Below are 288,358 nucleotides of genomic sequence, written 5' to 3' on the forward strand. Positions count from 1 at the left end.
CTTTAACCCAAGACTGGGTATCCTTATTACAGCCCTGAACGTCACACTGCGGAAGATCGTGTAAGATTCACAACAGCCATTAAGAAAATAAAACGACTGTATTTGCTTTGGATGCACATTTGAATGTGAAACAGATGAATCGACATGTCTTTTTGCCAATCTTTCAAATATTCTTGAATGGATGGATCTGATAAATATTCAGTTCTTGATGGCGTTTGAATGCGTGTCAATGGACGAACACCTCCACAGATGGGATTTTGCGACACATCGTATATCAATTATTAAAGATACATGTTAAAAACACCTGGGGAACTTGTGCCTCATGCTGTTCACAAAAACAAAACCAGAAACTGAGATAGTGAGAACAAATCACAGAGGAAATACATATCATGCCATCATCTTCAGACATATTTTAAACCAAAGCATCATCTTTTCTCCCTGAATATGAAAAGTGTGTTATAGACCCATCAGATAATAAATGTAACCCCTATTAGAAACGCCAAATTTTCATCCTAACATAATCCACTATATTCGGTCCAAAAGGAAGTCCAACCCTGTCTCAAGTTAGCAAGACTTTTACACACAGGGGCAACAAATTCAACTCTAAAAAGTGCTTTTAGGAATACATTAAAACTGACAAAAAAGCAAACCAATGTTTAGTCATAAATAATTTACAATTTCCCCCATTTCAGCTGTTTAAATCTGAGAGCTCATAACCCAATCGCTTAACGCTAATTAATGTGACCAGAACTATCAGGAACAACTAAAGATCCAACTTCAACCTAGTTATGAAAACCAGGACAAGAAGAAGGGTGAGGGAACCTTCTGGAATAACTCCTATGATGCCTCAGTGGCAGCTCTTCACTCCAGACACATAGGGCGAATCCTGTTGGCGGCAGATGCCTTCTTGCTGCTCGCTGCAGTCCACGAAGTCAGGCACTGGCAGCCCTGACATGATCATCAACGACTTGTTCCAGATCATGAAGGTGGGAGCCACTGGAAGCAGGAAGGAAACGTCAAAAGTGTATATGTGCTGGGAGTTCATGGCGTCGTAGAAGGACAGGGCGTTGTTGTCGTAGTCCAGCAGAACCCCGACCCTGCGCAGCTGTAGCGAAGCCTCCACGATTGACTCCTTGCTGTTGTGCCGCACCAGGAAGTTGTTGTTGCAACGTGAGAAAACCCAAGATGATGAGTTTTTGCCACTCCATTCGTTTTTGGGTGCTGACTTGTAAGCCACACCAAGAGCGTACCTGCAAGGGAAACAGATTTAAAATCATTTAAAAGACGTGACCAAAGGAACGAATAACTGTTTTTAACAACTTGTTAGTTCATTATATAAGATGTTTAAGATTAGTACTATGTTTTTTATTTAGCGTCTAGAATCTGGGTTCCCAAATCTCGAAATCTTAACATTTTAATGCACCAAATAAAAATTCAACTGAACTTGGCAGTCAGTGATCAGTAGGAATGTTCTAAAGCCTAATACCTTTTTCAGAAATCACAAATAATAAGTCATTAATATTACCAAGTAACAGAAAAACATGTTACAAAATTGTAATAATGTAAAAATGACACACAATGTACTCTTTTAACTGTGCATATTTCAGAAATCCCTACTTGTCAAGAGTAACATTACATTAAGATCATACACATTTTACACTTCTTGAAATGTCTGTTAAATTTTTAATGCATACTGTGTTCATAAGTGAACTAACAGACCAGTGAGAGTGGTTTCTTTCAAAAACAAACCAATCAGTCACCTGCAAAAAAAAAACCCACCTAATATTATGCAGTTACGAAGTCATGCTGTATATATTTCTGATTGAAAATCTGAAATCACTTACCATGTGGAGGCGCCCAGCAAAACCTCCCAATAATGGCAGCCACTGTCGATGAAGACGTTGCCAGCGGCACCATAGGATCCGGTTCCGCTGAAGCGCTCCGGAGTGTGACTCTTCTTCAGGGAGCTTTCGTCCTTCTCCATGGTCAGACAGTCATTGGAGAGGCGCAGCTTCTTATGGGCTGTTTTGGGGTCCAGTTTGAAAGGCTGACCTGAGGAGCGGAGAGGACAGAGATGGGTGAGATACATCAGAAACATGTAATAAGAGCCAGTGGGGAATGATTTGCTGACCTGAGAAGAAACCTTCACTGGTCTGCTGGAATTCGTGCAATTTGTTAAATGTCAGATTGAGCTCTTCTGGTTAATTAGGAGATGGGCAGTTGTGATAAAAGACACAGTGTGTGTGTGTGTGAGAGAGTTAAAGACAGAGAGAACCAAATGCTAAATGAAGTCATATGATTTGAGTTTTATATTTCTTGAAAAGCAGAGGTGACCCCACAGACCCGACATTTAACTCTGGCACGTCTAAATCTTCCTATCCCCGGCGTAATGACTGACAATGCAGGAAAACAATCAGCTGCGCTCCGTCCCTGCCCACAAACCAATCATCTCAACCCAGAGTGAGGTTTACTGCACCCAGAAATGAAAGGTTCTGGCAATGTGCTGCTGGAAGCCAATTACATTAGCACGCTCTTGTCTTTGAACTGCTTATCGCTGCGAGCACAGCCATTCTAAACACTCGTGCAGTCATGCCATTTTACAGCATGTGTTTGAGGGCACTGAGAAAAATGATGCAGATGCATGCATACGCACACACCAGGCTAAAAGCGAGAATCCCATGAAATGCTTATTGCCCGCTACTATAAAACTGATGAACTGTTCAAGACAAAAAGAAGTAAAATGGCATAATTGTGCAGTGCAGGTGTCAGAATAAAGGTCTTTATTGTGCCATTTTTTATTTAAAAACGGGAAATTAAAAAAACTTACTTTTATACACTTAACTACAAGAAATGATGTTGAAATGTAGGATGGTTTTCTGCAGAATATTTATTTATGTTAATGAAAGCATGTAGTATGTCAATGTCAATTTTATTTCTATAGCACAACTAAACACAACAGCAGTTGACCAGAGTGCTTTACACCAATACGAAAGACAGTAGAAATATCAAATTATAAATCTAAAATATATAAACATAACAGTTCAAATAATAAGGTACATCAAAGTTAAACATTAAAAGACTAGAGAAATATATTGATCTAGAGAAATATATACTTTAGTGGATTTGAGCGAGCAAAAATGAGCAGTGTTGAGTGAGAGAAAAACTAGATTTATGACAGCTGCTGTAGACGCTGATGCCTGTGTCACATATTTTCAAAGGTTTATTTGTAAAGCACTAAAATGTGCATTTCACAGTGACAACAACATAGTGTGTAGTGCCAGCTGTGACCATGACATAAAAAACAGCACTGCAGTGTCTTTCAGAACAGCAAATAAGATCATTTTCAGCTCAGAAGGGAATTTGGTGAAATATAAAATATTAGGCAACTTATAATACAACTTCTACTAATATAAACACACAATAATATATATTATTGTGTGTTTTAGTAATAGTATTATTAGTACTATAAGTTGTCTAATATTATATATATATTTCACCAAATTCCCTTCCATATATATAGTACATAAAATATGATTTATTGTATTGAATTAATATTATATATATTGTTTTATATTTTATATTTATAATTTTTTTAAATTATACTATTATAATGTTAATATGACAATATCTATAATATTTATATAGATACATAGATCACATATACATAATGTTGTTACTAGTTACTTATTTTTTAATTCTCAGGAATTAAGCTTTCTCAGTATGTTTTCATCTTATTTATCTTTTTATGTATTAGACAACTTTTATCTTAGAATATGGACAGTCTATTTTTGATCTGCTAATGAAAGTATTTCCAAAATTGTTAATGTTATTAATGAAAGTTCTATGAAATATTTCAATTCCCAACATTTTCCATTAGAACATATGTCAAATATTATAATATTAAATTATATTTACATATGACTAAATATTAGAGACACACACACATGCATATGTGGTTTACGAGGACTTTCCATAGACGTGATGGGTTTTATACATTACAAAGTGTATTTTCTATCGACTCTCCCTAATCCTACCCCTAAACATTATCTTCACACAAAACTATCTGCATTTTTGACTTTCAAAAAAACACATTAGTATGTTTTTAAGTCATTTAGTTTATGGGGACACAGGAAGTGTCCTTATAAACATATTTATGTTGTAATACCCATGCCATTGTACACATTTGTGTCCTCATAAATTATATATATCAGAACACACACACACACAAAAAATCAAGTGTATGTTTTTCTTTAAGATGTGCCATGAGGTCACATGGTTGGCTTGGCTCCTGTTCTTGGGCTGAGCTGTTATGGTGTGTTTTCTGCAGGGGAGGGCCGACCGCTGACAGCTTGAGCGATGTCTATGCTGTTCAGGACGAGTAAACATTATTCTGAGATCTTTTAACAACAAGTAAACATGGCTGCCCTTGGGGCTGCTTGTCATGTGATATTTCTCATATTGGCTTTATGTACGGTCACCAGCCATGGCAGTGCTGATTAAACAGGAGAGACCTCCTATAGGAACACAGTGTGACTCTACACACACACAAACAGACAGGCTTATTTCGTGCTGCTGTCATTCAAATTTCTACCTTCACAGGGCAGAGTAAACATGACATTAAAGCTAGTCACCCAGAAATAGAAAACTTGTTATTTCTCATAATGAAGAAAGCAATTACCAAAATGTTATAGTTTTGCTTAAAATATCCTGCATTTCTCAAAGGTCATATGAAAGTGTTTTACTTGTTATGAGTCTTTACTGGATAATACAGTAGAGAAGAACAGATAGAAGAATGGATTTAGGGTGGTCTAGGGAATGACACAGATGAGGCTCAAACCAACATCACTTTACTTCAGCTAAAATTAGTTTCACTCACCTTTACTTTTTAAGTTTATAAGACATATTGGAGCTTTAGAGTGGACCTGAGGTCACATTAGCAAAATTTTGGTGAAATTTACTGGCAAAAAAGTCTATTGTCAGAAGTATAGTGATGTTTAAAGCACAGCTCATAAAGAAATAATTTTCATACAAGCAGCTTTCTGTTGGTTACAACTTGAAACGTTGCAAAATCTGTTTGGGGAAATATTTTGCCCTTACGCGAAATTCCCATTTGCATGGATTCCTACTGAAAAGACTGGATTTTTCACACACAATTTACTAAAAAACGGTAAATGTGGCCACATCTTCTGTCTCAATCTTTTTATGGTTTATATGGACATTTCAATAACACAAATGGGAGAATAGCACTGAATTCATAGATTTACATTGATTTTTTTGTGGCTGAAGTCAGTTTTCCTCAAGTTTACACAGGTTGTTCTATCGGAGTAACCAGCTGCAGTTCATAACATTAACATGTTGCACTAAAGTTTGACAAGCAAGCGGGAAAGTGTAGTAATACTCTGTCTTCATTTTGAAAACTGTATCTATTTGTTGTAGAATCTAACAAAATGTGCTTTGCTATCCATCTTATTTAAAATAAACGATGCAACTGTAGCTGAAGTGTCCAAATACTTTTTGGGGTTACTTTATAATCAATAAACATATTTATTCTGCTACAGCTGGATGATACCATATCAAAAGACAAACAGTGCAAAAAAATCTTCAAAATGCATTGAGACCAAAGGAGGGGCTTGCTCAAATAAAGAACAATCAGTCTGGATTAATGATATATCCTATGATTAACAATACAACCAAAGCAGAAGAGAGAAAACAAGAAGAAAGAGGATCCATCTGAGGAATAAAAGATAGATCAGTGGCAATGAAAGGCAGTGATTTGGCTTAATGTGTCTAGACTTGAGTTTGTGCTCAGACCCCTGCTGCTGCTTGTATTATGGATCTCAGCAATGCCTTTTGAACATATTATCTCATCCAAAGTTCAGCTGGAGAAACCAAACTTTGATTTCAGCAAAACCTGCAAAGAGCCATTCGATGTCTTCCCGTTCTTGCTCTGTAAGCCTGGCTGCGCTTCAGGCACATAGTCATGTTGAGTCTGGCGATGGACTGGGGGATGGAGAAGCAGGAGCAGGGATGGTAAATAAAGAGGAAGGGTGGCCACGGTGGAGCACGCACGCACGCGCACGCGCACACACGTTGGTTTTTGTGGTTTATGGGGACTCTCCATAGGCGTAATGGATTTTATACTGAACAAACTGTGTGTGCTATTGCCCTACACCAACCCTACACCTAAACTTAGCCCTCACAGGAGACTTTGTGCATTTTTAGATTTTCAAAACAACACCATTTAGTATGTTTTTTAAGCCTTTTGAATTACGGGGACATAGGCAGTGTCCTCATAAACCACCTTCATATTGTAATACCTCTGTCATACCCATGTCATTATACAAATTTGTGTCCTCATAAACCACATAAACATGCACACACACACACACACACACACACAAACACACAAACACATTATAATAACAATAAATTATCTATCTATCATCTATCTATCTATCTATCTATCTATCTATCTATCTATCTATCTATCTATCTATCTATCTATCTATCTAACACACTATTGCAAATCTCAACTGCTTGATTGTTTGTATTGTCGCATAATATAAACTATATCATAAGCCAGCTTAAATCTTATACATGTGACTTAAATATGAAGATATTAAGATATTATAAAAATTAACATCATGATGTTCTGTAAAGGTGCTTTGAAGCAATGTGTATTGTCAAATAAATTTAACTTGACTTTAATAGAAATTTAACTTGACTTGATATTAAAAATGTTATATATGTCATACCACATACCATACAGCTCATTTGCTTTATTAATATAAAATTAATGAAATAAAACATTACGGATGTTGCATTTGAGGCTAAAGGGATCCTGCTCTTTGGCCCCTGTACACTTCATATTGAGTGGCCCTGTGATACGACCTCTTCTACATCTTCTCTGCCTCTGCAAATTGCAGTCACCACTCAAAGGCTGCTGAGAAATTAATTGTAGATGATAAAGCGTGAGCTCTAGGATTCGACTGGGGGTTGAGCACGCTCTCACTCTGGATTCCTGAATCAAACAGGAAGTGATTATGTAAATGTCTTTAAATAGCATTTCTCTTGAGATGGGGGGGGGGGGGGGGGGGGTGTCTGGACTTTTCACGGTCGAGTAGGCATGGCAAGTACATGTGTGCCAGAGAAAAAGTAAATCAGAGAATTGGCCCAAAATCAGTTTCCTGTTATATATGGTCACACAGCTGTGGCAAATGACAGTGGATTCTTTGACTATAAAAGTAAAAAAAAAAAAAAGTTAAAAGTCGTGACGTATTGTCAAGTATGGTGACCCATACTCGAAATTGGTGCTCTGCGTTTAACCCATCCAAGTGCACACACACAGCAGTGAGTAGTGAACAAATGCGCGCACACACACACACACACACACACCGTGAACACACACCCGGAGCAGTGGGCAGCCATGCTGCAGCGCCCGGGGAGCAGTTGGGGGTTCGGCGCCTTGCTCAAGGGCACCTCAGTCGTGGTATTGAGGGTGGAGAGAGCGCTGGACATTCACTCCCCCCACCTACAATCCCTGCCGGCCGGGGACTCGAACCCGCAACCTTTCGATTACGAGTCCGACTCTCTAACCATTAGGCCACGACTTCCCCTATGCAAGGGTTAAAATGTTTTCTCTGATGAATATTATATACAGCAGCCTTAAACGTCCTACTTTGAATGCTAATGTTACCGTAGATCAAAGAGAGAAAGTTATACTTTGGATAATTTTCCCAAAGCACTAAGAATAACAGTAGCGCTTAATCTCTATAGCATTTCCCCAATAGCAGCGTTATATAAGCAGCACATACACTACTGTTCAAAAGTTTGGGATAGTATGATTTTTTAAAAGAAAATTATTAGCAATTAACACTTTTATTCAGCAAGGGCACAAAAACAACAAAAACATTTTAAAGGGCTTGCATTTTGAGTCTAAATATCAGTAAACTTACAGCAACATACTGTATATACGCTCCCCTACATTTTTGTAGGACAGGCACTGTGTGTGTCTGGGAGAAAATGGCATTTAATGGCACTGCTGTCTAAAAACAGCATGATTACAGTAACAAAAAAGACAGGTGGGGGTGAATGATGGAAAGCAAGAGAGATACTCCTGCCGCATTCTCACAGAAGCTCGAGGAACCATGAGAAAGCACAGGACTGAGAGGAAGAAACAGACAATGAAAATGAGCGTTTGCCGTTTTCTCCAGACATTCCTGTATTTCTCTCTCAAACTCCTCCACAAGGCCGCGGTGTGACTCTGATGCAATAACCCATTTGAATGCTGTCAGCTAGTGCGCTTCATCTTGATTGAGTTCTTTGCTGTGAGAAGGCTGGGTAACGTCTGACAGCTTAGGTGAAGGACCCAGGCTTTCCCAGACCTCTCTCTCTCTCTCTTTCTCTCTCACACACACACCAAACCAACTGATGGTTCTCATTATTTGCATGCTCGGGTGCCTGTGACAGATGGAATGCTGATAAAGGTATTGAGCGGTAGACTATGACAGAGCTGCTGCATGTACAACCACCATATATACTAGGACTCAGGGTATAAGAGCTAAGAGGAGTAGACTGGTGCATTTGGCCAAATATATCATTCAGATTATTCACATCAGTCCCTAACCTTTCCTACCAATATCCTGTAACAGTTGGGGTCCAGGGCATATTTTCCATTTACAAATATTTCTGAGTGAATTTGTAAAACAAATCATCATTTTGGGAGTATACAGTTAGCATTTTTATACTTTCAATTCCAATGTCCTGAAGACAATCTTTTTTTTTTTTGAAAGGGTTTTTGGTTAAATGCCTAAAACAAGGTCTGTGGTTAAAACGAGCTCAAGATGTTTTCACATTTTATTCTACAAGATAAAATACATGAATACTACTACATTAGTGATTTTTTGAAGCTTTTACATGTACATGCACATAAATACAGGAAAACTCAATGTGTGTATGTGCATGAAAATGTTTTATCTGTTTATGATGGTCACAAGTAAATTTGACCCTGAATTTCATGGTCAGCAGCAACTGCACTGATACATATAAAAACGTACGTATGCATTTGGTTATGCCACTACCCTCTGAGGGTATTTACATTTACACATTTGGCATTTAAAAAATTATTGCTACAATACTGCTTATAATAATCATAATAATAAATATAGCTGCAAGCAGCGATTAACCGGGGTTCGTGAAATTGACACCCTTTAAGGTGGTCTTGGTCAACCTGGATGTACGGCTGACAGTTAAAAACATCCAGAATGGAGAGCAGGCTCACAGACACACAACACTCATGCACACACAGTGAAATTAAATGATTAAACTGGCCTATTAATACTCTATGAACATATTCACACACACACACACACACACATTTAAATGAAATGGTCAAACGGTCACAGTAATAATTATTAAGCCTGCTTACACACACACTCACACATACAAACACACACAGAAACACTCATACACGGACATACATGCACACACATTTTGTTGCAGATATTTGAAATAAGTGATAGGTAACAAAGCCTATTGCACCTATTCGCTTTTTAAGAGTTTAGATGTCATTTTCAGGTTCCACTGTAATCATAATCTGGCAAAATTATAAAAACTGATATGTCTGTATGAACAAAATGGTAAACTTTGACTCAATGAGGTTTAAAATGTTATAACAGTGATTTTATAGCATCTCCATAAGCAACTTATGAACAGTACTGTTTAAGAGTTTAATAAGCCCATTAGTGGTCTTACGCTGCCATCTAGTGGTTATAAATGCCTATTTCTCATACAACACTGTGTTTTTGAGCTTTTTAACTGTAATAGTGTTATTTTTTTGCCCAGTCTCTGTTAAATTATCACATTTTTTTGATAATTATTGACCTAGAGAGTCTAAAGAACAGCACTGCAATGATTTGATTGATTTTGAGTTAAAAACTGAAAGCTAGTTGACAAAAGCATGTTTTTCAAAATAATATCAATCTCAAAATTATTAAACTAGCCTATTAATACTCTATAAGCATATTTACATACACACAAAAACACACATGCACACACACATAGAAATGAAATGGTCAAACCATCACAATAACAATCATAAAGCCTGCTTACACACAAACACACTTGTATACACACACACACACACAGAAAAACACTTGTATACACACACACACACACACACACAGAAACACTCATACACAGACATACAAGCACACACATTTTGTTGCAGATGCAGATATTTCAAATAAGTGATAGGTAACAAAGCCTATTGCACTTATTCAGTTTTTAAGAGTTTAGATGTCATTTTTAGGTTTCACTGTAATCATAATCTGGCAAAATTATAAAAGCTGATATGTCTGTATGAACAAAATGGTAAACTTTGACTCAATGAGGTTTAAAATGTTATAACAGTGATTTTATAATGTTTTAACTTGAATCCTTCAGTAGCCATTGAACAGTGCTGTTTTACAGCTTAATAAGGCCATTAGTGGTCTTCCGCTGCCATCTAGTGGTTATAAATGCCAATTTCTCATACAACACTGTGTTTTTAAGCTTTATAACTATTATAGTGTTATTTTTGGCCCAGTCTCTCTTAAATTATAAACATTTTTTGATAATTATTGATCCAGAGACTCCAGAGAACATCACTGCTGTGGTTTGATCGAGATTGAGCAAAAAAAACAGAGACAAGTTAGCAAAAGTAGGTTTGTAACACATTTGTAAATAATTAATGAACGATTTGATTGACAGCATTAGTCCAAGAGGCAAAGTTGTTCAGAATGAGGGGATCTATCAGATGATATGAAGATGTAGTGTATAAGTGAATGTTATTAATATTTTATTGCAATTTGAGGTCATTTCCCTTAGAAATACTGTTTCAGAAGCCCTTTTTCACTGTTAAAGCACCACCTATGGTCCGATCTCCATGAAACTTTTCATGCTTGTTAACGGTCATGTGTCACATGTTTTCACCAACATTCGTAAAGTTTCAAGTTTTTGTTTACATTTTATAGGCTGTTGGGTTTTTGTGGCCACGTGTCCTTTTTTAAATGAGCCAATTATAGCTAACCAAAGGACAAAATTCAAAATTTTTTCGATAACTATTGATCTAGAGAGTCCAGAGATTATTACTGCAGTTGTTTGTTTGAGATTGACCAAAAAACCAGAGACTAGTTCGCAAAAGTAGGTTTTAGACATATTTCTGAATAATTAATGAACGATTTGATTGACATCTTTGGTCCAAGAGGCAAAGTTGTTCAGAATGAGGAGATCTATCATATGATATGCATTATTTGTGGATATGTAAAACACCACGTGATCACTAGGCCAAAAATCTCGTTAGCGCCAACTTGTGGCCGATTTCTTTCAAAATTCTTACAGACCTTTGGGGCCTTGAGTCAAACATGGCCACCGAGTTTCATTCCGATCGACCTCCGTTAACCTTGTCTAATAAGTGCTCAAATTTTAATGGCCGATGGCGGCCATGTTTTTTTAGATACGCGAATGTCCTCATAGATTTTTCAGCCACGTCGGACAAAGACACAGCATACCAAGTTTCAAGTCGATCGGACTAACGGTTACCCATTTACAGTTTTTTCGATCTTATAGCGCCACCAAGTGGCAGATCAGTGGTATTTCTTGTTGTTTGACCAAAGTTCCTATTGCTATATATATGTACCAAGTTTGGTGAAGATATCTCATTTCGTTCACGAGTTATAGGATTTTTCGTAAAATAGGTCCTCGACTTTTAAACGTTTTTGGGCCCCATTACAAAAGTGAGTGGATGTTTCAAAGATTTTTTTGATAATTATTAATAAGCCCTAGACAGAGAACATTTCGGCAGTAGATTGGTTGCGATTGGGTGAAAAACCTACGACTAGTTCACCAAAGTAGGTTTTGAACCTAATTGCGAATAGTTAAATAACGGTTTGATTGACAGAAATGATCCTAGAGACAAAGTTGTTCAGAATGATGAGATCTATCATGTGATATGAATGACTTATGTATTTGTGAATATCTAAGATGTTTTTTTTACAGTTAATTTCATGTACAGTTGAAATATTGTGTTTTTGATAGCTTTTCTGACTGTTATAGCGTCACCTATGGTCCGATCTTGATGAAACTTTTCTTGCTTGTTCACAGTCATGTGACACATGTTTTCACCAACTTTCGTAAAGTTTCAAGTTTTCGTTTAGGTTTTATAGGCTGTTGGGTATGTGTGGCCACGCCTCCTTTTTGAAATGAGCCAATTATGGCTAACCAAAGGACAAAATTCAACATTTTTTCGATAATTATTGATCTAGAGAGTCCAGAGATTATTACTGCAGTGGTTTGATCGAAATTGAGTGAAAAACCAGAGACTAGTTCGCAAAAGTAGGTTTTAGACATATTTCTGAATACTTAATGAACGATTTGATTGACAGCTTTGGTCCAAGAGGAAATGTTGTTCATTATGAGGAGATCTATCAGATGATATGCATTATGTGTGGATATGTAAAACACCACGTGATTACAGAGCCAAAAATCTCGTTAGCGCCAACTTGTGGCCGATTTCTTTCTAAATTCTTACAGACCTTTAGGGCCATGAGTCAAACATGCCCACCGAGTTTTGTTCCGATCGACCTCCGTTAACCTTGTCTAATTGGTGCTTGAAATGTTTTGGCCAATGGCGGCCATGTTTTTTGAGATACGTGAATGTCCTCATATACACTTGTGCCCCTTTGGACCAAGATGCTGCATACCAATTTTGAAGCCGATCGGACCAACGGTTGCCTAGTTATAACCATTTATATGTTTTTTCTGTCTTATAGCGCCCCTAAGTGGCAGAGCTTCGCAATTTTTTTTATTTGACCAAAGATTGAGCTCGTACATACTTGTACCGAGTTTGGTGAATATAGCTCATTCCGTTCCAGAGCTATACTTCCAACAACATTTGGCTAACGTTAGCATAGACGCTAATTGGAGTACTGTATCGCCCGAAAATCAAAATTTCAACTTTTTTTTGATAATTATTGATATTCAGTGTCCACAGAATATTTCTGCACTGGTTTGGTTCCGATCGGGCGAAAAACCTAGGACTAGTTCGCAAAAGTAGGTCTGGGATATAGGTCAATTTTAGGGCAAGAAGGAAGCGTCGTAGCTCAAAAATTTCGGACTCCACTTTTGTTCGGGCTAACCCAAGGATTGCAACGATGTAAAGTTTTTGAGTCTACGACACACGGTTTACGACTGTGGGCCAAAAATGTCTGAAATTTTAGGTTTTTGCGCTGTAGCGCCCCCGTTTGGCCGATTTGGCCGATTCTTTGTATCTGAGTAGCGAGCAAGACTACTACCTTCTGACCAAGTTTCAGCTCTCTAGCCCTTACGGTTTGGGCTGCACGATTCGTTTTAAGGCAGAATAATAATAATAATAATAATAAATATAGCTGCAAGCAGCGATTAACCGGGGTTCGTGAAATTGACGCCCTTTAAGGTTGGCCAACCTGGATGTATGGCTGACAGTTAAAAACATCCAGAATGGAGAGCAGGCTCACAGACACACAACACTCATGCACACACAGTGAAATTAAATGATTAAACTGGCCTATTAATACTCTATGAACATATTCACACACACACACACACACACACACACACACACACACACACATTTAAATGAAATGGTCAAACGGTCACAGTAATAATTATTAAGCCTGCTTACACACACACTCACACATACAAACACACACAGAAACACTCATACACGGACATACATGCACACACATTTTGTTGCAGATATTTGAAATAAGTGATAGGTAACAAAGCCTATTGCACTTATTCAGTTTTTAAGAGTTTAGATGTCATTTTTAGGTTTCACTGTAATCATAATCTGGCAAAATTATAAAAGCTGATATGTCTGTATGAACAAAATGGTAAACTTTGACTCAATGAGGTTTAAAATGTTATAACAGTGATTTTATAATGTTTTAACTTGAATCCTTCAGTAGCCATTGAACAGTACTGTTTTACAGCTTAATAAGGCCATTAGTGGTCTTCCGCTGCCATCTAGTGGTTATAAATGCCAATTTCTCATACAACACTGTGTTTTTAAGCTTTATAACTATTATAGTGTTATTTTTGGCCCAGTCTCTCTTAAATTATAAACATTTTTTGATAATTATTGATCCAGAGACTCCAGAGAACATCACTGCTGTGGTTTGATCGAGATTGAGCAAAAAAACAGAGACAAGTTAGCAAAAGTAGGTTTCTAACACATTTGTAAATAATTAATGAACGATTTGATTGACAGCATTAGTCCAAGAGGCAAAGTTGTTCAGAATGAGGGGATCTATCAGATGATATGAAGATGTAGTGTATAAGTGAATGTTATTAATATTTTATTGCAATTTGAGGTAATTTCCCTTAGAAATACTGTTTCAGAAGCCCTTTTTCACTGTTAAAGCACCACCTATGGTCCGATCTCCATGAAACTTTTCATGCTTGTTAACGGTCATGTGTCACATGTTTTCACCAACATTCGTAAAGTTTCAAGTTTTTGTTTACATTTTATAGGCTGTTGGGTTTTTGTGGCCACGTGTCCTTTTTTAAATGAGCCAATTATAGCTAACCAAAGGACAAAATTCAACATGTTTTCGATAACTATTGATCTAGAGAGTCCAGAGATTATTACAGCAGTGGTTTGATCGAGATTGACCAAAAAACCAGAGACTAGTTCGCAAAAGTAGGTTTTAGACATATTTCTGAATAATTAATGAACGATTTGATTGATATCTTTGGTCCAAGAGGCAAAGTTGTTCAGAATGAGGAGATCTATCATATGATATGCATTATTTGTGGATATGTAAAACACCACGTGATCACTAGGCCAAAAATCTCGTTAGCGCCAACTTGTGGCCGATTTCTTTCAAAATTCTTACAGACCTTTGGAGTCATGAGTCAAACATGCCCACCGAGTTTCATTCCGATCGACCTCCGTTAACCTTGTCTAACAAGTGCTCAAATTTTAATGGCCGATGGCGGCCATGTTTTTTTAGATACGCGAATGTCCTCATAGATTTTTCAGCCACGTCGGACAAAGACACAGCATACCAAGTTTCAAGTCGATCGGACTAACGGTTACCCAGTTACAGTTTTTTCGATCTTATAGCGCCACCAAGTGGCAGATCAGTGGTATTTTTTGTTTTTCGACCAAAGTTCTTACTGCTATATATATGTACCAAGTTTGGTGAAGATATCTCATTTCGTTCACGAGTTATAGGATTTTTCGTAAAATAGGTCCTCGACTTTTAAACGTTTTTGGGCCCCATTACAAAAGTGAGTGGATGTTTCAAAGATTTTTTTGATAATTATTAATAAGCCCTAGACAGAGAACATTTCGGCAGTAGATTGGTTGCGATTGGGTGAAAAACCTACGACTAGTTCACCAAAGTAGGTTTTAAACCTAATTGCGAATAGTTAAATAACGGTTTGATTGACAGAAATGCTCCTAGAGACAAAGTTGTTCAGAATGATGAGGTCTATCATGTGATATGAATGACTTATGTATTTGTGAATATCTAAGATGTTTTTTTTACAGTTAATTTCATGTACAGTTGAAATATTGTGTTTTTGATGGCTTTTCTGACTGTTATAGCGCCACCTATGGTCCGATCTTGATGAAACTTTTCTTGCTTGTTCACAGTCATGTGACACATGTTTTCACCAACTTTCGTAAAGTTTCAAGTTTTCGTTTAGGTTTTATAGGCTGTTGGGTATGTGTGGCCACACCTCTTTTTTGAAATTAGCCAATTATGGCTAACCAAAGGACAAAATTCAACATTTTTTCGATAACTATTGATCTAGAGAGTCCAGAAATTATTACTGCAGTGGTTTGATCGAAATTGAGTGAAAAACCAGAGACTAGTTCGCAAAAGTAGGTTTTAGACATATTTCTGAATAATTAATGAACGATTTGATTGACAGCTTTGGTCCAAGAGGAAAAGTTGTTCATTATGAGGAGATCTATCAGATGATATGCATTATGTGTGGATATGTAAAACACCACGTGATTACAGAGCCAAAAATCTCGTTAGCGCCAACTTGTGGCCGATTTCTTTCAAAATTGTTACAGACCTTTAGGGCCATGAGTCGAACATGCCCACCGAGTTTTGTTCCGATCGACCTCCGTTAACCTTGTCTAATTGGTGCTTGAAATGTTTTGGCCAATGGCGGCCATGTTTTTTGAGATACGTGAATGTCCTCATATACACTTGTGCCCCTTTGGACCAAGATGCTGCATACCAATTTTGAAGCCGATCGGACCAACGGTTGCCTAGTTATAACCATTTATATGTTTTTTCTGTCTTATAGCGCCCCTAAGTGGCAGAGCTTCGCAATTTTTTTTATTTGACCAAAGATTGAGCTCGTACATACTTGTACCGAGTTTGGTGAATATAGCTCATTCCGTTCCAGAGCTATACTTCCAACAACATTTGGCTAACGTTAGCATAGACGCTAATTGGAGTACTGTATCGCCCGAAAATCAAAATTTCAACTTTTTTTTGATAATTATTGATATTCAGTGTCCACAGAATATTTCTGCACTGGTTTGGTTCCGATCGGGCGAAAAACCTAGGACTAGTTCGCAAAAGTAGGTCTGGGATATAGGTCAATTTTAGGGCAAGAAGGAAGCGTCGCAGCTCAAAAATTTCGGACTCCACTTTTGTTCGGGCTAACCCAAGGATTGCAACGATGTAAAGTTTTTGAGTCTACGACACACGGTTTACGACTGTGGGCCAAAAATGTCTGAAATTTTAGGTTTTTGCGCTGTAGCGCCCCCGTTTGGCCGATTTGGCCGATTCTTTGTATCTGAGTAGCGAGCAAGACTACTACCTTCTGACCAAGTTTCAGCTCTCTAGCCCTTACGGTTTGGGCTGCACGATTCGTTTTAAGGCAGAATAATAATAATAATAATAAATATAGCTGCAAGCAGCGATTAACCGGGGTTCGTGTAATTGACGCCCTTTAAGGTTGGCCAACCCGGATTTATGGCTGACAGTTAAAAACATCCAAAATGGAGAGCAGGCTCACAGACACACAACAGTCATGCACACACACTGAAACACTGCTTGTTAAGAGTCATCTGACATACGTTATCAACATATTTTGAGTTTTCGTTTAGGCTTCATAAGTTTTTGGGTATATGCGGCAAAGCCCCTTTTCTAAATGACGCATTATAGCTAACCAGAGGACAAAATTCAACATGTTTTTGATAATTATAGATCTAGAGACTCCAGAGAATATCATTGCTGTGGTTTGATCGAGATTGAGCAAAAAAACAGAGATTAGTTCGCAAAAGTAGGTTTTTAACACATTTATTAATTATTAATGAACAATTTGATTGACAGCATTAGTCCAAGAGGCAAAGTTGTTCAGAATGAGGAGATCTATCATATAATATGAAGATGTAGTAAATAAGTGAATATTATTAACATTTTATTGCAATTAGATTTAATTTCCCTTAGAAATACTGTTTCAGAAGCCTTTTTCACTGTTATAGCACCACCTATGGTCCGATCTCCATGAAACTTGTCATGCTTGTTAAGAGTCATATGAGACATGTTTTCACCAACTTTCGTAAAGTTTCAAGTTTTCGTTTAGGTTTTATAGGAGTTTGGGTATGTGTGGGCACGCCTCCTTTTTAAATGAGCCATTTATTGCTAACCAAAAGACAAAATTAAACTTTTTTTCGATAATTATTGATCTAGGGAGTCCAGAGATTATTACCGCAGTGGTTTGATTGAGATTGAGGGAAAAACCAGGGACTAGTTCGCAAAAGTAGGTTTTTAACATATTTCTAAATAATTAATGAACGATTTGATTGACAGCAATGGTTTTAGAGGCAAAGTTGCTCATTGTGAGGAGATCTATCAAACGATGTGCATATTGTGTGCATATGTAAAACACCACGTGATTACAGAGCCAAAAAAATCTCGTTAGCGCCAACTAGTGGCCGATTTCTTTCAAAATTCTTACAGACCTTTAGGGCTCTGAGTCGAACATGCCTACCGAGTCTCGTTCTGATTGACCTCCGTTAACCTTGTTTAATAGGTGCTTAAATTATTTGGCCAATGGCGGCCATGTTTTTTTAGATACACCATTGTCCTCATAGATGCTTGTGCCCCTTCAGACGAAGATGCTGCATACCAATTTTGAAGTCGATCAGAGCAACGATTGCCTAGTTATAGCCATTTACAAGTTTTTTCTGTCTTATAGCGCCCCTAAGTGGCAGAGCTGCGCAATTTTTTTTATTTGACCAAAGATTGAGCTCGTACATACGTGTACCAAGTTTGGTGAATATAGCTCATTCCGTTCCAGAGTTATACTTCCAATAACATTTGGCTAACGTTAGCATAGACGCTAATTGATGTACCGTTTCGGTCGAAAATCGAAATTTCAACTTTTTTTTGATAATTATTGATATTCAGTGTCCATAGAATATTTTTGCACTGGTTTGGTTCCGATCGGGCGAAAAACCTAGGACTAGTTCGCAAAAGTAGGTCTGGGATTTAGGTCAATTTTAGGGCAAGAAGGAAGCGTCGTAGCTCAAAAATTTCGGTCTCCACTTTTGTTCGGGCTAACCCAAGGATTGCAACGATGTAAAGTTTTTGAGTCTACGACACACGGTTTACGACTGTGGGCCAAAAATGTCTGAAATTTTAGGTTTTTGCGCTGTAGCGCCCCCGTTTGGCCGATTGGGCTGAGACTTTGATACGTTCTCCCCAAATTGAGCTCTACGATCTGTCCAAGTTTCAAGTCTCTAGGCCTTACGGTTTGGGCTGCACGATTCGTTTTAGGGCAGAAAAAAAAAAAAATGGGCAATTATAATTACCAATATAGCTGCAAGCAGCGATTAACCGGGGTTCGTGAAATTGACACCCTTTAAGGTTGGCCAACCTGGATGTATGGCTGACAGTTAAAAACATCCAGAATGGAGAGCAGGCTCACAGACACACAACACTCATGCACACACACTGAAATTAAATGATTAAACTGGCCTATTAATACTCTATGAACATATTCACACACACACACACACACACACATTTAAATGAAATGGTCAAACGGTCACAGTAATAATTATTAAGCCTGCTTACACACACACTCACACATACAAACACACACAGAAACACTCATACACGGACATACATGCACACACATTTTGTTGCAGATATTTGAAATAAGTGATAGGTAACAAAGCCTATTGCACCTATTCGCTTTTTAAGAGTTTAGATGTCATTTTCAGGTTCCACTGTAATCATAATCTGGCAAAATTATAAAAACTGATATGTCTGTATGAACAAAATGGTAAACTTTGACTCAATGAGGTTTAAAATGTTATAACAGTGATTTTATAGCATCTCCATAAGCAACTTATGAACAGTACTGTTTAAGAGTTTAATAAGCCCATTAGTGGTCTTACGCTGCCATCTAGTGGTTATAAATGCCTATTTCTCATACAACACTGTGTTTTTGAGCTTTTTAACTGTAATAGTGTTATTTTTTGCCCAGTCTCTGTTAAATTATCACATTTTTTTTATAATTATTGACCTAGAGAGTCTAAAGAACAGCACTGCAATGATTTGATTGATTTTGAGTTAAAAACTGAAAGCTAGTTGACAAAAGCATGTTTTTCAAAATAATATCAATCTCAAAATTATTAAACTAGCCTATTAATACTCTATAAGCATATTTACATACACACAAAAACACACATGCACACACACATAGAAATGGTCAAACCATCACAATAACAATCATAAAGCCTGCTTACACACATACACACACACACACACACACACAAACACACAAACACACTTGTATACACACACACACACACACACAGAAAAACACTTGTATACACACACACACACACACACACACACAAACACACTTGTATACACACACACACACACACACAAACACACTTGTATACACACACATACACAAACACACACACACACACACACACACACAAACACACTTGTATACACACACACACACACACACACACAAACACACTTGTATACACACACACACACACACACACACACACACACATATACACAAACACACTTGTATACACACACACACACACAGAAACACTCATACACAGACATACATGCACACACATTTTGTTGCAGATGCAGATATTTGAAATAAGTGATAGGTAACAAAGCCTATTGCACTTATTCAGTTTTTAAGAGTTTAGATGTCATTTTTAGGTTTCACTGTAATCATAATCTGGCAAAATTATAAAAGCTGATATGTCTGTATGAACAAAATGGTAAACTTTGACTCAATGAGGTTTAAAATGTTATAACAGTGATTTTATAATGTTTTAACTTGAATCCTTCAGTAGCCATTGAACAGTGCTGTTTTACAGCTTAATAAGGCCATTAGTGGTCTTCCGCTGCCATCTAGTGGTTATAAATGCCAATTTCTCATACAACACTGTGTTTTTAAGCTTTATAACTATTATAGTGTTATTTTTGGCCCAGTCTCTCTTAAATTATAAAAATTTTTTGATAATTATTGATCCAGAGACTCCAGAGAATATCACTGCTGTGGTTTGATCGAGATTGAGCAAAAAAACAGAGACAAGTTAGCAAAAGTAGGTTTCTAACACATTTGTAAATAATTAATGAACGATTTGATTGACAGCATTAGTCCAAGAGGCAAAGTTGTTCAGAATGAGGGGATCTATCAGATGATATGAAGATGTAGTGTATAAGTGAATGTTATTAATATTTTATTGCAATTTGAGGTCATTTCCCTTAGAAATACTGTTTCAGAAGCCCCTTTTCACTGTTAAAGCACCACCTATGGTCCGATCTCCATGAAACTTTTCATGCTTGTTAACGGTCATGTGTCACATGTTTTCACCAACATTCGTAAAGTTTAAAGTTTTTGTTTACATTTTATAGGCTGTTGGGTTTTTGTGGCCACGTGTCCTTTTTTAAATGAGCCAATTATAGCTAACCAAAGGACAAAATTCAACATGTTTTCGATAACTATTGATCTAGAGAGTCCAGAGATTATTACAGCAGTGGTTTGATCGAGATTGACCAAAAAACCAGAGACTAGTTCGCAAAAGTAGGTTTTAGACATATTTCTGAATAATTAATGAACGATTTGATTGACATCTTTGGTCCAAGAGGCAAAGTTGTTCAGAATGAGGAGATCTATCATATGATATGCATTATTTGTGGATATGTAAAACACCACGTGATCACTAGGCCAAAAATCTCGTTAGCGCCAACTTGTGGCCGATTTCTTTCAAAATTCTTACAGACCTTTGGAGTCATGAGTCAAACATGCCCACCGAGTTTCATTCCGATCGACCTCCGTTAACCTTGTCTAATAAGTGCTCAAATTTTAATGGCCGATGGCGGCCATGTTTTTTTAGATACGCGAATGTCCTCATAGATTTTTCAGCCACGTCGGACAAAGACACAGCATACCAAGTTTCAAGTCGATCGGACTAACGGTTACCCAGTTACAGTTTTTTCGATCTTATAGCGCCACCAAGTGGCAGATCAGTGGTATTTTTTGTTGTTTGACCAAAGTTCCTACTGCTATATATATGTACCAAGTTTGGTGAAGATATCTCATTTCGTTCACGAGTTATAGGATTTTTCGTAAAATAGGCCCTCGACTTTTAAACGTTTTTGGGCCCCATTACAAAAGTGAGTGGATGTTTCAAAGATTTTTTTGATAATTATTAATAAGCCCTAGACAGAGAACATTTCGGCAGTAGATTGGTTGCGATTGGGTGAAAAACCTACGACTAGTTCACCAAAGTAGGTTTTAAACCTAATTGCGAATAGTTAAATAACGGTTTGATTGACAGAAATGCTCCTAGAGACAAAGTTGTTCAGAATGATGAGATCTATCATGTGATATGAATGACTTGTGTATTTGTGAATATCTAAGATGTTTTTTTTACAGTTAATTTCATGTACAGTTGAAATATTGTGTTTTTGATGGCTTTTCTGACTGTTATAGCGCCACCTATGGTCCGATCTTGATGAAACTTTTCTTGCTTGTTCACAGTCATGTGACACATGTTTTCACCAACTTTCGTAAAGTTTCAAGTTTTCGTTTAGGTTTTATAGGCTGTTGGGTATGTGTGGCCACACCTCTTTTTTTAAATTAGCCAATTATGGCTAACCAAAGGACAAAATTCAACATTTTTTCGATAATTATTGATCTAGAGAGTCCAGAGATTATTACTGCAGTGGTTTGATCGAAATTGAGTGAAAAACCAGAGACTAGTTCGCAAAAGTAGGTTTTAGACATATTTCTGAATAATTAATGAACGATTTGATTGACAGCTTTGGTCCAAGAGGAAAAGTTGTTCATTATGAGGAGATCTATCAGATGATATGCATTATGTGTGGATATGTAAAACACCACGTGATTACAGAGCCAAAAATCTCGTTAGCGCCAACTTGTGGCCGATTTCTTTCAAAATTCTTACAGACCTTTAGGGCCATGAGTCGAACATGCCCACCGAGTTTTGTTCCGATCGACCTCCGTTAACCTTGTCTAATTGGTGCTTGAAATGTTTTGGCCAATGGCGGCCATGTTTTTTCAGATACGTGAATGTCCTCCTATACACTTGTGCCCCTTTGGACCAAGACGCTGCATACCAATTTTGAAGCCGATCGGACCAACGGTTGCCTAGTTATAACCATTTATATGTTTTTTCTGTCTTATAGCGCCCCTAAGTGGCAGAGCTTCGCAATTTTTTTTATTTGACCAAAGATTGAGCTCGTACATATGTGTACCGAGTTTGGTGAATATAGCTCATTCCGTTCCAGAGCTATACTTCCAACAACATTTGGCTAACGTTAGCATAGACGCTAATTGGAGTACTGTATCGCCCGAAAATCAAAATTTCAACTTTTTTTTGATAATTATTGATATTCAGTGTCCACAGAATATTTCTGCACTGGTTTGGTTCCGATCGGGCGAAAAACCTAGGACTAGTTCGCAAAAGTAGGTCTGGGATATAGGTGAATTTTAGGGCAAGAAGGAAGCGTCGTAGCTCAAAAATTTCGGACTCCACTTTTGTTCGGGCTAACCCAAGGATTGCAACGATGTAAAGTTTTTGAGTCTACGACACACGGTTTACGACTGTGGGCCAAAAATGTCTGAAATTTTAGGTTTTTGCGCTGTAGCGCCCCCGTTTGGCCGATTTGGCCGATTCTTTGTATCTGAGTAGCGAGCAAGACTACTACCTTCTGACCAAGTTTCAGATCTCTAGCCCTTACGGTTTGGGCTGCACGATTCGTTTTAAGGCAGAATAATAATAATAATAATAAATATAGCTGCAAGCAGCGATTAACCGGGGTTCGTGAAATTGACGCCCTTTAAGGTGGTCTTGGTCAACCTGGATGTATGGCTGACAGTTAAAAACATCCAGAATGGAGAGCAGGCTCACAGACACACAACACTCATGCACACACAGTGAAATTAAATGGTCAAACCATCACAATAACAATCATAAAGCCTGCTTACACACACACACACACACACACACACACAAACACAAACACTCACACACACAAACACACTTGTATACACACACACACACACACACACACACAAACACATACACAAACACACACAGAAACACTCATACACAGACATACATGCACACACATTTTGTTGCAGATGCAGATATTTGAAATAAGTGATAGGTAACAAAGCCTATTGCACTTATTCAGTTTTTAAGAGTTTAGATGTCATTTTCAGGTTCCACTGTAATCATAATCTGGCAATATTATAAAACCTGATATGTCTGTATGAACAAAATGGTAAACTTTGACTCAATGAGGTTTAAAATGTTATAACAGTGATTTTATAATGTTTTAACTTGAATCCTTCAGTAGCCATTGAACAGTGCTGTTTTACAGCTTAATAAGGCCATTAGTGGTCTTCCGCTGCCATCTAGTGGTTATAAATGCCAATTTCTCATACAACACTGTGTTTTTAAGCTTTATAACTATTATAGTGTTATTTTTGGCCCAGTCTCTCTTAAATTATAAACATTTTTTGATAATTATTGATCCAGAGACTCCAGAGAACATCACTGCTGTGGTTTGATCGAGATTGAGCAAAAAAACAGAGACAAGTTAGCAAAAGTAGGTTTCTAACACATTTGTAAATAATTAATGAACGATTTGATTGACAGCATTAGTCCAAGAGGCAAAGTTGTTCAGAATGAGGGTATCTATCAGATGATATGAAGATGTAGTGTATAAGTGAATGTTATTAATATTTTATTGCAATTTGAGGTCATTTCCCTTAGAAATACTGTTTCAGAAGCCCTTTTTCACTGTTAAAGCACCACCTATGGTCCGATCTCCATGAAACTTTTCATGCTTGTTAACGGTCATGTGTCACATGTTTTCACCAACTTTCGTAAAGTTTCAAGTTTTTGTTTACGTTTTATAGGCTGTTGGGTTTTTGTGGCCACGTGTCCTTTTTTAAATGAGCCAATTATAGCTAACCAAAGGACAAAATTCAACATTTTTTCGATAACTATTGATCTAGAGAGTCCAGAGATTATTACTGCAGTGGTTTGATCGAGATTGACCAAAAAACCAGAGACTAGTTCGCAAAAGTAGGTTTTAGACATATTTCTGAATAATTAATGAACGATTTGATTGACATCTTTGGTCCAAGAGGAAAAGTTGTTCATTATGAGGAGATCTATCAGATGATATGCATTATGTGTGGATATGTAAAACACCACGTGATCACTAGGCCAAAAATCTCGTTAGCGCCAACTTGTGGCCGATTTCTTTCAAAATTCTTACAGACCTTTGGAGTCATGAGTCAAACATGCCCACCGAGTTTCATTCCGATCGACCTCCGTTAACCTTGTCTAATAAGTGCTCAAATTTTAATGGCCGTTGACGGCCATGTTTTTTTGAGATACGCGAATGTCCTCATAGATATTTCAGCCACGTCGGACAAAGACATTGCATACCAAGTTTCAAGTCGATCGGACTAACGGTTACCCAGTTACAGTTTTTTCGATCTTATAGCGCCACCAAGTGGCAGATCAGTGGTATTTTTTGTTTTTTGACCAAAGTTCCTACTGCTATATATATGTACCAAGTTTGGTGAAGATATCTCATTTCGTTCACGAGTTATAGCATTTTTCGTAAAATAGGTCCTCGACTTTTAAACGTTTTTGGGCCCCATTACAAAAATGAGTGGACATTTCAAAGATTTTTTTGATAATTATTAATAAGCCCTGGACAGAGAACATTTCGGCAGTAGTTTGGTTGCGATTGGGTGAAAAACCTACGACTAGTTCACCAAAGTAGGTTTTAAACCTAATTGTGAATAGTTAAATAACAGTTTGATTGACAGAAATGATTCTAGAGACAAAGTTGTTCAGAATGATGAGATCTATCATGTGATATGAATGACTTATGTATTTGTGAATATCTAAGATGTTTTTTTTACAGTTAATTTCATGTACAGTTGAAATATTGTATTTTTGATGGCTTTTCTGACTGTTATAGCGCCACCTATGGTCCGATTTTGATGAAACTTTTCTTGCTTGTTCACAGTCATGTGACACATGTTTTCACCAACTTTCGTAAAGTTTCAAGTTTTCGTTTAGGTTTTATAGGCTGTTGGGTATGTGTGGCCACGCCTCTTTTTTGAAATTAGCCAATTATGGCTAACCAAAGGACAAAATTCAACATGTTTTCGATAATTATTGATCTAGAGAGTCCAGAGATTATTACTGCATTGGTTTGATCGAAATTGAGTGAAAAACCAGAGACTAGTTCGCAAAAGTAGGTTTTAGACATATTTCTGAATAATTAATGAACGATTTGATTGACAGCTTTGGTCCAAGAGGAAAAGTTGTTCATTATGAGGAGATCTATCAGATGATATGCATTATGTGTGGATATGTAAAACACCACGTGATTACAGAGCCAAAAATCTCGTTAGCGCCAACTTGTGGCCGATTTCTTTCAAAATTCTTACAGACCTTTAGGGCCATGAGTCGAACATGCCCACCGAGTTTTGTTCCGATCGACCTCCGTTAACCTTGTCTAATTGGTGCTTGAAATGTTTTGGCCAATGGCGGCCATGTTTTTTGAGATACGTGAATGTCCTCATATACACTTGTGCCCCTTTGGACCAAGATGCTGCGTACCAATTTTGAAGCCGATCGGACCAACGGTTGCCTAGTTATAACCATTTATATGTTTTTTCTGTCTTATAGCGCCCCTAAGTGGCAGAGCTTCGCAATTTTTTTTATTTGACCAAAGATAGAGCTCGTACATATGTGTACCGAGTTTGGTGAATATAGCTCATTCCGTTCCAGAGCTATACTTCCAACAACATTTGGCTAACGTTAGCATAGACGCTAATTGGAGTACTGTATCGCCCGAAAATCAAAATTGCAACTTTTTTTTGATAATTATTGATATTCAGTGTCCACAGAATATTTCTGCACTGGTTTGGTTCCGATCGGGCGAAAAACCTAGGACTAGTTCGCAAAAGTAGGTCTGGGATATAGGTCAATTTTAGGGCAAGAAGGAAGCGTCGCAGCTCAAAAATTTCGGACTCCACTTTTGTTCGGGCTAACCCAAGGATTGCAACGATGTAAAGTTTTTGAGTCTACGACACACGGTTTACGACTGTGGGCCAAAAATGTCTGAAATTTTAGGTTTTTGCGCTGTAGCGCCCCCGTTTGGCCGATTTGGCCGATTCTTTGTATCTGAGTAGCGAGCAAGACTACTACCTTCTGACCAAGTTTCAGCTCTCTAGCCCTTACGGTTTGGGCTGCACGATTCGTTTTAAGGCAGAATAATAATAATAATAATAATAATAATAATAATAATAATAATAAAAATCCTAACAAATACAATAGGGTTTCTGCACTACGTGCACGAACCCCTAATAATAATAATAAAAATCTTAACAAATACAATAGGGTTTCTGCACTACGTGCACGAACCCCTAAATATAGCTGCAAGCAGCGATTAACCGGGGTTCGTGAAATTGACGCCCTTGAAGGTTGGCCAACCTGGATGCATGGCTGACAGTTAAAAACATCCAAAATGGACAGCAGGCTCACAGACACACAACACTCATGCACACACAGTGAAATTAAATGATTAAACTGGCCTATTAATACTCTATGAACATATTCACACACACACACACACACATTTAAATGAAATGGTCAAACGGTCACAGTAATAATTATTAAGCCTGCTAACACACAAACACAAACACAGTTGTTTGATTTAAAATAAGTGATAGGTAAGAAAGATTATTGCACATATTTGCTTTTTAAGAGTTTAGATGTCATTTTCAGGTTCCACTGTAATCATAATCTGGCAAAATTATAAAAGCTGATATGTCTGTATGAACAAAATGGTAAACTTTGACTCAATGAGGTTTAAAATGTTATAACAGTGATTTTATAACATCTCCATAAGCAAGATATGAACAGTACTGTTTAAGAGTTTAATAAGGCCATTAGTGGTCTTACGCTGCCATCTAGTGGTTATAAATGCCTATTTCTCATACAACACTGTGTTTTTGAGCTTTTTAACTGTAATAGTGTTATTTTTTGCCCAGTCTCTGTTAAATTATCAACATTTTTTGATAATTATTGACCTAGAGAGTCTAAAGAACAGCACTGCAATGATTTGATTGATTTTGAGTTAAAAACTGAAAGCTAGTTGACAAAAGCATGTTTTTCAAAATAATATCAATCTCAAAATTATTAAACTAGCCTATTAATACTCTATAAGCATATTTACATACACAAAAAAACACACATGCACACACACATAGAAATTAAATGGTCAAACCATCACAATAACAATCATAAAGCCTGCTTACACACATACACACACACACACACACACAAACACACTTGTATACACACACACACACACACACACACACAGAAACACTCATACACGGACATACATGCACACACATTTTGTTGCAGATGCAGATATTTGAAATAAGTGATAGGTAACAAAGCCTATTGCACTTATTCACTTTTTAAGAGTTTAGATGTCATTTTCAGGTTTCACTGTAATCATAATCTGGCAAAATTATAAAAACTGATATGTCTGTATGAACCAAATGGTAAACTTTGACTCAATGAGGTTTAAAATGTTATAACAGTGATTTTATAATGTTTTATCATGAATCCTTCAGTAGCCATTGAACAGTACTGTTTTACAGCTTAATAAGGCCATTAGTGGTCTTCCGCTGCCATCTAGTGGTTATAAAAGCCAATTTCTCATACAACACTGTGTTTTTAAGCTTTATAACTATTATAGTGTTATTTTTGGCCCAATCTCTCTTAACTTATAACATTTTTTGATAATTATTGATCTAGAGACTCCAGAGAACATCACTGCTGTGGTTTGATCGAGATTGAGCAAAAAAACAGAGACAAGTTAGCAAAAGTAGGTTTTTAACACATTTGTAAATAATTAATGAACGATTTGATTGACAGCATTAGTCCAAGAGGCAAAGTTGTTCAGAATGAGGAGCTCTATCAGATGATATGAAGATGTAGTGTATAAGTGAATGTTATTAACATTTTATTGCAATTTGAGGTAATTTCCCTTAGAAATACTGTTTCAGAAGCCCTTTTTCACTGTTAAAGAACCACCTATGGTCCGATCTCCATGAAACTTTTCATGGTTGTTAACGGTCATGTGTCACATGTTTTCACCAACATTCGTAAAGTTTAAAGTTTTTGTTTACGTTTTATAGGCTGTTGGGTTTTTGTGGCCACGTGTCCTTTTTTAAATGAGCCAATTATAGCTAACCAAAGACAAAATTCAACATGTTTTCGATAATTATTGATCTAGAGAGTCCAGAGATTATTACTGCAGTGGTTTGATCGAGATTGAGCAAAAAACCAGAGACTAGTTCGCAAAAGTAGGTTTTAGACATATTTCTGAATAATTAATGAACGATTTGATTGACATCTTTGGTCCAAGAGGCAAAGTTGTTCAGAATGAGGAGCTCTATCATATGATATGCATTATTTGTGGATATGTAAAACACCACGTGATCACTAGGCCAAAAATGTCGTTAGCGCCAACTTGTGGCCGATTTCTTTCAAAATTCTTACAGACCTTTGGGGTCATGAGTCAAACATGCCCACCGAGTTTCGTTCCGATCGACCTCCGTTAACCTTGTCTAATAAGTGCTCAAATTTTAATGGTCGATGGCGGCCATGTTTTTTGAGATACGCGAATGTCCTCATAGATATTTCAGCCATTTCGGACAAAGACACTGCATACCAAGTTTCAAGTCGATCGGACCAACGGTTACCCAGTTACAGTTTTTTTGATCTTATAGCGCCACCAAGTGGCAGATCAGTGGTATTTTTTGTTTTTTGACCAAAGTTCCTACTGCTATATATATGTACCAAGTTTGGTGAAGATATCTCATTTCGTTCAAGAGTTATAGCCAATAATGCCAATTTCTCATACAACACTGTGTTTTTAAGCTTTATAACTATTATAGTGTTATTTTTGGCCCAGTCTCTCTTAAATTATAAACATTTTTTTATAATTATTGATCTAGAGACTCCAGAGAACATCACTGCTGTGGTTTGATCGAGATTGAGCAAAAAAACAGAGACAAGTTAGCAAAAGTAGGTTTTTAACACATTTGTAAATAATTAATGAACGATTTGATTGACAGTATTAGTCCAAGAGGCAAAGTTGTTCAGAATGAGGAGATCTATCAGATGATATGAAGATGTAGTGTATAAGTGAATGTTATTAACATTTTATTGCAATTTGAGGTAATTTCCCTTAGAAATACTGTTTCAGAAGCCCCTTTTCACTGTTAAAGAACCACCTATGGTCCGATCTCCATGAAACTTTTCATGGTTGTTAACGGTCATGTGTCACATGTTTTCACCAACTTTCGTAAAGTTTCAAGTTTTTGTTTACGTTTTATAGGCTGTTGGGTTTTTGTGGCCACGTGTCCTTTTTTAAATGATCCAATTATAGCTAACCAAAGACAAAATTCAACATTTTTTCGATAATTATTGATCTAGAGAGTCCAGAGATTATTACTGCAGTGGTTTGATCGAGATTGACCAAAAAACCAGAGACTAGTTCGCAAAAGTAGGTTTTAGACATATTTCTGAATAATTAATGAACGATTTGATTGACATCTTTGGTCCAAGAGGCAAAGATGTTCATAATGAGGAGCTCTATCATATGATATGCATTATTTGTGGATATGTAAAACACCACGTGATCACTAGGCCAAAAATGTCGTTAGCGCCAACTTGTGGCCGATTTCTTTCAAAATTCTTACAGACCTTTGGGGCAATGAGTCAAACATGCCCACCGAGTTTCGTTCCGATCGACCTCCGTTAACCTTGTCTAATAAGTGCTCAAATTTTAATGGTCGATGGCGGCCATGTTTTTTGAGATACGCGAATGTCCTCATAGATATTTCAGCCATTTCGGACAAAGACACAGCATACCAAGTTTCAAGTCGATCGGACTAACGCTTACCCAGTTACAGTTTTTTCGATCTTATAGCGCCACCAAGTGGCAGATCCGTGGTATTTTTTGTTGTTTGACCAAAGTTCCTACTGCTATATATATGTACCAAGTTTGGTGAAGATATCTCATTTCGTTCACGAGTTATAGGATTTTTCGTAAAATAGGCCCTCGACTTTTAAACGTTTTTGGGCCCCATTACAAAAGTGAGTGGATGTTTCAAAGATTTTTTTGATAATTATTAATAAGCCCTAGACAGAGAACATTTCGGCAGTAGATTGGTTGCGATTGGGTGAAAAACCTACGACTAGTTCACCAAAGTAGGTTTTAAACCTAATTGCGAATAGTTAAATAACGGTTTGATTGACAGAAATGCTCCTAGAGACAAAGTTGTTCAGAATGATGAGATCTATCATGTGATATGAATGACTTGTGTATTTGTGAATATCTAAGATGTTTTTTTTACAGTTAATTTCATGTACAGTTGAAATATTGTGTTTTTGATGGCTTTTCTGACTGTTATAGCGCCACCTATGGTCCGATCTTGATGAAACTTTTCTTGCTTGTTCACAGTCATGTGACACATGTTTTCACCAACTTTCGTAAAGTTTCAAGTTTTCGTTTAGGTTTTATAGGCTGTTGGGTATGTGTGGCCACACCTCTTTTTTGAAATTAGCCAATTATGGCTAACCAAAGGACAAAATTCAACATTTTTTCGATAACTATTGATCTAGAGAGTCCAGAGATTATTACTGCAGTGGTTTGATCGAAATTGAGTGAAAAACCAGAGACTAGTTCGCAAAAGTAGGTTTTAGACATATTTCTGAATAATTAATGAACGATTTGATTGACAGCTTTGGTCCAAGAGGAAAAGTTGTTCATTATGAGGAGATCTATCAGATGATATGCATTATGTGTGGATATGTAAAACACCACGTGATTACAGAGCCAAAAATCTCGTTAGCGCCAACTTGTGGCCGATTTCTTTCAAAATTCTTACAGACCTTTAGGGCCATGAGTCGAACATGCCCACCGAGTTTTGTTCCGATCGACCTCCGTTAACCTTGTCTAATTGGTGCTTGAAATGTTTTGGCCAATGGCGGCCATGTTTTTTGAGATACGTGAATGTCCTCATATACACTTGTGCCCCTTTGGACCAAGATGCTGCATACCAATTTTGAAGCCGATCGGACCAACGGTTGCCTAGTTATAACCATTTATATGTTTTTTCTGTCTTATAGCGCCCCTAAGTGGCAGAGCTTCGCAATTTTTTTTATTTGACCAAAGATTGAGCTCGTACATACTTGTACCGAGTTTGGTGAATATAGCTCATTCCGTTCCAGAGCTATACTTCCAACAACATTTGGCTAACGTTAGCATAGACGCTAATTGGAGTACTGTATCGCCCGAAAATCAAAATTGCAACTTTTTTTTGATAATTATTGATATTCAGTGTCCACAGAATATTTCTGCACTGGTTTGGTTCCGATCAGGCGAAAAACCTAGGACTAGTTCGCAAAAGTAGGTCTGGGATATAGGTCAATTTTAGGGCAAGAAGGAAGCGTCGTAGCTCAAAAATTTCGGACTCCACTTTTGTTCGGGCTAACCCAAGGATTGCAACGATGTAAAGTTTTTGAGTCTACGACACACGGTTTACGACTGTGGGCCAAAAATGTCTGAAATTTTAGGTTTTTGCGCTGTAGCGCCCCCGTTTGGCCGATTTGGCCGATTCTTTGTATCTGAGTAGCGAGCAAGACTACTACCTTCTGACCAAGTTTCAGCTCTCTAGCCCTTACGGTTTGGGCTGCACGATTCGTTTTAAGGCAGAATAATAATAATAATAATAATAATAATAAATATAGCTGCAAGCAGCGATTAACCGGGGTTCGTGAAATTGACGCCCTTTAAGGTGGTCTTGGTCAACCTGGATGTATGGCTGACAGTTAAAAACATCCAGAATGGAGAGCAGGCTCACAGACACACAACACTCATGCACACACAGTGAAATTAAATGGTCAAACCATCACAATAACAATCATAAAGCCTGCTTACACACACACACACACACACACACACACAAACACAAACACTCACACACACAAACACACTTGTATACACACACACACACACACACACACACAAACACATACACAAACACACACAGAAACACTCATACACAGACATACATGCACACACATTTTGTTGCAGATGCAGATATTTGAAATAAGTGATAGGTAACAAAGCCTATTGCACTTATTCAGTTTTTAAGAGTTTAGATGTCATTTTCAGGTTCCACTGTAATCATAATCTGGCAATATTATAAAACCTGATATGTCTGTATGAACAAAATGGTAAACTTTGACTCAATGAGGTTTAAAATGTTATAACAGTGATTTTATAATGTTTTAACTTGAATCCTTCAGTAGCCATTGAACAGTGCTGTTTTACAGCTTAATAAGGCCATTAGTGGTCTTCCGCTGCCATCTAGTGGTTATAAATGCCAATTTCTCATACAACACTGTGTTTTTAAGCTTTATAACTATTATAGTGTTATTTTTGGCCCAGTCTCTCTTAAATTATAAACATTTTTTGATAATTATTGATCCAGAGACTCCAGAGAACATCACTGCTGTGGTTTGATCGAGATTGAGCAAAAAAACAGAGACAAGTTAGCAAAAGTAGGTTTCTAACACATTTGTAAATAATTAATGAACGATTTGATTGACAGCATTAGTCCAAGAGGCAAAGTTGTTCAGAATGAGGGTATCTATCAGATGATATGAAGATGTAGTGTATAAGTGAATGTTATTAATATTTTATTGCAATTTGAGGTCATTTCCCTTAGAAATACTGTTTCAGAAGCCCTTTTTCACTGTTAAAGCACCACCTATGGTCCGATCTCCATGAAACTTTTCATGCTTGTTAACGGTCATGTGTCACATGTTTTCACCAACTTTCGTAAAGTTTCAAGTTTTTGTTTACGTTTTATAGGCTGTTGGGTTTTTGTGGCCACGTGTCCTTTTTTAAATGAGCCAATTATAGCTAACCAAAGGACAAAATTCAACATTTTTTCGATAACTATTGATCTAGAGAGTCCAGAGATTATTACTGCAGTGGTTTGATCGAGATTGACCAAAAAACCAGAGACTAGTTCGCAAAAGTAGGTTTTAGACATATTTCTGAATAATTAATGAACGATTTGATTGACATCTTTGGTCCAAGAGGAAAAGTTGTTCATTATGAGGAGATCTATCAGATGATATGCATTATGTGTGGATATGTAAAACACCACGTGATCACTAGGCCAAAAATCTCGTTAGCGCCAACTTGTGGCCGATTTCTTTCAAAATTCTTACAGACCTTTGGAGTCATGAGTCAAACATGCCCACCGAGTTTCATTCCGATCGACCTCCGTTAACCTTGTCTAATAAGTGCTCAAATTTTAATGGCCGTTGACGGCCATGTTTTTTTGAGATACGCGAATGTCCTCATAGATATTTCAGCCACGTCGGACAAAGACATTGCATACCAAGTTTCAAGTCGATCGGACTAACGGTTACCCAGTTACAGTTTTTTCGATCTTATAGCGCCACCAAGTGGCAGATCAGTGGTATTTTTTGTTTTTTGACCAAAGTTCCTACTGCTATATATATGTACCAAGTTTGGTGAAGATATCTCATTTCGTTCACGAGTTATAGCATTTTTCGTAAAATAGGTCCTCGACTTTTAAACGTTTTTGGGCCCCATTACAAAAATGAGTGGACATTTCAAAGATTTTTTTGATAATTATTAATAAGCCCTGGACAGAGAACATTTCGGCAGTAGTTTGGTTGCGATTGGGTGAAAAACCTACGACTAGTTCACCAAAGTAGGTTGTAAACCTAATTGTGAATAGTTAAATAACAGTTTGATTGACAGAAATGATTCTAGAGACAAAGTTGTTCAGAATGATGAGATCTATCATGTGATATGAATGACTTATGTATTTGTGAATATCTAAGATGTTTTTTTTACAGTTAATTTCATGTACAGTTGAAATATTGTATTTTTGATGGCTTTTCTGACTGTTATAGCGCCACCTATGGTCCGATTTTGATGAAACTTTTCTTGCTTGTTCACAGTCATGTGACACATGTTTTCACCAACTTTCGTAAAGTTTCAAGTTTTCGTTTAGGTTTTATAGGCTGTTGGGTATGTGTGGCCACGCCTCTTTTTTGAAATTAGCCAATTATGGCTAACCAAAGGACAAAATTCAACATGTTTTCGATAATTATTGATCTAGAGAGTCCAGAGATTATTACTGCATTGGTTTGATCGAAATTGAGTGAAAAACCAGAGACTAGTTCGCAAAAGTAGGTTTTAGACATATTTCTGAATAATTAATGAACGATTTGATTGACAGCTTTGGTCCAAGAGGAAAAGTTGTTCATTATGAGGAGATCTATCAGATGATATGCATTATGTGTGGATATGTAAAACACCACGTGATTACAGAGCCAAAAATCTCGTTAGCGCCAACTTGAGGCCGATTTCTTTCAAAATTCTTACAGACCTTTAGGGCCATGAGTCGAACATGCCCACCGAGTTTTGTTCCGATCGACCTCCGTTAACCTTGTCTAATTGGTGCTTGAAATGTTTTGGCCAATGGCGGCCATGTTTTTTGAGATACGTGAATGTCCTCATATACACTTGTGCCCCTTTGGACCAAGATGCTGCGTACCAATTTTGAAGCCGATCGGACCAACGGTTGCCTAGTTATAACCATTTATATGTTTTTTCTGTCTTATAGCGCCCCTAAGTGGCAGAGCTTCGCAATTTTTTTTATTTGACCAAAGATAGAGCTCGTACATATGTGTACCGAGTTTGGTGAATATAGCTCATTCCGTTCCAGAGCTATACTTCCAACAACATTTGGCTAACGTTAGCATAGACGCTAATTGGAGTACTGTATCGCCCGAAAATCAAAATTGCAACTTTTTTTTGATAATTATTGATATTCAGTGTCCACAGAATATTTCTGCACTGGTTTGGTTCCGATCGGGCGAAAAACCTAGGACTAGTTCGCAAAAGTAGGTCTGGGATATAGGTCAATTTTAGGGCAAGAAGGAAGCGTCGCAGCTCAAAAATTTCGGACTCCACTTTTGTTCGGGCTAACCCAAGGATTGCAACGATGTAAAGTTTTTGAGTCTACGACACACGGTTTACGACTGTGGGCCAAAAATGTCTGAAATTTTAGGTTTTTGCGCTGTAGCGCCCCCGTTTGGCCGATTTGGCCGATTCTTTGTATCTGAGTAGCGAGCAAGACTACTACCTTCTGACCAAGTTTCAGCTCTCTAGCCCTTACGGTTTGGGCTGCACGATTCGTTTTAAGGCAGAATAATAATAATAATAATAATAATAAATATAGCTGCAAGCAGCGATTAACCGGGGTTCGTGAAATTGACGCCCTTTAAGGTTGGCCAACGTGGATGTATGGCTGACAGTTAAAAACATCCAGAATGGAGAGCAGGCTCACAGACACACAACACTCATGCACACACAGTGAAACACTGCTTGTTAAGAGTCATCTGACATACGTTATCAACAAATTTTGAGTTTTCGTTTAGGCTTCATAAGTTTTTGGGGATATGTGGCAAAGCCCCTTTTCTAAATGACCCATTATAGCTAACCAGAGGACAAAATTCAACATTTTTTGATAATTATAGATCTAGAGACTCCAGAGAATATCACTGCTGTGGTTTGATGGAGATTGAGCAAAAAAACAGAGACTAGTTCGCAAAAGTAGGTTTTTAACACATGTATGAATTATTAATGAACAATTTGATTGACAGCATTAGTCCAAGAGGCAAAGTTGTTCAGAATGGGGAGATCTATCATATAATATGAAAATGTAGTGCATAGGTGAATATTATTAACATTTTATTGCAATTTGAGGTCATTTCCCTTAGAAATACTGTGTTTCAGAAGCCCCTTTCTCACTGTTATAGCACCACCTATGGTCCGATCTCCATGAAACTTTTAATGTTTGTTAAGAGTCATATGAGACATGTTTTCACCAACTTTCGTAAAGTTTCAAGTTTTCGTTTAGGTTTTATAGGCGTTTGGGTATGTGTGGGCATGCCTCCTTTTTAAATGAGCCATTTATAGCTAACCAAAAGACAAAATTAAACTTTTTTTCGATAATTATTGGTCTGGAGAGTCCAGAGATTATTACCGCAGTGGTTTTATCGAGATTGAGTGAAAAACCAGGGACTAGTTCGCAAAAGTAGGTTTTTAAGATATTTGTAAATAATTAATGAACGATTTGATTGACAGCAATGGTTTTAGAGGCAAAGTTGCTCATTGTGAGGAGATCTATCAAACTATGTGCATATTGTGTGGATATGTAAAACACCACGTGATTACAGAGCCAAAAAATCTCGTTAGCGCCAACTAGTGGCCGATTTCTTTCAAAATTCTTACAGACCTTTAGGGCTCTGAGTCAAACATGCCTACCGAGTCTCGTTCCGATTGACCTCCGTTAACCTTGTCAAATTGGTGCTTAAATTGTTTTGGCCAATGGCGGCCATGTTTTTTGAGATACGTGAATGTCCTCATAGGCACTTGTGCCACTTTGGACCAAGACGCTGCATACCAATTTTGAAGTCGATCGGACCAACGGTTGCCTAGTTATAACCATTTATATGTTTTTTCTGTCTTATAGCGCCCCTAAGTGGCAGAGCTTCGCATTTTTTTTTGTTTGACCAAAGATTGAGCTCGTACATACGTGTACCGAGTTTGGTGAATATAGCTCATTCTGTTCCAGAGTAATACTTCCAAAAACATTTGGCTAACGTTAGCATAGACGCTAATTGGAGTACTGTATCAGCCGACAATCAAAATTTCAACTTTTTTTTGATAATTATTGATATTCAGTGTCCACAGAATATTTCTGCACTGGTTTGGTTCCGATCGGGCGAAAAACCTAGGACTAGTTCGCAAAAGTAGGTTTGGGATATAGGTCAATTTTAGGGCAAGAAGGAAGCGTCGTAGCTCAAAAATTTCGGACTCCACTTTTGTTCGGGCTAACCCAAGGATTGCAACGATGTAAATTTTTTGAGTCTACGACACACGGTTTACGACTGTGGGCCAAAAATGTCTGAAATTTTAGGTTTTTGCGCTGTAGCGCCCCCGTTTGGCCGATTGGGCTGAGACTTTGATACGTTCTCCCCAAATTGAGCTCTACGATCTGTCCAAGTTTCAAGTCTCTAGGCCTTACGGTTTGGGCTGCACGATTCGTTTTAGGGCAGAAAAAAAAAAATGGGCAATTATAATTACCAATATAGCTGCAAGCAGCGATTAACCGGGGTTCGTGAAATTGACACCCTTTAAGGTTGGCCAACCTGGATGTATGGCTGACAGTTAAAAACATCCAGAATGGAGAGCAGGCTCACAGACACACAACACTCATGCACACACACTGAAATTAAATGATTAAACTGGCCTATTAATACTCTATGAACATATTCACACACACACACACACACACATTTAAATGAAATGGTCAAACGGTCACAGTAATAATTATTAAGCCTGCTTACACACACACTCACACATACAAACACACACAGAAACACTCATACACGGACATACATGCACACACATTTTGTTGCAGATATTTGAAATAAGTGATAGGTAACAAAGCCTATTGCACCTATTCGCTTTTTAAGAGTTTAGATGTCATTTTCAGGTTCCACTGTAATCATAATCTGGCAAAATTATAAAAACTGATATGTCTGTATGAACAAAATGGTAAACTTTGACTCAATGAGGTTTAAAATGTTATAACAGTGATTTTATAGCATCTCCATAAGCAACTTATGAACAGTACTGTTTAAGAGTTTAATAAGCCCATTAGTGGTCTTACGCTGCCATCTAGTGGTTATAAATGCCTATTTCTCATACAACACTGTGTTTTTGAGCTTTTTAACTGTAATAGTGTTATTTTTTGCCCAGTCTCTGTTAAATTATCACATTTTTTTTATAATTATTGACCTAGAGAGTCTAAAGAACAGCACTGCAATGATTTGATTGATTTTGAGTTAAAAACTGAAAGCTAGTTGACAAAAGCATGTTTTTCAAAATAATATCAATCTCAAAATTATTAAACTAGCCTATTAATACTCTATAAGCATATTTACATACACACAAAAACACACATGCACACACACATAGAAATGGTCAAACCATCACAATAACAATCATAAAGCCTGCTTACACACATACACACACACACACACACACACACACAAACACACAAACACACTTGTATACACACACACACACAGAAAAACACTTATATACACACACACACACACACACACACACACACACAAACACACTTGTATACACACACATACACAAACACACACACACACACACACACACACACACACACACACAAACACACTTGTATACACACACACACACACACACACACACACAAACACACTTGTATACACACACACACACACACACACACAAACACACTTGTATACACACACACACACACACACACACACACACATATACACACACACACACACACAAACACACTTGTATACACACACACACACACACACACAGAAAAACACTTGTATACACACACACACACAGAAACACTCATACACAGACATACATGCACACACATTTTGTTGCAGATGCAGATATTTGAAATAAGTGATAGGTAACAAAGCCTATTGCACTTATTCAGTTTTTAAGAGTTTAGATGTCATTTTTAGGTTTCACTGTAATCATAATCTGGCAAAATTATAAAAGCTGATATGTCTGTATGAACAAAATGGTAAACTTTGACTCAATGAGGTTTAAAATGTTATAACAGTGATTTTATAATGTTTTAACTTGAATCCTTCAGTAGCCATTGAACAGTGCTGTTTTACAGCTTAATAAGGCCATTAGTGGTCTTCCGCTGCCATCTAGTGGTTATAAATGCCAATTTCTCATACAACACTGTGTTTTTAAGCTTTATAACTATTATAGTGTTATTTTTGGCCCAGTCTCTCTTAAATTATAAACATTTTTTGATAATTATTGATCCAGAGACTCCAGAGAACATCACTGCTGTGGTTTGATCGAGATTGAGCAAAAAAACAGAGACAAGTTAGCAAAAGTAGGTTTCTAACACATTTGTAAATAATTAATGAACGATTTGATTGACAGCATTAGTCCAAGAGGCAAAGTTGTTCAGAATGAGGGGATCTATCAGATGATATGAAGATGTAGTGTATAAGTGAATGTTATTAATATTTTATTGCAATTTGAGGTCATTTCCCTTAGAAATACTGTTTCAGAAGCCCCTTTTCACTGTTAAAGCACCACCTATGGTCCGATCTCCATGAAACTTTTCATGCTTGTTAACGGTCATGTGTCACATGTTTTCACCAACATTCGTAAAGTTTAAAGTTTTTGTTTACATTTTATAGGCTGTTGGGTTTTTGTGGCCACGTGTCCTTTTTTAAATGAGCCAATTATAGCTAACCAAAGGACAAAATTCAACATGTTTTCGATAACTATTGATCTAGAGAGTCCAGAGATTATTACAGTAGTGGTTTGATCGAGATTGACCAAAAAACCAGAGACTAGTTCGCAAAAGTAGGTTTTAGACATATTTCTGAATAATTAATGAACGATTTGATTGACATCTTTGGTCCAAGAGGCAAAGTTGTTCAGAATGAGGAGATCTATCATATGATATGCATTATTTGTGGATATGTAAAACACCACGTGATCACTAGGCCAAAAATCTCGTTAGCGCTAACTTGTGGCCGATTTCTTTCAAAATTCTTACAGACCTTTGGAGTCATGAGTCAAACATGCCCACCGAGTTTCATTCCGATCGACCTCCGTTAACCTTGTCTAATAAGTGCTCAAATTTTAATGGCCGATGGCGGCCATGTTTTTTTAGATACGCGAATGTCCTCATAGATTTTTCAGCCACGTCGGACAAAGACACAGCATACCAAGTTTCAAGTCGATCGGACTAACGCTTACCCAGTTACAGTTTTTTCGATCTTATAGCGCCACCAAGTGGCAGATCCGTGGTATTTTTTGTTGTTTGACCAAAGTTCCTACTGCTATATATATGTACCAAGTTTGGTGAAGATATCTCATTTCGTTCACGAGTTATAGGATTTTTCGTAAAATAGGCCCTCGACTTTTAAACGTTTTTGGGCCCCATTACAAAAGTGAGTGGATGTTTCAAAGATTTTTTTGATAATTATTAATAAGCCCTAGACAGAGAACATTTCGGCAGTAGATTGGTTGCGATTGGGTGAAAAACCTACGACTAGTTCACCAAAGTAGGTTTTAAACCTAATTGCGAATAGTTAAATAACGGTTTGATTGACAGAAATGCTCCTAGAGACAAAGTTGTTCAGAATGATGAGATCTATCATGTGATATGAATGACTTGTGTATTTGTGAATATCTAAGATGTTTTTTTTACAGTTAATTTCATGTACAGTTGAAATATTGTGTTTTTGATGGCTTTTCTGACTGTTATAGCGCCACCTATGGTCCGATCTTGATGAAACTTTTCTTGCTTGTTCACAGTCATGTGACACATGTTTTCACCAACTTTCGTAAAGTTTCAAGTTTTCGTTTAGGTTTTATAGGCTGTTGGGTATGTGTGGCCACACCTCTTTTTTGAAATTAGCCAATTATGGCTAACCAAAGGACAAAATTCAACATTTTTTCGATAACTATTGATCTAGAGAGTCCAGAGATTATTACTGCAGTGGTTTGATCGAAATTGAGTGAAAAACCAGAGACTAGTTCGCAAAAGTAGGTTTTAGACATATTTCTGAATAATTAATGAACGATTTGATTGACAGCTTTGGTCCAAGAGGAAAAGTTGTTCATTATGAGGAGATCTATCAGATGATATGCATTATGTGTGGATATGTAAAACACCACGTGATTACAGAGCCAAAAATCTCGTTAGCGCCAACTTGTGGCCGATTTCTTTCAAAATTCTTACAGACCTTTAGGGCCATGAGTCGAACATGCCCACCGAGTTTTGTTCCGATCGACCTCCGTTAACCTTGTCTAATTGGTGCTTGAAATGTTTTGGCCAATGGCGGCCATGTTTTTTGAGATACGTGAATGTCCTCATATACACTTGTGCCCCTTTGGACCAAGATGCTGCATACCAATTTTGAAGCCGATCGGACCAACGGTTGCCTAGTTATAACCATTTATATGTTTTTTCTGTCTTATAGCGCCCCTAAGTGGCAGAGCTTCGCAATTTTTTTTATTTGACCAAAGATTGAGCTCGTACATACTTGTACCGAGTTTGGTGAATATAGCTCATTCCGTTCCAGAGCTATACTTCCAACAACATTTGGCTAACGTTAGCATAGACGCTAATTGGAGTACTGTATCGCCCGAAAATCAAAATTGCAACTTTTTTTTGATAATTATTGATATTCAGTGTCCACAGAATATTTCTGCACTGGTTTGGTTCCGATCGGGCGAAAAACCTAGGACTAGTTCGCAAAAGTAGGTCTGGGATATAGGTCAATTTTAGGGCAAGAAGGAAGCGTCGCAGCTCAAAAATTTCGGACTCCACTTTTGTTCGGGCTAACCCAAGGATTGCAACGATGTAAAGTTTTTGAGTCTACGACACACGGTTTACGACTGTGGGCCAAAAATGTCTGAAATTTTAGGTTTTTGCGCTGTAGCGCCCCCGTTTGGCCGATTTGGCCGATTCTTTGTATCTGAGTAGCGAGCAAGACTACTACCTTCTGACCAAGTTTCAGCTCTCTAGCCCTTACGGTTTGGGCTGCACGATTCGTTTTAAGGCAGAATAATAATAATAATAATAATAATAATAAATATAGCTGCAAGCAGCGATTAACCGGGGTTCGTGAAATTGACACCCTTTAAGGTGGTCTTGGTCAACCTGGATGTACGGCTGACAGTTAAAAACATCCAAAATGGAGAGCAGGCTCACAGACACACAACACTCATGCACACACAGTGAAATTAAGTGATTAAACTGGCCTATTAATGCTCTATAAGCATATTCACACACACAGAAACTTTATAACTATTATAGTGTTATTTTTTGCCCAGTCTCTGTTAAATTATCAACATTTTTTGATAATTATTGACCTAGAGAATCTAAAGAACAGCACTGCAATAATTTGATTGATTTTGAGTTAAAAACTGAAAGCTAGTTGACAAAAGCATGTTTTTCAAAATAATATCAATCTCAAAATGATTAAACTAGCCTATTAATACTCTATAAGCATATTTACATACACACAAAAACACACATGCACACACACATAGAAATGAAATGGTCAAACCATCACAATAACAATCATAAAACCTGCTTACACACATACACACACACACACACACACACACAAACACACTTGTATACACACACACACACACACACACACACAGAAACACTCATACACGGACATACATGCACACACATTTTGCTGCAGATGCAGATATTTCAAATAAGTGATAGGTAACAAAGCCTATTGCACTTATTCACTTTTTAAGAGTTTAGATGTCATTTTCAGGTTTCACTGTAATAAAAACCTGGCAAAATTATAAAAACTGATATGTCTGTATGAACAAAATGGTAAACTTTGCCTCAATGAAGTTTAAAATGTTATAACAGTGATTGTATAATGTTTTATCTTGAATCCTTCAGCAGCCATTGAACAGTACTGTTTTACAGCTTAATAAGGCCATTAGTGGTGTTACGCTGCCATCTAGTGGTTATAAATGCCAATTTCTCATACAACACTGTGTTTTTAAGCTTTATAACTATTATAGTGTTATTTTTGGCCCAGTCTCTCTTAACTTATACAATTTTTTGATAATTATTGATCTAGAGACTCCAGAGAACATCACTGCTGTGGTTTGATCGAGATTGAGCAAAAAAACAGAGACAAGTTAGCAAAAGTATGTTTTTAACACATTTGTAAATAATTAATGAACGATTTGATTGACAGCATTAGTCCAAGAGGCAAAGTTGTTCAGAATGAGGAGATCTATCAGATGATATGAAGATCTAGTGTATAAGTGAATGTTATTAATATTTTATTGCAATTTGAGGTCATTTCCCTTAGAAATACTGTTTCAGAAGCCCCTTTTCACTGTTAAAGCACCACCTATGGTCCGATCTCCATGAAACTTTTCATGCTTGTTAACGGTCATGTGTCACATGTTTTCACCAACTTTCGTAAAGTTTCAAGTTTTTGTTTACGTTTTATAGGCTGTTGGGTTTTTGTGGCCACGTGTCCTTTTTTAAATGAGCCAATTATGGCTAACCAAAGGACAAAATTCAACATTTTTTCGATAACTATTGATCTAGAGAGTCCAGAGATTATTACTGCAGTGGTTTGATCGAGATTATGCAAAAAACCAGAGACTAGTTCGCAAAAGTAGGTTTTAGACATATTTCTGAATAATTAATGAACGATTTGATTGACATCTTTGGTCCAAGAGGCAAAGTTGTTCGGAATGAGGAGATCTATCATATGATATGCATTATTTGTGGATATGTAAAACACCACGTGATCACTAGGCCAAAAATCTCGTTAGCGCCAACTTGTGGCCGATTTCTTTCAAAATTCTTACAGACCTTTGGGGCCATGAGTCAAACATGCCCACCGAGTTTCATTCCGATCGACCTCCGTTAACCTTGTCTAATAAGTGCTCAAATTTTAATGGCCGATGGCGGCCATGTTTTTTGAGATACGCAAATGTCCTCATAGATATTTCAGCCACGTCGGACAAAGACATTGCATACCAAGTTTCAAGTCGATCGGACCAACGGTTACCCAGTTACAGTTTTTTCGATTTTATAGCGCCACCAAGTGGCAGATCAGTGGTATTTTTTGTTTTTTGACCAAAGTTCCTACTGTTATATATATGTACCAAGTTTGGTGAAGATATCTCATTTCGTGCACGAGTTATAGCATTTTTCGTAAAATAGGTCCTCGACTTTTAAACGTTTTTGGGCCCCATTACAAAAGTGAGTGGACATTTCAAAGATTTTTTTGATAATTATTAATAAGCCCTGGACAGAGAACATTTCGGCAGTAGTTTGGTTGTGATTGGGTGAAAAACCTACGACTAGTTCACCAAAGTAGGTTTTAAACCTAATTGCGAATAGTTAAATAACAGTTTGATTGACAGAAATGCTCCTAGAGACAAAGTTGTTCAGAATGATGAGATCTATCATGTGATATGAATGACTTATGTATTTGTGAATATCTAAGATGTTTTTTTTACAGTTAATTTCATGTACAGTTGAAATATTGTGTTTTTGATGGCTTTTCTGACTGTTATAGCGCCACCTATGGTCCGATCTTGACGAAACTTTTTTTGCTTGTTCACAGTCATGTGACGCATGTTTTCACCAACTTTCGTAAAGTTTCAAGTTTTCGTTTAGGTTTTATAGGCTGTTGGGTTTGTGTGGCCACGCCTCTTTTTTGAAATTAGCCAATTATGGCTAACCAAAGGACAAAATTCAACATGTTTTCGATAATTATTGATCTAGAGAGTCCAGAGATTATTACTGCAGTGGTTTGATCGAAATTGAGCAAAAAACCAGAGACTAGTTCGCAAAAGTAGGTTTTACACACATTCCTGAATAATTAATGAACGATTTGATTGACAGCTTTGGTCCAAGAGGAAAAGTTGTTCATTATGAGGAGATCTATCAGATGATATGCATTATGTGTGGATATGTAAAACACCACGTGATTACAGAGCCAAAAATCTCGTTAGCGCCAACTTGTGGCCGATTTCTTTCAAAATTCTTACAGACCTTTAGGGCCATGAGTCGAACATGCCCACCGAGTTTTGTTCCGATCGACCTCCGTTAACCTTGTTTAATTGGTGCTTGAAATGTTTTGGCCAATGGCGGCCATGTTTTTTGAGATACGTGAATGTCCTCATATACACTTGTGCCCCTTTGGACCAAGATGCTGCATACCAATTTTGAAGCCGATCGGACCAACGGTTGCCTAGTTATAACCATTTATATGTTTTTTCTGTCTTATAGCGCCCCTAAGTGGCAGAGCTTCGCAATTTTTTTTATTTGACCAAAGATTGAGCTCGTACATACTTGTACCGAGTTTGGTGAATATAGCTCATTCCGTTCCAGAGCTATACTTCCAACAACATTTGGCTAACGTTAGCATAGACGCTAATTGGAGTACTGTATCGCCCGAAAATCAAAATTGCAACTTTTTTTTGATAATTATTGATATTCAGTGTCCACAGAATATTTCTGCACTGGTTTGGTTCCGATCAGGCGAAAAACCTAGGACTAGTTCGCAAAAGTAGGTCTGGGATATAGGTCAATTTTAGGGCAAGAAGGAAGCGTCGCAGCTCAAAAATTTCGGACTCCACTTTTGTTCGGGCTAACCCAAGGATTGCAACGATGTAAAGTTTTTGAGTCTACGACACACGGTTTACGACTGTGGGCCAAAAATGTCTGAAATTTTAGGTTTTTGCGCTGTAGCGCCCCCGTTTGGCCGATTTGGCCGATTCTTTGTATCTGAGTAGCGAGCAAGACTACTACCTTCTGACCAAGTTTCAGCTCTCTAGCCCTTACGGTTTGGGCTGCACGATTCGTTTTAAGGCAGAATAATAATAATAATAATAATAATAATAATAAAAATCTTAACAAATACAATAGGGTTTCTGCACTACGTGCACGAACCCCTAATAAAAATCCTAACAATTACAATAGGGTTTCTGCACTACGTGCACGAACCCCTAATAATAATAATAATAATAAAAATCCTAACAAATACAATAGGGTTTCTGCACTACGTGCACGAACCCCTAATAAAAATCTTAACAAATACAATAGGGTTTCTGCACTACGTGCACGAACCCCTAAATATAGCTGCAAGCAGCGATTAACCGGGGTTCGTGAAATTGACACCCTTTAAGGTGGTCTTGGTCAACCTGGATGTATGGCTGACAGTTAAAAACATCCAGAATGGAGAGCAGGCTCACAGACACACAACACTCATGCACACACAGTGAAATTAAATGGTCAAACCATCACAATAACAATCATAAAGCCTGCTTACACACACACACACACACACACACACAAACACAAACACTCACACACACAAACACACTTGTATACACACACACACACACACACACACAAACACAAACACTCACACACACAAACACACTTGTATACACACACACACACACACACACACAAACACAAACACTCACACACACAAACACACTTGTATACACACACACACACACACACACACACAAACACATACACAAACACACACAGAAACACTCATACACAGACATACATGCACACACATTTTGTTGCAGATGCAGATATTTGAAATAAGTGATAGGTAACAAAGCCTATTGCACTTATTCAGTTTTTAAGAGTTTAGATGTCATTTTCAGGTTCCACTGTAATCATAATCTGGCAAAATTATAAAAGCTGATATGTCTGTATGAACAAAATGGTAAACTTTGACTCAATGAGGTTTAAAATGTTATAACAGTGATTTTATAATGTTTTAACTTGAATCCTTCAGTAGCCATTGAACAGTGCTGTTTTACAGCTTAATAAGGCCATTAGTGGTCTTCCGCTGCCATCTAGTGGTTATAAATGCCAATTTCTCATACAACACTGTGTTTTTAAGCTTTATAACTATTATAGTGTTATTTTTGGCCCAGTCTCTCTTAACTTATAACATTTTTTGATAATTATTGATCCAGAGACTCCAGAGAACATCACTGCTGTGGTTTGATCGAGATTGAGCAAAAAAACAGAGACAAGTTAGCAAAAGTAGGTTTCTAACACATTTGTAAATAATTAATGAACGATTTGATTGACAGCATTAGTCCAAGAGGCAAAGTTGTTCAGAATGAGGGTATCTATCAGATGATATGAAGATGTAGTGTATAAGTGAATGTTATTAATATTTTATTGCAATTTGAGGTCATTTCCCTTAGAAATACTGTTTCAGAAGCCCTTTTTCACTGTTAAAGCACCACCTATGGTCCGATCTCCATGAAACTTTTCATGCTTGTTAACGGTCATGTGTCACATGTTTTCACCAACTTTGGTAAAGTTTCAAGTTTTTGTTTACGTTTTATAGGCTGTTGGGTTTTTGTGGCCACGTGTCCTTTTTTAAATGAGCTAATTATAGCTAACCAAAGGACAAAATTCAACATTTTTTCGATAACTATTGATCTAGAGAGTCCAGAGATTATTACTGCAGTGGTTTGATCGAGATTGACCAAAAAACCAGAGACTAGTTCGCAAAAGTAGGTTTTAGACATATTTCTGAATAATTAATGAACGATTTGATTGACATCTTTGGTCCAAGAGGAAAAGTTGTTCATTATGAGGAGATCTATCAGATGATATGCATTATGTGTGGATATGTAAAACACCACGTGATCACTAGGCCAAAAATCTCGTTAGCGCCAACTTGTGGCCGATTTCTTTCAAAATTCTTACAGACCTTTAGGGCCATGAGTCGAACATGCCCACCGAGTTTCATTCCGATCGACCTCCGTTAACCTTGTCTAATAAGTGCTCAAATTTTAATGGCCGTTGACGGCCATGTTTTTTGAGATACGCGAATGTCCTCATAGATATTTCAGCCACGTCGGACAAAGACATTGCATACCAAGTTTCAAGTCGATCGGACTAACGGTTACCCAGTTACAGTTTTTTCGATCTTATAGCGCCACCAAGTGGCAGATCAGTGGTATTTTTTGTTTTTTGACCAAAGTTCCTACTGCTATATATATGTACCAAGTTTGGTGAAGATATCTCATTTCGTTCACGAGTTATAGCATTTTTCGTAAAATAGGTCCTCGACTTTTAAACGTTTTTGGGCCCCATTACAAAAATGAGTGGACATTTCAAAGATTTTTTTGATAATTATTAATAAGCCCTGGACAGAGAACATTTCGGCAGTAGTTTGGTTGCGATTGGGTGAAAAACCTACGACTAGTTCACCAAAGTAGGTTTTAAACCTAATTGTGAATAGTTAAATAACAGTTTGATTGACAGAAATGATTCTAGAGACAAAGTTGTTCAGAAGGATGAGATCTATCATGTGATATGAATGACTTATGTATTTGTGAATATCTAAGATGTTTTTTTTACAGTTAATTTCATGTACAGTTGAAATATTGTATTTTTGATGGCTTTTCTGACTGTTATAGCGCCACCTATGGTCCGATTTTGATGAAACTTTTCTTGCTTGTTCACAGTCATGTGACACATGTTTTCACCAACTTTCGTAAAGTTTCAAGTTTTCGTTTAGGTTTTATAGGCTGTTGGGTATGTGTGGCCACGCCTCTTTTTTGAAATTAGCCAATTATGGCTAACCAAAGGACAAAATTCAACATGTTTTCGATAATTATTGATCTAGAGAGTCCAGAGATTATTACTGCATTGGTTTGATCGAAATTGACCAAAAAACCAGAGACTAGTTCGCAAAAGTAGGTTTTAGACATATTTCTGAATAATTAATGAACGATTTGATTGACATCTTTGGTCCAAGAGGAAAAGTTGTTCATTATGAGGAGATCTATCAGATGATATGCATTATGTGTGGATATGTAAAACACCACGTGATTACAGAGGCAAAAATCTCGTTAGCGCCAACTTGTGGCCGATTTCTTTCAAAATTCTTACAGACCTTTAGGGCCATGAGTCGAACATGCCCACCGAGTTTTGTTCCGATCGACCTCCGTTAACCTTGTCTAATTGGTGCTTGAAATGTTTTGGCCAATGGCGGCCATGTTTTTTGAGATACGTGAATGTCCTCATATACACTTGTGCCCCTTTGGACCAAGATGCTGCATACCAATTTTGAAGCCGATCGGACCAACGGTTGCCTAGTTATAACCATTTATATGTTTTTTCTGTCTTATAGCGCCCCTAAGTGGCAGAGCTTCGCAATTTTTTTTATTTGACCAAAGATTGAGCTCGTACATATGTGTACCGAGTTTGGTGAATATAGCTCATTCCGTTCCAGAGTTATACTTCCAACAACATTTGGCTAACGTTAGCATAGACGCTAATTGGAGTACTGTATCGCCCGAAAATCAAAATTTCAACTTTTTTTTGATAATTATTGATATTCAGTGTCCACAGAATATTTCTGCACTGGTTTGGTTCCGATCGGGCGAAAAACCTAGGACTAGTTCGCAAAAGTAGGTCTGGGATATAGGTCAATTTTAGGGCAAGAAGGAAGCGTCGCAGCTCAAAAATTTCGGACTCCACTTTTGTTCGGGCTAACCCAAGGATTGCAACGATGTAAAGTTTTTGAGTCTACGACACACGGTTTACGACTGTGGGCCAAAAATGTCTGAAATTTTAGGTTTTTGCGCTGTAGCGCCCCCGTTTGGCCGATTTGGCCGATTCTTTGTATCTGAGTAGCGAGCAAGACTACTACCTTCTGACCAAGTTTCAGCTCTCTAGCCCTTACGGTTTGGGCTGCACGATTCGTTTTAAGGCAGAATAATAATAATAATAATAATAATAATAATAATAATAATAAAAATCCTAACAAATACAATAGGGTTTCTGCACTACGTGCACGAACCCCTAATAATAATAATAATAATAATAATAATAAAAATCCTAACAAATACAATAGGGTTTCTGCACTACGTGCACGAACCCCTAATAATAAAAAACTTGTTAAATACAGTTTGAAAATGACATGTTCCAGCATTTGTTTTTATTGTAATGTGTGAGAAGTATTAAGGTTTACTATTTTTGTTCGTTTTCATAGTGTGAGTTTTGGTAAATTGTATTGAATCAAATTAGTGTCAGTTTGAGCTGCAACATAAAAGTCTTACCCATTATTCAAACTTAATACAAGGGTTCATTTCTGGTGATTTTAATTTTAGGCTTCAAAATTCCTAGCAGCTGTGTTCATTTGTGAGGATTATCTTGATGAACAAAACGTGTATGAAAAAAATTCAAAGGCTTTTACTTCAGGGAGCCAGGGTGATGCAAACTTCTGGGCTGAACTGCAAAAATATATCATCCCTGTAGCACTCGATATTTTTTAAGTGAATGCTGAGTAAATATTGTGTAAAATAAATGTTCATTTTGGGAATATAATGCATACTGCTGTCAAGATAATGGCATCAGCTATTGCAAAAGCCATATGGATTGACGACTACCATGAGGTTTATAGATCCTTAGCACAGCTCATGAGGCCTGGACTTACTGTTGGTTTTGAGTCGAGCAGGTTCGCTGTTTCTGCTGCCTGCCTGGTTGATAGCCTTGACGAAAAAGATGTAACGAGTACCGCTCTGCAGGCCGTGGACTGTGTAGTGATTTTGCTTGATATTGGGCACAATCATCCAGCTATCTACAGAGTTATACAGACCTGCAAGGTAAGAGAGACAGAGCATAAAATCAATCACAGATTCAGAATATTTTTTTTACAATCACTCTTAGCCAGGACTGTGCAAGCACTCATTATTAACACAGAAGAACAGTGCAATAATACCCACTAACAGTGTGATGATTCTAAAAAGGGAATGGTACATATGAAGTTCATTATTCAAGGCATGCCTATTTCTGTTTGATGTGAAAACACATATAGCACACGTTCGTAGAGAGACTCGGGATGTTTGCCTCAGGCAAACAGATGCCCCTCAATCCAGTTTCTCATGATGAACCATTTGCCCAGAATGTCCTCAGGAAACATCAGCAATGCCATTAAAACCACTGGCATTGCCACTCAAGGTCTGTCAAATGTGTGCCATACAAATGGCAAAAGCACTTCATAAGTAATTAAAAATGTAATGTAATAATTTTGAGTGCCTTTTATCTATATCAATTACAATAATATAATCAACAACTGGCCATCCTGCTCTCCAGATATATTCAATGCAATTAGAATCGCAACTTCCAAAAGATATGATGTAAAATAAAATAATGAATAATGATGATGATGACGATAATGCAAAATTTACTACAAATTAATATTGAATATTTACATTATTCATATTGTTTATATCAGTTATATTAATATTTACATTTAGTCATTTAGAAGACACTTTTATCCAAAGCGACTTACAAATGAGGATAATGGAAGCAATCAAAATCAACAAAAGAGCAATGATATGCAAGTGCTATAACAAGTCTCTGTTAGATGAACGCAGTACACGTAGCAAGTTTTTTTTTTATTATATAATAAAAAGAAAACATAGAATAGAAAAAGAATTGAGCAAGCTAGTGTTAGAGGACTTTTTTTTGCTTTTGTTAATTGTATAATAAATAAAAAGAAAACAAATAGATAGAATACATAATATATTAACAGTATTATAACTATTTTTATGTGCACTGTGGAATATCGCATAAGAAAACGCTGGATGGAAACGCCAAGATGCGCATAAAAATCTTATGCGCACATTTGAGCAGGATAAACTTTTTAATCCGATAAGAAAAAATGCGCATAAACTACGATGGAAACACATTTACCGAATAAATTCCTCCATGCGCATCGAAAGAGTCATGTGACTTTGCGCTATGAGACGGGATAACTTCACTAGCAGCGGACCAATCTCGTTGCACAGCATCTATATGTTGTTATGGTCATTCTGAAAAACATGAGCAAAGTCTGTCGTCAAAGTATTTCTGTATAATTGTCTTACACGACTGTGTTCCCAAACAGCTGGCATCCACCTCCGAAAGCTAGGACAGCATCAATTATGTTTTGCCTGCTCGCTCCGAGGCGCAAGTAATTTATATAATATATGAAAATTATTATATTCAGTGGCTTCTCCTATATTCTTAGTGATATTTAGTGCCACAGTTTACCAGGAAGTGACGGTTTTGTTCTCTTTGACTCGTTTGATGGAAACGGTGCTTTATTCGCATATGTTTTATGCAATATTTCAGTTTTGCGAATACGTTTAATTTGAATCTTTGGATGGAAACATAGCTATTGTCTCACCTGGCTATTCCTCTTCTCAAAAAAATTAAATAAAAATAATAAAATATAAAATAAAATAAGATACCCAAACTGTTTATTCTTCTATGTACGGTTTGTAGGGATATAATAATAATAATAATAATGTGTACAAAAAAAATCAATTTTGAGCAAATACATCAGTTATATTAATACCAACATTAGATCAGTATCAGCCATTTCTTAAAAATCCCTCGTTCAACCACTTGCAGTCTGCACACAATGTCCTTTTCACAAGGACATCTACTGCATCACTCAGCCGAGCAGAAACCACATGTCTAAGGAATAAATGTAATTACATATAACTTTAAGTATTCAAGTAAATAAAAAAGTGTAACCTCTGATGACTGGATGAAAAAGAAAGCAAAGCCTATAAAGTATTAACCATTTGCATCCACCAACTGCACGTCTGTAATATTTTTTCATGAGCAAAAAAGTAATTTGATCCACATCCATATCAAAAAGACGTTTGATGTTGTTGTTTGATGAATGGAATTAGCATAGCAGACTACAATATGCTGCTTACATTGCAAATTTTCTGCTGTTGCTTGACATTCAGAGGGAGAGAGACTTCAAAGAGGGCCAGATGAAGGTATGTGTCATTGGCTAAAAAGAAGGCAGGGTGAATAGGGATCCTAGACTGTGCATAAGTGTGTGTGTGTGTGTGTGTGTGTGTGTTGGCAGATGAAAGGGAGCTAAAACACAAAACTGGAACGGGGCTGCTCCCAATACTGTCGGCAAATCCAGACTAGCCTTTGATGCTTCTATTGTGTGTGTGTGTGTGTGTGTGTGTTTCCATGACTGCGCATGTGTTTTGATGTCATCAATGCCAACAGGACATGTACTGTTGTAAGAAGAATTAATGTAGTATGTGCATGTGTTATGATCCCACATGAACATATTTTCTTAGAGACGCAAAAACATACGGTCACATTCACAGCAAAAATAATGTCTCACTTCTGATCGGTGGCCACTGTGGACTGTGTCTTCATTTCACATTCACATTCTTGGGCAGCTCTCCAAAGCCCAGCTTATGAATATCTTAAGGTACAAAGACCATAACTTTGGCAGGAACCACTAAAAAGGAACAGAAACCTAGCATCATGATGCACCGTCTTACGACGACCGACGCCATCATGCAAAAATAATATGACACTTAATCAATGCCTGGCTGACCAGTCTTGTGATTATCTGCTCAATTATGGTGCTTTGATATTCCCTTCAGATACAGGATGAGAAAAATCCACTATCAAGGCTGAGTATAAATCATGGAAGCAGGATGGGAATATTGACCCGGTAAGCATGTCACAGATGTCTGTGAAAGTGTGCATCAACCAGAAAGATGTGCTTACCTTTAAGCATGTTATTTAAGCAACATGGTATGAGAGGTTATGCAATACTGTATACAGTATAAACTATTGCTCAAAAGTTAAGGGTCTGTAAGATTTTTTTAAATGCTTTTGAAAGAATATCTGGTAACACTTTAGTATAGGGACCAATTCTCACTTGTTGCTTATTAGCATGTCTGTTATTAACATATTGGCTGTTTATTAGTACTTATAAAGCACATATTCTGCATGACCATATTCTACATCCCTAATTCTTCCCAATGATTAAACTTAACAACTACGTTACTAACTATTAATAAGCAGCAGATTAGAAGTTTTTTGAGGCAAAAATCATAGTTAATAGTTTGTTAATAGCGAGAATTGGACCTTAAAATAAAGCGTGACCAAAACCAATTCAGACGAGCTTTAAAATCAACAATACTTATCTCAGAAAAATTGTATGTAGAAAAGAACACTACAACATTTCTCAAAACATCTTCTTTTGTGTTCCACAGAGAAAAGAAAACATTCCTTCAATTTCTGACTTACTGATATTACATATAATAGCTGACTATCAGCTCTGTCAACACACTCTCACTGCGTGGGTTTGTCTTTATATAAGATTTCTTGGTGTTTTCAAGGTTGCACAGCACATTGAGCTAGTGTTTTGTGGGGACACACATTATCAAATGAACAAGAGTTTTGTTGGAAAACAGACACACAGAGTCAAATGACCATAATAAGGTCTTTTGTTAGACTGGTCTGACCTCATTCATGTTCGCACAACTGTCAGCTTTACAGTTGTGTTCGACCATGTGTTTGCTGGCCCTCGTAAAATCCACGTCTCTCTTGTTTTCCATAAATGGCCCATGAGTCACGGTACATGTCCCTGAGCAAGAGGTGCGCATGTCAGATTAGGTGATGTGGCCCGTTTTCTCTGCAAGGACAGCGGCATTTGCATACTGTTTGCTCCAGGTTAGCATGCCAGTCCGGCGGCTTGTATCTGTCATGATACGTGCAGTGCAAATGAAGCGAGAACTCAAGTGCAGGGGAATGGTGGTTTTAATTATAAAAACAAACAAAACAGAAAGAAACTACCCCGAGGGGGAAAACAGAGCATGGCAAAAACAGGAATCAGGAACACACACGACTGACCGTACACAACATGTAACAACGTGGCCGAACAGAACTGCAAACACCAGGAACATAAATAGGGACACAAACGAGCAGGAACAGGTGAATTCACTAAACCAATAACGAGATAACAAGAGGGCGGAGTTAGACAATCAACCGGGGAACACATAGAACAATCACAACACAAACCCATGTGCTCAGACAAGACAGTGACATCTGGTGGCCAACCAGGGCACACCCACAGAATACGTGACACTACCCCCCAACAAAGGAGCAGCTCCCAGATGCTCCATCTGCAACACTAAGAACACAAAAACATGAAAAATGAAAATACAAAATGTCAAGAAGGGAGGTGGGCAAGAGACAGATCAGGGGGAGGGATGGTGGGCCAGGCCCGTGCAGAGGCAGGGGGCCCGCAGACCAAGGCCGAGCAGGAGACCAGGACGGATCCGGAGGGACGGACCAGGGGGTTTCCGGCCCAACAGGAACCCCAGCGCACGGCCAGGGTGGGGCCGGAGGGACAAGCCAGGCAGTGACTTTAAGAACGGCCTCTGTGGCCGTGACAGGGCAGACAGTCAGTTCAGAAACGGCCTCTGTGGCCGTGACAGGGCAGACAGTCAGTTCAGAAACGGCCTCTGTGGCCGTGACAGGGCAGGCAGTGAACTCAGGGACGGTCTCTGGCAGGGTAAGGAGCTCGAGTGGAGCCTGCAGGGCGAGAAGTTCGGGTAGAGCCGGCAAGGCGAGGAGCTCGGGTGGCGCCGGCAGGGCAAGGCGCTCGGGTGGCGCCGGCAGGGCAAGGAGTCTGGGTGGCGCCGGCAGGGCGAGGCGCTCGGGTGGCGCCGGCAGGGCGAGGAGCACGGGTGGCGCCGGCAGGGCGAGGAGCACGGGTGGCGCCGGCAGGGCGAGGAGCACGGGTGGCGCCGGCAGGGCGAGGAGCACTGGTGGCTCTGGCACGACCTCCTGGCCAGCAGTGAGCTCCTGGGTAGCCTCCTGGCCTTGTGGGACGGAGAAGGCCTTCCTCCGCCTCTTCCTCCGTCTCCGGGAGCGGGGCGCCGCTGCGGCATCCTCGGCCACCACTAGGGGATTGAGAGCGGGCACCGCCGCCTCGGGAGCGCTGTGAGCGGGCACCGCCGCCTCGGGAGCGCTGTGAGCGGGCACCGCCGCCTCGGGAGCGCTGTGAGCGGGCACGGCCGCCTCGGGAGCGCTGTGAGCGGGCACGGCCGCCTCGGGAGCGCTGTGAACGGGCACGGCCGCCTCGGGAGCGCTGTGAGCGGGCACGGCCGCCTCGGGAGCGCTGTGAGCGGGCACGGCCGCCTCGGGAGCGCTGTGAGCGGGCACGGCCGCCTCGGGAGCGCTGTGAGCGGGCACGGCCGCCTCGGGAGCGCTGTGAGCGGGCACGGCCGCTTCGGGAGCGCTGTGAGCGGGCACGGCCGCCTCGGGAGCGCTGTGAGCGGGCACGGCCGCCTCGGGAGCGCTGTGAGCGGGCACCGCCGCCTCGGGAGCGCTGTGAGCGGGCACCGCCGCCTCGGGAGCGCTGTGAGCGGGCACGGCCGCCTCGGGAGCGCTGTGAGCGGGCACCGCCGCCTCGGGAGCGCTGTGAGCGGGCACCGCCGCCTCGGGAGCGCTGTGAGCGGGCACCGCCGCCTCGGGAGCGCTGTGAGCGGGCACGGCCGCCTCGGGAGCGCTGTGAGCGGGCACCGCGGCCTCGGGAGCGCTGTGAGCGGGCACGGCCGCCTCGGGAGCGCTGTGAGCGGGCACCGCCGCCTCGGGAGCGCTGTGAGCGGGCACCGCCGCTTCGGGAGCGCTGTGAGCGGGCACCGCCGCTTGGAGAAGCGACAAAAACTCCACCAATTCCCCAAAAGTCAAGTGGTGTAACTCCCTCATCCACTCCTCATCGATGGGCTCATCAAGGGCAAGGTTGAAGAAGTCCTTGAGAGCCACCTCGTTGTATCCCAAACCCTCTGCTGCCTCACAAAACATCCAGGCAAACATCCTGACGTCAGTGCCCCTCTGACGGAGAGAGTGCAGCGTCCTGACCTGGAGGATCCGTAAAAAAGTGGGGTTCCTCACGTTAGGGGCTGGAGGATGGGAAGAATCCATTCCCCGCTGAGTTCTCTGATGTCGGCCACGTTCTGTCATGATACGTGCAGTGCAAATGAAGCGAGAACTCAAGTGCAGGGGAATGGTGGTTTTAATTATAAAAACAAACAAAACAGAAAGAAACTACCCCGAGGGGGAAAACAGAGCATGGCAAAAACAGGAATCAGGAACACACACGACTGACCGTACACAACATGTAACAACGTGGCCGAACAGAACTGCAAACACCAGGAACATAAATAGGGACACAAACGAGCAGGAACAGGTGAATTCACTAAACCAATAACGAGATAACAAGAGGGCGGAGTTAGACAATCAACCGGGGAACACATAGAACAATCACAACACAAACCCATGTGCTCAGACAAGACAGTGACATCTGGTGGCCAACCAGGGCACACCCACAGAATACGTGACAGTATCACTATCAATCAATGTCACAATGAGAGCGGAGCAAAGAGCATTAGCTTGTGTCAGATCTAATCAGGGATGATGCCAGGCCAGTGCCCTCACTTTCACAGAGCTGACAATAAAGTCCACTTCCGGAGCTGCTCTTTCAACAGAACCTCGAACGACTCTGTCCGCGAATGATGCTTTCTTGTCCATTTTACAGCTATTATTCCATTATCTTGAGTTTCGACTGATGCACTTGAATTTTGTGCATGTTTAATTGATCACAAAAGGTCGGTTTTCCAGTCATGGCAGCTGTGCAATTACACATATTGGACTTGAGTGCACTGCAGGGGGAATGTATAGATTTTTACATAGCACATGACTCTTATTTTATATGTCTATGGCATGGTATTGGCAGTAAAACTGACGGATCGCAATAAATGAAAAAGATCCTGCATGTTATCCAACCTGAGCCCTTGAATATTATGCTTTTACTATGAGGCTTGCAAAATGTAATACACTTTTGCTAGAGGGAATATAAAACAAGCCATAAATTTCACCGGCCTGCAAATATGATAAACGATAAAACGCAAGATAAAAAAAACAACAACAACAATATAAAAGACATTATTCCATTAAAAATGCCTTGAAACTAAATGTGATTGAACTTCCTCATAGAAGGAAATCCATCTAAAGCTGATAGATCCTGACTGGAGGCCGGAGTATTTTTTAGAGCCACTTTGCCTGACATGGCCAACGGCTGAGAAAATGCACCAGCAAAGACTCACATTTCATCTCAAGGGAGCGAAGCATACGCATCTAAGAATTGCTGCGTTTAGGCATCCGCATTCAAAGAGCAGTGCTGTAAAAAGGTCTGGGAAGAAAGCATTGCTCTCCATTTCTGTGTCTGTTTGTTTGTATCCTCAAAGGAGCCTGCGGTAACGCTGTCGATGTTTCGGGGCCTCTAAACTATCAGCGGTTGAAATGAATATACCGTGTTTGTTACCGAAGCGAGCTGAATGGAAACTGAGGATCAGGTCTGTGAGTGAGAGAGTGCTGTCTCTGTACGGTCCAAGCCCAAACAAGTTATGCATGTCCTGGCCTTTAAGCAATTAAGCCTTAACAGCTCTTTCACACCACAGATTCGTAAAAGCTAGACTTAGGGCTTTTATTTGTAAGTGCACCAACAAAACAAAAGGTGTGGGGGGACAGGCAGGTGTTCAAAAATGCTATGAATCCTTTGGAAATTTGTATGGGTATGCAGCAGTAATTCTGGTGCTTCAAAGTAATGCTGAAATGATTAAACAAAATGCTAAATGTAAATAATAAAATGAAAATAAAATTATATATACTACTGTTGAAAAGTTTGTGGTCAGTACATTTTTTTATTTAAATAGAAATTGATACTTTTATTTGTCTAGAACGCATTAAATTGATCAAAAGTGACAGTAAAGACGATGTAGTAAAAAAAAACAAATCCATGATTTTTTACAAAAATATTAAGCAGGACAGCTGCTTTCAACATTGCTAATGGTAATGGCTGCTAAAAATTCCGCTTTGTCATCACAGGAAAAAAAATACATTACATAAAATATTTAAATAGAAAAAAATAATATTAATAATATTTCACAATATTACTGTTTTTATTGTATTTCTGATTAAATAAATGCAGCCTTGGTGAACATAAGAGATCGTAAAAAGTGTGTATATTATATTATAAAAATATGAATAAAATATTATTAATTACAAATAATTAAAGTAAAAAAAATAAATAAAAGATTAATTTAAAAATCTAAATTAAAATTAAATGGATTACATTAAAATGAATTGAAAAAGGTCACCGTCACATCCATGAGTCCTATTTGTTTTATTCCAATATAAAGCCTATATGATGATTTTTTAAAATTGAAGGGCTTGTGCAGTCCTTGATAATATGAATACTATAATAATTTTGTTTTACATTTCTATGGCAAAAATTTTGGTACTGTGTATGTAGGGTCACAGCTTGATGTCTAATGGAAATTGTTTGTGAACAGAAACAAAACCAGTTGAGAAATATTTGTGTATAAGATATAAATGTTGGTTTGATGGTAAAAGCCATCATCCCCGTCCCAAAGAAACCCAAAATTACTGGACTTAATGACTACAGACCAGCGGCCCTAACGTCTGTAGCCATGAAATCATTTGAAAGACTGGTTTTGGCTTATCTGAAGGACATCACCGGACCCTTACTGGACCCCCTGCAGTTTGCCTAAAGAGCAAACAGGTCTGTGGATGAAGCAGTCAACATGGGACTGCACTTCACCCTGCAGCATCTGGATAGACCAGGGACTTCAGCTCCGCCATCATCACGGAAACCCTTCAGAATAAACTAACCCAGCTCTCCGTCCCCACCTCCGTCTGTCAGTGGATCACCAGCTTCCTGACAGACAGACAGCAGTTAGTAAAGCTTGGTAAATTCACATCCAGCACTCGTACCATCAGCACCGGAGCTCCTCAGGGCTGCGTACTCTCCCCACTGCTCTTCTCCCTCTACACCAACGACTGCACCTCTAAAGACCCCTCTGTCAAGCTCCTGAAGTTTGCAGATGACACCACACTGATCCGCCTCATCCAGGACGGTGACGAGTCTGCTTACAGACAGGAGGTTAAGGAGCTGGCTGTCTGGTGCAGTCTTAACAACCTGGAGCTTAACATGCTCAAAACTGTGGAGATGATCATGGACTTCAGGAGAAACCCCCCTGCTCTCCCCCCACTCACCATCATGAACATCACTGTGACTGCAGTAGAGCCATTCAGATTCCTGGGCACCACCATCTCCCAGGACCTGAAGTGGGATATTCACATAGACTCCATCGTCAGAAAGGGCCAGCAGAGGTTATACTTCCTTCACCAGCTGAGGAAGTTCAACCTGCCACATGAGCTGCTGAAACAGTTCTACTCCGCCATCATTGAATCCATACTCTGCACTCCTATAACTGTCTGGTTCAGCTCAGCGACCAAATCTGACCTCAGAAGATTACGGAGAGTAGTCCGGACTGCTGAGCGAATCATTGGTACAACCCTCCCCACTCTCCAAGAGCTGTACTTATCCAGAGTGAGCAAAAGGGCTGGTAAAATCACTCTGGACCCCTCACATCCAGCACACTCCCTCTTTGAACTGTTACCGTCTGGTCGACGTTACAGAGCTCTGAGAACCAGAACGACCAGACACAGGAACAGTTTCTCCCCTCAGGCAATCCATCTCATGACCACTCAACAATAAACATGGAACACACAACTATAATACATTATCCATTCACCACACTCACTTATTTTATTTTTATTTCTCATTTCTAATTTGCACATACTTGACCTGTACATACATAGTTGTCTATATTATATATTGTGTTTTTGCTGCTTTGTACATTGCCTATTTGGATATTTGGATATTATTCTTTTATTATTGTTGCGGTCTACATCCCCCCGTGTGCAAACGCTAAGGAAGCGCTTCGTGAACTGTACAGCGCCATCAGTGAACAACAAACAAAAAACCCAGACGGCTTTTTCATCATAGCCGGTGACTTCAACCACGCAAACTTAAAGACAGTTTTGCCAAAGTTCTACCAACATGTGAACTTTGCAACAAGGGGAAATAACACACTAGACTTTGTTTACACAACAGTAATGAACTCTTACAAAGCTGTACCCCGCCCCCACCTCGGGTACTCAGACCACATCACTGTTATGCTATTCCCAGCATATAGACCACTTCTCAAACTCGCCAAACCGGTTCAAAAGCAGATCACCGTATGGCCAGACAATGCCACCTCAGCACTGCAGGACTGCTTCCAGGACACAGACTGAAACATGTTTAAAGAGGCAGCCACCTACAACAACCACACAGACCTGCATGAGTACACTGAAACTGTGACTGCTTACATCAAAAAGTGCACTGATGATGTGACAGTCACCAAGACCATCACCACACGTGCAAACCAGAAGCCATGGATGACAGCAGAGGTTCATGGGCTGCTAAAGACCAGAGATGAAGCCTTCAGATCAGGAGATAAAGCAGCCCTCAAAACAGCAAGAGCCAGTCTGTCCTGTGGCATCAAAAATGCAAAACGGTCATATGCTCAAAAAATCAACAACCACTTCACAGACAGCAGAGACACACGGAGCCTGTGGCAAGCCATTCAGACCATCACTGACTACAAGACCCCGCCACAGGCCTGTGATGAGGACACATCCCTCCCCGATGCACTCAACCACTTTTATTCACGGTTTGAAATGCAGAATGACACACCTGCACAAAAACTGCCCACACCTCCCAACGACCGGGCGCTCTGTCTGTCTCCAGCCGACGTAAGGAAGACCCTATCTAGGATTAACCCACGCAAGGCTGCGGGTCCTGACAACATACCTGGCCGTGTTCTGAGAGACTGTGCTGCACAGCTGACAGATGTCCTAACAGATATCTTCAACACCTCGCTGAGTCAGGCAGTCGTCCCCACATGTTTCAAATCCACTAACAATCTGTCCCTCAATGTGGAGAAGACAAAGGAGGTTGTGATGGACTTCAGAAGAAACTCAGTTGACCACCTCCCACTGACCATCGACAGCTCGACTGTGGAGAGAGTCAGCAGCACTAAATTCCTGGGAGTGCACATCACAGAGGATCTCACCTGGACCACCAACACCATGTCACTCTCCAAAAGGCACAACAGCGCCTACACTTTCTCCGCCGGCTGAAAAGAGCAAGTCTCCCTCCACCCATCCTCACCACATTCTACAGAGGCACCATTGAGAGAGTGCTGACCAGCTGCATCACTGTCTGGTGCGGGAACTGCAGTGCTGCTGACCGCAAGACCCTCCAGCGGACAGTGAACACAGCTGCAAAGATCATCGGTGCCCCTCTCCCCTCCATCCTGGACATTTTCCTTACACGATGCTCCAGCAAAACCAACAGCATCGTGAAGGACTCAACACATCCCTCCCACAGTCTCTTCCAGCTCCTACCATCAGGAAGACGGTACCGGAGCATCAGAGCCCGCTCTGCCAGACTGCTCAACAGCTTTTTCCCCCAGGCTGTGACAGCCCTGAACTCAAATCACCCCGCCCCCCTCTGAAACCCCATGCAAACCCCTACCTTCTGAAACATGGACTGCACTGTTCCCCAACCAGCTGCTTGACTCAAAATATTTCTCTTTGCACATGTACAGTATTTGTGAAGCATTCGTATAGTTTGTATTTTTGATCCTTTATTCCTTTAGTTTGTATAGGGTAAATACTTATATATAGTATACTTATAGTTAAATCTGTCAGTAGGTTAGTTGTGTATAGGTTTATAGTGTTTTTTTTACTTTATTGTTGTATGTCTGTATTTATGTAGCACCGTGGTCCTGCGAGGTACGACATTTCGTTCCACTGTATGTCCCCACATGTAGTGGAATGACAATAAAGCTCAACTTGACTTGACTTGACTAGACTTATTATCTGTGTCCTGTCCTGCTGCTGTCTCTCTGTTGCACTGTGGAGCTTCTGTCACTACAACAAATTCCTCGTATATGTAAACATACTTGGTCAATAAAGCTCATTCTGATACTGATTCTGAAAAGAGTGAGATAGCAAGCTGTGTAAGGTGTGTATTTAGACTCACTGATGAAGTTGGTCTGGCCAGTGTAGATGGTGTACTGAAGCTCATAGGAGGTGACGCTGAATTCATCTTCAGAGGTCCAGTGCACTGTAATGGTGTCATGTGAGGCCGTGCAGAGCTCTTCACGTATAGACGGAGGGTTGGGCGCTGGAAAAGAAGGCAAGACGGGATGTATTGATTCACTTCTGCTGATGCAATTCTGGCAATATCCTAGATAAAGCATGTATGCATTAACTTTGCACTACATACACAAAAGCCTTTGTGGAAGGTGGTTTCAGTTTTCTTGCTGGTTTTACCTGTCAAGTAATCCAGTCCTTCCAGAATTTTCTTTTCTCTGGAGAAATCAAGGGCAAAATTGTCAAAAGCTTGGTTCAGATTGACGTCTGGGATGAGGACCTGGGAGGAGGCGGTGGCCATGGCAACTCTGGGAGGAAAGAGAGGCACTGGCAATTAATTTATAAATTATTATATCTATTTACAACAGTCTATTTACAGGCTATAAGGCTGTATGTGATTTCACCCACAGTGACAGAAATTGTAAACAGCATCTGGCAGCGCTCAAACTCAGAGAAATGTGTGTGGCACATGAAATTCAAATAATACAGAAGACTGTACAGACAGTAAGGATGCCATGAGACCAGAATTTCAGTAGTTTCTACCAATTTACCAGTAGTTTTCAATTCTGATGCCACAGTATCATATAAAAAGTGAATATATACTTTTAAAAATAATGATATTGTAAAATAATGGCATGTAGCCTTTAATTATTGCTATATTATTAAATTTTATATTTATTAAAATCTATAAAATATGTATACATATAATACTATAAATAATATAATTATTCAATTGTTATTTCATAAAGGAAACACTGTTTATAGGTGCAAGTTTTTAAAGTAAATGATCAGTAACAAGCAGGGCTTAATTTGTGCCGGAACAAGCCGGATCCGGATCCGGCACCTCCGAAATCCGATCCGGCACCTCATTCTGTCAGATCCCCCTCCTCACGCGCCAATGAAAGATGTTTGTGCTGACCTATAATGTGCATAATATGAAAAATCCTCTATAATGTCCGCGCTTGCGGCACATCTACATTTGAAATAAAGAACCTGAGCACGCAAAAGACGAGACATGTGAACTGCTCTACTCTCACAAGACATAATGCACGGATCCATAGCCTATACACACTTTCTCAGCTGTGAATAAATGTTTGCAGGAATTTCCCTCATTATAAACTTGAAAGCTGCGGGGATGAGTAAAACTGTGATACACACAATCCCCCACGGAATTCTAGACAGGAATAATTATAATAATTATACCCCCCCCCCCCCCCCCATGCTCCATTACCTCTCCCTCCTCTAATCACCATCACCCCACTTTTTTCCGGGACCTCAAAATTGACAAATTAAGCACTGGTAACAAGGAACAAAAAACATTAAGAACAGAAAGCAGTTTTCTCTTTTCTATAAAAATAAAATATTTATACATATAATATTACATATAATTGTTCAATTGCTATTTAATTTAGGAAACATTGATTTTAGGTACAAGTTTTTAGTAGACAGTCAGTAATAAGGAACAAAAAATTTTTTTTCATAAAAAATCTATAACATATTTATACATATAATATTAAATTATTACATTTTTGTTCCATTAAGGAAGTTTTTTTAGGTACATGATATTAAGTAAATAGTCAGTAATAAGGAGCAACAACAAAAAAACATTAAGAACAGTGAATAGATTTAAAACAAATATTCATACATATAATAACTCAATTTTTATTTCATTAAGTATCAAGTATTAAGTATTAAGTATTGCACAGATTTGATACTGCAACACAAATCCATCCTGTTTTTGTACCTGTTTACATTCACACAAAACAAACCGCCTGTGTTTAATTGCTCGTCAAAAACGCATGACAACACAAAGTCTCTCTCCACACCCAAAGCTGCACAAATACTGTTAAATATTGAGTCCTGAAGGCATATTTTGTATTATTTTGAATATAAGCCACAAGCAACAGAACTGGAGGAGGAGGCAGCACCAGGAAATGTGCAGAGTAGCTGAAAGTTGAATTCACGCTGGCAGCGGCAGTGACGGTGTGTGTGTGTGTGTGTGTGTGCGGTCTCACCTCTCTGCCACATTCCTGGCCGTCTGGAGGAAGCGGGTGTGGTCATTCTCCTTCAGGCTGTGCTCAGCCTGTGTGATGAGGGCACTCGAGCGCTCCAGACACTGTCTGCAGTTCGCAATCTGCTGGGCCAACTTCCTCAACTTCATCACCTAAACCCACACACAAGCCTTTTACAATATATCCACATTCTTATATGAGAGATAATGTATGGAGCTGTTATAACAACTTTCCAAGCTATTAATATTATAAATGTTTACGTTCCTAAAGATGTTATGAAAAATGATGGACCCTAAAGGAGCATTTTATCAAAAAATCATTATCACCCCTTGGCTCATCATCACAGCCAAATGAGCCCTTTGCTTTGTTTGCTTTTTGTGTAATTACAGCTGAGAAACAATAAAAAGACGGATTCTGATTTTCAGTTAAGTTAAAACATTTAAGGACTCTTATAAATGCCGAATTAGCATGAACTGTTAAAGACTTTGCCTGAATGGAAAAACAAATGCATATTTCATTCTGTTTTAGATGTCTGTAAAAACAAATTGTGAGCCAAATCAATTACACAAAGTGTCAGAGATTTGAACAAGAAAAGAGTATGGCCCAAACCAGACTGCTGTCCAAAGAATCTCATTTAATGCTGGAATAGCTATAAATGTTTCATATTTCTCATATTTAACTGGCTGGATAGCTATTCACATTTCCTCCTTGCATAGAAATTGCATAAACCTTCTACGTTAATATAGAATTCAACCTATGTGTGATCACAGGTGAGCTACTTTACAACGTCCAAAAATATGACTTATCCAGTCAGAATTTACTAGTTTAACTGTGTTGACCAAGTCTTTTGATTTCAACTCAAGTGTTTTGAAGTGCTGTGTTTGCATTAATCCAGTCTTATACTTCTATAATAAAGTTCAAAAGTTTGGAGTCAGATTTTTTTATGTTTTTTTTTAAATAAGTCTCTTTAGTTCACCAGTTATTCATTTATTTCAAATGGTTTGCTGCTAAAGAAACATTTCTTATTATTCTCAATGTTGAAAACAGTTGTGCTCTGATACATAACCCTGATACTTTTTTTTAGGATTCTTTGATGAATAGAAAGTTCAAAAGAAGAACATTTATTAGAATTTTTTCTATTAACATTCTATTAATATGAAATATTAATTAATACCGAAGTAATCATTTCTTGCTAAATAAAAGTATTAATTTCCAAACTTTTTAGTGGCAGTGTATATGAATAGTATCTTTTTGTTTGTGTCCATCAAGATTCATTACAAAAAGAAATTATTCAAATGAGATGACATGCATTTGATTTGCAAAGTATATTATAATTCTATAGATGATACAAAATTAGGCACTACATTCCACGCTTAAATATAAAACATATTGGTCTGAATTTACTTAAAAAAATAAAAGAATTTCCAGCAAGATCCAGCAATCTTATATATACCGTTACCATAATATAATGCACTCATAGGATGACATAAGATTTTGCTCACACCGCCCACAATACCTGACCACAGATTTACTATAAATTGAGCTTTCCTTCAAATAACCCCATGTTTCATGTGCGCATACATTATTTTTCTTTCGCGAGGGAATGAGAGACATTAGCTATGCTTCCTCAATAAGCCAGTAAGTCGGTTAAGCAGGATCTAGCCTATGCCACAGTGTAATTCAATAGAGGAATGGGATGTCTGGCAGGCAGGAATGATTGGAAGCATTCAGATAAATCAAGAAACAAGGAGAGAAAAATGTTGCTCGGTGCCGTAGTGGATTGCATTAGATCAAATCCCAATCTGACCCCATTTCTTAAAGACAGCTTCAAATGATTTGCTTTGATAGATGGTGCACAGCCAAAAAGTTTCAGAATTTCAGGACGGCATTAAAGAAATTGGACTGATTGAAAATCATTCAAAAACAATCCAGTAACAAACCAGCCTGAAGTCTCAGATCAAATCTTACAGACACTTTGCATCTGGGTTTATGATTCTAAAAGCCTCCTTAATGCTAACGATACAGGCACTTTGTGCTGGAGCTGCATTACTGATGTTTGCAAAAGACCAGACATAATCTCATGTTGCAGGCTGTGCATGTCGACTCGGGGCTGCTGTGTGAGAGTACATCACTGAAGGCCTTACGTAGACACTTCTGATGGAGATTACTGCATTTGTCCGTGCCTCTCACATCACATTATCCAAAAACAGAGAAGCACAGGTCTGTCTCGCGGCTCAAATCTCCACTTGATAAGAGTGTGAGTTCAGGCTGTCAAGTTAAAGTGCCTGTGCGCTGCACACTCACTGTCAAACACAAAACGCTATACACGCACTGCACACAGATGAACTGGGGCAGAAAATCTGACTCTTCAGTTCTGGTAATGTTTGAAGAGTGTCAAAATATAAAATATGGAACAATATTTGATCGTTCCGTGTAAAATTGACATCTCTAATTCTACAGTCTGATCAGATTATCAATGTTCAAAACTGTTGTACAAACAGCTTGGCATGTGTAAACCACTTACAGTAAGTGAAATTTAAAGTCATATTGAAAATTTTTACTTTTATTACTCATTCCTAAAAAATAAACCAAAATTTGGCAAATTAATATTTCAAAGTTTCTATTTATTTTTATTTTGTACTGATTTTTAGCATTAATCATATTTGTGAGTGTCTATTCTTTATTTCCTATCCCAGAGGAGAAGAGTGCTGTTCATTGTGCTGTGTTTGTGCTGCAGAAGATTATCAAGGCCTTGTTACTGTTCCACAAAGGAAGCTTGTTGAGTGAAGCCACATGGCCAAGTCCGCTTCAACCAGCCAAGCTTCCTGTCACACATTCAACAATCTTGTTCAAGCAATATCTCTACACTTCACTGCACCCTCACCCGGCAGCCACCACACTTCGGCCTGTGGACTATCTGACAAGATCTCCAAAGGCCCATTTGATGTCCTCACAGCCACATTATTACTCATCTGCACCAGCTTAACCTTAGCGTTCGCTCAGAAGAGATTAAATAGGGGAGTTTTTTAATTCACAAAGGGAAAATACACGGCGATTTTCCCAGCTTTTTCTCCATTTTGTCATCAGGCGACACATCACCTATCTCTCCGCACAGCGTAGGGTCCAACAGACCCTGACAGTCCCTCTCTTGCTATAACAGGGGTAGTGACATGATCTGAAAGATGTGTTAGAAATGCCAGCTCCGTATTTGTGTGCCATGTGACATACTGTCAAGAATCAAATTCAAATAGCTTTCTCTGAAGGACTGAGCTCTAAAAATCTGTTTCTCTGCCATGTGTGCATCTTAAAGGAACAGTTCACCAAGTCATTATTATGTTGTTCCAAACCTGTATAGCTTTTGTTCTTCTGTAGAACACAAAATAAGATGTTTTTGTCTGAATGAAAGTCAGTGGGTGGGGACCAAACCAAAACAACACTGAGCCCAACTGACATTCATTGTGTGGACAAAACACACATTTTCTTGGATGGTATGAGGGTGAGTAAATGATGAAATTTCCATTTTTAGGTGAAAATGAAAGAAGCTAAAAAGTTTTAACTTCCACCTTGATTCCACCTTTAAAGAGTTTATAAAATGAAAAGCCTTCCTAAATGTGTCTCAAGTGCTTGATACGAGTCTGACTTAAAATTACAATTGGGGCCGCCCTAATCTATCTCGGTGGTGCAAATAGAGGGAAACTGTACCTTGGACTCTTTGATCTTGACAGCAATGACCTGTTTCCTCTGGCGAATTATCTCCACCAATTCATCACACTCCTCCACCAGCTTGGCTTCATGCATGGCTGTGTTCACCTGCAGATAAGAGCAAAGACTTTCATAAAGAAATACAATGGCACTTAATCAGTCCGCTAGGATAACTGAGCTACTCCAGCCTCTCTGTTCCAGTTCATGCAAAAACCATGAGAGAATATCAACATCACGCCCTGTCTGGAGTGATGTGGACCATATCATTACAGAAAGGAGAGACATTTTAGACTCTACTTCAATTCCTTCCTCAGATCATCCCTGTAATTAGACAAAGTTGTGATATCCCATCAAAGATTCCCGTACCGCTCTCTTAGGATCCTGCTTTATCACTGCACTATCCGATCTTTGCATAAAGCTTGTTATTCAAGACAGATCCACTTAAGCTGTTAATCAAAGCACACTCACACTCATGCATTTAAATAAACAGACAATTAATGCTCACCCCGTTTTAATACTGTCAAGGGTTCAGTCTCATTAAGAAAGCACAGAAGCCAAGGACAGCACAAACCCAACATTTTATTGGATTTCGGCTAGACAACTTTTGTTGTCAAGCGGTATCCACTCACACGGAAGAAACCCGCTCAATACCAGACAAACCCTAAGAATTAATCTTTTGTGGGAATGTCTATAAAATAAACAGTGAATGCAGATGTATTTAGTATGGTCTATGACTGCTTTCAACACAAAGTCAGTAAAGGTTTCATACTATGCCAGGTGTCATAGAGAGATCTGGGAATGCCAATTTACAGTTTTTCACTGTAAATGAGGAGATGACTTGTTCTGTTTCACTTTCAAAAACCTGTATATTTAATAGTATTTTACCGTAAAATAACATGAAATTAGATCTATTTCTGTTTTTCATACCATTTAGAATAAGAAAACTTAGTGTTAACCAATTAACTGGTTTTTAAAGTAACATTTTCACAGTCTTTTTACAGTTAAATCTACAACATTTTTATGGTGTACACTGTAAAAAAAATTCCGTAAAATTTACGGTAAAAAAACTGGCAGCTGTGGTTGCCAGAATTCTACCGTAAAAAATACGGTAGCAACGTTTTAGGTTTTATGGTTTTAACTTAAATTTACAGTTAAATACCGTAATTTCTTTAACTGATATAATCTTAATATACCAACCTATTAAAGTACTGAAATCTGTTTTGTTCCTTTGAAATACACTGATAACCACCAAATGAAGGTGATGATGAGAAAGTCACATGATGAGACAAAGCCCATCACAAGCAACATTTAAACAATAGAATATACAGAAGGTGCACAGTGTCATTCACACAAGCACTAAACACCATCATGGTGAGACTCATTAAACTGAAATATGCTATAAACATTAATTTAACAACATTAGATGTAACATACAACCCTAATAAACATAACTGATAAGAAAAAACTAAGAAGAAACTGCTTAAAAGTTATTTCAAAGAAAAAACGTCAAATTCAAACAGAATTTGAAATGGAACGCAGGGAATTCTAGGAACGTCAGTTTACGGTTTTTCCCTGTAAATTTTACAGGAACTTTCCGTTAACCATGTAACAGGTTTTTACCGTAGCATTTTCACAGTTTTTTACCGTTAAAATCACAATCATTTTTTTACAGTGTAGGCATCATTATATTACGAAAAAAATGCAAACAATCCTACCACTCAGCTACCCTAGAGAGTAGAATATGGCTCAGTGGACTGCTCAGTGCAGTGATGGACGACTCCTGCAGTTGATATGTTCCTTATCAGACCTCTTAACACATCATCCTTCCACCAAGGATTAAATAAATTCCCGTAGTTTTTCTTGGGACTATAAAGGACTCTTCTGAGGTTGGTATGAATTTGACGTGTGACCCCACTTTACTGTGGCGCCCGCACCGTACCGGCCAGCCGTAAGTCATCAAAGACCCTGAAGGCTGACTTGCCTGGCAGATTCATGCTGACACCTTTAAAGTGTGCTGTAGACGTTTTGTCTACGCATTTAGACTGTCTTGGATTGGCTTAATGTTTATTGGACACTCAGAAAAGATCTACAACAATCCTGCGTCATTGTGGATTGGGATTCTGTACTGAAATAGAAAAAAATTAACGTGATTTAGTCTACACACCCTTACAAACACTAATGCTGAATCTTTAAATGAGTTTAACATGGAATTTATTTAAAAACTTTATATAGTTAAAGCGTGCAACCAGAAATGTTAAGTAGTTGTTAAGTGGCTAAATGTAAGGTTGTAAAATAGTCTCAAAGGAGCAAGTCAGGGTATTCAAAACTGCATTTGCAATGCATAAAAGTAAAGCAATGGAGATGCAGTTTTTAGCTTGCTCCATGGGGACAATTTTGCAATGTAACTTAGTGCCTTTGTGACGTTGTGCACTGTAGGCCACATAATAAACTAGACTTGCATTTCCTAAAGGAAAATCAGTGCTTGAAATGCAGCAAAAGCATTGAAGTATTAGGATAGTTCAAAAAGTATATCCAAATATGGATAAAGAAAGCTAAAGATGATACAATGGATTGTAATACAATATGCTGAGGGATAGAAAGAAAACCTGTAAGAAAGTTGTGACCCTTAAAACAGAAAGAAAACCAATGACAAATTTAGTATGCAAATATTACAATGCATATATATATATATATATATATAAAAAGTTACAAAAAAATAAAAAAAATAAAAAAATACAGAAGTAAAAATCAACACTACTTTTTTTTTCCTGTAAAAATATCATAAAATCCTTACACCAAGATACATTTACTTAAGAAGCAAAACTGTCTTAGACATTAAAGAAAATAAGTCAAAATAATAATATCGTTGCCATGTCTTATTCCACCAGCATAGGCTCTGAGGAAAAAAAACAACAACTTTTTTGCATATTTAATAAAAAAAGACTCAAAAATGTCTGCACACACTTCAGCAATTTAAGCCCAGATGCTCGTGTGTGGTGCATGTAATGATTGCTCCAAGACTCATTATTGACAAGGCTCATTAGTTCCTGACCTTTATCTCTTCATATTGCCACATCTTTAATCTGCTAATCCACAGGGCGGGAAAGACACTGGCCGCCATAAAAAGGTAGTTAATGAGCTCCAGCGGTTCACTTTGGGTACGTAAACAATCTAAGTGCTGTTGAACAGATGCCACAGAGGTCTGTTTTTGTGGCAGCTCTGATTACTGTGTATCTTGCCCGTATGCTGACAGATGGGGTAGGTCTGAGTGCTCTAAATTCACGGCTGTACAAGACGCTCCTATGGGGCCTGCCTCGTCGCAGGAAAGTCCAAGTGGCCCTGTTAAAAATGGATGAGGAAGAGGCATATGCATCACAGCGTGGCGGCCCTCACCACATTGCTGCACACATGTCCACTCGGTGGAACAGCAACACGACAAAGCAGCCCTTTTCACCGCAGGGCTAATAACCCACAGTGGCCCAGAGAGGGAACCTAGAATGTCAAAGAAGGCAGTGATGGAATCCAGGTAAAAATGGAAATTCCCAACTGAAAGTGCAAAGTTCCCCAGACACCTTCGGTCCCTTGACAGGATCACTCATGAGTTATTTATACATGGACTCTCTCAGGACATTTCCTTCACTGTTCACTGTTAGCGTTGACACTTTTGTCTAATGGAATGCATCGAAAACCTTGCCATGGACACTATTTTTCACATAACGCTTCCAAAGACCCCTGTAAACATCTCTGCAGATGTTCCTCTGATGCTGCACGAATGCCGAAGGGTCTATTTGATGTGTGTTTTCATCTGGAAGACGTCATTTGTTAAGAGTTGCATCTGCAATACATTGCATTCATTCATTGTTGAATGCTAGAATGATATTCAAGCAGATGTTTCACAACAGAGTGTGTGAATCTGCTTTGAGACGTTTATCACATATTTGCAGATGTGACCATTAAAATAGAAAGTGATGCTTTACAGAAGATGCACTCGCTGACCGACATCTTAATGGGTCATACTCATATACAGTATGGAGGAAAGAGAATATTAATAGATATGAGTTCAAGTTTTACGATCTCAGTGTTTTCCATGTGTTTGTGTGACGCACTAACATCTGACAACCGTTTATGAAGCTGAATATGCTGCTTAACTTGATTGATCCACATCAAAAACCAGATTAATCCAGCCTAACTCCCATTTATGGGCTGTCCTGAAAAATGATTGACAGGCTGAAAGCACCTCAAAGCCTTCTGATTGGCTAAACTGGGCAAGTTACAGAACATTCATGTTCTAGCAACAACATCAAGGACATAATGTTAAGCACGATAGAAGATCATTTTGATTCTTCCCCTTTCTGGGGTCTCAATTTGGCCACAAAAATGCACTTACAATGGAGACACACTATGCCAGCAAAACAGAGGGTTTAAAGAGAGCCATAAACTATTTGTTTTGCCTCACTTTGCCTCACCGTGGAAAAAAGGTAGATATTTTAAAGAATGTTTCATTTTTTCCATTTTTTCCATTTAGCAAGGCAAACCAAGTGTATTTTTATAGAGCACATTTCATACATAATGATAATTCAGAGTGCTTCACATAAAAGGAATGAAAATAATCATAAAATAATCTAAACAATAAAAGCAAGAAATTAAAATTTTAACCAATTAATAAAGTGGGGAAAACAAAACAGGGCAGAACAGAACAAATACAAAAATAAATTAAAATAAAATATGACATTACACTGAAGACAGCAGGTTTGGAGGTCTGGAATGACAGTTAATAAATAAAATTCTTAATGTTTATTAAAACTCCTAATTTTTGGCTCTAATCTCCTAATCAGAAATGTGAAATCTGTATTTTTGTTTCATTTACTTCAACTATTCTATTAAAAAATGTTCACAAGCTGTAAAGTTGTTTAAATCACCCTTTTTACAGGGATGACAGATCTAAACTTATACTGAACCTGCAGCCTTCCTTCAAGCACATAAATGCACTTTATCATGATTACAAGTATGAAAAGCAAAATACTATAAAGTATGGCAAAAGTCCTGTTCTTGCCAGCTTTATACGCACAGTGGAGGACCAAAGTTCACAGCTGAGGGATTTTGGGTCAAACATTCAGCATTTCATCTCAAAGACATTTAAATTGCAGTGTCCCTGAAATCTGGCTTACTTATCATTATCACACCTTATTCATTTGGTCCTCAATAATTATCTGTGGCTTTCAAATAAACATGACACAGAGGGCCTGGTCATAAAGAGACGTTCTTCTGATGACTAACAAGCTGAACATTCTTAAAACTCTCAGTCTTGAATAATTGATCTAGATTTTAATAGTAAAGGAGAAAACGCCATGGAATGCAGTTAATACTTATTTTGGATAGGTTTAACCATTTTAAATCACCTTGAGGGTGTTCAACTCAATATAATATACGTAGCTGGGGATTTAAAGCTGTTTTTAAATGCTTTAAAATGTATGGCCTCCACCACACTAAGTCTCTCAGCTGAGGTGTGTTACATTCTTCAAGTTCTCAAAGCAGCCGGTGGCATGCAGAAGTTTTTTATGTGCGGTTCAGCTGAGGCTAGAGACGTGCTACACATGCAGCTCCCTCGGGGTTCAACAAGACTGATTCAGCTAATGAAGTAACAAAGCCTTGTCACCTGCTTTCTTTTCTCAAACAGCAAGGACAGCCATCCTGACAGAGTCATTAAAAGGACGCTCGCATTTGAATTTCCCTTGTGCCTGATGTCTTAGTGCTGATCTTGAGACATATTTGGTGTAAAAAGAAACAACTCGCTCAGCCGATGTTCAAGGTGACATCAAGTAAAGGCCTAAATATATCCCTGGTGCCTTGTTTGTTGTGCCTGATTTAAAGATAAAGGGTACTAATTTGTTTATCATGAGTGCATAAATATGTCACATCACTATCACCAAGCTGCAGCTGCAAATATATGAACATGTAACATCATGGTGGTAACAGTAATTAAAATGCTCACCAAGGCTGTATTTTTTTGTCCAATAATACAATAAATTCTGTAATATTGTAAAATATTATTACAATTTAAAATAAGTGTTTTCCAATTTTATACCAATATTAATATATTTTCAAATGCAATCAATTCCTGTGATGGCAAAGCTGAATTTTCAGCATCATTACTACAGTCTTCAGTATTATATCTTTAAGAAATGATTCGAATATGCTGATTTGCTGCTCAAGAAACATTATTATTTTTTAATAATATAATATGATACAATCATTTCATTATTATTAATGCTGGAAACAGTTGTGCTGTTTTTTGTGGACAGTGAACATTAATTTTTTTCTTTTCTTTTTTTGATGAATAGAAAGTTTCAAAGAATGAAAAAAAAAAAAAAAAAAAAAAAAATTATATATATATATATATATATATATATATATATATATATATATATATATATATATATATATATATATATATATATATATATATATATATATATATATATATATTAGTGCTGTCAAATGATTAATTGCGATTAATCACATCCAAAATAAAAGTTTTTGTTTACATAATGTGTACTGTGTTTATTTAGTATGTATATATAAATACGCACACATTCAGTATATATTTTGAAAATATTTACATGCATATACATTTATATAATATATTTGATTTATAAACATAACATTTTTCTTAAAGATATACATGCATGTGTTTTATATTCATAATAAATATATACAGTACACACTCATATATTATGTAAACAAAACCTTTTATTTTGGATGCGATTAGGCATTTGACAGCACTAATATTTATATATATTCAACAATGGAAAAACACTTTGCTTAAATAACAAATGATGTGTTTTCATGTAAACTTTCACAGAATTCTAGGGAAATAGCATGTAATTTAACAACAACCCTGAATGTGATGTACAGTATGTTGACACATTACAGAGATTTTTGCAAGTTTTAAGCTGACACTCTATGACTCTTCTTGACATCACTGAGCATTCACTGCTGAACTTTTTCCATTTATAGACAGTTTGTCTTACTGTGCACTGATGACTAACGTGTAGAGATATTCTGCTTTAAGTAAGTCAACAATTCTTAATCTTCAGCATTCAGACATCTCTTTTGTTCGAGGTATGGTTCACATCAGGCAACACGTCTAGTGAATAGCAATCTCAATTTTTTTTACCCTGATCAGCTCTTCCAATCTTGCCTCATTAATTAGATTCTACATTAGCTTTAGCTACTACCTCAGGGATTCACATACATTTTCCACTTGTCATGTAAATGTATCATTGTGCGTATAATACTTGCTTAAGCAGATTGTGTGTTTCTGTTGTGATTTGGTTAAAGATTATATTAAAGATATACAGGAACCAGGTAATACTTTTTCCTGCAACGGCATAAAAGTTACATTTAATGATAAACCACAGTGGAATATAATAAATAGGAGAAAAACCCCAGGAAATAGTATAAAATACAACTAAATAATTGCCTGCTTGTATAAGCAACTCTATTAAAACATTATGCTTCAGACACTACTATGATGCCTATTTAAGGTTCTTTCTCTTATGCTGACCTTGAGTGCATTTTACTGAATGAGTGTATCTCTAGTGCTAGTCTCTTTTATTCACAAGAAAAGCATTTAACAATATGCATTCATATTGATACGCTCTTGGAGGCTTTTCTAGCTTATATCAAGTCAATATAAGCCATTCAAAAGCTGCCTATACAGACACACTGGACTGTGAATAAAAAAAAAAACATTCATTGGTACTCGAGGAAAACAGACACACAATTACATAAAACATTCATACAATAATTCAAATACATCTATATAACGGCATCAATCATATACAAATTAGACATTTCATAAACATTATTCTTTACATTTTGTAATTGCATCTTACTTCACATATTAGGGAAAATAATATGTGAAGGAGTATGATGATGATGGTGATGTGAAGGATGAAGAATATAATGATAAATTTGCCTGGACTCACCTCCACCTGTTGACAAATCTGGATGAGTTTGGCCATCTGGTTCTCCAGCTCACTGTTCCTCTTCACCAGATTGGTTAAGTTATTCTCCAAGGTTTGCTGTTGGAATGGCAGATACATGGCAATTAGACAGAATGAAATGAATCACCCTTTCTGTCTGAAACAGACAAGCTTTTCCATTTATTCCGTCAAGATATGATATATACTGTATATCTATATCTATTAAATAAATGAATACTTTTACTCAGCAAGGAGGCATTAAATTGAACAAAAGTAACAATATTGAACTTTTGGGGCACCGAATCAGCATATTGATTTCTGAAGGACCATGTGACACTGAGTAATGGCATCACAATTACATTTAAAAATACACTGAAATAGAAAACAACTGTTTTCAATTGTAATAATATAATTTTTTTAATCACATTTTGATCAAATACATGCATCCTTGGTGAGTATAATCCTACCAACCATAAGCATTTGAACGGTAGTGTACAACTCAGTTAGAACGTATGAATTTTATGCCATTAAAATGATAAAAAAAACAAACTGCGCACAGGTTTGGAACAATATGAAGATGAATAAATTATAAATGTAATTTTTGGATGAATTATCCCTTTAATATAAATACACATCCACTTCCAAAATGCAGTGCTTGAAAACAGGCTTTTACATTTGGAATTGAAAACTGTATTTTATAATACATCTGCTTTCAAGGGATTAAAACTGTGTTTTTTGAGGGCAGCAGATTCTATTCCCCAATGCTCCCGATCTGTCTTTTTCACAAATTAAGGAAAAAAACACTGTGCGGATGATAATATTAGTGTAGGTGCGCATGGATAGATGATACAGAGTCCATAGAGATCCCACAAAGACGGATTAGATTCAAAACAAGCAACTAACAGCAAATTAGTTCCACATCACAACCACTAATCGTCACTAACGAGAAACTGTGTGCGCTGGGCTGAGACTTTCACACTGGGGGGAGGGTGTCCTAATTCATGAGCTCTAGTGTACATTTTGTAGAAACAGGTTTGCAGCAATTAAAGTTTAATAAGAGGTTTGAGGTCAGAACGGGTGAGTTTGGGTCACTGTGAGACCGCTTGCTTTTGTTTAGCTCATGAAAAAGGGGAGATGAGGTACTGTCCCATATTGTAGAGTAATGGAGTTTAACACTACATACAAAAGATTTATGAGGGTGTTGAATTTCATTGGTGTTGAATCACAATGGTGAGAGGTGGAGAACTGTGTAATTAGTTAAAAGAGTCGCACATGCTTCACTACAACACAAGTTGGAAAGATAAAGAGGGAAATCGCAGCGACAACTCAAAGAGAGCCACCCCACCATGCATGAGCAGCTGTACGAAGTGATGACCCGCACAGCGGGATAAAGGAGAGAAAGACATGAACACGGCGCTGAGATGAACAGCTGATATTAATGACATGAGAGGAAACAAAAAAGAAGCCAGAGTGGACTGAAAAGCAGGAACGATGGGAACAACAACATCGGCATACAAAAGCGAGAACAGAGCCTTTATGTTCTCTTGTTCTGTGTTGTTGGCTATTCATGCATATGTGATGCAGCCTGACCCTGTCCACCTGCACGTCCCGCACCCCCTGTCTATGGCCTGAAACGCGGTCTTGCACACATCCAGTACATAGATTGTAAAAGGCAGCCGGTGACTCACCGCGGCGCTTGTCTTTGATGCCTCCATAACCGCTTCAGAAACTCTGGCAGGACTCACTTGAAAAGCCTATGAACACACACACATACACATAGAGCCTTACTGGTCTGGCCTGCTGATGGACGGAAGTATTATTGCCCCTGCTCTGTCCGGCGACAGGATATCAGCCTCTCTTGTGCTTTATCTCTCTTGCTCTGCTGGGTAAATGGGCTGGAAGCACCTCGGAGCAGGTGAGGGTGTCTATGTCAGACTACCTATTCTCTGTGCTGATAGCTTGCCTCACTCGGGGGCTTGTTGCGTCAGGCAGTCGCAGAGGCACTTGTTTGGTGTGTCAGCATTTTAAAATTCAAACTCACCCAGCAAGGACAGATGGGGGTCATTAATTAAAGACTGAACATTCGAGGATGATTTATACATCAAAACCAAGTATCACCTCCCAGGAAACAGAAGACAATCTGCCGGGGGTGAACAAGCTTGGAGCCCAATTGAGTGAGGGAGAGAGAGAGAGAGAGAGAGAGAGAGTGACTGATAGCGAGAGGAGGGAAGGTAGGAAGAAAGGAAGGAAATGAAAGGAAGGACAGAAGGAAGGAAGAAAATAATAAAAGTAAGAAACAAGAAAGGGAAGATATACGTAAATGATAAAGGAAAGAAACAGAAGTAAGGAAGGAATAAAAGTCAGAAACAATCCCTGCCGGACCTGAGACTCGAACCCATGACCTTCAGGTTACAAGTCCAACTCTCTATCCAGTAGGCCACGACTGCCCCTATAAGTAAATGAAAGAAACAAAAATGGAAAAAGGGAAGGAAGGAAAGAAGGACAGGAGGAGGACAGAAGGAAGAAGGACAGAAGGAATGAAGGAAGGAATAAAGGAAAGAAAGAAATGAAGGACGGAAGGATGGAAGGAAAGAAGGAATGGTGAAATGAGCATCTTAAGTAAGCAAAGAAGAAAATAGAAAGAAAGCAAGCAAGCAAGAAAGAAAGAAAGAAAGGGAACAAACAAACAAGTAAGGGAAGGAAAAATAAAAGTAGAAGGAAGTAAGGTATGAAAGAATAATAACAGAAAAACAGGAATGGGCAAAAAAATAAAGAGAAAAAAGGAAAGGAAAGGAAATGAAAGGAAAGGAAAGGAAAGGAAAGGAAAGGAGGGATGGTGAAAGAGAGAGAGCGGAGTGGCCTCAGGACAGCAGACCTAGTGCTGTTTGGGCTGAACAAGTCTGAAGTACACACTCATTAAAGCAGACGCTAGACTTCAAAGACAGACACAGCCATGCAAGAGGAAGAGCAGAGACAGAGAGAGAGAGACAGAAGCACACATAAAAACTCTGCTCTAATATGTAACAAGCACAGTGCTGCAGTGCACAACTGACACTGTGACATGACTGACAGGAATAAAGCAATGAGTGAGTGAGAGTGAATGATACGAAGGACTGACTATCTAGGCTGCGTTGTGGGAGAATGTACTGAAGTTGAATTACATCTGCTTATATTAGCTACTGATTCACCAAAAGAATCAAATAACAGCTTGAATTAATCAAATTAATCAGACTTGGTTGGAAAGCTAAATGATTCAGCTTGACTAGACCTTGTTATCAGATAAGAGATTATCCCAGATACAGCAGGAGGGCGAGATATACAAGATATTTGCTGAGTTGCAGTTTGATGCTCACACTGTAGGCGTTACACGCTTTAACAGGCGTTCGCCGCGTCCATTAAGTTCTGGGTCAGAGCGACAACAACAACAAATCCTGAAAAAGAATTACACCCTGAGGCGCGAAAACAGACTTCAAAGTGGGTGTGTTTAATTATTCTGTGATCCTCTCCTCTTGTGTTTTTTTGAGGGAACACAATGCGGAAACACAGCAACCACGCTAACAACGGGCGGTTGAGTGCGTGCATGTGTCATCAACCAGAGCCTGCTGGGAAATGTCGCTCGCACCGGATAATACTCCAAACCAGCACTCTCCAGAGACTCGCAAACTTGGTCTAATGAGAAGACACTGCTGTTTCTTACCAGCCTCCGCTCCTCTAATTAATTAGACAGAGTCATTTAATTCTGTCTATATTACCCTTGTTTGAGGCTTGTCTGGGGAGCGCCATTAAGCTTTTAACGCAGTGGAATACGCCCCCTTATCTCCATCAAAACCCCCCAAAAAATCAATCCCATAATGCCGTGTTTAAAGCTTTGACCCTGTCAAACCGTCTAGCATGCCAATACTTTAAATCCAAATGAAAATGTACTGTCGAGGTTGGACATCGCAGGTGTGTTTCATGAGTACTTGTCTTCCCTATGGAAGCTAATTTTCGCACGGAATAAAGATAGAAAAAAGGTGACTTTTTTGACGTAATTTGACGTTAACTACGTTTGACGTATTGGAATTCTGATGTTTTTCTTTGCAATTCTGATTCTTTTCCCCTTAATATTGAGTTAACATCTCAAAATTCTCACTATTTCTTCTCAGAATTCTGAAATAACATCTCGCAATTCTGACATTTTTCCTCTTAATTCTGAGTTAATTCACAATTTTGACTTTTTTCTCAGAATTCTGACTTGACGTTTTGCGATTTGGATTTTGTTTGGGGAGTTAACATCTTGCAATTCTTACCATTTTTCTTAGAATTCTGAGCTAACATCTCGTAATTCTGACTTCTTTCCCAGAAATGTATCTTGCAACTGCAAGTTAACATGTCGTAATTGTGAGTTAACATCTCACAAGTCTGTCTTATTAACATCTCACACTTCTACATTTCTCAGTTGTGCGATACAGTAAAAAGTCACAATTATCTTTCTTTCTTTTTTTTTTTTTTAATTCTGTGATGGAAATAAGCTTCCACACTTCCCTGTATTCCACCAGGGAACAGATCATCAGCCTGAAGACCACAGACAGGAAGACATCAGACTTCACAGACTAACAGGCTTGAAGGTTAAAGGGACGAATGTCAGAGGAATTGCTTGCTCTCATGGGGAAGACGAATCCCTTGAGAGAAAATGTGCTTCATGCAAAACAACTTAAGAGGAATGTGTTTGAGTTAATTACATCCACTGAGGACATTAAATGGAAAGGAATTGCTCAGTTAGACAATAATTAATTTTAATCAAAAGCAGAGCTTCTTTGAGCAACACAGAGACGCCTCCGCTTGTCAGAGTCTGAGGAACAGGGACACTTCAGCTTCTACCAACAGACATTAGTGTGGTTAGTTAATCATATTTTATTTGGCGTACACAAAATCAAGGCTGTGCAGAATGAAAGAATATTCAAGTCAGACAAGGCCACAAAAAATTGTACAATGAGGGCAGTTCTCTTTACTGTGTTTGCTTTATATAGTTCCTATTGACAATTTAGGTGGGATATACTAAATTTAAGAACTTCTCTTTTAAAAAAAATAAAATAAAAAGCAATGATGTAATTTCCATCAAAAATGGTCCCAAATAAGGTTTTTTCTTTACTGATTTTTTTTTTTTTTACTGTAAATATCAAGAATTAACATTGTTACTAGTAGAAATCTAATTCCTGATATAAAGAATTAGCATTTTAACTAGTGAAAACTGAATTGCTGATATCAAGAATTCATATCCTGAGAATCAATAAAAGAAATATAAGAGAAATTGCCATAAATTGTGTATTTATGCATTTCTGTGTGGTTTAATTATAACATGCTAGATATGAAATTAGTCTTGGAATACAAAAGAGACTAACCGAAATGCCCAAATACCCAAAATACAATACATAATTTAGGGTGTGGTTGAAATGAAGAAAAAGAAAAGACAAAATTGTCCTATGGCGCATGTACACACTGTTAGATAATGTCATTGGACAAATGAAATAAGAGACTGAGAGTGTGAAAGTGTCCTTTAGGATGCAAAACGTGGCTGAGAAAGTATTCTGGAATGGCAGATTTAATCATTTATACTTTGCATTGTTCAGACGCAAAAAGCTGTATAAGGCTGGAATACACTATACAACTTTTGCCCAGATTTATGCTCAGATTTGCAGTCTGGAAGAGTCTGTGATAACTATTGAAAGCCAGAGCCAGTCTGCAGATTTTGGGCGGATTGAATTGATAAATTTGACTGAAAATCGTATAGTGTATAATGGGCACAGGCTCCGATTTTTTAGCTTCAGACTATGAATCCATCAATTGGATTAACATCAAACATTTTTGTTATTTTGAGTTTATTTTAGAACACACTGTTTTATTCATTTGCCATGAATTTCTTAAGTGTTTGGAAAGCCTTTAATGTCTTGTAGTGTGTGATCCTCAGTTGCTTAGTGCATGATGTCTAGTTTTTATCTGTAAGCATTTAAAAGTCAGCAAATATAATATGCCTAGTGTTTAAAAAAACGAATTGCGCAATGTGTTCCAGCCTTTACTCTAGACGTAAATTTATGTTTTTTTTAGGTAAAGTGCGTTTACCTACAATGGCAGGTTTTTTTATACCTAAAACTTGCCAGAAAGAGAGGCTTGGCGCTTTTTTTTTTAAAGCCATTATCTCCTCTTACTGTGTGCCTGGGAGCCTGATATTGGCGTCTGCTTGAAAGAGGAACATGGAGGTCACAGCTAATGGCCGATGTGGAGCAGGAGCGAACTCTGGGTCATCGCAGTAGAGGTCACAGCGTAAAAAAAAAACAAGCTGATGAAACTACATGAAAACAATGCATGGCAGAGGCTGTTACACAAAAAGCCTAAGCCCTTGAGATGCAAAATGGAGCTTGCGGTTTATTTATAGCTACAAAACTTCTGAGACACTTTTGGAAAGATACTGTCTCCTCCATTTGACTTTGAACCCTATCCGAATCCAACCCTGCACGCTCCCTGTAATCATAAGCCGAAGACAACTTTCAGCCTGACATCTGTCTTTGACAGGCAGCGTAACAAACGGTTTATTCAGAAAATTAATTTGCAGAAACAAGCCTTGGCTCATCTGCCAATGAGTTAAGTGCTATCAATTTGGACAAGCATGGGAACGCTAAAGACTGACTCACGTGGCATGTCTGCTAGATGGCTTTACATTTCATTTGTGTAACACAATTAACTGCTGTAGACTTTCCCGGGATCCGAATGACATGATGATTCACTTTCTCTGGAACGCCGAGCTCGCTAGTGACGAATCGAGCGGGTTTGATTGGCCTTGGGGTTCAGGCTTGTCTCTTTCTTCAGTTTGAAATATCACATGCGTCCCGAAGCCCAAAACATTTGGCTGTGGATTAGTAAAGCGTACACAAGTGTGCACGACTTATATCACCACCCAGGAATGCTGTACGCAGCCTCCAGACTCTCATTAGACTGTGAAAAGTGGTGTTATGAATTCAAGGTGAATGAGGGTGGGTACAAAGCAGAGGTGGAGAGAAAGACAGCACTGTTGTGTATTCTACACCATAAATTATGCCTGTGCTTGGGGAACAACAACAAATCTACAATTGCCACTATTTTGCGTTTTGTTGTTTTAGTCAACGGCGTACACCCCGGAGATATCGTGCATGCCGTAAATCATTTGACGGGGCCTCAAATGAACTAAATGAATTGTTCTCATTTAAGTTCTCATTGAAACTCACATCAATGCAGATCTGCTCTCTCTTTTCTTTCAGGCTAATTCAGCTAATGTTAGATAACACTTACTGCTATGTCTTTCAGGTCTGAGGTAAAAGGTTTGAGTGCTCCTCAACTCACAGAGAGTGAGGTTTTCTGGCATATCTGTCTTATATATTCACTCTTTCCCTCTCTTGAAACAGCAAAGCATTCACTAACTACCCGCAAATCAGCTCATATAGTGCAGTGCCTTGAATATGTCCATTCAATGTCATTCTATGCAGAACAAAACACGCCTCCTCTCTATGTAAATTGGGCTCAGTATAGTTTCACACCGTATTCGTACAAAAAACATTGAAATTCATCCAGTACATTTCTGAATGATGGCTGCGGGAAGCTTAGAACTTGTTCAGTTCAGGCAAGTTTGAGTTTGTCATTTATTACTCCTTTGAACATGAACTGGCTGATGTTAATTCGTCTTTTTTCTGACACTTCCCATAATCCATCTCCCTTGGAGACTGCAGAGTAGGACCTGCCAAGGGGAAAGTCTCAAAACAAACGTGTCCTTCTCAATTGGAAATCCATAAATCCATAGATTAGCAATACCCGGATAAATAACTCAAACACAAAGCAAGAGAAAACATGATTTCCCTCTCTTCAGGCAGAGCACATGGGGAGGCATGTGCAGGGACTTGCCATTTGAAACCTTCAATTGTGGATGAAGGGTGAGTCACGCTGTCGCCCTGCATCAGGAGACCTTCTGTCTTCATCTTCTACATTTGTACATCTCTCTCGCTGTCCTGTGACCGCTGAGAAAGAGCAAGGATGCCAATGGCTAGAGCAAGATTGGGTCAAATGTTGGCAAACTGAACAGCACCATTTTTTCAACTGTATTGAAATCCGTTATATTTCTTCTATATCTTCTCATACTTTTTAAAATTTAATTTGCATTCTATTAAGATAATTTGGGGTCAAATCCAGCAAATTTTGGGTGTTTTTTTATTTATTAATTTTATTACAATTATTTTTTAATTAAGCTTTATAACTTCATAAAATTTATATTATTTAGGCAATAAGCTTTACAAATAAGCAAGCAAATATAGTGATTACAATATTTAAAATAAAGTGATAAAATAATATATATATTTTTTAAATAATAATAATACAATAAAAAGTGAGTACAATGCTTATTTCTCAAGCGGTTCTAAACGTATATGCAAGATAAAACTGCTAATTTATAAATAAATTGACTTCTTTTAGTCCCTCAAATATACATTCAAATAACATACAATAAAAATATTAGTATAAATATTATTTAGATACAGCAATGCTTATTTCTCAATTGAAATTAAACCAATACATTTATGAATAAAAATTGACTTATTTCAATATCTCTTAAAATATAAAAATCTCTAATATAAATACAAATATTAACATGCAATAAAAATATAAATTATATATATATATATTTCCCAGTTGAAACCATAAAAAAACAAAAACTGGATATTTATAAATACACTTACTTTTTTAAATCACTCTAATGTTTCAATCTCAGATCACATTTTAATTTTTTCCAGTTATTACACCACACAAAATTGTGATATACTGTATGATGTTTGACCCTGAAAATCTGCCAGTGATGATGTCATATGATAAATAACGATTGTTCTTTATCGCACAACATCTTGCAAGCATTTCACAAAATGCTAATCTAGTTTTAAAACTGCATCCTTACCAATTACAGTCTAGTATTCCTCTTAATATGAAAAAATAGAAAACCATTCCAAAATTACCACAGTAAATCAAGACAGATCTCTACACAAGCTTCCATATTTCTACATCTGCTTCTGGCAGTCTGTTTGGTGCTGCCTCTCACAAGGAAAAAAACACACAATTTCAAAAGGCACAATAGCAGATGAATAAAGCGCAGCACAAAAAATTGCACTGACATCTCCTGATTCATCACCGCAATCCTGACAAAAAGATTTCAGAGGCAGCCGCCCCTAACACACTAAAGCTCTGACCTCAGCAGCACTATAATCTAGAGTTGGACTGGAAGGTGACTTGAAATTCAGCTGAAATTCAGCGGTCATTGCTGTTGTGAGCTATACTCAGTGGCCTGCAGAATACAGAACGACTTCACACAGACAAAACTTCTCTGAAGTGTAAACATGCTTTCAAAGGCGGATAAAAAGGAGTGTTGACGCCAAGAGTGACAAGTGCTGCTTTCTTTAAGGGTTCACAGCAAAGACACGACCTAGTTCTCAAACCGCGGGAGACCGAGATGGGCATTTGAGATGCACAACAGGGACGACTGTAGTCTCACAGCAGCAACAGACACAGAAACTACTGTATCACAGCTCCAAACTATAGTTCTTAGTGTCTAATTGGCTACATAAGAGTGAAAAATCCCTTTGATGGGCCTTTGAAACACTCTGGATGGCAGTCTCCAAACCACACAGCACTTTATGAGATATTCTGTCAGAACTGTGTGATCTGGGTTTTAAAAACGCAAGCGAGCTATAATGACGGCAGATGCTGAGTCGTGAAAGACTCTGCAGAACATCCAAACCAATAGATGTTTGTCTGTAATAAATATTACTGCCAAATGTGCCAGACAAGGCACTAACCGCAGCTCGAGACAAGCCATTTCTGAACAATCTGTAGGATGACATCAAGGAAACTACGAACAGTGGCTCTGTTGTGCCCTCATAATATTAGATCAATCAAGGTTTGAAATGTTGTTGACTATGAGCATAAAACAATTTTAACAAGTGTTAAAACAGTGAACTGTTATTTTAATATTATTCATATACTATTATATTGTGAAAGCTCTTTTTTGTATATATTCTGTTTTAATTTTTATGTTTTCAGTTTCCATAATTGTTTTTATGTGTGCTTATCATTTTTAGTTTTCTATTTAGCTTTAGTTTATTTTTATTTCAGTTTAGTAATTCAACTCAATTTCAAATTTTCATCGTGTTTTTTTTAAAGGGGTGGTTGACTGTTTTTTTCTAGGCTTGATTGTGTTTATGGGGTGCAATCTAACATGTTTGAATGATTTGTTTAATAAAAAACACATTATTTTTCACATAATTTACCTTTATTTCACACCGCTTTGTCTCTGATAAAGGCGCTGATCATTTCCTGCTTTTATGAAGCCCCTCCCTCAGAAATACACGATGGGCTCTGATTGGTTAACTGGCCCAATGTGTTGTGATTGGCTAAACCGCCTCTAGTGAGCGTCTAAACGTCCCGCCCCTCACCTCAGCGGCATGTGCTCTGGTTGTATTGTAAACAATGGCATCGTCAATATTGCTTATCAATTTGAGCCGGATTGAGACGCAGAGGATATTAGTGAAGAGGATCGCGCAGAACCTGTGCAAGCATGGCTTTTAATGGTAGGCATATGTTTTTTGTTTGTTGTTGTCTCATACTTTTAGATACGCTGTTATTATGCTACTGCTTATGTTTGCTTTTATTATATGGTTTTATTATAATTAAAGCTTTAATACAGTACGGCAACCGCATGCGCGTCCATGCTTAATGCTTGTCAGGGCTTTGTGAAAATAAGTATATAAATGTAACAGTTCATTGTTGGAGCTGAGCTGATCTGAATTAGAGCGAGAGAGAGAGAGAGAGAGAGATGCAGAGCAGAGCGTGTACACAGCAGGGCGACGCGAGGAACAGGATTGAGAACCGCTGCTTTAGAACATTGATTATGAAACTTGTAAATCCATTAGAATCGTTAGAAGAAAGAATAGCGATGCATATAGTATATGAATACATTTTTACGTGCACCCCTAGTTTTCTTCCTCTTCTCTAAAGCAGCGTCCCCTTCGTTGCATGTTCCCGGGGGCGGGGTTTATCTGGGTTTATGATGTCACTAACCCTGAATTATTTTTATTGTAGCCCCTTACGAGCCTTTTGTTGTAGGCGATGCTATGCTAATTTTGTAAAAGACAATTTCTCCCTTTGCATTGAATGTTGAGCTTCGTAACTTTGCAGATGTTGTTTATGCTCACACAGCTACATTACACACTAACAAAAGTTAAAAAGGTGAAATCGTATTAAATGACTCCTTTTTTAAGTTTAAAAGAATTGTTCACCCAAAATGGAAAATTCTGTCATCATTTACTCACTCTCAAGTTGTTTCAAATCTGTATGCATTTCTTTATTATTATTTTTCCATACCATGGAAGTCACCTGTGTCCATCAGCTGTTTGGTTACAAATATTCTTCAAAATATCTTTAATTCTGTTCAACAGAAAAAAGAAACTCATTCAGGTATGAAAAAACTTGAGAGTGAGTAAATGATGACAAAATATTCGTTTTTGGGTAAACTATCACTGACTACGTTTACATGGACATCGGTAATCTAATTACTTACCTTATTCTAAATAAGGCAATATTATGATTAAGGTGTTGTTTTTATAATATTCCTTTCATGTTCCTGTTTTACATGTTATAGTACATAGATCGATTAATGGCACACATCATAATAACGTCCCCACGTGACGCCATCCGACATCCCCAGAATTTCACATATAAACATATAGTTCGTCTTTGTTATGGTGTCATACACAGTTTCATTTTTAATGGTTGTTTTTTATGCCTTTATTTCAACCTGGTCTCATGGCATAAACGTACCTGGGGGCATTTTTAGCGAGACCGTTTTTACATACCTTACTGCCGCAGTTTCAAAGACAAATGTCCACTGAGTGGCGCTAAACCACGGGTTCAATTGTTAAACCCTGGCACATTTTTATTACGTTGCTATGTATTGCTATGTTTTTATTACGTTGCTTCAGGTATGTATTGCAGCGGTTCAGAATTCAAATATCTGGGGACCGTCGCTAAAAATGAATGCTCTATCATGTTGGAAATATGCCCTACACCAAACCCAACCCTAAACCTACCCGATAGTGTTGACAAATGCGAAACTGATATAAAAACGCATTTGTTGATGCATCCATGCTATTTGAACTTCCTTATATGCAGATTTGAACTGTTTTGTCAAACCGTAGTTACACGAGATTCGAACCGGAGCTCCTCACCTCTCAAGTACATCTCCGTACTCAGCGAGCTACTGAACAAACCTACCATCTATGAAAACCCATTCATATGAAGCTGGATATGTGTGATGCTAACGTTCAAAAGCATCAGCTTTCAAATCTCCCAGCATATTAATATTGTTTTGAAGTAAAAACATGATATTCTTCAAGTAATTGTGCGAAAATTATGCTTCATTAATCAAAACTCTGTAAATTTGTGTGAAAAGGAATGAAAGGCGTCAGAGTTTTACTGCCTCTAGTGTTCATTTCTTTTTGAAACTGCACTGATATGTACTTATTGGTACGTATTTCGATCTCGCTAAAAAGTGCCCCCAGGTACGTTTATGCCATGAGACCAGGTAGCTTTATTTAGATACGTCAGTATAGGTTGACAGGAAGCGAAGTGGGTGAGAGAGAGGGGGATGGGATCGGGAAAGGTCTGCTCGAACTCAAAATCGGAGGCCTTCGAGGCCACGAGGCCTTCGGTGCTGACGGCGTTTAATTTTTAATTTTATGAAAGCTTCAAGTGCAGTTAATTATTTGTCATGTTATACGTGCAAACAGATGACGGCGTTTTTGAAGCCATGCTCTTTTGTTTGCCGTCAAACGGTTACCCACCCGTGTGTATTCTGTCGCAAAATGCGTTGAAAAGTCCTACACGACGGTAATAGTGTGATTAATGTCGATACTGCACTTCAATAATGCGACTAAAATAGGAATACTTCATGTCTTAATTCGATTTCTGTTTACTTCGAATATGCCTTTAGCCGAATTAAGGTAAATCAAAAATCTTTGTTTACATGGTAGATTCTTAACCAGAGTATTGTCTTAATCGTGTTAAAATCGGATTATTGTTGTCCATGTAAACGTTCTAACTGTTCATTTTGGTGAAGTTTCACATGTAATATTTAGATTTTATTTTATAACAAAAACTCTTTCTAATCATTTTAACTTTGATTAACAATCACAACACTGCTTGAAAGTTACACTTTATAATGTAGGAAATTATTTTCTAAAACAAATAAGAATCCGTAAATTATTTGAATCAAATCAATAGTTGTCTTTCTATCGTACTGTAATTCCAGTCAGTGTGTCTGAATCTGTACTGCACCGGCAGCTCATAGGACTCTTGATATGTTTAGTACGATTAAGCAGAGACCTGCATTGCTTCGGTGAAGAAATTGGCTTCTCAGACAATTAGTCTGCTGTAGGGCTGCAACTAACGATTATTTTGATAATCGATTAGTTGGCCGATTATTCTTTCGATTAATCGATTAATCGGATTAAAAAATATTGACCAAAAAAAACACTATTCCACATTCTGCCCAATGTTCTACAAACAAACGTGACAACTGAATGCTATGAAAACATACAGTGCTTAATTTATTAGACCACTTATCATAATAAAGAGAAAACATATTTTAGAAATTTGTCAAAAATTTGTTTAAATTTAAAAATGTTATTGTCATTTATTGGACATAATAATTAAAAATGGCCTCATAACAGCTTGCATTCTTGCTGGTATTGTTTATGTACTTTTTGACTGCAATTGGGTATCGCGCAAAAAAAAAATAAACTAAAAAAAAATACAAAAAAAAATAAGTGCTCTGGTTTTCTTTCATAGATAACAGCAATAATGATATTATAGCATTAAAAATAGCCTACTACTGTTACTAAAGAGCTTACACATATTGGAGTACTAACCAGTACAGAAAGCCGAAAAATGATTTTGGTTATCACCAATACTGTTACTTTAGAGCAGCAGTGGCACAAACCTTACATAAACACATTGTTAAAAAACTTACATAAATTTGTTAAGCATTGTAAAAATTGAATATAGTTTAAACCTCTATTAAAAATTAAAATAATAAAGATAATAATAAAGACGAATAAAAACACAAACTCAGTGTTAAGCAACAGGTAAGAGTAATGTTCTGCAGGAACTACTTTGATCACAGTCACCTCGTCATTTCTTTATCCTGTAAAAGGCCGTTATGGAGCGTCTCATGTTTATATTCAGACAGACAATTACACGCTGTTATCCCTTTAAAGTTCCTACTCTCATAAAATATTTTAATTTATTTTAAACCTTAAATTAACTTTCAACAACAGATAATTCAGCACAGTGGATATGTTTGCGCTGAAAAGCCTATTAATTGTCTCCCTCTCTACTGTGTTCTGTCCGTCTGACGCGCGTGCGCGCGCCCCGCCGCGCCGGCGCTCATTCGGTATTTTAAACTTAACACAGACTGTCAGGACGGACCTTTATGCAAAAATGGAAATGCTCGCGTGAATTTGTGGCATTTATAGATAAGGATATGACCGTAAACTGAACGTTTTTGCGCTGAGGACGCACACGCATCTGTCAAAGCGCCTGACAGGGCAAGCCATTACTCTTATGCATTAACTTAAAGCTTAAAATAAAGAATTATCATGTTTTGGGCAGCTTGGATCACGTGCTTCTCCGGCAGAATCTCATTCTGTTTCCTCCACTATTTTTAGATGCATTTTGTCCATAGAAATGCATTATTCAGTGCCGTAATTTGACTAACCAGCTGAAGTTGGACGTGCACTGTGGGCAGACCCGATTAATCGATAATGAGAATCGTTGTCGATGATTTTCATAATCGATAATAATCGATTTTATCGATTAGTTGTTGCAGCCCTAGTCTGCTGCAATTAGTTATAACAATTTAAAATTTGTTGAGATAATATCCAACTTAATTAAACTTAACTGAAGTTAACTAAACATAATTTTAAACAGTCAAGAAATGACATTTTTTTTTTAAATGCATTATTACTTATTCTAATGTTGAATGGTTAAAAATTGCTCAAAGTAAATAATGAGCTGCAATCTGCTAAATGTATAGCAGTGAACATTTAACAACTAATGGTACAAAACATACAAATTAATTCAACATGCAATTGGAACTTCTTACATCTTGTCTACGAGGCAGTGCAGCAAAACTGGATTGCTCTCATTATAATCAATGAAGCTGTCTACACAGCAAGTGTGAAACGTTGCTCACTAGTAGTGTAACAAGAAAGCTAAAATCTATCAGAGCTGCTCTGCTGGAGGAGGAAGAAGGCTATAGCAAGTATACTGTATATACACAACGTCTTTGTGTGAAGATATCGCTCCAGTCCAGTACAGCTACCCCTTTCATTTTATGGACAAACTGAGACATTTTGAAAAATATCTTCTTTTGAGTTTTGATTTGGAATGACATGAGGTTTAAGAGGATATGTCAAGTTAAAAAAACAGTTCAACTTTTGACGTAGCACAGAGGATCAATGTCAGCTTTAAATCAATGGACCAATCAGATGAATCTGGGGATGTGATGAGCGACTCAAGTGCATTCGGTGTTTAGCAATAGGAGTTAATGTACCTCTAAACATGCCTTCTGTTCAGTTCCACTGAGCTCTCGCTGCTTTTAACGCAAGAGCACATTCTGGACGGCCCCTCGGAGGGTACCTTACAGGAGTATTTGTTTATGACAACGCTCTGACAAACAAAAGACTGGATTAGTTTTGTATGGAGAGGTGAGGCAGGGTACTATAATAATTACCAGACTTTCTCTATTATTTTAATCTGAATTGCCATGTTAGTAATTTTTCTGACTTCTTAAAGATTGTGAATTCCCATGCTGGTAATGATTACACCACCTATTACCTTTAATAAAAAGTTCTAAAACAAAATAAACAATCTACCTTTCAATGTTCATCTTGTCTGATGTTCACAAAGCAATCTTGTGAGAATTAATATGCTCGTAAAAATCTGCTCTCTGCAGCCCACATTTAATTACACTACTGCTGTACATCGAGTGTGGACTCTGATGAAAAAAAAAACATGCTGGATGAACAGATTACATTTGACTAGAAATTAATTTTAAGCTGCTTTTTAATGCAAATAGCATTTGTTACTTTTGTGGAAAAGCGGAAATGTTTTCACTTTATTTATAGCCTTTTGCATCTAATTTTACAGGATAGAGCATGAGAGACAGGGCAGACTGGACTCAAACCCACCTTCCCCTGAGCGCAGCAGCTTTTATGTGTCACGACACACAAGCTTGTAAACTACCCACTGTGCAATGCTTTCAAACTTAGCATGTCATTTTGTGATTGGTGCAAGGAGACAAGGGGAAGTTACAAGTGATTGTACATTGTTCAAAGACTTGTCTGCTTCATTCTTTGAACAATTTTTTCAAAATAAATAAAAAAAAGAGAATCAGATACTAGGACAATGTGCAAATTGTCAGCCTTTTTTATGTGCACTGCATGATTATAGATATACTGTTTAAGACATTTTTTATTTGGGATTACAATCCAATGACATTTTTATAAAGCAACATACTAATCTTTGTATATCCTGCAAACAGTTGCTTAAGAATTTATGAAATTTTGTGTGTGTTTATACTGTTTTTCCTGTTTTTAACGTTGTTAATAATAGGAAATGTTTTTTGAGCAGTAAATCAGCATATTAGATTATGGATCATGCGATACTGAAGACTGGAGTAATGATGCTGAAACTTCAGCTTTTCACAAGTAAATTGTAAAATATATTAAAATAGAAATGAGTTTAAATTGTATTAAAATTTTACAATATTACAGTTTTTTTTTTTTTTTTACAGAATTGTTCATTCACTAAGCATAAGAGACAAAACAACAAATAACCTTATTGACACCCCCAAATTTTTTTTTAAGGGATTATCCCTTTGATATGCTCAAAATACTGTTGAAAAACAATAACAGTGATTTTGTGGGGTCATTAAGTTTGTTCCATCTTGTTCGATATTCACTGTGACCTTCATTGGTCTGTGATAAGATCCAGGCTGTCTGTCCTCATCCCCGACTCATTGGCAGAAGTAGAGATAAGCTGAAGGGGAAGAATAGGTGGAGGGGGTCTTGTCATAGTCAATGAGTGTCCCGGGGCAGGAGAAGGAGGTTTGAGATTCCTCAGGGAACGAGAAACGAGGAGAGAGGTCGCAGAAACTCTGCAGACGTGCTCGTGGTATCACACTCCCCGCTCTTGTTCTCTCTCAGGACAGCCTGTCCTGATGGAGAAAGGCTGCAGGAAATTCCTACCTTGGACTGTTTTCTGACATTCCGACTCCTGGCGGAAAAGCGCCAAGCATCCCTAGCAGAGATAACGGATGACCCAGGTCACCTCAGTCTAAAACTGCTGGGATCAGAATAGCTCGGATGGAAGCGGATGCGGAGTGATTCAATGATTTTTGATCTTGGAAAACATGGTCGGAAAAGATGGAAAAGCAAAGCAATTTTGTTCACAATCGACTGTAACCCAAGCAGAGCACAATAAAGAATCTATTAGGAACCGCAGATCCTGAGAACTGTTGACTGACAAAGATGGAGGAATGCAGATAAATGTCACCACATCAAAGCCTGAACAAAACCAATTCTCAGGGAAAACCACAGCAAGGTCTGCGGTACAGAGAATCAGGGAGAAAAAAAATAATAAAAGGCAGAGTTCATCCCCGCATGAAAATGTAAAACTCGTATGACTTTCTTTCTTCTGTGTAACACTAAAGAGAACTTCTGAGGAATGTACAGGTCAGTCTTCCCATGCAATTAAAATAAATGGGGATTATGGCTTTCAAGCTGCTAAAAGGATGGAAAAGCACCAAAACATATTATAAACATGGTCCATATGACTCATGCACTAAAAGGAGGATGTGTTTTTGTCTTTTTCAGTAGCTATTTTTAACAATAGCTTTTCCGGTAACAAGCTTGTTATTTGTGGCAAAATACTACTTTTTAACTCAAATTTTATTTATTTTTTGTTCTGGCCTAAAATATTGACTCTGTTCAATTAATTTTAATGAAACGATTCATTTTGATGGTTCATTTAAGAAAATAAATATAAATCAATCACATAGTGCATTAAAATGTAAATGCATAAATAAAAGCAGTGTATTTAAAGTATTCTGACAGCCTTGATATAAAAATAGATCGAGATTGAATCACTGAACTCAAGAATCAAGTCAGATTGGTTTGCGAATGAATCATTCAGATTCTGACTCAAAAGAAAGATTTGTTTGACTTTAGTTTTATTTATTTCATTTTTTACATACAGCTATTGCATACCGTCAGAAGACTTGGAATTTACAAATATGTACTTTTATGATGCATTTGCATCCTTTTTGAAGTCAAATCAGAAAAAAAAAAAATTGGTGTCTAAAAAACTTTAACTCAGAAATTGCTACTAAATTTTACAAATTTTATAAAAAAAATAAACTTGAATTTAAACAGAAAAATGTAAATAGTATTTTCTTTGTAAAACTTTCTTCAATAGTCTTTGATTATTTAATAATTTTGAAAAATCTTTTTTTTATTTTTTACAAGAGCGACCAGCAGAGGCCTCAAAATGTCTCTTTTTGTTACACAGAAGACTGTAAATCATACGGGTTTAGAAAGACATGAGGATGAGTTCATTTTGAGGTGAATTAATTCTTTAAAGTCGCTTTGCAAAGCAAAACATCCGGCGCAAATAACTTCAGGACTTTGGAGTACAGCACCACAGCAGGCCAAATAAAGGTAGAACGTGAATGCAAAAGACTCTACATGAATTACTAATACACAAATCCCATTTCAAAGAGGGGCAAGACTGAGTGGAATAATCTCCTAAAACCAGAGCCAGTACAGCTTTTAATCCCACTCTCTGAGCATTACTGATATTGCTCATCATGTATGCGGCTGGCAGATGTATCTGTGGCGCTTTGCACTTCACACCACAGCACAAAGCAGAGAAACACCACATTAGCCCCACGCACTCAAGAAACTCCTCAACCTGGAGACCAAAGTGGAGAGAGAAGGAGGTTCGCATTGTAAGGCTAATGACTCCACTTCACTGCTCTTAAAAGCTTTTCAGTTCCTCTCTGCATTAATTGTGTATGGGGAGCGCAAGTTTCAAAGCAGTTTAATAACAAGCCTCTGTATTCACCTCTGATAACCTGTCACTATTTTTCTTCACAGCATGCACCATGCATTACGCACATGTGGCTGTTTTTGCACGCAATCATGTGCCAGGTATGTGCACGCCTGTACAGGAGAGAGAAAAAAGCCCCTAAGAATTTCTCTGAACGCCTCCGTACAGAAACAACAAGCACTCTTGCTTCACTCGGTTCTCACGCAGCTGCAAAACACTGGCACACCTCCATACAGATGGGAGAGAAAAAGAAAAGAGACATGTTCCAAAAAGCAATAATAGCAGCAAAAACCATTAAAACACATTTTATTATAATAGATTATTACCAGAGTTGGGGAGTAACTGACTAAAAGGAGAAAAGCCACTAATTTAACTGTATTTTTCAGTAGCCTTTTCAGAATAGCTTTTCTAGTAACAAGTTATATTTTTTCAACATGTAAAGATGCAGTGTGACAAAATGCTACATTAGCCTACTATTTTTTTGTTTTTTAAATAAATTGAAAAATCAGCTTAAAAGTCAAGCTATCTGGGGTAAAATAGTCTCCAATTCATTTTAATATTTAGACTTATATTTAGAAAAAAAGTAACCAAAAATTGCCCCTTTTCTTTACTTTAGACCCCTTGAATAATTTTAAAGCTTTAAGTTGTTGAACATAAGAGAACATTAACAATACTAAATAAAAATATTCACATTCACACGGGACGTCGGCGTCAACGCCTCTCGTTTACTTTGAATGGAGTGACGTCAAGCGTTGTCGAACTGAATTGTGGGTCCCTCGCGTCGCTTCACTGGCGTTGCACGCGGCAGAAGTTGAAAACTTTTCAACTTTTCAAGCGCCAACGCAGGCGTCAGCCAATCAGATCGCCTTATGCAAATACCCTAGCGCAGACGCTAGCCAATCCTGTTCATGCAGCACCAGAAAAGTATGTGATTGGCTGTTATCACTATGACGGCGCATCAGCACCATGGTCAGCACCAGCAACTCCCATAGGCTTCCATAGGATCTTAGGAATGCGGAAGTAAAGCGTGTCATGGAGCAGCCAATAGTTCCAAACAATAACCGATATTTTCAGCATTGAAGCCCATTCATTTCAGTGCTTCTCAAGCACACTCGCCAGAAATTTGAGGAAATTACAGCATTTTTGCCATTTTAACTCATTAGTTTACCTCTCGGAAATCTGACCAGTAGTTGTATTTTATGAAACGTGTTATAGTTAATGTTTATTTTTAGATAATAGGCAGTATATGCTATATTTGCAGTTAGATAACGTGGATATATTATATAATAAAATATTTAGATGAATACAGTTGGTTGCCTTTTTTATTTTGAAGTATTTGCAAAACTTAAATTTACATGTTTTTCATTTACATTTAGTCATTTAGCAGACGCTTTTATTCAAAGCGACTTACAATGTAGAAGCAAACAGACCAACGAAAGAGCAACAAAATACAAGTCTCAGTTAGTCTAGCACAGTTCACATAGCAATGAGTTTTTTAAATAAATATAAATAAATAAATAGAATAGAATAATTAGTCAGATGGTGGTGAAAAAGATGTCTTTAGATGTATTTTTTTTTTTGGTAGTTGCATTAATTTGTACAATAGTTACAAATATCGTTTACACAAAATATGAAAACGTGGCGATTGAAGGCTTAATTTCTATATCTGAAAAGTTGCAAGCTGTAGCTTGTATGGTAACAATTTACAGTTTCAAAATATGTTCCCAACACTGACTATTACAATACAATAGTTTTGAGGGTCACAGTCACTTGTCCTCTGAATACGGGTGTAAGTCAGCTGTGAGTGCATACAAAATCTGTAGCTTTCATTACTCTAAATGAGGAGTATTTCCATAGTGCTTAGATTTATAAGCATGACACATTGCCTCCTGCATTATCTCCTCTGAACACCTTGGGCTAAAGGACCAAACCAGGCCAACGTGGCCGCAGCAGGGGAATCTGGCAGAGGCTGAGGTGGATGGAAAGCCCAGTTCATATCAAGCACCTTTTCAGCTGACTTGCTCTTTTGGCTTTGAAAACTGTCTTTTAGGAGCATTTTGAAAATGACCCCAGCGGCCTACTGATGGCTCACTGAATGCAGCAGAATTGGGCGAGTTGGTGTCTGCTGAGCTGGGCTCATATATCTGTGAGAAGATAGATGGCTTCCCTAAGGAGCTTAGAGTAAGAGGCCCAACTGCCAAACGGGGTGGAACTTTAATCAAAGCTGACTGCTGCAACTTGCAACTTTTCCGAAATAGAAATTAAGCCTTTAATCGCCACTTTTTTCATATTTTGTGTTTTGGCCCTGTAAAACCTAATCCCTGAGCGTTTGCGAGAGTGCTGTCATGCTTTGAAGGCCTCGCTGTCCGACGTTACTCATGTAAGTCACGTTCAAACGCAGGAGACGGGGTGGGATCAATAGGCGGATGGAAGATGCGCGCTGAGTGCAATGGACAGCGGACGCCTAAACATAATATTTGTCTTGGCTCCTTTCTGCAGCTGTTTAGAAGTGAAGAGTGTGTGAAGAGGTGTTGATGAGGTTTTAAAAGAATGGCAGCTCATTAGCTTCCTGAAGTATAGCAAACAAAGACTGAAGCACCTGCTCTTCAATCAATTAGCTGCCTGTAACAAAGCGTCTGAGAGCATCAACACTGAAAATCCAATTTTCAAAAACATTTTTACACTCTGCCATTCAAAAGTTTGAGGACATACAATTTTTTTTAAATAGTTTTTGAAAGAAGCCTCCTAGGCTCATAAATATAGGCCATATCACCCTGCAGCCCAAGACTGGTTGCCCACTGAAGCTAAGCAGGGTTGAGTCTGGTCAGTACCTGGATGGGAGACCTCCTGGGAAAACTAGGTTGCTGTTGGAAGAGGTGTTAGTGAGGCCAGCAGGGGGTGCTCACCCTGTGGTCTGTGTGGGTCCTAACGCCCCAGTATAGTGACGGGGACACTATACTGTCAAAAAGCACCATCTTTCGGATGAGACGTTAAACCGAGGTCCTGACTCTCTGTGGTCAATAAAAATCCCATGGCACTTCTCGTAAAAGAGTAGGGGTGTAACTCCGGTGTCCTGGCCAAATTCCCTCCACTGGCCTCTGACCATCATGGCCTCCTAATAATCCCCATCCACTTGATTGGCTCTATGACTCTCTCTCCTCTCCACCTGTATCTGGTGTGTGGTGAGCGCACTGGCGCCGCTGTCCTGTGGCTGCCGTCGCATCATCCAAGTGGATGCTGCACACTGGTAGTGGTTGAGGAGAGACCCCCAAATGATTGTAAAGCGCTTTGGGTGTACAGCTATACACAATAAAGCGCTATATAAATGCATCATTCATTCATTTATTGTTACAATTATTTATAGTATTATTACAATTTAAAATATGTTTTCTATTTTTCTATTTTAATGGCATTTATTCTTTGATGACAAAGCTATTTATTTATTTACAATCGTCAGTATCACGTAATTCCTTATGTAGGCCTATTATTTCATATTATATTGGATGTATTATATTGTATAGTACAATTTACAATGTTGTGCTGTTTAAAGAGCTGCATTTACATAAAATAGTTTTTTCTAGCAATTTTATACACTGTAAAAAATGATATGATGAAAAAGTCATGACAACTTATGTTTTAAAGTTACTTTAACTCATAAAAATAATTTAAGCAATTTAAAAAAATATTTTTTATAAGTTATACTAGATTCAACTTGATTTTTTAAGTCAGTTTAATGTTTAAATTAAATTAAATGAACTTAACATTTTAAGTTCTAACTTATTGGCACTTATAAAGCCAGATCTCTGAATGGATTAATGCGCAAGAGTCAAATTTGTACATGAAATTCAATATCAGAGTCCTTTCCACCAAGAAAAAACTGATTCAGCAAATCTAGACTCATGTTTAATACATAAAGACATGGCAGTGAACTTGAAGCTGTCCGTTGGGCTGGCGTGAAGAAGCAGCAAGCATATCAACGTGATGTGGATGAGGTGAGTGAATGCTTGTGTTGTGTAACATGATTTTGGAGAGATTATTGTTCATTCTAGCAGAGCAGAGTATTAGTTATGTTCTGTCATATATTTCAAAAGTGTGTTTACCTTTCAAGTTTTAAATTTAATAAGGTGGCCGCTCTGCTCTGCTGTGCTGCATTAGCGCTGCAGTTGTAATGTAACAAGTCCCATTTGAAACAAATTTGTTTCTCCACCTGTTAAACATTGTTAAAATTGGCGATTTGAGCGATTATAGGTGTATTTTACCATTAAAGTCCGTATCAGTTGGCTTTGCTGAACAGGCTCGGCATTTTGCAAGTTTATCCAAACGTTAACGTTAGTCAGGCTTGCCTCGCCTCGTGCGAGTTGGTATTCGTTACATTACTGAGTAAGTAAAAGTAAGCGTATTTTTAAAATTTTTAGGGTAGGTTTTGCATTTCTGTACCAAATAAAGAGTATAAACTATGTCTTAATATAAGTCGACATTTGAACCACTTTAAAAGAGATTTTTCTCTACATAATTGTTTTTCTCTCTTTTTTACAGGCACACATTGTTTGTCTGTGAGTCCGAGACTTGATGAAGGGTAAGTTTTGCATTTCTATAAATAAAGTGTATAAACTATATCTTATTAAGATGAGCCAATGTTGAATGACTTTAAAGGTTTTAAATATATCATTAGAAGGTGGAGTTCGATTGGTCTCCGATCATGGGCTGGAAGATGTAGGAGCAAGGAAACGAGGAAGCATTTGTCGCTGTGATTGGAGCTGCAGATACACCGGTCAGTGTGGCTTGGCCTGTTAAAGAGATAGTTCACCCAAACATGAAAATTCTGTCATTAATTACTCACTCATGTCGTTCCACACCTGTAAGACCTTCGTTGATTCTCAGAGCACAAATTAAAATATTTTTGATGAAATCCGATGGCTTTCTGTCCCCCCATTGGCAGCAACTTAACTACCATGTTCAAGGTCCAGGACGGTAGAAAAGACAACAGAAAATTAATCCATGTGACTCCAGTGGTTTAACCTCAGTTTTATAAAGCAACGTGTTTTGTTTGAGCAAAAAACATACTTTACCAATTTATTTCCCAAAATATTGATTTGCAACACACACTTACCACAACACATACGTGTTCACACAAAAGTTGACATTGTAGCGTGAACAAGCTTTGGATAATATTGTAAATATAGTGGTAAATAATTGATTTTTTATTTTTGCGCAAAGCACTCGCGTTGCTTCATAAAATTGAGGTTAAACCACAGGAGTCAAACCACCTTGCTGCCAATGGAGGGTCAGAAAGCTCTCAGATTTCATCAAAAATGTATTCATTTATATTGTCACTCCTGAAACTGTATACGTGGATGTTCAGTCCTATATGTTCAGAAACAGAGCAAAGGGCTCCTCTTATAGCGCAACTGACTGAGCTTTATCACGCGAAAACTCAATGATATAATCAATGACTCACTACACAATCAATCTCTTATTTACACCGTGTGTATGCTTTTCTCTCTCTCCCGTTCTAATAAGTACATCTGCGAGCGTGTAGAACTCTACTTGCGAAAACAAAAATGAGCTCAATGCGGTTTCTGACTAACCTACAGAAAACACCTCTGACTGGCCATTGCTTTCAACAGAGATGCCTGTGATTGGCTACAATACTCAACGCTGCAAAAGCACGATGTAAATAAACGTGTGGTTCTATAATTCGAAACCAAAGCACGCACACAAAAACACACAGGAGCGTTTAAAATCGGTTGTCTATAAGCGGGTATAGAATTTAATTGGTACTGTAAAAAAAAAAAAAAAAAAGAACCCCTCCCCCATCAAAACACTTTTTCATCTGATCTGCACAAATCTCATAAGTGACCTATTTTGATCTCAAAAAGGTGAGTTTTCACCGAAAGGCGAGCAGTTTGCATCTATGCTATTACTTTCTAATGAGAACTACCGACAGTTATCATAAGCCCCCGTTCTCAGGCCTACATAATTAAAAATTGTATTCATTTAAATAGCCCGAAACTTAATGTGACTCTTCATTTCTTAATAATTACCTAACATGCAGTAAGTTCTGTTCAAAACACATTAAACACATTCTAAAAACACTTATTATTATTTAGCCAGAAAGGAAAACTTGCAAAAATGAACAAAAAATTTACTCAGGGCCAAATGCAACTTTTTTCAGGATATAAGCATGTGCAAACCTATGTGCAAACGGTTTGGCTTCACAATAACTATAATATGCAATTCTGTGACTGCTGACTAGGAAACGGCAGAGCTCATCTAAACGCATGAAACAGTTTGAATCATCATCATCCACCGTGAAGCTTACGTACAAACAAGTATTTCTCATTTTACTTGAGCCGGAAGAAGATTAAAAGTTTGAAGCCCTGAGCCCTGACGGCGTCTTTGCTCTCTCTCTCTCTTCAGGTTGTGGATTGGAAGTTCAAAGTTAGACAGGTTCAAAGCTTCGGCAGGGGAACATTCAAATAAGCCTCTGCAATGTAGATACAAACCCCAATCCGGACGTTTTGCATTAAAAGTACATTAAAGTGCATTTTAGACCTGGCATCTTATTTTAGGCCTAGCACAACTTTTTTTAAACGGAACGAGTCAAGACTGTTACAGGTTCCGTGCGGAATGTGTACAACAAGCATCTACGGCACAAGAGGTAATTATGGATAGAACATTCCAGTGAGTAATTCAAAAACGAGGTAATCCTCTCAGTCCGCCGGGATTCCTAGAGGAAATTAAATGTCGATCTGGATGCTGTAACCTTTGCAGACTGCCAGCCTTTTTTCTGATTCCCTGCAAGAAGATCTTGGGACAAAAGAGGAGCAACTTTCTCAGGTATCAACTTTCAACAACACACAATGAAATCAGTCTAGCACAATCCAGACAGTTTCAGCAGAGCCACGTTCGTTTTCTTCAAAAACCAGATGGGGCGAGCGTCAATGATCGGAATTTCGTTTGTGTGAGCTGGTGTGAACAAAGAGGTCAACCGGGATACGAGATCACAGGGAGATCACATGTGCCCTCTATGCTTGCTATTGTAATGCTGATGCAGAAGTCAATAGCGCCCTATTCATGGGAGCCAGATTACGACGGTGTAGAGGCCTCTACATGGGCTCGTATTTACAAATCCACCATGAGAACTTAAGCACATAACCCTAGCGGCCTTAACCTGCTCTTCTCTTGTAACTCGACCTTCGCAGGGATAATTGAGGTAATGGGAGGCTGATCTGGAGGAAACTTGCTCTGAAGTTATGGTGGCATTGAAAAAACAAGGCACGGATGTAATTCTGGCCTTCTGCAGCTGCGAATGATTAAACTGACAGGCACGAGTGTATTCACAGGTTGGGAGCTCTGTGTGAGCTTCTGTATTTTAGCCCTGATTCAGCAATCAGTGTCTTTGTAGCAGGTCAGCACTGCGTTTCAGTGCCGAACAGAGAATGGCTTTAGGGACTGCAGACTCATCTAATATGATAATGAGTTGTGCTCAAAGGAACAGCTGGGCAGTTCTGGCTGAATGAAGCGTTACACTATGAAGGCCAACAAAATGTCGCAAAAAATGAGTTAGGTTGATGCTAATGAAATGAAATTAGCTTACTGAAGTGAAAAAAACTAGTTTGCATAAATGATGGTTACAATACATGATGCAGGACAACAAAGATCTTACCAAAGAGATCACCTTGAACTATTTCACTCAAAACCGGTCAACATGAACCCTTTCTACTGCTCACTTAGAGGAGTCTGAGCTGCTTCTATAATAAAGAGCTAATAGTGAAAACAGCTGTATAAGGCCAGACACTGCAGGCAAAAACACTTTAGTCTATTTGGCTTTTTCTTCAGTGGAAAGAAAACATCCAAAATACATTTTTATCCTATTGTACATTATCTATTTGTGTCTGTAGATTTAAATTTAAAAGCTGCTTTCTCCACTTTACTAGCATTACATACACAAAACCTTTACAGATTTATTCCCACGTACATTCTGAAGGTTTTCACAGAGGGATTTGTTCATACATAATTTTTCATATGGTTCGTATGGTACATTTTTTCTGCTTGTTGACAATATTTTCTGATTTATGGAGTGAAAAAAAAAGATATCAAAAATGAACATATGTCAACAAAATGAAACAAACTTTGAACCTCGCTTTATCCAATTTTTAGATTTCTGTTCTGAAATGTATGCAAATGAGTGCATATTTAAAAGAAAAGTTCACCCAAAAATAAACATTTGCTAAAAATTTACTGAACCTCAGGCCATCCAAGATTTAAATGAATTTGTTTCTTCATTGGAACAGATTTGGAGAAATTTAGCATTGTATCACTTGCTCACCAGTGGATCCTCTGCAGTGAATGGGTGCCGTCAGAATGGGAGTCCAATCAGCTGATAAAAACATCACAGTAATCCACAAGTAATCCACACCACTCCAATCCATCAAATAATGTCAAAAGCTGCATGTTTGTAAGAAACAACGGTGTTTTAACTTTAAACCGTCTCTTTTGGCCAAAATCCAAAAAATAACACTTCCTCCAGAGAAAAAGTTCACCCCCCGTTGTCCTCTCACATCAAAATCCACCCACATATTTGTTTTAAACTGTTTTAGGCGGTTTTTGCTCATAAATGGTGCTTGATCTGTGCATATTTCTCTCCTGATTCAGACGAGATGACTTTTACACTGGAGAAAGAAATATTATGGATATAGGACTCTTATATTGAAGCTAAAAAAAGAAAAACATCTTAATTATGAATTAGTTTTTTACAAACATGCAGTTTTTCACTTCACGGTATGTTAACTGATGGACCGGAGTGGTGTGGATTATTGTAATGTATTTATCAGCTGTTTGGACATTCATTCTGACGGCACCCATTCACTGCAGAGGATCCATTGGTGAGCAAGTGATGCAAAATGCTAAATGTCTCCAAATATGTTCTGATGAAAAAACAAACCCATCTACATGTTGGATGGCCTGAGGACGAGTACATTTTCAGCAAATTTTCATTTTTGTATGAACTATTCCTTTAATTAAATAATTGCATTACATAAAACTTGTAACACTAAGAAGATTGCAATTCTTAATGTAATCAAACAACTGGGGAAGCATAGTTATATCTATTAGCTGCATTTGTTTTTTTTTACCTGGGGTGCCTTATCTTAAGAATCAAGTTCAGGACTCACCTTGAGCTTGTCGAAGCGATCGCTAAGCGAGGTGACCTGATGCTCGCGGTGCCGTCCCACCAGCTTGCAGAGAGCACAGATCAGCTGGTCGTCCACCACGCAGTACATGTTGACCTTCTCATTCTCGTGCTCCAGGCAGGCCAGCCCACGCAGCTGAGCGTCCGCCACCGGCTCCACCAGACGATGGCTGGTGAAGGGCTTCTTATTGGGGTGCGTGGCCCGCAGGCAGCGGTCGCAGTACGACACCTCGCAAGTCACGCATGTCTTGACGGCCTCCCGCGGGGGCTCCTGATCACAGAATTGGCAGCCAACACGCTCTAGGGACATGGCGCTACTGGCGGGGCTGCCCCTCGCGCTCCCGCCGAGCGTGGCGCTGTAGGGTCGCGGCCGGCGACTCTCGTTGGGGGAATTGGGCCCGCTGACGGAGGCCTTCTGGAAGCGGTCGATGATGTTCTGCAGCGTCACATTGCGCTTTAGGCCCTCCAGGCCGCGCTGGTTGAGCGTGATGACGTAGCGGCAGGTGGGGCACTGGAAGGCGGAGATGGACTCTAGAGGCTTGGTGCTGGAGCAGTGCGAGACCAGGATGCGGTGGGCACAGTTGAAGCACAGGCTGTGGGCGCAGGGCAGCAGGAGGGGGTCCTCAAACAATTCCAGGCAGATTGGACACGTCAGCTCGGACTCCAGTGTTTCCATCTTCAGTTGAACCGATCTAAAGGTGACATCAAATCCCACAGAAGCTGGTCAGTCACCTGTGCGGCGGATAGCTACGGGTTAGTGGCAAGCAACTTTAGTATGGCAAAAGCAGCAGAAAGAGAAATTCCGCTCAAAAACAAAAAGGTATACAAAGTCAGTGACTAAAGTATTTAAATCAGTTGAAATAATTTAAATCAGCATATTGCTTTGCTAATGATAACATTTTAATCAAAACTACATACTGAAAAAGAAAATCTAAACGGAAAATAAACTTTCATCATAAAATGATATTTTTTTATATTATATTATAGCCATAAAGAATACAAACCTTAAATTAAAAACTAAATATATTGAAAAAGAAAAACTAGAGAAAATAAACTTTCATCATGCCTTTCTATTTTTAATAGAAAAATATTATATTATATTTAGTCATGAAATAAAATACACTAAAATAATTTTTTATTATGAATTATATTTATTTTTATTTAAATTAATATATATCTTCATATATTATATATTATATTAATACTAAACGTCAAAATTCTAAAAATACTAAAATTCTAAATTCTAAACTAAGTACACTGAAAAAGAAAAAGCTGAAACTAGAGAATTTTTTTTTAGAAAAATATATTATATCATATTATAATATAGCCATAAAATCAAATATTAAAAATCACTAAAACCTAAACAGAGCAGAATTTTTTATAGTACATTATATTATATTACTACTATATTTCTTTTTTTTTTCATCACTGTTTTGGTTGTGTATTGATGCTGGGGTAATGTATGTATAAGAATTATGCCAATAAAGTGAAATTGAACACTGAACTAAGCTAAATTTGTGATGACAAAAGCTAAATTAGAAAATAAATCAAACTAAAATAACCTTGATGACAATTGGAAAAAAGAGGAGGAAAATATTGATTTTGAGCGGAAAATCACGGTTAATGACAGCACACACTCATTCAAAGCATTATCTCTGGCTCAATAGTGGCAGCGTGTGTAAGCTAATAGTTTTACAAGGAGAACATAAATGTCATGATCAAGGATTGCCTTCAAGCTGCATTGTCATCGTGACAGATGGGGATTAAAGAAGACTTTACGTTCCATTCATACGCATATGCTCTGGGCTAGATGAACAGTGATGAACAGACGCACACACACACACACACACACACACCTGTTGGGCTTCAGCAAAGTAAATCAATGTCATAAAGCAACATCTCCTCTACCCATAGACTAAGACGCAATAAGATGCATCACTTCACTTAAGACAGTTTAAAGGAAAGCTAAACCCCCTGAAGTAAAACCACTCCTGCGCATTAATTTTAAATCATATATTCGTGCCACGCTGCTGCTGTTTCTGCTTTGATGAATATGAATGGGCCCAAATCAGCACAGCACATCACTGAACACGGGCACCTGTGCCTCCAGCCTGCATGCTAAAATGTGTTTGTCTTTTCAGCTAATGAGCTGTACTTCACATGGTGTGATGATACATCGCCTGTTTGGTTAACAGTTATATAAACAAGTTAATTAAGAAGAAATCACACTATATGATGAAATTTTATTACTACCTTTGAAGTAGGGATGTGCAAAATTATACATTTATAAAACTGATTAGTATTTGGGTTGAATGACTAGGCAGTCATAAAAAGCCCTGCATAATTCTATAATATATGCCAGTCGTGTTTCTGTGTACACCAAACATGAGCAGAGCAGTGTGGTCAAACGTAAACCACTATGCTTTCAGTGTTGATGCTTCTAGTATAAAAAGACATGCATGTGTACAGACAAACTTAAAAAAAAAGACACTTAGTTTCCAGCGAACTTAGCTGGATGATGATATCACTGAATCAATGATGAACTGACTTTAACTGAAAACTGAGTGTTTACTGTTTTGCATTATTACACACTACTTTTTCCTATTTAATACTGTAAAGCTGCTTTGAGACAATCTGTATTGTTAAAAGCGCTATATATAAATAAAGGTGACTTGACTTGGCTTGACAATGCAAGAATGTGCAGGGAAAATACATTCAACATATGAATAAGCGAAATATCTATAACTAAATTAGCAAATAAATAGCATTAAAGTGGGAGAATTTAAAGCAATTTCCTGGAACAGGTTAATGTGAGACTTTAAGCAGTATTTTATTATTATCTATTACTATTTTATTGACAAATTACCATTATTATTATTATTGAAACAAATAATAAATACATAAACATAAAAGAACAAAATAAATAAATGTTATGATGATAATCATAATTATAATAGTAATAACAGCAACAACAACGAAGATGATGATGATTACTATTAATAATAATAATAATAATTATTATGCTTCCATTTTTTATTTCTCACTCTTGTCTCTATTTCTCCTTCTTGGGCCTGTGTGCAGCCATGTGACTTCATATTGATTGTGCTAGACCGCTCGGTGGCTTTTAACGATCTCCATCTCTGATGTTACATACAAATCAATGCAGAACTCCAAGCACACGTAAAAGGCTATGATCACATTGCCTTAGTCTATCACACTTCCCTGCACCTTCTGATCTAACAGCGACACCGTCCTATCATTCCCACATTAGGCTTCAGCTCCATGGCTATTGAGCGTGTCAGAATCTTCAAGACACACTGCTCTACTGGAGCAGCAAGTTACTGTCATTTCTGACAAGCAACCTGAAGCCCCTGACTGCTGCTTAAAATGATCTGACAGCTCCTGTGAGGAGCCAAAAGCTCTTGAAGTCTGCAGACATCCTGAGATCTTGTACTAAACCTTTAACTCGACAGGCACTTATGACGGAGAGCCAAGAAGGGCATGTGATTAAAGCAGCAGTGGACCAGGTGGAAACTGGATGAGGTCATTACTGGAAAAATTAAATAACATGCAGATATATGGTAATAAGAGCTTGTGTCCTTGTGTAATAGTCACCTTGATGGACAGCGATTCTGTGAGAAAAATAATCCTTGAAAGCTTGTGTTAAAGTTATCGCAATAATCCAGTACTGGCAATAATGAAAAAAAAAAATATTGATATAATTTTAATTCTATATGATAATATTGTAAATTATCTGCTTGACACTCCAACACAATAGGTGTCAGTATAGTACCTTAATGTTGGTTGCCATCCTTCATTAAATAAATAAGAAGACAACACAGTGTATAGGTACAACCATAGATATACTGTACATACGTAGATTCCTCATTAGCGACTGTTTCTATGGGCCGCGATACGCAAGCAATCCGCCATTTTTGGAACGGTCTGCGAACCTTTGAACGTGTTGACAGTGTACGTCTACAACAGCAAGTTATACGCTTGTATATCTTTGAATACTCATTGATAATAATGTTGAATGACGACCAGTTGACCGTTCAACCGGACCGGACGCAATGTATATGGAGCGGTCGAAAAGGGCATCTATACATATCTATGGGTACAACTGCCACGCAAAACATGAAGATGCCAGATGAAAGTGAGATACCTCGAAAAAGTTTCACCAGGTTGGGAGTTTTTGGATTTGGTAAAAAAAATAAAATAAGGCTGTTTGACACCCCAGTGAGTGAACATCTGATTACATGACAGTTTGATTTTGAAATTTGAGTTATTGCTTGGTCCTCATTGACCAGTTAGAAACATCACTGACTCTTTGCTAAGCTCTGCCCCCTAAGCTACTATTACTGGCTCAGATGTTCTTTAAAAAAACAGGCCACCTCAAACATTAATTGTAGATTTATGTGAACAGTGTGATTTGTGCTCATAAACTGTTAACAATTGCATGAATGCTATTCTTAGGGGACTGGATGCAAATTGCAAAGCAGTTTTGACTGCCAAAAAAAAAAGAAAAAAAAAAAAAAAGAATGAAAATTGTGAAGACTGAAACAAAATTGAGGCAAATGCTCAAACTCAGTCATATAATCTGATATCAAATAAAGAGGCCTCATTTCATAGAAATGACATCTAAAAGCATTAGAGTGAGTAAACAGAACACCTTGGAAAAGTTTGAATTGTTTCCCTTTAAAAAAATGCTAGTTCCATTTACAACCATCCAAACACAAGGGACTTATTACATTAGAAAAGAGCAAAAGCTTACCTGGAAATCAGTTCTGCTAAAGTAGAATCCAGTGGTAAGTGGTGACTTTAACCAGGTATTCTATATAACGTAAGACGACAATAAGAAACCTTGGCAGGTGTTGATTTGAATGTAGGGCTGTTGGTAGGAAGAGCTATTCAATGGCATTGCCTTCTCAAGAGACATATGAATGCTTATGTCACACATGCAAGGTATATCAAGCATGGGGAAAACCAACGGAGCAATAAAAATCCTCAGAAATGTTAACTTTGATTACTTTGCTTAAACAAGTCACCAAGTAACATTGACCTCCAACATGCTTTGTCTATGCCAAAAAATATTCTTTCAAAATGTGATTTTCAATAATCGAGAACTGGCAGCAACAGCATAGTTTTCGGGTTGGGCGAGCAAATTCGCGGACAAATTTTCTTGCTCCAGAAATCACCCAAAGTCCAACAAAACGATGAGAGAATGCAACAATAATGACAATTCATAGCAATAGAGTGCAGGTGCCAAAGCTGTTGTGCAAACCCTCTGTAATTGGCAAGGATTTGCAGAAAATCACCATCAGTTGGAAAATAATTATGTATTTGCAATATTTTAATATGAATGCTTTATGTCACACCTCAAATAAATGAGTCCCTGAACTCATTCTCTCAAATGGCTTGGGTTTGCAGAGCATTCATAGCTTCTATGGAAGAAATGGCAGGACTTAGTGAAGGTCACAAAGAGGTCAGCAATGGACTCCTCTACAGATGGTCTGATGTTTTGAATGCAGATTTTGAGACATTTTAAAACATACAGCGAGAGTAAGGAGAGTAAGCCAGAAGGTTTAGCACGTAAACGTCTATTTTAAGTGTAACAAGCAGAAGAAGGAGATAGATTGGAGAAGTGGAGAAGCAAACAGTTTACTCCTTTCAAAGAAAGACACCACATATAATCTGATTATGATGAAGTGCTCCATATGGAGGGTGATCAGAGTCTGCTTTTGCTCACGAACAGCCCCTCTCAAGCACAAACACGCATACACACGTTCTCAGAGCCGAGTCTGGTTTATTTGATCTGTTCTTGGCTTGATTAAGGCATTATTTTCCCCTTTGATGTAGACTGGGAATCAGAAAAAGACAAAAAGCAGTCTCTATAAGAGATGACTCATATGGTAATGATTTAACAAAGTCACTTAGTGTTCAATTGCAGGCACAAGTGTACATCAGGTGTCTAACGTGTTCGCCTAAACACAAACCTAGCCGCCTTGATGCTGATATATTTGCTAATAACATCCAAATGTAATACATCTCTCTTAAACAATCTTACGACAGCCCACTCTAGAATACAAATACTAAGCACGGCTAGTTTAAAAGATGGCAGTTGCATTTAGTCCTATCTCTGGTCTCCTGGGACTCTACTTTTCTGTGCCTGTTAGGACAGAAGGAAAAAGAAAAACCAACAATCATGCGTCACTGAGAGGTATGGCATTTCTGGAACAATGACAATTAGCCTTGACTAAACAATAGGGACAGTTCACTTTTAAAAAGGCTCTAAGGACTGCTCTTCCTTGAATTATATGCATACACTGATAATGAGACAATGATTACTTACCACATATATATAGGGTCACTGAAAATGAAACTTTCTCTGCTATTTTTAGATGGACTAATCTGCTACAAGGGTTTTTAATGCATCTTTAGGGTTATTACATTCCTAACATTTACTGTACATACATTTTTAGAAACATTTAGTTTAATTCACATTAGTTTATACTAAATCAATCAATCAATCAATCAATCTATCTGTAATTATTTATAATTTTCTCATGGCAGATGATAAAAAGTTACACTTTGTCTGATAAAATTAACTTGTCTGACTGTTGGCCAATATTGTTTAAATACATTACATTTTTAAAATAAGTTAATTTAGGCACAACATGACAATGTACAGTATGAAAAAATAAATGAATTTCAGAGATTTGCCAAAGTTTATTTACAATTAGTATTTACAGACAGACAGATGCTGAAATTAAACATTTCCTCAAATCTTGCCAATATTTTGGATTTCGATACAAAGTAAAACTAGTAGGACACCATAATCCTTCGTAAACCTGTCATAACACTGACCTACCATCCAGATGGCATTATATACTGTAGGCCATTCCAGTCAGGACACAAGATAACTCACTGTGCTAGCCTGTCCGGAATAAGGAAGTATGTTGTTTGATGTTTGTAAGTGGCTTACTATGGCGCTGGGTGGGCCAGTGGGTCAGACTCCGCCCTGCGGCCCAGACACTCTAATGGAGCCATTTATCTCCTGTCAACCTGCAGCTGGTTACTGGTTCCCCACTGCCTCCTCTGCCGCTTGAGTAGTCAGACAGCTGGAGTCATGGGCAGAGAGGAAGTCCAGATCGGACACAGCACAACTGGAGCACTACTGCAGCCCCACACCTCACGGACGGATGAGGACACATCCATTAAAAATGAGTGACTGGACTTTGGGGACTCCCAGAGCTCTGCTGTTAGGACAGGTGCCAGGGAAGCCATTCGCAGTTTATCACCTGAGAATTTGTTACGACTGACCTGCCAGCAAGCCGAGCAGCAGCTGATATGAGCAGGAGAGGCGTTTAAGAAAAGACAGGATTCCCCAGGGTGGCAAATTCTACCCCGGAAAATTCTTAAAAAGAACCATTTTGTGCTGGATAGAGTTCTTGAGTTGATTTACGGTCATCTGGAGACGAAAAGTTTTAGATTTTATTTCATAGGTTCTTCAGATCAGTGTATTGTTACATTCATTTATGAGATCATGTAAAACACCAGTACATAAAGTTATTTGTAAAAAAACCAAACAACAACAAACAAATTCTCATACGGCACTGAATTAATGGTGCCTGCTGAAGCTAATACCATTGCTTACACCAGAGGTCTTCAACCCTGCTCCTGGGGACCCACTCTCCTGGAAAGTTTATTTCCAACCTGCTTCAGCACACCTGCCTGCAATTTTCAAGCAGTCTTGAGGAGCTTGTTTGGCCGCTTCAGGTGTGTTTGATTAGGGTTGTAGCTAAACTCTTCAGGATAGTGGGTCCCCAGGAACAGGGTTGAAGACCTCTGGTTTACACTCATAGGAATATTTATGCTACAGACATGAACATCTGAAATACTGAGGTTTTCTGAGAAGATGTCTGCTATTATAAGACTATGATCAGGCTTAACAATAATTTTTGGTGGATAATAAAAAGTGAAATTTGGTCTTTGCAATAAAATTTCTTAATTTTTTTTTATACCTTACAATCCTGAGCTTGTATCTTGTAATTCCGAGGAAAACAGCCAGAACTGTGTGCTATAAACTCAGAATTAGAAGATTAAAGATTTAAAAAAATCGGAATTGTGAGATATTGTGAAATCTCAAAGAATATATGTACATAGTGTATCATAAATTATTACAAAAAAAAAAAAACAATCACCCTTAAATGATCAGCAGACATGTTTAAGCTTCATACTGAAATACCCTAAATCATGCAGCATCATACAAACTCTTGAAGATCTGTCAATGCAGAATTTTCCCCTCACCGCATTACTACGTAGCTGTGGGATACGTTTATGAAAAGCTTAATCCCACGAGAGTGCTGGAGTGAATAAAAGCATGCAGGTGTGTTTTAACTGAAGTGCCTGGCACAGAATCCACGGCTCTTCACCACAGCGAACATTCACCATTCTCCTATCCACCTTTAGCTGCTAAACCTTGCCGCTGTATAAATACGACACACGTTATGGAGAGCCCACACTGAGTAATAATCTGCTCACCCACAGCTAACGCTTTGAGCCGAACAAGTGAGCCATTGCACGAGAGCAGGCACCCGAACATGTGTCTTCTGTACAGTAAAGCTGTCCACGTAATAAGTGACATGCTGATTTTCTGTAGTGATTAGCATTAACAAAAGACGTGAGTGAGACAGAAACGAGCTGCAGGAGTTATTATGCACTGAGCATTCCTCAAATATCAAATGAGAACAAAAGGTTATGGATGTTAATTACAAATTACAGGATTATTCCACCGACGACTTCATGTGGAACTGAGACATGTCACTAATTAAATAAGCGTTCTGAAGTACACAGCAGTGCTAGAACAGGGCCCAAAGGGTGAACATGCCTTCAACAGGTTGAAGTATTGCTTAAACAGGCAGTTTATTTCATCTCCCGTGGGACAGCGTAATAAGGGTATGTGTTAGGCCTGTTTTTAGCTGCACCGCAGTGAGATTTCAGCTGCGAGCGGATAGCCTGGCTTCAACACAACCAAACCATGTAGCCACACAGGGAGAGTCAACACAAGGCTGCCTAGATCCCAAAAGTAAGTGGTCAGTCTCTCAAACCACAAGTGCTACTTTATTTATTTTTAATTTCAAAGCTTGAAATAGAGGGCAGACTTGGATAATTGCAGTGGATGTGTTTTTACAAGGACAAACAATAGCTGTCTGGTCACCAAGGTCATAGATGACCATTCACATCATGTGTTTTCTCCACTTCTGAAAGAGCCATAAACAAACGTTTATAAGTTTGGGTTCAGTAAGATTTTTGAAAGAAGTCTGTTTTACTCACCAATGCTACCATTATATGTTAAAAACAGTGTTTTCTATGTGAATATATATATATTTATAAAAAGCAATTTATTCATATGATGACAAAGCTGAATTCAGCATCATTACTCCAGTCTTCAGTGTCCCATGATCCTTCAGAAATCATTCTAATATACTGTTTTGTGACTTTATAAATGTCTTCATTGTTATTTTTGATTAATTTAATACATCTTCGCCACATAAAGATCATTTCTTTAAAAAAAACTACTAATTGAAAAAAATTGAACAGTAGTCTGTTCCAAAATAAATACATTTACAAAATAAATTAGAAATAGCAGAACAGAAGGTGAATCAAACACATATAGTGCCACCAGTGTAGTCTGATTCCCCAACGAATGACTCAAAAGAGTCAGTTCTTTTTAGTGAACCAAACACATACAGCATAACCTGCATAGCTCTACTTCAATCGAATGACTCCAAGAAGCCAATTCTTTTTAGTGAATCAAATATTGGCATATATCAAAGATCAAATATGTCATTGGCAATGGAACTTCATTTCTTTCAAATATGTATTTCTTACAAGTACTAAAAGAATGGAGCCGTTAAGTAACTGGAATCCAATTCTTAACGATTCCAGTCACTCTTTCCATCCCAAGTAACAATCCCCAGAGGTGTGCTTTGTTGTATTTTCAGCAGATCATGTTGCACATCAAATGTGTCACATAAACATAGTGACAGTTTTCCACACCAAGAGTTCAGCATGTGCTTCACTGGCCTCTGTTCATGTTCTCCACATCTGCTCTCTGACACTGGGCTAGCTTAATCAAACGTGTGATTCTATTCATAGAATGTAAACAGTGCCGTGGTGGCTTAGTTTTGTGGGGATCAGAGCAATGACCACTGACTAGAGATTCAAAGCTCTGGCATCTGCACAAACACGGATGGGTAACCCTGATGATCGAAGATCGCGGATCCAGGTCAGAGCCCATCTGGTGCCCTACCACTCGAGAATAACAGGGTTGTGAAATGATGGAAAAGGCTTCCTTTGTCCCAGATACGGAAGTGGCAGGATCTCGATATGAGAGGGAGGAGAAAACGCCAGTGGAAATGTGTCTGCATTTCACAGCAAATAGAATTTAAAAACATGAAGTGTGTAATTTTTTCCAAAAATAGTCATTAGTAGGCCGTCTTCTTGAAACACTGTGATTCTGTGGTGCTTTTGAAAACAATGTTTTGGTGGTCTGAAATGTTGATTTCTGGAACACAATTGTGGATGGGACGGAACTGAATTGGCAGGTCAAGTGTTTAGAAACTCTTTTTGGAATTTTGTTATTTTTTGTATTTCTGTTTGGCGCTGCTAGTGGCACAGCTATTACATACTTCAATTTGAACAAAACAGCATCTCAACACCTAAAATAAATAAATAAAAATAAGTAAATATAAAACCGTTTTATTTAGAAAATAATTTAATTGATCTTCTACATTGTTAAAAATTCTATAGTTTTTTATTACAATTAAAAAAAAAAAAAAAAAAAAAAAAAAATCTGGAAAAACATTATTTTAAATAAATTATGTTCTTTTAAACTTTCATCAAAGAATCCTAAAAAAAAGTATCGGGGTTCCAAAAATTATTGTTTTTACTGTTTTTCATTTGATTGGTAGTGTATGCACACATGAATATAATTTAAATCTAAAATAATATAATAATCATTAAAATGCATGCCCTCTGTTGTCCGACAGTAGTTTGTTCTAGTTAGAGTTTAAATTACAGCGACCATCAATGTGACATGAAATTTTTATTTTTTTTCATAGGAGCTTATGACTGGCTTATTTCCCTGAACAATCTTCAGCCCAGAATTGAGGTCAAAACCTCAGTTTTACTACAACGACAGTTTCTGTTTGTAAAATTCATTATTTACCACCTGCGGATGGAACTGACGCCAAATAGACCAATCACCGCAGCGGTAATACTCTAGAAAGACTTGTCATTTTCCTAATGCTCTTAGCTGGAGAGGTGTCTAACACTAACAGAATACCTTCACGCTTTCTCTCTCTGCTATTCCAAAGCACGTCCATTATTGATGTGCATTTTCTCTGGTGAGAACAAAAACGGGATAAAAATGCAGCACAAAACCTCATGAAACATTAAGACCAGATTATAGAGAAACAGGCTAAATAAGAGCTGTTGAGAGTTGCTTACATTTATTGCCCTAGTGTTCCTGACACAGACTACTGACCCCATGTCTTCACCTCCAGTACCGTCAGGGAGGAGACAGAAGCGAGAACTTGAAGCAGTGCTTTCCGCTGTGTCCAATGTTGAAGTGAATCCTCACAGGAAGCCACAGAAAAACAGGTACGAGAACAAACTGTCCCACTGGAGCTAACAGAGGAGAATCAGAAGCTTTTAGGCTATGATTCAGCATCAGAGCACAGAACGATTCTTTGATTCCTCCATTTTACATGTCAAGGAATCGATTCGCAAACATCAAAGATAACGGCGAGTTTCTCTGAGGCCTGATATTTTCTGTCATATTCTTTAATACTTCCTCTATTTCACGCATTTTGGAGAACAAGACGCATTGGATATCCAAACATTAGAAGGTCTGGTTCAGCATTGCGGGTGAAGGTCCCCGCTGACATGCATTGAGAATTTGATCAATGGGAGTGTAAACATGCAAAAGCTGCGGCAAATCCTTTCGTTATGCCACACCGTAAACACACTTGCACTCGCAAAAAATCATTTTCAGTCTCCTTTCATTTCTTGTTTGCTGACACAGGGCGCAGAACGTGTGACACAAAATGTGCGAGGAACTGACGGCCAAACTAATGCCGTACCTTTTCGCTAAAATTCCCATAAATATGTTAATTTCCCGTAGCCTGAATGAAATGCAGCCTGTGCTGCACATAAATGGCAATCTGATGGGTTTCTGCGTCGAGTCTCAAATGTACTAATCTACATTCCCATCTGACAATAATGAACAGCAGAATCTGCTACAGTATCACGGCTATCTCTGATCCTATCCAAATACTTGTGATATTCAAAACAGGTGCTTCCATATTTTAGCATATCTGGAGCTAATAATGCTTGCCACTACCATGTGATTTTTGACTCAGTATTGCATGACCAATCAAATGGACTGATTAGCTGATGGCCTTTCTCTCAGTTTTCTATGAATTTGTGGGCTGAATGCTTATGTAAACTTTCAAACCCACCCAACGCTTCCTCAAGGCTCTAAACTAAAATGATTTTTGAGATTGCATGCTGGCCTTTGTCATTCAGAAACTTATATTAGAGAGGTCACTAAAAAAAAAAAAAAAAAAAAAAAACCTAGTCAATGAACCCCAGCTGGTGAAGTTCCCAATATAAACAATTCTACTGATAATGTAAATTTCATATGTACTCTTTCCCAGAGTCTATAGTGGATAATCCACTGAGGCCTTTGCTTGGAGTAAAGCTGAAGCGATCAAGAGAATCCATCTTCTAAACCCTGGATCATCGCCAAGAAAGACAAGCAAAGCACAGTGTTTAATACGAGACATATAACTGAGGATCGGTGTCTCCCTCCGTCTCATTATTAAGCCACAGAGGTCGGCGTTGCACATGAACCCACTGTACTCTGGGAATTAGGAAATGAGAAAATTAATACCTTGAATCAATATTTGGGTGCTTCTTCAACTAAAGGGACTTGTGACCCTGTGGAGCCAGTTAAAACTGCCAACTGCTCCCCGGGCGCCGCAGCATAAATGGCTGCCCACTGCTCCGGGTGTGTGTTCACTGTGTGTGTGTGTTCACTGCTGTGTGTGTGCACGTTGGATGGGTTAAATGCAGAGCACGAATTCCGAGTATGGGTCACCATACTTGGCAGTATGCCACTTCACTAGTAATCTTATTAGCACCTCTAGCAGCTGTGTGTTACAACGTGTGCCCCTGCGGGTGCTGTGTGATCAGCCAACAATCGGGCACCTCAGATAACCTCTGCAATCACTCGGGTCAATGTCCACACACACTCCTCCACTGAAGCACCCATATAAAAAAGCACTCTCTGCACAAGTGCTGCTGCAACTTATTAATAAATAAACAGCTGTTTGTGAGGTGTTACAAGGTTGCTAACTCATGCAGAAGGAGGGCAGATAGCGAGGAAAAGAGTGCAAGGGAAGTGCAAGACAGACGTGTCAGAGATGTTGGCGTGTTTCCAAAGACCCCCAGAGATGTAGTACCCCTCCTGCATTTGGCTGTAGGAGATGCTATTTATAAGCTGCTGTAATGTTTGGTATTTCCTCTGCGGATGGGGCAGGGAGAAGGCATTGTTTTCCTTGGCTGACTTTGATTGTTTTACTAATTCTTTTTGTTGAAATGTCAAAGTCTTGCTGTTCCGTTTATGCATTTCCATTTGTGTTGAGTCGAGAAAGCCATTATTCCCTCACCCCCTGCCCCATCACAGTCATGCTGTTTATGTTTTCTCCCATAGACTCGGGCTTTGCAGTGTACAGTAGTACAACGGTCTAAACCATTACATTTTATGTTCGTTCAACACCCTGTGGGCCTCACATTTAACACTGTGGATTCACAACGGACTAAACAATGGCGATCAAACGGAGATCAAATGCCAGCGTAGGACCAAGTGGTTTGCAAGATTATCGGCTTTATGAAGCTCCATGAAGTCCAAGTCCAAGTCATTCAACTCTTTAAGGGGGCCAAATCAAAGAAAACAATGTTCTTTGCTTTTTTGATTTTAAAGCAAACTACTGGTCAAAGGTTAAGGGTCGGTAAGAATGATCAAAATTACAGTAAATACAGTGAAATATCATTACAATTTAAAGTTTTCTATTTGAATATATTTGAAAATGTAATTTATTCCTGTGATGTAAAGCTGAATTTTCAGCATCATTACTCCAGTCTTCAGTGTCACATGATCCTTCAGAAATCATTATGATATGCTGATTTACTGCTCAAGAAACCTTTTGAATTATTATCGATACTGAAAATAGTTGTGCTCCTTAATATTTTAGTGTAAACCATGATAACATTTTTCAGGACTCTTTGATGTATAGAAATTTACAAAGAACATCATTTATTTGAAACGGAAATCTTTTGTAACAGACTTTAATGCCACTTTTGATTAATTTAATTGTATCCTTGTTAAATAAATGCATTAATTTCTTTAAAAAAAGAATAAAATCAAATCATACTGACCCCAAACGTTTGTTATTTTAAAACATGCAGCATCAGAATCATAGCGACTCAGTGGTCATTTCACATCAAAGATGTCTCGAAACGTACATGGCGCTACGTATTTCACATCTTGCAAAAAAGTTCCCAGAGGTACATTTCGTCATGAGATCAGGCTCGTATCAACACCTATTTAGTACAACTCTGAATGCCTATGCCAAGCTTGGCCCATCAAAACAGCATTTACATATAGAAAATTTAAAGGCACAGCAGCAAAAATACCATGTTTAATTTAGCAACTATGGTGCTTTTGATATAAAAAAACATGACTAACATTATCATCAGATTTAAATATCTAAATGCTATAAAAGTGTATAAAATACGGCTTATTTTACACAAAACTTTCTGTATTAGTTTTGATGCATTCTCCTGAAACACACTGTGGTTATTCAGCACAGTTCAATTTCTCAGTTTTTTTCTATACTGAATGAGATAATCAGCCATCAAACAGACAGCTTGAGAAAAATATGCTTTAACACAATAAGCTATAGACAGCATTCCATGGCTAGAAACACAAACATATGGCTCGTTTGTATTCATAATTCATGGATTATGCATCGCATAAATTGCAGAGCGCTTTTCAGTCATGCTCCATAATCCTGCTCTGCCTTAAGTTGGGCTGTTACTGAGCCAACAGAGAGCGTAGGAGTCACCGTTCTCTGTGTTCACATGATGGTGAAGTGAGTAAGTGTGAGTGAGTTAGCTCTTCATCCCTTCTCTTCCTCCTACCTGCTCTCCGAGCCTCTGCCTGTATTCCTAACAAAGGGCTGTAAATCCAGAGCTCAGCTTAAATGTGCAGAACTCCTTCTGCTGAAAGTCAAAGTAAACATGTGAAAGGTGAGGAGGAGTTATGCACGTGGATTTCTTTTGTGGTTTTATATGGTCATAAATGAGTCAAGAGCAGATGATGCGCACGCTGAAATATGGACTGCTGATGCTACTAAGGTCTCCTGAGTGCATGTCACAGCCTGTACAGCATTTGGGTGTCATTACTAATTCAAAGTCAACATGGAATCAAAATGACCTGTATTTACTTAATAAATGTTTTTGGTATTTCCTAAATGTCTCATGATTCATCATCATACATTATTCTAAAAAAAAAAATTTGTTTTCATAATCATTCTTCAAAATATAATAACTTTCTCTGTATTTTCTTCCAAATATTTCAATTAATTCATATAATTCATCACATTATAGACATTAATGCACTGCAAATGCCATTTCATGTTGACCTTAAGGTTGGAAAGTCATACCATACTCTTCCTTTCAAAAGCTGGAAAGATTTTATTTATTTTTATTTTAGTGTTTTTAGAAAATAAGTCAAGACTGCATTTATTTGATTAAAAAAAACACCACACTGATCGGTCTCACGCAGGATGGTGACGAGTCAGCTTACAGACGGGAGGTTAAGGAGCTGGCTGTATGGTGCAGTCTTAACAACCTGGAGCTGAACACGCTCAAAACTGTGGAGATGATCGTGGACTTCAGGAGAAATCCCCCTGCACTCCCCCCCCTCACCATCATGAACAGCACTGTAACAACAGTGGAGTCATTCAGATTCCTGGGCACCACAATTTCTCAGGACCTGAAGTGGGACAATCACATTGACTCTTTTGTCAAAAAGGCCCAGCAGAGGTTGTACTTCCTTCGCCAGCCGAGGAAGTTCAACCTGCCACAGGAGCTGCTGAAGCAGTTCTACTCCGCCATCATTGAATCCATACTCTGCACTTCAATAACTGTCTGGTTCAGCTCAGCTACCAAATCTGACCTCAAAAGACTACGGAGAGTAGTCCGGACTGCTGAGCGAATCATTGGTACAACCCTCCCCACTCTCCAAGAACTGTACTTATCCAGAGTGAGCAAAAGGGCTGGTAAAATTACTCTGGACCCCTCACATCCAGCACACTCCCTCTTTGAACTGTTACTGTCTGGTCGACGCTAGAGAGCTCTGAGCACCAGAACGACCAGACACAGGAACAGTTTCTTCCCTCAGGCAATCCATCTCATGAACACTTGACAATAAACGCAGAACACACAACTATTATACATTATTTATCCACCACTCTTACTTTTATTTTTTCTGATTTCAAATTTGCACATATCAGACCTGTACATACATAATTGTCTATTTTATACTGTATATTGTTTTTTTGCTGTTTTGAACATTGCCTATTTGGATATTTGTATATTATTCTTTACTATCTGTGTCCTGTCCTGTTACTGTCTTTCTGTTGCACTGTGGAGCTTCTGTCACTAAAACAAATTCCTCGTATGTGTAAACATACTTGGCCAATAAAGCTCATTCATTCTGATTCTGAATATAAGATTATAACAATGTAGAATATCAGAGACTGAATCAGACAAATTTAAGATGCATCAGAACATTGAAACCTAAGGAGCTGGAATTCAGAGAGGCCCAAGAAAACAGGACAACGTCGTAAATCAGATTCCTAGCCCCAACTAGTCTGAAGCAAGCAAACTAATCAGCAAGCCTCTTTCACAGAACAGCTTACAACCTTGGGACAAAAGAACACATTGATAATTCCAATTCAGGAAGGAGACCGTCAAATTTGGGGCAAATAATCAAGACTGATGGTCAAAGAGATGGCCATCACATGTTTCACGATTGAATTCATGAGCTTCCTTAGACTGACTACCCCACACATAGAAGACAGACCAAACCAAAATTCCTTTGTCTAAAGAACATGCCTTCGTTCTCCATAGAACTATACAAAGACTTTCTTTTTCATATGCACATAAAATCATCCTAAAAGGACATTTCTATGCAGAACCCCATATTATGTTTGTAACCCACATATTAGACTATCATGTTTTAATCAAATATTATGCATGTCTTTTTAATCATTATTTTAATCATTATTGAATTGAATTTAAATGTTTCTTCCAATCAATTATTTGTCAAATGTATCATAGTCTTGTTATAGAAATCATGTTCAAAAGTATACTTTCCAAGAGCCTGTAAAGTTCGGACCTCAGACTGAACAGATAACATGTTGATTTATGATTTGGTGGAGGAATAGAGCAACACCCCAAGCAAGGACAATATCTAATTGGTCAAGACGTCCAGATGGGACGGTCTGAAAGCAGAGTTTAAAAACTCAGGACACCATCAAACTCTCTCTTGGTCCTCTTAGCGCTCTTCTCTCTCCTCTTCTTCTCTTTTGCCACCGTGTTTTGACGCTGCTCTTTGATTGTGCTCTGGCCCACGTGTCAGCTGCTATCACAATGAGAAGAAAACCAACCTAGTCTCTTTACATCCCTTTATTCCTTTACTTTAATTTATTTTATTTTTTGTTTTGAGTTTCGTGTACTCAGTTAAGTTTTGCCACCACGCCTCGTCTCCGAGTTCAACTCGAGTCTGTAACTGCCTCAAAACTTCATCCAGACACAACTCCATTGGCTTCCCAAGACGTCACTTCACAACTACTGAACTAATCAGACACTTCAGGGAACCCCCTTTCCTGCAATGACAACGACGACAAAAGGGAATACCTTAGCAAAGTAAGCAACACCTCCAGGTTCTAACTGAATTGGTGTATTTAATATAAATTTTAGCCTCATTGAGAAACTCAAAGCAAGGGTTAAATAAGTGATTGATGGTTGTTCAGGTCTATGCAATGGCACATATTGCTGTAAACTTGGGATATCACATTTCCATTCTCTTAAACTCATCCTTTCCTTACTTTCTCTCTTTCTGCAACGTGTGAATGTGTGAATGCTTGTGTTCATGTGTTAGATTAGTTTACATGTCTTAGGTTTATCGAATAAAGCCTTATTTATATTGAAAAGAGAAGTATCTTGTGTTTTGTGCTCCCAAGTTAATGTCTTAAACTGCCGATCTTGTTACTGTGCTATTTAATAGTGTTTTCACTATATTTTGGATTTTAATATCCAGTGCAGAGGTTGTTATACGGCTCGTTCAGTGAATCGCCGTAACAGTGATTCTGTTCAAATTCCCTATAAAATCATAAATGATTCCCTTTGAGCTAAATTAAACTATTTCTTTAAATTACATGCTCACCCAAAATAAAATATATTTATTCCGACAGATTCAACTAATACTTAAGCGAGAAATAACTTGTTAGTCTTTTGAATGATTCATTACATATTTCCAGCTGAAAAGAGCCATTAGTTTGTGAATCAGTTTGTTTTTCTGTGCAGCCAATGGTGACAACTCAAAGAAAGATATGCCGTCTATTTATTTTCTTTGTAGAACATCTTTTTTTTTGATCACATTCAGCTCACTGCAAGAATATCTCTTTGCTTTACAGATTCAGTATTAGCATAGGAAACACCTCGTATCAAGGTAGTACTGTAAGTATCTGTGACAATGCTTATATTTATACAGTATAAAAGGTGCACTTGTGTGTCTGCTAGAGTTGAAATGCACACTTTGTGTGTCTATAATCATAACGCTAAGCCACGCTCCACCCTGTCTGTACTTTACCGGCCCTGGAGGACGAGGTTCTGGGGTGAGGGTGGATGACGCTACTGCCTGACCACCGTGCCAGGTGAGATCACAGGATGCAGGCAGACACACGCATATGTACGGTACAGCTCTTAACAGCCACAGCAGGAGCCTCCCTCAGCTGCCGCAGGAAACTCCTGACCTCCACGGCAGCACAGACGATTAGTCCCATATGCTCACCTCTGCCTCCCCAAGCACAGAGGCGAAACAGATGCGGGTCATTCAGACGTGCTTACAGCTGTATAGTGTATACAATATATATCTGGGTGTCAAACAACATAGTCAGGGTTTCATGAAGATTCATTTAAAGCCTTTTTAAAGGGATAGTTCACCCAAAAATGAAAATTCTTTCATTCACCAATTCTTTCTTGGGTTGAACACAAAAGAAGATATTTTGAAGAATGTTGTTAACCAAACAGTTGCTGGTAGTCACTGACTTACATGGTACGGGGAAATACTATGGAAGTCAATGGATACCAGCAAATTTCTGGTCACCAACATTCTTCAAAATATCTACTTTTGTGTTCAACACAAGAAAGAAACTCGTCCAGGTTTGGAACAACATGAGGGTGAGTAAATGATGACAGAATTTTCATTTTTGGTTTTAAGACAAATTAAAGAAATTTTAAGGAATTAATTGAAGGGAAAAATACATCAATATGTTCTCTAAATGTAAATGTCTAGAAAGTACACAATGAGTTGTATTAGCAACTCTTTAAAGTTTGAAAATACAATGTCCAACCATTTTTTTCAATCTTTTTTTTTCCTGTAGCTTCAGATCACACTGCAAAAAAAGTGATGCTGTTCCTCAGTATTTTTGCCTTGTTTTCCAGTGCAAATGTCTAAAGTTTTTAAATCAAAATATATTGAGAAGCAAATTGATATAAGTTTTATTTTCTGATAAATTAATAAAAATTAAGTGAGTTTATGATTAAAACAAGAACATATATCTTCCAGTGGGTTAAAAAAAAACTCAATTCAAATGGAAAACAAGTTTTCATACCTCATTAACAGGTATTTATTCTTATTTTAAGCATAAACTCACTTCAACTTCTCAGAAAACAAGACTTCATACATGCTCATTTTACATATCAAGTAAATGTATCTTGACTTAAGAATATTTAGACGTATACTGGAAAACAAGACAAAAATATTGGTGATTTTTTTTTTTTTTATAGTGCATAAAACTATTAATGCTATGACTATGAATAACGAATCTTCTCTGATTTAAAGCATTTTTAAGATAAGATAATTTGCTCTTCTACAAATTAAGACTTTTTAAGACTTGCAGAAACCTTGACAGAAAACATCTGGTCAACTGAAGATCTAATCTAATTTATGTTGCCAATGCATCAAATTTAACATAATTTGACAATTTAAATGATGACTAGTCCCAAAAGTCAAGTTTAAACAAGTTTAAAAGGATTTCAGAGGTTTTCCTTAAAATGAGCACTGCAATTGTAATAAAGTCCACAAATTCAGACTGTCACTACTAACTATAACAGCTTTTCAGATGGTCTAAACCTTCCCGGAGCACTTCCCATGATTTGAAATGGATGTGCTAGTGGTTTGAGTCTCTAAATTGACTTGTCTGGCACTGAACAGACCAGAACCTATTTCCTACTGAGCTGCTGTTTGCTGGAGGAAGTGGCAAAGCTGCAGTGGAACAGCCTGTACATGAGCACTCGCCCCCAGGGTCAGCGGTCCTGTGAGAGTCAAATCTCACTTCCAGCATCTCGCAGTTCAGCGCTCCTCTCTAGGAACGGCAGGATGGAGATCAACATGGACAGAAAATCCAATTAAGCCTCATTATTTTTTCAGGATACACTCAGAAATGTGACACACAAGCTGAAAGTTAAAGGCAGTACAGAGAAGTCCCAGGACCAGAGGCAAAGTGAAAGCATCCGGTGTAGCTCAGAGGTGTGTAGCGGTGAGGAAGAGCAACACCATCACATTGGCTGTTTTTATTTTTTCCAAGTTATATTTACAGGCTTTTTATGTCTTTATTGGGACTGATCAGTGGAGAGCTGACAAGAAAGCATTGGGTAGAGAAAGGGGAGCAGGATCGGTAAAGGACTGCGACACGGGAATCGAACTCGGGTCACTGCGAACGCAGTAGCACTGCATGTCGGCGCACTAACCATGAGACTATTACCGCCAACACATTGGCTGTTTTATGTGAAGACTCAATCTTAGACTTGGTTTAGTTCACAAGTCTCCAATTGGAAGCATACAGCGGAAGTAGTGTAGTGATGCTAATTGGATGAAGTCTAAAAATGCAAATATATGGTCCTGAAAACAACTACAAAAAAACTGATTGAGTATCTGCTGTTGTCATGTAAATCAGTGTCTTTTTTTCTATTTGCTGTGCATAAGAATCAACAATTACCTTTGTGATGTGATGCATTGTTTCTCTTGATTGTGATTACTGTGTGTATTAAAAACCATAACATATCAGGATATACACTACTGTGTTGAAGTCTGGGGTCAGTAAGATGTTTTTGAAGTCTCTTATATTCACCAAGGTTGCATTTATCAATTTTAAAACAACTGTTTTCTAAATACATTTTAAAATGTACTTTATTCCTGTGATGCAAGGCTGAATTTTCAGCAGCCATTGCTCCAGTATTCCATGTCACATGATCCTTCAGAAATCACTCTAATATGTGGATTGCAATAATATTTTTGTGGAAATTGTAATACATTTTTAATTGAAGGATTCTCTGATGTATAGCAAGTTCAAAAGGACAACATTTACTTGAAATGTAAATCTTTTGTAACATAAATGTGAATAAATGTGTCCTAGCTGAATAATCTTTTTCATTCATGTTCATAAAAAAAAAAAAAAAAAAACTGACCTTGAACTTTAGAATGGTAATGTAAAACTAAGTATCATTTTAATTATAATTCTCAATACTGTATGTCCATTCAGAACAAAACATTGTAGAAAATATGATTTATTTGAACTGGATTTTAAGTGTTTTATATCGTGCAAGATTTTTTTTTAAACTACTCAATAACAGCAACCATTTTCAAGCCATTTTAGAGCAAATACATATCACCAGAAGGCACCTATTTTGCCAAGCCCTACTTCTAAAATATGAGACTTGTTTATGAAAGTACAAGAGCTAGTCTGTCCAAAACCTGCTTGTTTTGCCGCATGTCTGCAGCTCAAATTAATCAGCAGATTGTTGTGTTGATACTCATTTATTATATCTGACATAGTCTTAATGCGGTATGCTTGAGCTGACTCTGAATCACACAAACAAACCATGGGTATACATCAGGACCATCCTAATACCCACGTGTCTCATGAATACACAGTATAGCATTGAGAAATAACCAAGGATTTACGTAAAAAGGATCATCACGCCCTGAATAAAACATGTGACTGGGAGCATGTGATCAATATGCAACACCTTCATTAGGTACACAACGACCTTACACCACAAAGCACTGAGATTTACGCGTCCCCTCTGTGAGCAGACGCGATCAGCGCGGAGTATGCTAGGGACTGTGTAAAATGTCCCCTTCACGCTTCTCTCAGAGCCAGTCCAATCCAGACGCAGTCCCCAGCCGGCCCCTCTAGAGGCTCTCAACAGATCTCTATGTGAGCTGAATTTGAGGCCATATATGATGTAGCTGTAGTGTTTCCTACTGCTGCTCTGATAATTCCCATAATATAATGTATTCTCAAACGACACTGCTTGTGTGTTTGTTTTTGAATGCAGTCGGCGAAGGCAGTCCAAAAAAGATTTGCTGTCCAAGTTTTGTGCAACACATTTTTAGCTCCTATCATTCAATTCAGCCTGCAAGCAAAGCAGGTGGAATATAATTTATTTTGCCGTGAAGAATCAGCAGCGGCTGAATAGCGGTGGAGGAAACTCTGTATAGCTGACCACAATGAATGCAAAAGATAATTTCATCATCAGGGACAAATAATGGGGTGAGAGATGAAGCAGCATAAACATCTACAGTATTGGACAAAAAGGTTGAATGTACAGTAGGCTAAAAATATCACTAACTATTATAGACAGAAAGGGTGCAAGCTCTAAATGAAGAAGTTATTGATTCCGTTTACAGTGGTTCTAACAGAGTTCCTCATGGAATGCTGACAACAATGCAAACTCATAAAATACAGCCACACCTGCCCGCTTCCAGCAAAGGGAGGTTAAACAGACACATTCCTGATTTAGGAATTGCAATGCATTTTAAGCATAGTAACAAGTGTATAGTGCATAGTAATAATGCACATGTATCATTTACTCATACTATATGGTTATGAATATGGCTGAACAATATGTATAGACAGAATACTTAATAAAATAAATTTCTTGTTTATAGACCTAAGGAAGCATTTAATCCGATATTACTGATCCGATACCTGGGTGTGTATCTGTATCTGCATGTTCTAGCCCTGTATGAATTATTTTATGGTGTGGTTCAGACTTGTCCCTTAATAAAACATGAACAAATACATACAGTGAACTGAAGTATTTTTATTATCTGACATACATTTGACATTATTATTTTTCTTAAGTGAAAAAGAACTTCAACTGCAGCCACAAATCTAACACTGTAAACTGAAAAAGGTATTTTAGTTTTACAATATGGAATATGAATCAGTCCTTTAGCTTATTAAAGCAGCAATTAACTTGCATTTTAACCAAATAAAAAGGTACTCATCTTTCTTATTAATTTAAATGATGTTTTCTTCATTTAAAATAAATAAACAGCTCACAGTTGATTAGTTAAATGTCCATTTTCGCCAATGAAATCAAGTTATGCGAGCTATACATTTTCTGTGCACTTTTCTCAAAAACTATTGGTCCTAAAGACATCAATCAAAGTGTGGACTGTATAATGGGTATTCCCCCAGGGAATGATCACACAAACATGCTTGTCTGTCTCTCAACAACGGAGGTCGAGGAGAGGTCACTGGCGTGCGGTGAATAGCGAAAAGTGGCTGGAACATGGTTTGTCTACATTGTGTTCTTCGGGGTGATGCGTCTTCAAATGCTTTATTAAGTTACTCGTGTTAAAGTTGTTAATACTTGTGCCACCCCTCAAAATTGCAGCATGGCATATGAGACATGTCGCAGATTTACTGGCTGGTTGGGCCAGTCTGAATAGTGCCAAACCGCGGACATACACGGTTTGTATTTTTTCTCCGCTGCTCTAAATAGTAGTTGCTTGTGGCAACACAGCACAACTTCCTGTGTTGGCATTCTGAGCAGCAAAGAAGAATTGATTTCCGATTTGCAGCGTTAAGCAAAGATAGCGGGCATAATTATAGGTCTTGTTTAAGAAAATGTTATCGGATCGGTATATGGGTTCAAATACTCGCCGATACCGATGCCAGAATTTTGTGTGGTATCGGTGGAATTTCCGATACTATTATCGGAATCGGAACAACCCTAGTAATGATGCTATATAATATAATAATATAAATAAATTACATTTTAAAATCTATTATCTTTAAAGAAAACAGTTATTTTAAATTGTAATAATATTTCAATATTTTAGTCTTTTAACCGTATTTTTAATTAAATGTATGCATCCTTGGTGAGCATATAGATACATCTTTCAAAAATACTCAACTTTTGATATTATATATAAATATTGCTGGTTATATAGTAAATTAGTGCACATAAATCTGTTCATAAAATGCTGTTCTTCCTTATCATGACTATTTTCACTGCATTTTACTAACATTTTAAATCAAGTTGACAACAATGTCTGTTTGTTCAATGATGGCTCATCAAGATTTATATACATAAAAAAAGCTAAATCTTTTGAATATATTTCACATTTTGTTAGGCCTGCATGCTGCTGCAATATAACCACATCAAAAACAAATGGATCAATTAAAACAACAGTGCTTCCAGTTAAAAAGGCATTTCATTGACTTTTTCGGGTTTAGAGTGAAGTATTTTTTCCAGTAGGCACAATTACAATTATAGAATTAAATGATAAAATGGCATTTTGTGGTTGCCCTTTGACCAAACAATAGTCCATCATACTTTTGTTCATGCCCTAGAGACAAAAACAATGGCGAGGGCAAAAAAAATAATTCAGCCTTCTGTTTCCAAGTACCTCATATCATCTAATTACGCTGTTATTCATGTGTAATTCAGCTGAGAGAACGTGTCATGTCATGAGCCACAGGAGCGTAAAAAAGAGGTGCCTTCAAAACAAGTGTACACTCAGTTTGTTTTGCTCAGAGAGTCGCAGTGGAATAAAAGTCATTCTTTTTTAAGAGCTAACCATCCCTATTTTAGCTGGCAGTAATCTAAGAGTGTATGAAAGAACATGAAGGGCCTGACAGCCACGGTGTACATGCCACTAAAGATCATTTTTAGGAATTCTAGTCATAAATGTTAAATGGTTTAGCGTGTAAGTTATGTCAGCCAACAGTAGTGCTCTTTCAACAAATCAGATCAATCTGCCACATAATCTTTTAAAATTGACAGCTGCTAAATGACATTTTAATGACCTTCAACTCAGGGTTTGCCTACAGGGTGTTCTGCATGCCAGTGGAACAATCAAACCCCCAAATACCTGCTTTCTGTTAAAGGACTCTGACAGCCTTTGATGAAAGCTCAACAAAAACCCGCACTTACAATAGACTTCATATTGTAAAACAACGTGTAAACAATCACTTACAAATCAAAAAGAGCTGAGGTATGAAAACAATTAAACTGGAGTCCCGAGATCAAAACCGCTGTTGATAGATTTATGCTCTGATTCGAAAAAGAAAAGTTCCTATGATCACAAACGTTAGTGAGTAATGCTACTAAAAACAACACACTACAACTACTACATTCTTTTAGAGTGAAAACATGTTCTCAACTTGTTTATAGGAGGTGAGCTTTTTTCCCATAGAACTTATATTTATTTTATAAAAATGTACGCACAACAGCTTATTACAATTATCATGTTCTTTAAACACATTTCTCACTCTGCTCAGGTAGCTTTTAACCTATTTTTAAAGAAAATATAACATGTAAATATCATTGAAGAGCAAAAAATAAAAAAAATAAAAAAAACATCAACAATACAAAATGTTTTACAGAGAACTAGCTAGTGCATGTTAAACTTATCTGAAGAAATCGGATGCAAATAGCATTTGTGTTTTTTTTATTATTATTGAAATATTTATTTGAAAATATTTTACATTTTGGGGCCCCTTGAAGGTTTACTGAGGACCCCTAGTGGGCCCCGGACCCCAAGTTAAGAACCACTGCTCTTAAAAACAGTTCCAAATGAATGAAAATAAATAAAAATAGAAACTTTCCAATGTGATCTTAATCTGCAAGTGAAAGACAAGATTACTTAAAAGCCATTGTATGATTTTCCTTACTTTTAATGTTCTAATAAACGAAACGCTCAGTGGTTCAGTGATATAATGCATGCATGTATTGTCGCTATGGTAGCGATATGCGTAAATCCTCCAAATGTTCAGATTATGAGAATAGGGTATATACACTAATCATCCATTTATCTCTGTCTACAGGAGACCATCACTGCTGATCGCAGGTAAAACGCAATGATAGTCAGCATCTCCAAACACACGTTCATCCAGACACATCCAATAATAGCGAACAGCCAGGTTAAGAAGTAAAACACACCGACTCTACTGCGCTGTTTCTCAATATCTAGCGAGCCCACTACCTAGACATCATTTTCAAGCGCTTACGATGCCCCAAAACACTGTCTAGGTAAGCAGCTCAGTGGGTTTTGCAGCACAGCCATGGTTTACGGAATTATTAAAACTTCTCCGCTTTTAGGTTACTTCAGGATGCATTAAACTAGCTTCATCCTGGCAGTCGAACTGTTCCTCAGTTTAAAACCTGTCCAAAGCGCAACTAATTACAGCACAGCGTGATATGAGACATACTCACATACCAGCTTTAAATGTCGAACATTCTTTTCTTCTGTCATCTTGAAAGGAACCAAAAGAAATCTTGATGTCAGAAACAAGTGTGACTGTCTCGACGCGCAATCCTCCGCGACGCAGTATGTCTCGAGAACGCAACTTTAGAGGAATGCGCGCGGCGCGAGCGCAGACAGACAATCGCAGGAAAGCGGCTCCTCCCACCGGCTACACACGCGCACAGAGGCTCCAGAATGATGGCTGTCTGTGAGCGGCTAAGGTCTCCTTCCAGTCAGGTTCCCGTTGGTGGCAGGGTCATTAATCACCAGACGGCACTCCCGCGTCTCTATACGGTCAGCAATATGAACCATAATAGGAATTATGGATGTTATGGTCGTCTGTGGACCTGCACGTTTAACTGTGTATGAAACCGGGGAGATACGATATAATATAGCTTATTATGAATGAGAATCCCATATGAATGGTAAACAGAATTACTCATGAGAGCAAAAACAATCACGATAGAGGGGGTCATTTGCGTTTCTCAGTACAACAAAGGAGACCGATGCTAGTTGTCACGTTTTTTACTCCAGTGAATATTATATAATTAAGTTATTTCTATACAAGCACAAGTCTTATCATCAAAAAAGCTATTATACAGTGACACATTTATATTGTGTAGGTAGTCACAGTGGGATTAAACAGGCTTTTCAGCAAAATGTACAGCAATGAAACATACACAAATATCCAACATTCTCTGGCCAACAAAAGCTTATAATCAATAAATTCCAAATTTATATAATTTAAATAGTAAATATAAATTATGTAAATTTAGCTGTACTGTACAACAATTAGTTCTGGTTCTCAAATCTGATTGGCCAAGCTTGTCTATATAAGACGGACTACCTGATTACATTTGAAAGAGCTTTAAAAATCCCAAACAAATTATTTGAATGCATTACAAGAATGTATTAAATACACAACCAGCAGTTGGAGTTTATTAGGAACATCCTGATATTCAGCTAAAAAATGTGAACCTAATTTCCTGTTTTCCTGGGAAAAAATCTTGCAAATTGCAGCAGACGCAGAAATGTCACAAGATATTAGCTGTTCAAGTATGAGCAGACCCCCTGTCGAGTGGATCCCACTGAGATAAGGCCATGCTGTCCAACCACAGGCTCTCAACTCATGTCTGGAGTGTTATGCACGAACACTCAAAACATTAAAAAAAATATCAAAACAAACAATTATTAATTGCTTCCTGGGTTGTTAGTGCAGAAATACAGTGCAGTAACAGCCTCACGGCACTGCTGACAAAACAATTTACACTTGCAAACGAGTTCAGAAATCAAGGGCACTTGCGTTTGACTGCCAATATGATTGACCCTGCAGTGGAGGATCAATGTGAGCCGTAGGTGCAGCGGACCCACGGTCAACTAAGCAAACAAGAATAGTGTAGTCATTTCATTTAATGATATTATTTGGAAAAACCTGTCGCTAAATAAATATGCTATAAACCATACCGAGCCATTTCACATTGAATTCCTCTTTGCAGCTGTTTGGAAGGCTTTATGCCAGGGTTGCCCAAATCTACCTTCCTGCAAAGTTCAGCTCCTCCCGTAATCAAAAACACCTGAACCAGCTAATTAAGATCTTCAGGAACACTTGATAATTACAGGCAGGTGTGTTGGATCAAGATACTGCAGAAAGATAGCTCTCCAAGAACAGGATCGGGCAGCTTTAGGCTTAAACTGTCTTCTGGAAGTTTTCTCTTGCACCTGAAGCCTGAAACACTGAAAGACTTACCAAAGACTGGCATTGTAAAGCAATCGCTGCGATTTCTGATTCACCATGATTGTTTCACGATGCCAATCTTTCATCTGGGACAGCCGAAAATAGTGCAGTGTGTCTCGGGCTTAAGAGGTCAAGGTTTGGCTGACTAGGTATCTCCTGCTGGTAACTACATAAGACAGACAGCCATGTATTCTGACTATTTCCATTTTTTTTTACTTATAATAAATGTATGAAATTCATATGCATGCAAGTTTAAGTTTTTGAGTATTTTCTTTAAATAAATTAATGTTTTATTTAGCAAGAACACATTGAATTGATCAAAAATGAGAGTTAAGACCGACAATGTTTCAAAATATTTCTATTTCAAATAGATGCTGTTCTTTTGAACTTTTCAAAGATAAGTGATAATAATAAAATATGATTCTTGACCAGCAAATCAGCATATTGGAATGATTTCTGAAGGATCATGTTTACACTGATGACTGGAGTAATCATGGTAAAAATTAAGCTTTGCGTTCAAAGAATAAGTTACAATTAAAAATATATTAAAACAGAAAACAGTTATTTTAAATTGCAATAAGATTTCCAATATATCAAAAATAGAAAGCATAATGATAATAATAATAATGCTTTGCTGTATCTATAAATAAATTATATACTTATGATTATATACATTCCTATTAAAGCACATGTTTTTACATCTTGGTTTAAAAAACTATTATACAGTAATGTAAAAATGTAATTGAACATATATTGTGTGGGTAAAGATGTCACAATGGCATCAAATAAACTAAATATGCTTTACAGCTAAATTAAAGCAATGAATGAATTATGAAACAAAACAGTAATGACACATTAAAGTTGTAAAATGTAACATACAGAAATTTCAAACCATTGTTTGGCCAACAAAAACGAATAATTCTAACAAAAAAAATGATAACTTTATATAATAAGTTTTTTCACTACAAGAGCCATTTTTTCACTTAAAGTTTTTCTGTCAGCTGCTGCATGCATGCATGTTTCATGAAAACATAAACAACTGATGGCATCACAAAATGAGGGAATACAGTTTGTTCTCGCCACCAAAGATGAGTGTGTTCCTAAAGCAGACCCAGCCAATATGCAAACTGACTGTGGTTTAGTTAAACTAAGAGGCCCAGTGAGGCCTGATATAAAATGCTTGTGGTCATGTAGATGAAGAAAGACAGCATTGTGTTTCCCAAACGCCAGCTGCCACATGACACACCCATCACAAAACCAAAACCTGTCAGACTTGTAAAGCTTATTCCATTTTGAGGGGACATTATACGTCCGAAGACATTACAGCTACATAAAAAGGAGTGTCTGCGGCCATCTGACAAAACACAAAGACACTTTCTGCAAGAGCTTTCTCGAGAGGCTTTCAAGTCCAAACCCTCAGTGGTCTGGATGAGCGAAAAATTATTATAATGTGCAGAATAAATCAATTTGTATTTCGCTGGAGTGTGGTTATTTTTGAGAGGATGCTCTCTCTCTCTCTCTCAAAAAAAAAAAACTGTGGCTTTTTCATTTTGTGATGAATTCATTCATTCCACTCAAAGAGTCTAGTAGCCTGCATGCCTTGAATGCTTCTGAGACATTCCTGCCGTTCTTTTTTTTATTTTATTTCAGAGGGTGAAATATTACAAGCTGCTGATCAACGGTTTGAGAAGCTTGGGTGAAAGAATGAGGGTAGAACTCTAGCTGACAGGAAGCACAATGACATGAAGGCAGCTTACATAACAGATCATCAACACATCTGTGTGAAGATCCAGGGGAAACGCATCGCCGCCCCTTTTTTACTGTCTGAGTCTGTTGACTGTCTGAGGTGGGCGACACGCTACGTGACAAGCCGCCTTCATACACCCTCACGCGTCGGAAACACAGGAGATGGATCAGATCGGCTTTCAAGTTAGATATGTTAATGAAACTTTTAAACACGCAATGGATGGATGGTCCACACTATTTAAGGGGGACAGTGAGCCAATCAAAAGCAAGCCTCTAAGGAAACAACAAAAAGTAAAAACATTTAATTGCAGCAGAAATAGCAAGTGATCCACGTGAAACTGTCGAGCTAAACACAGATGTGCTCCAGTTTATAAACCTCCACTGACTTTCATCTGAGACTGGACCACAACATGTGGACAAAACCACTGACAGAACTTTCCCACTCTTCCCAAAGCACGCCTGTTCCTGTTTTAGAATAGTTTCACCATGTCTCTGATTAGCGCTGTAATGCTATCCACAAGTTGGTTTCTTAAACAACCAGTTGGCGCAGCCATGATCACCCACTATTTCCGTTCGTCTGTTTTCTGTGTTTCGTCTCGATAAAAGTCAGTGTAGAAGCCACACATCACTGGAACCATTTGAAAGCTCAGAAAAGTTCAGTGTGTAAAATTATAATGTAATGTCTCAGTTTGCCAATAATTACCAATAATAATGCTTAAAAATTTATCTATTTATATATTTACTTACAATTTTCATTCAGAAATTGCTAGTAGATTGGTAGAAGAACTGGCTAGTAGAACATTCAATTAAAAGGCAGGGTAGGGGATTGGCATTTGGTTCAGAAACATTTTTTGCTATTCTACTTGAAAGTCTCTGCAAATACCGATAGCAATCACTACGTTAGGTGATCTAAATGTTTTTATTTAGTCTGTGGAAGGTATAGGACCATTAAATGTTTGTCCAATCATATCCCTCACTCCAAGTACTACGATAGGCCAGAGATTGGGAGATGAGAGGGTCTGTATTACTTACAATTGGAGAAAGCTTAATGACTAGCTTGGATCACATGTGCCTTAATAACCAATCACATTACAGCCTTGACATCATTGAATTTCAGTCCAAGTACGACACTCAGTCGCCGTTTATGGATATCATGGGAATGAAAGAAAAGTGCCATAAGCTGAATCCCACCTATCACAAAAAGTCATTGACTTCTCTTATAAAACTGCATTTTTTTCATGGTAAACTCTAAAAATAGTTCAATCCAAAAGTATTGTTTAGTGTAAAACATGTTCAAGATTAGCCAAAAGGCTGTCAATTCATTAAATGATAAGCTGTTTCCTCTAAAAAGTTGTTTATTCAGCGTAGTGAAGCCTCTCCTTCATTGACATCCATTGATCCATGTGGCTTTGGAGAGTGATTTACAGGGAGGGTGGGATCTTATGCTTCAGAGATACAATACCTTTAAAGATACAGTACAGTAAGCAATTTCTGAGAAATGCTATTGATATTTGAAATCGCTAATGCTGTCAAGCGATTAATCGTGATTAATCGCATCCAAAATAAAAGTTTTTGTTTACATAATAAATATACACAGTACACATAAATATACTATGTATATATAAATACATACACATGCACGTATATGTAGAATATCAGAGACTGAATCAGACAAATTTAAGATGCATCAGAACATTGAAACCTTAGGAGCTGGAATTCAGAGAGGCCCCAAGAAAACGTCATAAATCAGATTCCTAGCTCCAACTAGTCTGAAGCAAGCAAACTAACCAGCAAGCCTCTTTCACAGAACAGCTTACAACCTTGAGACAAAAGAACACTTATTGATAATTCCAATTCAGGAAGGCGACCGTTAAATTTGGGACAAGTAATCAAGACTAATGGTCAAAGAGATTGATTCAATGATGGCAGAGTAGAACTGTTTCAACAGCTCCTGTGGCAGGTTGAACTTCCTCAGCTGGCGAAGGAAGTACAACCTCTGCTGGGCCTTTTTGACAATAGAGTCAATGTGAATGTCCCACTTCAGGTCCTGAGAGATGGTGCTGCCCAGTAAACTGAAAGACTCCACTGCAGTCACAGTGCTGTTCATGATGGTGAGTGGGGGGAGTGCAGGGGGGTTTCTCCTGAAGTCCACGATCATCTCCACAGTTTTGAGCATGTTGAGCTCCAGGTTATTAAGACTGGTTGTTAAGACTGCACCAGATAGCCAGCTCCTTAACCCCCTGTCTGTAAGCAGACTCGTCACCGTCCTGGATGAGGCCGATCAGTGTGGTGTCATCTGCAAACTTCAGGAGCTTGACAGAGGGGTCTTTAGATGTGCAGTCGTTCGTGTAGAGGGAGAAGAGCAGTGGGGAGAGAACGCATCCCTGAGGAGCTCCAGTGCTGATCGTACGGGTGCTGGATGTGTATTTTCCCAGCCTCACTAGCTGCTGCCTGACTGTCAGGAAGCTGTTGATCCACTGACAGACAGAGGTGGGGACGGAGAGCTGAGTTTGTTTGGGCAGGAGGAGGTTTGGAATGATAGTGTTAAAGGCCGAGCTGAAGTCCACAAACAGGATCCTCACATAAGTCCCTGGTCTGTCCAGGTGTTGCAGTATGTAATGCAGTTCCATATTGACTGCATCATCCACAGACCTGTTTGCTCTGTAGGCAAACTGCAGAGGGTCCAGTGATGTCCTTCAGATAAGCCAAAACCTGTTTTTCAAATGACTTCATGACCACAGATGTTAGAGCCACAGGTCTGTAGTCGTTAAGTCCTGTTATCTTGGGTTTCTTTGGGACGGGGATGATGGTGGAGCGTTTGAAGCATGAGGGGACTTCACACATCTCCAGTGATATGTTGAAGATCTGAGTGAAGATGGGGGCCAGCTGTTCAGCACAGGATTTCAGACAGGCTGGTGTCACACCGTCTGGGCCTGGTGCCTTACTTCTCTTGTTCTTTTTGAAGACCTGGCGCATGTCATCTTCTCTTATCTGCAGTGCAGGTTGCAGGACGTGTGGTTGGTGTTTTTTCAAACCTGCAGTAGAACTCATTCAGATCGTCTGCCAGTTGTTGATTCTCCACAGTGCTGGGGGATGGTGTCTTGTAATTGGTGATGTCTTTCAGACCTTTCCACACTGAAGCTGTGTCACTGGAAGATAATTGGATCCTTAGCTTATCAGAATAATTCCTCTTTGCCACTCTGATATCCTTTTCCAGTGTGTATTTGGCCTGTTTATACAAGACTCTGTCCCCATTCCAAAACACATCCTACAAAAACAAAATTACATCCAAACTTGACAAATCTGCCCCCAAATTCACTAACATGCTATGCAACACAGGCATCTCTCATATCATTAGTGGACAAGCCCCTTACTCTTGATTGGCTAGAAGTGTGTTTTGGTGCTCGTTCTGATCCACTTTCATCAGAAATCACTTACTACACCTTTAATGTATTTTAAAAGTAGACTAAAATAGTACCTTCTTTTAAAACATACCCCAAAAACTGTGTGTGCTATTGCCCTACACCAACCCTACACCTAAACTTAGCCCTCACAGGAGACTTTGTGCATTTTTAGATTTCCAACAAAACACCATTTAGTATGTTTTTTAAGCCTTTTGAATTACAGGGACATAGGCAGTGTCCTCATAAACCACCTTCATATTGTAATACCTCTGTCATATCCATGTCATTATACAAATTTGTGTCCTCATAAACCAGATAAACACGCACACACACACACACACACACACACACACACACACAGTGTGTTTAATTTAGCTATTAAAGCAATGTTTTTTGGTATATGCATATGATTATAGTCTAGGCTTGAAATTATATACAACAGATGTGGTCATGGCTTCTGATTGGTCAATACAGCACTCTGATTATGCTAACATCTTTGATCCAACAGCTTTGACACAAAACACCTGTTTACCATAGTGGATTGTTGCTCCAATGCAAGGACAATTATCTTCTAACAGAAGCATGACAATCATAGTAATAAATTAAATTTATAGTAGTATTAACATTGTTTTTATATAATTTCTTAAAATCAACAAGGCACTATATAGCACACAGCTTGTACCCTATTTTTTAAAAGTATTTTCAATAGATTTTTAAAGACACTTCAGCTCTGCATAGTGTTGTATTTACTGTGTGTACTGTACTTGACACGATGTTAAGTGCTTGTCTTGTAAAAATCTGTTATATTTTCTGCATTGCAGCTTCTGCAGACTCGATTTCACTGTAACAGTAGAGAGTGGACAGTAAACTTACTTTATTTAATTTCGAATACATTTTAAGCAAGCACGTTTCACTTAATTATGTATACAAAATTCTTAAATACAACAAACTTTAGTTGTTTATAATCAAGAATAAACACAGCTCAAAACAAATTCCATGTACAGCTAGTACGTATCCTATTATGTTCTATATTTCTGTGTATCATGGTTATCAAGCTGAAGTCTTGGCCAGGCTGCAGAACTAGAGAAGACTATCACTGTTGTTTTTGTTGTTACTTTCAGTCGAACAAAGACATATTGTTTCTGACAGAAATATGGAGCTCTAATACATAGACTCCATCACTATCATACACGGATGCTTTCACACTGACTAACCAAATTAAACTGCCACGAATGTCAGTTCTACCCTCCCCCCGTCCCTAGAGGAATTCTTCAGCCTGCATAACCTCATGCACATACTTCTGACTCACACCCTAACTTTAACATTTGCACTGTATTTATTACATATTCTTATGAAACAAAACTAATTACCAATGAATCAGATGCAACTGTGAGAATTCATTTTTGTGAATATTTTAGTGAGTCATACTATAAAACTGTAATAACGTGAAATAATATAACAAATAACTGATTTCTATAGTAAAATATTTAAAATTGTAATTTACTCCTGAGTATTTTCATTACTCCAGTCTTCAGTGTCACATGATCCTTCAGAAATAATTCTAATATGCTGATTTGCTGCTCAAGAAACATTTCTTATTATCATCAATGTCATTGTCAGGTTATGCAACATCTTATAGAGCTTTTAACATGAAGAATACAAGACTAGAAAAAAAAATCAGTTTGAGGATAACAACGTGGCTATATCACATCAAGTATAAATACAACAGCTGGCATTTAATAACTGCATAGTTTATTATATTAAGTTTATTTCCTGTTATTCTCTGAAAATAAATTAGAAAATTGCAGTAGACACACAAATGTCACAAGGCGTAAGATGTTAAAGTATGAGCAGACCCCCTGTCGAGTGGATCCCACTGAGATAAAGGCCATGCTGTCCTACAACTGGACTCTCAACTCATGTCTGGAGTGGAACGCTCAAAACACATGCACGCACACACACACAAATCTGCTAATTATAAAAATATTTTTATTGACTTTATTTTTTGCATTACTGTCACTTTTGATAAATTTAAAGACACATTTCAAAGAAATGTTTTTTTCCTTTGAACTTTCTTTTCATCAAAGAATATTTGAAAAAAAGTCATTTGTTAAAAAAAAAAAAAAAAAAAAAAAAAAAAATGAACAACTTTTTTCAACTTTGATAATAATGAGAAATGTTTCTTGAGCAGCAAATCAGTATATTATAATGATTTCTGAAGGATAATGTGACACTGAAGACCGGAGTAATGAAGCTGAAAATTCAACTTAGCATCACAGAAATAAATAAAAGTTTGTATTATATAAAAAAATTAATTTTAGACATGTTAAAATAAATATACATATAAAATTATTTAATTGTAATAATATTTTACAATATTACTGTATAACTGCACCGTTGGTGAGAACAATTTTTATTTTTTTTTATTTTTTTGAACAATGTTATTGACCACGGACTACTGAGATACAGTTTATATACATATACATATACATATATATATATATATATATATATATATAACCACGTATTTATGAATTTACACTACATTCGATTTACAACATTTGTATGCATTTTTCATAAATTATTTTACATATACATATATATATTAAATAATTTATGAAAAATGCATACAAATATTGTAAATACAATTTTATGTAAATTCATAAACACATGGTTATGGTTAGCATCTGCTGGTTGAAAACAACAGTATTCAGTGACTTGTTTATCCTGTTCAGCCGATTCTTAATGATACTTCCAAGACTAGTGTATAAAATGTATTCATATGAATACAATTTTCAAGAACAATGTTCAATACATCACAGCAGACTTTGAGGCCATGGGATCCTCCTTATTGCCCTGTATAACCTCATATTGTGTTCTCTGGAGGCATTACATCCTCTGAATCGGCCATACGAATGGGAAAAAGACCTTAATTAAAAGTGGGTAATTGCACTATTGCCTTTGCTTTAAAAGTAATTTACAGATAGCAGTAAAACAAATAATCCAGCCAATAAAGCAGCAGGATCACTACTAATGATTATCAAATAAAACAATTAGGTATATACAGCGTGTGTCTGTCACTAGTACCACATTAATTAGTGAATGCTGAGGGGGTGAACTGATCTGAAGACCAGCTAGGCTTTCCTTTAATTCAGACGTACACCATTAATTCATTTAAGAAAAAGAAATTACAGCCAAAGACAAACGCAGGGCTACAAAAAAAAAAAACCCTGTTTCGTTTAGAGCCCACTGAAAGGCTCTGAATGATAACTAGCTCCACATGTGGTCTGGAACTAAGTGTCTGTCGTTAGCTGTCAGGAGGAATAGGATCACAGGCGCCTTAAATGGAGCAACAAGTCGTGCTAAGGGCCATCTCAGCGCTGGCTGTTAGAGAGCAGATGACTGCAAAAGGTTTGTTTTGTTTTTATAGGGATGGAAAAGCTTGCTTGATTTCACGGCCTGTGGAAAGCAATGGGAAATAAATTGTAATTCAAGTTGTAAAATAAGTAATGACTGGACCACTGCAGTTAAATGTGTTACATTTCCCACACACACAGATCCAGTTGATCTCAGAGTTTATAAAAGCTGACTGGCAGTGTGTGTCTCATACCATGTATACAGACATAACACCATTGTGTTGTGGTCATCTTGGCTGTGTCCGAAAGCTGAAAAATGCTGCCTCTGCAGGATATAGAGGTAGGAAGGCATCAGAACACATTCAAATGACTGATTTCTGAAGGTATGATATCCCGCTATCCTGCAGTTGATCTAAAAAATAAAATGGCGACTAAGTTCGGTCAGTTTGTGTATAAATGTATGTTTTCCAACTTTAGTATCGGTCAGTTTTGTTGTAGATCATTAGACTGCTTTGCTGGCTCAGATGTCTGTCTGAAACCATACGCTAAATAAGCTGCCTAAGATTTCAGATGCAGCCGTTGTTAACTCTGTTGTGTCATCAGAAAGTTTGCTAAATTCAATCTTCAAGCAACAACTGAAAACTCATCTCTTTCGGCAGTACTTGACTTCATCCTAAACAAAAAACTCACTCTTTCTCTCCCTCCCTTACTAGCTTGTACTTATTTGAACAATGACTGAGATGTTACGAGCACTTCCTCTGTCTGATTGCCTCTTCAAGATGAATCGCTTTTTGTATTCCCCAATTGTAAGTCGCTTTGGATAAAAGCGTCTGTCAAATGAGTAAATGTAAATTATAAACTGCTAATATTGTATACACAGCATAGCTAAGTTTTTTTTCCGCATGTACTGTATGATTTTAAAAGAAATTTCATGTTCACAAAGGCTGCATTTATTTGATCAAATACAATACAATAAATAGAAAGTTTAAATGAACAGCATTTATTTGTAATATTATGAATGTCTTACTAAATATAAGTATTAATTCCTTTCCAAAATCAATTATAATCTCAAAATAAAATAATCTCAAAACGAAATACATTAGTTTAAAACAAAGGTTTACTGTAAAAAAATCAGAACAAAATACTGGTTACCAGCTTTAAACATAACATTTTCAATTAAATTGAGTTTTTTTGTCAATTCAGTTTGTGTTCCTTGAGCCATTTCTAATCCCTGCACCAGAAACATCACAGGCTGTCTTAATAACGGTCAAGTTATATAACAACTAAAATTGGTAGCAGTCCTCACACATATTGTATAATATCTGTGGATAATTAATTTAACTTCAGACAGAAGATGATTCTGATTGTACGACTGCATAATCAACCTTCAGATCAAACATGTGAGACCAGTCTAGGTATTTAGAAGTGTTTAGTTTGAATCAGTTTATGAATCACTAATGAATTATGAGCAAGCAAGCACCTATTTCAATGTTAAAATCCCCGTTTATCTAGTCTAGGTTAATTGGTAATGACTGCTTTTAGAGTAACTGTTTAAAGCATTAAAAATGCATCATGGTTATGAATAGCACAGCCCTGGTCATTTAGGATTGAATTGTCTTTAAACATGTTAGTGTATCTTATCTTCTTAAAGCTAGATTGATAAAGAACTAATCTCATGCACCTCTGCTTTCATTGCAAAGCGCCAGACCTCACACAAGTCATTAGGAGGCATAATGCCGTCTCACCATGCTGTGAATGGAAATAGCCAGTGAAGATTCAGTGGGAATTGCTGCTGGTGAGGCATGTGAGATGAATTCTCACGCGTGGACCATTTAAAATGACATATCATTAACAGAGTAAACCAGAGCGGCTTCAAAGTAATTCGGCGGGCAGCCCCTTGGCCTACTGATGACCTCGAAATCAGCATCCCTCTCAGGCATGAATCAGTCCGATGCAGTCTGGATGAGTTAGATGCTAATTCTGGATTTATTGGTTAATGGTAAGTGGGGTATTTGAACTTACTTGCGTTTGTAATTCAGTCAAGACAGCAGGGCCTGATATGAATCAAAACTGGTAAACATGGTTCAGACTAATCTCATTACGTACCCTCCTCCCGTGTTTCAGAGCAGATCACAGATAAGCACAGGATAAGGGTAAAACAAATTTGCTTGTGCAGCGCAAACAAGTATTATTTCACAGCTATACTGTACTGTACATATACACACACTACTCTTCAAAAGTCTGGGGTTAGTACGATTTGTTTTTGTCTTATGCTAACTATGTATTTCTTTTTAAGCTTTATTTTTGGCATTTTACATTTTTTGTTAAGATAGGATAGTGTAGAGTAGACAGGAAGAAAGAGCGAGAGAGAGGGGAGTGGAACTGGGAGAAGTCCTCGAGCCAAGATTTGAACTCGGGACACCCGCGGATGCAACACAAATGGCGTTATATGTCGCACACTGCCCACTAGGCTATCAGCGTAGACTAGCATGCATTTGATTTAACAAATGCAGTAATATTGTGAAATATTAACATTTTAAATATGTTTTAAAAAATGTGATGATCAAGAAATGTATTGTGCATTTATTTGATCAAAAATGCTTTCATATTTGTAAAATATTATAATTAATATAAAAAGTTTTTATGTAGATTTATTCTAAAATGTCATATTTTTAATATAATACAATTTTTGATTCATTTCTGTGGTGGCAAAGCTGAAATTTCACCATCATTACTCTAGTATTTAGTGTCACAGGATCCTTCAGAAATCATTCTAATTTGCTGCTCAAGTAAGAATTCTGTTTATTTTCAATGTTGCGAACAAATGCGCTGCTTTATATTTTTTGCGGAAAGCATGATGCATTTGTTTAATAATGATTCTTTGATTAAGATAAATTTAAAAAGAACAGCATGTATTTAAAATAGAAAGGTAAGGCAGTTTTCACATTAACTTCTAATAACTTCTAAATCCAATGAATAAAAAATGCAACAAACATAGAAGGCCAAGCATCTAAAATAACTTATATATATATCATACAATATATGAAGAGTTCATTTGTTTTTTTTCAGAAATCACGTTTTTTTATTGTGCATTCCAGGTTATAACGATCAAACCGCAGTTGGGTTGTATTGATTAAGTAATAATAACTTAAACACGGGTAATTTACAAAATTAAAGTTCATTGAAAGTATGTTTTTTTTATATATATATATATATTAAAAGTTTTACAGCCAAAGCAGATAACTCCACATTTCATGTTTTAGAGTATAAAACACACTCGTTTAATCTTTGTAATCTCCTCAGATCACAATGTAGATGCCTGACAAAGGGTGTTGTTGTTGTGATCATAGATTATGGATGTGATTACACACAATACACAGAGCTTTTCCCTCACCATTGTAACGTGCTGCTTTTTCAAGCTGAAAACGTTTCAGCTTTTATTTTCCTTTTTTGCCCTGAAGAAGATATCACAGGTTCATCAAGTTCGCCGAAATGATCCATCCTCGATCACCTTTAGTCAGCTTTGATGAAACTCCTCTCGGCTAGCACTTCTTTTCAAAGTGAAAGTAGCCTTGTCACCTGACCTGGATACAGCGCACTGATTCGCTAAAATGGACTTATCGGCTTCTGTTCAAAAACAACAAGGGCGCTTGTCAGCTTCTGCAGTAAAACGTGAACTTGCGATGCCTTGAAAGTGAACAATACAGGCTTTTTTGACAAAAGGTGTTTAGGGTTCAGATCGCGCTATATATGTGGAGAATAACGCACGGCAATCAGCTCAATTTTTTTGAAAGTGCCATTTATCGGTTTTTGCAAATGAACTCCACAGTTTTTTTTACATTTTATCAGCTCTTGCTTTCCCTGGGAATCAAACCCATGACCTTGGCGTTGCTAGCGCCATGCTCTACTATTTGAGCTACAGGAAAGCCCTTAAAAGGAAAGTGCTTTTAAGAATGAACAAAACAAGCAGAGGTCAAGTCAAGGGGTCAAGTTTTTCCTTGTGCTTTGTGTAGACACAAACATTGATATTCAACCATTTAAGGGAAGTAAATCACAAAAGGAATAATTACCTACAATTGCTTTTATGGAATAGTTAGTAGTGTGATCATTGCCATAGAAACAATGCTGGCAAGAGGCTAAAGCTTTTATGAAGACGTTGCTTACTGATGCTACCCTGTGAAGGCCATTTGTCATATATAAAAGCTTGTAACTAATTTTTGTTTACAATGCACATAGTATGTTATTTTTACATTAATGTAAAACTCACACATAAGTCAGAAATTACACCAGTCAAAGACCGCCTACAAGCTCTTGTATTTGCTGACCGTTTAATGAATTGACAGCTACTTCATTATTTAAATGATTTTTTTTTACACCACTATTTAAAAACACCCAGCATGTAAAAACAAAACAAACTGTGGCTGCTTGTTATATATGTCGGTCCGGCGGTTTCTTCCTGTCTAAGCTTGCGGTAGAATAAGCTGCGATGTGTGCCTGCACCCCGGGCTCCTATTGCTTTTTATATTACTGATTTTGGTCATATATGAATTCAGTGCACAGGAAACTCTAACAGATTTGTGTATATCATAACAGTGTATGTCATTTCATAGGAACATGCCGGCCGGCGGCAAAAAACTGGGTCACACCCGGGCCGCCCATTCCTAAACTGATGAGATTGGAAATCGCAATGACTTGGTGGTTTATCAATTCTAAAAACGCAACAGACAACTGGAGGAATTTGTTTCTCCAGGGGAAAACAAGAAACTAAAACGAAGTGAGTGGAGCATGAAAGCAGCACATGTACTTGGAATAAAACAGCAGAATAAACAGACAGAGGAAGAGTGCTGGCCATGTGCTGCGAAAGCAGAAGCAATGGAAAGAACAAGTCCTTCAAACACTCGACTTCATAAAAACCACTGCTGCTACGGTGACATCATTACTCATGAGGCTGCACTTTAAGGCAATGGCATTAACAGACACTATTGCACACCATTTAACTGGAGCATTAATCAGACTCATCTGATATTCACAAGGCTGGCTCAAACTCTTCTGGATGACTGGTGTTTGGGACTGATACCTCACTTATGTGAAATACAAGTGATTCACCAAGGAATACAAGGAATAATTCACCCCCCAAAATATGATTCATTATTTACTGTTCCAAGCATGCAGGTACTTTTTCCGTGCAACATAATAGAAGCAATTGAAGAATCTTATGATTATTTCCATAAAATTGCATAAAAAAAAGAATAATACTTTGTTCTGATCATGTCATTGGTTCTAATTTCAATTATTAAATTAGAAAAATGTAAAAAATTTTTAGATGTTTTCCATACAACAATATTAAAATCAATTAAAAAGAAAATAATAATAAAAAATAAATAAAAATAAAGTGTCAAGTAATTGGTTCTGATTTGAATTATTCAGTTAAAAAAAACAAGAATTTTCCATCCCATTTAAAAAAAAAATATATATATATATATATTGTTCCATTTCACTGGTTCTGATTTCATTCTTAAATAAGGAATTTTCAGATCTTTTCCATATAACACCATGAAAACCATTATAATAATAATAATAATAATAATACTAATAAAGCACCAAGTGCCATGCCATAATGTCAGTTCATTTTAAAATTCAAATTCAATTTCAATAATTTTTGCATTCCATTTTAAAAATAACAGCATGAGGGTAAGGAAATAATTAATAATTTTTGGGGGCGAATCATTCCTTTAAAATGCATAATTTTTGAATGAATATTCTGTGCTGCATAAAGATGCCCGCAGACTATTTACAGAAACCCAGACTGAAAGCACCCATTCCTAGCCACAAAGAGCTCTCATGTGGAACTCCAGACGACAGATACTGTATTACGCTTACTTAATGAAATAATACAGCATGGAAGAATGAGCATTGTTCTAGGGCTAAATTTAATTACAGCCAGTGGTGCTCAGACTAATGAGCAATGCCCCGCTTTAGCTGCTCTGTAACTGGGTAAAGCAACAGTGGCCAGTGGGCATGTTCTCTGGGGATGAGTCAAGAGATGATTAAGAAAAAGTCAGAGTACACAAAGATAATCTTTCTTGAGCTTTCACAAGAAAGAATCAAGACTCATTTCATCCGCCTGTTTCTAATGTCAACAGAACCCGGCACAAATCCTAACTTGTTAAAACATTCTCTTAAGCCCCTTTCACACAGAGCTTCCGGAAAATACACGGGTAATGTGTTCCGGCAATTGTTCCCGGATCGTTACATTTTCATTCACACTGCCAGTGATTTTCCGGAATCTGTGCGTGCGTGCGTTCACACACAACCCGTAAAGATCCCGTAAAGACACGTGACATTTCATGTGACGTGTATAATGCGGCGCGCACCATTTCACTAAACCGGCGAACGAAAAAAAAAAAACTAAACTGGCGAACGATTTCAGCTTCAGCGCGGATAGTGAGGAGCTCCGATCGCTGCTTCATTCCAGTTTACACATTTGTGTGAATGTTGATCTGCCTTCAAAATACCTGGTAAAAGAGTCGCATGATAACGCGTGTCATCAGCCTTTACGGCATTGATCCGGCTTTTGTTCACACAGTGCTCGTTCCGGGACTGAACCCGGCAATGTTACTAGGTCCCCAACTCGGGATTAATCCCGGAATCAATCCCGGGTCATGGTTGCGTTCACACAGAAGGCACTCTGGCAATTTTCCGGGACCAACGTGCAGTGTGAAAGGGGCTTTACAGTAAAGGGTGTAGGAATGATCTGAAAAATGAGGAGGGACACATTATAAACCTTATCAGTCTGGCTCATGAATATCAAGTCCATCAATGTAATATTCGCCCGGTCATCCTAACTCAATGACTAAAAAAAACAAGGAAGACCTGTTAGGATTACTGGTTAGCCAATGGCCATTCATTTGACTGCTGATGTTTTAGCTTAGACTTAAAACCCATTTTACATGGTTGGCTATGTTTTTTGGGGGGTTTTTTGCACTGCAGCCAAACAAAACAAAGCTCTTAAAATATAATGAATATTATCCAAAAAGAAATAAGACAAACAAACATAAAAATGTCTAAAAACTGGGTACAATGCTACTCCATTGTATAGTAAAATTAAATAATTTAAACAGTAAAAGACTGTAAAAATGTTGGCTAACATTATGTTTCTCTATACAGTGAAACCCTAGATCTAGTAATAGATCTAATGGTAAATTTAAGGTAATTTTACAGTAAAATATGGTTAAATGTACATCACTTTTGGAAGTGAAAAAGAGAAGGTAATTTTATAAAATAAAGTAAAAAAAAATGGCCACACAGAATTGTTTTTTACTTTTATTAAAATAACTATTCCCTTAGTTTCTTCTTCATATTTTATTATATTTTACGTTACATCTTATGTAGTTAAATTAATATTCATTGCATTATTTTAGTGCCGTGTATTACCATGGTGGTGTTTTTTTGTGTGCATCTTCTAAATATTTACGGTATTTTACTTGTGATGAACTTTGATTTAACATTTGGCTTTTTCTTTACCACCTGTGCTTTTAAGATGGTTGTTGTTATATTATAAAGGTAAAAACATATACAGGTACATCTCAAAAAATTAGAATATCGTGAAAAAGTTAATTTCTTTCTTGTAACTTATTTCAAAAAGTGAAACTATCTATATTTTAGATTCATTACACGTAAAGTAAAACATTTCAAAAGTTTTTTTGTTTTAATTTTGATGATTAGAGCTTACAGCTCATGAAAGTCAAAAATCAGTATCTCAAAATATTTGAATATTTACATTTGAGTTTCAATTAATGACCATCCCTACAGTATAAATTCTGGGTATCTCTTGTTCTTTGAAACCACAATAATGGGGAAGACTGCTGACTTGGCAATGATCCAGAAGATGAATATTGATGCCCTCCACAAAGAGGGTAAGTCACAGAGGGTCAATACTGAAAGGAGTGGCTGTTTACAGAGTGCTGTATCAAAGCATATTAAATGCAAAGTTGACTGGAAGGAGGAATTTGGGTAGGAAAAGGTGCACAAGCAACAGGGATGACTGCAAGCTTGAGAATACTGTCAAGCAAAGCTGATTCAAACACTTGGGAGAGCTTCACAAGGAGTGGACTGAAGCTGGAGTCAGTGCATCAAGAGTCACCACGCTCAGACGTCTTCAGGAAAAGGGCTACCAAGCCACTTCTGAACCAGAGACAACGTCAGAAGCCTCTCACCTGGGCTGTGGAGAAAAATAATTGGACTGTTGCTCAGTGGTCCAAAGTTCTCTTTTCAGATGAAAGTAAATTTTGCATTTCATTTGGAAATCAAGGTCTCAGAGTCTGGAGGAAGAGTGGAGAGGCACAGAATCCATGTTGCTTGAACTCCAGTGTTTCCACAGTCAGTGATAATTTGGGCTGCCATGTCATCTGCTGGTGTTGGTCCACTGTGTTTTCTGAAGTCCAGTCAACGCAGCCATCTACCAGGAAATTTTAGAGCACTTCATGCTTCCTTCTGCTGACAAGCTTTATGGAGATGCTGATTTCATTTTCCAGCAGGACTTGGCACCTGCCCACACTGCCAAAGGTACCAAAAGCTGGTTCAATGACCATGGTGTTACTGTGCTTGATTGGTCAGCAAACTCGCCTGACCTGAACCCCATAGAGACTCTATGGGGTATTGTCAAGAGGAAGATGGGAGACACCAGACCCAACAATGCAGATGACCTGAAGGGCGCTATCAAAGCAACCTGGGCTTCCATTACACCTGAGCAGTGCCACAGGCTGATTTCCTCCATGCCAAGCCGCATTGATGCAGTAATTCACGCAAAAGGAGGCCCAACCAAGTATTGAGTACATATAAATGAACATAAGCCTGACATTTCTGTTTAAAATTTCTTATTTAATATTCTAATTTTCTGAGACATTGAATTTTGGGTTTTCATTATCTGTAAGGCATAATCATCAATATTTCAAGAAATAAAGGCATGAGTGAAATATTTCACTCATGTACCTGTAGTAAACTGGAGTACTAACATTAATATTTCAGTATATATATATATATATTTATATATATATATTACTGTAAATTCATTTTTAAATCCGTAAAACAGAACATGTTGCTACTCTATTTTTTTACGGTTAAGCTCTGGCTAAAGCCACACTGTAAAAAGAACTGTCTCAGTCCTGTCTCAGTCTCTCAGTCCAGTGACTCAATCCTATAGCAGTTTCACCACCCATTTCCGCGAGGTGTTTGGGCGAGTAGATGGCGATCCATCGATAAGCAATCAGCTGTATCACCTCCGTCAGGGTTCCAGTACCATATTTGAATATGCCCTCCAGTTCAGAACCCTGGCGGCGGCCAGCGGATGGAATGAGAGAGCTCTACTCACCACTTATCGGCAAGGATTAGAGCCCAGACTGCGATTACAGCTGGCTAGTTTAGATGACACCTGTGATTTGGAGAGCTTCACCCAACAGTCTATCTGTTGCTCCACACGCATGCAATGCTGCCTTGCTGAACAACCCTCCTTAGCCCATTGCTCTCCTCCTCTCTGCCACCCAGCACCAAGTCTCCCTCCAGAACCCAGTCAGGAACCCATGCAAACTGATCGAACCCACCTAACTTATTACGAGCGGCAGAGGCGACTCAAGGAGGAGCTTTGCTTGTACTGCGGCAAGAGTGGGCATATTCGATCCACATGCCCGGTCCGTCCGCCTCAACTCTTGGTGAGTGCCATCCAGCCTATCAATCAAAATATGAAGCCCCTCATAGTTGAAGTCTTGCTTACTGCCTCTAATGTCTCCATTCCAGTGAAAGCCCTTCTTGATACCGGTTCTGCTGGCAACTTCATCTCCGGTAGCCTCTGCCGCTAGCTCAATCTCTCGACCGTTGCCAACCAGACCATCTACCAAATCCACAAGATAACCGGTAAGCCCATCGGAAGAACCACAGTCCGTTACAGCGCTGGGCCTGTTCACATCCGATTTGGTCAGTTGCACAAGGAGAACATCACCCTGTTGGTTCTGGAGTGAGCTCACACCGACATCGTCCTCGGGTGCCCGTGGTTCGTACAGCATGAACCCCAAGTCTACTGGCGTACCGGGGAGGTCCTGAAGTGGGGCATACAATGTTTCCCAGGTTGCTTTCCCAGGATCCCGCAGCCACCCGAACAACCAGTTCAGAGTTTTCCCATCAACTCCACCTCCATAGAAAGTCCAGTCGAGAAGCAATCTGTTACCATACCACCGTGTTATGCCCCCTTCCGAGACGTGTTCAGCCTGGAGAAGGCCTCCAAACTACCTCCTCATCGGCCACAGGACTGTGCTATTGATCTCTTGCCAGGTGAGCCAGTGCCCAAGGGTAGAATCTACCCCCTCTCACTCCCTGAACAGAAGGCCATGGAGGAGTATATCAATGAGGCTCTTGAACAAGGTTACATCCGCCCTTCCACTTCCCCTGCTGCTTCGAGTTTTTTCTTTGTGGCTAAGAAGGACGGAGACTTGCGGCCTTGTATAGATTACCGGCCACTAAACCACATCACTGTGAAGTTTCGCTACCCCCTTCCTCTCGTCCCAGCGGCTCTGGAACATCTTCATGGTGCCACCATTTTCACGAATCTAGACCTCCGCAGCGCGTAGAACCTCATCCGGATACGTGAGGGGGGCGAGTGGAAGACAGCCTTCGTAACACCTACCGGCCACTATGAATACCTCGTTATGCCGTATGGCCTTGTCAACGCCCCCTCCGTATTCCAGGACTTTATGCATGAGGTGCTCCGGGAGTATCTCCACAGGTTCGTTCAAGTATACATCGATGACATCCTCATCTACTCCCGGAGCCTGGCCGAACATCGCCACTATGTTGCTGAGGTCTTAAAGCGTCTGAAGGAGTTCCACCTGTTCCTCAAAGCCGAGAAGTGTTCATTTCATCAGCCCTCAGTACAGTTCCTAGGCTACATTATTGATAGTGGTGGCATCCGAATGGACGAGGGTAAGGTGGATGCCATCCGGACCTGGCCGGTGCCCGCCAGCATTAAGGAACTCCAACGATTCCTAGGCTTCACCAACTTCTATAGAAGGTTTATCCAAGGTTACAGTAACCAGACCCCTCACCAACCTTCTGAGAAACAAGCCCAAGTCTCTGTCCTGGACACCAACTGCCACGGAGGCCTTTGAGAAGTTGAAAGAAGCTTTCACCCACGCTCCTATCCTCGTGCATCCCGATCCCCAGAGACCTTTCGTGGTGGAGGTCGACGCCTCAACTTCGGGAGTAGGAGCCATATTATCCCAGCAGCAGGGGAATCCAGCCAAACTCCATCCATTTGCCTTCTTCTCCAAGAAATTCAGCCCGGCGGAGAAAAATACACAGCCACTCTGCTGGGCTGCCCACCTGATAAACGGTATGTGCCCCGATCCCAACGCACTCCCACCATCCGCTCCGTTCACGATTCTCTGGGCACTGGCCACCCAGTGACCAACAGCACCCTCAGCACCATCGCTGCTCAAAGATCGCTACTGGTGGCCCAGCATGGCCAGGGATGTGAGAAGGTTCGTCCAGGGTTGCGCTGAGTGTGCCATGTCCAAAAGCCCTCGCCATCTACCAGCAGGCAAACTCCTCCCGCTGCCTGTTCCTAACCGTCCATGGTCACACCTAGGAGTAGACTTCGTCAACGACCTACCTGTATCAGACGGAAAAACCTGCATATTGGTAATTGTGGACCGTTTCTCCAAATCCAGCCGACTCCTGCCCCTCAAGGGTCTGCCTACCGCCATGGAAACGGCGGAGCAGTTATTCAATCATGTGTTCAGATACTTCGGTATCCCAGAAGACATTGTGTCCGATCGAGGTCCTCAATTCATCTCCAGAGTGTGGAGAGGCTTTTTTAAACTCCTAGATGTGACCGTGAGTCTGTCATCCGGATACCATCCCCAGACCAATGGGCAGACGGAGAGGAAGATACAGGAAATCGGCCGCTTCCTGCGAACCTTCTGCCATGGCCACCAGGACTCCTGGAACCAGTTCATTGGCTGGGCCGAGTACGCCCATAACTCCTTGCATCAGGCCTCTACTGGACTCACTCCCTTCCAGTGCGTACTCGGTTACCAGCCACCACTCTTCCCCTGGTCAGGGGAGTCTTCGGAAGTACCTGCGGTCGACTGGGCGCAAGATGACAGCCGACCTTCGCAGGTCCGAAGCACCGCAGTATCAGCCAGGACAGAAGGTCTGGCTGTCTACAAGGGACATCAAGATGCGCCTGCCCTGCAAAAAGTCCCAGATATGTTGGTCCCTTCACCATTCTGAGACAGGTCAACCCGGTCACTTTTCAGTTACAGTTATCCCCACAATACCGGATTAATTCGACCTTCCATGTCTCACTCTTGAAACCCTACCACTCACCTGTTTCTCCCTCCACAGAGCCTGGTCCGAGCATCGAACCCCCTCTCCCGCTAATTCTGGAGGACGGAGCCATTTACAAGGTGAAGGAAATCCTAGACTCCCGGCGCCGTGGTGGTCGTTTGGAGTACCTAGTGGACTGGGAGGATTATGGTCCTGAGGAGAGGTCTTGGGTCCCTAGAGATGACATCTTAGACCCTTCTCTACTAGAAGAATTGCATACCACTCATCCTAATCGTCCAGCTCCCAGAGGAAGGGGAAGACCACCATGTCCTCTGGGCTTTCGGCCCTCTGGAGCGGGCCGTGGAGAGGGGGGTAATGTCACAGATCGACCAGGCTCTCAGTCCACCCAATCACAGCGAGCACCTTCACCTGAGTTCTAATGAGCACACCTGCACGTAATCTTCACCCCATCAACAGCCACTACAAAACCACACACCTCACAACAGTTAGACGTCCGGTCACGTTCCGACGAAGTGGACTCACGTATGCTATCTCAGCTACCTACCTGTTACCTACCTGTTTGTGTACTTACCTCTTGTGTTTCCTCCAAGCGTTGTCTTCATCTGTGCCCAGGATCCAGATTCTTCTCCCGAGTCACCATCCAGCCTGAAGTGAGGTGTGTGGTACCCATGATATCCACGAGCTCCTGTCAAGACATCAGAATCAAGTCAACCACGTATCTCTTCATCCCAAAGTCTCTGCTACCTATACTTACCAAGTCATTCACCAACCGCCGCTCATCTGCTCTAATAAACCTTACCTTTTTACTATCTCCCTTGTGTGAAGTCTACTTCTGTAACAAGAAAACACAAAAGACTGTATGGACTGTTTAAAGTCAGGGGGGTCCAAAACAAGATTGGACACCAGTGAATTTAATTGAACAAAAAAATTTAATTAAACAACCACCATTTTTCTAAATATCTTTTGTGGCCCACATGGAATTATATTTGTTATATATAAGATTGCAGAACTCACCTTCAACTCCAACAACAAACTTAACTCCATTAACTGTGCATGTAAACACACACAAATTGATGCTCGTTTAGTGAGTTGTTGTGCTTCCCTTCCTTATCTCCTCTATGTCCAGAATACTCAGACAGATAAACATGGTCATTGTATACACATACACAAAAATGAACATCACAGAAATTCATGTTACTTCATGTCTGTGAGGCATCTTCTGTTTGCAAGCTGTAAAGTATGAGATATCTTGGCCCTGTTGGTTGGAACAGATATGATATTGATAGTCTGGAGGAGTGCCATTAGACACAGAAAGCCTGTATTTGTGCTGCAAAAACCCAATCCCATTTCAATTCATTTAAGCAATGATGTCTCGCTATTTATTGTGTGTTGGAAAAAAGAACATGTTCTCACAGTCAAGGCATTTTCATTGCCTTGTGGTATTATTATTCAGTTAATTAAAATGGCCAAGCCTCAGACATTCAGTGTAGGAAGAGAAACAGAAGAACAGATAAAACAGTATTGCTGCGGATGATCGAAAAAAAAAAACAGACAAGACATTGAAATGGTACGATTAAATGCAGCCACACAACCGCTATTGACAGATAAATATCCAGTAGATTTGTAAAACATGACCACCACTTGACCACCAATTCTGACGCTGCTCAAAATTCACACTCAAAACGATGGCTCCTGACAGCTGAAAATATGCGAGGTTTAACAACATGGGTCGATAATGAGCCAATTAGACAGCAAATAACATGGATCAATTCATTGTGTCAATTCTGAGATTCTAATTCATTTTCTGAAGCTCCAGCGTTAAAACGGCAGCTACTATCAGGCTGATTGCAATTGAGCCCTTAGGATGGGCTGCAGCGATCCATCACTTTGACATTTTGGGAGCAAAGTACAAAAGTTTAATGATGGTAGGAGTCACTCTTTTGACATCTTGTGTTGATACAAATGTGAATTTATTGCATCCAGAAGTCTAAACTCAACACTGGCGCTGTGACTCTGACAAAGCGTGACAGAGTGATAGTTTGGCCCAGTGCCCACTTGGTCAGAAAGTAATCAAAATCAATTGCGTTGGGTTTATTTTTCCCTGCCTTCCAGTTTGTCTAGACGCATGGGTGACAAAACCATCAAAAGTTGGACCGGAAAGAACACACCCCGGGCCATACAAGCTTTTCAGCACAAGCCCTTTAACACAATTTAACACAGTGTTCCACTTCTGCAAACTTGCTTTGGAGAAGACGGGACTCCTCTCACCCTTTTAGGGACAGCTTTTCAAAGAGCCCTGAGAGTTCCACATCAAGCCCTTTGAAGGCTGGTTCTCTTGCACCATCTCACTTTCATCTGTCTCAGCCCAGGCAAGCGTCAGGTTTCTCACGGCACACATCAGAGAGGAAAGGTACGGCTCATACCTGCAGCCTCTTACAGTTCGTACTTCAGCTCTGGTTTGCAAGTCTCTGTTGAGAAGAACGAGTCTGAGTGTGTTTTTAAAGCTGTGGATCACAATGGAAATATTATTCTTCATCTCATTATGAACTCACACCAGAGTAATTTCAGTGAAGTTTCAATATGTTGTGAGTAAAAATCATGATTGGAGTTTGGCTGGTGTCCACCAATCTGTGAGAAATACACCACCAATTAGACCAGACTGGTTACTGAAGCATGAAGCCTTCGGACGAACTCAAACAAGCTGCTTGCCAACTGTTTGTCGATAGGGCAAGAACATGTACCACAATATAATAAGCAGCTCTAATGATCTTCATGATCTTTTTAAGACTTTGTGTTCCACTCACATCTATTGATAACTATGTACAGTACAAGCGCACAACATCAGCGTCACATCAATTGGCTGATATTAGATTTTTAATTGTTTATGTCCATTTTAAAATCTAGATCATCATCTAGCACTAACCTAAAAGCAATAGTGAATAATTATGGTAAATAGTTAACCCTTTAAAAGAAAAATTAAGTGGAAATTGACCAAATGTATCTGTTTTCTAAATGCATGGTATTGATCTTACTTATTATTCATGCATATGTCTCTGTTTATTTATTTATATTTTTTGAACTTGATCTTCTGGTAAAATGACAACTGCTTTTCTGGTGACACATGACAGATGCCAAACATTTAGAATCAGAATCAGATCAGAATCAGCCCCACAGTGCGACAGAATGACAGCGACAGGACAGGACACAGATAATAAAAAAACAATGTACAAATATACAAAATGGACAATGTGCAAAATAGCACAAACACAATATACAAAATAGACAATTTAGTATGTGCAGGTATGTCAGGTGCAAATTTGAAATGTAATAGTTTCATGTTTCATGAAATGTAATAGCGGGTTTTAGTCCACTTAAAACACACCCCTTTCCTACAATTGAATGCAAGCTCACAATCAGATTTGCCTCCATCCAATCAACAACCAAATGCATAAAACTAAGTTCCTGCCACATTTTTCTTTTCTTTACGAAAATCTTTCACTCAGATTTTAGAACACGTTTGAAGAGCTGTCACTTTAAGAATGCATGTGAGAATTCATTTCAAGTTAATATATTTAAAAAACACAATAAACTTTATATATGTAACTTTCAAATGTGCATTAAACTTATTTCTGTCTCTTTTTTAACACAGTAATTTAATTGTATCATTTTAGGCCATTTATCGGACAATTAGAAAAACAATTCTTAGGTTTATCAGTATCAGAGTATCAATTGCAGTATATTCTTATACTGTATATTCCCATAAATTCAGATCCTGGAGAGCAGAAGCACAAGCATATGCATTTGCATTTTTTAAAGCATATGAAAAATTCTTGCTGAACTCTAAACTGCAAATTTAAATAAAAAGATGTTAACCAACAGAGGATCTTTTCTGGTTCAGGAAAGTGAAGTAGATTGTAAATGTTAGCATTTTAAATGGATATTATTTGTGCATGCATATTCCCAACCTAGTATCATTGGACTATAAGACTGAGGGTAATGTGAAGTGTTGGTTTGCCGTATTCCCCACAGAGAAACCTGAAAGCAGACCGCAGTGTCTGATGAAAAAAGCAGCGTCACTACAATGATCAGTAGAATGCTGAGAGGACAAGACATGCGGTATTCTCTCAACACCTACAAACGAGCACACATTCTTCCCTCACATTCACAATACATCACAAAGAACTTCCTGACAGCACCCCGCCACTCACAATTGCGCTGTAGAAAAATGTATAGGCTGGTGCTTTTGGTTACTCTTTGAGTAATCTCAGAACATGGGACCGGGAGGAGTGCTTTCCCCGAATCCCTGACAGGGTCAGGGAAAAACGCTCCAGCAAAGGGATCATTAGGCAGGAGAGGAAGGTACCTGCACAGCAGGATGACAAATGCCTGTAAGGGAAGAGTAGAAGAAACCATCTGAGACAGCGTTTATCAGCCGAGTCAGCCTGAGAATCCTTAATGCACTTTTGAATCATTGCTTCTTAACTGCAATTTACCACAGAGAGAGAATCATTACTTTCCGATATAAAGCAAAGTTTACTACAGGATTAGAATACAGAGAATGGTTCACAAAAAAGCCACTATTCTCAACTCTTATTTGTTAGAAAAAGGCCTGAGATCGATGGTACGCTATCAAATGTAGCAAATGTGGAATCTCCTCTGCAAATTGGGATTAAATGGGACTGCACAGGGACTCCCTGAATGATCTATGCTTTGAATGCTAACATTGGTTTAGCCTGATGCATTTATTGTGACAGCTTGGAATAAGCAGCTTAGTAAAACAAAAAGCTGTGGCTTAGCAGTTAAAGCATATGCATCAGATACTATATTATTCAAATGGAAAGCATAGGTTTGAATTTGAACCTTTGTGCCCTGGTATTAAAGTGCTAATGCTCACCTACACTACTGTTCAAAATTTTGGAGTCGGGAAGATTTTTTATTAAAGAAATTAAGGAATCATTAAATTGATCAAAAGTGACCATAAAGACATTTATGTTACAATTTTTTCTATTTCAAATAAAGTTTCTGTTCATTAAAGAATCATGAAAAAAAGTGTATATCCTGGTTTCCACAAAAATATTAAGCAATACATCTAATTTTAACACTGATAATAATATGAAAAATTTCTTGAAAACCAAATCAGCATATATTAGAATGATTTCTGAAGGATCATGTGACACTGAGGACTGGAGTAATGATGCTGAAATTTCAGCATTACATTTTAAAATATATGCCTGGAAAATGTGTAAAAAATTGAAAGGATAAATCACAGGGGCCTTTTCATTTCACTCAGGTCAATGTTGTCTACCTAGGATTTGCTGCCCCGTCTTTACTGTCCTCACTCAACAAAAAGTGGCAAAAACCCTGTAACCATAATTTATTTTTATTTTTTCTTGTTTTGTTGCTGATGAATCACACCAAATGCCAAATGTTCATCGGTGACTAAGAGGAATCAAAGTGCTGTACAAGTCTGAAAAGTAACAAAACATTCGTCGAGGCTCAAACCAAGGCTATATAGACCATAGAGAGCCATTCGAATTTAAGATAACTCCATTGATCCCTGAAGGGTGATTCGGGTAAGCTAATATACTGCTTAGAAAAATAACAAACAGCAGCTGTCTTTGTTTAGATCAAATTTATGTTTGCCGTTCATCATAATAAAGAAGGGCTTATTTGCTCATGGATATTGGGCCTAATAGAGCCATCTGCGATATGAAATGTTGCTTTATGCAGCTTGTAAAGCATGGATGTACACTCTAGTGATTCATGGGGCTTTCAAGCATAATGAGAAGCATAACAGTTGCGTTATAAAGACGTGAAGCCGCTACAGTCACAAACCCACACACTTATGCATAGTGATCTAAGTGGCTGTCAGGAGCCAGAGGGAAGGCCCCGCTCTGAGAGCCTAGCAGTGTTATCTCTCGCTCTCTGGGAGGTCTGATTTCCTGCCAAGATACAGAGCCAAAGAGACACACTCAGCAGTAATGTGCGCTGAGACCTGACCAGACCTGTGCGAATAAGAAGCACGAGGTAAGATTCTTACACAGGCGAGGGGCCTGTTTATGCGTGTGTGTTGTCCAAATCCACACGGCCGTATCTGGATGCTCCGGTCTCTGTTCGCTGCTCCCACTGTGGATGAAAGAGCAGGTAAAAATAGCACAGAGAGCAAGCGTGCACCTGTGGGTCCCAGCCTACTTAGCGCTGATCAGCAGAGCCGGGGACACGCGGCTCTGGGCAGCGGCTGGAGATCGAGGAAAAGACAGGATGAAAGAGGAAGAGAGCGAGGGAGTGTAATTAGAGCGGAGGCCACGCTGAGTCTCAGAGAGCGAATCAGACCGTAGACATCGAGCGCTCAGCTGAGTCTCACACCTGCGCTAGAGGACGTTCCAGCATGGCTTCTGCCAGAGCGCTCGCTTAATGAACAGCTAACATAATCCTTATCAGCCTCGGGAGCCAATCCCATGACCCCACCAATCAGATGGGCCTGAGAAAAGGAAGAAAATAATGTTCAAAATGTTGTTAGATGTACATATCATGGCAGTTAAGAAATGAAATGTCCAGAGAGTGGCACTAAAATGTTAATAATCCATTGCATTTGGAATTAATGTACCACCTACACTAAACCTTATACTAAACCTTACTGAAACTGTTAACAAAAGCAAACGTGGGATAAAAACACATTTGCTGAAGCAACCATGCCATTTCAGCTTCCTTAAACAGGGCTTTTAGCACTTCTGTGGAGTGTTGTGACTCGTGTTTCATGAGACTCGTATTTGAGCGCTCTGCATCGCGAGTGCAATGACTGTACCAGGTGTGCTACCAAACAAGCTTACTAAATCTGAAAAGCAATACAAATGGAACCGACTGTGTGATGCAAACTGTAAAATGTATTCATATTCAAATCATGCTCTATGGTAAAAATGTTTTAAGGCCATAAAATACATTTTTTTAAGGGAGCATGTAAAACACACCTTCATTCATCAACAATCTGCCCCTGTAATGATAATTGGTGTTAAAAGGCATAAAAGTTGTTGGTGCCCCTAATGTTCATTTTTGCAGTTTTGTAGAAATGTAGGCACAGTCACGCATTTCCATTGAGCCTGGGTTGCAAAGAGCTGCGATAAGATTGTGGATTGTGGTCCTGCCTGAGAAAAGCATAAAGCAAAATTATTAAAACTAAACTAAAATTAAAATGAAAACTGAAAACATAAGAATAAAAGCTAATTCAAAAATAAATGCTATAGTACATCAATAAAACTAAAATAATACCGTATAACCCTATCAAATTTATATACTACAAACAAATTGAAAGGACATTAGATTTATTGTGGATGGTACAAATATACATATAAACAGCTACAGAAAAATAAGTGCGTCAGACAACACTGGCTACCTGATCAAATATATTTTACTGGGAAACTGAATCATTGCAGCAGGATATTCAAATACAATCTATATATAAAGCACTGGCTGACTAAACAATCTTCATACACAGACAACACACAACATTGTTTACCTTCTTAGGCTGGCTATTTTCTGCATAACACATTATAGCCAATCCCTTTGAGCAGGCTTATTAACAGACAAAATACAAAGTCTAGCTCAGCCGTAACTAATGACAATGAGGTCCGCTTTGCGCATTACATACATTTGCAAATAGCTGACCATGTGCACAGGACAACAAAATAAGCTTTTATCAGAGGGGGAAAAAAAGAGCCAGGCACCTTTTTGTCAGAGCAAGAAAAGAATCAAGCCAACAACACACTTACACTGACAGTATTTTATGTCCACACAGGTGATTCAACAAGATTTTTGTGATGTGTAATGAGAAAAGCAGTGAATATTAGCTGACTGTTAGAGAAAGCTGCAATTGGACAACGTCCACAGGGAGAAACATATGATAGAAATATTGCACTGCGGCTACAGATGATTCATCATACAGAAAGATGTCACAGGAAATGATTACACACAAAACGGGTTCGACAGAGAGAACAAATGATTTAATTGATGTATCATTAAACTTTAATTACTTTCCCTTTGTTTTGCATTGGTTTGTAATAAAGACACGAATCAGAACAGCGCCACGCATCAAACAAGTAAAAGAATAGTTTCCAGAAATGATGGGCAAGCCAATAATGAACAGAAAACATTTCTCTTTTATGTTTATTCACCCTGTCTAGACTCTTAAATGGCATCTGATAATCAATCTGCTTGCACGATTAATACAGTCCAGTGTGCTGTTTACTGATGCAGAGCAGAGCTCAGGATGTAGAGCTTATATAATGAAGAACAACAGGACAAGAGATGGCTTCGTCCGTGGCAGACACGGCTCGTCCAGCCAGCATGCTGAGTGCTCCAGCCTTCATTTATCACTTTGGGTGAGAGGTCAGCTTCGCCCTGGTTTCACAGCCTTTCAATAGGACTTTTATTACCACAGACTGCTCTCGAAGCGTGGCCCGCATAACCAACAGCACATCACCAAACAATCTACAGATGGAAAGCTGGTGGGAATCGCTTGAATTCGGCACTGTGTTTACAAGCACGCCTCCCTTTCTAAAGCTCCAGCCGGGAAAAATTATTTGGGGGAAGATCAGTTCCTGAGGAAAACAACAGGCGCATTTGGACATTCTGATGTCCGCCCGCTGTTCCAGATTAGAGGAGGAATCTAGTTATCTCTATTTGTATCTGCTCAATCTCTCCCTGCATTCGAGATCATACGGAAGAAGACAGATGGAGCAGATATTCAGTCTGTGCACCTTAATGACTTCATACAAGCAGAAAGAGCTGTTCCCTGATGTTTCATATCCCTTCCCCATGCAGAATTAATGAATCGGATTCTCTCTGCAACAGATACCGAAGTCCTACTTTCAAAATGGCTAAAATGGTAAAAATATTACTTAAACTATAGAGTGTTCAACCAGTTCTCTTATATCGATTAAAAACAACAGCAACATACTGGAATGAAATCATTTATTTGGTGTCTTTAAATAGTCAAGTTGCTTTAAGAAGTTGCGTTCTGTCTTAAACCGATGAGTTATCAGTTTGAATCAGTCTTATATGACTCACTCACTGACTGAATCGACAAGACTCTCAATGAATCATGATTTTATGTTATTCTTCAAGTGCTAAAATAATCCTTAAATCATTAATAAATTAAAACTATGAGTAGAAATAGAATCATTCGTCTTTACATGTAAATCGGAAGCATTGACATGCCACATCAGAGCAAATCAATACAGCACAAACCTTTCTCTGCTGTCATACAGGAATTCTTTGATTTCTCAAGGTGAATACAAGTTTCAAATACAATCTATTCAAATACACCATTATTAGCAGAGCTGGTAGTACTGCAAGGTCGTGGCTGTTAAAAAATGTATGATCTGCATTAAAAAAAAGACCACAGCACAACCTGAATGGTTTTTTGGCAAAACGATGAAGCAGCACAGGAAATGCTTTCAAATCACAAGCACAAAACATTTTCCACTTCCAGTCATGAATCTCTCATTAGCTTTCAATGACACATTCACACAACAATCACTTCAAAGCATGATGCTTTCCATAATCCAGGTATCAAATGACTCGTGAAAATATCTGTGCCTCTTGTTGCCGGATAAAAAGACCAAAGAAAGTGTTGCCCTTTTGATGATGAAATCATGGGAAACACCAACAAAGACATATCTGTAAACAGCCAGGAATGAAAGCGAAGGCTTGAAGACAAATGGCTGGTTCAAATAAACACAACACACGCGTCTGTCTGTGTACGCTCCCGCTTAATCACATTAATGAACCTTCATTCACACGCTGACACACGTCTTCATTAGCATTTATGTTTCATGTGATTATGACTATGACAGATGGGTCTGACCTGATTCAACACCCTCTCCATCTCAGACAAAAGAGAAATATCAAGGGAAAACTCCCTGTCATGTGACTAATCTAGTATGGCCGTCCTCTGAGGTCCCTACATTTTAATAGAAACAGGAGGCTATAAATACAGGCAGGTGTGATGAAGTGAAGGGTCAGCACTTTAGGGAACCCATGACGCAACGGCTCTCTCCTGATGAGGAAGTGAAGCGTGACGCCGAGAGTGAATCTGTCAGCAGCTCTGAAGTTATAGCTCCCCCCCCACCCCAAGTCATCCCACTCGCTTCATGTGAAACCGTCCAAATCACTCTGCAACTGTGTCCTGATAATACCACAAAGAATGAAAGTCATTTCCTGTGATATTTCAGGAGGCCCAATGCCTCGGAGTCTTCATTTTGTTACTTTGTGCATATTTGTGGGAGAATAGAAGTGTAGTTTTTTTAATAAGAGAGATCTAGGTGCACATATTTTTGCTGCAGTATTTGTCAGGGCACTGGATTCTGGCTTGTCCAAATTAATATATCTGGTCCTCAAACCTCTCAAATTTCCATGCAAACCCAGCAAGAGCTGCCATATTCCAGTCGTATAATGAAGGCCAAGGGGAATGGAGGTCATAGAGCTGTTCAGGTTGTAGTCCTAAAACCCAGAGGAGAATTTGCATTTTGAGTCGTGAGCTCCCTCTGAGGATTTTCATATGGCTTATTTTTTTTTTAAGGAAAAAATATGGCTTTTTAAATTTTGGGATTTATGAATAAAACAAGGGCTGTGGTTAATATCACTTGAAGATGATGCATTAACCTAAGGATGGTGAATTTTTACTGCAGCTGTTCAATTCATCAAGCATTTAAACTCACACACAGTTGTTGTTCTTATAGCAAACTGTCTGGAACTAAATTGTTTTACATTTTTGAAATTCTTGAGGGATGGCGAATTTAACAAAATATGCATTGAGTGTCTGTCTGAGGAAGTAAGTTTCAAAAGTTTGGGGTCAGTTAAGAATTTCTTTGTATTTTTGAAAGACTTTTAGGCCCAACAAGACTGCATTTATCTGATCTAAAATACAATAGAAACAGTAAAATAATTGTAATATTATTACATTTTTAAAATCCTGTTTTCTATTTTCATATACTGTATTTTAAAATGTAATTTATTCCTGTGATCAAAGGTGAATTTTCAGCATCATTACACCAGCCTTCAGTGTCACGTGATCCTTCAGAAATCATTCTAATATGCTGATTTGTTGCTCAAGAAACATTTCTTATCATTACCAATGCTGAAAACAGTTGTGCTGCTTAATATTTTGGGGGAAAATGAAATACTGTTTTACAGGATTTACTGTGTCCTTGCTGAGTAAATATATATTTCTTTAAAAAAGAAAATCCTGACACCAAGCGGTGGCGTATATATAGTGAAATCAACATAATGACTCTAACACACTCTGAACAGTAAGTTTGATTAATCTGTTGGCTAGTACTGAAACTGAAGTATTTACATGACATTACATCAGACAATCTAAGATGTTTCAGAGGGAGGGATAAATGACAAAGCGTCTCAAATAAAGCTAAATTGTGGCTGTTTCTGCAACACAATGCTCAGAATTACCCCAGGATGCAGCCAAATGGAAGTTGCACAGAGATAAATGGCAGTTGTAAGGTAATGAATTATGAATGCTGACACTGGTTTGCGTGTAGGGGACGTGAAGGCACAAGAAAGATAAATACCCCCTGTATGCGATTAAACTGCCCACTTTGATTTGACTCTCATCAAACTCCCTGCAGGCCAAGCTGTATTTCGCAGACACGGAGGAAAGAAATTAAGTGTCACCATATCCCCGCGTGGAATAAATGAAATGTTGCCTTCAATAATATCCAGGGCTTACTTTTGGCAGAAGGCTCATTTTCATGTTTATGACTTTAGTCAAGTGCTCCATTTCATTTGCAATTGCCATTTCAGTGAAAAGTGCTTTAGAAAGTCAAGCTATGTATTTATTTCAGAATCGTCTTTTGAAAAAATTACCTTTATAATAAAGAATTACAAATAATTAAATACCAATACAGTTTTTTGAGAATTGATTCAGTATCGCCAAACATACTATCAAGTGTATCAATATTTTCTTACACCCTTACAATCAAGGTGTCACTATTACATTGCCACCATACCAAAATTTCAATTTCAAAATTGAAATTGAATTTTCAATCTGTACCACTGCTAGAAGTGATGTGATGCATGTACCGTATTAGGGGGGATTCAATAACATTATCAATAACAACAAATGATCAATAATAATCAATTATTATCAGTAATGACCAATACAAAGTGCAAAATTAAATGCAGCAAATCTATGATAAAATCATAGAAAATCACTTTGAACTGTAAACATTTACAGGTAATTAACTACTTTAATCATCTTGCTGACTGTTTATGTAAATTGACTTGACATTAACATGCATAATATTAACACCCCCCACTATATTTGTGACCCTGGACCACAAAACCAGTCATAAGGGTCAATGTTTTGAAATTGAGATTTATACATCATGTACATGTATGGTTTGTTAGGATAGGACAATATTTGGCCGAGATACAACTATTTAAAAATCTGGAATCTGAGGGTGCAAAAAAATCCAAATATTGAGAAAATCGCCTTTAAAGTTGTCCAAATGCAGTCCTTAGCGATGCATATTACTAATCAAAAATTAAGTTTTCATATATTTACGGTAGGAAATTCACAAAATATGTTCATGGACCATGATCTTTACTTAATATCCTAATGATTTTTGTCATAAAAGAAAAATCGATCATTTTGGCCCATACAATGTATTTTTGGCTATTGCTACAAATATCCCCATCCTACTTAAGACTGCTTTTGTGCTCCAGGGTCACATTTTTACTCTCCCCAACCAAGGCAGCACTGAAACTATTTATTTTATAAATAAAACTGAGAAATGAAAACTTATTTCTCTCCAAAAACTGTTAAAACCTGAAGCAGTCAGTAATAAAGAACAAATAAATGAACTTTTCTTCATATTCAGCTAAGGTGTTTTCCCCTGCAGTTCAGTGAAAAAGAAACTGTGGGAAAATGGCAGGTCCAATGGGACAGAGTGGAGAGTGTTAATCAGAACTCAGGAACTATCTCACTCCACATTATCTGCCGGTCTCTCACACTGTACGCCTCTATCGCATTGTGGGAACTTTTGTTACTATGACCTCACTGACCACTACAGCAGTGAGTGTTCAGTACTGATAGTAGTTTCCTGCAGATGTTTCAAGCTTTACCTTGATGAAGGAGGATATTAGTAAGTTGCAAAGGGATACAACTTTTTTTTATTAAACTAACTTTAAAAACAAACTTTGGTCCATAAGGACAAGGGCAAGTCATTAGACTTCTAGGACATTTCAGGCACCCTCATAAAACTTCTAAGGCATCCAGCTTCCTATTAAGGTTGACGTGTCCTGTCAAGGTGGTCACTACATCTGGGTAATTGTGTGTGAAGGGCAAGCTAATTGAACTTTGTGATGCTGGGCTATGACAGCATTAAAACCTCAGAGTATTACACCTTAATAAGGTTCAGAGAGCTCCATTCTGGGTCCAGTGCACTTTTAATTACGTGCACCTCAGTCGGCGCTACAACACCCAGGAGGAGACACTGTTCCATTCAGAAAACCTCAGGGCACTTGGAGAAGATGAACAAGCATCCTGATCTGAACTAGCAACTCACAGTGCATTACACAGCTTTTCTTCAAAATCAACTTAGCATAAATGGCTTTCAACTCATTTGTTGTCTAAAGTGCATCCGCAAACTATTTATATACAACACATTATTTATATATATTGCATATATATAAGTATATTATTATATATTTATTACTTGTTAAGACTAAGATATGTAAGTGTTGTTGAAGAAGTCTCTTATGCTCACCAAGGCTGTATTTATTTGATGGAAATTACAACAATATTGTGAAATATTATTACTATTTAAAATATAATAATTTCAATTTTATATATTTTAATAAAAATATATAAATTATTTTATTTAAAAATACACACATACAGCAAGACATTATTTACAAGATTATATTTACTTTTTATAATGCACTGAATGTGTATGCAGTATATAATGTGCGTTTATACAAAGTATATGTACAGTGTTACAGTGTCTCTGTTACGGGGCTGACGAGACGTGAGGATCCATATGCAAAGCTTTATTATAAAACATGGTCAGTAAACAGGCAGGGTCAGACAGTGGCAAACAGGTATGGCAAGGGCAAGACACAGCAATCCGTGGAGCAAGCGTGGGTCGACGATCAGCGAACAGTATCCAAAGGGGCAAGGCAGAGAGATAATCCAGAAACGAGAGCAATAGTCCAAACGGCAGAGGCGAAGGGTAAAACCAGAAAACACAGGCAGGGTCAGACACGGAAAGGAAAACAAGGCAAGGCAAGACTATGAAAACTAAGAACGCTTTGTAAGGTAGCAGGATAACGATACTCGGCAGCGAGCAAGAGCAAGTCCCAGGCTTAAATAGTATGTGTTTGGGTGATGGTGATTGCGAGATGGTTCTCAGGTGTGGGCGTGATCAGTGTGAACAGCTGTGAGTGATTAGTGAGTGCAATGGATGGTGGGAAATGGAGTCCAATGTGCTGTGTAGTGTGCAAGTCCATGTGGTGAGCGGGTGACCTCTGGTGGTGAGTAAACGGAAGTGCATGGCCAGGATTCGTAACAGTCACCTAAGAATTAAGGGTTGGATGCTTTATTTTTAGGCACTTTGTTGCATTTACAGTAGTCTGAACACTGTAAAAAAAAAAAAAGTTTCAAAAAGTTGTTTCAACTTAAAATAATTTGTTACCCCCGCTGACTTAAATGTTTAGTTTAGTCAACTTAAAATTTTAAGATACTCAATGTTAATTTAAGGGACAACTGGAATATTTTAGTTGACTAAACTAAAGATTTTAAGTCTGCGGGGTAACAAATTTTTTTTCTTCTATTTTTTACAGTGATTACAGCAGTTAGCTACAGCCCCCAAATTCGGCATTTAAGGAGTGCAGATATTTGCCCCAAACACAATTAAATATTTAACTTTTGTGAAACTTAGCTTGTTTTACTCTGGTTGAGTCTGCGTGCTGCTTGATGACACACAATATTTAAAAAACAGGCTTCTTATCACTGTAAAAAGTGATAAGTTGACTCAACTTAAAAAAAATTGAAGAAACCCGTTGCCTTAAAATTATTAAGTAATTAGTAATAAAAAAGATAAGTTAAGTGAATTGTACATTTTTTATTTGTATTATTATTTACTTAATAATTTTAAGGCAACAGGTTTTTTTTTTGTTAAGTCAGCATCACTTTTTACAGTGAATAAGGAAATATGAATCTTTGACAGAACCGCAGGCCTGCAGATGCACTTTGTATTGACTGTAGAGTGATTCTAATCATGGCTGTTTGCTACTGAAGATAAAAGCAATGCTAAACTGGAATGTGCTAACGCTGTAAAGCTGTACATTATTCATGCGTTTATTATTTGTTGAAAAGATTGAAACACTGAAATGGCTCTGTTCTTTTTGATATGCTAAAAAGATATTTGTTCGTTTTTTCCCTGTCTCCATAAACAGATTTCAGAGAGAAAGCAAAACGCAAAGCAAAGCAGATGCAACGATTCCAAAAACGATGAACAAGGGACGTTGGCTTTTATTCATGAATCTTGTGTTCCTCTGCATATCCAGTACAAGAAGTGCCTCAACCCTACTCTGCCAGTTATGCGCTGCCTGTTGGAGGTCTCTGTTAATACAAACATTGACAGCGAGAGCTAAATTATTCAGGACGTGAATATTTCATGATCAGACTGCGCTCTGGGGGGGCCACGGATGCCTTTGATATGTCTATTCAGTAATTCATAAACACAAATAACATGTTACTATAGACCTCTTCATTGCGACTATCCTCTGACAGCAGGTAAAGACACACTTATCACCTTTAACTACCTCCCAGGTAATTTATATTAATCATAACACTATCTGAATACATGCCAGCACACACACCCCAACAAAATACAGTGTATTTACATTCAATAGGTTTAAGAGCTACAAAACCTCAAAACGCACAAACTTATCATTGGATAGCAAGTGTATTAAGCATAAAAAGTTATGTTTCAATACTTAATGTTCACATTTTTGTGAAATTGGTACATAGGTTACATTTGAACTGAATTGAAAATGTATCTCTAAGTTTATAAATCTGAAAATTGTTGTTGTTTTTGAGTAAATCACTGCAAGTAATATTGTCACAACTAATTATTTACATTTTACATGGCAAATATTTACTCTTTGTAAAACTAGATGTTTTTCTATCTAAAGAAAATGATTATATCATGTTGTGAGAATTCACAGCCTTAACTGTATTAATGCAAAAAGTGGCATAAATATGCTTTGAAAACACCCGTTTAACCTAAATTAGGCTTTATCGGTGTCAGGAGAACAAGCCATAAAAATGCAGCCTTTCTTTCTCCTTGACTGTGTTATGTCTAGTTTTGCCAAGTTTCTAATAGAATTTATTCATGCATAGATGAGTCCCTCAGGCTAGAACACACTCCTGAAAAAGACATAATACACAAGAGCAAACCAGACACTCACAGCAGAAAATTGGACCTAATAAGTAGATTTAAAATAGAATTGCAGTGTCATTTCGTCTTATAAATAGGGAGGAATTGGGGAGCACCTATTTTTAAACGTTGTCCTATTTCTTTGAATGTGCTACAGTAACAGCGAGTCTTGCAATTGAGTAAATTTAATAACCAGCATGTGGATTTTACCTGGGTCAAGTCACATCCTCATCCTATAGGTCCTAATAGAATTTTTTTTAAATATTTAAGTTTTCTTTTATCACAATTATGTGAACATGAGGTTCATTTTTAAATAATTTCACTTGTGAAAATGGAGTCCAAAACTACTCACACCTTATACAATGTAAAATATGAGTAATAAAATCACACTATGCCTTCACATTTTTGTGACAGGTGCAGTTTCACTGTCTCATATCCAGCATGATTCTGTGAGTCACACGGTGACTTTTGCTGTGCTATGTACCTCATAAAAAGTGAAAACAGCTAAATAATCTCACTGCCATAAGGATAAAATATATTTTTAATAAAAATTATCCAAAGTATAGTTTGTGTTGTCCGTTAACAAGCCAAACGATTAGCCTGCTAAGCTAGCATACACAGTCACTTCTACATAGAATTTCATACTCTCAAATATATAACCATATTTTCACCATATTGTTCTATTATTAGTATCATTATATAAAAAAGACGATTATTAAAGGCATCAGAACATATGTTGCACTCAATCAACAAACTACTTGTTCTGTTTGTTTGTGAACCCAATAAGTTCAACATAGCAACAATGTGTCAACCAATAGTGTGCAGCAGTCAGGTTACGGAAGCAAAAATCCCATCCACTTTCTCAATAGGGGATTGATATTTAACAATAATTTATAAGCCCTTAAAGATAGACCTTCTGTGAACTACGAGGTTGTTAATCAATGGTATATGCTTTTGTTAAAGCCATTGGCCTCCATTATTTCAACTTGTTTTTTAAATAATCATGTTCCTGGTGAAAAACTACATTACCCATGATTCTGCAGGGAATATCCACCAATCAAAAGGTGTGTTCCATTCGACCGTAAGTGGACTGCAAAGTGGACTTCACAGGGTATTCCACCATCTTAAGTGAAATTCCAAATCCGAAGGGAGCGAACGTGTTCAGTTTGAAGGGCACTGCGAATGGCATAGGGAATAAGGGAACATCGAAACATCAAGAAGTGGAGAGGGAAAATTACATTCAAGGGCATTCCAAATGAATGATTATTATCAGTGAAGTTCACTTCAAAGGATATCCGTGCTTAGGGAGTAGGGAGCAGTGAGCACATAGGGACCCTATCAATCGGAACGCACCTAGAGATTCATCATTCGCTATGCATCATGGGATTGTAGTTTTTTCCCTCATTAAAACTGTTAAGTTCAGAGGCTTGTACCTTTGTCTTTTTGTCCAATTTCCAAATACTTTATTGCTTCAAATCAAATTTGTAATGTTGTGATTAACCTTGTAGCTGGTTGGTTAGAGTCATGGCTTGTTTTTCTTTAAGGAAGACCCAACTGAAAAACTGGGTGGGCACTGTTGCACTCTATGGCATGCGTTTGGAGGTGTGGCCATCTGTCAGTCTGACCAATGGATACCGGGGGAGTGTTCCAAAAACCTGTTTCAAAACAGTCATTATTTTCATTTGGTAACACTTGTGGCTCAGAAATTATATACTTCATCTTTAATGACCTACATTATTTATCTCTGCCATATTACAGTTACAAACAAGCCCAAAGCAAGAAACACATAACAGAGCACATAAGCAAAAAAATATTCAAAGTATATGCAAATGAACTGGATTTACAGACAGTAGCAGTGGTAGAGTGACAGAGGAAACGTGGATTGCATCAGCAGCTTCAGAAATCACTCTCTTTTGTGTTCATGGTGGATGTTCACCGCATGACAACAATCCCCGTTTGAAAAGGTACACCTTCTTGTCTCTTCCCAAAGCTACAATTTTGGGAGCCCTATATTAACAATGCCTGTCAAAGCAGTATCAGTATGTTCCCACACAATACGCCATAAATAGATCTGTGTTATGTAATTCTTTGAAGACCTCAGCTCTGTGGCTGATGATGTGTGTTTTGTGGTTCTGGTTATGATTAAACACAGACCACCTGCTCAAATATCAACGCTCTGTGGCTTCAGATGGATTCCCGTCTGCTTCAATGTCTGTGGTCTGTCTTTCAGGTGAAAGACACAATACAGCTGTAAATGGAGATGTGAGACTCCCGATGGCATACGGCTCATGTTCTGTCACCAAACAGAAGACAAAAGCTTAGGGGTGAACATCTATCAGCTAGCTCCACTCCATTTTTGGGGGTCCTCAAAAGAGCACAAATAATATCTTCTTTGTGCAGTATGAAGTCAGAGCATACTGCAAAAATACAGGGTGTTTTCCCACCCCGTTAAAAGACTCTTGAGTCATAGAGAACATCTTTATTGGAGCTTGTGAACAAGTAAAGGACAGTCTGAGCAGAATGAAAGGCTCCCAGTGTGAGATTGTAGCCATCTCACCCTCATTTTGTCCAGGCCTAGCACTAAATAAAACTAAAAACACCTATTTTCCCTTATACACCACCTTTATGGCTCCACGAGGAGAGAAAGGTCAGTGAAAATGGAGAGCAGTGAATTCAATCCGCATGCAATTGCTTTGGAAAATGCAATTCTGTGAAAGTCTGAATTTCACAGGCTGCAGTGAAGCAAATAACAGAAAAATGCAATGTGCTGTGCAATCCAGTCTTCTCATTAATGGCTGAAGTGTCTATACTTCAGAGCATCCAGAGCATTCCACAAAAACAGGATCCTTTTTGCAATACATAACCTCCTTATGTACTCAAACAACAGCAAAAATATTCAAATTACAAATGCACAACATACTGTTTAGCTCTGTTAATCACAAATCAAGATCCATAATTTCATAATTACATGGTACTTTTATTATTTCATCACCCAAATACATGATTCTACACAGGATCATTTTAACCAGAGCATAATATTAGAATTTCATCCATAATTAAGCATCTGCAGTATCAGAGAATAGAACAAGTAAAGCCGTGCAGAAAATTCAACCTGAATGAAGCTAACACTCAGTATTCATGCTTTGGTAGCCCTTGCAGTACATGGCAATTTATGAATATTGACTTGAAAATAAATTACCTATGGCTTAAATGTCATTAAGAGTGTAGCTGGCTGGATTAGATGTGTAAAAAAAATTGGCAACAAGTTAAAGAGCTGCAAGGCAGTGTCATGCAAAGCATGAAAAACCCAGTGTTGAGGTTTGCAATGCAATTCTTGGAGACAATTACTTGATAATAAATTAGACAATTTGATGTCTGACTGCCCAATTTCAGTTGAATAAAAGCTGTCAAAAACATAAACCCAACCAAAACAAAACGGTTGGTCATATATGTGAGTCACTACCAAGACATAAAGCAGTGGTTGAGTCAAATATGCCTCACAGGAGCGGTTCCCTCTTGATCTTATTAATTGGATCACTCAGAGAGGAGAGGGTAAGTGCATCCGTCCTGTGTACACTAATCCCTTCAATAAAGATTAGCTGTAACATCTAAAAAGCCCGTTTCTGAGGCAGTTTGTCTCGGGAAAAATCTGCTTAAAGGGATCAAAAGCATCTCAGCAGAACTCAAATGATGAAGCTGCCAAGAGCTGCCAGAGAAACACAAATGCATCATATTCTTAACTCAGACGGTTTCTGTGAGTGTATAAATCATACCTTATATGGATTACGTAGCTGAGTTTTCTGAGCATGTTGTTGTACTGCATATATCAATGCTACTGGAACACTGTTTGGCCAATCAAATTGGAGGACCGGATCTAATTATTGTATGAAGCAGTTTATGTTGTGACCAAAAAACATCTTTCAAGATGCAGCTATTGTATCTCATTAGGTTCTTGCGATAATCCATGAATTAATTTAACCTGTAGTCAGGACAGAGATCTCTCTAATACACAATACAGTGTGACATAGCTTGTTTGTGCAGCTTTCTCAGTACAGTGATGTAAGTGTGGGTGCTGGAGTGTGCATCCACACTGCCATCTAGTGCACCTGAGTGGCTCACAATGCACGTGGGCATTAAATGCATACTTGTTTAACTCTGCAGTTACTTGTCATTTAATACACACTTTCACATCCAACTTGCAGTGTAGTTACTATAGGCACAGTCTCTTTGGGGCAAGTGTTTAAGTAGATACTTGAACTTTAGCTCCATCCCCTTATATAACGTTATAGAATATTTAATACTAATGCACTGGAGATTTCTGTGGAAAGCATGTTTTTCAGTAAAATGTGCCTGAAAATCCATTTTATCTGCAGTTTTTTAAAATAAAATGTTAAATTAAGCAGTAATATGATTAAAAATTATGGTGACTGCAAATGAAAATCAATGCAAATTCATATCACAGTCAAGTGAACAGAGAAAAGCCTCATTTAAAAGCAATTACAAGTGATCACACAAGAGCTAGTAAACGGTTTCTAAAATTTCTTCAACATATTAACTAAGATATTGTGAACTCTTTACTATCAACACCACAGACTTGAATCAAGGCATAAGATTAGTATTCATTTACAGTACCTTGGAACTCTACCTTGGATGTAGGTGTTCTGACTGATGTAATGTTTTACAAAATGTTAATTTATATTACATGAATTTCTTAAAATCTATCTATCTGTCTGTCTATCTGTCTGTCTGTCTGTCTATCTCCCAAAGTTTTACTGTATAATTATAGTATTACGGTCTAATTTCTGTAAAAGATGAGTTCAAAGGTATCCAAACACAGATTCAAGAGCAAAAGCTAGTCTGACAAGATGATTGGTCATTAACATTTTTAGGCAGGGTCAATTGCCCAATATTTGTACTCCTACTGTTGCTATGGCTTTGCTAAATGGCATTACTCATGCTTGCATTAACAGCCTGTTGCAGTTATGAGTAAGTGTAAATGTAGTTTAGAAGTAATATATTATGTTACATAAGACTATACATCCAAGCTACACTCTGATAAAGATGACACAACTCTGCATGATCTGAGGAAATCATAAACACATCTACATACGCTTTAAGCATTCAAGCTGTGAGAAAATGCCTTCTAAGGCAGCTCATGAAGTGAGCCATTTCTCCACCCTACAATTCATTATGAATTATTACTCTCTCCCTGTCTAACAGCATTTGCTAAATGGGGATGATTTTCAACACATTCATACTAAATCCACCTTATCACCTGCATCTGTCTGTACAAGTAATATTAAGCTACCCTAAAGCCTTTATTTTACAAATTACAAAGTAAACTTCGCCTGCAAACACCACTTTTCTAGATATCCTTTTTTTTACTCATAAATGCAGAAAACCATCTCGCACTTTTCTGAATATACTCGATAAAACTGAAGCTATTTAATGAGCATAAAATTGCAGTGGAAAACCATTTACCACCAAATAAAAACATAGTTTGGAAGACAAACTAGCACTCGGGTCATTATCGTTCCATTTTCTCAGCAACACTGCTCACACAGAAAGTGCCTCAGGTGCTATTCCGTATCGTGGTAGAAATTCGATAGCCCCGTGCCGTGAGATTGACTCTGGCGTAGGTTCAGGCTCGGCCAGTGGGGTGGAAGTGGAAATTGAGCTCTGAGGATCAGAGGGAGGTGAGGTGGAGGGGGGATACTCGGCATTGCCACTGAAGAGTGTGGTTCAGCTGAGGGGCAGCCACCTGTCACCAGGCTATCCCTTTACCTCAACCAGTCACACACACTTCGGCTTCTTGTTCAGACTCCCCGCCAGCCCTATGGCAAACACTCTGTGTTCCTTAAGGCTCCCATGTTACACATACATGTCTGGTGTGTATTCTTAACAAACTGCGAGGTGATGGAGTGCCTTAAATCATGCAGATGGTTATTATATTCAATTATCCTTATAGTGCATTTATAATTTGATAAACATGAACTATTGATCCATAATGCATTCGTTAATTGATGTCAAAATTCATTTAATAAAGTCATTGGTTGTTACATTAAAGTTACTGTAGTTTTGCTTGACACCAGGCATTAAATACATTGCAAATCTCTGTGTTTTTATATTTGAGGTTAGTAAATTTAAAAGCGCTAAAGCTAGTCATATTCACAGTCTACTGTGATGCCATTGCACTTATACACATACAAACCTGAGTAATATTTAAACTCGGTTCACAAGGCATCACAAATGTCTTATTTTATCACTCCAAAACAACCAGAATATTATTTATAGTTCAAGAAGTGCACTTTAAAAACACAAAAGCCTCTTTACGAGGTGGGAAAAGGAAAGAAAAAAAGTGTTGTGCACAGAAAGTGCATTAAAATGTCATTTCAAATTCCATAAAAGGCAATTCAGCCTCACAAAGACCAGATAAAAACCACTAAAAAATGACAAAAGGGCAATGAGAAGGCAGATGAGACACTAGCGCTAAAATCCAGTGAAAATGCAGTGCAAGGTTATAATGGATGAAAAACTAAAGCAATGTTGTATGTCAAATGGCAGAGGCTGCGCCCACCAGCTGTGGCTGATGACCCAGAGAGAGAAACTAAAGCTGTCATTACTGCTTTCTGAATTCATTATAGCAGGAGGAAGTGACACACTGCCATCCTTTATGTTATTTTCTACCTAAACAAAGTCTTAGTGATGGAGAGCAGATCTCAGGCTGCTCAATCAAAAACGATGCTTGACAATTAGAAGAGAGAGTCTCTGTGTGCTCAGCCTCTCCCTGTTAATTGTAGATTGTGGGGCTTTTCAAAGATGCACAAAAAACACTGTTGTGATCACACAATACTATATTTTAAGAAATGTATTATTAAAAATGTGTGTGTACACATCCATCCTATAATGATAAAAATCCACCCAGTGTTTTTTTTTTTTAAATCCCTATTTTAAAATCCCTTTTCTCAAATCAGGCTGTTCTGAGAGCCCTGTTAACATGACTTAGCTCTGCGCAGGCCCCTCCCATGATAGTTGATTGACAAAGCCGTCTTACCTTAGACCTGCCCTGAGTGAGCTGAGAGCTGTCCGCCGACTCCTGTGCAGGGAAGACAAGATGTCTCTGATTAAGCGATTTAGGTGTTTTGTTGTTGGATGTAATAATGAATAAAGCAGTCATCATTTACTCCTGACATCTGAGCTGCTGAAGATGCAGAGGATTAACGTTACTTTCGCTTTGACGTGAATGCGATCCCGATCTGCCTAAATGAGTCTATGTTCGCGTGAATCATTCCTGATCCAGCTTCATCTATAGAAGAAGTGAGTATAACGTTTTTTTATGAATCTTTGCAAATCGCCTTTCCTAATAATGTGCTAGTTAGCCTGTTTTGCAGCTAAAGTACTGTTCATCACACCACGGAAGAGAGGGGCGGGGTCAGCAGGGTCATGAGCATTTAAAGCAACATGGACTAAAACAGTGTGCTGAAAACAGCTGATTTTGACAGGGTAAAGAAGGTGTTTTTTACACTACAATTGAGAAATTTTAACCAAAGTATGTTATAGACTTTTCATTAAGACCCTAAAGAATCATATCAATTTGTGGAAAATGGGCATCTGATGACCCCTTTAACGATCACTAATACAATTCATGGAAAGATGGTAAAATTGGAAGGCATTAAACATTCTTAGTAAAAACTCAGAAATGTGTCATTAACATCATTAAATTCAAAGTCAATTTTCCAATTTTGTTTAAATGATGCGTTGCAGAAGTTGCGAGGACACCTTAGAATAAATTCAGTGCACTTCTCACTGTTCTCCTCTGTTAACAATGCCATAACATGTTAGATACAAAATGACTGACTTGGCCTCATGAGACCAGAGTATGAATTCCCATAAGTCTATATTATATAAATATGGGCCTTGGAAAAGGCTAAATGAGTGTAGTTACAGTATGGACAACAACCATGCTTTTCACTTATACACACTGCATCTTACTGCGTGAGACGAAACTGTCACTCTTTTTATAGCTTTTGCCAGCTCTGAGACGCTTGCTATTTCTCCTGCTCTTTTCCTAGCAAAACAATCACTTAAAGTAAAGGAAATTATTTCAAGGAACTTCTCACAAGAGGAAACAACATAATTTACCTCATTCTGGTGGGGTGAGCACCCATTGACAGAAACATAAATCAACGCCTATGCTAATATGTCTTAGTAATTGCTGAATTTAAGTTTCAGACTTATGCAGAGTACTGTACTCGATTTCTGAATCATCTTCTGAAAGAGATATTTCACCCAAAAATGAAAGTTCTGTCATCGTTTCATGTTATTCCAAAGCCGTTTAAACACAAAGGAAGATGTTATGCAGAATAACAGCCTCAGTCACCATATAATTTCATCATATTGAGAAAAAAAAGATGAAGATGAGATATTACATCCAACATTTTTCTTTTGTATTCCACGAAAGAAAAAGCCGTACAGGTTTTGTGCAACATCAGGGCAGGTAAATGATTCATTCATGAGATTCATTTTTAGACAATCATCTTTAACTACATACCTTACATTAATAAAAGTTTCAAATGTTGACTAAAACATAAAAGATAAATGCAAATCCTTCTTTTGAAACAGCTATCTTTAATGATTCAGTTGTAATGATTCACAAAGCATTTGTAAATCACTTGACTTACAAAAAGTTAAATAACCCAACCGAACAAAACGTCTACTGTCATAAATACACAAACGTCTTTATATTACAGTCTCAGTGGGTGTTGAAAGCACTGGACAGCAGCCATCACGTTTGGAAATACCATTTCCCATACACAAGAACGGAATGTTGTATATGGATCCAAGATTATCCAAGGTTATCACGTTTCATTTAAGATGCATAAGATGGGTACAAACTTTCCCAGCATGCCTGGCTGATTCCTTCAGCGGTATGCCAGTTTGCTTTTGTTAGTGTTGTGGATAGATTTCCTCTCCCAAGCTCTGGAATCCAGCAGGCTGACTGGGTGGCAACAATGTGAGTCTTTATTTGCTCCTTAAGGCAGAGCAAGACACGCCTACACATGGCGAGCGCGAGAGTGCAGTGATCCACACGCCGTGGCCTTCAGCCCAAGCAGGACGACAATTAAACCAGACAATACAAAACTGCAGGGCTCATACAGAGACACTCAGGAAAATCTGACACTTCATGAATCACAAATAACTGTGACTTTCACAGTCGCTAGTTCACATTGCTGTGTGACTGTTAGCAAATCACTTAATTTCAAACCAGTAATGCAGTGGGAAGAAAAATATAAGTGAATTTAGGCGCCACGGAAGTCAGGGAACTAATGACTTACTTTGTAGGTTGTAATCGCTGCGTTGGCATTGACTAATTACACGCATTTGCATACTCTCAACATTTCCCATGAACCGAAATGTGGGCACATAGTGCATTTCCTGTTTATGTTCAGGGCAAAAAAGGTGGAAGAGAGAGTCCAAATGAACAGGAGATTTGTGATGATGCATCAAAGCAATCTGTCTTTCTTTTTTCTGAGTTTGTGGGACTGCTCCGATCTGAGTGTAGCAATTAGCTTATGGATGTTTTCTTGCGAATGCAAATATCTGAAATGAAAATGGTGACCTCAAATCTCCTGAAATGTATTTATGACAAACTTCTATACCCTCCATCCATGTAATTAATATTTGGGCAAGCAGCAGTTTGAACTAAGAACAGCAAAATGCTAGAGTACTTTAGCAGAACGGGATGATAAAATATGCATGAGCAGAAAGAGTCCCTCGCTTGTTAGATCTCAATATGTCAAAAACCTGTAGGTTTTGCTCATATAAATGTAATACATTTAAATAACAGGTGGAACGCTAGCAAAAAATAAGGGTGACACAGCAACTGACATAGCTTAAAAAGCATGCATGAGCTTCAAGAAGCATACAAAGTTCTCTCTAATAGGAGCAAGCAGATAGAAACAAGAAATAAAGTGAACTTAGGTAAATGTGTCAACGTTTTTACATTGACATCAATGCAAGGTTCAAAGATATTTGTTGCTACTAATTTAGGGCAACTTACTTTTAACACTGGTTGTTGAAATTGTCACTTGTGTAATGACTTGGAACCATCGTTTGTATAATTTTCTACCAAAACTGTAAATTCAGCGCTTTCATGAAATTACACACACACACACACACACACACATGTTGGTTTTTGTGGTTTATGGGGACTCTCCATAGGCGTAATGGTTTTTATACTGAACAAACTGTGTGTGCTATTGCCCTACACCAACCCTACACCTAAACTTAGCCCTCACAGGAGGCTTTGTGCATTTTTAGATTTTCAAAAAAACACCATTTAGTATGTTTTTTAAGCCTTTTGAATTACGGGGACATAGGCAGTGTCCTCATAAACCACCTTCATATTGTAATACCTCTGTCATACCCATGTCATTATACAAATTTGTGTCCTCATAAACCACATAAACATGCACACACACACACACACACACACACACTCTCTCTCCCTCTCTCTCACACACACACACACACACACACACAAATATAATATTTTATTACACCACCATTCAAAGTTAAGGGTCTAGACCTTTTTTTAAGAAATGTTTTAGTATTTTTACTTAGAAAGGATGCATTACATTGATCAAACGTGAACGTAAACACATTTATAATGTTGGTAAAGATTTCTGTTTCAAATACATGCCATTAGTTTGAACTTTCTATTTATCAAATATGCTAATGAAAAAAAAAAGTAATCAAAAATATTTTAACATTTTAGACAGACCGTTTTTCCATTGATTATGAAAAGAAAGGTTTATTCAGCAGCATTTAATAAGAATGAATTCTAAAGGATCATGTGACACTGACTGGAGTAATGATGCTAAAAATTCAGCTTTGCATCACAGGAATATATTTTTTTTTTAAATATATTAATAATATAAATAATATGATTTTCCTACACACAAAATATGTTGATAAAAATAAAACATATTGGCAGGGCAAGTAAAAACTGACTCCATGTGAAAAATGGCCCAATTTTCTTGAACTCACCCTATTCAGATAAACACTGAGACATTGTAGGTAGCTGTTTAGAAAGAAAACTTGTGACTAAGACAAAACACGATAATGAAAGTCTGGCCTCAATGGCATCTAATCCACACAAGAGAACTTTACATTAAATGATGTTGGCTGGCCAAGGGATACTTAAGGTTTATCTGTTGGTCCACTATTTTGGTCATAACACAAACACATGTCCCCCTTGGAGTCTAGACAACCCCACCCCGCTGATTGGCATTATATGGCTCCCAACAAAACAAAACAACTAGAACAATAGCACTGTGTCTAAACTCTCCCATTGAGACGATTACAAGCTTCAACATCTGTGCTACTTCCATCAGCTGAAGGTGACACGTTTGACCTTGAGTAAAACACTTGAGTAAGACTATCTGTATTGATGCCAAACCCTCTATGAAGTTAAACACTGTCTGTTTGTTTTGTATGGAGGTGTGTTCGTCACGGGCTGAAAGACAAACAAATTAAAACATTCTGAAAGCCGCTGGTTAAGGAGTTGTTTGAATGAACTAAAGATAGCCAGTGGCTGATTTTAAAAGTTTACGACAGAAAAAGCTATGACTTGTCCTTGAAGGAATTTGTTGAAATCGTCTCATGACCCGTCTTGACCTTGTCGTGTAATTTCTTCCCACTGCAACCATCAGAGATTCATGACAATGTTTTTGAGTGTGCTGAGGCAGACTGACATTGTTTTGATAGTGGAAGACAAGGCAATCTTTCTGGTTTGGTGAATGTCTCGACATCCATCTCAGTGACTCTAATGTGAATTGTAGATAACGAGCTTAGAGCGGCGTTAATTATTTCAGCAGGAGAAAAATGACAATTTACAATGTCTTCTAACTGTCTTGAATAACAGCTTACACTGTGCCACATCCTTTAAAATGAGATAAACTGCCACCATACTGAAAACTGAACAACTTAAATTTATGGAGATGTCCTGCGTCTCGGAAGGAAAAGGGAAATTGTATGAAGCCACACAGGATGACACTTTTATGCGGTACCAGTATTGATAAATGGCATAAAAATGACACTTTTCTTTGGCTAATGAAAATATTATACTTTTCATTACATATTTGTTAAAGTACGTTTTTTATCTGTAAAAAACAAAAACTGTTTTTTTTTTTTTTAATCTTACGATTTTAAAAAATTAAGTACATTCCTAAAAAAATATAGTTCTTTATTGGCATTGATGGTTCCATAAAGAACCTTTAACATCCATGGGATTTTGTGGAAATGCAAAAATGTCTTGGAAAAAGGATAAAATAATCTAAAAATCCTTTTATTAAAAAAAAAAAAAAGTAAAGGGAAAAATATTCTTAATTAAGAAAAAAAGTTTATTTTAAGAACTGCTCACTGAAAGGTTCGTTGAGTAACCCAAAAATAATTGAGTTACCCAAAAAACTTGTAATTTTACGAGTGTATGGCTTATCAAAGTAGTCCATAAGACATTTGTGATGAACCGCTCTCAACAGCACAACGTCACCTCGTCTTGAAAACAAAATTAGTCATACCCATTTCAACAGGCCTGCATTATTTGAAGGCTCTCCTAGAAAAAGCTGTGTGCATTGAGATGGCCTGCCATGCAGTCAGCTCCATTGTGTCATCATTCAGTGAGAGCTCAAAATGCAGGGTGAAAACAGAAGGAGAGTTTAAATCAGCACACTAAGTATAACCGAGAACCACAATATGAACAGTAAATCAGTGTGAGATCACATGCTGGATTGGCTAAAGAGTTTATGCAGCAAAAGATAAGGATACAGCAAAAGATGGATGGAAAAAGTGGGAGGCTGTTACTGCGACCGTCATCACAGCAGGCCTTACTGTCCACAAGCGATTAAGCCTCACTGACACAGTAAACTATAGAAATGCTTAATATAAGACATTTTAAATTAACCTTGAGGCCACATTTACATTAGAGCTGGCATGAACGCAGGACTCTATAATTGAATATTAAACCCCTGACGAGAAGCTAACAACATTAACGGACCCCCTTCCTAGTCACCACCAGGTTCCTGGCATCATGGAATCATATCTAACACATATCTCAATATTTTCAGTAGATATCTCCTCAAGCTCTTCAGCAACCTTTCTCAGGCTGCCTTGCCTGAGATAAGAATAGTACATAGCCTCAAGAAATACATTTGGCACAGCAGGTCAGCCATGGAAAATTACCTTCTGTGCTTTTTAATATCGAGAAACATTTCTTCCCTTTGGAGCTACAGTGGTAGTGAAGGAAAGAAAGCTCTTAGAACATGGAATCAGAGTTGATTTTCTGTAAATATAAGCAGACTTCTGGATACTGAAGCCTTTGTACATATGGGGACGGATTTTCTCATGTGTCACATAACACAAGTGTGGTCTAAATTGGATGTTTGTTGCTAGTTTAAGAATTCCCTACAATACTGGCAGGAAGTTGAGACTACTCAGCATAAACAGAAGAAAGGCTGAAACAACATTGAAGGAGCACTTTTCAACTGCTGGGCACCTTTTAAATGCATCTTAAGGCTAGACAGAGGGCCAATATGATATCTCACACTTCCTCAAGAACAAACTATCGTATGAACAGGGCTTATTATTATAATCACAAACTAGTTCTGTTCTTTCTAAACAAGCTCTAAGGACTGGTTCCAAGTGGTGCAACTGAAAAGCTGCACTGTAAACCATTATTCCACAAACGGATCTAACCACATGAATGTCAAATCAGTGCTGACAGCACAGCCGGTGACACAGGTGTCGGTCCCCTGCGGATATACAATAAGCTCAGTGTTACTATGGGGATGACAGTACTTTTATGAAGAAATGCCACCAAAATAACTCACAGTGCACAACAATGCATTGTAACCTTAAATGATGTATTCAGATGCAATATGGAAATCAACTGGCTACAAACAAATGCCCCACATGAACTGCACTGAATGAAAAACAGACATTTTCAACTCGGAGGCGTGTAATATGCTTCCTCATCGCTAAGGGCATGTACACCTCCACACAGTTCTGATATTTCTGCCATGAGAACAGAGGATGTCAATTTTTTTAAGATACTGACAAACATGCAACGCACTGAAGCTGTACATGATATAAAAGAACAGTTGACCTCAAAATTAAAATCCTATCATCCTTTACATTTACCGTGAAACTCAAATTACTACAAAATTGGCCACTCTTTTGCAAGTTAACCATTCAGTGTACTAGCTTAGCATACTGCTAGTTGATTAAACTGCTAGCTTAGCTTACACTCTATGCAAATGTTAGATTTTTATGTGTTTTGTTTGATCAGGCATTGTAATCGCCCCCTATAATCTTATATAGATGCATGATTTGAGGGAAGAGCTATTTGAGGTGGTGTCCAAAACCATAGTGGACACTGTCGAGTGCACTCATTCAACACCATAATGCATCTCAATAACTGATGTACACTCGACTAATAACTTCTAGAAAATACCTGATGTCTGCAGCAGATCCAGCACGCTCAGTGTCTAAATTCACTCACTTGGTTTTTATTCACTCATTCAGTGAACTATATTAGTAGCAGTAATGTAGGACGTAGTGAATTTTCGGATACAGCCCAGTTTTTTTTTTTTCATGACAGTTCTTGACTTCAGCAAACTGATCTGGTGGCAATACTTAATAACTCACTGGTGGGGAAAATATAGGTGAATAATGACTTAAATTTGGAAGACTTGGAAGTTGTATAGGCTACTTTTTTTAACATTAATTTTTAACATTCAGAGCATGATATCTTTTCTGTCCACCCATCGCTGTCTTCAGCACAGAAGAAAGACAAATTGACATGAGGATGAATAAATATGGGGGAACTATTCAGAAAAAAAACAACACCAACGATTATTAAAGCATAAAAGTGTTTGTGATATCACCTCTCCTTGGAAAATGGCTATTTTATTTTCAAGACATCTAAAACGTCCAGAGAAACACCAGAACATGAGGTCAATGAAAAACAGACAAAACAAAATTTTAGGGGAAAAAAAGGCAAAAATATATAGGCCCATTTAGAAGAAAACATTTTTTGAGGAGGCTACAGAGGCAGGAATTGGATCATGTTGTTCTTGCACATTATCCAGAAGCTTTCATCACCGGAGAAGTCACATGTACCTGCTCTATTTTCATTTTGTACAGCAGTTATAGAAAAACACACGATACAAGTGCAAATATGAACAATGTAGTCTACAGCAATAACAAATGAAACATAACTTTCCATAATGTAGATATAATGTTACATTCAGAGAAAACGAGTTGCTTATCTTCATGATAATTACTAGGCTACTAAAGATCTATTATGTTTTAATTGTTCCTAAAACTTATAAAACTGCAAAAATACATGCACTCACCTTGATCTGCAGACAGTCCTTTGTATTCGGCGTATCTTGTAGCAATAGTAAACAGTAGCGTTGATATTACAACACTGAGCACGCTGAGTGTGTTTGATGCGATTGAGATGCGCGCAGAAGTTTATGGAAATCGATCGCCAGATCCTCAATCCTCATGTGCATTTTCATTCGCTTTGAACAAAGCAATAAACACGCACGAATACAGTCGGATCTGTGTTGACAGCTTCCTTAGTACTGTGACAATCAAGTCTGAACGACGCGCTTGACGCTACACCTCCTATTCAACTGGCTCCATACACAACTACTCCCCACGGACACGTGATCATCCCACGGGAATAACTCTCATCCCTCCCTCTGCTATGAATCTCATCGCCACGGTAAACAGGGAGCGGACCAGAGCATAGTACAGTGTCTGACATCGTACTTGCAAGTTCACACACCTCTTTAGCATTATTTTTGGTCAGTGATGCAGCTGGTCCAAGAAATAAATTTTTTTTACAATACAGAGAAACAATTGATAAAGCTCGGCTTACTGAATATCAGGTCCCTTTCTACAAAAGCACTTTTTGAAAATGATTTGATCAATGATAATAATCTAGATTTGCTCTGTTTGACACAAACATGGCTAAAACCAGATGAATACATTACTTTAAATGAGTCTACCCCCCAAGATTACTGCTATAAAAATGAGCCATGTCCGAAAGGTAAAGGGGGAGGTGTTGCTACAATTTATAGCAATATTCTCAGTATTTCTCAGAGGGCAGGCTTTAAGTATAACTCATTTGAAGTTATGGTGCTGCATATAACATTATCTAGAGAAACACGTGTTAGTGATAAATCCCCTGTGATGTTTCTACTGGCTACTGTATACAGGCCACCAGGGCACCATACAGACTTTATTAAATAATTTGCTGATTTTCTATCGGAGTTAGTACTGGCTGCAGATAAAGCCTTTTTAATATCCATGTCGATAATGAAAAAGATTCATTAGGATCAGCATTCATAGACATTCTGAACTCTATTGGGGTTAGACAACACGTTTCCGGACCTACTCATTGTCGAAATCATAGATTTAATACTGTCACATGGAATTGATGTTAGTGGTGTTGAAATTCTGCAGCAAAGCGATGATATCTCAGATCATTATCTAGTCTTGCGTAAACTCCATATAGCTAAAACTGTAAATTCTACTCCTTGTTACAAGTATGGTAGAACCATCACCTCTACCACAAAAGACTGCTTCCTGAGCAGATTTTCTTCCTGATTTATCTTAATTCCTCAGCATATCCAACAGCGCAGAAAAACTTGATGATGTAACAGAAACTATGGACTCTCTCTTTTCTAGCACTTTTTTATTATGCAAACAAACATGCTATTTACAGGTGACAAATCAAATACAGAGTAACCAGGGTCAACAAAACATACATGACAGCCAACATGGTTTGTGTGAGTATGAGTGTGTGGGTTGGAAGTATAACTAAACAAAACAAAAAAAAATTTAATAAAAAAAAGAAATAAAAAAAGAAAGTACAACAGTAATAATAATAATAATAATAGTAACATTAATAACAAAAATTAGAGGATAGTAATTAACTCAAAAAAAAAAAAAAAAAAAAATTGGGGGAAAGTTCAGCTCTATATTTCTTCGCGGCCCAGTGAAACACACCAAATTGAGAAACTAACGGAATGCATAGTTGATATAAAAAACTGGATGACGAGTAACTTCTTACTGCTAAATTCTAAAAAGGTAAACTTTATTTCGATAGTCCACTTTAGACATTCTACTAACTATAAGTAACTTTGTAACTACGTGTCAACTACATGTCAACTAATTCTCATTAATTTGCAACTACATGTCTACTAACTCTCAGTAGGGTAGGTTTAGGGTTAGTAGAATAAGTTGACATATACTTGCAAAGTTTGTAATAGTCAGTATGTTGTATGTTGTGGACCCATTAAAATAAAGTGTTAGAAGATATTAAGCAGACAGTCTACTAATACTCTAATGACTGCTAGTTGACATGTAGTTGCAAAGTTACTTACTGTTAGTAGAATGTCTAAAGTGGACTATCGAAATAAAGTGTTACCTTCTAAAAAAACAGAGGTGTTAATTATCAGACCTAAAAGCCCCACATGTAATAACCTAGAAAATTATCTAACACTTGACGTCTGCTCTGTCAATTCTTCTTCATCAGTTAGGAACCTAGGTGTGCTGTTTGATAGCAATACTTCATTTGAAAGCCATGTTTCTAGCATCTGTAAAACTGCGTTTTTCCATCTCAAAAACATATCTAAATTGCGACCTATGCTCTCAACGGCAAATGCAAAAATACTAATTCATGCGTTTATGACCTCAAGGTTAGACTATTGTAATGCTTTATTGGGTGGTTGTTCTGCACGCTTGATCAACAAATTACAGTTGGTCCAAAATGCAGCAGCTAGAGTCCTTACTAGAACCAGGAAGTACGACCATATTAGCCCGGTTCTGTCAACACTGCATTGGCTCCCCATCAAACATCGTATAGATTTTAAAATATTGTTAATTACTTATATAGCCCTGAATGCCTTAGCTACTCAGTACTTGAGCGAGCGCTTATCACATTATAGTCCTCCACGTCTGCTGCGTTCTCAAAACTCTGGCCATTTGATAATACCTAGAATATCAAAATCAACTGCAGGCGGCAGATCCTTTTCCTATTTAGCTCCCAAACTCTGGAACAATCTACCTAATACTGTTCGGGAGGCAGACACACTCTGTCAGTTTAAATCTAGATTAAAGACACATTTCTTTAACCTGGCTTACACATAACACACTAGTACACTTCTATTATTCAAATCCGTTAAAGGATTGTTAGGCTGCATTAATTAGATCAACCGGAACCGGGAACACTTCCCATAACACATGATGTACTCGTTACATCATAAGAAGAATGGCATCTACGCTAATATTTGTCTGTTTCTATTCTGTTTCTCAGTCCGTGTCCGGATCAGATGGTGGATCGGCGCCGGGAGATGATGTATGTGGCCCTGATCGTCGGCGGAGGCCGGACACCTGGATGAGCCCAGGGACATATCCCCAGTCACCGTAGTCACCCGATCCGGTCCGTATCCAGCCCAGATGGTGGATCAGCACCCAGAGACGACCTCTACAGCCCTGAACGTCAACGGAGACCAGGACACCGAGTTGAGCGCCAGAGACAGATCCCCAGTGAGGACCCCGCCACTTAGACAGCCATCGGGAAAGACCACTGGAACCAGTTGAGCCCTTATAATCTGACTTTGCTGCAGTTGGAATTGAACTGCTGGTTCGTTTGGCCAGAGGAGAACTGGCCCCTGAGTGAGCCTGGTTTCTCCCAAGGTTTTTTTCTCCATTCCATCACCGATGGAGTTTTGGTTCCTTGCTGCTGTCGCCTCTGGCTTGCTTAGTAGGGGACACTTCATTTCCAGCGATATCGTTGACCTGATTGCAAAGACACTATTTAAACTGAACTGAGCTGTGTGATGACATCACTGAATTCAATAATGAAATGCCTTTAACTGAAAATCTTTTTTTTAATCTTTTCATTTTACATTATTGACACACTATTTCCCTTTTTTGATATTGTGCAGTTGCTTTGACACAATTTACATTGTTAAAAGCGCTATATAAATAAAGGTGACTTGACTTGACTTGATCACCGGCGGCTGGTATCGGTTACACCGGCATCGCTTTGGCAGGACACATCCTTGAGTTCGGCTCGGTCGACACAATGGAAACAAGTTGACAAGGATATGATTTGATTTGACAATCAAATCAGTCTGAGCTGAATGCATATGGATATTGACCTGCTGGTTATATAAACATATAGACTAAATGTACATTCAGCATGAGAACCCTACTTCAGACTTGCGTCTGGCAAAACAAAGCTTGCTTACAAGGTGGTTTTTTTACAACTCTATCTGTTTTTAGTGTATTGTATCTTAAACAGAAGCGCACATATCCATTTCAAACAGTTCAGTAACCACAAAAGTTACATTACAAGTTAGTCAAAGCGGGTATTTCCACCTGATAAATTAAAATAAATAAATAAATAAATAAATTGTTCACCTGAGGTGGTAACCGTGGCAACAGTAGGCTGCTCTAGCATTTTTCTTCATTTCAGGATGGCACAAAACTGTCATTAAATATATTGCAGTAAAAGAAAAAAAACAAAAACTTTTGGATTGTGTGAAACAAAGATCATCTTATAGAAATTCCATTAACCCACAAGTCACTGTATTAGCCTTCTGGATAGACAATGGATCTGTTTTACACATTAATATATTTAATAATAATAATTGTATTTATTTATTTTACATTGATGGGATATCAAACTTTGGTCTGTCCTCTTACCTTCTCCATACAGATTGTGAGTTGTGAGGGCTGAGGAAGACAACTCGAGTCACTGGCACTTCATCACATTGGGCCTCCTCCACACGTGGATTTCCATGTGGAAAATCTTTGCTTGGAACACAGGTTTCTGCCAGAGTTCAGTGAGTATTCAGCATTGCATAAGGCAGAGAAGAAAAATATGCACATGTTAGTTTATAACGTGAACTGTTATTGTCTGAAGTCAAACAAACAACTAAAGTGAAATAAACTACAGAGGAGTGACAAAACTTACACTCAAAGTAGATGCAACATTTGAGGAGCCTGAGATTTGCTCCTGGTAAATTTGAATGACGACAGAGCGAAAGCAAAACATGGAATTGCAATTACCACCGTATGACTATCCCTGACTAATAGAGGTTAATGCTTTATAAAACCCTTCATGACAGGGATGCTTTGATGTTCTACTTCTTTCTGGTAAACTTTAATTCTATTCCACCTCTCTGGACTTCCATTCACATTTGCTCACATCAGCTTGCTTATCAAACTATTCTTCAAATTTGCACACGCATTAAGTGCCCTGCTGTAAACAGCTGACGTGAAAACAAAAATGACGTTGTGACTAAGAAGGGTTTGGACAGCAAACAAAATGAGATCCCTTAAGGGAGCCTGCTTTTGAGAAGAAATCTCAATTCATTCACTAGCTCGGGACCCTCGTGGAGAACAGCTGTGGGGAGCGGATGGATCTTTGTAGTGCTGTCATGACTCGCCTCCAAGTTCTCATGGCGTTTTAGTAATGAATTCTTCAGCAGCCATTTTTACCCTGAGCTCAAGGACACATTTGGGAAGTTTAAAGAGTCTGATATTATCCAATGGTTCTCGGCTAAAATATTTATACACGATTTAAATTAAATCCCATTTACTGTACTAAGTACGGGGCTTTTTCAGTTTCATTTCATTTTGTGTCTAAGCTCTAATGCTAAACAGTTCTTAAACACATTATTAAATCTTAAATTTGTATGTGCTTCCACAATAAGGGATTAAGCCTATCCTGCAAAGAGTGTCAAGAGTAGTTCTATGTAGTGTGTGTAAACAAGAGCTTTGCGGATGTGTTGTACTGAAGAAAACTCAAGGCAAAGCCTGCATATTGGATGTAGCATCCTGTTCTGATTGCTTATGTTGAATTTTGAGTAGGTATCCCATGAGCCACAGGCCCTCAAAACACTAGTAAATCTCATTGTTTCATGGCAACTGCATGTGCAAATGACTACTGTGGGTGAACTGCTTACTACATAGCATTATAATGTAGTTTAATGGTCCCTACCATGAAAATAACCATGGTTGGTATATAATTGGCAGTTGGACTCTTACGATAAAAGGCTTTATTCCAGATGAGCCAATGGAGTGGTGTTCTCCCAGGGAACTCATTATCATTGAGCTGTTGGCAGTAAAAGCCTGACAAATATCAAGCTTCATGATCGTTTACCTTGCAGACAAGGACAGAACATTTTTAGGAGACACTCAGGAGTCTGAAGGAGCCGTGGAGAAAAACTAATAATCCAGTTATTGGATTATGCACCCTTGTTCTGATGATTAAGTAAATAAAAACACATTTATCATGTGTCACACATTGTAAACACCTTTAGAGATTGATTGCAAACATCAGCCTGCAAGTGCATGAAGAAATTGATCTAACTTTCCATTTCTTTACTCCTCGTTATCACGAATTGGCCAGCAAAGTGAATTTAGGACAAGTGTACTCCATCTATGTTTCATTGAAAGAAAAAAATCCTCTAAAAGCGGATAATAGTAATCTCAGACAAGACTGGGGTTGATGAAATACTCTGTTGAGTTGGCACGCTAGGCCGTACGCCTTGCAGGTTTACCAAAGCAATCCTATAAAGCTTTCTTCCTCCACGGTCCTAAGCAAATATACAACAGTCTGATCCAAGTTGAACAAAGGTTTGCATTTCAAATCCCACAAAACTCATAGTCAAGTCTTTTTTTCCAGGGTTTTTCGCCCATATCGCAATCCTAGATTGTAATTTGAACAAGCTTCTTAAGTGCCTCTGTAACTGTAGCCCTGGAAAAAGATTATTTTAGCAAATCTATGACACTAAATCAGTTCTTTATTCGTAATTGTGCTATGCAAGTTGTGCTTTATACCATACTCCTTCGGTTTGGAATTGGAGATTACAGATTACAGCTTCGATATCGAAAAGGAAATTACATTTTCAGAGTGCAGTGAGATAAGATCACATAATATCTGATGAATCACGCCTCTTATAGCGTGAATCATTAAAGGTTTATAAATAGTTCATCGGATAATGGGGGACTCAGGCAGGTTCTGAGCAATAATTGATGAGACACAGTGCAGATGGGCCACGCTGCCTAATTAAGTTCTGTAACTGATAACCCTGTGCTTTATTAATGGGCCAAAAACTTTTTAGAGCACTAGGCAAACTTAAGACCACTTAAACAATTAGAAACTGTGGTCACATTAGAGGACATTATATATGCAAATGTACTCAAAAAAGGGATTTTAATTGTCTCATCGTTTCTCTACAGTTCACCTTTTGCTTTTTTATTTTGCTCACATTTAAGCCTAGCTGGCCCAGAGAAAAAGGTGGAAAAACGGTTTCCACCTGGGATTTGCTTTTTGATCGTAAAGCAAGGAAAAATGTTGAAGCGCTTTCTGCCATGCTTCTCTCATCTCATCATCAAAGAGCCCAAAGCTCAGTTTCAATACAACCTCCAGAGAGCAAAAGTTGATTATTGCTTTTTGAATTTTGCTAATTAAAAAGTGAGAACAGAACATTTTTGTACTGCTAAAGTGAGCAGATTCTGTATAGCTTCCACAGAGCAGGGTAGAAATATATGGATGATTTTTAGCACTAAATGAATTTTTGCTATATCCTAGATGAGGCAATTTAATAGAAAGTTTCATTCAGGCAAATATAACATTATCATTCTTTTGAAATACTATATTAATCATATTAGACCCAAATCAGGTAGTGGCTTCATTCTCTTTGAACTAAGAAAGTAGGAAACCGAAGTTCAAAAGCTTTCTTGCTGTATTGCAACTTCCAAGGAAATGCATCCTTCTTAACTTGACCTTCGGACAAGTCCGAGGTTCAAAGTAATTACAAATGCTGAGCTCGGCATCCCTAACCTTTCTCACATACATCTCCAAAAGCTGGTTGTTTTGAACCACATTTGGGGTCCTCTCTCAGCCGTGCATCTGCTGGTATTGGAAACGGCCCCCTCCAGCTATCATTAGCCATATCCATGTGCAGCACATGACACTGTCAGCCTCTGCGATTCAGATGGGTGCATTTATTGGTTGCCAAGTTTGTGAGATTCATGCAGTTATGAGCCTGCTGCTGAATTGCTTATCACACTGGGAAATCTGTCTTTTGAAATATGAAGCGTGTAAAGTGCTGGATGGGAGCATAATTTCATTACAACAAAATGGAAATGTATGACTCAAATCGTGGAATGCATTTTTAATCCTGTATGAGAATACCACACTAAAAGCATCTGTTTAGTTCTTATACTCAGAATAGTGTATATGGGCAACATTCAGTCTGACTTGCAGCTGCTGTCGGTCTTGGCCAGAAGGCAGAATAGAAATCGCTAGAAAGGTCACTGATTATCTGGCCAGGTCTAGTGTCACATTTTAGAAATCCAACTGGGCTGTGTTCTAACAGTATGCGGTCTTGCAAATAGAGCGATAGAATCAGAAAAGTGGTCTACTGTCAGGAAGGTAGCAGATTTGGACATAGTTAAGGCAGACAGATGGTGACCAGTCACTGATTGGCTGCTGGCCTTCAAGGTCACCTTTTGAATGGCTGGAAATTACTCCGACAGCATCTGACCCGACAGGAAAATGGTTTTGGAAGGTGATCACTGCTTCTAGTGTCTAGAGTTGGGCTCTTTTGACGTAGGCCATTAAATTGCCTTTAAACTGTAAAAATGTTTGTAATTTGTACAGAAAAATAAATGTAACAAATGCTATAAAACCTATTAATTGGTTAACTTGCCTTTCTATATGTGGTGAAAAACAGGTTTAACATTGCATTTCATGTCATTTTAATGAAAAATACTGCCTAGAAGTGTAAAAAAAAAGGATTTTGGAAGTAAAAAAACAGTATATACAAAATACTAAAAATAAAAATGTGTAATTATATATATATATATATATAAAGTAGTCACCCTAGCAAACATTGCATTGTGGTGTCGAGCTGCATTTTCTTCAGAATGTGAACAAATCTAGTTCATTTATTTTATTTGTTTGTTTATCAGAAAGCATTATCATGTCTTACCTGACAGTTACAGAACTGTTGGTTTTAATGATCATTAATTTTATCTCTGGTGGTCATCATGGCATATTTTAGTGTCTCATCCTGTCCGAGCACCATATGTTCTGGTATGAAGCTCATCATGTCCAGCAGTTACCTGTAGAGCTCAAACAGATATTCTATCCAACATGCCTAACAGGCACATCCTGTCTAGAAACTTTAAAACCAATCTCATCTTTAAATACATTGAAGCTCAGTCACTGTATAAATGAAGGGAAGAATCAGACTGCCGGCAGCTACGAGCAGAGCAGATATCTACTGTATAAGTGGAAGCCATACTTCATTGCCTCATGAATAATTACTGTCAGGAACTGCACTGTTTTGACAAACCGGCGCTGTTAAATCTATCTAGTATAAAGCCTAGCACTGATTCTGAACTGTAGATGTTTGAGTGTGGCAGTGATGGACGAACAATGTGGCACCCAGAGGATGATGGTAGGGCAATACATCTACAGTATTTCTCATAGATTTATGACACATCTGTGAATAGGAAGCAATGGAATGTCAGAGGACTTTTATGGTTTAAAATAGGGAGCAATTATATGATGCTATCGCTCTGATGTTTGAAATGGACAGACTCTTTGTAGTGGAGTCTTGTGGAACTTTTGGAGGTCTTAGATATTATTTGAGTTTGATATGAAAGCCTCTAAAATCTTTGGCAATCTAGAGATGAAAAGAAAACTGAAAATTGGCTTTCTTGAGTCTTAACACTGAACAAAAGCCACAGACTTTATAATGCTTGCATCATATTTACACATGAATCACAATCACAGGAAACTTTAAATAGTAGATTTGAATTCAGATTTTGATTTAGATATCATCAGGCACAGCCAAGAGAATACAAGAAATTGCACATATTTTCATGACAATATGAAATTTATAGATATGGATCTATCTATCCATATGCACATGCATATATGCTTTTACTTTAGTGTTTTGTTTCTAATTATAGCTAATATATAATATAATATAATACAATACAATATATGTTTACAGTAGTCAACATATGAAGTGGATCAAAAAAGTTAATCAAAGTTGTTCTAGGACAAGAACACATTTTGGATTTAGGTTTTAGGACAACTGTGATGAAAGATTTCGATCCACTTCAAATGTTGACTACTGTATAATAGAAGTCTATACAAATGGAAAATGTATGTTCATTTTGAGATCATGCTAAAGATTACATTTAACATTGTTATTAAATTATTAGTTTTAAAGGCTAAATTTTGCATAAAGGCCGATGTAATCTTAACACAAAAATAGGGAAATAAGTATCCACAGTTAAATATCCAGTATTGGCTAATACTGATATATTAAAATTTTGTAACTGATACAGTACAGATATTTTGTGCATTCCTAACAATCCGTTTCATGCACAATCTAAAACAATTTGTCTTCATAGGGCCCCCACTGGCACCCCTCAAACTCTCCCAGTGTCTGCACTATTAAGCTTCTCATGAGGCAAAAAAAAAAACTAAGACTATAAATAGACGGATGCAGGAAGCGGGGCCAAATAGACCCAATTGTTTAGTGTTGTCACTTCTCTCAGCACACCAAAAGAGAGGAATGCATTTAGACTAGTCTTCCAGGAAGAAGCAGGGAAAGGCCTATTCTAGCACTAAAAGTCTCATGGCATGATATCTTGAACAGTTGGGCTTTATAGTTGTGTGAGTGCTTTCATATGCAGGTTCAAACATGGTGCCATGACACTCTGTTCTAGTATGCTGTTATCACTGTACTCTGATGTTGCTTAGCTGGCCTATGGGCATATCATATCGTGTCAGGCAAAATAAAAACCCTCACCTCATGTACTTAGGGGCAAAACTGTATACACAGAAACAAGGAGACATTCCATATACATATCCAAAGTACAAAAGCATATCTCACCAACAAGCCAACAGAACCAAAGATGGGACATTTTTGACATTATTTAGACTAAGGGTCATTTAAATAACACTGATTCTCGAAAACTCCTAAGAGAATCACATCAAAGGCTGCATGACTCACAGAAACGCTGTGAAACATTACAGAGCAAACCGGAGAATCCTCCTCAGACCAAAGCAGATGTTTAGGGCCTCTCAGCATCTGAAGACACTTCAAGCTTCAGCCAGGGAAAATAAATTATCAAAATAAAGCTGAAAGTTGATTAAACCTAAAATAGAAGCCATGTAAGATTTAGACGTGTTGATACTGATATTTACAGCCTTAGCCTTTCTTTTTCTTAATGTGTTCCTTAAGTGTTTTGTACTGTTTGGAACTATGGATTTAAATAAAAACATCAGACTGGATTTTGAGTATAATAGTTTGCATTCATACATCTTGTACAGTGCACTTGCCATATTTTGTGTTTGAATTTTTTAAGCACCACTAAATGCAAGGAATGCTTAACAAAACTGTCATATTTGTCATACTTTTGACAATCCACAAATATGAGCTAGCAGCGTGTAAACAATCTTTTCATTTCTATGCAAATAATCTTCCTCCAAATGACAAGCATCTGCTCAGACAGCTTATGCAGTGTGACAGTCACTAAAAAAAAATACGATGCTAAGCCAAAGCAAAAGAGAGGGATGCTAATGAACTTTATTTACAACACTGGGAGTGTGTGGGACAATCGGTCAGAGCGGGTTCACACAGCCTTCAGTTGACATACTGTTTTTGGGACACCGTTGCCCTGAAACACACTCCAGCCACACTGGTACACCAACATGATGTCTGTTCATGTTGGCTAAGAATGTCATTCACACATACCAGAGGATTGTCGTCATAACTAAATCCGTCTAGAGTTAGCGGCACCATTAGCAGTTTCACCGCTGGCCTAATTAGAGCGTCATCTTATAATGTGACAGAAGAGCACATGCAGCAGTAGCTGTGACCCTCAGAGCGTCTGTCCCCTCTTCAAACTCTCGTCTTGTGTCTAGAATGTCACCAATGCTAATAAAGGAGCAGACCCTCAGCGGGGAGCTAAGAGGATTGTCTTGAACCGACCTCCGGTCAGATCGGTGGCAGCTATGAACACGCCACACAGGCTCACAGCTAAAGTTAGCTCTCGGAGGAGACGTGCACCCCTCTGGCCTCAGTGAGGGGCTCTGTTTTTCTCTAGCTCACATTCCTTTGCATAACTCTATCGTGCAAAAAAGAAACTCAGGCAAAACAAAGGTGTAGGTTAAATAAGAATTATGACTAAAAAAGCATTGATAAAATCAAATGAAGTGTGTTGCATGTTTGCATGGGTTGCCTTTACTCTTTGCATGTTACATGGATTTGTCCCTTATGGAAAGTCTGCATCGTTTGCGTGGGCTTTGAGCCCCATGCTAAGCTTTTAAGTAGAGCCAAGTGCAGTAGAAACCCTTAGACCTTTGAGGAAATGTTCATTCGCTCAGAGCAAACAAACCATTACTGTACAGAGATATTGAGTGTGAAAGAGCTAAAGTGCTATGGATACTGAGCAAATGGCAAACACTGTGTAAAAAATGTATATCATATATCATATCATAATACTGGCACTTCTACTGCTTTGCAATTTTTCTAACACAGCACAACACAACACAACAGATAATAATATAATAATATAAAAAAAAAAATTATAATAAAATAAAATAACCTCTACTGCTTTGCTATTTTCTTTTTTTCATAGGTTTTCAGCAATAATAATATGATAGAAACACGTGATAATATAATTTAATATAATACAAAAAATGTTAATGGCAAAAAATAATGCTGTTAATAATGACCTCATGCTTTGCTATTTTCGTATCTTTTCAGTAATAATACAATATAATAAAAATGCCAAAGCTAAAAATAATAATACTGACCCCTACAGCTCTGCTCTTTTTTTTCTATCAACACTCATGAGAGCTCTGAGAATGATGTATACCCACATCTTCAAACAAACTTCCACACATAGTAAAGAACAAACAAAAGAAAAGCAGTAAATAAACACAAGGCATTGTGCTGTGCAAGTTTAAGTTTTGCTATTCTTAGCAACCAGCTGTAAACATAAAATTAAGAATCAATGGCTCAGGCCAGAAAGAATTACAGCTGAGACTTTTTCCTTTTCAGTAAGACAAGAGAATTGCAGGATACTCCCTAACAGTCCGGATCCCTGGATACTCTCTAGCACACATACAGCTTGAAGAGGAAACACAAACAAAAAGTGAATTTGGTGAGAATGATAGTTTGCCTCTGAATGAAAGACATAAACTAAACTCGCATCAAATGAAAGTCCATTTCAAATGATTTCTTTAGAAAAACCAGTGTTGAATGTGCCAATGTACCTACAAGACATTAGAGTAGCTACAGTGACTGACAACAAAGCTAATAATAATGCTCTATACAAGCGCAATAGCGCATGCTTATGTCTCTATATTATTTTTGCTTGCATATTATACATCAGTTGAAAATAGCAGCAGTTTAGCTGTGGAATCTGAAACCAGTGATTTAGGAAAGAGAAAGTAAACATATAGTGCTCTGGGCTGGAGAAGATGGCCTGGAACCAAATGAGGTGGAAATGCAGTAACAAAAATAGGATAACAGTTAGATCTGGAAAACCCAAAGAATACCAACAATAACAGCCATTGTTAAACCGAAAACCCACATTGCATCTGTGTAACACTCAATAATAGGCAGATTTTAAAATATGAAACACTGTCCAGATATTAAAAGCATCAAATGCAATCATAAGGACGTCTCAGGTTACATATGTAATCATGGTTCCCTGAGAGTACACTGCATCCTCTAGGGGTGGCTAAAGCATACATACAAAAACACCACATGTTGGCTGGCGACAGCCTATGACGTCACTACTGGCACGACCACAGTATAAATGGGTGCAACCCTAGAGGACGCAGTGTCTCGTTCCCTACTCTCAGGGAACCATGGTTACATATGTAACCTGAGACGTTCCCTTTCGAGGGAGCAACGCCAGCTCGACCAGCCAGGAGAGCATAGGGTGCAGGAAGGGAGCAGCATGCTCATAGGTGACCCTCGATAGTGAGGGGAGCAATGCTAGCTCTACCATGACAGACTCTGGAGAGCAGAGAACTTAACGCTCAGCATGAGAGGGAACTCAGATGCTCAGAAGGGAGCGGCATGCTCTTAGGTGACCCTGTATGGTGAGGGAAGCAATGCCAGCTCGACCAAAAGGAGAGCTCGGAAGGGAGCAGCATGCTCATAGGTGACCCTCTATAGAGAGGGGAGCAATGCTAGCTCGACTAACAAGGAGAGCAACCTAACAGGGAGGTATATGGAGGCCTAACAACCTGAGGCTGCTGAAAGAAGGGAGCGGCATGCTCATAGATGACCCTCTATAGTGAGGGGAGCAATGCTAGCTCGATCAACAAGGAGAGCACATCAGAAGCCCAGAAGGGAGCGGCATGTTCATAGCTGACCCTCTAAGGTGAGGGGAGCAAAGCCAGCTCGACCAGCTAGGAGAACATAAGGTGCAGGAAGGGAGCAGCATGCTCATAGGTGACCCTCGATAGTGAGGGGAGCAATGCTAGCTCTACCATGACAGACTCTGGAGAGCAGAGAACTTCACTCTCAGCATGAGAGGGAACTCGGACTCTCAGAAGGGAGCGGCATGCTCAAAGGTGACTCTCTATGGTGAGGGGAGCAAAGCTAGCCCACTGCCTGAAAAACTCCAGAGAAGCTGCCACAATAGTGTTTACTTACACCCTAGCGCAGGGGCTCAGGGAGATTGCTACTTAAAAACCCACAGAAGGGGAGCAGTCCCTGAACTAGCACTCAGATAGCCATGCACCTTCCTCAAAGGAGGCGTCCCTATGCCAAGAACTGATGTTAAATGGCCCGCAGGTCCAGGCATTGCAGTGCTGGAGACCTGATGACCAAGGAGGCTCCCACAGAAACCTACGACTGGGCCACACAATCCAGGCATATGAGGCTGGGAACAGGGCTCTCATCCTAGCCTGGATCTAGTATCAACGAGTGAGGTCAACACTGCACTGAGTCAAAGGAAAAGGGTGAAAACACACAAGACGTCAGGTCCCAGAATGCAAAGAATGGCTACACAATAACAGTGAATGGTATAACTGGATCGTACCCACCCATCCATGGTTCCTGCGCATGAGATCAGTCCCGGAGATGAAGTCCGAACAGTCGAGTCCGGACCATCAGTAAGGTAGTTTCTATGAAATATAGAACCTAACCAAAACATCGTAAGTCCAGCATAGAGACTGCAATGTTTTTTAAGCGCAGGTTTCTAGGTTCCCACCTAACCTCGGTCAGGTAGAAATAATGGTGGTTGCAGGGGAATTAGAGAGGGGAAGATGAGGGCAGATGACAGGCCCCCCGAGGGAAGGGAGTAGATGTTCAAGTCTTACTCTGGTCCGGACGAGAGCGTTGAGAACGCTTGAGGAAGTGACGTCGCCTGCGACTGTGCAGTGTGACCTGATGCAGCCCCTGAAATGAGACACAGGAAACATAAATACTGCAAAATAATAATAATAATGCGACTAAACGAGATGAAATAACGTTATAAAATTTAGTTTCGTCCCGTTTTGATCAACGAAAATTAAGAGACATTTTAGCATAGTTTTTGTTTTGTAAACCACATTTAGTCTCATTTTTATTTGTCAACAATATTGCATTATACATTTAATTATAGTCATCGTCACATGACCAGCATTTACGTTGCGTCTCGTCTTGTTTTCGTCACGTGATAAAGGTTTATTGACGATGATATTTAGTCATAATTTTCGTTGACGAAAGCAACACTACTAACTTGGCAATGGTCCAGAAGACAATCATTGACACCCTCCACAAAGAGGGTAAGTCACAGAGGGTCATTACTGAAAGGTGTGGCTGTTTACAGAGTGCTGTATCAAAGCATATTAAATGCAAAGTTGACAGGAAGGAAGAATTTGGGTAGGAAAAGGTGCACAAGCAACAGGGATGACCACAAGCTTGAGAATACTGTCAAGCAAAGCTGATTCAAACACTTGGGAGAGCTTCACAAGGAGTGAACTGAAGCTGGAGTCAGTGCATCAAGAGTCACCAAGCTTAGATGTCTTCAGGAAAAGGGCTACCAAGCCACTTCTGAAACAGAAACAACGTCAGAAGCATCTTACCTGGGCTGAGGAGAAAAAGAACTGGACTGTTGCTCAGTGGTCCAAAGTCCTCTTTTCAGATAAATTAAAATTTTGCATTTCATTTGGAAATCAAGGTCTGGAGTCTGGAGGAAGACTGGAGAGGCACAAAACCCAAGCTGCTTGAAGTCCAGTTTGAAGTTTCCACAGTCAGTGATGATTTGGGGTGTCGTGACGTCTGCTGGTGTTGGTCCATTTTCCAGCAGGACTTTAGCACCTTCCCACAGTGCCAAAACCACTTCCAAGTAGTGTGCTGACCATGATATTACTGTGTTTGATTGGCCAGCCAACATGCCTGACCTGAACCCCATATGGAATCTATGGGATATTTTCAAGAGAAAGATGAGAAACAGTCGATCCAACAATCCAGACGAGCTGACGGCTCAATAGTGCCTCAGCAGAGCCACAGGTTGATCACTTCCATGCCATTCCTCACTGATGCTGGAGTTTGTGCTAAAGGAGCCCTGACAAAGTATTGAGTGCATACAGTAAATGAACATACTTTAAAGAACTTGAACGTTTCTGCTTTGCAAATGCTTTTTTTGATTGGTTTTAGGAAATATTCTAATATATTGAGATACTGGATTTTGACTTTCATGAGCTGTAAGCTCTAATCATCAAAAATAAAATAAAAATACTTTTGAAATGTCTATACTTTACATGTAATGAATATAAAATATATATGAAAGTTTCACTTTTTTAAAATAAGTTACAAAAACTTAAAATAATAATTATTATCATCATCATTAGATTTCAACACAAAAGGGAAACACTAACACATATATTATTATTATTTTACCAGACTTTATTATAATTTGGATCAAAGGGAATTGTATATTATGAAATTGATTTACAATGCATACATAAAGTGAATGATTTCCATGATGCAATCTAACAAAGGTTTTATTTTTAAACTGTGCATCCCTGTGCTGCGCTTGCAAGAAAGAGTATTTATAGGCAGCATTCATTCTTCCCTTGACAACCAAAGACAAAGGCTCAATAATAAAATATTTTATTTTTCCATCCATCCTGTTTCATTTAGGAAATGTTCAAATAATGTAACCTCAAGATGCAATTAAAATTCAATCATATAATAAGGTAGTCCAGTGTAAACAAAACAGCCTTGAGAATTCAGAGTCCTGTCTGTTTGCATAACCACATAATTTAGAATGTAATTTAAATAAAAACTAGGTAATGAGAACCTGGTTAATGAAGAGCATAAATATAAATATCCAGCTCCTAACCGTCATGTGTTTAGGCATAAGACACATTCTTCTCTCTCTCTCTCTCTCTCTCTCTCTCTCTCTCTCTCTCTCTCTCTCTCAGTGTTTCCTTTGAGAAAACATTGGATTTCAAACCCGGTAACAGTGCTTTACTGATTTCCTACAAAGGAATGCTAAGCCTATTTCTTACAATGAAAGAAAAGTACAAAAAACTTTCCGTCACGCAGCGAGTCTTGGAACAGATGGAGATGTAGAGGTTTGAACAAATCAAACCCAGCTCTCGTTTGACCACGTGTACCGTTCAGTAACAAGAACAGCGTGTTGCTCTGCTTCCCACCATCAGCGTAATGATAGCTGGATTTATAATGAGGCCTATGGGGAAATGATTGAAGATGTCTTCTATTCTGAGCAGAAGAAAAAGTGAAGATTTCAAAGTGTGCTGCTGACAGAAAAATTCTTCATGAACCTTGTATGAGTGGAGCGTAAAACCTAAGAAGTGTATGGAACAGAGGGACCTCAATACACCAGCTTAGATCTGGTTTACAAGCAGCAGAGCAGAGAAATTGATGAGTGCCTATGGCCATAATAATAAAAAAAACATATCAGTTGCATCTTAAAATTAAGCACTGGAACCTCTTGTATCCACACCTTGACAACAAATGGTCTTTAAATTGACTTTTGGTCTTTAAAAGAACCAAACATTAATGTTGTCCAAAACAGCATTGGACCCAATTGACTTTCATTGTATGCGGAGCCAAAAAAAAAAAAAGACAGTAAAAATTGTTTTTTCGAAGTTGCAAATAAAACAAAGATTATTGGAGCATGCTTTACAAGAAATATCTTTCTACTTCAAAATTTCATGAGTGAAATGTGTTTCTGCACCCTGTTTTAATATCTTATTTTTGTGAATTCCCATTTTTGGTGAACTATCCCTTTAACTCTTTGCGTGTTGTGTGATGACAGATTGATGTGGATTGGGCTTTATTTTCCAGCGTGTCATTGAGAATCATCAATGATGGGCCTTAAACCTGTAAAAGAATATATGGAGTCTGAAGGCTCAGACCACATGGACGCTCAGATCTGACAGGAACTTTGACCTCAGTCAGATGCTTGACAGTAGTTTGACTTTGAGAAGACGCAGCAGGTTCCCCTGAAGCATATCCACTGACTGAGCTAAAATCCCTCTTCTATCTTGCTTTTAAGATCTGACTGAAACACTAAGCTTCAGGTGCGAAAGCCTGAACAATCCTCAAGCTGTGCTCGCCGGGCCTGAAAACAAGCAGCGGGCAAGAGCAAATACATATACTATGCTCTAATTGGAACATATGGTCTATGAAAGCCATTAGAAAATCTGGATGATGGCATCTGATATCTCTTTGCTGATACAGAGTTTGCATGAATGTTAACCCTGTAAAGCCTACTGTATCAAGCAGCATGTGTGCTAGACATTTCTAAGGTCTCTAAATTATTAACGAACAATATCTTTGAAGAAAAACCTATTGTACACAATTTACTACATGCTTTTTGTCATGATAATTTAAATTTTTTAGCAAGTAAAAGGCATTTTAGTATACTTATGAAAATGGTCACCTTCGGGTCGTGGTACACATGGTTTTCAGCACTAAGAATTTAACAGACTTTTATAAAGTAAATATAAGAATACATTTTATAGTGTTAGTAATATTTCAAGATGAACTGATGCAAGTTCAGTTTACTTGATTATATATACATCACCAAAAATTAATACTTGAGTATCAAATATGATACATCAGACTTTTAAGTTTTAAGGAACGTTTAAAAAACACAGAGCTTTGATTATAAAACTAAGCAATTTAAATATCATCTTAAAATACATATTATTGACATATTTATATGCATTTTATGTAGTTTGCTATACTGTTATAAAGATCTCATTGATCTACATTATAAGGTAACATAATTTTTATCTTGCATTTTGACTATAAATATCTGAAACCGCACCAAATTGCATATTTCTTGCTAAGTTTATAGCTTTTCTTCTATATCATACTATACGAGATGACACTCTATCAAGATATGTGTGTGTGTGTGTACATATATATATATATATATATATATATATATATATTGTATATTACAGGCAGTACATACAGTATATAGGTACATCTAAAAAAAATAATATTGTGAAAAAGGTCAATATTTTTTGTCACTCATTTCAGAAATTGAAACCCATTTATTATATAGATTCATTAAACAGAGTGAAATATTTCAAGCCTTTATTTCTTGACATTTTGATGATAAAGGCTTACAGATAAGGAAAACCCAAAATTCAGTGTCTCAGAAAATTTGAATATTACATAAGATCAATAAACAAAAAGGACATTTTAAACAGAAATGTCAGGCTTCTGAAAAGTATGTTCATTTCTATGCACTCAATATCCTTTTGCATGAATTACTGCATCAATGCGGCGTGGCATGGAGGCAGTCAGCCTGTGGCACTGCTCAGGTGTAATGGAAGTCCAGGTTGCTTTGATAGCGGCCTTCAAGTCATCTGCATTGTTGGGTCTGGTGTCTCCCATCTTCCTCTTGACAATACCCCACAGAGTCTCTATGGGGTTCAGGTCAGGCGAGTTTGCTGGCCAATCAAGCACAGTAACACCATGGTCATTGAACCAGCTTTTGGTACCTTTGGCAGTGTGGGCAGGTGCCAAGTCCTGCTGGAAAATGAAATCAGCATCTCCATAAAGCTTGTCAGTAAAATTAAGCATGATGTGCTCTAAAATTTCCTGGTAGATGACTGCGTTGACTGTGGACTTCAGAAAACACAGTGGACCAACACCAGCAGATGACATGGCAGCCCAAATCATCACTGACTGTGGAAACTTCACACTGGACTTCAAGCAACATGGATTCTGTGCCTCTCCACTCTTCCTCCAGACTCTGGGACCTTGATTTCCAAATGAAATGTAAAATTTACTTTCATCTGAAAAGAGGACTTTGGACTACTGAGCAACAGTCCCGTTCTTTTTCTCCACAGCCCAGGTAAGATGCTTCTGATGTTGTCTCTGGTTCAGAAGTGGCTTGGTAGCCCTTTTCCTTGAAGACGTCTGAGCGTGGTGACTCTTGATGCACTGACTCCAGCTTCAGTCCACTCCTTGTGAAGCTCTCCCATGTGTTTGAATCAGCTTTGCTTGACAGTATTCTCAAGCTTGCAGTCATCCCTGTTGCTTGTGCACCTTTTCCTACCCAAATTCTTCCTTCCTGTCAACTTTGCATTTAATATGCTTTGATACAGCACTCTGTAAACAGCCACACCTTTCAGTAATGACCGTCTGTGACTTACCCTCTTTGTGGAGGGTGTCACTGTTCGTCTTCTGGATCATTGCCAAGTCAGCAGTCTTCCCCATTATTGTGGTTTCAAAGAACAAGAGATACCCTGAATTTATACTGTAGGGATGGTCATTAATTGAAACTCAAATGTAAATATAAATATTTTGAGATACTGATTTTTGACTTTCATGAGCTGTAAGCTCTAATCATCAAAATTAAAACAAAAAAACTTTTGAAATGTTTTACTTTACATGTAATAAATCTAAAATATATGAAAGTTTCACTTTTTGAAATAAGTTTTTCACAATATTCAAATTTTTTTTTAGATGTACCTGTACACATATGGGGATACACATGATCGGGCTTTAAGCAGACTAAATGAATGGAGAAGTCCAGCATATGTCACCAGTGAGAAGTCAAGAAGTTTATTTATTATATCACACCCTCACAAGCTATATTACTTAAAGGTGAAGTGTACCATTTCTATTAAATAATTTCTGTACACTCAGAGGAACATTTTTGGTGTAAGTGCAAGGGGTATTGAGTTTGAATAGTCTGACCACTTTGATAAGCAAACAAATTAAAATTGCTTTCACTGAATTAAAAAAGTGCATGACAGAATAACGGAGCATGTGTCTATGACAGCTGTGTGTAGTCTGTGTGCCTTACATTGCTCATGACTGGGTCTGCAGCAGACTAGAATGATGATACTTCATGTAATGAAATGTTACAAATTTTTAATGACTCGTAAAAGTGGGATTCAGAGTAAAATAACCTGAGCAATGTGAAGCAATACCACATAATTAAGTCATTTTAAGGGACCTGATATAAAAGACAAGGGATGAAGCCACATAAATTGGGTCTAGTATGAGGATTGAAAGAATAATGACTAATTTTAAACAAACTGGGATATTACAAAGCATTTTAATAATGAACAGCTTTAAGCACAAATGATCCAGTAAGCACACATGTTGCCAAAGTATCAGTGACTCATTTGAAAATCACTGCGTGCTATTTTAAAATAATATTTTGTGTCAATAATTCTTAAAAAGAGTGGACTCTCACACACATTCAGAATCACAAACACCATAAAACAGCTGAATATTGTTCTAGCATGCGATTTTAGCATGCTTAACATTTTAGCATTTTTAAAATGACTTATTAAAGATGAAAAACACACAGATGTCTTGGTGATGTGCTATCATAAGGAAGGTCAAATCTGATGTTTCAAACATCTTTACAATGGCATGATAGAAATGACTGGTGTTATGCTTGTATGGATGGACTACATAAATCTGCAAACTTAACAGATGCTTTATGTCTCCGAGGACTCAATCCACATTTGCTCCTCTACTGGAGATGGCCTACCAAGGCTTGGTGGAGAATTAATCACTTGCTTTCAGCCTGAGGCAAATCCATCAGTGCATGGGAATACTGTGGTGTGTTTCTTTGTTAGAAGGTATTTTTGATTTCCCTGAACAGGCTCGTATCTATGTAGCCTTAAAGATTTATGCATTAAAATATAGGACACCAAAAACTAACCTTGAATCGCAATTCTTCCTCATCAATATCACAGGATATCAGCGTTTGATTTGACAAGTGCAACCAAACAGGGGCAACATGTTTCTTCTACATTATGATTTACTGCAAACCTTTTAAAGGCCGAACACAACTGCTTGAGAATATCAATTAACTATTTGCTTTTCTGTCATTTGTTCATGAACGGAAATGTGTTCAGTTGTAATCATGGAAATTAGTACTTTTGGCACTCCAAATAATTACACGAAAACAAAAAATCATGCCGTTCATTCTTTACATAAACCTTTGTATGTGCTATTCAAAATAAAATAAAATAAAAGCATGCTTACAGTAATTAACTGAATTTATTAAAGGGATAGGCTCTTGAGATGATCCATCTAATTTTCAAGGGGGGTCCAGGAGTTTATATCACAATTCTTTTTATAAACTCAGAATTGTGGGATATAAATGTGCAATGTGCACAAGACAAAAAATAGAATTTCAAGATGTTAACTCGTAATTGAGATATAAATTCACAATTCTGAAGAAAAGTCTCATCACAGGGCACTTTATAAAATAAGATTATATTTTTAGTTCTGTTTTTCACAGTTCTGTTTTTTTTAATATCTCACCATTAGGATTTTTCTTCTCAGAATTTTTTTTTACAGCTTTCATCCAAAAGCTTTTATCCAAAGTGGCCTTGAAGTACATTCAAGGTAGACATTTTATCAGTCCTTGCTTTCAAAGTGAATTAAACCCATGACCTTGGCGTTGCAAGCCCCATGCTCTATTATTTGAGTCAATAGCAATTGAAAAGTCAAAATTGTCATAGTCACAATTACCCTTTTTTATTCCTTGGCAAAAGTCCTTACAATTCTGACTTTTTCTTGCGTTTACATCTCAAAATTTTGACTTTTCATCTTAGTCTATATATATATATACACATAAGAATTGCAAGAGAAAGAAGTTGTGATATATAATCTCAGGATTGCATCTAAAGTGTATTATGCGTAAAGACAAAATTGTGGATTATTTTTTTATTCCACACCATTTTTTTGTCCTATATCAGAAAGCTGAAATGACATTTCATTTATTAATTCCTTCACCTATTTATTCATCACACCGAGGCTTTATTTGGCAACAAACCTAGATGAAATGCTCCTTGTGATTGATTGCATCTCATCTGAAGCTGGCTTACAGCAGGACCTACATTTTTATCTAAAACGCAAAGTCATCCACTTGTGGCTAAACTCGACTGAAAAAGGGGAGATCAGCAAAGCTTGAACAAGAATGGAGATACTACAGCAGAGCTATCCATCACACGCTGCCCTACCAGCATGGGGTCATTTATCTAAGTAGATAGTGTTATGCTTAGCGACACAGATTGTAACACTGATTAGAGGATCCATTACCAGAGTTAAACTCCTGTCGTGCTTCCACCAAGCACATCTGTCATCATAATGGAACAAAGCCAATATGTTTTACTTTATTCACAGAAATCAAAAGATTCAAAGCTGCTATTAGGGTCAAAATACACCTTTATATTTATTATACTTATAAAAGTATGCTGACATTTGGAGTAAATTTGTCATTTTATTATTTTCTTTTATATAAACGTTTTACTTCATATATTATAATGTCATAAGAAGTGTATTGATATAATTATATTATATAACTATAATGATTTGTTATTTGGTCAAGGAATGCTGTGCTAAGTGTTTGGCTCTGTTGTAAGAGCTCTGAACTATGAACAGGGAGATCTGAAATCAAACGCTGTTTTAGGGACTTTGACTGCTTGTGATGAGTACATTTTGTGCCAGGCAGCCTTCCCATCTCTGTCCTGACTCTTTCTGTCCATGTCCAAAGTCACAAACATATTATAAAAAAGGGTTAGTTATTCCTAAATAAACTTTCATTCCAAAAGGTGGCAGCAAAACTTCAGTTTTCACACAGCATGGCTTCCAGCTTTAAGCTTGCAGAAAAAAAGTCAAATCAATTTTAGAATTAATGCATTAATTTTTAATGTCTTAAATGAATGCCTTCTGACATTTAAGCAATATTGTGTGAGTGGTAGGGCTATATTATGAATATTGAGTATATATTGAGTGTGAGTATATTATTCAGTATATATTCATTTAATATGAATATTCAGTATATATTCATTTAATATTTATTTTTACTATAAATCATGGTAATTTTAATTATGAACCTACCTGAATTTGGATAGATTTATAACTTAAAAGAAAATCAATTTACCAATAGGGTAACAAAAATAAACATAGTTCAAGATATATTATCTAAAAATGTCAAGCAACTGCTTTTCAAGGAAATGTATCTTGTTTGAAAGATAAATAGCTATTTATTTATTTTTTCCTGGAAAACATAATTATTTTTTTTTTTTTCTGTGGGGTGCCTTATTGTTTTTCAAAGTTATAAAGTTATATATTAAAAATGATTAAAGATTACAATTTTCATTCAAGAATATTTTTATTAGTAATGTTAATTATGTGCCACATTTCTGCTAAAGGATACAGTCCCTGGCAGGTGAACAGGTCTTTTGTGTATTTTAGGACAGGAACCAATCAGCATTCAGGACAGGCACTGTATGTTTTTATATTGACTGTGCAGAAAAAAAAAACCAGTTGGTCAGTAGATGACGAACAAAAAGATATCACTCACTTTAGAACTTACTGACCTATCATATACCATTCACGCTTTGAAATGCAAATAATTTGGACATTTTAATCTGAGAAGAGTGGACTATTTTAAACATAAATGTCTAGATATGGAAGTGATCATGTGTAGTTGACTGCTGACCTGTATTGTGTGTTTGGATTGATCACTGCACGATTGCGGTTTTACCTAAACATGTTTACATCTCTGCAAGCCGTGACAAGACAGTTCCACAGTTTTATTTGATTTCTTTTTCCTATCTAGGCAGTGATATTGACAATAAATCTATAATAACAAGCAAAGGCCTGTTTTCCAAGCAGAACACAACATTTTAGCCTGGATAACAGTCACTGTTGTCTTTGCATGTATATCAAGGTAAAGCTTTAATGTATACATTAGGTAATATTCAAAGATAGCATTTGTATTACACATTCTCCAGCCTCAGGCACCCACCTGCTGCATATGCAACCCGCCAATGTCACATTATTCACCCCAGGTTCAGTGTAACAGTACAGCAGGGAAGGATGGGACTACTGGGACTGGGAAAAAAGCCCAGGACCTTTTCCAGCCTAACGCCACCCACAGCGAAAATTTTTCCACCATATGTATTCTGTGTGCACATACGGCAAACCATTGCTTGCAGCATTATATATATGCAGGACAACAGTGCATTTAAAATGCAGAAAAATATAAATATAATATTATTATATATAGTGGAAAATGTGTATACATACAGTATATAAATTATATATTTTTCACCATATCTACACACATAATAAAATGTATATGTAGTCTGTGTGAAAACCATTTCTTGATGCATTATCTAATATACATCTATAGCTACCGATGGAGTTTTGGTTCCTTGCCGCTGTCGCCTCTGGCTTGCTTAGTTGGGGACACTTCATTTCCAGCGATATGTCGACCTGATTGCAAAGACACTATTTAAACTGAACTGAGCTGGATGATGACATCACTGAATTCAATAATGAAATGCCTTTAACTGAAAATCTTTATTTTAATCTTTTAATTTTACTTTATTGACACACTATTTTCCTTTTTTGATATTGTGCAGTTGCTTTGACAGAATTTACATTGTTAAAAGCGCTATATAAATAAAGGAGACTTGACTTGACTATATATCCACCAATCTGATCGATCGATCAACCAATTCATCCCTTTCTCTCTTTCTCTCGCTCTATAAACCTAGATAAATTCTTTAAAGGTGCCATAGAATGCATTTGTACAATATTTTAAATTGTTCTCTGATATCTACATAGAAGGTACACTATGTGCTTTAGGTAAGGGCAAAAATTCTCCAGAAACGATTTTACATGTGCATTTACAACCCTAGAATTTCTCCCTAGAATGAAATGGTATGTTATTGGCTTATTTGGAAGGGTCATGAATAATAATGTTGAGCTCTGCTCTGATTGGCTGTTTCAAAGTGCAGCTCAATGTTGAGCTCTGCTCTAATTGGCTGTTTCACAGTGCTGCTCATTTCAGTAGCTCACAGCAGGAAGAAAACACAGGGAGGAAAATATATATTTCAGTACTTTCTCTCAGTTTTATCGTTGGATAATTATACTGTATATAAAATGCGGGCATCAGGGAGCCGCTATTAATATGCGGGGCACTGAAACTGCTTTCAAATGCACAATCGCTTTTAACTTTCACTTTCGCTTTCGAGATTCGCGATCGCACGTACTAATACTATGGAGCGGCAGTACTTACCACACATTTTACTAGATCAGATGCTTGTCATTGGAGCTCAGAATCTGTAAATAATTCACCATCATCCTCAGTCATCTCTCCTTACTCTGTTCATATGGTAAGTTAAATCTTATGTATTGCAGTGTAACAGGCTACCCTTAGCAAGCTGTAACCATGTCCCTTTAGTGACTTGTGTTATTTTATTAGAACGCATTATTTGCTTTCCGTGCCTTTCTGAATAAAGACTCCAACCCATCCCTGTACTTCACATCCCCTGCACAGCCTGGAACATAACATTTATTTCCATGATCTGCCATTTTCGCTTGTTTCTTCTCAATACCTGCAGAACTTCTGATGGTTCGGCTGGCGGTTGGCCTGGAACATGGGTGCGTGTATGCAAATGTTGGGGGCGTAACTATTAGTGATCCCGACTGTTACGTCACAGTTGGTGTTATGTTCTGATTCGCCTATTTTTCTGTGGTCTTTTTTATTCACAATATTTATATAAGGAGGAAACAATGGTGTTTGAGGCTCACTGTATATCATTTCCATGTACAGAACTCATATTATTCAACTATGCCAAGGTAAAGACAGTTTTCCATTCTATGGCACCTTTAAAAAACATTAACAATACATTTTTTGTGAAAACTGTGATACTTTTTCACGATTCCTGAATAGAAAGTTTAAAAGAACATTTAGAACATTTCTACAAATCATCATTTTAGATTGATTTCTGAAGGATAATGTGACACTAAAGACTACGTAATGATGCTGAAAATTTTAAGTTGGAGTAATATTGTCCGCACTTTGTACTGTTTTATATTGCGGTTTTGATATCACTGTCAGTGTATCTGTTTTTGTAGTAGGGCAAGCGCTGCAGTGTTCTATGATGACAGATTGCACTCACCAAGCCTATACAAGAAACTCTCCATGTTTGTCTTTAAAGCAATCTCTCGTATGACGCACTTGATGTTTTTATGTTCTCAGATTGTGTTGCAAAACCTAAACACTTGAACTCAGAGAGCTTATTCAGCATATAATGGTATCATTTCATATTCCACAGTATGCTATTCTCTGCACTTCACTGCTTCTGCCAGCAGAGGGCCAAATAATCAACCCATAAGACCCCATGCTGGCAAAGTCCTTAAATGCCCCAACATGTCTCAACGGCTTTACACACTCAATAAAGCAATCATAATTCACCTATTATCCGCTAAATTCAATTTCTTGAATTCCTATTAAGGGGCTTTCGATAAGTCTTACTACACCACAAATTACATTTCAAGAGACGATCCAGAAAAGCATTTAACACGTTATTAAATAATCACAATGCACTGAATTTAGGAGATTTGCACTATACAATGCATACAATACAATTAAACATAATATTATATAGTATTATCAGACTGTCAAAGCTGGCTCAGGCATTGCACTGGCCCTAACAGTAATAACATTTGCTTTATAATCAGTCTTTGGTTGAATTTCAGTGGAAAGTTCAGCTAAAGATGTGACAAAATCATATTTTAACATGCTCAGTGGAACACTGGAAGGTGTTCAGAGAATTTATTGACCACTGAATGATTTTTAAAGCATGCTTTGTTGAGTTAACGTTATGTCAGCATTTTTAGTTTATCTCATTAAGCAATATGATAGGAATCCTATTGACGCAAAATTCTAAATCTGATTCACATGAATCTCTCCCTGAAATAGGAATTTACAAGACAAAACAGATAGGATAACTGACCTTTAACCTTTAACAAATGATGCCAGAGAATAATAGTCTAATAAAGGATTTCCAATGGACATTAAACACTTTTAACTCATACATATGGGTACTCAAGCCAAAATGTCTCTCTTTAAAAGGCAAGGAATAGAAAAACAAAAAAGGCAAACAAGTCTGATAGAAACATTTTAGAGATGAATCATTGGACACGGAACACTGCACACAAGCAGTATTTGTCCCAGCAGCATGCAAAGACTACGAGTCGAGTCTGAATTAATAGCCTTAGGAAAGCGAGACCAAACCAGCAAGGAAAAACTACATTTGTGTTTGATTCAGTGATATAAACAGGGGAAGTACTATGTGTTTGCTCTCTCTCAGGGTTCCGCGCCTGGCAGAACTGAAGTGCACATGTTAAAGAGCATGCAACTTCGCTCCTCCCTCATTGTGATGTTGAGGGGAAGTAGGCGGAATCTTTTTGTGAACTGATAGGCATGCTTTGCCAATCAGATGGATTGCTCCTCCCTCTCTTCCATCCCTCCACCTCCTCTTTAGCTGTCTGCACTGTATGCACGCACAGGGGCAGGAAAAAGTACAGGGCAGGGAACAGCGAGAAGAAAAAAAATCTACAAAAAACAGAAGCAGCTTCTGGATTTTCTTTCAAACGCATTCCTGCTGCATCATTACCAGAGAACAGGCACCCCCGGCTCATAAAAACCTGCGTCGCGTGTGTGAACACACACTCTCGCACATGCAGTTGAGGAGAACCAACTCACAGACGCTTCTTCTCCTGTAGCACCTGGCACACTTGGTGGACTTGATAAGGAGGGAGGTGCGCTTGAAGATCACCTGGGAGCAGGTGGAGGGGAACCTGTCACTGCTACCGTCTGACTCCCACGTGGGGGAACTTGACCTGATGTCAAACGAGGAGTGCCGTTCGCCCATCGGCCTGGACTGCTGCAGCTGCTGTCTAGATCTGGCCAATGGCTGTGAGCCTGAGCCGGGCCGAGCTGGTCACACCAGCCTGGGAAGCCCTACGTCCGTCAACCACTTCAGACAGCTCCGAGACCAGCTTCACTTTCAGAACTTAAACACAGATAAGCTCAACAACATCATGAGACAGGACTCGTTGGAGTCGGTGGTCCGGGACCCCTGTTACCTGCTCAACGAGGGCATCTGCAACAGCAACATTGACCAGACCATGCTGTCCATACTGCTGTTCTTCCACAGGTATGTGAAACTACTCGTGCATTCACACACCTGCTCTGGCACACTCGTCTAGTTCAGCTCATAAAAATTCTAAAAGTATCTGCCAGAGCCGTGATTGCCGGTTAATGGCCAACGTTGGGATGTTTGAGTCTGATGACAACAACATGCTGTGGTTTCACTTATATAATTCTGGCCACCTCCTCGCTGACTGGATATGGTGACTTTAAGTGGTAACATTACCATTTAATTTGAACCAAGCTCATTTTAATGGGTTTGGGTAGTAATTCATCATTTATTAATTGCCAACCACCAGCCAACACCAATAAGTGTTACACAAACACTGAACACTACTAGTTATTTACATTCCTTGATGATTAAGGACCACGCACAACTGTGTTATTTAAGAACAGGGTGGCTTGCAGTCTCAGCAGGGTTCCGGGAATGTGTAGATTGGTATGAAGAACATGCCTTTGCGCAAACTTAAGAGGATCTTGAGTCAGTCCAGTCCTCACTTCTTAAATACTCCCCATTCATTGCAACTCATCAGGTTCATGCAATGGTTTTGTGCAAATATTCAGGTTTTTTTTTTTTTTTTGCACAGAAAGTGCATGTGGATTTTTCTCCCCAACCAGTGCGATTTGCAAAACACCCATTAATTTACAAACTATGGGCAATTTACATACCATTCCGGCATAGTCTATCTCCCCATAGCTGAAGTATGCAGGAAAACAAATTCCTTTCCATGTAATATGCATGTTTATAAAATGTAATGGTCACAGGAGTTTCCAAAACAATGCATTGAAATCTCATAAACCTTTAAAACTCACTTCAGTGTGTATGCATAATATTGAATTTTGGAACAAGCTGATGTGATGTACTAAGAACAGATACGCATATGAAAAGTAGGGCTTTCAATTTACCTTTTTGCTAATCAATTTAATGACATGGTATGCAGATAATGATATGATTTGATATTAATTAATCACAATAATAAAAAAATGCATAAAATAAATAAATAATCCAACAGCCCTAATAAATATTTAAAACAAGAACGTTTCAAGTTCTAAATATGATGCAATAAATATTAATATGATATGCAAAATAAATTTATTCTACTGTGGAATCTTATTTATGGCTGTTCTGATTCTTAAAATGCGATAAAGTTGCTCAGCATCTAATCTCGTCTGTTTTACGACAAGACAATATACCTTTTAACCTTACTGGGACACCTCTGAAACAGGATTCCTAGTGTGCCAGGTAATGTTTAATCTTCTTTATCGGGGTGTCCTCAGTTTTATACGTGGCAGTGAAAGGTTACAGTCTACATAATTAGCTTTTCTTTATGAGCCTGGTGTCGGGATGCAAACAGGAGCAGTCTGCATTAGTTACTAAATACACAGAGTTCAACAGCCCTCTGTTCTAATATCATCAAATAGCCATTGTTAGTCTGTACACCGACACATTCTTGTATTCCATGACAGGAAAGGCAGTTCTTTTTCATGTTGGACTGTTCCATGCCATGGGATACTTTCCCTGTGAAACATGATATCAAAAATTAGCACTCTAGTGTCTTATGGATGAGATGATTCCTTTCTCTCATCCTTTACACTGTATAATATTTCATATTCCACTCCTCTTGCAGACTAAATACCGACTTGTTTGTGTTTCACCCAAAGGTAATTGATGTCTTAAGAAAGGAACACAGTGTTATTGATGGAACAATGATAAGAAAGGTGTGTCTGTTTAATAGTATGCAGGATACAAAGTAACAGAGGTCTTGCCAACAATAAGTCCTGTCCACTAAACCCTCAGATATATTGCTTAAATGCTAGTCTATTTACTTCATATGAAGAAATGCAATCCATCTCCAGGCATGCAGAGACATGGATCCAGACATGCCAAGCTGAACAGCTCATGATCTACACTATAGTGTCTGGAAGCCAGTGTTTTTGGGAATTATCCATGGGGATTTAAATAAAAGGTGTGTTTCTGGTGCCTGCTGAATGGAAATAGGTGATTACATAACACATTAAAAGTGCACTATATATGTATATATGTGTGTGTGTGCATTAAATGTTTTTCTTTTGTGATTAAATAATATCATGATAATGCATTAATATCATATCATATATCATATCATATCATATCATAAAATTAATATATATATATATATAAGTAACACACACACATACACACACACACACACACACACACACACACATATATATACAGTATATGTGTGTGTGTGCATAATTAGTAGTACTTTTAAGAAATATGATTAAAATGTCATGTAATTTAATGTATTTTAAATTTCATTTACTAATTTTAATTGAATGCTATACTCCAAATATAAAATTGACTCCAAATTTATACAAAAATAAAAAAAAAACACTTTTTTTATTGCATTAGTTTAAAAAAATTGTATTCTGACAGCTCTAATCTTTAACACCAACAAACTAATATTTAAATACCCTTGGTGAGCTCTAAACATAGTGCAGTAAATATTATTTTTTATATCATGTATATTTATTCTTCAGTGTAATTTTTTATGACTCTTCTGATTCTTAAAATGTGATAAAGCTGCTGCTTAGAATCAGATCTCACTATCTAACTGGTTTCATGACAGTTTAGGACAATAAACCTCAGACGACTGAGAACTGACATACGATGTCCATAATCACTACACCACAAAATATCTGTTCCAGAAAAATGTTAAGCTCATATTGATATTGATACAAGAAATATGAGACAAAAAGGAAAAAACACGAAAAAGAAGAAATAAAAGTGTCACTAAGCCATAAACAAAAATTTTAAAGAGAATTGAGAATGCCGTTCACCTGCACAGAAAAGGTAGTATGACTCATAAATACACAAGACTCTTTGGAGCAACGTTCTACTTAAATCACACCCCAAATCCATGTCCAAATGCTGAGTATGCAAAACCTTGCAAAAGGTAATCTACGCCCTCATAAACATCATGTATAGACAGAGCTGTGCCACCCTTCAAGGACGATGCCCATGTGAGATAAAATCTGAACCCTCAGCCTTGTCCAGACTGACCCCAATATCTCTGACCAAACAGATTATTAACACACAAAATTCAGAACTGCTCATTCTCAAGCCTCCGTCCTCCTTAAAATTCCTTTAACAAGAATGCTGAATATGTGCTACATAGATAGATAGATAGATAGATAGATAGATAGATAGATAGATAGATAGATAGATAGATAGATAGATAGATAGATAGATAGATAGATAGCGTTTGTCTGCACACTTTGCACACCTGCACACCTCTGTATACTGCCAAGTCTATAGGAGAGGACAAAAACATATCAAAAGATGCAACTATTTTGTGAGAGGTCCTCCTAAAGCCTGCAGGATATTTCCCGGAAGGCAACACGCAACAGACTGTTATATAAAAATCCCGGGGTCATCAGGGTTTCTGTGGTTTTGGCTGAGTGGTCTTTCTCTCAAAGTTGTTTTGAGAATGTCAGCCTGATCCTGCACTATAAGCATGAAGAAATCAAGGCTTTGACAAACCCCAGGCCTGGAACCTCTGAGCATTATTCCCATCCTTCCCTGGCTCTCTGTGGCCTCACAGTCCTGTTTATTTGACATGGTCATCACTATAAAGAAGATCAGCTATACATACATTACACCACAATCTGAAGACATGCTTACCACTCCCAGCTGTGTCAACAGAAGCAGGAACACTTCAATAAGAGTTCTGTTTCAAATGAATAGCAAAAATCTAAATGCTGATTGGATCAGATTTAAACAATCAGCGACGATGTGGAAAATTAACCACAAACTGCAATGCTGTGACATAACTTTTAACTGATATACAGTCCAACAACACTGGGTTTCGTTTTTATTGTTTATCACTCAAATTGTGTTTCGCAATAACATACTCTTACTATTTTTTATGCTTTTTAGTATACTCTTTTGAAATATATTGCAGAAGTAGTATGTTGTATATCGCAGTAGTATGTCTATGTCGTAGTATATCGCAGAGTAGTATGCTAGTATACTATTTCAAATTCAGCCACTGTTTGAAACACCATTTTGCATGAAAAACTGGCAATGCGAATTCACCTTGGATAAGAGCATATAATATGTAACATAATTTGAGCAGTGTTGGGGAAGCTACTCTGAAACTGTAGTTTGACAAGCTACAAGCTACTGGTAAGTTAAAGTAGTTAAACTACAGTCAAGCTACCCTTTTGGAAAAGTAGTTAGCTACACTACAAGTTACTATCAAAAAGTAGCTAGCTACATTGAAACTACTTTTGATTTTTTTGAACAACGTATATTATAAATAACTGAATAAGTGTCTGATGAATGTTTTAAGTAAAATATTTAGTGTTTAAAACAATGCAATACAATTATGATTTCAAAGAGTATTGTTTTATTACACACAACACTCAAATATCTCAGACTGTTACAAAAAGTGTAACCTTTACTTGTCGTTTCTTTGAGAGACATGAACTTGGACAAATAAGGCCATGGGTAATTAACGTTAGTTGTTTCTCCATCCTCCAAATCTGCCGCCACGTCTTGCTCCATCATGGATAATATGGGTGTGTCAAGTGTCAACCCACTTCTGTACGTCAGTGAACCGTTAGCCGCAAGATGCGTGATTAAACAACAGGTGGCGGTAATGGCAAAAAATGAGTTTGTAATCTAACAAGAAGAATATCCTTGCATCGCGCTGATTCGCGCAGGCTCGACAAAACGCAATGTAGCTTTTGCTCGCGCTACACCGCTACTTTCTGCAAAAAGTAGTTAGCTACTGGAAAAGCTACACTGTTTAAAAAGCAACTGAGCTACTGCCAAGCTACTGAAAAATGTAGTTAAGTTAGTAGCGTCGCTACTTGTAGTTAACTACTTCCCAACACTGAATTTGAGTACAGAGTTATAAAACTGCTAATGAACTGCATGAGCTGTCTCCTCCTAAAAAGCTGCCTTCTCCTATATATATGTACGTACACACACACACACACACACACCAACCTGCGTTTAGTTCACATCAGGTGCTCTGTTTGTGATGACGCTAGATGAGTGGAAATGCACAAGACTGAAGGTCATTTTCACACTAAGTCCGTTTTTCAGTTTTTTCGTATTCCCCATCCTTTCCTATCAAAATGCATGCTACGGACGTGAAACGCAGAAAATCGAACCTGATCCGAATTTTTTTTGACGGACAAAAGTTTCGGAGGCAGTGTCACACAGTGATTGACACAACTTAAGTTCGTATTTATTTTTTAACGTGCAAAAAGTTTGGTCGAAAATTTCGGACTGTGGGGTTTGCTGCGAAAAAATCATGCTCGGGAAAAATCATGCTTGGATTCATAACACAGCAAATGTTCACAATGTGAAAACCACCAGTTTGTGCATTAGCTATGTTTTCTTTTCAGTGAATCTTTCTGCAGGATAAATGAATATGCCAGTAGGTGGCAACAAGTGACAGGAGTTATTGACTTTAGTCAATAGTTTAGGAGTTATTCAAATTGCCGGAAAATTGCCAGAGTGCCTTCTGTGTGAACGCAAACACATCCCGGGATTGATTCCGGGAATTATCCCAGGTTTGGGACCTAGTAACATTGCCGGGATCAGTCCCGGAATTAGCACTGTGTGGACAAAAGCCAGAATGCAATGCCGTAAAGGCCGATGACGCATGTTATCATGCGACTCTTTTACCGGGTGTTTTGAAGGCCGATCAATGTTCCAGATGAAAAAATTTGTGCAAACCGTAATGAAGCAGCGATCGTTCGCCAGTTTAGTGGAATGGTACGTGTCGCATTACACATCACATCCTAATGTCACGTGTCTTTACGGGTTGTGTGTGAACACACACACAGATTCCGGAAAATCACTGGTACTGTGAAGGAGCCAAAATCAAACGATTCCGGGACAAATAATGGCTCACATTATCCGTGTATTTTCCGAATTCGCTGTGTGAAAGAGGCTATAGAAAGAATTCCAAGCAAGTGAAGAGAAAATAGTAAATCGCATGCGGTTCCAACAATTAATTAATTGAGGAATGATGCATCATTCACTTAACCGATTAATTCATCATAAAACTAAATTGATTCCCTTTATGATTTAATCATTCACTCACTCAGCCAATTTGTTAAAAAAAAACAACAACACTGATTGATTCAGGAACGTCTCTAGCTGTATTTCCTTTTGTTGGCTGCATACATCATCGAGCATGTCTCATTTTAGAAAAGCAGCCATTATAAAATTAATTGTTGCCATTGTGAGACATAAATTATTGTAATTTCCTTTCTGCTTTATAACATAATGGTTATTTTTCTGAAACGAGACAGTCCCAATGATGTATCAATGACAAATGCAACATTTGGTGGATTCAGCCTTTGAAATGAGACACAACATGTGTGTCTGAGGCTCAACGGCTTGTTAGTGGAGCAAAAGTAAATGAAGTAACTGGCAGTAGTAGCTAAAACTGAGTTACTCAATTATAACTTTGTGTCTATTAAACTGTTGTATAAAAGCAAAAGCAATCTAAAAATACAGAGTAGGTATGCACATCCAAAGCCCAAATAGAACTAAATAAAAACGATGCCTGGTAAAGACCTGACTGGTTGAAAAATGCTACACTGCTTTATGAATAAACATTCTGGAGGTTATAGTCTGCAGCCATATAATTTTTTCAATAGAAGCAATCAAAATTGAGCCATTGGTCTGAATAGCTTCACGGTTGTTGTTTATGGCTCTTGCCCTATTTCAAAAGAACCAATGCTGCTTTAAATTTAGACCAGCTTACTAAAGAGAATAGCGAATAGCAGTACACTCATTCCACCCGTCTTAGATCATATGCCATCAATTTTACCTATCATACACATAAAACCTAATGAATTGATAATGTCTACGCTAATTATTTGAGTGAGAACCGGCCTTTTGATGTAACACATGCAACGCATTGAGTCGTGCAGCTGGTCTGAAAATTAAACCTCCATTGAGCTCGTGCTGTGAGAGCAAGTCATTTGCATCGATGATTCTGATTATGAGTTCACACGCGCTTCTTCGTGTAGCGAACGCTACACAAGCTGTTTGTAATAAATGACTTGCAGACAGTAGATGGGGTGTTGTAATAAAATTCAACAGGTGGCTCAAGTTTCAGAGTGGCTTAACAGGTCAGTTGTCTTCATGGCAGAGGCTTGTTCAGTAATTTACTTGTGATAGTCAGAAAAATACGCACAGAGGTGTATAATATCCATTTAATTGGCTGACTGAATAGCAGCATTGTTGTGACTGGACCGGTCGAGAGTTGACAGTGAGCCAGAGGCTGGGGGCCAGCCCAGGCTTTGTTGTCTGGTATAAGGTGCTCCTGTTCCCAGAAGCAGGGTTCAGGGTAGTGACAGGCACTGTCTGCAAGCCCACCCAGCACAGGCATTCACTGATCCAGAGCGGCCATGCTATAGCCAAAACACTAACATACTTACTGAGGGCACTGGAGTGCCTCGGAGTCCATGACCTGGGACAACGGACTAAATGTTAAGACAGGCTAATAAAGAGACATTGTGCTGTTATGTAATCTACCAGGGACAGAATAATGTCACTGACAATCATGTGATGTCATTTTAAAATGGAAACAAAGGTGGGGTTCATTCAGCAATGAAAAAGGAGTCTTATAAACGTTGTTTTAAAAAAAGCTTACTCTAATAGTAATTGGTGGCATTTGTAAATGACATAAGCAATGCATATTTTATATGCACCACCAAACAGACTTAATTTCTTCTATCACAAAATGAGAGATTTTGAAAAATGTACTTGTCGCTCTTTTCAATTGAATAACAATGAAGGCTTTCAAGCTTTAAAAAGGATGCAAAAGTACTAAAAAGTATGATAAAAGTGGCCCATGTGACTCATATGCTGTATTCCAAGTCTTCTGAGGCTATGTAAGAAAACTTGTTATTTTATTATTATTTTGTCTTCCTCTCCAGTGAGCCGATAACTGGGAACTCACTCAAAAGAATAATTCATGCACAAATCATACACAGTTATTTCTCTCACAAGCACCAAGGAGAGCTACAGTAAGATGGATTTTTCAGTGAATAATAACTTTAATTTAATTAAATGCAATTATTTGTTTATTTTTAATATGCCTATTTTTATTCAGCAAAAACACATTGAATTGATCAGAAGCGACAGTCAAAATTTTTAAATAAATTTGAAAATATAAAAAATTATTGCAGTTTCCACAAAAGCTGGATCATGTGACACTAAAGACAGGAGTAATGATGCTAAAATTCTGAATTTAAATAAAGTTTAAAACATTAAAATTATGGAAGTCCCAAGAGGTCATGGATTATTATTTTTTTTCTTTGTTTTCTTGCAATCACACACACATGCATACATACAGTTTTTTCTGTATTTTTGTTTAATCAGTATATATGAGAGACTTTGAATGGTAGTGTCAGTGTACCATCATTTGTGTACCAGGTTTGGGATGACACAAGAGTAAGCAAATGATGACATAACTGTTATGTTTGGGTGAACTGTCCCTTTAAAGCCAGTGTTCAAGGTGTCTGCTGGGAGGTAACTTCATGTTGTTGATTGTGGCAGGCCTTCAACAAAAATCTATGTCCACAGTATTAGCAAAGGGGTCAGATAATTTGCTTGTGAAATAAAACTGCCCCGACAGCTTGTGAAACAGCCTCATGGGTTCATGGTTTGTTGACTTGATAAAACAGTCTTTTGGATTGCTTCAGCTGTGCTTACCTTAGGGCAAAAGAGAGGTCTGATCATGTTGAACTGGCTGCCAAGGCAGACATAATAACTTTCTGATCGCAGACGTTCGGGGACATATCCTTAATTTCCCCCAAGGCCTTTTTAATTGAATGCACTGTACAAAACACCTTCGCTGCAGTCAAAAGTGAAAGGACAGTTATTCTATTGTACAACTTAGTATTGAATGTGAAAAAATGACATTCATTGGCTGAAAATCAGTGATCGCACAAACTCTGAATAGATCTGTGGCCAGAGTTCGGTTTCATCCAAGGCATTTGTTTTCACGACCTCAAAAGTGTCTGCTGGTGACTGTCTTGGAGTGGAATAACTTTCACCACTTCCAGTGCTTTCTGTCCTGGAAAGAACAAACAAGCCCCAGTCCTTTTGCCTTTATTTTAAAGATACACTCAATATTTTCTCATTTACGAAAAAATAAATGAATAGCACTTTTGAAAAGTATGCTTAAAGTCTTATATCAACAGTAATATTTGTAGTCCAACAAAATATACTGTATGTTTATTGTACACGGAGCAGGTTGCCTCATAGATCACATGACCCATTATGTTATATTATATTAAAGAAACTGTACATTTAAGAAAAATGAAGACACATTTATTGATTTCCCAGTGATTTTGTTTTGCCTTCCTTGTTTAAGAGAGTGGAATGATGTGGAAAGCATCAGCGGTCGTTGTTTATATGATGATACAGAGGTGAGCCCTGCGAAAAGTGCTTGGCCTTTATTTTCTTATCTGCTCACACCCTGCCAATGACGTCCATTGAGATAATGACAGAATCTGTCAACAGTAGTCTGCCCTCTGCAGCGTTTGCCCTTGTTATATCAGCGCCTGGGAGCCCACGTGGGCAGAGCCGAATCTGTGCATGACTTAGGCCCTAGAAGAGCTGTGCTGTATACTGTATCAGGAACATAGCAAAAGGTGCAAGTAGAGTTTTGCTGCTGAGTCCACACCATTTTTTCCACACATAAACTCAGCAGAAAAAAATGTTGTAATGCACTATGAACCTATTCATCAACATAATCTTTTGCAATATGGGATTTATGAAGGAACGTAAAATAATAGGGTAATTTACTCACTCATTGTAGGAATAAAAGGCTAGAAGTTTCTGTATAGAACTGCAGTTCAGTTGAGTGCACAAGGTGAGCATGTGGTTTAATGAGGATTTAGCCATTGTATTATACCTAGCTATATACTGTATAATGAGATAAAGCAATTTTGTATCACACTGGATGGCCCCAACCAAAGTGAAATCACGCTGTACATGAGTTATGCATTAAGCATCAAATTTAAATTTATTTTACTGGGGTTTTTTTCATAAGAAAAAGTAGTGGTAGTAAAATAAATATTTTTTATTAATAATAACACAGTTATTCTTATTATTATTTTATGCTTATTTTAAACAACAACAACAACAACAATACTAATAGTAAAATAAAAAAATAATAGTAAACATTTATTATTATTGTTATTATTTATTTATTTTATTAGCATTTTAATAATAATAATTATTATTATGATAATAATTATTGTTATAAAAAATATTATTATTATTATATTTGTATTTTAAATAATACGAATAATGATAAGAATAGTAGAAAATGTAATGTTATTATTATTATTATTATTTTATTTGTATTTTAATAATAATAATAATAATAATAATAATATCAATACATTATTATTACTATTATTATTATATTTGTGTTTTAAATAATAATAACAATAACAATAATAATATAACCCCCCCTCACACACACAAAAAACAAACATTCATGAATGTACATAAATTCTAAAACTAAGGATCTGTACTTGAACTGGCACTTTTTGTCAAATTTAACGTAGTCTAGTTAATTTACTCTTTCTAAATAATATTTTTGTCTTAAATATAATTTTTTTTTTTTTTTTTAGCTGTCACCAATCACATTTTTAGATTACATGACAAAACACTTTTTTCAAATATTTCACTATGATGTATGACCAAGAACACTGCACTGGCAGAGCAGGCCTCTATGGAAACCTCTATGTTTTTCCATTATGCTAGTCTGTAAGATTAACCGTGACAAGCCATGGGTCATCATGGTTTTGTCTTGACTGGTCTGGAACATGGTGTCCTCCGAAACAACTATAGAGTGAATGAATCAGCCTGCTTTTACAGCTCATCCTGCTCGGCTGCAGGCCTGCGTAGAGCTTCTGGATTTGTTGCGTTGCGTAGTATCCAAGCAGTATATACTTATGGACTTTGTCCAGTCTTCACCAGTCACATGCTACAAACCAGCGACGAGTCGTCTCTGCTCTGGCGTGTTGGGCATGTGTACAGCAGGTTGCAGTAAAATATGCGTGCGTGTTTCCAGTCCAAAACAGCCCTTTCACAGTAAACAACTCTCCGTTTTGGTTTCTTAGATTTGGACGGCTAATTAAAGGATCTTGGTTTTTCAAAACACTAGTCTCACGCAACAAAACTAAGACTATATTTTAAGCAGTAAAAGCTGAGATTGTTTTGTGGCGCAGAAACTTTAATAAAGTTGTAAAAAGTATTATTTTGGGAACTTTGAGTTTATCTTGATGTACTGAATCAGTATTGTGGATATAGCATGGATGCCACCCACATTAATTTTGACTGATAACATACATAACATACACCCCAAAGCATTTTTTTCCATAAGCATGTGATTCATTATAAACGTCAAGCTTGATGAAGGAAAGGCACTGTGTCTTCACATAAACGCAGAGTGCTTATGTGAAGGGATGTTGACTAATTGTTAGATACTGCTAAAGGTAAACAGATATTACTTATGAGCTTTATTTACGTAGGTTTGATGTTTGTTGCCGTCACTTCTCAAAGACTAAGAGCAAAAGAAAAAAGAGTCAACAACACTGATTCATCAGGCTTGCTTTTTCATTTGAATCAACTTGTTTGCACTAATAACCCAAAGTACTGCTATTCTTAAGAAACCTTCCTCTCCTTTTATCGGAAATGTTTGGGCGTCCTGGAAAGCCCTTGTAAAGCTCAAGTATGCTTCCGTAACATGCCCATGCCAGTAGACCGCTCTGTCTTTAATTCTTATTGACTCCAATAGTCACTGTGATAAATGATAACCAGGTTCAGTGTTTGGTTTCTTGTAAACCGGACGAGGCTGCGCAATCAAACAATAGCAAGAATAGGTGATTTTAATTACCCCTCACATTATATTTTTTATGCAGTCTGATCAGTAAAACGATTGTGTTAAAGAATAGTAAATTTGCATAATGTGAGTCATATGCTATATTTCAGGTTTTGTGTCTTAAGACCTCAATGTATCGTCACGAGCCGCTGGGTTTAATTTGGTTTTGTCTGTGTATGTTTTTTTGTCTCTCAATGCCGTGGGTCCCATTGACTGCCATTATATGACTGACAGACTGCAAAGGTTTGAGTCAAAATCTATGTTTGTGTTCTACTGAAGAAACAAAGTCACCTATATCTTGGATGCCCTGGGGGTAAGCAGATAAACATCAAATTTTCATTTTTGGGTGAACTATCTCTTTAAATGCTCAAGAGTTACAAAGATATTCTTCATCATCTATTTGACTGGTGATTTTAATCACATTTATCAACTATTTTATTTTAATTGATTTTATATTTTATTTTAGCTTTTTTTTGTTATTTTGAAGCTTGGCAGCCCAATTCCTCATTTACCTTCATTAAATGTACAAGAGTTGCAAAGATATCATAATTTATTTGACTTTTGGGTGACCTACCTCTCAAAGTCAGAGAAGTTAAAACATGGCCCTGAATCAAAAACCTGTGAACAAGACGCACTTTGTAAGCCATTGTTTACAGTATCAGTATTCTAAAGTATCTGCCATGTTAAACATGCATGGCTAGTGTTAGCGTGTAGTTTGTTTTTGCACTTCTGCTTCTTGTGTTGTGCTAATTACCAGTGTCATTTACCACGTTTGCAGTAGCATTCTTTCCACTGATATGTCTTGGAATGGATAATCTGGATGGGTTGGTCATGCAAGCAAATGCAAATAGACAAATGAGTAAACAGAACAGTGAACTCTGGGACAGGCTAATGTAACTTACAAAGCTCTGCCAAAAAATCAAAGACACTGGGATCTGGAATGTGAAACATTCTGCTCTTAGCCTTGTCCAAAGGGGCAATTGGGTTCTTGTTGGATTTAAACTACAGAGCTGTGGTCCAAATTGCAATCTCCCAGGGCCTGCAATTCATGATGTGTCATTTGTTAAAGAACTGGGCAGCAAAGAACATTCTAGTCTTCATAGACTAGAACATACTTATCCAGAGACAGCACAGGAGGAGGAGACAGGCCTCTTGTACAAAAATGAATGGGGAAATCATAAAACCACAATATGGCAGCAGCAGCAATGAAAATCCCGCCTACAGTATAACTCAAGAGCCAATCAGCTTTTCAACAGACTTTTTCTTCTTCTCCAGAACACGCAGCTTGATTTTATTTTAATTTTTTTGCATGATTTAAGGTAAAGAAGTAACAATTATGATAGCATTGGTTTCAGTTTATATTGATTTGACTTATGCTTTTGAAACGTATTACTTCGGAGACTGGCTATATAGAAAAATATCATCTTGTGATAGACGCAGAGTGATCTTATGTGCCTTTGACTTGTGCAACATAACCCCATGCTCTCTGGTTTGGTGATGTAAGTTCCTCACTGAAGAAATGCATGATCCTCCATATAGCTGTACCATACTATGTTTGAGAGTTTCCTGTTTTTGATTTTCTGGATCTCAGCAAGTACTGTATAGTGTGGTCTTCTCCACACCTAGGTCATGTGTTCATGGGAATATGCATGTAGTGAACTCGCACGTAATGCACTGCAACGCTAGATTCGGATGGGAATAGTTTTTGGGTAAATTAGTGTTTCACAGACATACCTTTTGAATGCAACTCATCGAGAAGAAGAAAAAAAACTGTCTTTACTGTCACTTTTGAATTGGAAAACGTATCCCATTAGAATAATGCTTAAGGTGTTTTGAAATACTTGCCAAATATGTAAATTTAAACATAAGCATGACAATTATTTTGCAAAATATACCGTTTTCAGTAACTGAGGAAAACAGGTGACATAATATAAGTTACATAAAAAAAAGAGTAATATTCATTGTGTTGAGACAGATGTTTTACATTGGATTTCCAGAGGTGGTTCTGGATGATGTTTGGATTTACAGGACATTTATCTTTTCCTCTAAACAAATATTTATTATAAAATGATACTATGCCAGTCCACTGCAGCCCAGACACATGGAAATTATTGTAATGCTCGCATAGAAAAAAAGAGACCGATTTTCAAGGCAAGACATACTGATAGCTGTTCATTTTTCCCTTTGTTGCTTGAAAAGCAAGAGTTATTGTATTATGTAAGCCTGACGGTGCATATGGAAATTTGTAATGTAGATGAGACACACCTTTCTATTACTTTAACTAGTAACAGTTACATTACTAGATCAGTCTGACAGAGCATATCTGAGAGTATAAGACCGGACTTGCATGAGAGAAATGTCTTGGCATGTTAAATGGATTGCAACAGTGTTTTGCATATCTGTTCTTAAGTGGAATCCATTACGTAGGCACGTGGGCCTGTTATTTTAATTATTTTCTTTTCTTTATACATTTCTTTAGAATTACCAGGCAAATGTCCATAAGAGACATGCGAAGCACATTTAAATTCAAGAAGACGTTATCTTTCAGGTTTTAAGTGTTGCCATGGTCACCTGGAGAATCATGGGTGAGGGCCCATCGGGTGCTTTTGTTCCCCTCAATTAGTATTCTAGAATAAGTTCCTTCCCTTCAACATCCCGGCCAAGTGCAACTCGCAAAGGGTCACTTGTGTAGAACAGATTAAAGAATTAAAGTGTGCACCATAAGCTGATCTAGATATAAGAAGCTCGTGTCAGCACTGTCAGCATTTTCACTCATGTGATGGGAGACAGCTTTATAAGAGGATGAAGGTGGAATAAATTCTTGTACATCAAAAGTATATCCACAGTGATATGCAGCATGCCTTAAATATATAAAATATAAAAGTAAAACAACTATATTATGTATACAGATTTGAGAGAAAAAATGATAATAAAATATATTGGTGGAAATCCAGAATGAGTGTTCCTTTGCATACTTCCACCTAGTCTTTTCATAAAAAGGCGTTGAAGGTAATTGTGTTTTGAATCTATTACCTAAAGAACTGGGAGTACAGCCAAGTCCACTATCAGAGGAAACACAGCAGAACAACAGCTGAAAGCCCTCCCACCTCTTTCTCTTCCTCATTTTTTTATTTTATTTCCCTGTTTCTGTGTGCACTCTCTGTCTCTCTCACTCTCTGTCTTTCTAACACTCACAGTCATCCAGATCTGAAAGTGACACAGGACATCCTTCAGATAAATTTTACGTTAGATTACATCACATGTCCGTTTAGATCTTGACAAACGATATAATAGCACGAATCAGAAGAGAACTATATTTGTGCCACCCACACTTCAAACCATGGAAAACTCTTTCGGATTAATCACGACATCAGCTCTTAAAGAATAGTAGTAACAACAACAATGACAAAATAAAGAACACTTTGCCCATTTTTAACTCTTTTGACTTCCGTAATGTGACATTTCCAAGTGAAACAGGATATTCAGGGAGCAAAAGTCCAGAATAAGAACTTTTGTGTGATAAGATCTTTAAAAATTAGTATTACATATCAGAAATACATTACATATCATATCAAAATGCATTGTTTAAAATAAAATAAAATAAAATATTTCAAAATAAAATAAAAAATTTTAAAATATTGTAAAATATTCAAAAATAATTTAAAATAAAATAAAATATGGGCAAATTATATATGACCAAGGTTTTTTGTAAAATTAGGAATATAGGAATAAAACGTACAGGAAAAAAGTTTGGTGCATATCTTTTTTTAGAAAATATATATTGTATTTGGAAACTACAGACATCAATAGAGAAAGTCTAATGAAATAAACATGTGTAGTTTATATGTTTTTATTTTATATGTCGTTGTAGTCTAAAAGAAGACATGTTGTGTTAGCAAAATAGCCCAAAATCTTAAAAGTAACCAGTGCATGGAAAAAACAATGCTTTTGCTATTGTTTAAGAGACAGACTAAGTTATTATTTTTGCCAAAAAAACCCAAAAAACTTGGAATGACATGCAGCAATGAATCTTTCACAACAGGACTAGGAATGTCTCTATTATAAAGAGTAAACAGGATCAGTATCGATTTCAAGTTTTCTTTGAATGTGGAAACCTGCAGGAAAACTAATTTATGTGCTTAATTTCTTTGGAGTCCACCCACTTTGTTTTCAAGAGAGCAAAAAGAGTAGTCAGGGTCTTGCACTGCAAAAACCTCAACTTCCATGCCAGTGTCTATCACAAAGTGTCTAACAATAGGGCCCATGTCAACCAGCTTCCTTGTTGTCCTCATTTGAGGTTCATGTAGAGTCTCTTCCTGTGGTCTGTTTACTTGGGCAGAGTTTCTGAGAACCTGCTAGTGACCATGTTTATGTCACAGGGCCGTTTGAAGTGAGTCTGGCCTTAAAGGCTCCCCCACAGTCAGAAGAAGCGAGATGAATGTTTTCCAGGGTGTTGTGAGGACAGTGAAGAGAGTTCTGTTTAGCAACAGAGAGCGGCACACCGGTTAAAGCACTTCATAACAAACAACAGGGTGACGGTATCCAGGTAGAAGTGACTCACCTTGTTATAACCCCGCAGGTACTGTCAGTGTCACACCAAACACCTTCAGTCACGCCAGAAATAGCGCCCAAGCCAGACACCAGGCAAACACTTGCAGACATGCAAAGCACGGAGTAGGGAGGGGCAAAAGCGCAAGGATGAGCTTAGTATGTAGACAATTGCTGAAGTGTTTGACCTTCACAATCTGGCATAGATTGTGCAAATCCGAACATAAGGAATGCTTTTAGGGCAACTGAAGGTGTTGGAGCAGATTTCTGAAATAACAGCTATATTGCAGTCTGCTGTTTGACTTGAGGTTCTGCCTTTGTCATTTTACAGCTTTAATTCCAGTCCTCAAGCTCTCCAGATGTGTTTTTTTGTTCCATGGTTGGGCTGTCATTGTGTGCGTTGTGAGACGATTACCAAATCACTCCATGAAAATGTTACAGGGCTAGTTCACCCAAACATTCACCCTCAGGTTGTTTCAAACACGTAAGACTTTCGTTCATCTTTGCAAATACAAAGGAAGATATTTTTAAAGAAATCTAAGAAATTCATGTCTCTCCATTGACAGTCCTTGCAACTTATCACTTTGATGCCTTAAAAAATTCAAAAAGAGATCATAAAACAAATTCATATGAACTAAGTGGTTTAATCCAAATTTTTGGAAGAGACTCAATTCAGGTTTTTTATTCACATATAAACATTAACCAGTGCACAGTTACGGCAAGCATGCTTTCTTGATGGGTGAGAACCAATGAGGTTCAATCTTGTGTGTTATGCAGCATGTTAGAGCTTCCAAAAGAACCAATGAGGTTTGTTCTTGCGCATCAAGTACGGTTGAGCTTCTGTTTATGCGCACTTATCAGTGCAAATATGTGAATAAAAGCTTAAATTTAATCTGTACATCATGTAAAGTAATTGAATGGGATGATACAATAACAATTATATTTAAATGCTTTTGTGAGCAAATTCCTCTAGGGAACGCAGTACTTAGAGAATAGAGAACTCAAAGGTTCTGCAAGCGAATGCAAAGTTTCTTGGGAAAGTTTTGTGAGTGAGTGCTAAAACATTTCATTATGATTTTTCCTCCATCTCATTTTTCCTTCACTGTGTCCCTTTGAAGGCTCAGTAAGTTTTGTCAGTAGGAAAGGAAAGTGATGGAGCAGGTTATTTCATTTTGATTAATGATAACAAGGACTGTTTTTATGAAGAATACCTTGCATGGATGAATCATTCACAATAACACTAGGAACATGCATCAAGGAAGTAAATTGGTCAAGTCTTATTTTATGTTGAGTATGCACTGAGAAAAAACAATGGGTTAATGTTAAAACACATTATGGGTTAAAACCTTTAAAAAGAACTCGAAACAGAACAAATCTAGATGCAGCTGGTGTTTTAAAACAGCCCTCTGCACTTCTGCATTGCTCTGGGTGTGGCAGTTGACTCGGTTCACTGTTATGTAAAACCATGTCTGTGTGCCTGCATATCTGAAAATAATAAAGTGATATTTTAATTATTAATAAGGGCCATAAAGATATATCAGTTTCTGTAAACATGGAAAGCTTTGATAGTGACATATGAACAGGAGGTCCTTCACTGCTTCTGATCTTTAGCGTTGAGCCATATATTGGAGCTAATCACTCCTATCAAGTCATATTTATTTTAGAATATCTAATAATATCTTTTATTTTGAATAAAATGGAATAATCATGGACATTGACTTAGAGAGAGAGAGAAAGTACAACAGTGTGCAAATACAACTTGCTTGCCCTTTGTATTTGCATTAGATTGAAACAGGCTTTCTATTAACTGCCTTGTTTTTACAGTGACTAAGAACTGCAAACAATGTCTCGAAAGACATTCTTGACAACATTGATCCGTTTCAATCTCAGTATTTGGAGTTTGCAGACTAGAGTCGAACTGTTGTATACCGATACAATCTTTCAACACACACTATTGCCACATTATGGAGAAAATGAACAGTTGTGTTAGCACAACTGCACACTATCTGAATTTTATAAAGTCAATTGAGTTGCCTCCAACTCAGTGCTATACAGTTGCAATAAAGTACAGCAGATTGTGTTAGTCTGCTACGTGCAAGATTGGAAATTGCACTGTGTGCAATGCATTCAGAACTAAATGGTGGGTGTTTGTGCGACATTGCAATTTGCATAATTAATTCTCACCGATGTACATTAGATAACCTAAGATCATCTGAGGCCAACAGGCGACCTCATTGAAGTTCAGAAGCCTTGTAACATGCTTTTGTATAGCAGCGTATGGCCTCCACCTCCCCTGACTGCTCTGAACATCGCGTGTTTCTGCAAAAGTGGCTGCATGCCAGCATATCACAATTTTTTGGACAACTTTCTCAAGTCTGACTAGGCTTCTAGATTGTTTTGGAGATATGCTGACAGCTAATTGGCTCAAATGCTGCCTACGTGTAAAAAAGCCTGCACATCAGATAAAAACATCTCTGCACCGTTTAGTTGACCTACGTATTTCTGTCCGGTTGGTTGACTTTGAGCAGAGGTTTTACGTCACCGCCTCTGCTACCTGCACATATATCATCTTTCAGTTCATACCTTTAAACGATTTAATCCTTTTGTGCAGAGGAGATTAAGAATGTACAAAGCCTCAAGAAAACACATTTTCATTCTGCAGAGGTAATTGCTTGAATGCACATACATAACTGTAAGTACGTACACAAACACCAGTGCTCAGGCGTAGGCGGCGGTTATGGCTCAGGGTGAACAAGGTTACCCTGTTTCTGGGAAATTCTTTCTTAGCTAGGATCCATTCATGATGAAGACACAGGAATGAGTTTGGGCCAGTGAGTTTGAGGCGGCCCAGGTGCTGTAAATCTTCCCTGCCTGGCTGCCAGCTTTAGTCAGCCAACACATGGATCTCATCCGGCCTGATTTAGACTGAGGAGGGAGATGATTTTGTGTGTATTTCTCTTGTCTGTTTGTGTATATCTTCAAATGTGCTGTGATGACAACATGTGTGCGAGATAACGCTATTTCTTGACCTTTACTCCTGTTCCTTAGTTATTTATATATCTGTGTTTGCCTTAAGGTTTATGGTTCAATTGTGTCAAAGACATTTTGTCTGTGTTTTACCATCCGATGACAACATCATATGATTTAGAGGACAAATTCTTTCAGTGCAGATAATATACAATGCAAGAAAGTAAATAAAGAATAATAGTTCTCAGTACTCATTGAATGAAAACAGAGGGTTTGGATGATTTATGGTGCCCTTTTATTGCACAGATTAACACAATTATGTTTTAAATTGATTTACTCTTGTTTTCAAGCCTCATTGGTTGCAGAGAATACAAACAGGCACTTCCCTAGCCAACAGACACTGAAGCGTACCTGATAAAATAAATTAATACCGCTCCACACACACACACACACACACGTTTTGTTTTCAGTTGAGATGAGATCCACTAATGAATGGATTTAGCAGGAGGCCCATTGCCAGGCGCTGCACATTGTGCTGATGCCAGCTGATCTACGTTAAAGTGGATGTAATGACATCAGATGCCTTATGCTCCACCCTCTTCCTGGCATGTCCACTTATCTTCTGAGGCCAGAACACTGGAGCTTTGCTTGTATTGCTGCCACTTTGCAGGCAGGGAAGTCTCTGTGGCTCACGTCAGACTACCATCAGACACTTTCTACAGCTCTCGCCTCCTCAAGAGCTTTACAAACAAATAATGCTCGGTTTAGTGAGATTATGATGATGATGAATGAAGATGACCATTCAAAAGTTTGAGGTCTGTAATGTTTTTGAAAGTCACTTATACTCATCAAAGCTGTATTTATTCAAGGAGAAATACAGTAAAAACAGTAGGGTATGCTAAAGGCGCCCAGGGGTAAAAGGTTTCTTTGATATTATTTTCATCTAAACCAAACAAAAACATGGCTTAGCACTTTCCAAAACATCCGCTTTTCAAGATGCACGTGTATATTTGTCTGATCCTTGACGCGATCGTGCGCAGCAGTGCAAAGTTCATTCTGTGCTGGCTTGATCTAATATTTTATGCTTTTTAAAATGTTGTAGATTTAAGTAGCAAATGAGAATTGCTAAAATTAATGCATATATTTTGAGACAAAGGTCTTCTTTATGATTTTCAGTTTTGTTTAATATAATTAAAGCAACAGGTTTTAAATAACGAAAGAATATGTAAAAGTATGCTATTTGGGGTAATGCTGTTGGGGCTAAAGGCACATAGTAATTAACATGATAATTAAATAGATCGCTGACTTTTCCATTTGTTGACAGGACATGGTTAGATTCAGATGGTAAATCATATATTATGTTGGGTGTCCATATTAGAGACAATGATATGATACATTTGATCACATGATACGGTGATACATTTTTTGCAGATTGAGGAACAGCATTTATTTGAAATAGAAATCTTTTGTAACATATGTCTTTACTGTCACTGTTGTTCAATTTATATTAAATTGTATTTATATTAAAGTTATATCAAACATCTATTTAATATAAAATTAATTTAATTATGTACAATTTAAAAACAGCCTACACATAATGTGTTTTTCTGTGGGCGCAACTTTAGAATAACATCACATGAAACTGAAAACCTACAACAAGTTTGTATTGTAGACAGTAAAATTACAATGATGACGTCAATGCTGACTTTAATTCTGATAATTATTTGGAAAACCACTGATGGTGGAAAAACATTGACGGAACATATACAGAAGCCTTATATTAATACATTTTTATGATTTCGCTACTGTAGAAGAACTGCTGCATTGACAATGACTTCATGACCTGGCTGCAGATTGGTTGCATAAGCATTCTGGGGCACACAAGACCCACTTTCTAAGGTGCTCTTCCTCGTTTCCGAGCCCGTGGGAGGTCAAGGCCCAGCAAGAGGCATTGATTAGTATGACCTATGAGCAGCTGTGCAAGAGTAAAACGCTCTGATGACTCTCTGCACAAAACAATGCATTATTAATTCAGAGTGTGTGCAGCAGTATAGCCACATCTGGAGTGATCTCCTTTCATGTCTGCACAGCACGTGGATCATTGGTACATACCGTACAGAACTGAAGACTGATATCACCGTATCATATTTGCATGAGAAAATAGAATAATCACTTGGAGACTGCTCATATTTACACATGCCACTACACCAATTTGTAAATGCATGAATGGAAATGGAGGGTTTATTCAACGTAACCTTGGGACTAATGTTCTGAGGTTATGATGATTACATTAATAATGATAATGATGACTTACGTCAGAGCGCTCTTTCCTTTTGTTGCTTGAAGATCTATGACAGACTAATTAGAGTGATTTGATAACTGCACAAACTGTGCAGAACAGCCATTTTTGTTGGACCAAAGTTTCTCCCACTGGACTCCATTACTTTGATTTAAGCTCATATCTTGTGAAATTTTGTGAAAAGGACAAAATCTTCTTGAACATTTTGTCAGTCAGTGTTAAATACTGTAGTTTATTGCTTGGACAATAATATTCATATTTACGCCAAGAAACATTTTTTTTTTTGGAAGCAGTCGTGACTAGCCGGTTTGTTTCTCCAACAATGCATCATACTATGCAACCCAGACACAGAATCATTGGCTCATCCAGTGGCATGACTTTAGGGCAGGACTATCCATTTGACGAAAGATGGGGGAGTGTTCAGGATTTTATGAATTTCATTTAGTGACTTTACCTTTAACACCAGTTTTCAGCACTCCCATTTAGAGAAAGACTGACATAACTGAAGCTTTCTTTCCCCTAATTCATGTGTTACGTTCCATGCATTAGTCAGATTGATGCAATTGGTTATGCAATTTGAAAATGGAGACATGGAACAGACAAATAATTTCCATAACATTTTGCATACGCAGTAATAAGACTGCAATGTGCATTCAAGAGAATCAAATTATATTTCGTTACATAATATTTAACTGCTCCTATCAACAAATAAATATGAAATTATGTAGCTAAAACACTACAGTTCAAAATCAGTATATTAGAATGATTTCTGAAGGATCATGTGACACTGAAAAATGGAGTAACAATGCAAAAAAATCAGCTTTATCATCACATGTATCTATACCAATATGTCAGTAATCCAGGATGAGCCCAGCATTGTTGTTCCTTGTGAATCTGAAAATAAATAAATAAATGCAAGCCCATAAAACAGGAGAGGGAAGTAGATTCTCTTTAGTGGGTAAAGACAGATGAGTGCATTTGCTGAGCTGACACAGAACTCAAGCGTGTGTAAATATCCAGCAGGAATAGGGGCACTGAATGTCCGCAACTGCCTCAAGTGGCTGACTCAGAATATTACAGACTCGGGCTTTCTGTCATGAAAATAATTGGATCTTTAGTAGAGACTGCGCAGAATTTCCATGAGGCCCAATGGAAACAGAGTAACCACAGAGATGTTAGTTTAAGCTATAGGCACTTAAGACCACACTGAGTCTTGTCTAGACAGATAACAAAGCAACAAAGATGGTCGGATTTGTGACACACCTGGGGTGTAAAGGTACAAACACCTGCTAATACTTGCTGTATGATTACAGGTGGTTTTATAACTGTTAAAATGTGGTCTTATGTAAGCAGCTCCTCCATGTACTATGATAATGGTGCCATTGACATTCTGACCGTTCATAATTGCTCAGTCAGCCAGTGCACGAAACTGAGAGCTTGAGTGATGTAATGACTTGTTTTGCACCTCATTTCATCCCGTGTCAGTGCATTCACAAGCATATATTACTTATTATTTCAATATTTCACAATTTTACATTTTTGTACTGTATTTTTGATCAATCAAATACAGCCTTGGTGAACAAAAGAGACTTGATTAATGTAAATAAAAAAATAAATACTGACTCCAAACTTCTGAGTGATCAAACATATTTAATGCTATTTAATACTAGTGACTATTAAATAGTCACTAGTCACTCATTCAACGTTGCTTTCAAAAGTCCTAAAAATGTTCTGTAACATTCTGACCTAAATTCCTGTCTTACTGGGTGTTCAGGGCAGGACCTGGCACTCACAGTATTAACACTCAAATAGGTCAAGGGTTCCTGTGAAAGTACAATACATGGGAAGCCATCCTGACAAGGGAAAAACAAGCAAAAAAATAGCTACTCACACATCATGTTCAAAAGGAAGGTTTTACTTCTGGAACATTAAAATTATTTAGCTTACAGATGCCCACAAACAAACGCCTTATTTGCCCACAGGCTGACCTGAATTATGCCTGTAAGAATTACTCATGCGTTCTTGACTCAGGCAATTAGACAGTTTAATGTATCCAGTGAATTAAAGTAATGGATGTCTAATCTCGTTTTACATAACACATTGCATGCACATCTCCTGTACCAACATGTTTTATGTAGGCAAACAAACACCCAGCCATACGTTGCACGTACAGCATAACTGCTTTGTTGCAGTCATGCATGAGTCCTTTCAGACCGTCAGACGCATAAATCAAAGCTGTTTGCTGAGAAATGAGCACGCTACATACATAAAAGTTGAAACATGTCTTATCTCATCCAACAAAAGGGAACTTAAACTTTAAAAACACATACCATAAATGGACATGGAAAATTCTAGATGGAAATTTAACATCATCTGAGAAGAATATTCAAAGAAATTCCAGATTGCAACAGTGAGACTTCATTTGTACAGCATTGTCATTTTGTTGAAATATTTTATCATCCTCTGAATATTCTGCTCTCGTGTCACAATGAGAGTCACTAATCAATCTTGCCATGTGCAAAACAAAATTTCTGGGTATGTCTCCAGTGAACAGTCAGACAGAGAACAGAGAGGGGAAAAAAAGAAACAATATCATTGTATGTCCACCTCCCATCCAGTTTAGAGAATGGGGCATTTTTACTCCATCCACACTGCTGGAGTCGCATCTCAGGCTGCGTCTGCAGTTAATTGACTTTCTCATAAAGCAACGGCCATGAGTTTGCCACCTTTCTTCTCACCTACACTCTTAAAAGAAATGGTTCTATTTAGAACCAGAAATGGTTCTATCACCCGCTTCATATATGGAACTCCAAAATGGTTCTATATAGAACCATTTAAAAGGGTTCCATAAAAAGAACCCCAAATGGTTCTTTGAATCCAAGTTAGATGGTTCTAAATAGAACCATTTAAGGGTTCTTTATTATTAAACGAGTTATTATTAAATAAGAAAATATAAACAATCCAGGAAATTCAAAAAGTTTAAATTTATTCAATTGATTCTACAAAAATATTAGTGTCATATTTAAAATTACACCTCTGTATACTTCTGTATTAGACAGCAAATTTCACATTTACATTTAAGATGTTTAATTACATTTAACCATTTAGTTTGAATATTTCATTTAAGCATTTTCACTTTGCAATAAACATACATAAGCTTGTCTATGTACATATACAGTACTTCACTTTTACATGTCTCTCTGAAATGAGGAAAAACAAATCATTTTTGATATTTGACAATGCAGATAAAATCAATATATGAACAATTAAAACATCTATTAAATGGCACTACAATTCACACAAGTTGACTGTACATTTTCAGTACAGGTATTGGTGTTCTTGTGTCATGCTCTTGTCTTAGTTTAAGCATATATTTTTGAATAAAAGTCATTGTGTGCTTAATGTCAACCGGGTATTGCACATTGAAAAGAAAATAGACTGCAAACAGGCATTCCACAGCCTGTGTCATGTCGATGTCTGCCTCTCTTATGATGTTCACATTGTCCATTATAATGCTGACGCTTTCAGCCTTGAAGGGATCAGGAGAGCCGTTAAACACAATGGTTGGTGTAGGACCTTTGGGTTCCTGTAAAACAAACATTTCACCTTTTGAGTGCTTTTCACCAATTAACAGAAGTCATCAAATAGACTTAAAATTACCCCATAATATACTTACCAACAAGCCAAACAATGTGTATGACTTTGTTTCTTCAGTTTAACACAATCTGAGATATATTTAATAACAAAAAGCTTTGTAATGTGTTTGAATGTCAACATTAAAGATGACTGAAGAACATTCAACATGCTACCACGTCAGCTCCACTTTGATTACTTTGAATCTCATTGGTTCTTTCGTTCTTGTAACTGAATCGTTCATGACACAACACAGATATGACAGCTAAGCACGTGACACACAAGAACCAACAAGCCTCATAATTATTGATGTGGAGCTGATGTGCCACCCCATTGGATGTTATTCCTTTATCTATACATAGTCTAACTATAGCAACCTATCTTGGCAAATTTTATCTTTTTATCTCACTAACGTACCATTTGTACGTACCATTTTGCTTTAGAAGACAAGTATTAACCCCTGGAGTTGTACAGAATTCTTTTATGATTTAAATTGGGGTGCTATTCAATAACATTACAAAGCAGTGTAAACAGTACAAAGCTTATGACTAAGGAAGAGTGAGTAAATTATAGGGTACATTTAATTATTTATTTTTTTTACAAATTTGGCATAAGGGTGAGTAAACTGACTAATATTTTTATATTTGCATGAACAGTTCCTTTAATTCAAGTCAAGTGCATCAAATGTTAATGAAACTACAGAAGACTATACTTACACTATCTACACAGTAGAGGAAGCTGGAGTTTTCTTTAAAAAGTGCTGGCAATAAAATGAGTGCAGCATTCCTAACGAGACCTACAAACAGATACAAATTATTGTATATTAGGTACAGAAATCAATTAAAGGGATAGTTTACTCAAAAATGAAAATTCTGTCATCATTAACTCACTCTTGTCATTTTAAACCTATATGGCTTTCCTTCTTCAGCATAACACAAAAAAATATATTTTGAAGAATGTTGGTAACCGAACAATGCTGGTACCCATTCACTTCTATTATATGGACACCAAACCAATGCAGGTCAATGGGCACCAACGTTGTTTGGTTACCATCCTTCTTCAAAATATCTTTTTTGTGTTCTGAAGAAGGAAGTCATAAAGATTTGAAATGACAAGAGGTGAGTAAATGATGACAGTTTTTATTTTGGGGTAAACTATTCCTTTAATATTTGCATTATTTTAATACATGTTTTCACTCATTCAATTTATAGTAGCTACAACCTTTACATTGACACTAGAGATGCACCGATTACAATTTTCTTAGCCGATTCCTATTTCCGATTTTTCATTGAGTTTGACCTGCCGATTCCGATTTCATTTTTTCTAACCACTTTACAGCACACACAAATATTTATTTTCTATCTTTTCTTTAATAGAACATTTTGCATAGAACATAGATAATTCTTTTAACAGATAAGCACTATAAAATAGAACTATATAAATTACTCCTGGTGTGGGAAATACACAGCATCCTTGCAGTATAAAGATATTTCTATATTTCTATAATTTCTGGCTAGTTTAACTTTATTTTTTATAATCATAACCATACTTGCAACCAAAACTGAATAATGAAAACAAGTTAAATGGGTAAATCTTCTACAAATATTTTTGAGTCTTTGTTTTCTTTTCTGACATAGCCTACTGGAGTTCTAAAACACATTAGACATTCTTATTCTGTGCATTTTGAGCACTTTTTGTATGAAATCATTTTTAGTTTGTCTATCAAAAGTGTGCTTTCACTTTAATTCAGCGTGAGCAGCAGCAAAAATAGACCCGTGCCGAAACCCGCGCTTCACTGCTGCTCACGTGACGCTCCTAATCTCAAAAAAAAAAAAAAAAAAAAACCGCGCTGCTCACGCGCCGCTGACATTTGCGGTGTGAAACGGCCGTAATTCACGAGGTTTCCTACATGTGCACGTGTGATGCTGGTGTTGCGTGATGTTAATCATGCAGATCAAATGCCCGAGGGCATTTGATCGGCATAAAATCGGCATATGTCAGACTGACCGGCCGGTCGCCGGTCATGGCCGATCACGTGAAAATCGGCCAATTCCGGTCACCAGCGAGATCAATCGGTGCATCTCTAATTGACACTGCATACAATGCAACTTTACACTGGGCATGGAACTACAGAGCCCAGGAAGTCACCTGTGTGAGAAAAAAAAAAAACAATTCATGGCGACGGTTTTGCAATCTGTCCGCTCAGTTTATAAACCGTACTCACAAATTCTCAAACTGTTCCCTCAGTTTAACAAAACCGTCGCCATGGATTATTGTGGTTTTATTTCTCACACAGGTGACTTCCTGGGCTCCGTATGGAACAGATAGGTTGGATGGGGAAAAATATATGGTGTTGTTACCTTCTGTGATTTCCTCTGCTGGTCCAATGAGATTGGCGTACAGTTTTTTTTGACTTCCTTCTTTTGCACTCCTGATGATGTTTGGGGCCATTTCATTCAGAGATGTTTCCATGTTCTTTGCCAAGTCTGTTCCAAACCTCATTGTCATTTCATGCAGCATCTTAAATACAAACCAGTACAATTACTTCAGGTGCTTATATCCAAATTACACACTTTCAGCCAAACAAGTACCTTAAAGTCAGCATGAACTGGAGGTTGCAACTGACTACCATATAGTGATGTTTTTCCGGGACAGAATAATGAGTTCAATAAGAAAAATAGTGGGTGTGATAAAGTAATGAAAAATACTTCATATTTGGCAGACGCTTTTATCTAAAGGGACTTGCATTGCGTTCAATCTATACATTTATCAGTATGTGTTCCTTGGGATACCCTTTTGTATTGCTAACACATTGCTCTACCAAATGAGCTACAGGAATTCACAGAAATATAATTACACTGATTTTTCTTATCTGCCTGGCACAAAATGTAACAATGTTTACTCACAAGCTGTGGCACTCCAAGAAAAGGAAACTGCTCCATTACTTCAGCTGCAGGCCTGTCCATAAGCTGTACTCTTTTGAAAAGAGTGCGCTTCATCCGGTTCTTGACCTCAGAGTAACTGGGATTGCTTTTACGCAACTCCAGGGTGATGGCATTAATGTGTTCCCGGAAACTCGTCTCATCCTCACCCATTACTTCCAGGTCCAATACAATCTGAGGTAGGAAGACAGTATTGTGCAGTACGTAAATATGAATCAAAGTCACAGAATAAAATATTTAAGATTGAAACATCAATCTTAAAAACTGATGTATCACTTAAGGAACACCAAACCAAATACCTCCTGTGAACAAGCAGAATCTTTATATGCCATTATATCCAATGGTTCTCTTCTACATTTTGCACTCTGAAATAATTGTCAGCATGTGTTACATGTTAAGACAAATTTAATCTGCCTTTGACATCAAATTTATTGAACTGAACTTGCCTCTTGTTGTTGAGTAAGTCCCTCAGAATCGGTTTGTCCAGCACACTTCCTTTTAATCCCATACTTCTCCTTCATTTGCAGGACGATCGATGAGCTAACCAAGGGAATCCTTTCTTTTTTAAATTTGTTTCTAAGGCATTCCAACAAGGTATCCTGTAGACACATGTATACTTTCTTTTAAAATAGATTTTTTTCTGTGTGAGATTTTTTTATGAGCAATGATCTCAATATTTTCACAATATTAAAAGAACTGCAATATGTTCATACATAACCAGAGGAGCTGCCATCCTTCAGAAATGGAAAGCGGGTGATCAAACTCCCCAGAACATCTCCATACATTTTATGATTTGGGTACCTAAGAAATATAATCAAATATATTATTTCAGTACCCAACAACCAACAAGTTTAACATAAAATACATTTAACTGTTATAAAATACAATACTGTACCAGGTGTGCTTAGTGATGCTGTCAAACAACACTTGAATCAGTAATGCAGGGATGTGAGACTTGTCCTTCTTCTTAAAGCGGGGATCCTTCCTCTGCAAAGCTGCTTGCAATTCAGGGGGAAAGACAGGCAGGTTGTATACTGCTGGCCAAGGTTGGGCAACAAATGAGCCCTCATTCTCACAGGGTTCTTGTCTGTAAATATAAATACAATGTTTAAATCTTTTATACAGGATTTTATTTTACTTGCCACAATACAGTTTGTTTAAACTTCAAAACAATGATACATACTGAGTACAAGATATTTGAGGCACTTCAGTTTCCAGGCTGTTTAAAGAAATATAAAAATATAAATTAGGATAAGGATTTTAAGGCTTGGTTAGCATTCGTTTATTTTATATTTAACAACAATGTTTAATATTTAACAACACAGACTTACTTTTTTAACTTACTAAGCTCCTTCATAAATGTCACCTGTTGTTTCATTACAGGAAAAAGTCTTTCCACCATCCTTTCTGTGAGACCCAGCAGAGTCTCCCCATCAATTTGCTGTTCATTTGTACCTCTGAAACTTTCTTTTGCATCAATGAGGTTTATAGTTTGAAGCCAGTGGCATGTGTCATCTACTGACCATTTATCAATCATGGTTATCTGGGGATAAAAGAAAACAGAGCATAAATAACACTTCACAAACCAACTATGCATTAAACACACCTAAACATGTTTTGGCTTTAAAACATTTGAATGCTAAATTAAACCATGTGCTATCATCACTTTAATCCAGCGCATGCGTCAAAGTAAACAGACGAACGCTGCACTGCAACTGTGCACACGCACAGTTGAGTTTTCAATGCAGACCGGCCGGAAGTTCTTAACTGTAGCAGTGTCCACTTTCCTGCTGCGTTTAGCTCCAACCCTTATAAAACACACCTGAACAAGCTAATCGTTATCTTCGTCTGTTCTGGGTTGGAGCTAAAAACTGCACGAAAATAGTTCTCGCGTGCCAAAGTTAAGAACTTCTAAACCTTTTAACATAGGCCTGGGAAAAATACTCACCACAAACTGAGTATGTGTGAAACTGCCACACACATTCACATATCATTCACCTCCGTCTTCCACCGGGTTCACTTTTATTTGAATCGGCGCCGTTTATTTGAACGAGCGCGCGCTTCATTGAAATTAAAATTCACGCTTCCGACTCGAAGCTCGTCTCCTTATAACACAGCTATCTTATTGTAGTTGACAATTTCATTAACATTAACAAGGAAATAAAGGGATACTGTATCTTAATTCATTTAAAAAACCGGAGAAAAATCAATTTAACAGGGCTTTCTAAACCGACGGCCGACGAAGCCCGTCAGTACTAACGTTACACGACAGCAGTGTTTTAACTGAGGTAAAGTGTGCTTCTAGTATCAGTATTTAACACTAGGGCTACTCTAACCAATATAAATATTAACTGTAATACTAAATATTTCAGCAAAATCATTTCAAAAATGTAAAAACTTAACTCACCTGAGGGTTTGAACGGGTAGAAATGGCGGACTCGGGACTCTTCAGTTTGAAAAATTAACTGTCACTTGTCTCGAGGTTCATCTTCGCCAATCCACCAATAGGAATTCAAAGATGACGCAACGCATGTACGCCACCAGGGAGCATTTTTACGATTATTTGTTTTTAATGTTCCCTTCGATAGATTAAAACCATCACAATATGGTATACAAAATAAAGGAAATTATTATTTTTCAAAAAGTTAAACTATAATATATTAGGAAATATAAGTTAATGCTAATGTACAGCTCATTAATATTTGTTTACTCTTGTTTTTGACTACAGCAGTCATTCTCATGGGTCTTGACTCAAAAAGCTTTGTGAATGTGTTGTGTAATCTTTAGTTTACACTTCAGTCATAAAACATGAATTATAGAACCATTTTAATAAAAAAAGGTTCTTTGCTATGCAAGGGTTCTACATAGAACCATTTTTTTGGTAAAAGGTTCTATTGGCCAAGTACTGAACCCCAGGGTTCTATATAGAACCTCGAGGAACCCTTTTTTTTAAGAGTGTAGTCTATTTAAGAGGATGGACAGGCGGTAAGTGTAAGAATGATGGAGTCATGTGAGTGCATATTTATTACTGACAGCTGACGGATTAATTCTGAAGGTGTGAACGCGAGTTTAACTTCTCAAACAGGCAAATACTGCACGTCTTGCTCTTGCTCTGTGTTACGTTTTAGTCAGCAAAGTGCGTGACAGCATTTATCATCTGCTGTGGATCATGTTAGAAAGTAATTACAGATGGGCACATCTTGCATAACTTGTTTTTGTAGGATACAAAGTCAAGAGTTTACACTGTAGATGGTCTTATTTACATATTTGATTCATAAGTATGGTGAAGGTCTCTCTCAAGCTGTCCTCCTAAGTAAACTAGATTTAATTTTTTGACTTAATAAGCAGCAACTATTCACGGAATGCAAACTTGACGGACTGAAAATGTGTCATTCCACACATTCCTTAGTTGTAACTATTGGTGTGTCCCTATATGCAACTAATAAGTTATATACCAAGTTTACCAAGTATGGTTACAGTAGGTGTGCTTTGTGGGTTTTTAGTAAATTAAGTTTAACTTGTGCATTAGGGGTTCAAGTATAAATAATTAGCGTTTCTGAACTAAACATAATATATAGACTAAGACCGGTCTTAAAGTTTCCAAACTGTGTAGTAGCAGTGTAAAGGATTTGTTTTTCGGAGCCAGTCTGGGACATCCCCACCCTGGCCATGGTGACAGACGGAGAAATACTGTACCATGGCACATCTGTGTTTACTGTGATGTGCAGGGTTTTTTTTTAGGAGTGGCGGCTGAATGAAGCATCTGTTTGCTCATCTCGCCGCATCACAACAATGCATTATTCCATTAATTATTAATGCATAATTTAATCTCAAAACAAGTTTTAAGTTCCACTGGAATGTAATGTATGCAGTTTTCTCTTTGTTCGAGAGGCTGGTTGTCCTCGTTTTGTCATGTCAAGCCACTAAAGTGAATACTATTACCTTACACTAAATCTGCAGGACACTTAATTATCTGCAGACCCTCAGCAAGATACATATTTCTTTAAATTAAGAGGGCGCTTCATGGTCTTTCCCCCTTCATCTGAGGTACGATTATCATTTCATACAGTACAAACTGTACAAGTGCTTGCCAATTACCGTGACTACAGCTCACCGGGAGTTCAGCATCTGTCACGAGAAGTAACGAGAAGACGTTAACTTCCTTCTGGGACGTCCCTGTGAAATCTAATCTGGCAGCATTACTAACTCTGCATGAAATGGAAAGTGACAGGACTACGGTCACTAATTTGTGCTTTTCTGCGAAATCTCATTAGGTGGATCAACTTTGAGCCGTCACCTTTCAAAGGGCTTCACTGGGATCTAGACTCCACTCAGAAGATAGATTGTAAACTAGTGAAAGAGTTGATAAAGTGCTTAGGATATCATTTTGCACATGCCATCCCTAAAAGTATTCACCAATAACATAAAACAATATTGAGTGAAAGAAAGAGTGATAGAGAAATGTGAGATTCCAGTTTAGCTTTTTTTAAATAATAATTATGAATTTAAATAATGTCATAAATACATACATTTTAGTGAGACTTTTTAAAAGTAGAAATAATTTGTAGTGAGGTAGAAGTGTATTAATTTTAATTCTTGTACACCTATTCAAAAACATTTCTTTCTGTTCACAAATCTGAAATTGTGTGAATAAAAAGTATTTTTGTAAGCTGTGCATGTTTATAAATTGGACAAAACCTACATTAATTTTTTAAAATAACATTTTGAGTCTACAACAGGTATTATAAGGAGTCTAAAGTTTATTGTTTATGTTTATGGTGTGCTTTCTATGTCTTTAAACATTGTTATATCACCGGAACATTGAAAAATGTACCTAAAACTTAATTGCTGTTGTAATGCTTTTGGTATGAGCTTTAATGTTAAAAACTAAACTAACTGACAGTTTGTTTACATTCTGAACGAGCAAAATGCGCAAACACCAGTTTATTGACTAATATCCAAGTGTTGAAGCATCAGTGACTTCAGGTTGAGCATGTGTTTATTTCTGTTATACACAGTTTGCCCACTAGAGGCACTAAAGCCTGAAGTTAAACACTGTGGAAAAAGTACTGAGAAAATTCATTTCCCATCCATGTGTATGAGCAGCTGTCAACTATAAAACTTATGAAGACCTGGAAGCATAGATGGTGTCATTTTAGCTACTCTTATAAACTAATTACTGATTTTCAGGTTCATAGGAACATGTTGTTCCTCAGTGACAGTGTTACCTGGACAAAACAAATGCATTGTTTGTTTCACGATGCTTGTCATAACTTGGCAAAACCTATAATTTATCAAAACATGATGCAACTAGTAAGGGCCACTTGTTAATGGCGTGTCTTGTTTGTGTTGATGTGTTTTGAGGGTTTGTCCTGCGGCTCGCTGCTGCATGCTGTGTGTTCTCTGAGCGAGTTCAGTGAGAGGGCAGAAAGAGAATATATCCCACACGCCTCATTTGCATAATGTATGCATGCGTCATGCGACGTCACCGCGCCGAGTATAAAAGCCCCGCTGCGGCAGAAATAGCATCACTAGCCGACAGTGTTTCTCTGAAACCGCTCCTAGTTCTCATAGTGCCCGGCTTCTCTGTGCGCACCGCAACAGAGCAACGAAGCAAAACAACCAGGATCTTAAACTCGTCTCCAAACAAGTCGCAAACGTGGCGAGAAGTATTATTCAGACGGGTCTTGTCCTCAATATGAGCACGGAGATGTTCAAAACGCCAATGGAGCTCGCGGTCTATCAGCTGCACGATTTCTCTATCTCCTTCTTCTCGTCCTTCCTAGGAGGGGATGTAGTATCAGTCAAACTAGACAACAGGTAGGCCGATTTTATGCGATTGTAGGGTGTTTTTTGACAGTCGCATCTCGGACTTCGACTAAGAGCTTGTTTACTTCTGCAGTGCCTGGGCTGTGCTCTAATACCGTGTCTCTTTGTCTTTTGCAGTGCCTCTGGCGCAAGCGTTGTGGCAATTGACAACAAGATCGAACAAGCAATGGTGAGTTGATTTAACATTACGATCAGATCCCTACTAGAATGAGCTCAGACTGTATTAGTGCAGTGGAAATATCTAGTTTCTGTGTAGGCTGTAACCAGAGCTGTGGCACGCTCTAGAGCTGCTGCATCCACCTTCGTTGCCTGTGCTTTGTTGGCCCACCTGCAGTAAAAGTCAAAGGTCACTATACATACAACAATACATGCATCCTTTTTTTTTAGAGCATGTCTTTGTTTAACCCCATTTCACCAGCCCTAGTAACATCTGTTATCATTTATGTATTGTTTATTAAAATATGTATTAAATATTACTATATAGGTAATGAAATCAGTTCCATAACTACCATATTTACTACAAATATTCTTTAAACAGTCATTTATTAATGCATTAAGATTGCTCTGTCTTACAGTACATAAATCATGCTCAAAATAGATGTAAACAACCAGAGCCACATTTCAATAACTTGACTGTAGATTAGGATGTTGGAAAGTAAAATAAAGAGAAACATGCATTTCTTTTAATCATGATTAATGTATTTATTTTAACATATTTAATCCTCCTAGTAACCTCTGTAACCATTTAGTACCAATTAGTACTACTGCCTATTTTCTTTAGTTATGAATATTTAACTGTAAATTAAAGTGCAGACCCATAACTACAATATCTTGTACAAATAATCATAACTTTATGTATTAAGATTGCTCTTACAGTATATAAAGCATGCTCAAAATAGATGTAAATATTTGGTAATACAGAGCCTATTTGAACAGCTAACAAGATTCACATAAAAAAAATGTGACATTTAGGTAGAAAATTAGCAACATGCATTCATTCTTGGATTGATTTTCTTTTCCCACTCAAACAAGGTAAAATTAATTAGAACAATGTGCAGTCAGCTGCTCAGTATTGTAAAACAGACCCTGATGGTGAGATCAGGACCCCTAAAAAATAGCATGTAGTTTATTTCACTGGACTATTCAAGGAGTAGAATTTGGACTTGTGTTCTTAGCCTCATTCTACTCCATTCATGCATTTACAGTGCAAACGTCAGATGTCTTGGTGTGATCATGGAAACTCAACTCTCTCATATTTTTTTCCTCATAGGATCTTGTGAAGAATCACTTGATGTATGCAGTCAGGGAGGAAGTTGAGATCTTGAAAGAGCAGATCAAGGAACTGGCAGAGAAGAACAACCAGTTGGAGCGTGAAAACAGCCTGCTGAAGAACCTGGCGAGCCCAGAGCAGATGGAGAAGTTTCAGTCACGTCTGCCCTCAGAGTCTAGCCTCTCCCTGGAGCCTCTGAAGCTGGGGTCCTCCGAGGACGGCGAGCACCAGTACAACAGCACAGGATCTGCTGTATAAGTGGCTCTGCCATGGGGCGGGCAGAGCCACAGCTCTCACCTGAAATGGACCTCCAAATATGCAACTTCAAGATGAAGCTGGCTGTACAGATGAAACCTGACCTGAAATGAAAGCATTGCGACAAGTGGCCTAGTTCAGTAATATCTGACAATCTCTTCGGACTAACACGGAAAAGAGAGAGTGCTGTAGATGTCCAAGGTTACTGTACAACGGGACTGACGTGCCCCTTGCTAGGAAGGGGGCCCAGCCTTGCTTTCCCTTGGTCCCTCTCACGAAGAGATGGAGATGGTAGGGTTTGCCTGAGGGAGCTGGCCGAGAGCGCATCTTTGGCCTATCCAAGTCAAGCCAAGGAAATGTAAACGTCCTTGCGAGACACCCCCACAGCCTCACCTGACGCAAGCTATACGGGACTTGCGTTCATGCCCTCCATATCATTGATCCCTAGTGCTGTGGACATTTCTTAGCTCCTGTGGTTAAGGACGTTCGAGACGGGCCTGTACGGAGCGCTGGTCCTCTCGTCCACAGCGGTGACTCCTGCCATATGATTTGTATAGCATCGCTTGTATCTCTGCAGATGGGGCCTGCTGCTTATGGGGATTATTGCTTGTTTGTGTTTTGAAACGGAACAAAATCAACTTGTTTATATGGGCTGTGTGTAAAAAAATGATTTTTTTTTTCTTATTGTGGGAATGAAAATCTGTATACATTTGCATAGTTCTGTAAATTAGAGACTGATGTAAAGAGAAATGTTCTGAAACGGAGGAGGATAATGTTGCTGGAGATGTTCTGCTGACATGTCGAACATCTGTTCTGTTGACCTTCTATGCCAACTTTTTAGCAGGCACGATGGTGTCTGGAGAGGGCCACATGTTTTCGAATGAACTGTTTTCTAACTACCAAAGACTTGCCTAATACTCAAGCCAACAGGACCATGTGGAACTTTTCACAGGGAGAAGTTTTTTGACCGCAGTCTTTTTGAAACATGGGTATTGTTGCTTCATTGTGTCCGTGGTATTTTTTTTTTTTTTAACACTTATGGATGCAAAATGCACATTGCAATAAACCTTGTTTACACTAAATATGATTCTCAGGTCTTTTCTTTTTCTTCATGTAGGACAAGGACATTTCTCCAGTTTTAGATTGAAACGGTAGTTCGCATGAATACATATGACTTATAACATTTTAGATATCAGATTCTTAATTCCAACTTTAAATGTTAATTATAAAGCCTTAATATAGGTTTGAGAAACCGTTTGATACCAGCAGTAAAGTTCATGCATTTTTATATAATAAAATTAAGGCACAGTAAGCCAGGCAAAATAGGCCCAGATGATGAGAACAGGACCCCTAATAAATAGCATACAGTTTATGTCACTGGGCTATTGAAAGAGTAAAATACAAGTGCTCGATTAGCTGGGTAAAATGAATTTAATGCAGTTCTCAGCCTGATTCTACTGAATTCATGCATTACAGTGCATGGATTTTTATATAATAAACTTAAATAGGCCCCAACGGTGAGAACAGTTTATTTATGCAGTTCTCAGCCTCATTTCGCTGAATTCATGCATAACAGTGCAAACACATGAGTTTGCACTGGTAGTTTACATGAATGCTCATGACCTCTCTAACATTTTAAATAAGTTGCCATAAGATTATTAATATCCATAAAAATTCCAACTTCGATATAAAATTGGCACAATCTTCATTGGCTTTAATATAGCATTGAGATAAAGTGTTTGATACCAGGAGCAAAGTCCATGAAGATAAGGCCTTCACGATGCAATTATTTAGCCCAATTTTGTCCCCTTAGCATGCATGGTAGTTTATGATTGTCATTTATTATTCAAATATGCAGTGGCATCTCTCGCTGCTCCCATTTTATTACACGCAATGAAATCTCTTTATAGGAATAATCAAATTCTTTCCGGTAATTATATGTATATAAAGATACAGTAAATGTCATTGACTTCAATCTGCATCATGTGCATGATTAAAAACTATAGTTTGAGCTTTCCACTGAAATGTATTATACTTGGAGTAAAGAGAGGGTTTAATAGATCTAGAGGTAAATTCATAATGGCTACTGTGCCGTAGTAATCCAGAAGGCTTTGAGGCAAAGCATGAGAAAACAGAGCTGGCGTGTGAAACCCTCATCTTTCTCTCCTTAGGAAAGCCACGCTCAGTGTAACTCAAGCCTCTGAGAGGTCCCTGGGGTAAGACTTTTATGTAAGACCCATATTTTAGTATTTCTGCAGAAGTTCCGATAAGGTAAACGGTAATAAAGTAGATTCAAAGGTTATCCAGGGGCCCGTTTTAGAAAGGAGGTTAAGTGAAAACTCTATGTTAACCCTGAAATGAGGGAAACTCTGGGTTTTCTGTTTCAAAAGGGGAGGTTTGTCAAACCCGGGAAAGCAGGGTAAGGCAAGCCCGTTTCTGAGAGAGAGGTAACTTATACTCAGAGTTAGTTACCGTAGTAACTTACTCTGTGAACTTAACCTGGTCGGGAGAAGGTTTTCTTCACTAAAACCAGAGTTTCTTTCGGTCTCCACCCTCATTTTAAAGCGTAAGTGATGTCTAAAAACCTTTAAATGCTTTTCTTACTAAGCATTTTTGTCTTATTTCAACTACAAATTAAGTACAAATCAAGTACAAATTTTAAGTGCATTTTACGTAAAACAAGTAAAATTGTCCGCCATAGGGTAAGAAAAATTATCTTAATGCAAACTGAAAGAAGAATATTTTTAATTTCTTACCCCATTGACAGATACTTTGCAAAGTAAGAAAAATTCACTTTAAAACATTGGAGATGCAGAGCACATTATAAGTCCATCGCACCTTCTGAAAATGAATCAGATTAGCCTACTCTATAGAATGGAAGGATGCCAGATGGAGGAGTAGTAGATGCCGTAACCACAGCTCTTAAATCAACACAACTAATTCACATTTTTTTTGGGAATCTTTATTTCCTACAAATACAAATTTACTTTTGGATTTTAGAATTCTTCCAATACTTGACCATCTCCTCTTCATCTCTCAGTGGTGCTGGTGCAGGTTCTCCCTCTGCCTTCTTGCTGTCGACAAGTCAGTAGTTAATTTTATTACTCTAATTAAGAAATGTAACAGGTTGGATTAGAGATTATTTAATAATGTGAAAAAGAGTGTTAGACTAAGTGGAAAAAGCTGCAGCGCATTGAAATAGACACTGAATGATATTTAATGTCAAATGTTTGTAAAGTCATTTAGCCCACACCCATGAACTATTCATGCTTAAAGCTTGCTTTACCATGATTGAATTGTGTTTTTATACTTTTATACAAATGTTTAACTGCTGCCATGTTATTTTTTCTGACTTTTTCCTTTTCTGGTTTTTTTTTTTCTTTTTTTTTTTTTTGGCCATGGGATACCATTAAAATGAATATTAGTTCAATAATTTACAGTTTTCACCTCTGATATTATAACAGTAATTAAGTTATTGACAGTTAAGAATCAAAGTTAAGCACTGACTCGCAAACGTCTTTTTGGCGGGAGCTGTTGCCATGGTGAATCGTAATTTTGGAGCTCCACTGATCATGACTCTGCTGTTCTTCTTCTGGTTCGTCCTGTACACCTTGATTGACAGATGTCTCGTCCAGTCAGCGGTGAGTAATCTATTCCCAAACCAATGGCCCTGTCTCAAACTATACCTACCTCTTCCGGTTTGTCTGATTTGTCGTTGTGTTTTCTGACTTGTTATAATGTTTTCGGAATTGTTATTTTGTTTTTTAGATTTGCATTTGCGTTTGTAATTTGTTATTTTGTTTTCAGTATCGTGATTTGTTTTGCACTTCTCGGCCACCGTATTTTTCATAGTGGTGGTGTACGCGCTAAACTCAGAGTTGACTAAACTAACACAATTCAGCCGTTCTGAAACCGAAAACTCTGAGTTTCCCATCTCACGGTAAGTCAACTCAGAGTTCAAGTTTAAACTCAGAGTTAGTTGAACCCCCTTATTGAAACGGGCCCCAGATTTAGTGAGTTGTGTCCACTGGGTCCTATTGCAAATGGGTGGAGGCTTAAAAGGAAATGACTTTTGGAAATATCAGAATCCAAATGCACTCAGATCTGAGGCTTCATTAATGTTTTATTGCTATTAATAAAAGCAATATATACCTGTACATGCCGTCAAACTAAAATCCCTTGAATTGTACTGAACATCTATATGGCAAAAAGGCAGACAATTTGATTCCAAAGCGAATAGACAAACCACATATTAAATATAACTATTTTTGAAGTTTGTGAATGTGAAGATTCATACCTTAAGAATGTTATTTCATTGGGTAATAATGCATCTGCCTTTTGGCAAATAACTAAACCAGTGAACTATAATAATAATAATAATAATAATACATAAATAAATAAATGTATAAATATTAGTGACGTTTACATGAATGTGAAGACTAGTGCTTTGATTTTGTTTAATTCTGTAATGGTCAAGTTATGTGTCTTTTGGTATATAACTAGTAAAAAATAAATAAATAAAATAAAAATAAATAAATAAAAATAAATCTTGGTAAATTATGTTTTTTTTTTTGACTGGTTCAAAACAACCTGGTGTAAACACTATTCAATGGCACAGTGTTCAGAGCAAATTTGCTGGTGATTTGGCATTTGCTATTCTTCCCAAAACAGCTGCAAGACCTCTGCTGTTATGCAACTCCCAAACATCTGTTTCAGTTTGGTGTTGTGGGCGGCTTTCTATGTCAAGGCCTGGTGCAGTGTGGCTGGTTTTGCATGTGAGTGAGTTACAGTGCAGTGAGAATTGTACTTGTTTGTCCTCTCATGTAAATATAGGCTCACAGTAGGCTGTTTGTGCCATTTTTCAGCGGAGTGACATTATTTCCTAAGTCTCAGATCTAATACCCTGTTGTGGAAAGTTATTGAGTGTGATCCGCCGTGTAAGTGTTGTTACCTCATTCTCACGTTATACAAACAACCTCCCTCTCCCTCGCAGGTGCATCCTGTAGAGACAGAATCCAACGTGACAGATGTTTACTTCGGGAATTTTTTTTTGTCGATCCTTTAGAAGAAAGTCGACAGTATAAATAGACAAAGTCATAATGAGCTGAAAGTGTTTACTACTTTTATGGAATGCACCGACTGGTGTTCAGCTCCCAAATAAACTAATTAAAAATATTACTTTAAATTACATCACAGCATCCAAAGTTCAATCCAAATAAATACATAAGAGTTACTTAACTTGCATGAATACACAAGTCTTTATACGATTATATATATTATATAATCCATACAGAAAGGCTATAAAAAAATGCATTTGAAAATATTGAAATACTGAAATTGAAATATCCTCCCTTATAATAGAATGCAAGAATCATTGTTTAAGGTTTCTAGGGCAGTGCTAGGCATATGGTCAAGCTGCTTCTGACATAAATGGCAAACAAATACATGACCCATTGTTTAACTAGGGTTGCATGTCATAACCACAGACAAGTAAAACATTTCCATTGTACAAACCGCATTTTCAGATTTTTTGTGATGTGACAGCAAGATTTACGTTTGTGCATGTACTGAACTTCTGTAGTCAGTATGCATATAGTATCTCATATATTCAATCTTTCTCCAATTATTTGAGGTGTTTTATCTCAGTATCTACCCTAGCCGACCTGACCCAAATAATTTTGATCCCAAAGTCCCTTATGATTTAATATTGTCCTGTTATACTTAAAATAGAGTCTTTTGAATGGTTTCACTGTTTTACAAAAGCAGTAAACAGTGAATAGTTGGAGACTAATTAATTTAATTTGTCTCCAAGAATAATCTACGGCAAAGTTCTGTTTATTCCCTTAAACATACACAGCTATCTCTCAAGACAGAGCATTTTGCATTCACAAGAGCAATGGTCTGTTTATTTGAGGTAAGCAACTACATTCTTGTTTTTACATGGGTGTGGGAATGTAATAAGTTTACCACACTCCACCTATAGAAAGAGGATTTGGAAAGCAACACTAGTTACTTTCACACGACCATAAAAGGATGTTGCCTCACAAACACATCTGGGTGGTAGTTCCACCCTAAACTCTGTACTAATCTCAGGGCTGGTGCAAGAGGTCAAATATACCAAGCAGAAGTTGCCCAGTGACTCTTACCCTTCATAGGTCATTGGCTTGAGCACACAAAACGTATGTTTGTTATTTCCTCAGCCTGATGAGTTGTAAATGATAAGTGTGTAAAAATAGCAAGAAAAATCCTACAACTTCATCTGAGTGGCTTTTATTAAGCTCTCCTCAAGAAGAGACCCTTTGTAAGCAGCTGAAGGCAAGGTGCTCTTATTTAACAGAGTTGGAATTCTTCCTAGACGCATGATATCTGAGAAGAACTGTGTCCGTCTTTCCCCAGGGGTTTGGAAAACACTGTGAATCACCGTCTGTGTGAGAGGTTTGCTCGTCTGTGGTACCAGCCTCGCAAGGAATGTGCTTGGAACATCTTATTCTGACCAAGTAGGGCAGAACAAAGGCCACCAGCATGAGGCTGAGGATTTGAGAGGAAAGCCTTGAATTCAGAATCCTACCACAGGACAAGCACAGCTTGTTTTCTAGCACTGAGATGTATCATGGGGAAATTGAGGCACCCTTATTACATAACCTGAATTTTTCATCATGAGCACTTTGAAATTGTTAGGCTTCTGAGACTTGTTTTGTTAAATTTGAAAGTGAAGTGACATACGGCCAAGTATGGTGACCCATCCAAAGTGCACACACACATACCGTGAACACACACCCGGAGCAGTGGGCAGCCATTTATGTTGCGGTGCCCGGGGAGCAGTTGGGGGTTTGATGCCTTGCTCCTCAGTCGTGGTATTGAGGGTGGAAAGAGCACTGTAAATTCACTCCCCCCACCTACAATCCCTGCCGGCCCGAGACTCAAACCCGCGACCTTTAGATTACGAGTCCGACTCTCTAACCATTAGGCCACGACTTCCCCACAAAGATATTAAAGATATTAAGTATTATGCCATGACAACTTTCAATTAACTCCTCGGATAAACTGCTCAGGAGTGGGTGATATGAGAATTTTTTTAACCCTGTTATTTATATGCATAACCATTTCAGTCATACACATCAAGCGAGGCGTGCTCTGATTGGCCAGCTATCCAGTGTGTTGTGATAGGCCGAATACCTCAAGCGTGTGATGGAAAAGTTACGCCCCTTACCATGTTGTGAAGGCGTGTCCCGGCGCGAAGACACAAAAACAATAAAATCCATTATAAACGAGACATTTGTTGCATCCAGTGGGGACATAATACTGATTATAATGACTCGTACTGTTTTTTTTAACCATTTGGAACTATTACCATGTCTGCATTTGTGATTGGAGAAACGACAAACAACAAGCACTACTCTACACTGCTCAAAAGTCGCGTTTGAATAGTCAGTGGCAATTCTTTAAATAAGAAAACATACTTACAGGCTATGAGTCAGAAGCGCCAGACTGTCCTTGCAAAATTGGAATTGCCCCACTTTATAGAAACAGCCTTTGTGCACAGCTGGCATTGTAGGCTACTCTCCCAGGTTCAGGAAATAGTCCTCTGTAAAATGCGCTGCACACACTCTAATATTTGGGTTGAACTGTTCTGGGACAGTGTTGTAAATACAACTTAACCACTGATTTCTAGTTGTATCCTCTTTTGGAAGCCCAAACAAAGTACTTTCTCTTTCACAACGAAACACAGCGTCTCCATGACATGGCGCCTACGGAAGCAACAATACTACAGTAAGAATAATAGTTCCGCCTTCTTCCATTGCGTATACATTTGGGTGGTGTTTTGCAAACCTTCCCACAGGGTGTGTGTTTGAATGAGCCGTTTTAGGAGGGCGTGGTCGAGTCTTAACTTTTATAAAGAATATCTCTTTGGTTTTGAGACTTTAGTCTTTGCAACTTCAGGAATCTTATGTATGCCCAAACAGCTTGTAACACTCCAAAGAGAAAGGAAAACTTGAAATCGCAATCGAAACCCATTTAAGAATTTTCTGTAAAACTGCTTTGAAGCAATTTGCCTGTAAGGTGATTGTAAGTTCGTAGGTCGCGAAGAAGGGGGCGGGAACCGGCAAACATTTAAGAATTTAATAATAAAATAAACAAACGAATCGAACGCGAACGAATGCCGCACACAAAACACAAAATAAAGTCCAGGCCTGGTCCTCTCTCGTCTTCCACTGTCGTCACTCCTCCTTTTAACCTTCCGGAGCTCCTCCGTGGGACTCGAGACCGGTGAGTGGCGTTCCGCGTTCCGCTCCCACGGCTCTCGGCCCCGCCCCACTCACTACTACAGTGATATACTGGATATGTGCAAGACAGATCAACTTGTTTTTCTGCATCTAATGACTGAAATTATATAGTATTCTCGGTGGCATGGTTTCGTGCTTCAGATTGTAATCTGAACAGTTGAATTGCCTGAGTATTGTTGTTGTTGTATAACTTTATGCTTGGTGAATGCATGCGAGTACAGGGATAGGTCAACTCTGGGTCAGATTTCTCACCTGGGATGCGCTGCAAAACCAGCTGAACCAACCCCTTGACCTCTTTGGGTCCCCTAGGGAAAGTTCAGACAGTTTTAATTTCACAAGAGTGGAACAGTTTAAGTAGACATGTAAAGGGCAGAAAAACAGACATTTTTAAGACTCAATAATTATTGTTGGTTGTGAAATTATTCTTGCTATGAATGTCTCTCTTTTAGGAGACTCAAAAGTGTAGTTGAGACCATCAAAGAAAAGCTTATTACAAAAGAAACCTTTGTATTCCATTAAATAATATGCATAGAATTTAGTGTTTCATAACTGAAAAAAATATGGGTTGAAAAACACTGCAGATCAATTATGAAGTGATAACTCATGCAAATACCATAGTTGTGTCAGTTCTTTGGAGTGAACACATTTGTCTTGAGGACACCTCACGATTGACAGCAGGCAATTAACCGTCTAACCTTGTCTAGATACATGGCAAAAAAGGTCTGTCAATAAGAAACAAAGGAATACCTTATATTACTTGGGGAATATCAACATCTAATTTATGAAATTTGAAACCCCAACTTGATTTGCATGTAGAAAGCTGTAAGGTGCTTTCCTTACGCTCACATGCAGCAGCATGACTGAATACCAGAGCGTCTGTTTGAGCCGAGTGTGACTCTTATCCAATCAACACTCGGATCCCCTGGGAGTGATTTCAGCATGCCTCCTGCCATAAATACTCTGTCCACTCCCACACACAACCCACCGGCCATCTCAAAGAGACAGGATGTGTGAAAACAGAATCCATTCATCCATTCGTCTGTTCGTTCATTAATACATCTGACTGTTCATCCATCCATCTGTTTTTCCGTCCATCCATCCATCCATCCATCCATCCATCCATCCATCCATCCATCCATCCAATGTATATCTATCTACCTATCCATCTCTTTGTTCATCTGTCTATCCATCTGTTCATCCATCCATCTGCTTATTCATCTATATATCCATCTGCTCATCCATCGAATATCCATCTATACATCCATCTGTTCATTCATCAAATATCCTTCCATCGAATGTCCATTTATCTATCCGTCTGTTTGTTCATTTATCCATTTATTAATCATCCATCCAATGAATATCCATCTGTTCATTCATCTAACTATCCCTCTGTCTGTCTGTCTGTCTGTCTATCCACCCATCCATCCATCCATCCATCCATCCATCCATCCATCCATCCATCCATCCATCCATCTTTTGGCTTATAAATGGTTTTTTTTGGTTCATGCTGATGCAATTTCCCAAAAAAGATCTTATTTGTTGTACCTGAGATAATATGAGGCCATCTGCCACAGAAGTATATCACTCCTTAAGATGCAACTTTTCATAATATTGCGTGTTAACAGCAGTCTAGTGTTATGTTTTTGGGAATCATCCAAAATCTAATTTTGCAGATCTCAGATGCTCAAACTGAGAAAAAAGAAGAGAAAAAATAAATAAAAATCACCACCAGAGTTTCCTGAGGCTCATTTTTCTTGGAATGCATACAGGTTTAGAAGATTAGTTTCTGAAACACACTGCTCCTCGATTACATTCCATAACAACAGAATAGCTGCTTAGAAGATGCTGGAAGAAATCTGGAAACTGGGCTTACCTCGCTTATTTACACTGCATTAATGATGTGTGTTGTAAAATCGTGTATTTTTTTGGAGCCTGTCACGACTGTGGAATAATCAGATGTGTGGATCTGCTTGGTTTGGCAATGCTGAGTCCTACAGGAAACTAAATGCAGTAAACAACACTGGATATTACCTCAAGGGTGGGTATTGTTAAAAGTGAGTGTTTTCAAAACACAACCCGGATGTTCATCTCTTCCTTATGACGTCGGTTCAGTCCAACAACAGAGGCCTTGGAGTGCAGTTAGCCTGATCTCTGCACAGGTGAACCATTCTTGCCATTCTCTGTACAATTGCTTCTAAAATATAAAAGGAGGACAGCTGGGCCTGTTCTTATTGGTCTTTAGTCCTCAACATTTGCATTAACAGAAGGATTATGACTATGTAATTTATGTTAGAATTTATGTCCTAAATAAGAACAATATTAAATGTTTTGATCCGGTTGCTAGGTGTGGAGGCCAATGAGTGCTGCATGTACAAATCTCTCATGATATTTTCACCACGATTGAGTGTTGATTTAGCAGGCACTGAGAAAGTACAAGTTATTTCTGATCACATAAACTATTCAGTTTTTCCTGCCTCAGGAAACTCAGGATTCAAAAGCTTCCAGGCTAGATACTATTTAAGGAAATTTGGCCCCATGACGTGGGGAGAAGTTGATAAAAATACTTCTAAACAATGGTGTGACATAAGGTAAAATTAAGGCCTGAACCACCAATGCAATGACAAGGTCATTGTGTTATCTCTCATACTGTACCTATGCAAAGAAATGTATGATTTAATTACCAGAAAAATGATATAATAGGCAAAAGGAATCCATTCTTTCAAATAAATGAATCTGCAGTTAAGTGCAGTAGCACAATGCTTACTTGTTTCATCAAGTGACTTGAACATTTTCTCAAGGACTATATTTAGAGATGTTACAGTTATAAACCATGAGTTGCTTCTATTGACTGAAACAGTTATTGTTGAGAAATCATTGAGTTTTTTTTGGAGAACAATATTGGAGAATTACTTCACTCGGTTCCTTTCTAATGTAAAACATAGATGTGCTGCTCAAGTCTGGTCAATGTAATTACAATGAATATGGACTGAAGCTTTGTAAGCTTTAAAAGGATGTAAAAGCACTATTAAAGTGTCATAAAGTAGTCCATATGACTCATATGTAGTCCATATGACTCATATAACTGTATATATTCCAAGTCTTTTGACTCATATAGTTCTGGGTGAGAAAAAGACCAAAATGCTGTAATTCAGTTATAATCTTCCCCTTCAGCAAGATACTGGGGTCCAGCTCATTGAGTGAGTGATTTGAACTTGAGAACTGGAGCAGTTAGATTCACAAATGAATCAATCAGATGAACTGGACCAAGTGATTAACTGAAAAAGTCAAAACTAGGGCAGATAATATATATATAATGTCAGCCAGGTCTTATTGTTAATACGTAGGGGTTAGTATGAAACATTTACAGGTTTGATTGTTGCTGAAACGTACAATTTGGACATATTGAAACTTCTAAAATGTAAACATTATGTATGCAATTTTAACTTTTTTTAGCAATTAATCATTTACATTTTTAGATCCCTGATTCCTATCCTCAAACCTAAACATTACCATTTTATATAGAATATAAAGTCAAAAGATATAAGAATACAAGACACATTGACCACACTTTTATGGTGCTTTTCTCATTTTGGAACTTCAAGGCCCCAGCCCTCAATTACGTTTTAATTATATACTGAAAATAGAGACTAACAAATTCTCCAGAAAATCTCTTTTTGTGCTCCACAAAAGATTTTGCAACAATATGTTCTTTAATGTGTTACTCCTGAGGGCAAGGCGTGCACTCATTTCTAAAGGACTAAGTAAATCTTCTTAGATCTGTTTGCCTTAGTGTGGAAAGTGAGAACACATAACACACATAACAAGAGAGGATTAGAAACTAGTTCTATCTTATTCAATCCAAAATGGTATAAGCTTGTCTACACAACTAAGACATTTGCAGTCTGAGGCAAGAGAACATGCTAATCATACATTGATGTTTGACAGTTATATAACCCACCTTCGTTTCGTCCCATGTCTACAGCAATAAAGAAGGCATTATCGTAATGGACACAATTAAGCCTACCTTGGCAAGGTACACACTTCAACTCAGCTTGAGTTTAACCTGCCGCCTGTGCGCTCATGTCTCTTAGTTTTCAAAACACAGTGCAGCTTTGTCCTAGTTATGAAATCTCTAAATATTTACTACAGCGTTCCCAAATGTAGCCAAAGAACTGTACAGAAGTCTCCAGATTGATGTGTTGGCAATTGTTTTATGATTGATGCTTCACTAAAAAATGTCAAATAATCCTTGTCAAATAATCAGAATTTATCAATCAGTATTGATTTGAATCTAGGTAACACTTTAATTTGATGGTCTCCTTTAGATATTCAGTTGCATCTTTTAAACGTGACCTATAGGAGATATTTGGATTTACACTTTACACTTGGCAAAACAACCAAAGTCCAGCCAATGTGCATGTGTAGTCCTACACGTCTCACTACGCTGATTCTTCTACAGCAACCAGAGCTTTTAGAGGCAACTGCAGTGACGCTGACTCCCCGAGAAGTCGGGACTATTCTGCCATATTGCATGTTGCACTTTCTCCCATTCATAAGTTACAGGAATGCTCCATCTTTGTATATCTAAAGTCTTTGAAACAAAACAGGATAGATGCACTGACAGGTTGCCAGGTCTGTAAAACAAATCCAGCACAGTTGCTACTCAAAACTAGACAAATCACTTTTTTTTATTTCGGTGGGGGAATTCCCCCTCTATCGAAATGCGAGGGGAGAGATCACTTTAACCTAACCTATGGATAAAAAAACAACCATGGCAAAAGTGTAAAATAAGTCCAATGCCACAGAAAAACCATGACCTTGGCAACACTGGATCTCAGTTAACATCATTTGGCGCCGTCACCTTTTGGCAGACACAAATGCACATATCTGATTCATATCAAATTTATTGCCACTTATAAATGAGGCCTGACACCAATCTGAGAATATCGGAATCCATGCACTTTTTTCCTGCTTACACATTTGTGGGTCATATTTGATCTGTGCCATATAGGAGGAAATATTCGGAATTTGTGTCACTTGAACCATGTAATGTAAATGCAGCCTAAATAACTTTGCAAGTATATTTCAACTTATTCTACTAACCTTAAAGGTATAGTTCACTCAAAAATAAAAATGTAAAATCATTAATTGTGTCATTAATTACTCACCCTCGTGTCATTCCAAACCTGTAAGAGCTGTGTTCTGTCAAAATCAGTTCTGTTTTCAAGCCATTTTTTAGTCCATGTTGGTTTAAATGCTCATGAGCTCTGCTGACTCCGCCCCTCTCTTCCGTGGAGTGACGAGCAGACATAGATATGTGTAGATTCCCTATTCGACCGCTCCAGATACGTTGATGCGTCAGCCATCTCGCATTCACCATAATAATCAATGAATATTGAAAAGATATTCAAGCGTATGACTTGCTGTTGTAGACACACACAGTCAATGCGCTTAAAGACTCACAGACTGTTCCAGAAATGGTGGATGGCTTACATATTGCGGCCCATAGAAACAGTCGATAATGAGGAATCTAGGTATGTATATCTATGGAGCATACTAAACTTCAGCCGCGAAACTGGTTAACTAGCACATTATTAGGATAGGCGATTTGCAAAGATTCATTAAAAAACTTATACTCAATTCTTCTGTAGATAAAGCTGGATCATGAATGATTTGGGTGAACATAGATCCATTTATGTAGATCGGGGATCGGCACATTCACTTCAAAGTGAAAGTAACGTTAATCTTCTGTGTCTTCAGCGGCTCAGATGTCGGTAGTTAATGATGACTGCTATATTCATTATTACATCCAACAACAAAACACTTCAATCGCTTAATCGGAGACATCTGGTCTTCCCCTGCACCGAATTCGACACAATGGCGGACAGCTCTCAGCTCACTCAGGGCGGGTCTAAGGTAAGACGGTCTTGTCAATCAACCCTCGTGGGAGGGGCCTGTACAGAACTATGTCATTCTGACAGGGCTCTCAGAACAGCCTGATTTGAGAAAGGGGATTTTAAAATAGGAATAAAAAATAAAACACTGGGTGGATTTTTATCATTATAGGATGGATGTGTACACACACTTCCAACACACATTTATGTTCAAACAACTTGAAAAGTGAATTTTTCATCCGATGATCCGATGAAATTTTGGTAACACTTTAGAATAATGAACACTTATACGCTATTAACTACGACTTTTCCCTCAATAAATTCCTAATTTGCTGCTTATTAATAGTTAGTAAGGTTAAGTTAAGTTTAGGTATTGGGTAGGATTAGGGATTTAGAAGAAATTCAAGTTCAAGTTCAAGTTTATTTGTATAGCGCTTTTTACGATACAAATCGTTGCAAAGCAGCTCTACAGGAAATTAAGTTTCCACAATATATTTATATATTGCAGAAACTTAATATATTTAATTTATGGCAAAATTTGGTAATTCTGTATGTTGTCTGAGCGTTTGCATCCTCTGAGGTCCTCTGAGGGGTTGGCATCATCTTTTCTCAGGTGTTCGGTCATCTCAGATCATTTAAGGGTTGGATCCAGACTGAAGCTTCTGTAATTCCTAGTTACCACGTGATGTTAATCCCGTGGCAGAAACAGAGAAACAAATAGAGACATGATTAGCGTAGCTGCTGTTCCATCTAAGCAAAAATTATTTGTTCAACCCAAGCTAAAGAATAATAATGTACATTTGATCAGATATAACTGCAGTTCAAGATTATAAAATGCATTATGTGAATGCTTGGCTAAAGAGATGTGTCTTTAATCTAGTTTTAATAACAGAGAGTGTGTCTGAACCCCGAACGTTATCAGGAAGGCTATTCCAGATTTACGACCTTAGGGAGCGGTTTGGATTGTAGCGTGGTAGAAGACAAGTTAGGTACGCAGGAGCTAAACCATTTAGGGCCTTATAGGCAAGTAATAATATTTTGTAAATGAAACAGAACTTAATAGGTATAGCCAGTGCAGAGACGGTAAAATTAAGGTAATATGATCATATTTTCTTGACCTGATAAGAACTCTTGTCGCTGCATTTTGGACTATCTGTAGCTTGTTTATTGAAGATGCAGGACAACCACCTAGCAGTGCATTACAATAGTCCAGTCTAGAGGTCATGAATGCATGAACTAGCTTTTCTGCATCAGAAACAGGTAGCATGTTTCGAAGCTTGGCAATGTTTCTAAGATGGAAGAATGCTGTTTTTGTAGCATGGGAAATATTATTTTCAAAGGACAAGTTGCTGTCTAATATAACACCCAGATTTTTGACTTTAGAGGACATAACAGTACATCCGTCTAGTTGCAAATTGTAATCCATGAGATTCTGTGTACTGTTTTTTGGTCCAATAAGTAATCTCTCTGTCTTATCTGAATTTAATTGGAGGAAATTATTTTTTACACAATCTATTAGCGTAGATAGTTTTGAAGTTTCATCTGGTCTTGTTGAGTTATATAGTTGAGTATCGTCATCATAACAATGAAAACTAATCCCATATTTTCTAATAATATTACCAAGGGGCAACATGTATATTGAAAATAGCAGAGGACCTAGGACAGATCCTTGTGGTACTCCACACTTTACTGGTGATATTTGAGATGACTCCCCATTTAAATGAACAAAGTGGTAGCGATCGGACAGGTAGGATCTAAACCATCTTAAAGCCTGCCCTTGAATACCAGTATAGTTCTGTAATCGATCTATGAGTATATCATGGTCTATAGTGTCGAACGCAGCACTAAGATCAAGTAATACTAGCAATGAGATGCAGCCTTGATCTGATGCAAGAAGCAAGTCATTTGTAATTTTAAAAAGTGCAGTTTCTGTACTATGGTGAGGCCTGAAACCTGACTGAAATTCTTCATAGAGATCATTTATTTGCAAGAAGGAGCACAATTGAGCAGACACAACTTTTTCTAAAATTTTAGACATAAACGGAAGATTTGAAATGGGTCTGTAATTTGCCTGTTCATTAGAATAAGGTCATGTAGAATAAGTCATTAATATGTGCTTAATTAGTACTAATAAATGGCTAATATTCTAGTAATATGCATGCTAATAAGCAACTAGTTAAGAGACCCTAAAATAAAGTGTTACCAAATTTTTTTTATGGAATCCGAGTGTCACAAATCTGGTTCACAAAATGGCGGCGACAGCGGAACCCTGCATAGACAGCAACACAACTGACACATTCATTGTGGTACTCTTGTGAAAGTATGTCGAAGGAAGAGAATAAATTGTTGAATAAAGTCATTATTTTTGTTTTCTTTGAGTACAAAAAATATTCTCGTAGCTTCATGAAATTACGGTTGAAACTGGACTATTTTAACAATGTCCTTACTACCTTTCTGGGCCTTGAATATTTCAGTTGCATTGCTGTCGGATTTCATCAAACATATCTTAAATCGTGTTCCAAAGATGAACAAAGGTCTTACGTGTTTGGAACGACATGAGGGTGAGTAATTAATGACATAATTTTCACTTTTGGGCCAACTATCCCTTTAACCCTAACCAGTCTACTAATATTCTAATGAGAGTTAGTTGCCATGTATTTGCAAATACTTATAGTCAAGAAAATGTCTAAAGAGGACCATCAAAAGTGGAGAGGAAAAAACAAAACAAAAACGAAATGTTTGTTAAATTTATTAACGAATGTCTTGTTAATGTTAAGATGTGTTTTAGCTGAGTGGTGAGATTGTTATCTAGTCTGAGCTCTGCCAAATGCTAACATATCAAACATAAAGTCTCTATTGTGAAGTGGGGCAATCTCAGTTGAACATGACACAATAAGATAAATTACCATGAAAAAAAAGGTTACGAGTATTAAATTGGAGTCTTAAAAGCCTTGAAATAAGCTGATTTTCAATGCAAACACATCCACATCCAACTTGTTTTTGCTTTTTGTTTTGATGCCTCAAGCACAGTTAAAGAGGAAATATGGGAAGTCATAAAAATGAAGTCATGGTGTAATAATAAGTATGAGGAGTGAGACTAATTGCATGGTGCTTACACGGCACTGCAGGATGAAGTCGATCCAGTATGGCTCCCTGTTCATTTCTCTGTTTGCTTCTTCATATAATTTGACAGTAATTATTACCCACCTGTCCCATATGCTCAACATACAGCATTTTTCAACTGTCTGAGGAGGAAAAAACAGTGTTCTCTAGAGAGTTTTACAAGTCAACAGTGGTTTGGGAAAGGCAGCGCTTCAGATGCTAGAGATTATTAGTGTGCTGCAAACCTCAGTCACACAACACTACAATCCTACACAAACACATGCACACTTCATATTCAGCATGCAAGCCTCTTGGGCCAGGGCTTTGCCCAGAAAATAACATGAACATTGGATTATTTACTTTTTTTATATAATGCATTCATTCCCTTGTTTATTGACAACAGATGGGGAGATGTCCTAGTTTACAAACGGTTCACGCCTTTCCTGTATGCATGATAAATATATTCATATCTCATCAACAAAGATGAAAACCGTTAAACTGCAAACTGCATGAGACTTAAACTGCAAGGAAGACACTAAAAACAATCCAAGCATGAGAGATGTGTGTGAGTGACATGTTTATGTGAAATGCCACAGGGAAGATTCATGGTATTGAAGAAAGCACTATGTTATGGCCAACTCTACTCTGGAAGTGAAAGAAGCTTTCAGGTTCACTGAATGTTGGATAAAGCTGGATGAAAATTAAAACTGCAACACATACAAACCAAAATGACATTAAAATGGATTCAGTGGTTGAAGGAAATAACGCTATGTCTGAGGTATTCATGTGTTGCCTGTTTGACAGCTAGAAATGTCCAAACATTGTAGTCACACTTTAGCTCGCCGTTTAATGTTTGACGGATTTAGCAGACTTTAATTTTAGTGAAACATCGACTTCAACTGAATTCAGGAAGTCGCTGGCAGAACACCTGGATATAATAAAATTAGAGCCTAACTCCTTCCCAGACTTTACTCCTTCACAGACTTTAAGACTTCCCAGTTCTTTGCAAGAACATGAGTAAGGACATATAATTCAAAAATAAATAAACAAAGAAATATTACCATGCCTGAAATAAAGTAAAGGGATTTTCGGTCTTTATTTATAGCCATAAATGAAAATAGCTAACTAACTAAATGCATACATACATAAAAAACATAATTTTTTATGTATTTATATAATTTAAAAAAAGATTTGCACTTTGTTTAGTAACATGTGCAGCTTCATTATACAAGTCAACAAATGTCTTGTAATTTAGTTATAGAAAGACGCAGACACACCAACACAGAACTATTAACAAAGCCTACATTTCACATTGAACATTTTATGTAGCTATTTGTTCGAAAAAACTTTTTTCACACACAAAAGAACCACAAACTAGACCCGAGGCATAAAAAAAGTGTGGAAGGTTTCTACATTCCTCTAATTCACTTAGCTTCTACAGAGCTGCTGCTAATGCTTTTCAGTCAAACCAACACTATGAAAAAAGATTATGGCCTGACATAACTTGAACATGCAGATTTAAAAGTTTAATGAAAGCTTTAAAAGTAAAAATACACACTTTGGCACTTCTACCACAGCTTGGAAAGGATGTTTAAATACATCAGATTTTAATATTTACTTTATGGTTGTATGGTTTACTGCAAAAAGTTACTAGCTTTGATTTTGCAGCTCAGTACCACACATATTTTGTGGTTTTTAAAAATGTATTGATTTTTAGCATGTGCACTGTATGAAGTGAAAACATGCTACTCTGCAAATTTGTTCAGGATGATGAGGTTTATAGCTAGAGACTTAAATACAGTGAGATTGTTGAAGTGTTGGGCGGAAAATAACAGTTTCAGCTGTTAAGAAATTAAAATGACGACACACAAGGGATCTGACCTTTCAAATTAGTACACACAGGCTTCTGATCCAAGTACAAACCTCCACCCCCCCATGCATTATGCATGCCATCCAAAGCCTGCATCATTAAATAGGAACTTCTGACCCTGTGAAACCCAAACAACTCTAATGTGTTTCCAAGCGGTTGCCCTGTTTGGCGCTCTTGCCTGCTATGATGTTCTGATCTTTTGGATTTAATGGGGTAGTTTTATTTATACGCTCAAAGATTTATCTCTCTGTCCTCAAATAAAAAATGACCTGATGCAGCAGTAATGCCTATTTATTAACCACATTAGTTTTTTTTTTTGCTCATCACCCACTTTTACACTAGTTGGAGGGACTCCAGTGCTGGCACATTGAATATTCTGCACACTTCTAATTTAAACCAGCATTTTGGCAGCCAACACTGAAGTAATGCATTCAGATAAAATTAGAAAACAAACAAGAATCAGGCCTACCGAGGATTCACACTCTCCTTCAGGAAGAAGATAAATTTCAGCTTTTACTATGCTAGACATGCAGAGAAAGCTTTTACACTGGGAAGCACAATTGGTTCTTGTTAAAAAGTTAGAAAAGAGCATAAATGTGAGCACAAAGTTCCAGTTTAAATCACCAGCTAGGTCAAAGGAAAGGGGTGGAATGCTGATAAGACTGGACAAACTGTGGATAGAGGACTTAGATCCAGTCACAACTCAAAGAGCTGTGTTAGTAAGTGTACTGTCTATAGTCTATATTTTTTATGGCATTGTTTGTACTACTAATAATACATTCTAATAATGATAATTATTTATTATGTCAATTAGTCAATCATGTCAATATATGAGCTAACATTTAAATGTTTATTTCATTGAAGTTCGACTGAAAATATTTTAAAGCATCTTTTAAGTTACAGATAAGCTCATGTAATGTGTACTGAAATGAACCTGATTGGTGGTGCTTTGTGCATTCCAGCTCAGTCAGAGTTCTTTGCATAAGAGTGCACATGAGAGCACATGATATTAGAGGGGAGGTGTACACACGCATGCAGCACAGGATTAGAGTATCAGTCCTCCCCCTGTCTACCCAGCACTGAAAGCCCAGTTTGTCCAAGAGAAGGTGCAAAACATTAAGTCTGGCCATCAACAGCAACTGCACAGCCGACACCAAAGCCAATAACAAACTCAAACGCTGCATTGATTCATCAGCAGTGCGAAATGACAGCTGCATGCACATTTAAGCATGTGAGTGGACTTGTGCAGTACATTCTGTCCTAGTTGGAAAGATGCCCGCACTTCCTCTCTAAATCCGCTTTGTGTCCAAGGAACTCTATCACACGGATCATGTGCGGAGAACTCCCGCTGTTTGGAATGAGTGGTGAAGTTCAAGCCACTTCTAAACTAAGCAAACGAAACTAGCTTTACAGCATCAATAAATTCCCAGAAACGCATGGACAAAAGTCCCTCAATCCATCACTCTTTAAACACCATCCCAAGGTCTGTTTCCATTGGCAATTGTTGGCGTATTTGTCGAGTGGGGCAGATTTTGTTGATCTTGTTCCTTGCCCCTTGAGAGACAGGAAACATGTATTGACTTTTTTGAAGTACAGCCCAGAACATTTAGCTGACTTTGTCTCGCTGTTACTTCCACCTCAGAGCTTCGATTTCAGTGTCCGAAGCAGAAAATAGCTGTCATATTGTATGTTTAGTGGGTCACAATCCTTTCAAAGCTTAAATGAGACATTGGCCTTTGTAATGTGCGCAAAATGTCTCAAAGAATAACCACCATCAAAGCAGAACAGAAGTGTGACAGCCTGACATAAGTCTCGGAAATGAAACAGAAAGGACATGGCAAGGTTTCCTTTGAGGAAAATGGCTGCAGGGCAAAGTGCCCACAAAGAAAACAGGCCAGACAAAACCTGCCCTGTAAAACACATTTGTTACAATGGAGCTGCTGGCAGAGCTGAAGCACCCAGTCGTATTCCTGTCACAACGCACTTCCTAGCTTTAATGTACCGTCCAAGACCAAACACTGGAGAGGTTTGTTTCCATATAGATCGAAGAAGTTGTGGAAATGCGTTTGGGGTTAATGCGCTCGGGAACAATCATCAAACTGCTCTTGGCTAAAATGGTTAAGGTTAATCAGACTTCAAATCTGGATTGGAGTACATTAAAATACAGATTAAGCTGCTTCGTGTATTTGGCACTCAGCAAGACAAGATGGCAGTGGATGAATAGAATTCTATAATGGTCACAAAAATATAGCCATTTTAAGCCAACAGTCTACAGTGGTTGCTTTTTTCCATGTTTTTGGTTGTGAATGGATCTATAGGATCTTAAAAGAAATCTGTTATTAATCACACAGAGCAGGGGTCACCAACATTTTTGTGAGTGAGGGCTCCCTGAAGGGATAAAATGGTCTCAAGGGCTACTTGTTTGATATACTCCAAATAAATAAATAAAATGATAAATATCATTTTATTTATCATTGTCACATATACATACATACATAACATTAATGTTTTCTCACAAGCATTTTCAATGTTTTTATCAATCCATGAAAAATGTTCTGAAAAATTTATAAAAAATAGGCTATCACAATATTTTTTTTCCATGTCATACAATATTGGTATTTATCATGATATTAATTTACCATTAATGGGGAAGGAAATGCTTTCCACATGTTTGTTAGACCTTGAGAAAGAAGGTAAACATAACTTTGTTCAAAATTCAATTCCACAGAGGACCTACCTTTTAATTTAGGCTTTTTAATTTTTAAGAAATTCACAAATATGTAATCTTTCTTTGCATAATAAGAATTTAAAATGGGGGGAAATATCATTATGAAATCAATGTTTTTCTCTAACACAATTTGACCACAATTAACGGCACCCTTTTTTTCAATACTTTTTGAAACCTCCATTTTCCAGTTTAACAGCTCTAAATTTTCTCCTATAATGCCTGATGAGGTTAGAGAACACCTGATAAGAGATCAGAGACCATTCCTTCATCCAGAATCTCTCCAGATCCTTCAGATTCACAGATCCATGACGGTGCTTCTTCTCTTCAGTCCACCTCACTCATTTTTTACACGGTTCAGGTCAGAGGACTGGAATGGCCATAGCAGAAGCTTGCTTTTGTGCTCAGTGACCCATTTTTGTGTTGTTTTTGAGGTTTGTGTTTGGATTATTGTCCGGTTGGAAGATCCAAACATGACCCATTATAAGATTTCTAACAGAGTCAGTCACTTGTTGATTTTTTATCATGAATCCATGAAGCCATGTATCTAAACAAGATGTCCAGGCCCACAACATCAAAGATACAGCAGTACATTTCATTGTACACATGGAGTACTTTTTATCCCTGTGTGCACCAAACCCATATTGAGTGTTTGCTGCTAAAAAGCTAATTTTTTTAGTTTCATCTGACCATAGAAGCCAGTCCCATTTGAAGTGCCAGTCGTGTCTGATAACTGAATATGCTGAAGTTTGTTTTTGGATGAGTGAGGAGAATTTTTCTTGAAACCCTCCCAAACAACGTGGTGATGTAGGTGCTGTTTGACAATTGTTTTTTTAAGGTTTTCTGACCCCGAGACTCAACTATTTTCTGCAGTTCTCCAGCTGTGGTCCTTGAAGAGTCTTTAGCCACTCAAACTCCTCATTCTCACCGTGCATTAGGTCACACGTTCATAGACACGTTCTCTTCCAGGCAGTTTCGTAACATTTTCTGTTGATTGGAAATTCTTAATTATCTCCTTGAAATGTGGAAATGTGAATTTTCACTGCTCTAGCTCTTTTCTTAAAGTCACTTCACTAATTTGTGAAGCTCAATTATCTTTAGCTGCATATCAGAAATATATTATTTGGTTTTTCTCATTGTGGAATTTGGCTTTGTTTTCCCTCCTATTTATATTTATGTGAAACAGGAAGCCATGGCTGGATAATTTCATGTTCATAATCATCTGGAGTGCTCAAAATTGTGAATATGAATGGGAATATACTTCAGAGATATTTTACTCATAAGAATTTCTAGGGGTGCCAATAATTGTGTCCAACGTGTATTTGAGAAAAACATTTCTTTCATAATGAGATTTTCCCCCCATTTCAATTGTTTTAGTTCAATGAAAGGTTAGTTTTTGTGATATATAAAAAAAAAAAAAGATCAAAAGGATTAATAATGCAGGTTTATTTTCAGAGCCTTCTTTGATCATATTTACCAAGGGTGCCAATAATTCTGACCGTGACTGTATATTTAATATAATGTGTCTGAAAATGCGTCACTGCATCTTAAAAATGTGGTAAACATCGCACAAGATGGTGAAAAACAGCAGGATGCAATGTAACGGCTACTTGCATGTGCCCATATACCAACAATTAATTTGCTTGTTGAAAACAAAACAAAACAAAGGAAAGCAGAGTGCTGTAGACAATATATGAACTTAAAAGCCAAAAGTAATTTAATTTGTATTGAAAGCACAGTAATTGTGCTTCTGTCTGGTCAGCTGATGTGACCTGAAATAACATTACCAAGGCCCCTGTGAGAATATAGAGCATGTCCTGACCTACAACTACAGTACACGTAAAACTTAAATACGATATGAAGCAGATACAGAAAAGACTACAGAACTGAAAGGGAAATCAGACATTCAACTCAGCCTTGTCTGATTATAATCTAATCTTTTCAGCATTTCCTCACATAAAAGCAGTATATGATATCAGAACCTTAAAAACATGAGTATATGGGTTAGTTGCACAGTTGGCAGAATAGCTCTAGAAGTGTGATGTTTACTGAGTTCTTTCAGTGTGTGATTTTTCAACTACAAACCTATAATGTGGTTATGCAGAAGTGCAATCTATGTGTTTCTAATTTGATTTTAAAGCTCATTATCCTCGCCAGATTAAACTAAAAATGTTTACCATTCATCTTTGGTGGTCCGTAGGATTTATTGAAACCAAGTGCATTTGCAATCAAATTAGATTCAAAAGGCTGCAAACTCTAACCGCTCCACTTTTAGGCTTACTGTGGTCTATATATGGGTAAAATACCTTACCCATGATTCAATTAGACAAATCTGGAGCCTGGAACAGGACAATTTTGTTGTTGAAACCCTTATGCATAAGCCAGCATGAATACATAATATGATACTCGCAAACAGAAACCTGAGCAGTCTTCAATTTATTGACTCAAGCTCTTTCTCACAGAACCATTCGCCTGTATTTCTGAAAAAAAAAAACTAGCATCTTTCTGGGCCTCTGCTATTCATCCAGTTTATCCTTTGATAATGCAGTTGAGCAGATTGAAATAATGTGGTTAAGCTTTCTAAAGCCTAATGGAAGTGAAAGACAATAGCAGAAGCAAATCAGCAGAGAAATCCAGAGCTCACTCTCAATCGCCCAGTTTGGAAAGGATATGCAAATATGAGGTTTCCCTGGGCCAATCAGCAACAGGAAGAGAGAAAAGGGTTAGGTGGTGAGTTACATAACACTTGAAGCAGACATGTGAAAAGGGCACTGTCTGGGGCTGCAGAAGCTCGACCGGCTCAAATTGACAAACATTTCACACTAGCGTCCCTGAAACCACTTGTCCTCATGATTCCTACACCATCTCTTTTGTTCATGTAGGAAAAAATAATTAACAAGCGCTAATAGAGTACAAACAGTTTCCATTATCTGCATCAGAACTAGACACATTTCCACAATGGAAAATTCTTAAACGGACATTCAAGTTGACAAATGATAAAAAACAAAATTTCCAAAAGGAACATTTTGAAATGGTCAGCAGCATATGTAAATGCAAGATTTGTTGCAGTGGCGTTGAATTAAGGGAGTTGAATGAACTATCACACTGTTCATCAACATCTCAGACTGGGGGAAGTCATCAAGCCAGAGCCTGTGAGTAGGAGGTAAACACAATAGCTGGCACGCAATGCTTGTCTGTGTGGTTTATCGTTCAACAAGGTCAAGCTTTGTGCGTGACTTTTCCAATGGCTGTAAATGTTCTCTTGCAAATGAAACCTCATACAGATGCCTTCCATGCGGAACGGCGAGACAATACTAGCATTTTCCCACTGGAAAATATACAGAGAATGATTTCACACGCTGTTCCTGAACACAAATAGATGAATTCCTGCATTACGCTCAAATAAAAATCCATTAGTTCTGCAATTTGTCATTTTGGGAAGTTTTAAACTTTGAAATATTGTTTCATTTCATTTTCTTTTCTTTCTTTCTTTCTTGCAGCTTTTGTGAGCATTAGAGACTTCGCCTTTAAAGTTGTCCAAATGAAGTTCTTGGTGATCTAATCAATCTTATCACTAATACAAAAATAAGTTTTGATATATTTATGGTAGGAAATTTCAAAATATCTTCATGGAACATAATCTTTACTTAATATTCTAATGATTTTTGGCATAAAAGAAAAATCGATAATTTTGACCCATACAATGTACATACAAATATACCAATGCTACTTATGACTGGTTTTGTGGTCCAGGGTCACATATTTACTAATGGCTCACTTATTTAAATCTTTATCTCATTTAAGTCTATTATGTGCAGTAATTGTAGTTAATTAACACTGTTAATGTGGTGTTAAAATCAAAACAATCCAGAGCTATAAACATCTATTTTAGGTCTCTGTCTGCATACTAGACAATAAACTGCTTAGTGTCCACCAGCAGCCACTCGTCACACAGCTGTCAGTAGACACTTCCTTTCAACTGTTATTGGGCAGCCTAAGGAAAGAGCTGTAATAAAGTAGGGTGACACCTTGAAGAACACAACCCTGCCAGGATTTCCTTTGCAAATGTTTATGTGGCGGCCCACTGACCAGATCCAGTGACCCAGTAAAGTCCAGAGATTTGCTGAAGGCATCAGCGGAGGAGCCGCAAAGCCTTTGATCATTGAGCATGCATTACAACCATATTCTTCTATAGACTTTGTATTGTGCATGTATGCAAAATGCCTTCAAATGTAGGCTGTCATTTCATAACACCTTTTCCTTCATTCCAGCTGGATTATATCTGCCAGTATGCAGAGATGTGGATAGTGTGCAAATACATGACAAACACAAATTATGTTTGTCATGCTTTCATATTTGTGTCAGCTGTCATAGCATGCCTGGCACACTCTAGACGTACTGGCACAGTCACATGTTAAGGCTTTATTGCATGAGCTCTGCCTGTTCATATGGAGTTTATCAAAAGACCACGAGACTTTCATTATTTATCAACAATGCCCTAACTCCGACTCAGCCGTCATGCCCTGAAGCACGGAAACACTGCGATCAAAATGCACTTGGATTACACAACCACATACAGATATAACAGATATATCCCTGCCATTAGCAGGGTTTTAGGTCACGATAATGAAGTAGCAGGTTAATTAGTGTGCTGGATAATTAACTAGCTGGAGATCTTCGCAGAGGCTGTAAAGTGAGTTACAGTACTTAACCGTTGACCCAGACAGCGATATGATGAGGGAACACCAGCCAGCTCAGCCACAGGACTAGAAACACACATACACATATAACATTCTACACTTTTATTTATTTTTTTATTATTTAAATGTTTTATGTATTTTTAAATATTCTATTACAGTAATATATTTAATAAAATTTGAACAGCAGTGGATAGTGGTTTCTGTGATAATCACACGGTTGTGTTTACGGGTAATTCTAGATTTGTGTGAAAATGCCTTGTTTTCCAAAAGGTCTAAATAAGCATTGATGCAATTTTGGCAAAATGAACATAAAATAATAAGCGATCTCACACTACTGGAAAGCACAGATGTGTACCTGACAGCGGGGGATGTTTTCATTTGTTTTTATTATCAGTTTGATAGGGCAGTGGGAACTCACCAGCAATCGTATTTCTCCCTAAAGGTTCATGGGAGAGGTGACTCAGCTAGTTATACTTTATTTCAAATGGCCTCATTACATCTGGAATATTGGTGTTAGCACCATGTTGCCTCGAGCTGTGCACAGAAGGAGGCGTCTCCTACCGCCTCGGTGCCCGTTGTGTATTATTTCAGCTGCTAAGGACTCCGCTCAAGGCCGTACTACAGGTTACTATTGGATTAAGTATTATTAAGGATTACTTAATACTACATAACCCCATCTTTATTTGGACTAACAGTCTTTTAAAACCGTTCTACAAAGTTATACACTAAAGTTAAAGTTTATGCATGAAGGCTGACCATGAATTTTCTCAGGACTTGCTGGGGAAACCTACAGTTTGGTGTTAAATCCCAGCAGCCTTATACGTCCTGCGACACACATCTGTGCTTAGCAGGAATGCCCTTTGCGGCCAGGACCTGACCCACTTCGCTCTGGGAGTAAGGCTGGGAAAAGCTCACTCAGCCTGGCTGGAGGCAACATGCAAGCAGCCTCAACTACCACTTTATGGCTTCACCAGCACCACTCATCAACCAGGCCGCGCCTGGTGAGCTCTGTTTTCATCATTCTCCAACTGCAACAGATCCACTGTCTGTTTATTTGGACGCAGGCGGTGTCACCGTGGCAACAGTGGTGTGAAAAGTCTATAACGGAGGGTGAGACAGAGAGAGGGAAATAAGAAGTCATCAGTGAGTCACGCCGGCAATCCCAGAAACCTCTTCACTATAAAAGGTTGCATGGGTGTACACCGTTTACATAAGACTGCCACACATTTGCTGGAAAAAATGTTCTGATTCATTATTTGTATCAGCGTTTCTTGGTGAGAAACTGATAAATAAAAACACACTTTTGATTTATTTAATATTTTCCTTTTTTTCATTTAAATTCATGTTAAAAGGAGACTGCATTATATTTTTGTGTACTATAATTCTAACTATTAAAAGTTTTCTTTATACTTTTTCGTTTTGTCTAAATATAGACCATACCAGGGCTGTTAAACCACTCATAGCCTTGAGATTTTCCCTTAGTGGTTTTGACCAGGGTGAGTCAGGACCTAAAAGAAGACCTTTAAATGGCTAGGCCAGGATTTGGCAAGCCTGCTGGTACTCAACAGTAAAGAACATCTAGTGACAGATGATGTTAATTCCTGTTGGGAAGCACAGCCTCTCAGCTTCTTAGCATGGGCATGAACACATAATTCCCTATGGAGTCTAGAGGAACTGAAAGTACTCGTATGCTGCCAGTGCTAACAGAGTGATCCAAGGCCATGAAGACAGCCATCGTTATGACACCAGAAAATTTGGCACATTTGCATAGTAAGTTGCTATGCATTTGTTATTTTTATATGCACACCTATTATTAACAACGGCTGTGCATTCTTGCTGAAAGAGAATGATGGGCTATTGTGTCAAAGCTAAGAATAGAGGGGATTATTTAAATGGAAAAAAAAAGTATTTTGTTTAGAGCTGTGCACCTGTGTTAAACAACAAATTAATTTTCTTTAAAAAAAAAACATCTATAGAAGCATCTATCAAGACCCTAAAATAATAATAAAAAAAATTTAAAATTAAAATTAAATAAAAATAAGCATATAATATATAAATAAACAAATAAATACAAAAACACAAAATATTAAACAAAAACATCAGAAAACAAAAATAAAACAAAAACAAAACAGAAAACAAGAAGAAAAAACAACACACTAAACAAAAAACTAAAAAACACAACACACACAAAAGTGAATGGAATAAATCTGTTAGTTGGTAACTTTGTAAGAACTAGCATTTTCAGGCCTGTTTCACTCTGCACACATAAGTTGTGCGTAAATGAATGAGCCAGATAGAAAGTGATTTTTGTGCCTGCTTATAACTTTCATTAATGGCTGAGTAATTCACTCCATTATTTTACATTGCTTCTTTAAAGCCCATATTGCAAAAGATGAATAAGTTTATAGTGCTCTTTTCTTCTGCTGAGTGCAGCACTCTTGATGCAGCAAAACTGGCTCAGTGTGGAAACTCCTACACTCCAGCTGATCAGAGTTTCTCTGCTCGTTCGTGCAGTGTGAGTGCTGTAACCTGTTAAAATGGGCACCAAAATAAACACTACTCGTACATGTGGTGTGAAAAAGGCCTAGACACCACCAAGACCATGTATGTATGTATGTTTAGCTTATACTGAGACAGTGCTATCTTGAAAAGCCTGTGGCTTGGTCTGGTTATGGAGTGTGAAGAGACATATCAGGTTTCTTGTTGCATATGCACCTTAGGTCTAGTCTCAGGGCTCAGGTTGCTGCCTCATTCTGACAGGTAAGAACAACAACAAGTGAAGGGTAATGACTTGAAAAAAATACTGTTTTGCAAAGCACAATAGCTGCAGACGAGACAGGAGTGGCGCCAGTGATCTGCAATCTGGTGCAATGCAAACAAAAGTACACATTCAAACTGACAGGACATGGAACATTTACTATATAAAAGTCACATACACATGTACAGTCCACAGACATGGATGTCACGTACAGATGCACGGTAGATGTTATACAACGCTTACAATAAACTCATTTATTAACCTCATTTTCTCTTTGCCGATGTAATTATGGGAGTTTTGGTTTAATTGTCTTGGCTGACTCATTTGATCACTTTGATAGTGTAGTAAAAGGGTGGAGATCTCCTGCTGGAATGAAAGAAAATTCCTCGACACAACATTTCTCTTGAAGGAGGATTTGATTACACTCTTATCTGGAATGTATTTACTATTTTCACAAGCATAGTCATACTCCAGTCTGCCTTTGTCTACTCACTATGATGTCTGAAGATCAAGCATGTGTGGTTTTTAAAGGAGGCAGATGGGAGTGATCAACCAAACATGGGAACATCTCAAAAATGTCCTAAGTGTCCATTATTTGTTCATACTTTGTCAAAGTTTATTCAGCATGATATGCACAACGCCCCTAAAATAATTACTCTAGAAAACAATTCTGCGTTTCCTTTTAGTACAAAACTAAATTGCACTCAAAAGTGCTATGAGCGATGTTATCGGTTAGCAACTGAAAGCTATCTCTTTTGAAAAAGAAGTGCACTTAATTGTATTGAATGTGCACATGTAGTGAACTTTTTTTGAACCGTTTCAGATATAATAGTAGTGAAATAAAAGGCCACTTTTTAAGATTTAAAAAGTACACTTTGTAATAATGTCAAATTAGATTTTTTTGCTTTGAAGTATATTTTAAATCATGCTTTATTTTTTTTTTTGATCTTTTGTCCTTTAGCACAGTCCACGTGTCGTCATATCCGGCTCCGATTAGTAGCGTAAAGGAATTTCCGCCAGACACTTTTGTGAAGAAAATTAAACTAATTTAGTTTAGTTGAACAGTGACGCAATAAACGTCAATGTTAAAACTGCGTATTTATAACCGATTCCAGACCATGTATCGTGCCATCCTTCATTTTAATGTGTAATAGCCTATGTGAGCGACGCGACTGTCAGCGCTGCCAGTCAGATTAATGAAGAGCACGCAGCCAGAGGAAAAGGCCTACTCGGACTGATTTCATTTTATTTTTAATATTATTTTGTTTATCTTTGAATTATATTTACTGTTAACCTCCCGCTCTTGTTCACAGTATAATAATATTCAATCGTTGCATGCAGTCACGGGGAATGACTTGATTACAGTTTTTCTCAGTCGCTTTGTTACATTTCTCGAATCATCCTTGACATTTGCAAAACAGTAAGTGCATTTCTCAAAACAACTCGTATAAATTGCAAAACACCATGGATTACCTGCAAAAGCCAGTCTCTTGCTCAAAATACTTAGTTCATCTCGCAAAAATAAATATCTGTGTCAATGAACATGTCAGTGCCATCAGAATGACAAGTCCTTGTGTCATTGTGTACGGATAAGACAGTCAAATTGCTTAGTCATGCTGTCAATATAACAGTGTACTCTGGAGGGATGTTCTGATGTAAACTATGGCAACAGTTTGGATGACAGTTACTGTGCTGAAATGCAGAAGGCTGCACTTCTTACGCATGCCATATTTCCTTTCAAAAGTACAAATTTACAAATTACTGTATGTGGGGTATTGATTGAAAGGGACTGTTTCAAAATGTTTGAATTATTGAGGATATGGTCAATCTCCCAATTTTTAGCTGCACCCTTCAGCTATTGTAAGGCCATGATTGACAACATTATTTCATCTGATATGCACCTCTGTCCTTGGCCTCTTCTTCCTCTTCCTCTGTTTTGACTCTGTATACTTCCATGCATCCCTACTCCTCTTCTTCCTCTCGGCTGTTGTCCCTGATAGTTTTCTGGATGTTCATCCATCGTCATAATTTGTAACTTTTGTGTTGTCCTCTGTCTATATATGCTTCCTTATATATTATATGCTATATATATGGTCCTGAAATGCACCTTTGAGCTATTTCAGAGAATTGGTTTATAATTGGTTGATCTATATTCTCTTCATTAGTGAGAGTCAAGATTCACTTGCACAGTTCATGGCAAATTGCAAAAGATGTGTAGAAAATATGCTTGACAGTTTATGACAACTAGTGCATGTAGTATACTAGAATTACCATACAGAGTTCACACAAATTATAGACAGAAGTGCTGTTTATAAACAACATCAACAAAACAGCAAATGAACCTGTTTGTACATACAACAGATTTCATCATGTAGACTTTCATCATTTCCTTATAGCATAGTTGTCTATTGTGATGTACTTTGAGTCACAACACTTGCAAAATGAGATGGTGATGTGTTACTAGGCAACTGATGACAACACTGGCCTGTGCTGTATACACACAGCGGTGTAGTTTACACCCTGGCAACTAGCAATGTGGTGAAACAATATTGTCTCCTTGTGTACAGCACTTCCTGCTTTTTAGGCCGGTTAGCTTTTGAGGAATTCATTTCTTCATACCATGTCAGATCAAACTGACAATTCTGTGGAGGTAGAAACCATGTGCCTGTTTAGTGGTTTTGAAACTCCCCTAAAAAGCAGGGCAAAGACCAAAATAAATGTGTGGGCATTCTGTTTTGGTTCGACTGTGAATCTAAATGCTTATGTAACTTTAGATATGTGTTAATGTTCATGCACTAGTTTGGGGTCAAGTTTTTTTTTTGTTTTATACTTTTATTTATTAAGAATACATTCGATTGATTAAAAAAAGACAGTATTAAGAATTTATTTATTTAAATGCTGTTCTTTAGATTTTTGTTTGAGCAGCAAACCAGCATATTAGAATGATTTATGATGGATCATGTGACACTGAACACTGGAGTAATGATGCCAAAAATGTATCTTTGCAGAGGAATAAATAAAATTTTAAAAGAAAGTTATTTAAATTCTAATATCTCACTATTACATTTTGATCAAATAAATGCAGCCTTGGTGAGTAATTTTTTTTCCCCCAAAGAATGTTGGGACTGTATATTTTACTGTGCCTCTAAAACACATGGAAACATCTCCATCAATAAAATAAAACTAAACAACACGAGACACTTTAAACACTCCCAAGATGATTATTTGAATGAATAAATGAATGAATGAATGCAAATGCAAATGCAACAAAAAAGTTTCACTTTGTGACAATATAACTTTTTGCCTTTTTGTGTCACAGTGTGATTTCACATCTCACAATGTGTCTTTGTTTAATTTAAAGCTCACAATTAATTAATGCATTATTTAAGCTGTTGCTTTATTTTTTTGGAGCCTGTTATCTTTAAGGCATTATGCAAACTGCTGCTCTCGCAGCTGCTAACCTTTAACATCTTGAACTCATTTGAATTATTGTGGTAAATAAAATCTGTGAATCGACTAAAGTGTGCATTGAAACATTAAAACTTAGTTTTTTTTCTGATTTCATTTGATCAATTATTATTGGCCAAGTTTAAAATATCGGAAACTAGTAGCAAAGACAGCTGGCACGTTTCATTTCATTCTGTTGAAAAACGGAAATGGACCTGTTAGACATTGTCACAGCGGCTATGTAACATTAACACGCCTGCAAACTACAAATACAGAGTGAGGATACATTATCATGTCCTTGAAAGGGCAAAGTCATCCATTTGTCAACTAAGAGAGACATGACAGCGAGAGTAAACACGCCAGCTTCGGTTTGTGGACTTCATGTGATTAACCATTAATCAAAGGAGTCTGTAAGAACACATGAAGAATACGCCCAGAGCGCACGGATAAACTTCAGGTAAAGAGGAAGCTGTTCTCAAATGATTCCGCGCCATGTAAGGTAATGCGACAACGTCACCTGGTAGAATTCCTGACCCCATGTTGTTCACTTCCTGTGAACAACATGGGGTCAAACAGTTCGGCAAAGTAACATGACTGGGTTTTTTAACCACATAAAATTTGACTGTAATGTGACAGTACTGTGAATACCACACATCATGTGAATTTGAGGAAATATTAACCATTTACAGGAAAACAGGGTACTTTCCTTGAAAGTAGAAAGTTGACAAAGTTTCTTTCATTTTTGGATACAGCTTAAAAATCAGCATTTCATGTTGTTTAATTTGACTTTTTACCTATCCAACAGAAAAATTATTTTTGAGTTCAAACACTAAATATACTAAGTCTGAGTTCATATTCAGTACTTTGTATACTAAAGAATATATTTGAGTTTATACAGTACATGGTATACTAAAGCACAATAAAAGCATCATAAAATAGTTTTTATTTTAAGAACTACATTTTAAGTCTTCTGTAGTCATATAACAGCTTTGCGTGTCATAACTCTGACAATCATGGTCACATTCATTATAGGGAAAAGAGCAGCTTGGATATTGTTTTAAATAACTCTTTTTATGGTTTATGTTTCACCAGTCATAGATTTTCAACATGAGGGTGAGTAAATAATGACAGATTTTTGTTATTGAATGAACTATCCCGTTATTGTAACATTAGGCCACATATTTTGTAATTTCTGGTAAACAGGCTTACCAAACAAAGCAAGGTTTGATTTAAGGCTTTATTTGACCAAACAGATGTTTCTAATGTCAAGATAACAAAATCCAGAGGATGTGGTGGATAAACAGGACTACAATTTCTAAACTCAAGGTTTGTCATGCACTAATTTCTTTCCATACACAGCACATGGTGTGGGTGGACAACACTAACAACGCCGGCTATAAACACCCTAACGAATGCAGATATATGGCGTCACTGTGTTACGTACCGTAGCTCACAGCCGATTGCATGGGATAAGCTGTCTACAATTAGCCCATCATAAGCCAACACCACACACCCCCAGATGAGACATTAAGCTTTTATGGGCATCCAATGGCCTTAGATCTGAAAAGGATATTGACCATGGGTGGAAAAGTCTCACTTAGCCCAGGAAGAGCATTAGACATCAATAAAGATTATTTTATTATCCTAAAACGGACAACCGAAATCAGTCATTTAAAAGTCTGTGGAACATTTCAAGGTTTGGTTTCATTGAAAGTGGCAGGAATTCAAGTCAGCGTTCAATGCAGCTCAACAGGGTAGGCTACCATGAATAAAAGTTTCCTAAATGGCGCGATTATGTCAAGTTTTTTCTTTGTAATCTCTGTAGGCAAGGGGAGGGTTTCCATGGAAATACAAAGTAGCTGTAAACACAGACTGGGGAAGTGAAGCAGGAAGTGGCTGACCCTGATGACGCAGTTGCTGTCTTTCGAGAGGATGGGCATGCAAATTTGACACGTTTCTACCATGTGCTTTTCAGTGCTGCATGTAAATTTTGCAAGTGCACAAAACAAACTAGTGAGAGATGGCACTATTAGGAAGTATTTAATTGGATTTTAGAAATTTATATTGGTGATTGCATGCAAGTTACCATTATCACCGAACATAACTTTAATTATGCCGCTCAAAAAATGGTATTTCCCCTTTATCAAAAGCACATGCATTTCAATGTGCTTCAAATAAGCCACTCCACCCTCAGCTCAGTTTCCTCTGTCAAAACCACAGTAAGACACATTTTTGCATCAGCCGTTACTACTGCAGTCATTGGCTGCTAGGGTAACACGAGTCACAAAGATCGGCAAAGATTACTGGCTGCCCAAGATGTCATGCCACCACTCCCCACACCCACATTACCACCGCGAACTAAAAGTAAAACATTATGTCATACTTCTGCATAAGATATTTTAGACGCTATTGCCTGATGTGTTTTCAGTGGGATGCTGGTACAGCAAATTCATTCATTTTTTTTTACTTCAGCCACTCACAATGCCCCATTTAATGGCCTTCCTGGGCAGGGCTCCCAGAGAATCCGGCTAAATAAACACGTTAGGCGTATGATTTCTAAATTTGGTCAATCTTTAAACCTATTTTGCACTTCTACCCATGACTCACTTTCCTACATTTCTTTACTTTGCCCTCACAGTTAATGAGCCTTAAATTTAGATAAAGGGCTATGTAATCAAACCTGTTTGTCAACAAGGAAGGCTACATGCTTTTCTGTAGGAACTATTTATTACACTTTTTATTTTTAACTAAATAATTATTTCTATATTACTATTTCTAATAATTTAAAATAAATATATGAATAACTAATTTATAATAATAATAATAAGAATAAAAGTAATAATAATAAAAAAAATATAAAAATTATTATATAAATATATTATTAATATATAATCATAATCATAATCATCATCATCATCATCTAGAAATTAGCAGTTCACCTAGCAGTTTAATTTAGCTAATTCATAATAATGTTGTTGTTGTTATTAATATTGTTATTTGAATATGATTAAAATTATTATATTAATATATTATTAAAATATAATAGTAATAATAATAATAATAATAATAATAAACATCAACATTAAAATTCTGATATAAATGTATTATTAATATACAAGAACAATCATCATCTAGAATTTAGCAGTTAATCTAACAGTTTAAAATCACTAATTTAAATTATTATTATTATTATTATTATCGACATATTTAAATGATTATATAAATATATAATAATAATAGTAATAATAATAATAAAATACCCAGTCTTTTTGTTTAAAACCCCTCATTTATTATACATGTAATAATAAGTATTATTAATAATATCATTAATGTAATTAGAAAAAACATAAAAGGCTACAATAACAACAACAACAACTGATATCTAGACTATGTAATTTATAATAAATATAATAATAATAATAATATTATTATTATTAGCGTAAATTCAATATTTGAAAAGACTAGATACTATACAATTCATGACACATACATGGTGTAAAAGCATCAATAATAATAATAATAATAATAATATCTTAAATGAAGTATTTGACAAAAGACGAAATACCTCACAATTTGTAATACATGGTGAATACATAGAGTAAAAATGATCTAGCATTATTCTGTTGGTATATACTGTGCTGCCTCCAAGTCCCTTTTCACAGTTACAAAAACAGTTGAAACCAGTTGTGTCTGGTTCTTCCCTGTTGCCTCTAGTACTCTCAAGGGAAACCGAAATCAGCAAATCAAGTCGAGATGAGTCAGAGCTCTGCTACCAAGGTCTTTGTTTCCCAATGAGAAAAACATACATGGCGAAGAACTCAGCGCTGCCTGTTTTTGTAGACAGGG

General features: G+C 37.8%; 3 protein-coding genes across 5 annotated transcripts; 1 reads left to right on the forward strand and 2 right to left on the reverse strand.

The window, feature by feature from the left end:
• Positions 1 to 747: 747 nt before the first annotated feature.
• LOC306883341 (putative E3 ubiquitin-protein ligase MID2) lies at positions 748 to 132,512 on the reverse strand. The gene is made up of 11 exons (XM_079438525.1): positions 132,397 to 132,512; positions 105,439 to 106,147; positions 78,739 to 78,804; positions 77,054 to 77,149; positions 69,063 to 69,170; positions 65,364 to 65,512; positions 63,529 to 63,656; positions 63,236 to 63,379; positions 50,888 to 51,049; positions 1,845 to 2,052; positions 748 to 1,250 (listed from the first exon to the last, which is right to left on the reverse strand). Exons 2-11 carry the CDS (start codon positions 106,129 to 106,131, stop codon positions 848 to 850), a joined length of 2,157 nt encoding a protein of 718 aa, XP_079294651.1. The 5' UTR covers positions 106,132 to 106,147; positions 132,397 to 132,512; the 3' UTR covers positions 748 to 847.
• An 82,849-nt stretch (positions 132,513 to 215,361) lies between these two features.
• On the forward strand, positions 215,362 to 252,817 carry LOC306883081 (TSC22 domain family protein 3-like). Of its 2 annotated transcripts, none has more exons than XM_079438166.1 (3): positions 215,362 to 216,074; positions 250,324 to 250,375; positions 251,477 to 252,817. In XM_079438166.1, the coding sequence occupies exons 1-3, from the start codon at positions 215,761 to 215,763 to the stop codon at positions 251,732 to 251,734; spliced, it is 624 nt and encodes a 207-aa protein (XP_079294292.1). In that variant the 5' UTR covers positions 215,362 to 215,760; the 3' UTR covers positions 251,735 to 252,817. The 2 variants fall into 2 exon arrangements, with proteins under 2 accessions (XP_079294292.1, XP_079294293.1); XM_079438167.1 differs by lacking the exon at positions 215,362 to 216,074 and adding an exon at positions 249,914 to 250,197 and having other exon boundaries at positions 251,477 to 252,810.
• LOC306883284 (sterile alpha motif domain-containing protein 3-like) lies at positions 240,541 to 246,847 on the reverse strand. Of its 2 annotated transcripts, XM_079438440.1 has the most exons (11): positions 246,785 to 246,847; positions 245,709 to 245,920; positions 245,561 to 245,596; positions 245,273 to 245,464; positions 245,091 to 245,178; positions 244,824 to 244,976; positions 244,677 to 244,742; positions 244,342 to 244,551; positions 243,796 to 243,955; positions 242,152 to 242,231; positions 240,768 to 241,388 (listed from the first exon to the last, which is right to left on the reverse strand). In XM_079438440.1, the coding sequence occupies exons 2-11, from the start codon at positions 245,912 to 245,914 to the stop codon at positions 241,098 to 241,100; spliced, it is 1,482 nt and encodes a 493-aa protein (XP_079294566.1). In that variant the 5' UTR covers positions 245,915 to 245,920; positions 246,785 to 246,847; the 3' UTR covers positions 240,768 to 241,097. The 2 variants fall into 2 exon arrangements, with proteins under 2 accessions (XP_079294567.1, XP_079294566.1); XM_079438441.1 differs by lacking the exon at positions 244,677 to 244,742 and having other exon boundaries at positions 240,541 to 241,388.
• Positions 252,818 to 288,358: the final 35,541 nt, after the last annotated feature.

This window comes from Barbus barbus (assembly GCF_936440315.1).
Source record: "Barbus barbus genome assembly, chromosome: 17".
Taxonomy (NCBI): domain Eukaryota; kingdom Metazoa; phylum Chordata; class Actinopteri; order Cypriniformes; family Cyprinidae; genus Barbus; species Barbus barbus.

What these genes read in the sequence shown, in the direction of transcription:
- LOC306883081 (XM_079438166.1), top strand. Translation starts at nt 215,761, where the DNA reads ATGTCAAACGAGGAGTGCCGTTCGCCCATCGGCCTGGACTGCTGCAGC. An exon ending in ATACTGCTGTTCTTCCACAG is followed by an intron (nt 216,075 to 250,323) that starts GTATGTGAAACT and finishes TGTCTTTTGCAG; the next exon opens with TGCCTCTGGCGCAAGCGTTG. An exon ending in ACAAGATCGAACAAGCAATG is followed by an intron (nt 250,376 to 251,476) that starts GTGAGTTGATTT and finishes TTTTCCTCATAG; the next exon opens with GATCTTGTGAAGAATCACTT.
- LOC306883341 (XM_079438525.1), bottom strand. Translation starts at nt 106,131, where the DNA reads ATGGAAACACTGGAGTCCGAGCTGACGTGTCCAATCTGCCTGGAATTG. An exon ending in ATCGCTTCGACAAGCTCAAG is followed by an intron (nt 78,805 to 105,438) that starts GTGAGTCCTGAA and finishes GTGTGTTCATAG; the next exon opens with GCTTTTCAAGTGAGTCCTGC. An exon ending in CATCAAAGACAAGCGCCGCG is followed by an intron (nt 77,150 to 78,738) that starts GTGAGTCACCGG and finishes CCATTCCAACAG; the next exon opens with CAAACCTTGGAGAATAACTT.
- LOC306883284 (XM_079438440.1), bottom strand. Translation starts at nt 245,914, where the DNA reads ATGATTGATAAATGGTCAGTAGATGACACATGCCACTGGCTTCAAACT. An exon ending in GAGCTTAGTAAGTTAAAAAA is followed by an intron (nt 245,597 to 245,708) that starts GTAAGTCTGTGT and finishes TTCTTTAAACAG; the next exon opens with CCTGGAAACTGAAGTGCCTC. An exon ending in ATTCTGCTTGTTCACAGGAG is followed by an intron (nt 244,552 to 244,676) that starts GTATTTGGTTTG and finishes TTCCTACCTCAG; the next exon opens with ATTGTATTGGACCTGGAAGT.